The sequence below is a fragment of the Pieris rapae genome, chromosome 18 (assembly GCF_905147795.1).
Source record: "Pieris rapae chromosome 18, ilPieRapa1.1, whole genome shotgun sequence".
NCBI classification, from domain to species: Eukaryota; Metazoa; Arthropoda; class Insecta; order Lepidoptera; family Pieridae; genus Pieris; species Pieris rapae.
In genome coordinates this window covers 6,447,343-6,735,700 of record NC_059526.1, presented here as the reverse complement: position 1 = coordinate 6,735,700, position 288,358 = coordinate 6,447,343, and the positions used below count along the sequence as shown (strand labels likewise).

General features: G+C 32.6%; 11 protein-coding genes across 21 annotated transcripts; 5 read left to right on the top strand and 6 right to left on the bottom strand.

Annotated features, from left to right (window-relative positions):
* The first annotated feature begins 83,735 nt into the window (after positions 1 to 83,735).
* On the top strand, positions 83,736 to 88,006 carry LOC110995539 (chitin deacetylase 8). Its single transcript, XM_022262743.2, has 6 exons — positions 83,736 to 83,918; positions 84,956 to 85,265; positions 85,761 to 86,028; positions 86,513 to 86,699; positions 87,430 to 87,570; positions 87,892 to 88,006. Exons 1-6 carry the CDS (start codon positions 83,763 to 83,765, stop codon positions 87,964 to 87,966), a joined length of 1,137 nt encoding a protein of 378 aa, XP_022118435.2. The 5' UTR covers positions 83,736 to 83,762; the 3' UTR covers positions 87,967 to 88,006.
* Positions 88,007 to 91,634: 3,628 nt separating this feature from the next.
* On the bottom strand, positions 91,635 to 154,498 carry LOC110995545 (protein Wnt-1-like). The gene is made up of 8 exons (XM_022262752.2): positions 154,075 to 154,498; positions 104,430 to 104,574; positions 101,108 to 101,228; positions 94,837 to 94,994; positions 94,297 to 94,404; positions 93,348 to 93,494; positions 92,602 to 92,729; positions 91,635 to 92,163 (listed from the first exon to the last, which is right to left on the bottom strand). The coding sequence occupies exons 1-8, from the start codon at positions 154,137 to 154,139 to the stop codon at positions 91,962 to 91,964; spliced, it is 1,074 nt and encodes a 357-aa protein (XP_022118444.1). The 5' UTR covers positions 154,140 to 154,498; the 3' UTR covers positions 91,635 to 91,961.
* LOC123689960 lies at positions 132,717 to 135,232 on the top strand. Of its 2 annotated transcripts, none has more exons than XM_045632139.1 (3): positions 132,717 to 133,207; positions 134,497 to 134,795; positions 135,208 to 135,232. In XM_045632139.1, the coding sequence occupies exons 1-2, from the start codon at positions 132,971 to 132,973 to the stop codon at positions 134,629 to 134,631; spliced, it is 372 nt and encodes a 123-aa protein (XP_045488095.1). In that variant the 5' UTR covers positions 132,717 to 132,970; the 3' UTR covers positions 134,632 to 134,795; positions 135,208 to 135,232. The 2 variants fall into 2 exon arrangements, with proteins under 2 accessions (XP_045488095.1, XP_045488094.1); XM_045632138.1 differs by having other exon boundaries at positions 132,718 to 133,231.
* Positions 154,499 to 167,532: 13,034 nt separating the features above from the next.
* LOC110995554 (CDK-activating kinase assembly factor MAT1) lies at positions 167,533 to 170,761 on the bottom strand. 2 transcript variants are annotated; one of them, XM_022262765.2, is made up of 6 exons: positions 170,693 to 170,761; positions 170,378 to 170,563; positions 169,906 to 170,202; positions 169,405 to 169,640; positions 168,511 to 168,686; positions 167,533 to 168,025 (listed from the first exon to the last, which is right to left on the bottom strand). In XM_022262765.2, exons 2-6 carry the CDS (start codon positions 170,499 to 170,501, stop codon positions 167,926 to 167,928), a joined length of 933 nt encoding a protein of 310 aa, XP_022118457.1. In that variant the 5' UTR covers positions 170,502 to 170,563; positions 170,693 to 170,761; the 3' UTR covers positions 167,533 to 167,925. The 2 variants fall into 2 exon arrangements, with proteins under 2 accessions (XP_022118457.1, XP_022118458.1); XM_022262766.2 differs by lacking the exon at positions 170,693 to 170,761 and having other exon boundaries at positions 170,378 to 170,671.
* A 692-nt stretch (positions 170,762 to 171,453) lies between these two features.
* Positions 171,454 to 173,543, top strand: LOC110995550. The gene is made up of 4 exons (XM_022262757.2): positions 171,454 to 171,914; positions 171,985 to 172,149; positions 172,584 to 172,702; positions 172,968 to 173,543. The coding sequence occupies exons 1-4, from the start codon at positions 171,615 to 171,617 to the stop codon at positions 173,101 to 173,103; spliced, it is 720 nt and encodes a 239-aa protein (XP_022118449.1). The 5' UTR covers positions 171,454 to 171,614; the 3' UTR covers positions 173,104 to 173,543.
* A 145-nt stretch (positions 173,544 to 173,688) lies between these two features.
* Positions 173,689 to 177,136, bottom strand: LOC110995552. Of its 2 annotated transcripts, none has more exons than XM_022262762.2 (6): positions 176,973 to 177,136; positions 176,527 to 176,867; positions 176,175 to 176,364; positions 175,649 to 175,926; positions 174,184 to 174,267; positions 173,689 to 173,819 (listed from the first exon to the last, which is right to left on the bottom strand). In XM_022262762.2, the coding sequence occupies exons 1-6, from the start codon at positions 177,068 to 177,070 to the stop codon at positions 173,746 to 173,748; spliced, it is 1,065 nt and encodes a 354-aa protein (XP_022118454.2). In that variant the 5' UTR covers positions 177,071 to 177,136; the 3' UTR covers positions 173,689 to 173,745. The 2 variants fall into 2 exon arrangements, with proteins under 2 accessions (XP_022118454.2, XP_022118455.2); XM_022262763.2 differs by having other exon boundaries at positions 176,175 to 176,346.
* Positions 177,137 to 178,450: 1,314 nt separating this feature from the next.
* On the bottom strand, positions 178,451 to 181,236 carry LOC123689982. Its single transcript, XM_045632262.1, has one exon. It carries the CDS (start codon positions 181,112 to 181,114, stop codon positions 178,943 to 178,945), a length of 2,172 nt encoding a protein of 723 aa, XP_045488218.1. The 5' UTR covers positions 181,115 to 181,236; the 3' UTR covers positions 178,451 to 178,942.
* LOC123689983 lies at positions 181,236 to 184,743 on the bottom strand. 2 transcript variants are annotated; one of them, XM_045632265.1, is made up of 2 exons: positions 184,618 to 184,743; positions 181,236 to 182,577 (listed from the first exon to the last, which is right to left on the bottom strand). In XM_045632265.1, exon 2 carries the CDS (start codon positions 182,568 to 182,570, stop codon positions 181,236 to 181,238), a length of 1,335 nt encoding a protein of 444 aa, XP_045488221.1. In that variant the 5' UTR covers positions 182,571 to 182,577; positions 184,618 to 184,743. The 2 variants fall into 2 exon arrangements, with proteins under 2 accessions (XP_045488221.1, XP_045488219.1); XM_045632263.1 differs by having other exon boundaries at positions 184,627 to 184,743.
* Positions 184,744 to 185,648: 905 nt separating this feature from the next.
* On the top strand, positions 185,649 to 199,948 carry LOC110995547 (regulation of nuclear pre-mRNA domain-containing protein 2). Of its 2 annotated transcripts, XM_022262754.2 has the most exons (15): positions 185,652 to 186,369; positions 187,037 to 187,181; positions 187,504 to 187,633; positions 187,947 to 188,122; positions 188,740 to 188,905; positions 190,496 to 190,630; positions 190,778 to 190,891; positions 192,297 to 192,407; positions 192,865 to 192,947; positions 194,435 to 194,548; positions 195,505 to 195,583; positions 196,393 to 196,482; positions 197,193 to 197,263; positions 197,778 to 197,862; positions 198,877 to 199,948. In XM_022262754.2, exons 1-15 carry the CDS (start codon positions 186,083 to 186,085, stop codon positions 199,440 to 199,442), a joined length of 2,352 nt encoding a protein of 783 aa, XP_022118446.2. In that variant the 5' UTR covers positions 185,652 to 186,082; the 3' UTR covers positions 199,443 to 199,948. The 2 variants fall into 2 exon arrangements, with proteins under 2 accessions (XP_022118447.2, XP_022118446.2); XM_022262755.2 differs by lacking the exon at positions 190,778 to 190,891 and having other exon boundaries at positions 185,649 to 186,369.
* An 8,933-nt stretch (positions 199,949 to 208,881) lies between these two features.
* On the bottom strand, positions 208,882 to 247,957 carry LOC110995540 (dihydropyrimidinase). Of its 5 annotated transcripts, none has more exons than XM_045632095.1 (15): positions 247,746 to 247,957; positions 232,220 to 232,314; positions 218,206 to 218,390; positions 217,846 to 217,922; positions 216,939 to 217,136; positions 216,340 to 216,486; positions 215,647 to 215,773; positions 214,604 to 214,712; positions 213,771 to 213,919; positions 213,219 to 213,406; positions 212,713 to 212,797; positions 212,220 to 212,363; positions 211,256 to 211,384; positions 210,561 to 210,636; positions 208,882 to 210,198 (listed from the first exon to the last, which is right to left on the bottom strand). In XM_045632095.1, exons 1-15 carry the CDS (start codon positions 247,785 to 247,787, stop codon positions 210,171 to 210,173), a joined length of 1,779 nt encoding a protein of 592 aa, XP_045488051.1. In that variant the 5' UTR covers positions 247,788 to 247,957; the 3' UTR covers positions 208,882 to 210,170. The 5 variants fall into 5 exon arrangements, with proteins under 5 accessions (XP_045488051.1, XP_045488049.1, XP_045488050.1 ...); XM_045632093.1 differs by having other exon boundaries at positions 211,256 to 211,387; positions 247,746 to 247,956; XM_045632094.1 differs by lacking the exon at positions 247,746 to 247,957 and adding an exon at positions 232,981 to 233,119 and having other exon boundaries at positions 211,256 to 211,387.
* A 421-nt stretch (positions 247,958 to 248,378) lies between these two features.
* On the top strand, positions 248,379 to 286,428 carry LOC110995551 (endothelin-converting enzyme homolog). Of its 2 annotated transcripts, XM_022262759.2 has the most exons (15): positions 248,379 to 248,552; positions 254,207 to 254,317; positions 273,825 to 273,975; positions 277,074 to 277,283; positions 279,457 to 279,667; positions 279,956 to 280,028; positions 280,480 to 280,800; positions 280,958 to 281,055; positions 281,692 to 281,855; positions 282,400 to 282,582; positions 283,160 to 283,321; positions 284,568 to 284,757; positions 285,251 to 285,381; positions 285,721 to 285,863; positions 286,071 to 286,428. In XM_022262759.2, exons 1-15 carry the CDS (start codon positions 248,520 to 248,522, stop codon positions 286,245 to 286,247), a joined length of 2,358 nt encoding a protein of 785 aa, XP_022118451.2. In that variant the 5' UTR covers positions 248,379 to 248,519; the 3' UTR covers positions 286,248 to 286,428. The 2 variants fall into 2 exon arrangements, with proteins under 2 accessions (XP_022118451.2, XP_022118450.2); XM_022262758.2 differs by lacking the exons at positions 248,379 to 248,552; positions 254,207 to 254,317 and adding an exon at positions 261,605 to 262,003.
* Positions 286,429 to 288,358: the final 1,930 nt, after the last annotated feature.

Here is a 288,358-nt window from a genome sequence, read left to right as displayed (position 1 = left end):
CATAACATATTAAATTAAACTTATATATATTTAAAGTACTAAACAATAACAATAATAAAGATTATTTGCTTCTTTACAATTTAGCATTCTTACAAGTTTATCTAACACAGGAATTGGTCTTTGTGAGAGGCTAGTGACTATAATAGGATTGTAACAGGTCAACAGACTTCTATCTAGGATAGGTAATGTTCAGCATTACAGCGTGTATATACATATATCTATACTATATACTAAACTAAATAAACAAACAATTATTTACTTATATAAGTTATGGCTGTGTATAATAAAAGTGTGTGAATTTAATTTAAAGTCCTCCTCAAATTTCCTGTTTCATCCTACTCACAGATTTCAGAAATGTAGAAACAACAATCTTAAAAGATTCTTCTTTTAATTTAAGGAATACTTAACTTTGTTGTATAAAATGGCTTGGTAAAGGTTTTGTGTAGCCTGTTTTGTTAAGCAAACTTTAATAAATTTAATCATAAATCTGACTCTTAAAGTCGAAAAAAAATTAATATTTATATGTGACTGATAAATATATACTGTGGCACATGCGAGACAAAAAGTGACGATTCGATCAATAACCCACGCACATTGGACGTGACATCGTCGCAGACAATGCGAAACGCGTGAAAGAAAAATATTTTGGCTATTCCTACACTCATGCTTACAACCGTTTAGGTTCTTACCAAAGTCCAATCTAACAATGCATACGTATATTATGATACAAAACTAGTTGGTTTTGTTGCAACTACTGGTTAAAAATTCTAATTCTAATTAAAAATTCTCTTTGTTTTGGAAAGTTCATTGATCAAGGAAGATGTTGATTACCTGTGATCGATTTAAATTTAAATATATAACAAACAAACAGATAAGAAGGCTGCTCTCGTGATACTGTCTCTCATGGACGTTCAAATTTCGAGAAGGCTCGCAAGTGCACTGTCGGCCTGAAATTTCAGGCGTGATCTAAAGCTTTTCGGGTATAGCTAGTTTCTGATAAAACCTAATTTTGTTAAATAATTTAAGTCTTGTCATGAGAGGTTACCTGTTACCACGGGACTTCTAAAGCCCTATTATAGGACCCAACCTCTCACAAAGATGGTCATTATTATTTATTTATTTATTTATTCCACTACATTTTTCTATCTTATTATTATTATCTTACTCTGAAATAATATTATCTGTATGATAAGACACAATATTTTTTTCCTATACACTGTAACTATTTTCTATATAAGGTCAAAAATTAAATTCAAAATGGATTTATTCATTTTGGTAAAATTTGTACATGTAAAATTTACGCCATCCGTACATTCTTCTATCAGGAAGTCTTGTTCTGAGAAAAACCGGCAAAAAACTCAGCAAGTTCGTTCCTCCCATTACATTATTCATTTTTATTTCGGGAAAGGTCACATTTACAAGTTCAATAAGTCTAAAATAATAATAATAAGAGAAAACAAAAAAAATATATATAAAGAAACCATAGTGAGTTTTGGCGTATTCCCTTACAATATAGGCTATATATTAACATAAGTGAATAGTATTTCACTATCTTATAGCGATCGGTATTAGTGCCCATACATTATTATCATCTATATATTCCTGAACTTTGTAGTAAGCTTTTTTCATTAGGGTTTCCTTGATGTAAGGTTTAAAGTTATGTAATGGAAGCTCGTATATATTGTTTGTATATAAATATCTGTATATAATTCCCCATGAGTGAGCAGTTTTATGAAGTCTGAAAGCTGGAAATGCAAGTCTATCCCTACTTCTTGTGAAGTTTCGTTTTTAAGGGCTCCTTTCGATCATCTATTAAAATTTTCCGTGTCGCCCTTCTGAGCAATGACTCAGTGTTTTGTCCTTTACTACTCCTACTAAGTCGTGCGTCTGCAGCCAGGTCTCCTACTTTTTCTTGGACGAAATGTTTAAGGGTCTTGTATTGTTTTGTTTAAATACTTTAATAGTCTAGAAATAAAATATGCTTTGCTATTCCTTTTACGAGAAAGATCATGATTCTTGTAAAATGTCTAGATAAACAAATTACATCAAATCATTTTTAAGCTGTGCTAAGCTGTTTGATGAAGATGTTTATTTCGTTTAGAGATTCCTTTGAAGTATATTATTTATAATACACAAATTAAAACAGAAGACCAAGGCTTTTTAATCGCTGGATTATTATGTAAGGCTTTTAGCACACTCGGCAGCTGATACTACTATGATATGGGTCTTTAGTTTTTTTATGTTTTGATAACGGGGCGAAAGGGCAGGAGGATCACCTGATGTTCAGTCCTACCACAGCAAATAGACACTTACATTGTCAGAGGACTCGCAAGTGTTGCCAGCAATTTAAGAATTTGTTCGGTGTTTTCTTGAAGGGCCTGAATTTCAATATTTTTTTTATATCTAAGATTGTTCACACATTCCTCACAGTGTCCACGTTTACATATAACAATCTCGAGTTAAAACATAGACTATATATAATCGAAAAAATGCTTCCATTAAATACCTAATGACGTATTCCTAAAAATAAACAACACAGTGTCAACGTTACATTTCCATGACTGATTACGCGAAGTTTTTCCAACTTTTACAAAGTTTCCACGGAAAATAAAAAGACTGGTAGGAAATTTACGGTATTAGAATTTTAAATGGATTCGCAAATTTAAACGGACTGCTGTGTTGAGAATATTTAACGATTTAATAGGGATGATATTATCAATGGGTATTTATTTATTTATTTACACTTTTACTTTTCACTCTACGATACACATTTTATTATTATTATTAAGCTTTTATTGCTGTTTTGGTAATCAGCGTGACTTTTTCTGCATAAATGATTAACAAAAGAACATTACATTACATGTAACACTAGAATTATACATTACTAAACAAATATCTAAAAAAATTATAGTAAAAATTTAAAGCTAATCTTAGGGTTTAATGAGAAGCTGAAAAAGAAGATATAATTAAATAACTTTAAAGACAGCTCGTCTGACATCAAGAGGTAAGGAGTTCCAAAGCAGGGTACTTTGCAGTAAAGGAGGATTACATTAATTCAGTTTTGATGAGTAGGTTTTTGAGGTAGTTTCAAGAATCATGTAAAGGGAACGTTATTATTTTAATACACGCGTATTTAAACCCAATCTCTTCCGTCCTTGATTTTTTCATACATATTTTCTCATAAAAAGTCACACAAATTTTTCCGCCATCATATTTAATAGGATAATTCAGGAAAGAAATACTTGATGATCTTTTAAAATTACCGATATATTAGATTGTTGAAGTCAACGGAAATCTGACCGCGCTAATACCGCGAGACAGCGCGTGCTCGCATATAACACGCGTTACGTCATCGCAGTAGCCCCAAATTTAATAATAGGGGATAATATTATTAACTTTGGAAGTCGTGAACCAATTTCGATGAAGAAAAAGTTCATATTTATTAGACGAAATCTCACAAGCAATATTTTGTATTAATTTTTTGCTACACATTGGACATTTAAAAATGGGAATGCCCCAGTGAAATGAATAAGTGCGAACACCAGAAACCTGGAAAGATGATATAAAGGAGATAGCGAGGAAGGATTGGAAAATGGTGGCGAGGATGAGAGACAAGTGGAGGAGGCCTTCACTCCTTCGGAGGTCGTGAACTAATGTTGAACGTAGCAACATGGATTTAATATAATCCTGATTATTCAGTACCCGAATACAGACTATTTTTATTTAATTCCGAACAGCGAAAAATAAATCTAAGTGTCGCATGACCAATTAAAAAAAATATAACAATTTATAATTGGATTAACCAAAAAATTACTTTATATAATATTTAATTTCTGCCTTCAATTGCTTTCATTATAAAGAATTCAAAGAAAATTGGAAAATTTAATGAAAATACAAAGTTCGCTAGAATCAATAATTTGAACACAATTTTTTTATCTAAACCCTTAATGAAAAAGAACAAACAAATCAAATTATCCTGAAAATTCCAATTCACAACCAATTATACAAGGCAGTAAAAAAATGACTAGCTTTTCAAAGCCTTAATTTAACATAAGACAAGACGAAATAAAAATTTAAACGCGCTAAAATCAGTCAGCTATAAGGGTTACATGTTTGTTTAAATTTAGTCGCTATTAACGGGTTCTAAGGTTGTTTTTCATTCTGCCATTTAATGTTCAGTCCGCTAAAAACCACCTCTATTTGTCACAGGCACATGCAGTCGAATCAGTGAGGCCATTACACAGGCGATAAAAAGTTTTTACCGAATTAGCATCCATGAATTTTATATAATCTGGGCCACATATTTACACATAATGGGTTTATTCTGTTAAAGATTAAAATAAAACATATTTTAATAACCCGCGCAAATAAATGCATCTCTTTCCAAGATGGCGTCGTACCGTGCTGGTACAATGACTAGTTTCTAATGTGTGAATTGTCCATACATACCATATTCCATACATAACTCTGAAAAACAATTTTTCTTTTCTTAGTTTAAATTACCCCATTATAATATACATACAAACTAACTTATTGACATATCTTGAATGTGTGAAAATTCTAGCGAACACATAATTGTATGAAGTAAAGGTGTAATTAGTAGGATGAGTAAATACATAAATAAAAAGTAACTAAAATATACAACAAACAATGCAACGTCAAGACATCTAGGAAATTTGCACAGTTTTTCATAAGAAAAAATGTCCATCTTTCTTTATACAGCGAAAAAACACACCCTTTTCATGGCCCCGCCAAAATCACCAGGTGATTGAGGGTACTCCTTTGACGCGGTGCCAGCGAAAAATGATAGGGTTTTTGTGAAGAATTAAGCCACCGTGATATAGTCTGTTACAAATGCCACCTCACATCATCCCGGACAGGTTATGACAGCGAGCCTGTCGTTTGCACCTTCGGGAAAATTCCCATACAAAAATGTTCCAGAATAAATACGCTACAAGCAGTTTGACAACTGACACATTAATCTATTCTTATCTATGGTTAGCGATATTTGTGTGTTAAGTGACTTCAATGATATGATGATGCAAATTTAAGTAGTTTTCAATGTCTGGTAAATCGTACAGATAACAGACATATTTACATGAAAAAAACCGTAACCATGGTAACAATGTGAGCAGTGTTGGCCTAATCGCTACAGCGTACAACTCTCATCGTTGAGGTCGTAGGATCGATTCCGGTTGTGCACCATTGAACTTCCTTTCTGTAGCGCCACTGATTCATTTTAACCGCGGTTATCTTTGATTGATTGATTGATTGATAGATGGATATCTTTGTAATTTGTTATCAATTTTTTTAAGTAGGGTATACATATTGTGACACATATTTGTTCAAACAAATTCTAAAGCATCTAATTAGACAATGAAATAATAAATTCCCTAATTGGAAGAATTCTCAAGCAAAAATGCTTTCTAAAATTGACTTTTCCATATAAATCGTGAAGAAATTTACATTTTATTAATCTCCAAATCGGAGGCAAAAACAATATGCCGGAGTGCCTTATTGGCGAAGAAAATTTACTTGATTAAATTTGTCATTTGTCAGGCGAGATCATGGCTCTTCCGAGTTAATTTACTTGAGAAATGTTTCTTGCAAATAATTACAAAATGTGATGTGATGGCAATAAATAAGATAAAAAGGAATTCCCTTCAATTTGATTACCTGTGCCTTTCATGAGATAATTTAATATTTTATCAACATAATCAACTCATATCCTAGTAATCCTAGGCCTCAGATAAGAACACTTACCTTAATTATTATTAATTTTTATATTTATGTCAATCGTAATCATAGCTATTGTAGTTTTAATATGTTTAGTTATTTTAGTGTTGTCAGTGATTATGCCTAACTGTAACTTTTTTTAGAGAGAATTGTATCTAATTATGTTAAACAACTACCGCTATTAGCTGTTAGTGTAGCTGTATAATTTGTTTAACATTTTAATTTTTTAGTTAAAATAAAACTACAGAAAAGTTGTTACTTTTTAATAATTAAAATAAAATGAGTTATAAATTCTCAAAGCATTCCAAATTCAAACTACAGAACACACGGTTATGAAACCGTTTGAACTGTCCAGAAACTTTCGACCAAGAACAATTAGACGGCCAAAATTGTACAAACAATAGGCTTAGTATGAGTTGATAAATTCACGAACATATTACGTTAATCGAATACAAATTTTAAGTACAAAACAGGCGTATAATTAATGAAGTAAATATAACTAAATCATTTAGTAGACTCCTCTAAATGTGTATATTATTGTGTTAAAAAATATTAATAATAAACTTTAATACTGTTAAATATTAATATCAACTGGGTGTTAGTATTGTTATATTTTATCGTAACGTAGTCTACAGTAGTTTATACAATTACTAACCTAGACTACGTTCTTGTTAATTTCGTTTCTTTGTGTTGATTTAAAGACCTCCTCCTGAACTTTTGGTTTAGATCTGTTCTTAGATTCCTTTATTCATGTCTCCCGATAAACTCTAACTATGTCGTCAGCCCATCACTTTTGTGGTCTTCCCACGTTTCTTTATCCTGGACGTCTACTCCAGCGGGTGAATGGAAAATTATTAATATTATTTTCACCTTAACGTCTACGCTATCTTTGTAATGAGTAACTGAAGGTTATTTTTTACAATTTTTTAAATGATTCTTCAAGAACAGCTAGACGTCGTGTATACGAAAAAATATAAGATATTGATATTGGAAAATAAAAGTCTATGCCCCGGCGAACATTAAAATCGCTCGATTTCTTATTCGATATCACTCGTACTATACCTTCAAACTACGTATACATTTACCTTTGCGCTAACAAAGTCCAAATATTTTAATGAACTCTGCTCCAGTTATTTACATATAATTTTAGTTTCGTAATTACATACCCGTAACCCTTCTGTTGAAATCCAAACCTTAATTTCACGCCTATTAAGGGACGTGATTTAGAAAATCTGCTTACAGTAAAGTCTCTTCATTAACGGAAATTCTGAGTTTGGAAAACCTTGAATGTGGAATTATAATATGTGTTAGGTTTTCCGACATTTATATAGACATTTCCGAGTAAGCCTATATATAAATCTAGGGTAAAAGGGTACAATTAAGACTAATCAAGAGGTAATTAGGTAAATATAAGAGAGAAAATTGTGACATTCCGAATTTACCTCTTGTATTTTTATAATAATTGTCATTCCTGTTCACTTATCATTTTGGGTTTCTAAATATACATCTATCTCTCTAAGCTGTAAACCATTTTTAATGTTATAACTTTTCTAGTTGAATTAATAAGCAATGAGCAGTGTTGGCTTCAGCGTGCGACTCTGAAGTCGTAGGTTCGATCCCCGGCTGTACACCAATGGACTTTCTTTCTATGTGCGCATTTAACATTCACTTGAACGGTGTAGAAATACATCGCGAGGAAACTGACTTGCCTTAGACCCAAAATAGTCGACGGCGTTTTTCAGGCTCAGAAGGCTGATCACCTACTTGCCTATTAGATTGATAAATTCTCATGAAACAGATACAGAAATCTGAGTCTGAATCTGATAAGACTATAAAAGATTATAGCACCTCTGTTTTTTTTTTAGTTGAATAAATGCGATTGACGGTTTTCGCGGTACAAGTTCTAAAACGTGTTGACACTTCATGTGTTCGATTCGCTTGCGTTTAGGAACATATTATATCCTTCTTACATAATTATATGCATGAGGTACTTTCTTTCGCTGGGATATCAGTCACATCTTTTGACGACAATTAAGAAGTAACTCTTAATGATTTATTTTGCTCACATGATACTAAAGTAAAATCAAAAAAATCATAGTTCGTAAACAAACCGCTAAGCTTCACTTATCTTGAAGTTTCGATGAAAAATTATGCGCGAAGGAGCACAATGCCTTTGTTCACAGCATATTTAACATATATTACGTATGTATAAATATATAGCATCCGAATTTCGGACAAATTTAAACTAATAAACATCCATTATCAACGCCGCATTACAAGGAAATACAAAATAGCACAATGTTGCCATTAGAATGTCGTTAGACGCAATCGGAGCTCGGGTCACGTGCGTAGCTGCTGTTAGATTACATTTTTTTACTTGCAACCCTAATGGAGGTTGGGAAATCGCATTGCAGCTATTTTTACCGATTGCCAAGAAGTAGGTTAGTTGCCTGATACGGGGGTTAGGCGTCGAATAACATAAGTAAAGGCACGTTTAAGTTTGTAAGTTTTGGCTTGGTTTAAGGTTTTACAAAAAAGGATATACGTACTAAAATAAACTTTTTTATTCGTTGAAATCATGTCAGTACTTCATTTTAGTCAACTTGAGCTTAATTATAGTTGGTGACCTGTTATCACAGGATTAACATAGTCCTATTATACACGAGCCTTTCACAAAGATGATCAATGCCTGCAGCAGGTAAGCCCGTAAAATACAATAGTGTGAAGAGGCAGATTACCTTTATTATTATTATTATTCAACGCTGTAGATAATAAAATATTCTTATATGTTTAAATAAAAAATAATAATAACTGAAGCACTCTTAATAGTTTCAACCTCTGCAACGTCCGAATATCAGCTATGTATGTCTGTATTTGTATTTCTTTTTACAAACTAGTTTGCATTTCGAAGCAAATCATTACTGAAAAATTATATAGATAATATAGACCCACAATACCTATAACGAACATGGTATCTATCTATCAACTATAACAATCAACAATATTGATAGTTATAATAATCTGTTATCGCTACACGCATTTACGAGTTACCCTCACGCGATTATACAAGTATTTAAATTTCGAAACGTGTTTAAAGGGCAGTGTTTGCCTGGAGGTTTTAAAGATAGTCTCTCATCTTTGAAATTTAGGTTCGATCCCCGGCTGTGCACTAATGGTCTTTGAACACCGTGAGGAAACTGGCTTGCCTTAGACCCAGAAACGGATTACCTTGCCTATTAGATTAATAAATGATGTTCATGAAATAGATGCAGATATCAGACCTTAAAAATGTTGTAGCCACTGGTGTCTTTTTTAATTTCACAATTACGTTACAAAATTGCAGTAATAAATGAGTCGTTGCATTTGAACAAACAATTTTCTAATATACGAAACGGTGTAGCAGAGCAGTCAATCAAGCAAAGTCTGCTAAAATGCTGTCTAGACGCTTTAACTAAAGACTTACAAAGGATTGGCATTAGGAATTTTTAAACACCGACGAATAGGGATATTACGACTTCGACTTTCAGACGTTTGGGTCTAAACTATTGCCTAAGAAGCTGTGGCTGCATTATAAAAACCATGTAGCTTAGTTAGATATAATTAACTCAATTAATTTGTTTCTCCATTTGCCATTGTTATTAAGATTTAGATAATGGAATCCATAATGGTTTTTCTCCTTAGCCAATTCAATATTTTATAGACAGTAGGTTTTATGGCTTATATCTTAGGTATATATGGCAGTTATTGAAATATGTCTAGACTTTAGGGAGAGTTGGTATTGCTTATGAGTGTTTTGCGTTATGCACTACGTTAGGAATAACGGCTTATTTCATGAAAAATCTATAATCCTTTTAAAAATAATAAACACAATAGTAATCAGAATTCTTAGACACATATTATACAGACTATAAAAAATGAATTTCCTTTTTTTTATAGAACAGGGGGCAAACGGGCAGGCAAATTCCTTAGCTACACTATTACATGTTTGAGACACAACCAAAATTTTCTTTATATATATATATAAATATTCTGTGCATGTGCTCGTAATCAAATCGGTTTAATTTTCTGATGTGTTTTATATCTTTTATTTATTTAATATGTGTGTACGGGACATACGTCCCATCATAAGACCGTTAGTAGTATATTTAATATTATACATTTTTAATTTTCTTTCTAATTTTAGTGTAAAATTTTTCAAATTCTTAACGTTGTATTGCGACTTAATAAAGAGATATAGCTACATTTTAATCCCGAAGTCTTAAGTCTCTGACCCTTTCGCTGCAAGCGCTGTATAAACATCGTCTGGAAGTAGCTAAGAAAAGCTTGGCCAAGCCAAAGTAATGTTCACCAGATTGAATTCGTTTTTGCGAATGACTTGCGCCTCGTACCCAAGGAAAACAGCTGTTCTCAGATCAATTCCGATTTAACACGATTCATTGGGTAACTTGTAGAAACAATGCTTTTTGTATTTACAGTTGAACAAATAGTTTGAAAGCTCTTTATATGTATGACTAGCTGACCTGGCAAACGACGTTTTGCCATTTATATAATTTATAATAAAAAATAGGGGTTGATCGTAGAGGGTTGAAAATTTAGGGTTGTATGTATTTTTTAATGCTGTTGATACAGTTGATAAAAAAATTAAAAATTAATCTAAGAATTAAAAAAAATATTTAGGGATGGACTACCCTTAACATTTAGGGGGATGAAAAATAGATGTTGTCCGATTCTCAGACATACTCAATATGCACACAAAATTTCATGAGAATCGGTCCAGCCGTTTCGGAGGAGTTTTACCACAAACACCACGACACGAGAATTTTATATATAAGATAGTAAATAGTGGGAGTGGTAAAGATTTTAAAAAAATGTTTAGTTTATGTGTTATGTAGAATTAATTAAGCAATACTGTTTAGATGTGAAAAGGAAGAGACTGGCTGCCCACAACACAGGGAATCCTAGTGTGGGGGCCAGTGCCCTCTACTTTATCGAAACATTCCTGTATATTGTGTGTCTAATAAATAAATAAATTGTGTTATTTCTGGTTAAATTTATCGGGTCAGAAACCCAGACAGTACATATTTTAAATAAGCAGACAAAGGATTGATTAAGTTTTTATTAGGATTAGTCAACGCGTATTTGAAATCAAAATGAAGGCGCGCTCTTCATTTATTATAATTTTTATATTTTAAGGGGCACGCAAGAGCGTTGTGTTTTAGGAATAACTGCGCCTTAGTCCAGTGAGTACGTTACCTTTTTTTTATAGAACAGGGATCAAACGGGCAGGAGGCTCATCTGAGGTTGAGTGATACCGCCGCCCATGGATACTTTCGATGCCAGAGGGCTCGTGAGTGCGTTGCCGGCCTTTTAATTATTGTTACGCTCTTTTCTTGAAGGACCCTAAGTCGAATTGGTTTAATTGTATTGACCTCGGGGTCTGATAGGTTTCCCGCGGTCAATGGAATCTTAAGCATCCGCAATTTTCCTTTTGAGTAATTTTATAGCATTGTTAAATGTCACTTAGATCTTATGACACACGAAAAATCAACCTTACGCCTTAGCCCGCTAACAACGCTTTTCTGCAATCGTATTGCAAAATACAGCAATTTACTGCGAAAATCTCTGTAGCCCATGATTATTTCCGAAATAAGTTCAAAATATAGTGGCATTAGTCGGTAATGTCAAGTAAAAGTACAAAATATTCTTCCACTGCGACAGCCGCATTTGGAGATTTTAAAATTGAAATTTATATTCGTAGTTAAATGTAGTCTCAGTAATACCCCGCTAGGGTTGCCACGCGAATGTGACAAGTTATTTCTATGGAAATAGCGTCTTCCTGTTGAAATGCTTTATCAGGTATTCGTCATACATGTATAATGAAGGAGTGTGTTTTCATAATAACTTTTGATATTTTGGTATATTTTTGATATTTGTATTAGTCACATCAATGCAATCCGAAAGATCTTATTATATAACTAATATTAACTTAATTTATTTTCTATAGAATAGACTCGGGGTTTCAAGGGACAGCTGCTAATTGAAGATGGCGCCTGGTTGACATCGGTGACACTAGAGATGATGCTTTCGCAAGGTCACCGCAAGGACAAGAAGAATCGCAATACAGTTTGCCACAGGGGCCAAACTTTCTAAATTTGTTATAATATATATTTATTAATTTATTATTAAAATAACTATGTAGATGAAGAAAATATGGAAATAAACTATACAGACAATTATTATTTTAATTACAAAAATATATAGGTAGGTACTATTTTGCATTGTGTGTGTGATTTTGTGTCGTGATAGCCCTATAGTCGGCAATGCTTTTCAGTTACATAAAAATTGTGTTTTCCATTTAATTTGGCTGCAAGTTTATTGCGATGTTCTTTGTTATTTCATTTACGTATAGCGGTATACAGTCATTGCTGATGATCGCGGGTGAAAGATTCGCTGAACGTTGAACCGGCACTTTATGGCCTATTAGCATCTCTTTTCATTGGTTATATTTTTCACTTTAGTTGTTTCATTGTTTAAATTTTTAAATAGTGTAAGATAAGTGAGGCATTCCAAGACAGTTGGTGTCCAAATTTGACATTCTATATGAATGCTAAAATCTTTTTTTTTTAAATATAATGTAGACGTGGTCAAAGAATTAAAAAAAGATTTAGAAGTGGGGCACCTAGAAACAATTTATAATTAGACACATTAATTTTCTTCGGCAAATAAAGCTAGATGTAAATTATTCATTCTTCTTACTTATGTAGTAATTTTTAATTAATTGAATAACGGGGATTGCCTAAAGAAAAAAAATCATTTTTAAGTAACTTTATGCCTAGGATGGTTAGCACAATATTGTTTAATATTTTACTAGTTTAATTGTTATAATTGTCATTAACCTTTATAAGTCATTATGGTCACAATTACATTACGGATGTTAAAATGTCTAATATAACCCATACAATAATTAACAAAACATGTATAAAACTAAAATAAATTAAATATTGTTGGCTCCTGTGTTCTGTTAAGGCTGGAACCATTTCCTTACAGGAAATAATAATGTTAAATACATATTATTAATACTATGTATTTTATTAACACCAACACTATTGTTTTCCTAATTTATTTCTTATCTTTGTTTTTGAAGTGAAATTTCTTTACGCATGGGTAAACATTTTTACGGAACGTCACGAAGATGTGCAGCGTTTTTGTAGAAGAAAAAGGAGAGAGCTATCGAGACCGACTGAGAGAGAGAGTAAGAAAGGGAGATCGAGAAAACTACACGCTACTGGTTGATGATTCATTTACTAGTTAAATACATTTTTAGAACTTTAGAAGGCAATTCTGTCGCATAACGTCTTTTGCAGTAAACGCACATTTTTTATGCACGTATATAGTGTGTAAACAGTGTGAATATAGATAAAAAATAGATAAAGTGATCATATACTGGTACATGATCATCTATAGGTGCTTTTACCTTAGTAATTAGTTTACAAAGAAGTTTCACTTCTGACATGTGTACTTTGTACGCACGCACTTTTTTGTTTTGTTCTTATCGATACCACCAGTTCGGACATAATTGTGTTTTACATAATTAAATAAAATAAATCATTATGCACTTTATACCAGTTAACCGAAATACCGGTAAAGTTGTAAAAATGTGAGCTGTCACGGGACGCCTGGCAGATGTGAAACATCGACATTATTTTGTAAAAGTAATATGCAGAAAAGAACAGATTGTAATAGAAACTAAATATGTCATAATGATAAAATAAAATATTACGATTTTTTTCCAGATAACGATGACTATTTGTTGGATAAACATTATTTTCATTAAATATTTTTAATGTGAAATTCACTACTGCATTTAGACTGTATATCATATAGCGTGGCGATGCGTCGCCACGCCAGAAATCGGTTTTACGTGCGGCTATAGATGTTTCACATCAAAAACCGTTTATTTTAATGATCATAGTTATTTTTATAAAACTAAGTGCTAAGTGTTAAATACTACAATTGCAATAAATCCAGTGTTCGAAAACAGTTTCTGGCATCGTGTCAAATCTTTCAATATCAGATAGCGGGTCACGGGTCAAGCACCTTCCACTTGATTGTCAGGTAAGATTGAAAAGTGTTCTAAATTTAAAGTACGAGGAGATGTTTTCCATTAAGAGCGTACCAATTCTTGAAAGGCTGAAACATTAGGCAATGTAAGTGTCCATGGGCGGCGGTATCACTTAACATCAGAGCTACCTGCCCGTCTATAAGATAAAAAAGAGTCATGCGGTAAAGTTCAAGCAGGCGCTTGATATAGGGGATAAGGGTTTGATGCTTGTTACAAAAAAAGAGCGTGCCTACAAAATACACATGTCAGAAGTGAAACTTTAATTATTACTTAGCCCTAATAGATGATCATGTATTAGTATATGATCACTTCATGTATTTGTATATCTATATTAACACTGTTTACGTGCTAATGATAGTATAAATATATAACGCAATACGCACAAGGAGTTATGCGATAGAATTGACATTAAGGGCCTGTTTCACATTGTCCGGATAAGTTCCAAATAAGCTATTTAATACGTTAGATATAGGTATTTTGTCAGATAGCGCTATACGTCATAAAATGCCAAGTATCTTATTCGGAACTTTTATCTTTCGAACAATTTATGTGTTGCATAGCTATTTGGCACTTTATCCATACATTGTGAAATAGGCCCTTAGAGTTCACTAACCGAAAGTTAAAACTAAACGAATACATCAACCCATAGCGTGTATTTTTTCATATTTACTCTCTCATTCTTTTTTACTAACAATAACGAAAATCGTGATACTAATATTATTATTGTTGCGTTTCATCCGTTAAAATTTCAATTGCTTTGTGTATTATCCGATCCTCCCTTAAAGGCCGGCAACACACCCACTAAAAATGGGTGTCTATGGGCTGCGACGACTGCCCATTTGGGCGTCAGGCTCGTTTGCCCCTATTATGTAAAAAAATATCCCTTTGTGTACGTCATGTTTGCCTATAAGTGCTCGTCAGATTAAAAATTGTTAATAGCGATTCTTTTATCGATGTATCAGTGTACTGAGCGTACACAAGATCTTATCAATAACATAAAAAAAAACTTCAACCAAAATTTGTATTTACAAATTTATATATTAATAATGAATTCCGTTCAGTATTCATTAACATAAATGGATTTTCCTTTTATAAGGTCGAAATAGGTGCTCACCTATTTTCCGACACAGTGTTTTCCACGCTTTCCCACGCAGTCTGCAATGCTATAAAGGCAAAATTCCTTGTATCCTCTTTTAGAGTTGGGAAACAATTTTCCGTCACGCCGGCAAAGCGCCAAAATTTTTTGCGTTTTTTGAAAACCTTACGAGGTCATACACTGTGCTTTTGAACGAATAAATATTATTACTATTGTTAGTGTCGTTTTTTCTACAAACGTAGAATTAGACAACATATAAACATTTTGAAAAGATTATCTTGTTACAAATGGCAGTGTTGGTTTAGTGCCTTCAGCGTGCGACTCTCAAACAAGAGGTCGTAGGTTCGATCCCAGGCTGTGCACCAATGGAGTTTCTTTATATGTGCGCATTTAACATTTGCTCAAACGGTGAAGGAAAACATCGTGAGGAAACCGACATGTCTTAGACCCAAAAAGTCGACGGCGTGTGTCAGGCACTGTAGGCCCTTACCTACTTGCATAACAGATTTTAAAATGATCATAAAACATTCCGAAATCTGAGGCCAAGACCTAAAGAGGTTGTAGTGCCACTGATAATAATAATAATCTTGTTACGACAGTACTTCCAATGTGTAAATAACAAGTGTTTTTTGTAGTATTTATTTACCTAGTCACGTATATATAGCATATTCTATATTCCTACGATGACATCTTGTATTATGTGTATCGGGGTCACGTGAGGTTTTCATTACGATATCGCGTCATGCTTGCATTGCATTTAGGCTAGACATCAGTTTTCCTTTCGTCTACTGATTTATCGGGCTCAGATAACATCCTACTATTACCATCGACATTTTTCTGGTACAGCCTCAAAATTCCCACTCAGAATGCCTTGTATTTAACAATGTGACTGGTGTCAAGTAGATAACAAGGCAAATGCAAGTTTGGACTTTGATGAATTGTAAATCTTATTCAATGAATTGGGCCTTATTTTACTTTATATTGTAAATGAAAAGTCTTGAATATGATTTAATAACAATTCAATTATTCATAGAATATATTTAATAAAGGAGTAATTGTAGGGAAGGTAGGCTGCATATGCAATAATCACTTGGATAAAATTAAGTCACCCGGTTACAGCTGTCTGTATAAAAGCGATATTCTGAAAAACTTAATGTTTTTCGCCTATGAAACTAATATTTCTGAAAGCTACGGATGGAAGTTAATGTTTCAGTGGCTTTTTCTCTCGGCCTACACCCTCTGTCTTCTTTGCCGATGAGTAGGGATGCCTACAGGGTCAAATTTAATGACGTGGAATAAGTGATACCTTGATGATCTTATGTTCCAAAATAAACGTGTTTTATTTATTTTATTTTTTTATTTGATAATTGTGTATGTGTGAGTCATTGATTCACACTATAGTCTTCACAATCACTGTCGAAATTACTGTCACCTAATTTGTATGTTTTGTAACCGTACGTTTATGCAAGCCCTAAATGTATATGCAAGGATTTTCAAATAGACATTTTTGATGGCATTTTTCTGTAATAAAGTCAGTTTTCTATTGGTTCCACAACTACTAGAAAACGTTCTGCGTAAAAATAACTTAAAAAACACTTATATACACACTTATATTATATGCATTCATCTGAATAGCGTTTAAAAGAAATTAGACCATGGCATTAATCTATCCCTGTGTTCACTGCACGGCGATATTTTCATTTTTAAGAACAAATGAAGATCACCCCTAAGTAACTTTTAAAAATGGATGCAGAAATGTAAATGGAAACAAGAGGATTTAAAAAAATATAAATATTAAATTTCGCTGTACATTGCAGACCAATAAATATTAATGATGCGCAACGTCACAGCACATTGCTTTGAAACGCATTTAATACATACATAATTATACAGCCGTGTCTCAAATCAAAATCAAAAATCATTTATTCATGTAGGTAGCATAATGTACACTTATGAGCGTCAAAAATACATTAAATGCTTCTATTTTACATTTACTGCCAGTTCTCAAATCAAGGGCGTAGAACGGAGAGAAGAACTGGCAATAAACTCTCCGCCACGCTTTTTAATCGCCAAGTTTTTTCTTTTACACAACGTTCGTAAGGAGCTGCAACCATTACACCAGGATCCCCATGACATCGTAAGTAATCAATAATAATATACATAAAAAAACAAATATTTGTCCTCTATCAGCAGGAGACATTAAAATAGGAGCAGGGACATAAGTCAGTAAGTATATAAATACTCGTGGGAACAACACGCAAATACGTAGTAGAAACATCTACTAAACTCTATCGTGGTAAGTTGGAGGATTTCTTATTATAAAGCGTAAAAGTCACAAACTATGCATTAATATTTTATATTTATTTATTTATTTATCCTTTATTGCCTTATACAAAACACACATAACAAAAAAAAATAAAAAATAAAAAAAACAGTAACAAAAGATATAAGGCAAAGGGCGGCCTTATCGCTTACAAGCGATTTCTTCCAGGCAACCCTAATGAGAAACACAACGTTAAAGAAAAACCATCAGAGGGTAGAGTACAAAAAAAATCAATTAACAAAAGCAACAAAAAAACAAAAAAACTAAAAACTTAAACTTAAAACATGCGTTACTATAACTAATTGAATATAATAAAACAAAATCAAAGAAAAAATAGCAATAATAATAAATAAAAATAATTATAGACAAAAATTTAAAAGCAAATAAAAAGGTTAACCTATAAAAATAAATATATATAAGCAGAACTAATTACGAGGTAGAAAGAAAATGATCAAAAAGAAGCTTTTTAAATACATTTAAAGATTGCGCTCGTCTAATATCGATTGGTAGGGAATTCCATAGCAGGATACTCTGCACAGTAAAGGAGGAGTGATAGAATTCAGTTTTATGCGTAGGAGTTTCAAGAATTAGGTTGTCTAAGGAACGTAAGTCAAAACTGCCGCCGGAGAGGAAAATAAAATTTTCCTTTAAGTAACTAGGGGTTTTAGGATTAAAAAGAATATTAAAGAGAAGTTGTAAAATGCGCATCTTACGCCGCAATCGAATGGGTAGCCAATTGAGCTTTCTTCGGAACTCCGAAATATGGTCAAATTTACGGAGTCCGAAAATGAATCTGATGCAAACATTTTGTAAGCGCTCTAACTTATCAAGCTGCAACTCAGTTAAATCAGGATAACATACATCAGCATAATCAAGAATAGAAAGTAAAAGAGAGTGAGCAAGAGAAATTTTAGTTGAGATAGGCAAAAAATTGCGTAACCTATTAAGTGCGTGGGAAGAAGAAAAAATCCTCCTGCTCAGTTCATTTATTTGGGGCTGCCAAGACAGGGTTCTAACCAAAGTAATGCCCAAATTCCTAACAGTGGAGCAAAACGGAACAGCCGTACTATCTATAGTAATCTGGGGTAAAGTTGACCAATTTATTCTCATTATATACGATGCACTTCCGATGATAATAGACTGGCTCTTATAAGGGTTTATCTGAAGACCATACGATTTACTCCATTTCACAACTTTGTCTAAATCAAAGTTAGCCGTCAGAATAGCAGCCGGCAATTCATTAAAAGTAGACTGGTTGTAAATTTGAAGATCATCAGCATAAAGATGAGAGTTGGAAGAAAGTTGATTAGTAATAGAATTTATAAAGAGCGAAAAGAGAAGAGGAGAGAGGATACCACCCTGCGGTACGCCAGCAGAAACATGAGACCAAGAGGAAAAGCTTTCAGTTAATTTAATTCGTTGCTGACGTTCCGATAGATAGCTTTTAAACCAATTAATCACAGAAGGGGACATATTAATAGAACGCAGCAAAGCAAGAAGAACATCAATGTCTACCGAATTAAAGGCATTACTAAAGTCAAGCAAGGTAAGTATTGTGAGTTTTTTATTATCCATGCCACGTCTTATGTCATCTGTAATCTTAGTGAGAGCAGTAGCTGTACTGTGCCCAGGACGAAAACCGGATTGAACTGAATTAAGAAGGGAGTGTTCGTTGAGAAAGATAGCTAATTGCTGATGAAGAATACGTTCAAGAACCTTAGAAAGGAAAGGAAGGATGGAAATAGGTCGAAAATCAGAATAGGTAACTGGGTTAGCGATTTTAGGAATAGGAATAACATGGGCAAATTTCCAGATATTAGGAAAGACACCAGAGAAAACGGAAGTGTTGAAAATGTGAGCTAGAACCGGGGTTAAAATGTCAACAATAGGAAGGATCATATCCCGGCCAATGCAATCATAACCAATGGCTTTCGACGAGACAGACTTAATGCTCCTCCCTATTACGTCATCAGCAATCGTCTGAAACGTAAAAGAGGGTATATTCCGAGTAGGACAAAAGTTAAGGGATGCAATGGTTTCAGATTTAATACTTTGATCAAAAGTGGGATGACAGGAGAAATGTTGATTAAGCAGTTCAAGATTCAAATCAGCAGAAAGTGGCAGTTGCTGTTGTTTCCCGATTCCAAGCGATTTAAGGAATTTCCATACTTTGGAAGGGTCGCCTCCTTCAACTGATTTGTGAATATGACGCCGCTGAGCATCACGGCACAGGGTATTGCATCGATTCCGGACTTTTTTGTATTTCTCACGCGCCAAAGGAGAATCACACAATCTCAGCTTAGCTTTAGCACGATTCTTAGTTTCTATAATTAATTTGATGTCATCAGTTAACCATGGAGAAGGTAAATGTTTCACTTTTACTGGCCTCGTTGGGGCATGAACATCATACAGTTGCGTTAGCATTGAATTAAAGAGCCCAACTTTCTTGTGAACATCACTCTCATTATACACAGAGTTCCAATCCAACTCGGCAGCATCAGCAGATAAACTCTCTATATCTATGCCTCTAAAATTGCGTAACATACGAATTTGAGGTTTAACTTTAGGTGGACGCAATTTATAGGAAAGGAAGATAAGATCGTGATAAGAAAAGGCATCAGCAGGAATTTGGCCATGCTTATGCACCAGGTCAGGGTTAGAAACGAAAATGAGATCAAGCAGCGAAGGGGAGGAATCTGGAAAGTGATGAGTGGCATTCAAAGGTAAGATATTTAAATTATGAGATTCGATAGTAGAAATCAATTTGCGCGAACGATGATCGCTTTTCAACAAACAAGTATTTAGATCACCCATTAAAATGGTATGATTATAATTATTAACAAAATTATCTAAAAGCAGACCAAGGGCGGAAAAGTAGTCCACATTCGAAGAGGGACTATAAAACACACCAAGTAGTAATTTAGAATGCGAAAAAGAGATTTCCAATAACAAATGCTCAACAGCATCATTTGGTGGGGGTTGCGGTGAGCTGCTAAGAATAGAATAAGGAATATGGGCACGTAAATAAATAGCAACCCCACCCCCAACTCTGCCCAGACGGTCATTCCGTAGGAGATGAAACCCAGGAATGGGAAAGGAAGTAGAAGGAAGACTGGGTTTAAACCAACTCTCAGAAATAAGAATGGCGTGAATATTACAGCATTGAAAAGAAGAGAATAGATCGGAATAATGCGCTGGAATACTTTGAGCATTGATGTGGACGACATTGAAGTTTTTTGATAGGCCTACGAAGGAATTAGAAAGGAGAACATTCAGATGGGAGAAGGAGATATCAAGTAAACTAGCCTCGTAACTAGTACCACCTAATATAGCTGACGATGAAGACGACTGAAAGCTATCTTCACTGACAGCCATTATGAATGTAAACACTTGAAAACAATATCTATAAAGCTAATACAGAAGTAACAAAATAAAAAATAGAATATAACAATAAATAAAAAAATAAAAAATAACGAGTAAAGTATATAAAATTAAAAAAATGAATATAATACCACAGATAAAGATAAATTACTACGTTAAAACTGCGAATAAAAATTTCTTCACCAATTAAATACAATGTACCAACTGGCATCTTCTTTAAGAAAGAATATATATAAAAAATATAAAATTACAGCAAAGGAGAAAACAATGCAACAATACAACGGTAAACTATTATAAAAAGAAATAATGATGTTAATAACTTAAGTAAAAAAAAGTTATCAATGTCCATGAATATGCTACACCAAACACGAACAACTGTCAAGCGTCAAAAGTTAAAAGTCAATTTAGGAATTCTGACAACCGACAATCACACGCGCTCGACAACAAAATATAAACATTATAAAAAATTGAGTACACCAACAATAACAATTAAAAATCGCAAAATACCAAGCATAAATAAGCAGCCACTTAGCTATTAGCCAAAGTAAACTTCATATGAGCCAACTTAAGTTTAAATATTTTGCTATTTACACAAAATATGAAAAGTATGAAAGATATAAAACTGTATCCAGTTTTGATGTAAAGACAAAATATGGCCAATTGATGGTGCAAACAACTAGATGTTTCATACATTGGACACCCAGCATAATCAATACAAAAGAAACTTCTTAAAAATTATAATAAAATAAAATACAGCAATTTATAAAATTAAGACAGAACAATGATAAGAAAAGTTAATATAAAGTTAAAAATTAAGTTCAAACAAGCATCAGATAAAACATAAATTACATAAAAGGGATTAGAAATGAGAACTTAAACTATTGGCCGTTTGATCAACCTTTTGGGACGTTTGTTGTCCCTAGGGACAGTCATATTGCTGGTTTGTACAGTAGTTGCAGAAGAGGGAAGAGGGATAATTTTTAGTTCAGCCAAAGAATTCACACGGTGCCGGGTGCCATCAGGAGTTAAAATATGAATGGTGCCGTTTCTAGTCCAGCACTTAGAGACACCAAATAGCCTTCTTGCCTCCATAAAGGTATCATGCCTGACTTTATTTAGGAATTCAGATATAGTTATACCCGAACCCTTCAGTTTAGTTTTACTGTACCATATACTATCTCTCAAATGAACATCACGGAACTTCACCAATATAGGCCTAGGGGTACCTTTCTTAACCTGACCCAAACGATGGCAGCGACTAATTTTAACATCCTCAACAGTGACACCAAGGTGTTCGGTGATAACTTTGGAGAATGTAGCAGTAGTATCCTCCTTGTTATCCTCAGCAACCCCATGAACCAACAGCATCTTCCTGCGGCTTCGCATCTCTTCTTGGTCATGACACTTAGACAAAAGTTCGACCTGAGACTGGAGATTCTGTAGAGAAGACAACATAAAGCTACGAAAACTGTCAAACTCCACAACTAGTCGTGAAGTAGGGTTGGCCGAAGAGGAAAGAGCAGTAGCATCCTGCAGATCCTTACGGAATTCCGCCATACCGGATTTGAGGACGACCGCAAGATCTTCAATGGTCTTCTGAACTGCTTCCATGGTGTCAAATAAAAGTGAAAACTAGCACTTAAGGAAAAAAAAAAAAAAGAGCCAGAGGATATCAGGCACTCAAATGCACATCAGAAACTTCAAATAAACACTTAAATTAAAAAATAAATACAGAGCAATATAAATACGTGCTACTGGAATGACAACTTTTACCTTCTTCTTATAAAAAATATACGTCTATATTACATTGACGAAATATTATGAAACAGATATAGAAATCTGAGGCCCAGACCTCAAAAATGTTGTAGCACTTGACTATTACATTGACGAAATATTATGAAACAGATAAATAAATCTGAGGCCCAGACTTCAAAAACGTTGTAGCACTTGCCTATTACATTGCCAAAATATGAAACAAATAAATAAATTTGCTGTCCATACTTAAAAAGGTTGTTGCACCACTCATTTATTTATTTATTTTAACTTTTATCGCATGTATGCACGTGCACTACTTGTTTGAATCTTAGTTCGAAATTCAAACGCCTGTATCCGAAACTCAACGTTAGGTTTACGCTATAGTTCCTTTAGAGGCAATTAACTAAGCCTTACCCCCGTCACTTGCAAGCCACTACCGTACTTTAGCGGAAAATTTAATTTCACAATCAATACTGGTACTTGGCGTAGTAGGAAATCTATATACTTCATAGATTTTTAAATTGTCCGCGTTTTAATTGAAATTATCATTCTGATAAAGCAGTGTTGGCCTAGTGGCTTGAGCGTACGACTCTCATGCCTGAGGTTGTAGGTTTGATCCCCGGCTGTGCACCAATGGACTTTTCTGTATGCAGAAAGAAACACCGGCTTGCGTTAGATCCAAAAAGTTGACGGTATGTGTCAGACACAGAAGGCTGATCACATAATTAGTTATAAAACAGGTAAGGTTTTATGTTTTGTTTATATTATGCTTTTAGTTAAGTTTTTATATTAATAAGTTTTCTATTGTATTAAGTTATTGCAAAAAAGGAAAATCGTGATGTAAAATGACTCGTGGACATTTTCAGCAACTCAATGGGACCGTTCTCTGAGTCGTTTCAGAGACTTTGCCATGTTAATTTTATATTTTGATACCGCCGCCCATGGCCACTCTCGATGTTACCTCTAACGCAAGTGCGTTGCCGGCCTGTTAAGAATTTGTACGCTCTTTTCTTTTAGGACCCTAAGTCGAATTGGTTCGGAAATACTTGAAGTGAATACATTATTTTCTATTATTATTATTATTCCTAATAGATAATTTTTACTTTATTCATATTTTAATATGAGGATGATCACAAAAATATTTTTCTCGGCCGATCAGCGCATTTTTCTTGAGTCGTTATTGACATTTAGTTGGGTAACGTTAGATACATTTTAATGTATATTGTTTGTCAATAGTTACTCCATTTATGGCCTGTTTCACAATGTCCGGATAAGTTCCAAATAAGCTATTTATTACTTATTGGTAGGATAAATTATATTTTAAAATAATATTTTTCCGTTTCACGACTGTCAGATAGCGCTATACGTCATGAAATTCGAAGTATCTTATTTGGAACTTTTATCTATCGAATAATTTATGTGTTGCTTAGCTATTTGGCACTTTATCCATACATTGTGAAACAGGCACTTAGACTTTTATAGTGAGTGTTTTACGCGTGTTTTTGAACTATTGTTGTAAGGCAAGGTACAGCATCAGTCTAACCTCTCTTTGTTCCCAAACTAACAATTTCTCCATATCCTTACGGCTGACGTCATTGTGCCTTCTCCTACTAAGGAGCAGTGCAACGAGGTATGTTCTCAGGACTTATTTTAGTATAAGATTATGTATCGACGGCCGCCGAACCGTTCTTTGTGATACAATTATTTACTTTATTCCTACATAATTATGTATATAATGGCCTCCGCGAATATGAGACAACTTAATACAAAGAGTCCCCTCATACCTTGTGTATTGCGAGCTACTCGATCGTAACACGCCGTCAAAAATATCGCACAAGTGAAAATTTGTTCAAACATGTTATGGTGAAATAAAAATGAACTCAAGAATATTACATTAATTTTTAATGTTGCTTCCGTTTAAATTGCCGCAGGTTTTTCTTATATATTTGATGGATAGAATACGTTTCTACGATGTCCTTTATTTTTACAACCAGTGTTAATTTATTAGGTCCCTAGGTCCTAGGACTAAATAATATCACAGTATGGTTTAGTCCAAAATATTGGTTATTAGACCCTGGGATAGTGATCAGCTTTCTTCGTAGAGTTATATAAATATGGATTATATATATGATTATAAATATTAATCGTAATATTTACATATTATACAAATTCAATTATATTTATTAAGTTAATTTTATTAAGTAGTTTTATTAAGTATATTATACAAATTATACAAATTCTATAAAAAAGCATTTTTTTATATGCCTTCGAGAACAATACAATGCAGCGATCATAAAATTTTCAGGCAAGAAGAGAACAAGAAGTCGCTGGAATAAATTCAGATTTATTACGATTCAACAGCTTCAAGCAGTGCTTAAAATAATCAAAAGGTTATTTTGGTCGATTGTGAGCTCGCGTGACACCCACTTTGCACAGATTTTTCGCATGTCTAAATATTCATTTAAGATATGTGCAACACGTTCCTTTGATATCTCAGCTATGCTTATCGTTTACCTCAAAGGGATGCTTTATTAACACACAGAATTTCTTTTTATCCATTTTTATAAGCAAAACTTTATAAAGTACCTAAATATATAATATCTCTGTGTCTGCTGACGGTTAAATAAAAATCATACTAATTTAATACTAGTAGCGCCATCTATGTGTCAGCCTACGAACATTTCACACCTCAAAATATTGTTCTAACACAGGTATAACTAGATAAATTTAATCGAGATATATCGACTTTTTCAATATTTATTGTCCATTAAAGATTTTGCATTTTGCATTTAACATTCATGATTTTCCTTTTACTCACAGTAGAAGACCTCATTAAAGCAAAAGTGCATTTTAAAGTTACAAAGAGACGTTACCACTTTGACAAATGACAACATAAAGCTGAGGAGTTATGAATTCACATTTTACAAGTTTCAACTTGTTTACAGATTATTTTTCAGCGGTCACTCACCTTGTAAGGGAGATTGTACATTGTATTGACAGTCACTACTTTGACATACTACCGTGTTGTAATTTATTTTTGTTTCGACACTTTAATTAACCTTTTTACTAAGATGTTATTAGTAGAAGGTATTATGTCATTTCAATTAATGTCTATAAATCACTGAACTTTACATATATATATACAAGCTGCCCCGGCGAACTTTGTTCCGCCTTAATGGCAATAAATAAGCAGTTTGTTTTTTTTATTGGAAAAAATACAAAAAAATTAAATACCTACATTAATCATTCATTATTATTTCTGTATTTGTACATAGGTTGTTCTTCACTTAAGTACCTTGTGATACACGACATTTTTTGTTTTATTATCAGGCGCAAAAACAAACAACGCTGATGGTCTTCCGACCCGTGAACATGCCACGTATAATAATTGACCATGAGAAAAACATGAATGTTCTAGATTTAAATCACAAACTTTTAAGGATTGGCCTTGTGATTTGTTGATGGTCATGGCAAATGCATGACGTATCGGAAATTGAAGTCTTTTAAATTCAAACGGCATATCGGTTGGGATCATCGGGATCCTCGGAATAAGAACTTCCTCACCTGTGAATTTTCCTATCATTATCGTAGCGTAAATTACATTGTTCTTCAATTTTCTAACCACCAAACGCATACCGTTGCACAGTTTTGGTTGGTTTATGTTTCGAAGCATGATTACTACGGAGCCAACCTTTAGGCGTAAATTGTGCGGTGGTAGGTAAGCCAGGCACGTCCAAAGAGTTTAAAAATTCAATTGGATAGTTGGTGGCTTCATCTTCATTTGTGACGCAGTCAATAGATTTGAATGAAGCATTGTTCCAATGATCTTATTTTGAATTATGTAGTTCAGGTCATCTACATCTTTATTCTTAGCCGCTAAAATTGCTCGCTCACTCAACCATTCATTATTTTTGTAGTTAGAAATAATGTTTGGAAACACATTGTTAATAAGATCGTCTTTTGATTCCATTCATCGACAGGTACTTGACCATTACCGATAGTCAGCAATTGCTCCGAGAAATCTTCAGCAGATGTATCATTAAGCAATGTAACTCTCATGTTTGTTGTCAGCTGCAGTTTCTTCACATAGCGCCATAGGTTTGACGATTTGAGGCAAGTGTTTATTTCGTCGACAGCCGTAGATCTTGGAATTACTGGCAGTATTTGGCGGAAATCGCCAGACAGTAAAATCATTGCTCCTCCAAAACATCTTGAGTCATTGCGTAAATCTTTTAATGTTCGGTTAAGTGCTTCTAATGCACGTTTATGCGCCATTGTGCATTCGTCCCAGATGATGATTTTCGATGCCGCTAAAACTTTTGCCATTGCTGAGTGTTTTGCAATATTACACGTTGGTTCTTCAATAGTTTGAAGATTTAACGGTAATTTTAATTCTGAATGAGCCGTACGGCATCCTTCTAACAATGTGACTGCTATTTCAGAAGAAGCAACTGCAACCGCTATGTTGGATCTCGCCCGAACAGTTGCTAAAACTAATGACATGAGGAATGTCTTGCCATTTTCATCATCGTTTGCCTTCATTAAAGTATCATAAACTTGCTGGTAATTCAACAGGGTTACATTCGTTTGAACTACTAAGTCTAATTCCTGGTGATCATATTCACGTTCCCGCTCCAATACTCGATTAAATGCGTCTTTCGACAACAACAACAAATAGAAACATTAATCATTCTTTGGATGAACTGAATACATACGACCATGTCGAGTTTTATAGTTCTCTTCACTGTTTATACGAATGGGCAATGGCACTATCATTACATTTAATTATTTATTTAATAGAAATATTTTGAATATTGATTTCTTACAAATATCAAATTATCATATATACGTCATTACATAGCTGTCATTATACGTCAATTACATAGCTATCATTTGCGTTTTATTATTCTTTTTTGTTATACCACGTTTTATAGTGACTGACGTTTCATGTCAAGTCCCACGGGAACGCTGCCGAACGGGATAAAAAGTATCCTATGTCCGTCTCCTGGCTCTAAGCTACCTCCATTCCAATTTTCACCCAAATCTGTTCTTCCGTTCTTGAGTTATAAGTGGTGTAACTAACACGACTTTCTTTTATATATATAGATTATTGTAATGAATTTCTTATTTTGTATTATATGTTGTATTATATTTCATATACAAAACTTTGAATAAAAAAATATTCCATTCTGGGTTTTTATTTATAGAACAAGGGGCAAAGGGGCAGGAGGCTCACATGATACACATAAATCTATTAATTGTTTAACATTGCTATTTAACTATAACTGGACTATTTCTGTAAATTACTATTTTGTCAAATACTATTTCTTGTCAGTGTCAAATTCAGTGTACACTCTCCTTAAAAGCTAAACACGACTGTTTTGCTACCACGAGCAAGTCTAGACGCTATGTAAGATATCTGTAATTATTATCTATGCATCTAGCTTCTAGGGAAAGTGAAAAATTCACCTTTCAGCTATTTAATTATTCACTGGCACTATCGTTAAAAGAGACACTTTTATTATTTGTTAACTGCTATTTGAACAAAATAAAGTAAATAATCAAGATTTTATTTGAAGTTTTATAACCTATTAACGAAAGCGATGTTTTTTAATTCGACGTTTAATACCAAATCGGTGTTCGGTGCTTACTGACACGAAATCAAAACATTTTAGATAATATTGAACTATCAAAAAAAAAAGATTTGTTATTATAATATGTTTTTCATTTCGGTTCAATATATTTAATACTAGCTGACCCGGCGAACTTTGTTCCGCCTTAATGGCAATAAATAAGCAGTTTGGGTTTTTTTATTGGAAAAAATACAAAAAAATTAAATACCTACATTAATCATTCATTATTATTTCTGTATTTTAGTACATAGGTTGCTCTTCACTTAAGTACCTTGTGATACACATTTTTTCATTTTTTGTTTTATTATCAGGCGCAAAAACAAACAACGCTGATGGTCTTCCGACCCGTGAACATGCCACGTATAATTGACCATGGGAAAAACATGAATGTTCTAGATTTAAACCACAAACTTTTAAGGATTGGCCTTGTGATTTGTTGATGGTCATGGCAAATGCAAGACGTATCGGAAATTGAAGTCTTTTAAATTCAAACGGCATATCGGTTGGGATCATCGGGATCCTCGGAATAAGAACTTCCTCACCTTTGAATTTTCCTATCATTATCGTAGCGTAAATTACATTGTTCTTCAATTTTCTAACCACCAAACGCATACCATTATGTAGTTCAGGTCATCTACATCTTTATTCTTTTTCTTCTTTTTTATCAGTAAGCAATGTAACTCTCATGTTTGTTGTCAGCTGCAGTTTCGTCACATAGCGCCATAGATTTGACGATTTGAGGCAAGCGTTTATTTCGTCGACAGCCGTAGATCTTGGAATTACTGGCAGTATTTGGCGGAAATCGCCAGACAGTAAAATCATTGCTCCTCCAAAACATCTCGATTCATTGCGTAAATCTTTTAATGTTCGGTTAAGTGCTTCCAATGCACGTTTATGCGCCATTGTGCATTCGTCCCAGATGATGATTTTCGATGCCGCTAAAACTTTGGCCATTGCTGAGTGTTTTGCAATATTACACGTTGGTTCTCCAATAGTTTGAAGATTTAACGGTAATTTTAATTCTGAATGAGCCGTACGGCATCCTTCTTACAATGTGGCTGCTATTTCAGAAGAAGCAACTGCAACCGCTATGTTGGATCTCGCCCGAACAGTTGCTAAAACTAATGACATGAGGAATGTCTTGCCAGTTCCACCAAGGGCATCTAGGAAATATAAACCACCATTTTCATCATCGTTTGCCTTCATTAAAGTATCATAAACTTCCTTTTGTTGGTATTTCAACAGGGGTACATTCGTTTGAACTACTAAATCTAATTCCTGGTGATCATATTCACGTTCCCGTTCCAATACTCGATTAAATGCGTCATTCGAAAACAACAACAAATAGAAACATTCATCATTCTTTGGATGAACTGTATACATACGACAATACCGAGTTTTATAGTTCTCTTCACTGTTTATACGAATGGGCAATAGCACTATCATTATAATTAAATTGTAAATTGTAAAAATAATTAAACGTATTTATTTAATAGAAAAATTTTGAATATTGATTTCTTACAAATATCAAATTGTCATATATACGTCATTACATAGCTGTCATTATACGTCAATTACATAGCTATCATTTGCGTTTTATTATTCCAAGTCTGATTCTTATTTGTTATACCACTTTTTATAGTGACTGACGTTTCATGTCAAGTCCCACGGGAACGCTGTCGAACGGGATAAAAAGTATCCTATGTCCGTCTCCTGGCTCTAAGCTACCTCCATACCAATTTTCACTCAAATCTGTTCTTTCGTTCTTGAGTTATAAGTGGTGTAACTAACACGACTTTCTTTTATATATATAGATATTATAAATATTAATAAATAAATAGAGCAGTGTTGGCCTAGTGGCTTCAGCGCGCGACTCTCATACCCGAGGTCGTAGGTTCGTTCCCCGGCTGTGCACCAATGGAATTTCTTTCTATGTGCATAATATTTAACATTTGCTCGAACGGTGAAGGAAAACATCGTCAGGAAACCGACATGTTTTAGACCCTAAAAGTCGACGACGTGTATCAGGCACTGGAGGCTGATCACCTACTCGCCTATTAGATTTAAAACTGATCTTCAAACAGATTCATAAATCTGAGGCCAAGACCTACAGAGGTTGTAGAGTCAATGATTTTTTTAAATATATTTAATATAAATTACATGTTATTATGAAAAACAGGTTTGACAACCACTAATCCATATTAAAATTAAATATAGGTATTTTATTTTTATTATTATATAATGCATATCAACTCATTACCGACTTTATTAGCACCGTTTAGGTGTTTTTCTACATAATGCACACATAAATTTTAAAATGTTTGTTTATAGAACAGGGTGCAAATGGATTGAGGTTCATGTGATGTTTAGTATCACACCGCTACTTGGATAGGGACTGTCAATGCCAGAGAGCTCCAGAATGCGTTTCCGGACTTTAAAGAATTGGAACGCTCTTTGCTTGAAAGACCCAAAGTCGAAGAGATGAACTGTCAATAAACTCTCCGCCACTCTTCTATATACCTATGCTTACATCCAGTGGCATCAATATAACAGACCAACATATATCCAAAATTCAATTTATTTGTTAGTGTAACACACGAAGATATGAGCTGACAAGTTTGTTTATTTTTCCTTTTTACTATTTTAACTGTATCATTAGCTACATTTGGTAAAAGTTTAATTTCTATCAAAACATTTAATAAACAAATCCAGCCGCATCACATTTAAAAATTAAATATTCAAAATGTAACCCAATAAATGAAGTTTATGGCAGCTGCCGGGGTATAATGCAAATTTGAAGGAATATTTTACGGCTTAGTTTAATCCACTACTAACAGCTAATTTTGTTAGTTAATTAACTAGTTGATAAGCAATTTGTGGACCGTAATTATTAAATTGTGATAGTGTATATTGTAAATTGTTTAAGTTGGGAGATGAATTTCTCGAAACATGTGATTATAGATAAACAAATAAATAATGTGGAGAAATAATAACAAATATTATTTTCCTCAGCACAATATTGCATTTTACGAGTTTACATCTTTCAGATATTGACCATCTTTGGAAGAGGGTGGGGCCTACGAGTTAATAGGACTATTGAGGTAACACGTGACCATTATCCATTGCGGACAGAAAATATGCAAAAATATGAATACATACTATGAGTAACAAAAAAGCATGAGTGAGTGTACATGTGTGAGTTTGTATAAGGGTGTATGTATTAGACGTGTGATGGCTGTGTATCAAATTTTATGTTGCAAATAATTATATTACTTTCACATTGTTGGCAAATTTTCATTTTATTTAAATGTAATATTAAGAGTTGAGAGTTTACTAGCCTGTGGACAGAATTACGAGTTTTGTCTTGTCAAAAAAAAAAAAAAAAATTTATACAACATGAATTCAAAAGTTTGTGATAACAAGTTAAATCGAAAATCAAATTTAATTATTAACTTTTAATATTTATTATTAAATTGAATGAAAATATAATACTTAATTATTATTATTTTTCATACGCCAAAGAAGTATAATTTCTAACGCGTGTACATAAGTACACAGACTCTTTTTTTAAATAATTTATATGAAGAACTTTTATGAAATAAAAGTTCTTCTTTATGACAAATATTATTCATTCACGTATTATTTTGTAATTGGTTAATTATATTATTATTTAAAAACTTAGGTTAGAATAAAACTATAATTATTTCAGAAACACATTGGAGATTCACTAAAATTTAACAATCCTCCAGCACAGTTTCATCATCGGACTCGATGCAGAATTTTATAACATCTGCATATCACCACAATATAGATTGTTTCATATGGTTACCTTACATTGCTAGAGGACTCGCAAGTGCGTTGCCGGCCTATTAAGAATCTTAACTCTCTATTCTTGAAGGCTCCTAAATTCCGAACCATTTGGACTAAGGGTTCTATTTGGAAATGAAAATATAACTTAACAATATGTGATCTTTTTCCGATTGCCCTGTGTTAGATAAAAAAATTAAATCCCTCATTTTGAAATAATCAAGTTTACCTCATAATAAGATATCAGTCTTTGTGAGGGATTTAGTCGGATTAAGTACAACCCCTACAGTTATTTTGGTAGAAATACAAATGTTTGCCGACACTAATGGGTCGATGTTGCACTTTACTGAGCAGTTAAAGGGTTAATCGATCTGTGTTTACCGAGCGACTAAAGCTTTATGTAGTTTGGCTGATTTTTAACACTGTCCACATCGTTTTAAATAATAAAAACTGTGGGTGTTTTTATCCTGTTTTAACCGGAAATATCATGGTATGAAAATATTTTTTATTATTTTTGAAATAACAATGTCTTATAATTCGATGAAGCCGGCTCCACGCACGAAAAAATCATGCGGCGTTACCTCACTCTGAGGCGTTCCAATCAAGGCTTGAAGTGCAAGCGAGAGCGCGGAACGAGCGACAAAGAGGCACCATCGCCTCTGCGTTCGGCAGCGTTCGACATTTGTCTCTTATTAATTATTATTATTATTGTATGTATGCGTACAAATAAGTTATAAATAAATAAATAAGTAACTTGATCAAGTCCATTGCGATTTCCATTTACCTCTTTCTATATATCCATACAAAACATCTATCAAACAAATAAAATTAAAATTTTCATTTGAAAAATGCAACCATTCCATCAGTATTTTCTTATGACGTCACGTACAACTATCATCAGTGACTTATTGTTGACTTTACTAAACTACTTTATAGACAACCGATATTTTTTATAGAACAGGGGTACTAAGGAGCCCGGGACGCCCAATAAGGACAGTCATCGCAGTCCATGGACAGCCATTTTTGTGGGTTCCAGAAGAGTATACTTCCCCCCAAAATGCGCGGGTCAGCCTGCAAGCACACCCAGGGACGGATTCAGCACCAATAATGAAGAAACCTTCTAGTGGTTATGGTATAGGAAATTATATTTTTGCAACCTGCTGATTGTTTAAAAGTATTCTTGGACCACTATTTTAAAAGACTAGCATGTTGGGTTTGTACACAGTGTTAGGCACAGCCAATTCCTAAGACTCATGGAGTCTATTTTTTGTTATTATATTTAATTATATTTTTTTATTATATATAAACTATTAATTGCTTAAGATGTCATGTGGATCATGGTGTAATAGTTGCAGATCCTTACATTTTGTAAAACAAAAAACTTGGCGATTAATAATAGTGGCGGAGTTTATTGCCAGTTCTTCTACATAGAAACGCTGTTTTTAATAAGATAATTCATTTAAATATAAAATACTAGGGTCAAATTCACATATCCATATAATAATATTAAATAACGATATAGTAAAATGGCGTTAAAAGGCAAATACTGAATTTTCCCACGTGCAAAGTAATCAAGATGTATGTATCGAACCTTCGCCGCCATAAATTTTCCTGCCCCGATTTCTTTCCGATAATTATTGCGAGCACTGATTCACTGGCAGAGAAAAACGTGTAGTGTTTCTTGTTGGTTTTATTGATGATACCTGATTAGCTCACGAAATTATTGGTTATCTTGTTTGGAGTTTATTTACGTATTATTGTTCCAACATCTATTCTTGGACTAGTTTGCGAGTTTTCCATCCGTTTTTACAGGGTGGGGATTTTTGAGTCGGAATTTAGCTTGACCAATCGACAATTTTTAAACACATCTGCGGTTTCCTACCAGCCACATCTTTTTTTCATAGAGTGTCAGTGATATTTTTCATTGTTGCGCTGTATTTTGAATAGGACTAAATTAAAGGTAACAGACTACGATTTTTATTTTTATTTATTTATTTTATGTATTAACACTCCGTCATATTACAATATAAAAATTGTAATGTTGTTTGTATTATATTTTAAGGTTAGTTATTAGGTATATTAGAATTAACTACAATTATATTAAGTTTAGGTACATTTTATTTTATATAATACGTTGTTGTTAATTGTTGTTTTAATAATATTATGTGAAGTAATTAAATTTAGATTTTAAAATCTTTCTTTCTTTAAAATCACACATACGTGTACGATCCTACAAACTTTGTGTAACATGATAAAAATGGAACATAATTAAATGACAAGGAGGGCAACTAGAGGCCTTATCGCTTTCGAGCGATTTCTTCCAGGCAACTAGTATTAGTAACTCCTCCAAATGTACTACCAATTGGTTGTTTACATTATTTTGACTATAGCGGTGCAAATGCCTATATGTTATAGAACAGGTTATGATTATTAATGCGTTCCGATCTAAGACCATTATTATATCGTCGAGCATTCAATTCAGATGGATTCACAGAAATTCGGAATAAGATATACGCTGATAAGGCGAGCAATTCAGAACGTAGCTGAAGTCGCAACCAGGTTAAGAAAATCCTACTAGAAAAAAAGCCTTGATTTGCTGCAGGTTTAACTACGGACCACACCACGCTATCTGGTTTAACCGCTATACATTTTATATATTACCAATAAAAAGACAATAACAATTTATTAAGCAACAAAATCCAAGATTCACAAGGCAATCTCAGCCGGACAGATCGCTAGTGGCGTTCACAATTTATTCACATCAATTATTCGTGTTCGGGTCTAACACAATCCCGATGGCCAAATAAAAGAACCGACAGTGGACACAGCTTTATTGTATTGGTTTATTCGGTCACATGTAAATAAATAATTTATGATAATGCGCATAATGTTCTGTGTAAACACAGGCTTCTTAAACTAGTAGACATGTATTTTACGTAATTTTAAATAGCCAAGATATCTGTCCTAAACTATTGTTAAGTCATGGCAATTCTTATTCACAAGATTAAGGGTCTGTTTCACAATGGATAAGTTCCAAATAAGCTATTTATTACTTATTGCTTGCTTACTATAAGCTTGGGTGATCGTAAGACCTAGTAAGGGCCTTTACTTGATCGATCCAGGAAGTAAGTAAGGGTCACTCAGCCATTAATGATGAACTTTTCTAGATCTCTGTGTTACGTGCCCAAAATAACTCTGGATGGTAACAAAGTGTCGATGATGTAACCGTCTTAGTATAGATACTTTCCTTATATCCATAACGTCCAAAATAACTTTATTGTCAAACAAAACACGACGTGCTAAGAACAGTTGCAGATAAATTTTGGCAGCTTGCTCAACCTGAGAACTTCGTTCGCCTGCTCTGATTTTCAACCAGTCCTGGTTTTACTTCTATTGTATTTTACTATCTAAAAGATTTCAAAACATTCGCGAAACTAAACAATGTTTTGTTTTATTTATTAGTTAATAATAATAATCTTTATTTATTTTCTCACAAAAACTTCACAAAACTTCATACATGATAAGTTACAACTGTTTATTAATGTATGTAAATAATTATCATTCTTCTTTTGAGGGATAGTTATTGTTTATGTGAAACAGATGCCTGCTAAAGGTTAAGAACCTGTGTTAGGTACAGGTCACCAGGCCCCCACCACTTCGGATCGACAAAAGATAATAAATAGAAGAGAATAGACAATCGCGGTTATAGTAGGTGGTAACGTTAACAAAATAAGATAATATATACGTTTTCTACAATAGTATATACATAAGGAATGTATATGTTATAAGGAAACCACTTACACTATTAGTTGTTAAAAAAGCATAAAGTACTAAACGCTTTATTGTTGATTACAAAATAAAACTTTGTAAAAATCTAAGGTAGGTAAATATTTTAAAATATTCCAACGTAACTCAAAGCTGTAACGAATTCTAAAGTTTAAATTTCGAATTTGTAACATCCGAAGTCCGGAATATCTGTACAGTACTTATCACATTTCCGCTTTCCACCAACTTTAGTATCCGCTTAGATATTCTATTCTGAGTCTGGAGGGAATATTATTGCCAATCTATTGCACTACAAGCGTTGGCTGTCATGGAATATTCAGACAAATACATATAACAATTTACACATCAACATTAATATATGCAATATACCGAAGCACTTAGAAATAATAACACGCACTTCAGTCCTTAGTTCAAAATTTAATAACTAATACGAAAATGTAGATAGTACTAAATCGTAGGTTATGAGCTTAATATTTGGATTAATGTCGATATTAGACGTATCGAAAGCTGTTATTTATACATAAACTTTACGATTACTAGACAACTCTGCTACACCAATGTAAAATTATTTCCTAGTAATGAACATTTAATTAAAATAGAATAAAATCAAGTATGAGTGTTATTTTTTTGATTCACAAAAAACCGACACTCTGAAGTTAGCTATAGCCAACATTTTAGTTTTTTCTATTGTTAGTATAGTTTTTTTGTATAAACGTAGAATAAGGCGAATGATAAAAATTGTATCCTCTTACGCTAAAGAAGTATTCTTAAATATATTATATATATATATATATATTGTAAGTACACACAGGTTTTTTTATAGTATTTTCTTGAGGTCTGAAGTTGAAGCCCAATTCATAGTATTTTGAATTTGTTATTCTAATGACTCCTCAAGTTTTACATACCGTACCGTTCTATTTATTGAAGTAAATTTATCTATTTCCCTTTTTATCTGTGTCTACGATTATCGCTTGACTATTGTTGTCTTCTTCTACATCGTTTCCTTGTCTTGCGTAAGCGGATAGGATCCAAGTTGGTGACTGCGACCTAGACTCAGGTTTAAATGCAGGTTCTGTTGATGCAGTACCTTATCTAAATTAATTGGGTCTTAAGTAATTAAATCACTAAAGATGAAAAGTTGATCAGAAGTTTGCCTAGATTGTATTGATGTGTCAAATTTCATTTGTTAATTCAAGACAGCAATTGTACTATTAGCATTTTCATTTTATGGTCGAATCCATATAAGCGAGGAAAATCGAAGTAATGTAAAAATATTAACTGAGGCAAATGGAGTCTATTAATGCTTTATCTCTGTACATTTATGATAAAGTCTGTCACAAATTTCTGAATATATTGACATTGATCGATGGCTATTTTTGTTTCAAAGCTAATGATATGAATGAGCGAAGAAAAATGTATTATTTTTATCTTTTAAATTTTTCAACCGTGGCTTATGAAGACATAATGTCGAACAATTTTAGCTCAAAAATAAGATGCTTAGTTATGAAATCTAAAAGAAATCGTTAAAGATTTTTTTTTATTCGTACTAGCTTGCTAACGTTTGGCACACTGATACATTGGTAAAATAGCCGCAATGTACAATGTTTAATGTTTAACTTGCAGGCAAATATGGTCGGTCTACACGTAGAGATAATACAAATATGAAACAAAACAATAAAAAATACAAAAACGAAACTATAATCAATTTTAAAGTATGGGGGGATTAACTACGGATATACAGACCAAGCTCGTTTATCAGAATGCTCAATCGAGACATCGGTGAGCTATCACCAAAATGTGATCTTCAGATAAGATGGACAAATAGAATTCTATAGGATACACAAAATAAATAATATCTAAATAAGATTACTTATAAATTCTAAATATAAGTAAATCCCAATACGGCTTTGAAACTTAGCACTTAACCTCGAATCTAACACTAACCCTCTAGCTACGACCAGTGAGCCAAAATCCAATACATTTTTGTCGTTCCATTTTTATATTCAAAGACGTTTGCAATAGAAGTTAGGCTTAGGGTCTGTTTCACAATGTATGGATAAAGTACCAAATAGCTATGCAACACATAAATTATTTGGTAGATAAAAGTTCAGAATAAGAAACTTAGCGTTTCATGACGAATAGCGTTATGTGACAGTCGAGAAAGGCCACAAACACTAGTTTATCCTACCAATAAGTAAGAAATAGCTTATTTGGAACTTATCCGGACATTGTGAAACAAGCTCTTAGTCTAGTGACGGCAAGATTGACAATCATATGCCAAAAATACAGGTAAATATGAATACGACAAATTTAAAATTGAATTAATAAAAAGATCTACATATGTACTTATGTACTTAAAATAATTTTCTCCTAACATTTAAAAGATTTTAGTATGTCTTTGAAATAAATTATTGTGTAATTATCTTTCTTGTTTATGTTTTTAATTGTATTTTTTTTAGCATAACTTATGTTTAAATATATTGTCATACATATTAGATATAAGATTTTATAAAATTATCAGTAGATTTAGGTATATGTATGATGTTGTAAACTTAATAAATAAAATGTGGTCCTGTCCTTGACTTGACTGAGCGTCTATGTCAGCAAAGACTTGGAGCGGATTGCTTCCATCTTTTTCTATCCAGTAGTTACCTCGCTTATAACAGTTTAGTTTTATTATATATTACGACAATGACCTATTGCACGTGTTCCGGTCCGGTGATGGAGAGGCTGGGTATCTGTCACTCAGGTCTCCTCTTACAGAGACCAGTCTCTCACATACACTTCCAAATGTAATCATCTTAATTTAATCATTGTAACCTTTATTTCTTAACATATTATGTATACGTGAGAGAAGAAATAAAGGTTATTATTATTATAGTAAGTACACAGTTTTGAGGTCGATGAGAGATCACTTTATTTCTTTCTTTCTTTCACTTTCACTGTTTGATGAACAGCCACATGCTCTTTTGATTTCTGTGTTATATTATATTATCAGTCTTCGCAAATTATTAAAAAAACAATAGAAAGTAGACAGTACAATAGTAGCGAACTTTGACAAGAACAATGTTTCTGAATAAGATTATGTAAACTTGCTGGCTGCAGCTCGGATTAGCTCAATTTCAGTAAGAAATTTTTCGCTATCTGTATATTGACTTACCAATTCATGAACCCCAAATCAGTCCCTAGTCATTTGTCTCTATCTCTGTTTCGAAAAGAGTACGTGAAAAGGTGCATTTTTACTAGTTTTGTTTCAAGATTTGAAGATTCTTCTTTATGCACTGCCTCTCCAATTACTGAAAGTTAACACTTAATTGCAACAATATTTCCTGATTAATTACGAACAGTTATTCTACTGGCTTGTTGTTCACCCACATTTTTTCCATCATTATGTTCTGCAATAGTTCTAGGTTACCAAGGATGTGGTGTCCCTTGCTGGATGATGCGGACATTGTAGCATTTTCTGTCCACGAGCACAGCTGTGTGAATCGGCTCACAGAAAAAAGCTTTAGAGATTTCCCTTTATATGTAAACAAGCGGAAATAATATGTTAAATATATTCAGAAATAAAAACATAATTAGCTCTAAAAGTTCGTTTGTTGACGCAAAAAGTTTTGATTGAATACACCAGGGTCATAAGTTTGTTTTGCCTTTGAAAAGTTAAATATTATTTTATAAACACCCGTGTATTCAGAGCCGAAATTACTCTTCTGTATGTATGAAGTTTGCTCATGAGCTGTCTGTTAATGCTTACTGACCGTATTCGTTTGGAAACTTGAAAATAGGTGGTAATTTAAATCCAACCTAAACTAGTTTCCAATCCAAAGATACTAAGATCTTATCAATAATAATTATACATTTATATTATTGGATTAAATTAATGTAACCATGACATTAGCTGTTCCCCGCAGCCTTACCCGTGTTAATTAATTTATTTTCCTTATTTCCAATTTATACAGTAACTTAATACTAATTCAGTAGAAAACTAAACTAAAAACATTATCTAAACATAACAAGTAAAAATTTAAAACATAAACCTTAATACTAATAAATAATATGTTTTTTGTGAATTCAGTCAGTGTACAACTAAATCCATCCGTCTATAGCATAATAATTAGGATGCGCACGCGTTAACGATGCTACTCTGAATAAGATCGTACGCGACCGAGACATTGGCAGCGATCGCTAACCTCGCCGAGTGTGGTTATATGGCACATGCAGCCCCAGTCTCTCCACCATTTGAGCATTATACATTGTAGCTCTATGGACCTTGAAAATATAATGTGATAGTAAGGTCCCTCCTTGCCTCTTACTTGTTGTATCCTACCATTCCAATACACAAACAAATTTGGATACATTACTGGGTAAAATGGGTACACTCCATACAACATGTAAATGTATCTCGTAAATTTATACTGAATACTGGAGAGAATATTGTTTTCTTGTCGTATTGTTATGTCTTGGTATACCATGAAAACATGAAGTCAATTTAATAGAAAAATATATTCTTGATTATTCGGACATTTAAATAACAAGCCAATCCTATTTTTACCTTATATTTAAAAATTCCTATAAAGATCATTGACGAGTCACGGATTGACATGACCTGTGATGAAATTTCAATTTAAAAAAAATTGTTTAAATAACTAACAAAAATCATGCCAGACAGGTTTTATAGGAAACTGACCAGCTGGAAAAACTAATTTCAATCATGAAAGCTTTTAGCAATAATCACTTGTTCACTTGACAGTCAAGTCGTCAAAAACATTGTTTACACGAGTGTCCCGTAATGTTCTACTGAAATAGGATCCTTATAGGGTTGTCCATAATATTTACACAGATTAATTTAAGTTTGATGTCTGCAAATTGTGGCTCAATAATTAAAAATTACATCATATAATTACAAAGTTGCTAAATATATTATTAATAATTAACAAACAAGGCATCGTAGATTTGTTGCTATAATGGCTTTAACGAATTTTAACTAATTCATTAAGTTTTCGTACTTCATACAATGTATTAAATCTGTCAATATTATATAATATTAATTAGTACGTAGTAGTAAGTTGTGTCGCAAACAAACGATAAAATCGATTGACAGCCCTAGGTCGCTGTTCAAAGGATCAAAAGTCTGCGAGCGACAGGGCGCAGAATATTAAGTCGTACAACCCCGACAGATATCAAAATTCCCTATCCAAGTGGTTCGTGGAAAAATATATTGCATTTAATTCCGTAATTTGACCGGTCTAATTTCCATCATTGTTTATTAGCCTTTCACTTTGTCAGAATTTTCAAACATATTTGTTATACCAATTAGAAGCCGCTGTATGTGTGTCTTTTCAAATTAAACTATTTTCCCGACGCCATTTACTAAATCGCTCCTTTATCTGTTACGAGACTGAAACAAAATTACACTTTACAACTTAATAAGGTCTGAATGCATGAATGCATGTTCGTTATTATTTATAATGCATCTCATTATAAATAAGTAGCTAACGTGCATTTTAATATACACTCATACATAGAACATGTTTTAAATGTAATATGATTCTGTATAAGAATTATATTTTATTTAAATATGTTTTTTAAAATATAATTATGTTAAAGTATGTTGGAATTCGAGGGTAGGGAATACGAAACTATACTCTGAATTCAAAAATTCCTAAAATTAAGTTTTATTCAGTTTTGCGTAGTGTGTTATATTTCGTGAAATGTGCGAAAAAAAGATTTACGCAGTAGTGTAAAAAGAGTTGTGAATAATTAAGAGGTCGTAGTGAAACATGAAAAAAAAAACAGACACAAAAATAATTTTCAAATTTATTTGAAAAAAAACCTATTATTTTATATATATTCCTAAAGAACTGTCTTCACTGTCTTCTTATTCGGTACGCTCTTGACAGAGCGGTGGTGATCGCTATGTAGTAGAAGGCGCAGATGTGATGCGCATCACGACGTTCTGCCAACGCTGCCTAGTGGAGGTCATCCTGCTGCCTACTTAAATGTAACTGTCTCCACTGTCTACTTAAATGATAATCCCTTTGTCCTTAGCGCCAAAGAGCTGTTTTAGAGCACAGGAATCAGTCACCCACGTAGTCCTGGAATGTGTAGCTATAAAACAAATAGAAATCCTCGGACCACTAAGGTCACTTTGCGAAGCAAATAATAGTATTTTAATTTACAAATTAATAATAGTAATTCGTAAAGGAATTAATTTGTTACTTTATCCTGAAGAGATCCTTGACCAGATAAACCGAATCAGCTGGTCTTAAGGGTGGATATTGCGGTGCTGAATATGTGAATAGCTCTCGGAAACACCAATACGGAAGTATTGTTTCTAGTCGCACACTGTAGATGTTCCAAATCGATCTATGTTTAAAATTCTTGTGTAGCGGTGTTTGTGGTTAAACTCCTCCAAAACGTCTTCACCGATTCTCATGAAATTTTGTGTGCGTATTGGGTATGTCTGAGAATCGGACAACATTTATTTTTCATCCCCCTAAATGTTAAGGGTTTTATTAATATTTTTTTTTTAATTTTTAGATAAATTTTTATTTTTTTATCAACAGCATTAAAAAATTCATACAACCCTAAATTTTCAACCCTCAACGATCAACCCATATTTTTTATTATAAATGATATACATGGCAAAACAACGTTTGCCAGGTCAGCTAGTTTTAAAATATAAACTATCAAACTCTCTACTCAAACTTTGTTTTGGAGATTAAGATATGCCTGATGATGCATGATTAATTGAATTAAGTTATATTACTATTATTGAAGTAAACATATTACATTTATTGAATAATCATTAATGCATTTACGTATATTTTCAATAGGTGTCTGTTTAAATTTGCTGTTAGAGATATTTTCAGGAGAACCCTGAATTATTAATTAACGTGCATAGAACAGTGAACCATATTTATAAAAGGCCTTTTACAAACTATAATTAGCTTTGTTTCAATATTACACGTTAATTAAAGTATCTCTATATGAAAAGGACTGCTGCTACATGCAGAGATGAGTCTAAAGGTTGAATTCGTTTTCCTAATAAATAGAATTTATACTAGTATTTTAATTCATAATTGCTCAAACTTTGAAAACATAGCAATAGCCGTGTTTGAGCTGTCAAGTGTGTCAACTGTAATATAATTAGGATTTAACTTAAATAAGCTCGAGTGACGTTCAAGAATATCAGCCTAATTGTCAAATTTGACACTTGTCGTAATCTATGAATGACTTCTGTATTAAACTTTCATTCAGTAATTCTTAGCGTAAAGAGATCAAAGCCAATATTTAGCGCGTTAGAACACCTGTATGTGAAATCTCCTATGAGTTTTGTTGTTCATTCGCTGAAGTCACTTGGACAAGCCAGGCGATAAGTTACGCTTTTCGTTTTGTGTAGTCTATCTGATAAGACAGATTAGAGTTTATTGTCAGTTCTTCTCTACCGTTCTACGCCCTTGATTAAGGAACTGGCAGTAAATATAAAAGTGATTAAAGAAGCATTTAATGAATATTTCTTTTTTTTGACATTCATAAGTGTACATTATGTTACCTCTATGTGTAAATGATTTTTAATTTGATTTATTAAAATATTTTTTATAACTAGCTTGTACAATAATTGAGCCCTAGTAGCATAAGTTTGCGCCTCATATATGTGGTCGGAGGTTCAAATCTCTGCTGTGCACAAACGGATTTTCAGCCTTTGTGCGCATTGACACTGGCTAGTACGGTAAAAGGAAACATCGTGTGGAAACTGGCGTGACGTATACCGATAAAACGTGTGTTGGGTACAGAAGGCTTATGATCCCATACGTGTCTATTAGAATAAACAAATGATCAAGAAACAGATGCAGAAGACTACACAACACATAGATACAGATGAGGGCATTTGGCTACACAATAATATGTAACTTTTCAATACTTAATTTTCTAAAATATAACTGTCCAGCTTAAAGTAAGATAATATTAATTAAGCGAATGATTAACAACGCTTATACTTTTGAATAGAAGCTCGGAGATATATAATGAATTAAAAAGGCTGTGAGATAATCTTCAGTTAAAAAAATTAAGCTCTAAGCGAAGATGAACAAAGGACAGCCGCAAAGCTGTCAAAAGATCAAACGAGTTTTAAAATCGATCTTCGAGAAGGCTTAGCATTAAGGCGAAGATTATCTGAACTAGTCCGTGACTCGCCGCAAAAGGTTTCACTAAATGATGCCAATAAGTCAATATTATTGGTTGTAATTAAAAATCAATAGATCATATTATATAAGGAATAAAATTGCGGGAAGGTTATGACTGTTTGCTTGAAAAAATAAATTAAAAATAGTTAAAATAACGCAAACATTTGTTATAATTCGAAATTCGAACAGTATTACAGAGGATAAACGTAATAGCATGATATCGATTCATTTTTTGTCTAGTATTTTTAATACTTAAATTCCATTACGAACGTATATAATATTTCTTTTTACTCAGAATAAATTAAAATGTAAAAGCAGCAGCCTGTCGAGAATCCTTTTTTGAGGTCGGAGAGCAGCATCGAACCTTTTTCCACACAATTTTGCTTCTTCCAAACTATTATCATATTTCATCATATACACTTTTTAAACTAAATTACTCACTAAATTTTTAAACTATACTTTTTTAATGACAAAAATACCTAATTATTTAAATTAAGTGTATACAACTAAAATAAAGTTTATAAAAATAACAAGAGAACTTCTTCGGGTTTGGTTTAGTTTCATTTATAAATCAACAACATTAACCATTATCGTTAATGTCGTTACATTTTAATTTTATTTATACATTTCAGTTTTATTGTATAAAAATAAAAAATGGTGTGGGATCTTTGTTTTTTTTTTAAATTTAACGACGTTGCAAGAAGTACTTTTATTTCTAATTATTGCTTTGTTTTATTATATATGATCTGTTACGATCGGAAGTATCATCAACAACAACAAAATTCGCTATGCAGACGACGGTTCAATAGACGATCTGCAAATGCTTCTTAAAAGAGTTCAGAAAACTAGCGAAAGACATGGTTCGACTATTAATGCAGTAGAGAAGTTCATTTCTTGAAATGACACTTAGGACTACTATATTTGTAGCTGGAAAGACGTTGGAACGAATGTGGCAATACAAGCATTTGGGAATTTGGGTTACCAGTGAGTGAAATCCCAATTAGTTCTCGCTTTAAAATTGCCTTAGGATTTTCCAACAAAATGAAGCAATTTTTGTGCTGTTTTGACCATTAAACTCCGAGTCAGAATTCTCCTTTGTTACATTATGGCCAATTATTTGCGGTTGCGAAGCTTAGTCAATAAAAGAAGTTACCCACCGGCAGTCATGTCTTCGCAACGTTAAGGAGTGGAAGAGTTGCTGCATTTATGAAAAGACAAGATACTCATAATGAGACTGGCAGCCAAAATGCAGTAAAGAAATAAGAAGAAAATGAAATCAGTCTAACTTTAAAGTTCGTTATGACTTGAACGTCGTGGCCTAGAGTTATGAAAAAAGAAATACATGTGTATGCTATTTATTTACCGCAGTTAGAAGTTTTGCGTATGTTAGCTCAATACCATATTAATTATCGTCATATTATGCAACAAATTTATTTAGGTTATTTAGGTCTTAGCCTTAAACAACAAGAACTGATTCTTTTTATCACACTAAAGACATGTATAGTCTCTTAACATCGAGTGCTTATAGGCTTCGTAAACGTAGATAGATCTTTGATGTTCTTTTGATGGTTCCTTCATTAAGACTAGATCTCAAACCTTGAATGTTATATTACATATTTATTATAAATATATTAAACTCAACTGCGTTATGCACTAATAGATTCTATTCGGCGAATTCGGTTTTTATTTTTATTTCTAAATATGGAATTCATGATAAATTATTTTTATATATTTGCAACAAAATTTCAAACTACATTTTTTATTATTTTACATCGATTATTTTGCTAGAAAAACCGTTTTGTTGACATGCGAAGTTAAGCTTTGAGGCAACTTAAAGCTTCACTAACAGAGTCTATTGCTTATATGACCATAATGAATTAACAACACACACACACAAACACGCTTATTTTTATAGATTTATTTGTAATTTTATATATTGTTTCTCAGTAAGTGAATTATGTTTGCAATTCTTATGAGAAATCAAGTTATATTTATAGAATAATATAATAAAATCATAATATATTACATTAGAAAACCGCTGTGGTTTGTATAAATGTAACCATACCAGTCTTGTTTATGAGCGCGATATATAAAATTAATTTTTCAGATTACCTTTGTGTTATGGACACCCATTGTAAAAAAACATATTATTTTACCCATTATAAAAAGTGCTATAAAAATGTAACCTAAAATATAAAAGGGCTTTATAAAGCTATGTATAACTGTAAATATATTAACACGAAATAAAAACCAAATCTAAATGAATGTATAAATCTAAAACAACCTTCCAAGCAATGAAGCCTCAAATAACTTTGACCGCGAAACAAATTGTTTTCACTGCGACAAAAGCAAAGTTGGGCAAAGTGATATTAACCCTTTCATTCTCACTTCGGTATGGGTAAGTTTGACCTTTTGTGTGGTAAAATCGGTAATTTAACCCTAAACTATTGATCAAAATACCTGTAGGAAAGTTGTCATCATTTCCCAATAGAAAAGATAAGTAGTGTTTTTCGGTACATTTTGTTAACCCAAAGGTTGTATATCTACAATGTGTAGTGTAATTGGTAGCCCCAGTTGTCTTTTTAGCGCTCAATAAAATATTAGCTCCTGTTTAATTTACTATACACTCCTTAATTAGGTGTATCACACAATCTCTTTAGTTGATTTCAAGTTGTTAACTAACAACGCCTTTTACAACCACCTGCAATCACAGGTGTCGGACTACTTTACTTCTGTTTCTAAGTATCTGCAGCCCAACTTCTCAATAATATCCTACCCCATATTTTTTTACAATTTCTAATAGGAGATTTGCAGTTATTTTTTCATATGCTAACTGGATGTTTTATCTATGGTTACTTATCGACTCGAATACATTAGCAACACGTTTAATATTATTTTTGGGTGAAACTATAAATACGGCATGAATAAGTCAATAAATTGCCTTCAATAATTTCCCAGTAAAGCCTATTGTTAAAGTTGGCTGATATATCGCCGACCTTTATCACGATATATCTAATCTATAGTCTATATTTAACGCCCACAGTATATAAACTTTAGGTAAAAAATAAACGACTAAATAGTATTATAAATTAAATGCACCTTTCCTATACGCTGAAAAACTGTTAGTGTTGTTCTCATATTTCTGTGGGTTTCGTGATAATTTGCTTTTTCAAATAAAGTAAATGATCAGATTTCCGTGTCCAACTCACACCGACTTTTTGGCATAAGGCTAGTCTTCCTCAGCGTACGAGAGTTAAATGCACCTTTAGACTTTGGTGGACAGCTAAGATCGTACGTATTTTTTATTTTTTTATTTATTTATAGCCATAAATCAGAAGCAATGTATACATTATAGCAATAGCTATAATTAACAGTTATTGTACTTCAACAAAAACTATTGTTTTTTAACTGATTCTGTGTGCCCACGGGCAAAGGCCTCCCCCATTTTTTTGTGTTAAAATACAATTTAAAAGTATCGTACGTATGGGGGAAGACAAATATAATGGATGAAAAAAGCGACGAAATGTCTTTCTTGGTATGACAAAAGAAAACGCGGAAGATTGGAAGATGGTATGCGAAGAGTAACTGGCCCAATGTGGTAATCTAAAGATAGAAACAGAGAAGAGTGGAAGCTTTAAGAGGAGGCCTTTGTCCAAGGACAAAGGTCTTAATAGAGCAAAAAGAGAGAAGAACATAATTTATTCAATTAAGTAAATACTACTCAAATCAAGTTTACAAAAATAACAAACGAACTTCTTAAGCTTCGGGTTTGATTTCGTTACATTTATAAATCGGCAAAATTAACCTTCGCTAAACCAATCCATACAATTTGAAGGCCAAAGACGGAAAATAAATTCACTTCATTTCGTTACATCCTGGGAATAGCTGAAATGTTTGTTTACTTACACTTTCACAGATATTACGTAGAATAGATAGTACCTACATATCTTAAGGTAAAAAATACTATGTCGATTTTTTTTTCGTAGATTTATCTTGAGTTTCTATGTCTATACATAGACATATAAATATATTATATACATATAAATAATGGTGTACCATTGATTTTTGGCTTGCCGATTTTCTCACGTTATGTTCCTTAGCCGTACAAGCGAGTGTTACGATATACACGCTTATACTACTATACCAATACTGCTTGACAAGTTAAAGATAAGGAATAATATTTTTATTTATATATTACAAAATTCCCCGAGTTTGACCAACAGGAACCCATAAGATGATTGGTGAAAGAAGCAAGTACTAAGTAAAGTCTGGGAATGAATAAAATAACCACTAAGCTACTCCCAATAATCAAGATACACATCTAAGAGAATTTCTCGATTTTAAAAATAGAATTATAAACTCCTTTGAAAAACAACAGTCAACAAAGAAAATTTACGTTCTTCAGTTAATTTAATACGGGGTTTTCTACTTATAACTTGATTTCATTAATGAAAGTCTAGTCTTCATTTTCTTATTGTCTACATGAATTTTAAAAATTTATTTAATTTAATTTTAAAATGCCATTCACTTCACGCTTATTAAACGTACTTGTAAGCAGACTGCTCGATTTGTAGAGCTCGTTGTTTGTATAGTTTATTATATATATTCTCTGGTAAATCAATTATATAATCAAAGCATTTGATTTACTTTATATCTATTTTTGTTAGTAAGTACAGCAAATTTTAATACCACATCAAATATTTTAATAGACGACAAACTGAGGAATAATATTGACATCTAACCTTTGGGTAATTACTCTACCTACGATGGTCTAATTCCCTACACAAACGAAAAACAAATAAACAAATGAGAAACATTATCGAAACTCTGGAAAACCAATTCCCTTAAGAAATGTCGACCAAGTGGACTCAAGTTCAACCCTTGCCCGAAGTGAGTGCCAAAAAATTTCCATAACCGTACTGTATAAAGTTTATAATCCGGATCGGAGCGGCCGCGGTATGTAACCCTCCTTTTTATGATACTTGAAGATCGCATAAAATGCTATTTTATGGCAACACTACTTCGTTACTGTCGAGTGACCATTTTTTTATATACTGCAAAGACAGAAATACAATAAAAAACATAACCACTGTGAGAAAAAAATTGATAAGGTGACCATGAAGTCCAAAACTTATTGAGACATAAAGTTACTAAGACAAAACTAATGGAACAATTAAAACATGCAGTGAGGCACAGTAGTAAAAAAATGTGTGTCTGCTTATTTACACGCGTTAAAAGTTATAACTTCTTTAAGTTAACAAGATAGAAATCATTTCAAAAGTGGTTTCTAAAATTGAAAACCAAAAATTCAAAAATTCGTGCATTGATAAAAATTTACTTTCATTATTTTTCCCTAATGCGCCAAAAAAGTATAACTTCAAAAATGAAAGTTTTTGTAAACATTGAATTCCTTTCAACCATTTTGAACTTCCGGCCTCTTATTTAATCATGGTCGACCATTTTTCTTACTTACATTTAGCTATGTTGTGATATCATATATTCCCGTTTGTAAATGTTACTTTACAGTACTTGATCACTGTACTGAGGTCTAATTTTGAGGTCCCAAAAAGCAACCGCTTAATATTGAAATAAACTTTAATACCTAAACGTGGACTCTAAAGACAACTACATATATGACATTGGATCAAAATTTAGAAAGAGAAGAGGGTGCCCTAAAAATATGTGGATAGGAGAAAATAGAAGCGATAACGCTTCCCTTGAAGAATTCCATGGAAATTTGGAAAAGTTAGAAAAGGCCTTTTTCCGATTTAAGGAAAAAAGAAAAACCTAAAAAAAAAAAAAAAACTGGTTATTTTACATTTGTAAAGATCGAAAATAAACAGGCTTAATTATCATTATTAACAATTAAAATTCCAGCAGCCCGAGTTGCACGTACTGTCTAGTGATGCCAGCCAGTTTTTCTATGCTCAATGTCTTTAGTGTGTCGTTTAAGATTAACTTGTATAATTAAAAACCATACTCACCCTACACAAGCCGTGGTTAAATTCCACGTTGTACGTAAAATTTCATAGACATGTCGAGATAAGAAAGTACGGAATATTCTTAGGATTACGTTTTCATTTCTATTGTGCGTCATGGCATACACTAGTACCCGGATTACAATGGCCTCAAAGTTTATTTGTAATAGCCATTTTCATCTCAAATGTCTCACACGACCTGCGTCTGTATCATAAACAAATTTTCTTTAAAAAAAAACAGGTTTTATCTTTGGTGTCCCGCTTTCCCCCCCACATGTCAAAAGTCCACTAAAAATATTTAAAACTGGCCAATTAGAAACATTGCTAATGAAACTTTTTTTGAATGTCAATTTTAAACTCTTTGGTAATCTAATGTAGTATATTGCGTACATTTGTCATTTGATTTTGTGAATTGGCGGCAAATCTAAAACTCTTATTATAGATTGCTCGGCCATCAGCTGCATTAAAATATTTTTGTGATGGCGGGACAATTACTTGCCAATAGTGCAGCCATCAATTGCAGCAAAACATGGCTCGTTTAGAAGCCCCATTACACAAACAAATAAAGATTTAAAACATTTTCAGTGTTACTTACCTAAGTATAAAATATAAAAAAATCAGTGTTGCTGATTTGCTGCTGATTTGAAAAAAACCCAATAACCTCTTGTTATTGGGTTTTTTTTTTGTTTTTTTGTCGTAGGTTCGCGCACTGAAGCCTAGGGCGTTGAATAAAAAATTAAATCTGAAAATACATAAGGTAATTTAAAATAAAGGTAAAGTTAACATACATCATTAGGTACTTAGATCAGTTAAAATTACTTAATGTAACAAAAACCCCGGAAGCTACACCTCTAAAATACACGAGAATTGAGATGTAGATCAGACATATCCCAAGGGTATATTCCCTTTACCGACAAGCTAATGGGGCTAATAACCATAATACCTCTAAAATTGGTCCTCTCAACTTGTTATGTGTGCACCTCGCGCACTTTAACTATTAATTTTTTACACAATTATCACGGAAATAGCAGTTTATAAAGATAGTTAGTTTCGTTAGTCTACCTACTTGTTGTTTAAACTATCCACGACTCTGGCTGGAAACTTCTAGATTTTTCTTACCGGACGCTGAGGCAGTGGCAGTTTTACACATTTGCAAGGTAAGGTAAGGTTTTTTTTATTGCAACAATTTCGATGAAATTGCACATAAAATAATGTTATTGGGTTTTTTATCGGGAAACCGTCATGCAGAAATCTTGTTGATTTCTAGGAGATAGCACAAAAATTCCCAAATTTGCCGCCCTAGCTTCCAGCCTACTCATCTAGCTAGTTAATCTACCACTGCGGTGAGGTTATTGTGAGGACACCGGTTTGTCAGACAAGACGTGTCAAAGACGCAGAGATCGTTGTCAAACAGCTACAATCAATGCGATGACGTCCCTAAAAAGAGCATGCCAAGTTCGAATCGACTGCTCGAGAAAAAGCAGCGAAAGGAAGGTTTTTTCCTCCATAAACCACAATCAGGAGTATCTCTATTGAGAAGTTGAGAATACTAAACATTAAGTAAATATTAAATAAATAGTGTCATCAAGACAAATTGTTATGGAGTGACTTAGTAATTCCATGCAACTCTAACTTCACAAAGAAATTAGTAGTGAGGTGAACCGTGGAACTTTTAATTTATTCAGTAAGTAATTTGAATATCAAACTAGAGGTGAACGAGCTAAGGCACTCCACATACGACGTTTTTAATATTTATAAGCATCATATATAAATTAGTAAATAATTAATAAAACTTGTTGCACACTAATGTTTAGATTATAATTTTATGTTTTTTTTTACAGATTAAATTTAATGGGCAGGCACGACCGAGGTAGTACCGACTAGTGCTAGAAAGGTTCACCTGATTGTACTCGCGTTTCTTGCGGTAAAAAGATTCCCGGAGTCCATCCCCCACTCCCCAAAAAGGGCCGAACAAAAAAAAATGCCCCAGAAGGGTACAACACGCGCTCGCGGTAGAGAATCCCCCGAAATGTCCTCCACAGGAACTCTCAGCACCCGGTGAAGGACACAGGCTGCCCTGCTGCACATAAAATACTTTTTATAGATGGTTGAATGAACCTGGCAAAACTTTACAATAATTTAATCCTCACTATTGACATCAACCGGCTTCAGAAGTCCAAAAGATATATTATACACTTTATTTTTTTTACTCCTTAACATCACAACACAATGCAAAGTACACTGTGAACAAATTTAACTCTTTCAGGCCTAAAAATTTAAAAAGAATAACGCAGATTGAATCCATAGATAAAGGAGATAGGCAAGGATTGAAAAAAAATATGATCAACCTAGTCTTCTTGCAATAGGTATAACATCGACTCCAGGTTTGCTAACAGCGAGCGTTTAGTATGAAATCCTCGTAATATAGAAGCGGTTAGAACTGGCAGTAAAGCGGGGTACATCTCTTTTTCGATACTCGTTTATTTTAGTATTTTTGAGGCAAGCAAATGTTTATGTAATACTTAATAAAATTAAGTCCGATATTTTCCATCACCGTTCAAGAGTTATCTACGCCCATTCTATGAGCAATTTTGAAATGTTTCTATTTCCCCCAATACAGTTTCATAGTATGATGAAAACGACCAATTAAATACCGTTCTGGTATAATAAACCTTACATTAAATTTTAAAAACAGTTTGTATAAAACTATAACCAACAATTTAAAATAGATTACATTGTAGTCATGTAAGTTATTTAATAGTTACTTATTTTTATTATTTATGTACTTTGAGTTTTAAAAGCTTGTCTTACTAGACGATGTACTTACAAATTTTTATATATATGTATATATACTTATAACTTATGCTTACGATTCTACGCCCCCCAAGTAGGGCAGAGCCAGTTCTTTTCGTTCGCGCCCTTAATGTGAGAACTGGTAGTAAATCTAAATTAAGAAGCATTTTTTTACTGACTGAATAATACTAAAAATAATCAAAATATATGAGTAGGTTTATCAAACAAAAAAAAGGATGTCTAAATTGGTCCAGTGTGCATCAAATGTTTCCGTTGAAAACACATTAATCTTCTACGATCACTGCGATTTACGCCGATAACTGCCAATGAAAAATGCGCAGTATTTTACTTCATTCAGATACTGTTTTTACATATGTCGCTTTGGATAATAACGCAAAGTTTTCAACTCTGTTAAATACTTTACTAAACTTTCTGATACAAATTTTAATTGGGCGTCAATATTTTTTTTTATCGGGACACGGGTGGCAAGTGTTTTGTCAACCTTTCAGTACCTACGCCCTTTTATTGAAGGTCCCTCATTCGTTTCGGTTTTTTTGATCAATTCTTAAAGGATTTAAATATGTATGTTTATAAAAAAGCTGTCGAGTTTGAGTTCCTTTCAATTTTCTTATAAACTAAAAAGTTGGCCTTTACAGTAGCGAAGAGTTCTTAGAGTTCTTCTCGCTCGATTTACAGCCGTGATATGAGAACTGGTAAAGGTTAATTGAGATCTTCCTATTTAATATTGACTTAAATTAGATTAGTTAAATGCGCGAAAATTCGAGTGTTAGTAATTCAAAGGATTTCCTTTAATATCAGTTAAATAGGTTTTATATATTAAGATGTTTAACTTGCGTAAACCAATTAATAATGTCTTATTACTGATACAGGCTTATGTAAAGTTATAGTAAAGTTTTGACCTTAAATACGTTTGTAGTAATAATCCATACCAGTGATGTGACATCAGCGAGCGCTGCTTTATTTTTTCTAATATTTTAATCGGAAGTAAGTTTAACATGTAATAAATTACATATTAAAACACAGATTCAATTTAGTTAAATACCCATTTTTTTAAGGTAGTAGCCACAGATGTCACCTACTAAAAAAATATTATTTAACAGAAATGTGTCTAACTCATCCACCGTTCGACCTTTGAAATGACAACTTCATTTCTTACTTTTTTTTTAGTTTTCCGAATAGTGAGAATATAAAATCAATAGACAATCATCGACAACAGCGACTGGATTTTCGGGGCAGCCGGTCACCCTGACTGGTCGAAGAATTGTTTAGGTTGGAGGAACAGCACACCTGCCTCTTCTCTTCTTCCTTCCACAAACCTGTTAAAATGTTTGTACAAATGCTAGTACATATTTAGAAACATATAACGGAACGTTTGTACCAGAAATAGACCTTAAACGTAATTACATTCGGCGTGTCACGAAAACTCAAATAAAATGCTGCCGACGTGCCATTTCCAGAATTTATTAGCGTTCATTTAATCTAAAATTGCTTCGTTGCAAAAAGACATTGCTTTAAGTTCTCATAAAGGTTCAGTTTTATCAGACTTCGTATTTTTGACACAACTTAATTTTTTTTTTGGATACTATCTGCTGCAAAACTCTTACCTTGACTTGGGTTGATGCGGGATGACTAACCGCCTGACGGGCAGGGCCAAAGCTCACTGAAGTCAGGGCAGTATGAAGTAAACGTTCCCCGGTGAAGGTGAATTTTACCCTAATCCAAATTCTAGTCTATACAAATATAAGGTAAAGTTTGTGGGGTTAAGGTATCTTAATCACCTGTTCCATTTTAAAAGTTGAATAATGAACTAATTCGTCTAAGGGTTCAAGAAAAGAGCGTACCAGTTCTTAAAAGGCTGGCAAAGCACTCGCGAGCCCTCTGGCATTGAGAGTGTCCATGGGCGGCGGTATCACTTAACATCAGGTGAGCCTCCTGCCCGTTTGCCCCCTGTTCTATAAAAAAAAGACTTTTTGTGGTAGTTGGATTTGCAAAGTATGTCAAAGTAAACACGTTTCTTACGAACGCTGCTTTAACGATAAGCGATATATGATTGAGTTCTACAGAAAACTCTTAGAGCTTGGTAAAGCTTACTTACGAGTACATTTCAGCGAAAGCATATGTATAACTTTTATGTTATACTAGCTGACCTGGCGAACTTTGTTCCGCCTTAATGGCAATAAATAAGCAGTTTGGGTTTTTTTATTGGAAAAAATACAAAAAAATTAAATACCTACATTAATCATTCATTATTATTTCTGTATTTTAGTACATAGGTTGCTCTTCACTTAAGTACCTTGTGATACACATTTTTTCATTTTTTGTTTTATTATCAGGCGCAAAAACAAACAACGCTGATGGTCTTCCGACCCGTGAACATGCCACGTATAATTGACCATGGGAAAAACATGAATGTTCTAGATTTAAACCACAAACTTTTAAGGATTGGCCTTGTGATTTGTTGATGGTCATGGCAAATGCAAGACGTATCGGAAATTGAAGTCTTTTAAATTCAAACGGCATATCGGTTGGGATCCTCGGAATAAGAACTTCCTCACCTTTGAATTTTCCTATCATTATCGTAGCGTAAATTACATTGTTCTTCAATTTTCTAACCACCAAACGCATACCATTATGTAGTTCAGGTCATCTACATCTTTATTCTTTTTCTTCTTTTTTATCAGTAAGCAATGTAACTCTCATGTTTGTTGTCAGCTGCAGTTTCGTCACATAGCGCCATAGATTTGACGATTTGAGGCAAGCGTTTTTCGTCGACAGCCGTAGATCTTGGAATTACTGGCAGTATTTGGCGGAAATCGCCAGACAGTAAAATCATTGCTCCTCCAAAACATCTCGATTCATTGCGTAAATCTTTTAATGTTCGGTTAAGTGCTTCCAATGCACGTTTATGCGCCATTGTGCATTCGTCCCAGATGATGATTTTCGATGCCGCTAAAACTTTGGCCATTGCTGAGTGTTTTGCAATATTACACGTTGGTTCTCCAATAGTTAGAAGATTTAACGGTAATTTTAATTCTGAATGAGCCGTACGGCATCCTTCTAACAATGTGGCTGCTATTTCAGAAGAAGCAACTGCAACCGCTATGTTGGATCTCGCCCGAACAGTTGCTAAAACTAATGACATGAGGAATGTCTTGCCAGTTCCACCAAGGGCATCTAGGAAATATAAACCACCATTTTCATCATCGTTTGCCTTCATTAAAGTATCATAAACTTCCTTTTGTTGGTATTTCAACAGGGGTACATTCGTTTGAACTACTAAATCTAATTCCTGGTGATCATATTCACGTTCCCGTTCCAATACTCGATTAAATGCGTCATTCGACAACAACAACAAATAGAAACATTCATCATTCTTTGGATGAACTGTATACATACGACAATACCGAGTTTTATAGTTCTCTTCACTGTTTATACGAATGGGCAATAGCACTATCATTATAATTAAATTGTAAATTGTAAAAATAATTAAACGTATTTATTTAATAGAAATATTTTGAATATTGATTTCTTACAAATATCAAATTGTCATATATACGTCATTACACAGCTGTCATTATACGTCAATTACATAGCTATCATTTGCGTTTTATTATTCCAAGTCTGATTCTTATTTGTTATACCACTTTTTATAGTGACTGACGTTTCATGTCAAGTCCCACGGGAACGCTGTCGAACGGGATAAAAAGTATCCTATGTCCGTCTCCTGGCTCTAAGCTACCTCCATACCAATTTTCACTCAAATCTGTTCTTTCGTTCTTGAGTTATAAGTGGTGTAACTAACACGACTTTCTTTTATATATATAGATAAAAATAAGACCTCCGCCGTGTTTGCTTATTAGTTCTTTTTTTATGTCTCTCTTTCTATATGTACACTATGTTATCCTTGCTCAACATATATGTATGTAAATACAGCGAGGAAACCTTGCCAGTTTTAAATACGTTTTAATTTTCTTTAAATTATTATTATAACTATGTAGGATGAGAATATTTGTAAATACTGTATAGTACAACTATACAGTTACTATTGGAAATATAAATAAAATACATTTTATTTAACATAATATATATGTGTCTCTACTATGACATAGAAAATTACGACCTATCCTAAATTAAGACTAATTAGTAATTTAAGTTTATACTAACTAAAAAAATATTAAACGTAAGAAAGTGTCCAATAACACACAGCCTCTAATAAATGGAAGACACTAAAGTCTTGCGTCCACTGATTAAAACACTATTTACAAAATCGTAATTTTTAGTTATATTTACAATATGTGTACATAAATCCCTTACGGATTGATACATACATATAAATTTCATATTTCATATTGGTTAAATAAATAATTCACTTTTATAACATATTCAGTTTGCCCCGTACTGCTTATAGATGTTCTTTGACCGACTTAAACAAACAAATATTTGCAGTGAGACATCGCGGCGTCTTCCTTGTGCTAAATCAATGAAAGAGATGAAACATCGCTTACTAGGCTGAATCATATAAATTAATGGAGTGATTATGGGGGAAAGTAAATAATAAAGCTATGTTTGACTTGTTTGTTCCAAACTAAGATCGAATTTATTGTCTTATAATGAAGTTTTTGGGTTCGGTATCAACCTGCCTTCGTCTTGAGAATTAATAATTATATTTCAGTTCTACAGTGTTTGGGAATATAATTCCATTTTTATTATTATTTTGTTATATATATATCACAGTACAGTAGTTAAATCAGAGAGTTAATGGAATCTCTAGACAGTTAATAAATCGGATTTAAATATTCTAAATTTTAACACATTTAAATAATAGATAGATAGACATAGAGAAGCAACCAAATGATTTCGTATATTTTGAATGTCCTATTCAGCAGTACTAGCATATTTCCAAGCATTTTGATCTTGAATATAATCCTCAAATTTTAATATGTATGTCTACAAAGAGTATTATTAATAAAGTATTTTAATTTTCTTTCGTTTATTTTAAAATATCACAATACCCTTTAAAGTTGGCTAATTTAAAAAGACGGAATTGACTTGGAATAGTTTGGTTTGGTAACATGGTCCGAGTTTTAATTTTTCTTTCTAAGGGTTTTTTACAAGCCGATAGCAGAATGATGAAACCAATATTGAACCAAAATTCAATATCGCATTTACTGTAATTGACAATTGATTTAGGCATTTACATAGGCAATTATCAATTTTATATATAAGAGTAAGAACCCAAAATAGAGACCTTCGCCATAAAATAATTTATATCCAATTTTATAAATTAATTTCTGGAAAACCCGACTAAAAAAGAAACATTTTACGTGGAAAATAATTTGGAGACTTCAGTTCCGATTTAATGTAACCTATTTTAATTAACTAATAATTAAAATAATATTTATTTTAGAGAATAAAGAGCGAATAATAAACGTACTAATAGTGCCAGATCATTCGAAGATTGTCATTTCAAATTTTAAATTTAACACTAATAAAAATGGCGGAGGCCTTTACCCGTGGGCACACAGAACAGTAATCGTAGATTAACAAAAACAATAGCTATAATGTATATATTTTGTACTCTGATATAAGGCTATAAAAATAAAAAAATAATATACATTCAAAATGATAACGAATAACTTTCATTTGTAAATTCCACAATTTCAGTTTTGGTGTAACCTCATTCGTTTTTCAAAAGATAATCCCGTTCTCAGGAATGTAAACATGTCAACGTCACTTATGTTACTTACCAGCTGCCCACGTAACCTTCGTTACGCCTCAACGTTTCTTTACTTAGCCCAGTGATTCTCAAAGTGGTCTATATCGAACCCTAGGGGTCTATGACAACCTGCAAGTGGTCTATGTCAAAAAAATTGCGGGTCCATGAAATGAAAATGGGGGTCCACGATAGTGGATCTCAACACATACACTGATAGTACCCTAAGTTAATGTACATCATACTATCTTATAATATAAAAACATATACAGTATTTATAAAAGTACCTATGAAGTAAAAAACATATTTTGTGTAATTTTAATTTAAATTCAATTATTAAATGTTTAAATTAACATGTGTTTTTACTTTAAGTTTTTAACAGTAAACTTCACTACAGTTAGAAATTTACAGGAAATCAATATCAGGTAAGTAGGGGGTTTACCCAACACGGAAAAACATGGCAAGGGGTCTACGACACAAAAAAGTTTGGGAAACTCTGACATAGCCCATATTTTTAATACTTACATACCTAAAATATGGAACTGTTCGCTTTTCAGAAATAATAACTTGATTTAGGTTTTTCCGTTAAATTGACTGACTTCAAGGAATATATAAATAAAATGAAATTGGTCCAATTCGAGTTATGCGCTTACCAACATATTTTGCGATTATTATGTCATTACGTATAAGGACTTAAATATCACAAGAAATAGTTTTTGTTACTTCAACGTAACCCCAGTCTAATTGTATGTTAGTCATAAGCTCATTTTATTTAACTATCAAAGACAGTTGAACGAACTTATACCAGGCAATGCGCGCGTTCTCTAAATTCAAACAAATCTACGTAATAACTGACCTCAAAAAAAATATCTTTATTCATATAGGCAAACATGTACACTTATGAACGTCAAAAAAAAACAAATTAAATTAATTGTAAATTTACATTTACAACCAGTTCGCAAGTCAAGGGCGTAGAGCGGGTAAGAAGAACTGGCAAGAAACTTTCCGCCACTCTTTTCAATCGCCAAGTTTTTAATACAAATTGTTTGAACTGGAGCAAATCAATCCCAAGGATTAGGATCATTTAAGTATTCGTCACATTTATAAAAGGCTTAATTAATTAATTTACTTTTAACAAGGGCTTTGAATTTATTTACTGATAGACAAAAACAATATAAATAAAAACTAAATCAGTCTTATTAACCGTTTCCACTAGTGTCTTCTATTTCTATTATGCTGTAATTCAAGAACAAGAGAATTACTTTTTGTGATCACAAACAAATTAATTAAATCGCACCCTTTATTTTTAACCTGTTTAATTGAAAGTGGTGTCCACAGTTATCCTAGAAGAAAGGCCAACCAGCATAACAAGATTATTATGTTTAGCAATTAGTTGCTGGCCTCGTCTTAAACTTAGATAATTAAACTCTGTACCAACTCGGTCCCACACGACAGACATGAATATCTTATCTTCAGCTTAACATGCTGTATTTACGATAGCTACGATTAGGTAAGTTACACAATTTAGTTTATGAAACTATCGCAAAACAATATATGGCTTATAAAAAACAAGAGCATTTTTTAGCCAATCACGTCTGTCTAGGTCGATATTTAGCCGAAGATTAAACTATATCAAGAAGAACTCTCGCTTGGATTGTGATATTATTTATATATATATGGAAGGAGGCTTATAACGAACCAGAGCGTTTCTAGACGGTCACGCCTATGATAATCGTTCTATTAAGCCAAAGATTTAACTATAAGTAGAACTCTGGCTTTGATTGTAATATAATACGTATTTAGAAATATATGGAAAGAGGATTATAGCAAATCAGAGTGTTTTTTAGACGGTCATACCTTGACAGGCATGACCGTCTTTAGGCTTTAGCAGGAAATTAGTTAGCCTTAAATGTTTTAAAATGGTCACATTGACCTTAATCCTTTTTAGTACTTATAAAGTAGCTAACCATACAAACACTAATCTCCACACTTGGAACATTCCTATATTGTGGGTACAAACACTTTTTTGATCAGTCCATAGAACGCCTTGTCATCCACGGAAATGTCTAAGGCACTAGACGCTATATCAAGTCTGCCGTAAAAGGTTCACTCAATCATTGCAGCAGGATGTCCTCTAATAGGCAACGATGGCAGAACGTGGAGCGCATCACATCTGCCCCTTCTATTACCACTACTACATAGCGATCACGACCGCTCTATCAAAAGTGTACCATATAAGAAGAATACACTTCTTTATAACAATAATTTGTAGTTAACTAATTATAAATCGCTGCTAAAATATCTGCTGGGCCTGTTATTTTCTTTAAAGACAGGACATTATTTAAATATTTTAAAAAAGGCACAATTTATAATTAATATCGGCTATTCAACTCAAAGTGTACCTGATATTTAAACCGTCTGACGAAAGCCTATTTGACTATAGTTATTTCGACATCATTAACGCTAATGTCGCTTTGAATTCACGTGGACCCTGAATAGTAGAATTAAGATGGCTATCAAAATTAGTTTTAGTGATTATTAGTATACCTGACAAGGATTTATGTGGATGATGGCGCATTTTATTTTATTTAGCAATATTTATGTATTTTCCTATTTTAAAAGCATATGTTTAAATGAAACAAAAATTATAAATAATTATAAACAATGCAATTCTTGTGAATGCAGCCAGTGTGCACATAAATATATCCATCTCACCTTCAGGGGGCGTAAGACACGCGTAACTTTTTATGCGCTCTAGGAACTTGAAGCAAAAACTTTGTTTTTAAATGTATGTAATACTCATCCAAACACAGCTCGCCATGAAGCATGATCATAGATGTGAGGGAAGCTTAAATGACGTGGAGTGAAAGTAACAGGGCTTTCCAAGACCGATCAGGCTAGTTTTCTTCCCCACGAGGGGACATAGGGCTTTAAGTCAAGTCTTCTTATTTATTTATAAACGAAGTTGAACCTCAAAGACTGTCAAGGCTTTTTTAATTATGTTAGTATCTTTTAATTATATTATAACATTTCACCGCACACACACACTGATAATAAATTAAATAAATAATTTAGCTACATTTAAAAATGAGTCAATATGTTCATAGGTAACACAAAGCTTAGCTTAAACGCAAAATAAGCTTTTTCATCAAAACGTCTTACTCGTGAAAGCTCAAGGAATTCGACCAATGTCATTAAGCCCCCTCTCTAATGAGGCACGTATACACTAGATAGGGCACGGCTGCCTACATGAGAAAATGACAGGGAAATGCCCTAAGGAATAGCGGGAAAAACATGCTTTGCACACTTTGTGATCTAAACTACTGATTGTATACGAGAAAACGGCTCTAGTAGAAACTAAATTTCACAAACAATCCGTTAATCAGATACGCAATGGTAACTGTATTCAGTTGGCTGTATTGCAGTGTCGTAGTGTTGAATTTTCTATTGCTAATAATATATTCGAATATATAGTCTTGGTATATATAATAGGTTTTTAATGCTCGTTTAACTCTGTCTACTAAAGCAAACTACAGATTAAATAATTTTGTAAAAAAATCTGCATTATCTAATATTAATAAGATATTTTTTATGAAGAAGTTAAAATCGAATTGTTCATTTTCGGATAAATTAAATCTAAATATATGTTACATTATAAAAAAGCTATATTACTAATTATTTATTAATAAAGCTATATTACTAAGCTAAACTAAAAATTTATATATCTTTGCAACAGTATAAAACGTTAGATATATGTGAAATACTGAAAAATACCACAAAATGACCAATGCCTTAATTAAAAAGAAGCTTTAAACGGCTTAAAGATTTTGTAAAGCATGCATTTATGGAACAGGGGCCAAACGGGCAGGAGGCTCACCTGATGTTAAGTGCATCCACAAAAACCAATGAAAGTTCTCGATATTTCATTATTTTTAATTAAAAAATTTATTAACTAAAAACACGGACTAAAACTTTTTCGTCGTGATGTCGTTGGATATAGGCTTTCCATCTCGTTTACAATTAACTTAGACATTTGTTAACTGGCTTTAGCTGGTTTTATACACGCGCGAACGGTGAATCCTCTTACTGCACTGTGCATTACATACTGTATATCAGTTGGAAATAAATAATAATAAGTATGACAAATTATACAAAATAAATAAGCTAATAAAAAGAATTGTCTGGTTTTATGAAACCATGGTAAAAGTGATTAAGGGTATAAAAATCGCTTTATCAATCTTAATTTTATACTTGGAAAATTGGAATTTTAATGGAAAATATTAAAAATAGACTAAGTCTCCACCTAATATTTTTATTGAACTCTGTGTCTTAGAGAGTACGAAATATATAATACTTAACAATTATTTAAATTATATACATATATTAAATACCCTGCAAGGTCAGCTTATACATATAAGCCATATTGGCTTTGGCTACTATGACGAGTGCCTTTCACTTTATCCCTACTCCGCGGCCGACCGTCACGCGACATGCAACACACAGACAAAAAAGTTTGAGACGATGTAATAAAAGTTTCACTTTAAAATTTAGTAAAACCGCTCATTATTTAAGAGCTCATACCCAAATAATGTTATTTACTTGTATGAGGAGTTGTTGCCTTCCAATCCACACAAATATTTATTTAATTAAATACCATATATCATTTCAATAATATTTAATGAAATACGTACGTGAAATAAGTTATAATTTGTAAACAGCCAGGCTCACATTGAACCATAAAATATGTCGTAAATCTAATACGACCAACATCAATAATCACGTATACAATATATAATAATCATAATCCACGTATAAAAATATTCCGTGTCACGTATTTACGTCGAATAATCATAACAATAAAATGTTTCCTTTTAGTAAAATACAGACGTCATCATATAAAAGCATTAGTGAAAATCCCGGGTCCTTATTGTCAGACTTCGAAAACCATCCGTCATTTCGGGATCTTGGGAAATGAATACGTTTTTCACTTTCGGACGGTAATCTTCATTCAAAAATCTCTTTGTATACAAGCGTAAGAATTTGTTGTAATATAAGCTGTGGCTAAGTAGGTCGCACTCTTGTTGATTGATTTTTGATGTTTTAAAAACCCAATTTACTCACATATTTATGAACGTTTAATCTCGAGGATTCAAGAGTTTACAGTGATCAGCGTGAGACCTGATATATAGTTTTGTTCTAAGATATCATATACTATGTCTTACAAATAAAATATCACTATGCCCACTTTCCCTCCTATTCTTTTAATTCTAACATATGTGCAGTCAACAACCAAACGCCTGTAAATCCACTTTTTGATCTGAAAGATACTTCTTCCTGTTCACGGATTGTTGCAGGCCTTGGATAGACGCGATGGAGACTCACTGTGGACACTCTCTGCCCATTCTAGGGATTTTGGGACTTTAAGCAAAGTTAAGACTATTTTAAAGGCATCCTCTTCTTCTTTCTCCTCGTGGTCCTTTTTATATAGTTGTCTTGCACAATGATGCGAGTAATAGCGCAATGTTTTAGTAATTAATTTACACTGTTTGATTCGTATACAAAACTCAAATGTATTACTTATGTATATAAAACATAATCTTATATTTATATAGACTGAAGATTTGACTCAATAAGGATATTAAACATTGTGTGTAAGCGATATACGATGTCTTTTTAAATAGAATTTCCAAGTTATTATGGTAGCTTTTTCATTGGAATGAAAATTGATTCCGCATAATCATTCAAGTTATTAAACCTTAATGTAACTCCGATGTCCCGAAAACTCTCTCTCATTAACCTAATTTCTTCTCTTCGCAGATGTCCGTGCCTCTAATTACCAATTTGGGATAATTGTCATAAAATATTGATAAAGTGGACTATTTTTTCCAATTTAAAATTGTGTTTGGCCTCGCTGCCTAAAACAAAGGTAGCTATAGTTGCCTATAGCACAAAATTTTTATTTAATCTCGTATAATTCACCAAAGAGGTTTCATTATTGTTTTAGAAAAAGCAGCATTTCTATTGTAGCATATCGTAGATACACACTAAAAATGTGCATACTAGTGTAGCATTTTCTATAAGATTTTGATGTATGTGGCAACATAAATATTTATTTATTTATTTTAAATTAATTAATTAAAATTTTTTTAATTATCGTGTTTCAGCCCAGTTTTTTGCAACAGTGGAGTAAAACTGTTATTTAGATTTAAGATCAAAATTCAGTATTCCCCGTAAAGTGATCAATCACGCTTAATATCTTTTCAATATTCTTTCTGGGAATCGTTTATCTTTTAGACATTTGTGGGTTTACAAGAAAATCTTACACAGTATAGCTTCAAAGAATTTTAACAATTATTATACAAAGTATATTTTCTCAGAAAATTAGTTGGGTAAAAGATTTTAATATCACATATTGAAATTATTTTTAATATTTGTAATTTTATATTTATTTATTTATTTAATTATAAGTAATCTAACAGCTTATACTTATACATATTATAATACAAAATACTAAGACAATACAGAAAGCCAAAACAGATTACTTAGGTCTTAGATAAACAATTTATGTATAAAAAACAGAAGTTTTCTTAGATTTCAATTACTTCCTCTCACATTATTACATACTTATATTCATAATTTTACTTAACTGATATATACATATATCTAATCTTAATATATATATTTCTTGTGTGCGTGTGTATGTGACTGAACTCCTCCTAAACGACTGGACCGATTTAGACGAAATTTTTTGTGTGTGTTCAAGGGGATCTGGGAATGGTTTAGATTCACAATTTTGTCCGCTGGACAATGTTTTTTTAATTAATTTTTAATTTATTAGTAGTTGTTGATTTTGGAATGTTTTACATTGGATCCGACAGACGGCGCTACCATCGCAGTGTCAAATTTTAAATAATATTCGAATTTTAATTTTAGTCTGTCCCGAAATTTAAAAAAAGTTTTGTTATCATTGTGTTATATCGTGTGTGACCATGTGCTGGATCGTTAGATATTGTCATAACATTTGAATAATAATTTTCATCAAAATGGCTTATTAAAAATTGAAATTTTGAAATTAAAGACGTGTAGACAGGACAACGTCTGTCGGATCCGCTAGTACATTTTTAAAGTCGTAACATTAACGTAGAATGTCCGACATTTGTAAATTTCAAAAAATTTCGCGAGCCCTCTGGCATTGAGGGTGTCCATGGGCGGCGGTATCACTTAACATCAGGTGAGCCTCCTGCCCGTTTGCCCCCTGTTCTATAAAAAAAAAAAAAAAAAAAAAAAAAAATACTCTACAGTTCTTGACGTTTTCTTTTAACTAAAAATAAAAACAAAATTCAAAACTTTCTTCTATAATTTTAGAGAAAAGATTTATTTGTAGAAGAGTAGTCTTTGAACTTACTTATTCAGCAAAATAATTTCATGTTTGTAATAAAACTAAATCATGTAATGGGAGGCTCAAAATTGCTGAGTTTCTTTGACGTTCTTTTGAGACCAACGCCTCCTAGTAGATTTTAAAACCGTTCAATTGCATGAATTTGCATATGTGTATAAAGTGTACCTATATGTAAATGATTAAATAACTTTTGAATTTTGAATATAATATTTAGTACAATATTTTAACTACCTCCATAATAATTATATGATTGTTTGTATGCTGAAATAAACAAATTATTATTATTATTCAAAGAAGTTTTTTAGTTTTTGGTATTACTACTACTCTACTCTAGAGCCGTAGTAATACCTAAAACTAAAAAACTTCTTTGAATAATAATGATGTTCGTACAAAGAAAGCAACCATCTTTTGGAAACCGAAAAGTCATGAAACATCAGAATATGTTCACCTCATGCTCCACGTTAAAAATGCAAAAAAAACTAAATATATATTGAAAAAATGCTACCACTTTAATTGTTAAAACAGTTTTAATCTTAGCTTAACAGTGATTAAGATCTTAACTTGTTCAGCTTAACTACTTAGTAAACTTACAGTACGCTTATTCAATAGTTTAATTTTTAATCACTTTAGAAACTATAAGCGTAAAATTTCAAAATGTTGTTAAAATCATCAAATGGTTCGCCTATTCAAGAGTTTCATACATATACATGCTAAGTTTGTTCCCTGACCATAAATAATGGTGAATATAGAATGTTTTTTGTCTATTATTTGACGTGCATTTCCTATTTGTTTCTTCTCCGTAATTTAAAATTGGAAAAAACTTCCTTCAACTTCACGTCAGTCTGTTTCTGTTAACGTCCACTAAGTTAGTTCTATAAAGTACTACACGGAGTGAATAATAAATATAACACAAAAACAGAGTGTCTTCCCTTTAATAGATACTGCAAGTAGTGTGATTGGGCACTTTTTACTTTAAATATCCTTATAAGTAAACTATAAAGTAAAAGGTTAGACTTAAATTACTTAATAGTCTAAAGTTATGCTAGATTGTAATGCTCAATGTCTCAAAGACACATGTATGATACAAAAGAAATCGTTACAGATTAATATTTATCAAGACATATCCTTACTTTCTAACGGACTTCAAATAGCCCGAAGCCTTTACAATTCTATCCGCGTCCCGTGTCAGTGGACCGAGATGGATGATCAATGATAATATGGATTTAGAGCGAATTGGTCGGACTCACAGAATTATCCTAATAGCATCATTATACCTGTATTGCTTATGAATACTTTTTACATTTAATTCTGTTAGACAAATAACACGTTTTAATAAAAAGTTTTTGAGTCGGTAATTTGATCGGGTTAGTTTAATTGTTTCAATCATAGTAGGAGATCCAGCCCTAAATCGTCCTTCACCGGGGTGATTAATGAACGAAACATATTTTAAATGAAATTTAAAATATTAAAAAATAAATAAACAATGGGTTCGCTGAAAAAATCCTGGACAGGCTATATTAAATTATTAATTAAAAAATGATTTTTTATTATCATTTTTTATTGTTTGTTTGTCAATTGTACTGATGAGATTAATAAGAAAATCTTATACCAGCTGAAAGTATGAGACTTGCAGAATGTGCAATTGTTAGGTTCTTTATTTTTTTCCTGGACGGACACAAGGTTTACAGGTATACACAGGTATATTGATAGTAGGTTTTTACACTGAAATGATTAATCAATAAATTTTATATCAACGTGAGCGCTGTTTTATTGCAAACACGTTGATATAAGGTTCACTGCAAAAATGTTGGTCCTAAGTGCGGTTCGCGAATTTTAAAAATTGGAATTTTAGTCCGGCTGAGAACAGGCCGACAAAGAAGTCCGAGCTGAGTATCTCATGGGACAGAAAAAGATGCAACATAGCAAAATACAACATATAAAAAATTAAAAGTTTTGTTTCAAACACTATACCACCATGCTGGATTTCACTACTACAAAAAAAATTTAGAACTATATATATAAATTCTATGTGGCTTAATGCGACCGACTCTACCTGTTCAAAATCCAACCCTGAAAAGTACGGGTTATTAAATAATTGTGTCAACTACTTACCAAATATTTACAATACAAAAACTTAAGTATATTAGTATTTTTATATCATTCTTTATTATTTAGTTTTTTAATGCACACTACCAACTTCTGATATTATATTATTATACTTTCTATTTGATTATACATATTTGAATTACATTTTGTAAAGTATTTAATTAGAATATCAGCATTTTTCAGATGTTGCCACGTCGGAATTTCTCTTAATATTTTTAACATCATTTTGTATCGTGAGACTCTTCACGGTCATTTTTATTAGTTGAAATATAATTAATCGCGCCTTCTTATGTGGATCGACCAGCAATTAATAATATAACATTTTTCTATTTCTGTATTGATTTAAACAAATTAATCATCTAAAGTTTTGTTATGCCCGATGATATAGACATAGAGATAAAGACAAATACATATTGAATAACCTAATAATTAATAACTATCATTAGGGCTTAAGAAATAATCATGTAAATCATTTTACGTGACTAAACTATTATATATCTTATCCAGGAGGGAGCTTAGAATTAATAACCACCTCTATTCGAGTCACGAGTTGACCGCTCCAATTATTATAACCAATATCGAATTTAATAAAAATATTCAGGTGAAATATTATGTATGTTATTGGGACGGTAATTCTATTAAAACGTGGACGGACTTTTAGGATATAGATGGACTTTTGCCGGCTTATAAATATTCAATTTCACCGTTGAACAAAAGTTCTTCGTGAGCGTTATTTTTTTATTATTGTTCACATGTTAAAACTAATTGACAAAAACATGTTTGTGTATTTATACTTCTTTCGTGTAACAAGATAAATATCTTTTTAAAATTGTTATCTCTCGCTTTATTCTAGGTTTGTAGAAAAACTACACTAACAATATAAAGAAGTTATTTTATACATTGAAAGTTTTATTATAACGCTTTTATTATGTAGTTAAATAAAATTTATTAAGTTTAATAAAGTAAATTAAAGAAATGAAGATTTATCTTTTTATAATATTGGCAGGGTGTTGTTTTTTTAATGACGCGCGCTCCTCTTAAAAATTTACTCTCATCATTTTTCCCTAACGCGCCAAAAGAAGTATAATACATAGTACAGCAATGTTGAGATTTGGAGTAGGCCTTTGCTAATACCTAAAAATAATAAGATAGAAATATGTATGTGCTTAAGTGTAAAAGAATCGGATATTTAATATTATTATTATTAATCTTAGTTTGACAACTGGCATAAAATCATCTAGGACCAAAAATAACAATAAGAAATGGTTGTACTTCTTTTAACAGGCAAACACAGCATTTATACGTAAAAACTATGCAAACTTACAAAATTCATACCCGCTGTAAATATGTCATGTCAACGAGAGATTTAAATGATAAATTTAGGAAAAAGAGAAAGGGAATGGTAATAGGTTTAATAAGAAGACGAGGAAAAAGTCGAGGACTCCTTAAGTTTATTTCTTAAAGCAAAACAAATGAAGATCAATAACGTATCGGCCCTATGCTTACTTATTTATTTATTGAAAACAAAACATATACATCTTTACAATAAAAATAAAGTTAAAAATAAAACATAAAATAAACACATTAGATGTATCCACAATAGGTTTCACTTATATAAAACAATATAATATTATATATAGGTATATATAATATTACAATACTGAAATATTTTTTTTAACGTCAAAGTGACGCTAATACTATACAGATAAAGAAAATAATATTCTTTAAAGGACTTTATCGTTGGATAAAATTGATTTCGTTCGCTTATCTCGATGAAAGTTGTAAAATGGGAGTACTTTAGTCTTTCAATGTAGAATTACTATTTTGAAATGGAATTATTTTTATGTTTCATCTTGACATTTCACTTTATAAATGTATTGTAATAATAAATAAAATAATAGAAGCTTTACCTAGAATAAGGTATTTTTTTAGTAGGGTATTTTTTTTTTTCATTATTTTCCATTAATCTATTATTTTATTTATTTTCCACTAATCTGCTTATCTCTCGATAATGGCCTCTTTTGCGACATAATCAGCGCTATGTACTATTCTTCTGGGGCTACGCTTCTGTGACCCTCCTAACGACTGACCTGCCTTCCCTTGAATCTCTTTCTCACCACGTCTAACCTCTGTTATCATTTTTTAAATAAACATATATTAAATTTTGTAACAGAGACCTTGCATCCAATAGCAATTTTATTGACTGGTGATTAGACAATTATGGGCCTTTTTAAATGGAATCTCGCTGTTGGGCTTAAGCGTCTTTAAGGTTTTTGCGTAGCTCGGCTGGAATGAGACTGCGAGACTCGGACCTCGGCATGGGCAGTCGCAGCGTGGTCCATCTCCTGAAGGGCAGCATGGAAGCTCACTGGATTCAGGTAAGTACAAAGTAAATGTCCTCGCCTTTCCCGATGAAGGCGGTTTTTTACCCTAATCTGATTTTAACTTTTTTCCCACGCGGGCAGCATCTAATTTGTTTGTTTAAGTTTGCCGATACCTTTGTACATCTGTTATTTCCTCACCCACTCTTTCCTTCTCTAAAGACTTTAGTTCGTTTGACAAAATGTAGTTCACACGTCCTCGGTTTTACATTATTCTCGCCGGGGGCCATGGCTTATTGAAAGTATTGTTTTGATTGCACAACAATATCTCTGATATTGTTGTGCAATCAAAACCCTCGATGTTACACGAAAAGTTTTCAAATTCCGAAAATTTTTGATCTCAAATATTTCAACAGTACTGCAAGTTTATAAAATGTAACAAATAAAATATTTATCCCCTTATGCGATATATTCTTGCAATTTATATCATGCTTCTTACGACCAACTTCCATCTTATCAACGCAGCCACTGCTACCAGGTTTCCTCTTCCACCAAGTTGTGTTGTTTAGTCCCTACATCAAATTCAAATATAACTGAGCAAAACTGATTGTGATTATTAAATTTACTTTCACTCAGTCGGTAAAGGAAACATAATGAGTAAATCGGCATGTTCCAAATCCAAATCGACGACATTTGTATCACTTGATCTTTTGTATATTCTCTACTTCTCTATGAAATACGAATGATCAAAGAAACGGATACAATCTGAGGCCCAAACCTATGTAGGGTTGAAGTGCTACTAGTTCCTTATTTGAATATTAGCGGCCCGACAGACGTTGTACTGAATAATATTTGAAGAACTACGATGAAAAACTTTAACTTATTTATGGGTTCTTACTCAAACTCTAACTCAAAAATATCTTTATTCATATAGGTAAAGATGTACACTTATGAACGTCAAAAAAAACAAATTAATTAATTGTAAATTTACATTTACAATTCGCAAGTCAAGGGCGTAGAGCGGGTAAGAAAAACTGGCAAGAAACTTTCCGCCACTCTTTTCTATCGCCAAGTTTTTAATATAAATTGTTTGAACTGGAGCAAATCAATCCCAAGGATCAGGATCATTTAAGTAATCATCACACAAAGGCTTTATTAATTAATTTACTTTTAACGAGGGCTTTGAATTTATTTAGTGATAATTCTAAATACGTAACAGCCTAATATGTTAGGTAACATAAATCTCGTTTCGTGCACTTTGAACTAGTGTAATTAGTACATCGAAATAACAAGTCTTACCAAAGTTACGCTACATTAATTAAAGATTTATTTCAATATAACTTTATGAAAACAGAAGTTCCGGTTAATACTTTGAAAATTCTGTGCCCACGTTTAATGTCCCCTCGGGGAAACCAATTTTGTGAGTTCATTTATTTTGTATTAAACTTTGCATTTGACTGTGCGTAATATGCTAAGGCTTTTCATCGTCCCATTCTGGATATTGATTTCACTCAATTCTTCGAAATGTCAGACAATTTGTATCCATTTTTCGTTCACCATACTGTGAGCTTTCTTATTGTATCAATATTATTTAATAGAATAGGGGCAAAACGGACAGGAGAATCACCTGATGCCGCCGACAGAAGGCCCACGAAAGCCCAAGAAACTGGGTAAGATTATCGTTTCGGATGTCAAGACTCTTTGGACCACAGTGCCAGAGGAGTTAGTGACTTATACATTAGGCCTGTGTTTACATTGTATAAATAAAAGAGGCAAGGCAAGGCAAATAATGAACGACCTTTTATAGACGTCAAGATATTTTATTGACATTGATTACAATTATATACTACTAATACTAGCAGACTCGGCCAAGCATTGCTGTGGCTAATGTTTTTGTTATATTACATAGAAGTAAACTATTCAAACGGTAGGATAACTTATGTGAATGGTTGGTTTAACACAGCGCCATCAGTGTGAATTGTATCAAATAATAAACAAATATTTGCAATAAAATAAAATTGCGGGTATAAATTTGAGATGTAAGCTATCCTATCTTTTAAGTTAGATCAAACTGCACATGGTGTGCAAATTTGATTGATATCGGTTCGGTAGTTTAGGAGTCCATCGCGGACAAACATCGTGACAGAAGATTTATATATATTAAAATGTTATGTACCTATTTCATCTAATGTAACATGTATAAAATTGAAATAACAATTTGTAGTAACACAAAGATCGTAGAATCAAAGGATCCACACGAAATCCATCTAAACGTTTTCAATTCACTATTTCTAGACTAACTTAAATAAACTTGTCCCGAATAAAGGAATAAGTTTTTATTTATTTAGCTGGAAGGTTCGTGAATCGTTTGTTTCATGTTTTATTTGTTTTGAAGTTGTGGAATGTTACGTCAAACAGCTTCGCGAGATTTTTGGTCACGAAATTGTATAAATTAGAAGAAAAATACATTGTCCTGACTTTGATAAAGTAACTTCAAAGTTCTGTATTAAAGTTCACCAAAATGTGACCTTTTTAACTAACATAATTTTTGGTTTTAAAAGAACATAAAAAAATAATTAAATCAGTGGCACTACAACCTATGATGACTGAAATCTTGGCCTCAGATTTCTGATAAACCTCTAGTGCTAGACACACATCGACAACTTTTTGGGTCTAAGACATGTCGGTTTCCTCACGATGTTTTCCTTCACGGTTCGAGCAAATGCTGAATAGAAATAAAAATATAGATAGAAATAGATAGAAAGAAAGTCCATTGGTGCGCAGCCAGGGATCGAACCTAAGACCTCAGGTATGAGAGTCGCACGCTGAAGCCACTAGGCCAACACTGCTCTTAAAAGAACATACTTCTTTATAAAAAAAAATACGTTACTTATATACAATTATAATATTTTACAAAACAACATTGCTTTTACAAAATATAAAAAGTTTAATATTTAAGTAGTTTATTTGTATTGAGACTTCTTTATAAGATAAGATATATCTTCTCAACTGAAATATAGCTCTCACTTAATTAATTGTAATCTCTAAAACATTCAAAGAAAATTTATTACAATTGTAAAAATAATGTTCGCAATTCATCTTTAGTGCTAGTTACTTTTTACAAAGCACTATGTTAGTACGAACAGATTGTATCAAATATTTATACTACACGATTATGAGCACAGACAATAAAAAATTCAACTAAGTATATAAAAATGAACTAGATTGATACAGATTATCTGTATCAATTACAATCGTGCAATTGAAACGAAATATTTATTAATTAGATAAAAACACAAGTTTATATATATTCAATTTCATATACGAAATCACGTGTTTGACACAATCCCGCCAATAATGGTTCTAAACATGCTAACTGTGGAAATTTATTTGGTAAGCTAGCGTTCATATACATCATCATCGTTCGAGGAGACAAGTAAATTGAAAGTGATTGATTTAAAAAATGTCTTGCAATATTGTTAAGTGTAACACTTGTAAATTAGTTATTAGCGTTCATATACATCATTATACATAATTATGATACAAATATTGCATTGAAAAGATTAGAAGGCAAATTATAGTTTAAAAACTAGATGTTAAACAAAAACCACCTCTTAGTCTACCACAAAAGCCTTTGTATTGGTGAACCCTTTTAAATACATCGTATCGTTATCGTGTCGTGTGAGCAAACCTCCTTTGACGGATTAAACCCTAAGACGGGTCTTGGAAACATAGCTCCCTCTGGTGGCGGGATTTAAAATTGCTGCAACCGAACGCAGCCGGTTTGCGAGTGTTCACATTTATAGAAGTGGAATTCAGCTGTCTTAATCTTTGTCATTTAAAAAAAAAGATTTTTTCTTTTGAATAAAATGTAGATTACCTCTTTAGATCAAGAATTTTATTTTTTTGGTTTGATTAGTGTTCTATCTTGTCTGTGATTTGAGTTTTATTATATTTTCAAAGCTGTTGAACAATTAGGATTGTATGTAAAAACCTGTAAATAGATATAAATGTTTTTTTTTTAATAAAAAATATTATTTGTAACTTTTGGATATTTGAAGTGATTATTTGTTTTGTATAAACATATTTATAATAATAACTATGTCGTAATATCTGTATTAAGATTTTCAATTACCGTTCGGCTAAAATCTCATGCCTGGCTTAAGATGGTAGATGTAATGTATCATTTTTATTAACTTTCTATATCAATATATAGGCAAATTTATTCTCATCATTTTAATGAACAACACTACGTCAATTTGTGATGTTGTTAATTTAAAATTATAAAAATTAAATTACATTATAAACATTAAACTTAAAAGCATTCCTTTTATTAAATGTCTAGTGTGAAAACATCATTTCCGGTACGTAATTCAAACGAAACAGTTTAAATGCTTGCTAAAAAATCGGTTAGTTTAACTCAAGAACTAATTTAATTTCAACTTTAGTGAAAAATTTATTCGTAATTACGTGAAAGTTTGCCAACTGTCCCAGAGATTTAATATAAAAATATTTCTTGACTTTTTTATGATTTATTCTATTTTCTTCTGCATTCTAAGTGTTTATGAAGCTTAATAAACTGACCCTATTTATATAAACGATTTTGTACTTTCTATATTAACATATAACGAAACTATTTACTACTAGCAGACTCGGCCAAGCGTTGCTGTGGCTAAGGTTTTTGTTATATTACATAGTAGTAAATTAATCAAGGGAAACCGTAGGAGAACTTATGTGAAACGTTGGTACCACGACACGGACCTAAACTAAACTACCTTTAACTCAGCGCCATCTGTTATAATTGTATCAAATAATAAACAAATGTTAATGTTATCGTAATTTTAGTAAGGATGCCTATTTTTTTTGAAAATGAAATATAGCCTATGTCACTCAGGAATGATGTAGCTTTCCAACAGTGAAAGAATTTTTCAAATCTGCCAAGTAGTTTCGGAGCCTATTCAATTCATACAAACAAACAAAAAATCAAACCTTTCCTCTTTATAATATTAGTATAGATATACGATATAAGTTATTGATAGAGTTATATTCAAGTCCATTCTTGACTCCTGTCAAAAATGTGTTTGACTTTGACATTTGCGGTAGGCTTACAGAGTAGGATTAAATTGTTCGTTCCCGCGTGATACCGTGTGGTTGTTGTCAGCTGCGTTCGAGGAGACAAGTAAATTGAAAGTGATTGATTTAAAAAATGTCTTGCAATATTGTGAAGTGTAACACTTGTAAATTAGTTTTTAATTAACTATTTTTAACGGGGCGTAACAAATATGACGTAATGGGTGTGGAAGTATTTTCCGAGTTTGTGTCTCGGTCTTAAAGAAATCGGAAGTATATATGGAACTGCTTTTTGGTTGAATTAAGCCTAACAAAAATATGTATGTATAAAATGAAGTAAGGTGGAACGCAATTTTCATGGTTCTATTTTAAAAGAAATGGAGATTCCGTTACCCCTAGTTTGTGGCAAGAGACTTACAGAAATTGCTTCCGTTCAACCACATTGATGTGACAAGGGTTATGAAGGATCTGATAATTAAAGCTAGGACTTTCCATTAACTGTGGCCTGTGGGACTGTGGCTGACTGTGGAATACATAATTAGCACTATCTCTGAATCTGAGTAAGTTTAGTAGTAGTGCTGTTATTGAACACTGAGATATTGTGACCAATTTGTGTTCCACCATCACATGAATTTCTGTATTTTTTTAAATAACTAAATTTAGAGCAAGATGGCGTTAAGTATTTCGTTTCATTACGTTCTTTTTCCTAATATTTGGATTTTGGAATTGGGTATTCTACGAAGTTGGTAAAAATGTTAATGACACATCCGCTGTACCTCATCACGAATACTTCTCATGAGTTAACGGTATTTCGTGAATTCCCTGCGTATATCTGTCAAGGAGATCGCTTGCAAATATACTGTGTAAACTACAGTACATTTAAAATAGGATAGAATAATTAGTTTGGATTACGTGTAAATTTTAATATGTTTTGGTACAAATAATTTAATAATGTTGATCGTCGTTAATTATTTTTATCTTTTTATTAATTATTATGTTTTTGTTTAAAAAAGACAGGACGCCCTGGGAAGGTCAAATAAAGGGGAAACAAGTGAATGAATTTGGAGTAGGCGTTCTCTCCGTCGGAGATCCTGTAGTACTGTTAAACTATATCATGAACTTAATGTAATCCTGATTATGTATTTTAATATTACTACACAGGCAATGTTTATTACTGTATGTTCTGTGTATTAAACATAATATTTTCTCTCTAAGTCCAAGTAGGTTTAATAATTAAATTCCTTTTTAATAAAACTATCTCTAAAAGACTGAGTGATGAAATGTTTCATTTATACAGCGTTATTGATAAGACGAGTTCCCGTTAGGAAGTGATACAGAAGACTATTTGCGATATAACTCAAATATTTTTTTTTAAATTAACATGTCCTGTTGTGTACACCGCTTGCGAATAAATAATGCGTAGTCATTTGGTTAACGCGAACAATTCTAACATTGATAAAGTTCCAGTTTGTGTTTGTTACGAAATTCTATTGTTATTACACCATTGAGGAGAGTGTTTCAATAACTTTAGGGTAGGGGATTAAGATACAGAACTTGTTTATATATTTATTTACAGTACATATTGCAAAATCCATAAAAATAAATCAGTCCGCTACAAGCTTATAAGGCCTTGGATTTCTGTATAGTCTATTAATTATCATTTGTCAAAAGCTGATCAACCTCCTATGTCTTACACGCCATTGACTTTTGAGGCAAGCTGGTTTTCTCACGATTTCTATCACCTTTATTAAATGCGCGCATAGTCCATTGGTGCACAGCCGGGGAACAGACAACCTCAGAGGTGAGAGTCACATGCTGAAGCAACTAGGCCAACACTGCTCGTGTTATCATTATGGCGACTCTGCCCCAGAAAAATCAAGAGGAGTGGTTTGGGATGCAGTGTACGCCCCAAAGAGGCGGTTACCGACGAAAGTATCAAAAAATCTACATACTAATTATGGATAACCGAAAAGTGAAGTTTAATAAGATAGCTGAGACCCAAAAGATTTCAAAGAACGTGGTGGACTTATCCTTGGTGAATATTTGAATATGCGAAAGATCTGTTTAAAGTGGGTGCGGCGCGAGCTCACAGTCGACCAAAACAACAACGAATTAATGATTTGGAGCAGTGCTTGAAACTGTTGAAGATATCCGAATTTATTCCAGCATATTCTCCAGATTTCATTCCAACCGCTCTTTCTGTTTTCAGACCAGAAGACAATGCTCGCTGAGGTAAGAGGTAATAGCCGAAACTGAGCCTACTTAAAGGCTAAAGACAAATCGTACTATAAAAGTAGTATCAAAATTGTATGACCGCTATAATCGTTGTATCGCTCAGCTAGTTTGCTTTTTTTTTAGAACACGGAGCAAATGGGCAGGAGGCTCAGCTTATATTTAGTGATACTGCCGCCCATGGACACTCTCAATGCCAGAGGGCTCGCGAGTTCGTTGCCGGCCTTTTAAGAATTGGTACGCTCCTTTCTTGACCCTAAGTTGATTTGGTTTTGAAATACTTCAGTGGGCAGCTGGTCAAGTAATGTTTTTTTTATGAATAATCAAATTCTATAAAAAAAAAACATTATTTCTATTATTATGCCTACGAACTTATCAGTCCATCTGTAACGATACGGTTTAATTTTTTTTTTTATTAAAAATATTTATTAAGTAGATAAGTTAGGTAGATTAAATATAAGCGCGTATTTACGATCCGTTGCAGTCAGTTGGAAATAAACCACCACTCAGTGAACACGAATTTTATTTGCCCTTCTGCCTCACTATATCCAATACACAAAATATTCAACGGAAAAATGCCTGATAAAACTACAGAAAATGTTTTTAAACAGAATCTCCAAACATACACAATTTCAAGCTATTTTGTAACAATATCATTTGAAAATTTGTGATTCAAGATGACCCCCATAAAAGCCTCTGCATCCTTCCATTATTATATTAGGGTGCGTCCACATCTTACGAATGTGCCGCGAACAAAAATGCACGCGCACAGCTCGCAAACGGTTCGTAAACCGTTAATTCGTGAATACGTTCACGACATACACAATACAAAAAATTAAGACAGCTTAAGTAACAACGGTTAACAAAACTGATTGCAGCTACACCTAATAGTTGTCTATTAAATAAGCTGTAAGAAATCGGTACCAAAATTGTGCTTTAATAAACAAACAGCTCGATTAACCATTTATATCTTCAAGATATTATAAAAATCGAGTCCAAAGAGAATACAGAATTGAGTCCATTCGAACAATCGACGCTGTGGCTTGCAGGATAACATACGTACTTTTCCACTGAAGAACGCTTTTAATGTTTTAATGCACGGTGATAAAGTTTATATTGCCCTGCTTAAATTTCTAAAACGCTAAGGCAGTGCATTGCTAGAACACAAATGGGATGTCGTTATTTTCAGTATTCCCATTTTCTAGCGAGGGGTCATGTTAAGTTGGTTTATTTTCTATTCTATGTAGTTTACAATAATATTTTTAAGTTATTTATAATTATTTAGGACTTTGGTGACATTGCCATTACTCGTCGGTCCTGGTCGTGCGTTTGAATCCCAGCTGTATAACAATTTTCGACGGCTAAATGCCAGTAATTTGACTAGTCGAAGAAGCTCTTTTTAGGTTGGAGAAAGAGTAAGACCACAACTCGCTTGATCAGTGAAGAATATAATCGTAGCATGTCTGAGAACTAAATTTTACAACGGCTTGGTAATTTTACTGCTAAGCACAAAATTATCTCTTGTTTAAAGTCTCAAAAAGAGATCAAGAAATAGGTATACATAAATTTGAGTCCAGAGCAAGGGATGTAACGCCACTGGCTTTTATTCTGGTTTATTAATTAAATTAAAATTGTATATTTTCTTGCATCATCTACATTCTGACAATCAAGAGGCTTCAGCGTGCGTCTCTCATACCTGAGGTTGTAGGTTCGATCCCCGGCTGTGCACCAATGGAATTTCTTTCTATGTGCGTATTTAACAACTTTACTTACTTTTTGTTTAGAAAACATCGTATGGAAACCGACCCAAAAACTCGACGGCGTGTGTCAGGCACTGGAGGCTGATCACCTACTTGCCTATTAGGTTAAAAAAATTGATCATGAAACAGATTCAGAAATCTGAGGCCAAGACCTAAAGAGGTTGTAGCGCCACTGATTTTTTTTATCTACATTCTGTAATGTTACAAAGTTGAATCTTACTTTATTTATAAAAACTAGTACCGTTTTACTTAAGCACTCATCTGTTTATCTCAGGTTAAACACAATTTGATATAAGTTAATGGAATTATAATATTAAAAGTCCCAATTCCTTCGAAGTTCTTTAGTACTAATTATTAATATGTGCTTGTATACACAAAAGAAAAAGAGAAAGACGCCTTTGCCAGAAAAGGGGCAGATAAAAGAAGATTGAAATAGAAACGTGTTTAAATGTAAAAGTATCTGAATTAAAAGACTATTATTATGTGCATAACTGCATAGCAATGTTGATATTATTTACTTCGAAAAATCTTGAATGATAAAGTAATTTTTGCCAAGGAAATGATACACAATTCTCAGAAATACTTGTAATAATTATAAAATTATCTGATAAATATAATCACTAGGTCCTGTATATAATAGCATACTGATAAGTTTTCGTTATTTAGCAATTAATAACAAAATAACGATGTCCGTATCTTTAATAAAGATAAATTAATCATTTTGTTCATCAGTATGGTTGATTAGGCGCTGTGATTGTAGAATTTGTCTCGCTATATTTAAGATTTATATAAATGTAGTAATTTATTTTAATAATGAAAATGAAAAATAGGACAAAATTTGCACGCCATTGTGTGAATGTGCGAAGTGAATCAGACTGTACCATCATATTATTATACTACACTTATCTTGTAAATAAAGAGTTATTATTAATAGTGTACACATTTGAGCAAGTACATAATAAATAATTGTTATTTGGGCTAGATATAGGTCATCACTTATCTATGCCTGTACACGGTTGTTTTGAACTGATTAGCTTTTCCGTCACGTCAGTATGCGTTGCAACGCCTAAATTATTATGTACCTGATTAATTATTATGTACTTATGTACCTCAGAATCTTGTCCTCACACGTAATCTATTGTAGCGTATCGTAGATACGCACTAAAAATGTACATACTGTTTGATGTAGTAGTTTCTATACGATTTTGATGTATGTGGCAACATAAATACTGGACACTAAGAAAAGAATAAAACAGACGTCACTCAGAACAGACTTTTAAGATGAGTGAGCATGTATTTTTTTCCTATGAACTTTTCTCTAAGAATATAAATTAATTACCGTTGTTTGTGAAGAAATATATCAAATTAACAAAGATAAAAATGGGTTGTGATTTATAAAAATATAGAACATCCCATAAATGGTGACCCCGACGTGATCATAAATGGTGACCCCGACGTGATGCATAAATGGTGACCCCGACGTGATGCACTATCATATAATATACCTACACGCCTACATGGTCCTTTTGACTGTCGTACTCCTAGCTTACGGAAGACTGCCCATGTTCCCCCATTTTCAAAAAGCCTCCCCTCGGGCCAGCCACTGACTAATCGCAATCGCTCATTAGTGGGCTGAAGCTAAAGTAAGGGAGAATTATTTGCCGCTACCTTGGCCGAAGCTTTTGATAGAATTGGCTTGGAATTTCAAAATTTTCAATTGGCCCCTTTTATTACAGTTGTATTGACAATGCAAAACCGGGTAGATATCTAGTATTAATGTTGATTGTCATCAACACAGACAACATCCGTTTGGGTTTTTCGTTTCTTTAAGATGCGATAATGGTTTATTTTATAATATATACCTATATATATTAGAGACCTTTTAAATTAATTCATGAAGTATATTTAACGGCATTTTCGATCATAAAGTAAAATGTACATTTAATTCTTCATTACGGTCCATTAGAGTTGTGAAAAGTTTTCAACTTTAATACTAAACACCCGTGGGCACACTCTACCTAGTTGAAAACTGTTGATGAACTTGTTAAAATAGCTTTTATTAAAAGTTTATAAATAATCATATACTGAAAAAACTAATCTAAAAAATTTGGTAACGTTTACTCGCATTTATTCGAAAAATTTATTTAAATTACGTTTTATTAGCGCTTTTGAGTGACTTTTCTTTTTTTTTAAGATAGATAATCTAATTATAACTACCAATCGATTTTAAATTGATTTTATGTTTGGTAACACAATCTATGACAATAATAATTATTTAATTAATATAAATATTATTATACCTCGATGAGTACGACTTCTATTGCAATCGAATCGTTTAGTTATCGATCTTTTTTTAAAAATATCGGGTCAAAAACCATTAGGAGTTTTAAAAAAACTATCCTATTATATTGTGCCATAATATAATTGGATATTTATAACACGAAATGTTTCCTGCTAAATCAAAACAAATAATTAAAATTTTAATATATGTTTATCCAGAAAAATGTGATAATTACTTTACGAGTGTATTTGTTATAATAAGAGTACCGAGAGTTTTTTACGCCGGCTTTTTCTCTTAGCTTACACCCTCTGTCTTCTTTGCCGACCAGTAGGGATGCCTACAGGTTCAAATTAAATGACGTGGAATAAGCGATACCTTGATGATCTGATGTTCCAAAATCAACGTATTTTATTTTTTTATTTATTTTATATCTTAAGCACCATCTGGTATTTCAATAAAATATCACGTCATACTCACAGTGTTACGCAGTTTCTATTTGTCACCTAGATGTCGCTACTTATTGCGTCAGTTCTATAACTGTCTATAAGTTCTATAAGTTCTATTACTTAAATACAACAAAACACAAAACATAAGCAAGTAAATCATTCACGACTCCACGCAAACAATTTTATCAAAATCTGTCCAGCTGTTTAAGAGTTTACTTACAAACATATGCACAGAAAATTAAATATAGTAGCTTTTTATTTGCTGTATAGATAAATAACCTAGTTACCGACTGCTGCGCCATCTGCCGGGCTGATTTGTGAATCTAAACCATCCAGGGCGCCACATAAACGCATACAAAAAAACTTCAAAACGGTCCAACTCTTTAGCATTTCAATGACATAAACACGTACAGTAGAATTATAAATATATTTTTTGCGTAGTCTGAATCAAGTTACAAAATACTATGCATACAGACAGAAGGTCTGCCTATGTTAAAATTATTGAGATATTAGATATATATTATTATATGAGTGAATGATTGTAATGCTTCTAATTTTACATTTATTGCCAGTTCTCAAATCAAAGGCGTAGAACGGAAGAGAAGGACTTGCAATAAACTCTCTGCCACTCTTTTAATAAAGTTTTTTGTAAGGAGCTGCAACCATTACACCGTATTCTACACTACTTAAGTAATAATATATAAAAGTAGTATATAAAAATAAAATAAATTTAAAACATAGATTTCCTCTATCAGCCAGAGGCATGCTAAATAGGAACACGCACTTACATTCTCGTGGGAACAACATGCAAATCATAGTCGAAAGTGGTAATCAATGTCATAGTTCAATTTTATACCCAGCTACATATTATATTTAACTAGCACGGATGCAACGTATAATACGAATTAAATACGTATGCGATTAAAAGATTATAAACCACTCAATTATATAAAATATAATCAGACTTTTATTTATAATTATATTGATACTTCTTCCGAATTCTTATCTTGCGATACCGTTACAAAATTCAACATGATAGTCTTAATTAATTTCAAAATTAGGTACCTAATTTCAAAATATAATTACATGGATCATCGTGGATTGTTTTCACTTCATTACCTAACCCGATGCTAGAACAAAATTAAGAAATTGCATTGTTGTTTTTGGAATTGTTGAAATTTAGAAGTACCCACGCTTAAACTAATAAAAACCTGTTTAAATTCCGTTCAGTCAATACAAAAGAAAAAGAATATTATACTATATTTTGTAAATGTCTTTTTTTTTCTTGTTATCCTATATGCTAGCTACCTCCAGTACCGCCGATCGGAACCCCTTCATGGGTAAAGACCTCCGCCAGCATTCAAGAATTACTCTGTCCATGGCTTTCTTTCCTTTCTTTTCTGCTCCTGCTTACATTACTTATATCTATTTCCGTTGCAATCTGGCATACTACTAGTTTGGTTTTAATTTAAGGTAAATTAAATTCATTTTCTGTAGGTGTATCCACGTAGGTATACGACGTCATAATTGTCAGCTATTTAAAAAGTTTAGTAGTTAAAGTAAGGTGAGTAAGTTATAGGTAGGTGTTTTATTTAAAAAGCTGAAGGGAATGCGAGTGTGTATACCATGTATGATTGGTATATAGAATATCTGGCTTATATACCAATATTGGTTACCGACTAAAAAAAAAGATAATAACAAATATCTTGTAAACTTAATTGATAATAAATCTTGATCAAGGAAAAGGTAGATAGGTGGGACACAGATAAGGCTCAATAAATATGAAAATTCACGTTTAATCAAAAGTTTTGTACAAAATGAGGTTGTTGGTGATATTTGCGTGCGTGATCGCAGCTCTTGCACAAGAGTTACCTTTGGCGGAAGATTGTGACGCCGAGAAATGTAAGCTACCAGACTGTAGGTGCTCTGGCACCGATATTCCTGGAGGTTTCGAGGCACATAGGATCCCTCAGGTACAATTATCATGATATTTTACTTTACGAGGTATTTCTTTCTTAATATCATAAAAATAAAGGTTTAAAAAACTCTTTGGGCTTAGTATACTCGACTGTGGATCATCAGGTCTCAGAGTAGAGGAAACATAAATAGGCAGGCCTGCGCCGATCAATGCCAGGTATCCTATCGCTGCTATGAGATTTATAGAACAGTAACATGAAAACTTAAATTTGTAAAAGATTTTTTCTTCTTAAATGACCCGCTTTCTTAAAAGACTTATGAAAATTTATAATTTTAAATACCAAGTTTTTAACCAATTTAATAATTATGTTTTCAAGACCGATATAAAAAGATCTTTACTTAATGTTCTATAACTGGGGCAGAGAATCCAATTTCCCCTTCGGGTTCCAGCCAAGCGCCTGCTTGAGGATTGGAATCCCTTCAGAGTGTTTGGCCTATCCATTTCCACTTTCATATGCTAGCTAATCAGGGTTGTTAAAGTCATGTCGGGCCAATAGATGTCCAGAATATGACAGATAGCGATTGGCGCTGAAGTCAGAGAGTGCAAGGTATCTTTGACCTTGACACACAGTTTGGGTTGCTTGCTGAGCCCAATTGCTTGCTTTCGAGTGCCCAATAACCGCTATGTTGTCGAACAATCTGGATCTATGGATTGGTCCAAGAGTTTTTCTCGAACTTTGATTCTATTCCCATTGGAGTACTCTTGGGCTGTAGTGTTCAAGTCACAACCCTTTAATTAAGGATTTCCGCTCTACGCCCTTGACTTGCGAACTGGTTGTAAATGTAAATTTACAAGTAATTTAATTTGTTTTTTTTGAAGTTCATAAGTGTACATGTTTACCTATATGAATAAAGATATTTTTGAGTTTGAGCTTGATTTAAGTTGGCGACTGGAAGATAGTACATGACTCCTGGGTTTGGCGCTATTATTACATTATAGACGTATATAGACGAATACAGCGAGTAGTTGCCACCTTAAAATTTATTTAAGTATTTTATTTATCCATGTTTAATAATTCCTTTGGTTTTCCAGTTCGTACTGCTGACATTCGACGATGCGGTGACCGTTGGTAATATAGAGACCTACCGTTCTCTTCTTGTGGGACGTAGAAATTTCAACAAGTGCCAAATTGGTGCCACATTCTTCGTTAGCCACGAGTATACTGACTACCGTTTATTAAATGAGCTGTACTCAAATGGATATGAAATTGCAATGCACTCGATATCTCATCAGAGTCAGGATTACTTCAGAAATGCTGATAAAGAAACACTCAGAAAAGAAATTGCAGACCAGAAGACTATTATTACTAACTTCGGTGCTATTCCCGCAGCTTCGATTCAAGGTATTGTAAAATATTCATTATTTTAATATAATATTATATATTAGTATATATTATAAGTCGACAATTTCTTAACCTGCATTTTATAATGAATATCGATAATAAAAGTTTATATTTATGTTTATTTACTGACACTTCGGGCCCAGTGAGAGCATTGAAAATGAAAAAAAAACCATTCGTATTGGAATTAGTTTAATTGGTCTTAAGTGCTAAAAAGTGGTAAGTGACAAAAGAGAACAGAAAAGTGTAAGTTAACACTTGATCGAAGAATTTATTACTCTATCAATTGTCAGCATTTGTTTAAGCCATGCATGTCATTGTCTCAAACCCGTATTAGTTAAGAAATACATATTAAAAGGGTGTAAAAAAATAAGCATATAGATAGTAACTTGCACTAAATTCATATCTTTAAAAAAAATGGCAAAAAAGTAAATACATTCTTAAAGCGTGGATGGTTCAATTCAATTGTGAATCATTCAACTTAAATTTGAATTTCAGGTGTTCGTATGCCATTCTTACAAATGTCGGGCAATGCATCCTTTGAAATTATGGAAGAAGCCGGTCTTAGATACGACATTTCCATGCCTACCACCCAGTTTGACTACCCTGGTATGTGGCCGTACACGTTAGACTATGCATCGACCCAGGATTGCATCAGTGGTCCGTGCCCAACTGCCTCCTTCCCTGGACTCTGGGCAATTCCCATGATTGCATGGACAGATCTAGAGAATTACAAATGTGCCATGGTTGACGCCTGTTTCTCTACGTAAGTATTATTCTAAACTATGCACCACGTGATTTCAGTTCTACTTTTATACATAATAAACACTTATCAATATTTAAAATAAATTAAGATCTAAATTTTACATTTACTACAAGTTGCTAAATAAAGGGTGGGTGTGGAAAAATTACAAGAAACTGCGTCACTCTTTTTAATAGCCAAGTTTTGAGAAGCAAGAAAGAAACTGCAAATATTACGTCCTGCTTCACTTGATATGTTGAGAATATCTAACTAACATACGATACGATATTAAAGTAACTAACGCTTAGTATAAGCGGGCAAAATATAGCACTTTCCTACATTACAGGGACCCCAATTTGTATAACCCCTCCCCTCATTTCCCCTCCTCCTGTATAATCAAACAAACTCTTTAACTTCATATTATAATGATAGCAATTTCATTAATTCTGATTTTCCTTACAGTTTCATAGAATTAAGACAGAACTGTGTACCAAAATATTTATTTCAGACCAGCAGACGATGATACAGAAGGTTGGTTCCGCTTCATCGTGCAGAACTTCGAAAGGCACTACCTTGGAAACCGCGCCCCATTCGGCTTTTACGTCCACGAGGGTCCAGTAAGGACCAGGCCTGGTCTTCGAGCAGCATTAGTCAGATTCCTGGACATGCTTAGCACAATAAACGATGTCGCATTGGTAAAGGAATAGTAACTTTCGGGAAATTTTCAGTCTGGATGTTATGTTTTATAGCATAAGGGGCATACCTGAAGTTATGTGATACCGCCGCCCATAGACCCTCATAAAGTCACAGGGTACCCAAGAGCGTTGGCGGCCTTTTAAGAATTGGTACGCTTTTTCCTTGAAGGACATAAGTGGAATTGTTCAGCAAATACTTCATTAGTCAGCTGGTTCCATATGGTGGCAATAATTACCTCAAAAACGTTCAGTTGTTGACGTCGAGATACGGGTGGGATCTTTGTATTCTGATGACAAAACTCAGCTGCGGTAATTAATCCGTACAACTCTGAACACTCTGGGTTAAAAATGCGGTAGAACATGCAGAAACCCCACATCTCTACGCAACACCAATGGATCAACCCAGTCAGAAAGGGATTGGTCGTCTACGATGTTTTACAAAGTTTTAGCTTTAATATCTGCTTTAATATAATAATAAAGCTTTAATATAACCCGACTTCATTATATTAATTGACGTTTGATTGCTTTACAGCATTCCGTTAATCTCTAATTATATCTCGTCTGATTTATATATGTTAGATACGTTTAAGGAAAATTCCTAGACGAAACCGACATGTCTTAGATCCAGAATTGCATTTCAGACACTATCTGACCACCAACTTCACTGAAAACACTAACGAAAAAGATGCAGATACTAACTGCCAAATAGTATAAGTAAATTTTCTTACAGGTAACCGCATCCGAACTGCTTGACTGGGTGCAGAACCCAGTATCACTTACGGATTACCTTCAGAAACCCTGCAAAGAGGTGACACTTGGACGCAGATGCAGACCTGTTACCTGCGTTGGTCTTTCATCAAACCACACATCGGTAAGTTCATTTGAGTCTCTTACTGTGGGTTGTGGAAGTTTAAAAGTTTAAATTAAAACAACTGTTAATGTCCTCTTACATGTATATGTGTCGTTGTCATGTTTTGTTTTGTTTGTATCATATAGTTATATTAGTGAAACCTTTTGTGGAATGTGGATACATCCAATGTATTTATTTTATGTTTTATTTTTAACTTTATTTTTATTGTAAAGATGTATCTGTTTTGTTTCCAAATAAATAAATACAATCACAATTAAATGCAACGTTCTGGCGTTTTTTGTTTACCATCTCACCCTCCAGATTCTATTCTGCTTTTTCCAGGAACTCCTCAACATGAACAACTGTCTACGCTGCCCGCGTGTCTACCCTTGGCTTGGTAATCCACTCGGTGAATAAATATGTATGAAATTATAATACAATAAATGTGTTAAGTATTTTTAATTGTTTTATTCATCTATTCTACTTATTTGTAATTAATTCAATTCTAAGCCAATAATGGTCTTATCAAATAAATCCTGTCGTGATAAGACATTTGCTTGGTAATTTCGTGATTAAAAATATCAAAGTAGAATTTATACATAACACAGGAAACAAAAATAAATTAAAATACATGTCAATTTATAGCAAGTGATTCCGAATTAATATTTTGTATCACGTGATGACAAGTTCCCAATATCAGCGGATAGGCATAGAAATAAAATAGTAAAGTCTGCGAGGGCTATCACTACAAGTATTAGAAGATTCAGTGTAGTTGCGGTATAGAAAAAGTCGAGACTAAGAAAATGGTCATGTTTTCTCTATAAATGGTATCTCAATAATTACTTGAAAAAATATCATTATCAGAAAATACATTAATTACTCAGTGTATGTATAATCTTATCTATGCCACCGGAAATAACTGAAATAGTAATTGGAAAACGCAATATATTGTACGAATTCAATGTCACAGTTAATATAACGTTCTTTATTCAAATGCATTCATATTGATGAAATTTATTAAAGAATTTGGTATTGTATTTTTGTATGTTGTTCTAAGTTAGAACGTTGATATAATCCAACCGTATACGTAACCAAAGCTAATAAATATAATATGAATAAAAATAGAATTTGAATTTAGATCTAAATAGTCGTTACAGATACCGGCTAACATCTTGAACTAATGTCCTTGCCTACGCAGAAGCGATTTTTAGGTATCACTGAGAGTGATAGAGTGACGTGTCGATCGTAATTGGTAATCATCAGTAGACCTTTGCATCCCACTCTGCGATACGATGCGCAAACTTGTACCGAGAGTACCGAGAGTTTTTTATGCCGGCTTTTCTCTCGGCCTACACCCTCTATCTTCTTCGCCGTAGATTAGGGATGCCTACAGGTTCGAATTTAATGACGTGGAATTATATAAAGTTTTCAATATTGCCTTGCTTTGGAGTTTAATTGACCAAATAATAACTACTGCACCACCTGTTATGTTGTCTTTATTATTAACAAATTAAAAATGAAATAAGCGCCATCTCTAAGAAATATAAGGAACTATTGTAATATGTTCTGTTATGATCTGGTGGCAGGTACAGAATAAGTGCGTTATCTATCATCGGCGCTATCTCACAAATTGCGCGAATAAAAATAGTTTTACTCTATAATATTAAAAAAGTTTTGAAATTTTATGTACTTATTATTGCTAAATTAGGCTAGATTATAACTTTAAAAAATGGCTTAGCTAAGAGGCAATTTAAAAAAAGTATTGAAATATCTAGAACATACAATATTTTGTGTGGAAGATAATAAAAAAACATTAGGGTTGAAATACATTTATTTTACATTGAGTAACTAAGAATTTTATGCTTAATTTAACCTATAATCTAGGACAGTAATAAATAATTTCAATTCCTTATAAACGGTAGAAGACTTATAAAAAATATTTTACAGTACCTATTGTAAAATCCTGTGAAATAGTGGCTGAAACTATTGCAAAGGAAAGATAATTATTTTCATTGTATTTGGTTGTCAAAGTAAATTTAGTTTAATTCATAGAAAATAATAAAAATAATTAATAAAAATGTTAATTTATGTTAATGTAAATTATATTTTATTGTTTTGTGTTGTTTTTTTTATTTCCAGCACTTTTAACACATAAACAAATTCTTGAACTATCTTGTATGCAATAAATTTTAAATAAAATTAAAGTTAAATACATAAAAAGTAAGTTATACAAATATTTAACTGTATGTATAATTAAAAAATGTCTGACTGAAACAGACAGATTCAATTTCTGTGAATAGAGAGAGAGTTTTGTCACTTATAAACTTCAGATTTGTTCTTTGTTATAATAATATCAAAAGGGAAGTTATAAATCCTTAAGTATATGGTATTTACAAATACGAAAAACTACTGAATAGTCGGAACTATTACAATCTAAAAATAATTAATAGTATTTTTAGTAATTTACAAGTCGATTATAATTTTATATCTACTTGAAAATTAATGAAATTAATATGAGGTAGAACGTAAAATATAACTTAAGTACATATTGCAATTATTTACATTCTTACATTATAAATTAAAATTTTCACAATCGATCCTCTGTCGAAATTCCAATGTTTTGGTTTACAAATTGGTTAAATAAAATCTACTAACTTTTACATAGTAAAGTAGATAGTGATACACCTTTAGACAAGTACAATATTATAAAGTAGATAGTGATACACCTTTACACAAGTACAATATTGTAAAGTAGATAGTGATACACCTTTAGACGTGTACAATATTGTAAAGTATAATCTGGTTAAGTTAATGCAAAACACACTCCTTGATTGCCCAAAAAAGAAAACAAATCTCAAAATTAAATCATTAACCTGAAGCTAACTTAACAACAATATTTATAAACATACTTATTATTATATAAGCACTAAATATTGATACTTAGATTCCTTTATATTATAGAAATAATTTAAAATCAACACTTTCAAATATTAACAAAGATCTATTTACATTTTGTACAAAGTAAAATAAGTTAATACTGTAAATTATATTAAAGCTTAGGAGATAACATTAAATAATATCAAATTAATCAGTCGATTCTACGCATATCTATAGTAAACAAACACTTATGTTTTTATAGCATAGGAGGGACAAACAAGCAGGAGGCTCATCTCATGCCGCCCATGGACACTCAATGCCAGAGATTTAGTACGCTGCCAATTTTAAGAATTTGTAGATACCGACAAACATTTTGAACAAATGTCGCCGGCGCTGTAGTGATTTTAGGTGGAGAGGGGGGGGCAGAGTGACGTGTCGAACGCGTGATTGATAAATCAGTTGACGTTTGTGTCTATACGATGCGCAAACATTTAAACCCTAATGCTCAAGAAGTTTGCCGGTATCTGTAATCTTTTTCTTGAATACCCTAATTAGAATTGGTTCGGAAAAGTGGACTTCCACAAAAAATGCCTTAAAACACTCTGTGGTGGAACGACGGATGTCGGTATGATTCGGATGGAATTTCTTTACGTACTCTGAACGTGGTAAATGAAACATTATTGAAAGTCTTCGTTCATTACTTTTAGGTCGCTAATAATTTTAAAATAATCCTTAAACCACGCCTGTATGACTGTACGCTTTCCATATTTGAATATCTGCAAAGTGGTTCAGAGAAGAAAAGTATTCACGGACTGTCACAACTGTTAGTAAGTATAAGTAAGACCTAATAATTGGAGGGCTAAGCTTTATAGTGTGCAAAAATTTAATACTTTTTAAATAGATTTTGTGTTTTGATTTCAAGTTATACAGTTACCGTCAATATTACTTTTGTTCGAAAAATGACGTTATGGTAAAACACCACGGAAATATGAGGCCCAAGACCGAACGCGATGGAGACTCGCTGTGGACGCCCTCTGCCCCACCTAGGGGTTATAGGACATGAGAGAGAGAAAACACCACGGAATAAATTATATAATTTTGTTATTACACGATCATAGACGACGTGAAAGAAAACGGAACCTTCTAAGACCATCAACAAAAAAAATATGCGGCACTGATTTCAAATTCAAATAAGTATTTTTTTTGACAAGTTTTTGACGCTTTTTATTTTTTTTAATATAACAGGAAACAAACAGGCAGGAGAATCATTTCAGGGTGATACCGCCGTCCATGGATATTCAATGGGCTACTCGCATGTGCGTTGCCGGTTTTTTAAAAATTGATACACTCTCGAAGGACGTACTGAAACGCGGTGACAGGTTGATTTCTAATTATTTAAAACATTGATTCCGGTAATTAGGGATTTCTCGTCTGAGGACACCCAATATATATTGAGTACCGTTTTCATAGAGAATTAAGCAATATTCTAAAGCTAGACTATTGGATCAATATCATCAATCAACTCCTTAAGAAGCCTAATTACAAACGTGATGGTCTCTTTTCGACCGGCAAATCTCGCAGTGCACCCTGCAGCACCAAACAAACCGGCATCGGCACTTTTCCTCGTGATCCCTGACACGGGTCTGATACCCTCGACCACAGCAGAGCAGCCGACAGCCATCAAGCCCGGCTGAAGTCCTGTTGCAGGTCCGGCCGCGGGTGCCGAGAATGCCGAGTCTGAAGATTAAATTGGGGCATGACTATGTGATTTAATTTTTTGGTTAAAAATTTATAAAGAGCAGTGGCTAGTGGCTTCAGCGTGCTACTCTCATACCGAGGGCGTAGGTTCGATCCCCGGCTGTGCACCAATGGACTTTCTTTCTATGTGCGAATTTTTAACATTTGCTCGAACGGTGAAGGAAAACATCGTGAGGAAACGATTGCCTTAGACCCAAGAAGTTGACGGTGTGTGTCAGGCAAGGCTGATCCTATTTGCCTATTAGTTTTAAAATGATCATGAAACAGATTCAGAAATATGAGGCCCGAGGCTAAAAAATAAATCAGTGGCGCTTCAACCTCAAGCTGAAGCCAATACTGCTGCATCTATATAAATACAACATTTTATTTCTTATATACTTGTGTCGTATGTGTTATATTTTTATGGTTTGTACTTACTCATCATTTGGTTCGCAGTAGTCCGGCGAGTCTTCTAAATACACAAGATCGGTTTTATTTGGTTTCTTCATGTCTGCGTGGAGCGGTCTTAGTTTTCTTATGTTCTTTCCTTTTTTTCTCTCCACTACCTGAAATTATAATGAACTTATAATCAAGGTCGTCTAACATCAATTTTATAATTAGTATCAGAAAACTAGTCAGGATCAGGACCTGATGTTAAGTGACACTGGCACTGCCAAAAGGCTCGCAAACGCGCTGCCGGCCTTTTAAGAATTGGTTCCCTCTTTTCTTGGTCTTACCTAAGACACTAAGTTGAATTGGTTCGGAAATACCTCAGTGGACAGCTGGTTCCAATCTTCAGTCTTTTAAAATACCAATGTTTAAAAGATCGGCAACGCACTTGCGAACCCTCTGGCGATATGGGCGGCATCACTTAAAATCAATTGAGCCCCGTGTCCGTTTGCGTTCTTTTGTAATGTTTAAAGAACTTTATTTCTCATTACAAAACAGAAATATTTTATTTACATGAGAAACTTAATATTAATATGTATATATTATATACGAGCGAGATACACGTCGCCATTAGCCGTAACAATTTTAGTCAGCTATGTTCATTCTAACATGCATCTTTAATGCCTTTTTGAATTTGTCAAACACTCCAATATTGCGAATTTGAGATGGTAATTGATTAAATAATTGCACACCCTCATACCTAATAGTAAGGGCATAAAAAAAACAATTATTACCTTAACGTGCGATGCGCCTTCATACCGCGTTGACAGAGCGTCTCCCACAAGTCTCAGTTGGGGCAGTCTTCGCCAACAAACCCGCACAGAGCAAGACCCAGACATCCCATGGCATTTACACACGCGTTGCATACGACCACGGACCGCCTGAAAAACATTAGAATAATAATTAATTAATAACTGGTCCTTTTAGTATGTGTTTGTTTTTATATAATTTTTTCGCTGCTTTTCTTATCGGCAGGTGGCACAGTGCAGAGAGGAATGGCGGGATTTGGAGGCCTTTGCCAAAAAAAGAGGCACACAGATGCACCAGAATTGGATTATAATGGAAATTTGTTTAAATGTATATAAAATATATGTATATACTAGCGGATCCGACAGACGTTGTCCTGTCTACACGTCTTTAATTTCAAAATTTCAATTTTTAATAAGCCATTTTGATGAAAATTATTATTCAAATGTTATGACATCGTTATAATTCTGCGGGACGGCTTCTTTAAATAATATTTTTTTGTTTAAATAGACTGACAGTCAATATTCATGTCTTATAGCGCCATCTTCTTTCGAAGATTGGCATCATGGTTATGTCTGGATGCTTGCTTCTGAACAAGGATTTGGTGCTTTGACCAAACTATTAACATACAAGACGTGCGTTTGACAGATGTCTTTCAACCTTCCACTTTGCCTTGTATGAGTTCAAAGATATTCAAGTTTCCATTTCTAACCGTCATGAGGACTTATTTGTTCTTCTATCTACTGGACGGTTGCATTTTGTCGATAAATCTTAAAAGCTTTTTTAAAGTCCTGTCAGCATCCAGGATTCTACGCCGAAGAAAGGAGAAGACAGAAGAGGTAACATGTCGCAATGCGCGTACTATGTTCAGATTTATTTTTTTCTTAATAAATTCTAGTGGATAGGTTAAGTAAGTTGAGATTAATCTACACTTACCCGTCGCCCAGCTTCATTGTTGTGTAAATTCATCAATCCTTCATCGGTTTCCTTATTTTCCTTCGCGTCAATGAAATCTCGACTAAAAATCTCTCCGTATCTGATATCCTAAAATATATTATTTATTTATTTACACTAGCTTAAACATAAAAAGAGGTTACATAAGTTAATAGGCAACGGGCGGCCTTATCGCTGATAAGCGATTTCATCGAGACGAACCAAAGCAAATACTAATAATAATAGTTAATATTCTTAAAGTTAATATGCGTAGTTGGCGAAAATTCACATTCATTAATTAAATTTTAATAAATGGAGGAAAATTTAATTACGCAACGGAATATGTTTATTTTAATTGAACATCATGAAACCAATTGTATCACAAAACAATAAAAACTTAAAAGTTCAAGTAACGATAAATAGATGGCACTGTTTTAAAGTTCACTAGATAATTGAATTACTCCGATAATCTTTATCTATATTAGCAGGCCGACTTGAAAACAAATTAAATGAAATAATATTGGGATCATACAGATACAGTACCTCAGAACAGCCTCCCCACTGCCAATGTCTCGGAGTCCGTTTCCTCACCCTAGAATCACAGGAGCACTCATTCAGCTCGCCGCGGCTACAGGCTCTAGCAACAGCATGGGCCAGGGCAGCTGATGATAATGAATGGACAAATGCTGCTTCACGGGACTCTGAAAAAATACAAAATATTCTCAGCCATGACCTGTGTATTTAAAATTGAATTATGGCCGTCATCAAAATTTTAAGTATGGCCATGTTTCTGTTTTCCCGTCTTCCCCCCCTTTTTGTCAGCAAAAGTAAGCAAACCTCTCAAAAGTAATAGACATAACACTATTAACTTTTTCCTAAATCCTCGTAAATTAGCTTTTCAGGTATAGACAATGTGTGGGTAATATTTGTAAAAAAGTAAGTAATTACTGTTAAGACTCTAACATACGCCGATGACTTTGAGGATTTGACCTCTACTACAAACAATAATTTACTAACGCCATCTAGTCTAACAAAATAGTGAATAGTCTAACAAAACTACGTGAATACGAAACCAATTATTAGCTAAATATAAAAATTTACAAATAAATATTGGTCTAGAAAAAATGGTGGCTGCCAATTATTTAACTAGTACATACATGATTTTTTTACATGTTTAATTCGTTCTGAGGTTAAAACTTTTTAATGTCAGTATTGCTAAAATACCGAAACCGAGTCATCATCATCAGCTGACGATGGACTCTGATGGTTGGTACTGGATCTCGAGGATGGTAAGCAGTAGACATACCGTCATTGAGCTCGTTGTAATCAGCTCAGCGAAACGATACTAGAAATGTGACTATATGAACCTGATGATGGACTCCGAAGGTGAGTAGTGGATCTCGAGGATGGTAAGCAGCAGACATACCGTCATTGAGCTCGTTGTAATCAGCTCAGCGAAACGATACTAGAAATGTGACTATATGAACCTGATGATGGACTCCGAAGGTGAGTAGTGGATCTCGAGGATAGTAAGCAGCAGACATACCGTCATTGAGCTCGTTGTAATCAGCTCAGCGAGACGATACCAGAAATGTAACTAAATGAACCTGATGATGGACTCCGAAGGTGGGTACTGGGTCTCGAGGATGGCAAGCAGTAAACATACCGTCATTGAGCTCGTTGTAATCAGCTCAGCGAGACGATAATAAAAATGTGACTATATGAACCTGATGATGGACTCCGAAGGTGGGTACAGAGTCTCGAGGATGATAAGCATTTGACATACCATCATTGAGCTCGTTGTAATCAGCTTAGCGAAACGATACTAGAAATGTGACTATATGAACCTGATGATGGACTCCGAAGGTGGATACTGAGTCTCGAGGATGGTAAACAGTAGACATACCGTCATTGAGCTCGTTGTAATCAGCTCAGCGAAACGATACTAGAAATGTGACTATATGAACCTGATGATGGACTCCGAAGGTGAGTAGTGGATCTCGAGGATGGTAAGCAGCAGACATACCGTCATTGAGCTCGTTGTAATCAGCTCAGCGAGACGATACTAGAAATGTGACTAAATGAACCTGATGATGGACTCCGAAGGTCGGTACTGGGTCTCGAGGATGGCAAGCAGTAAACATACCGTCATTGAGCTCGTTGTAATCAGCTCAGCGAGACGATAATAAAAATGTGACTATATGAACCTGATGATGGACTCCGAAGGTGGGTACAGAGTCTCGAGGATGATAAGCATTTGACATACCATCATTGAGCTCGTTGTAATCAGCTTAGCGAAACGATACTAGAAATGTGACTATATGAACCTGATGATGGACTCCGAAGGTGGATACTGAGTCTCGAGGATGGTAAACAGTAGACATACCGTCATTGAGCTCGTTGTAATCAGCTCAGCGAAACGATACTAGAAATGTGACTATATGAACCTGATGATGGACTCCGAAGGTGAGTAGTGGATCTCGAGGATGGTAAGCAGCAGACATACCGTCATTGAGCTCGTTGTAATCAGCTCAGCGAGACGATACTAGAAATGTGACTAAATGAACCTGATGATGGACTCCGAAGGTCGGTACTGGGTCTCGAGGATGGCAAGCAGTAAACATACCGTCATTGAGCTCGTTGTAATCAGTTCAGCGAGACGATAATAAAAATGTGACTATATGAACCTGATGATGGACTCCGAAGGTGGATACTGAGTCTCGAGGATGGTAAACAGTAGACATACCGTCATTGAGCTCGTTGTAATCAGCTCAGCGAGACGATACAAGAAATTTGACTATATGAACCTGATAATGGTCTCCGAAGGTGGGGACCGGATCTCGAGGATGGTAAGCAGTAGACATGCCGTCATTGAGCTCGTTGTAATCAGCTCAGCAAGACGATACTAGAAATGTGACTATATGAACCTGATAATGAACTCCGAAGGTGGGTACTGGGTCTCGAGGATGGTAAGCAGTAGACATAGCGTCATTGAGCTCGTTGTAATCAGCTCAGCGAGACGATACGAGAAATGTGACTATATGAACCTGATAATGGACTCCGAAGGTGGGTACTGGATCTCAAGGATGGTAAGCAGTAGACATACCATCATTGAGCTCGTTGTAATCAGCTCAGCGAGACGATACTAGAAATGTGACTATATGAACTTATTAATATTTAATATTAAATAAATATTAGGTAATATTTACTATAATACCACTATATTTCTTTGAGTTTATTGAAAAAATAATCAATTTCAACGATTCGTCTTCCAGTTGAAATTTTAAATATTTTTCTTGGTTCTGAAACCTACGAGTGCAGCATGTTATATCTAAGCCAGAAAATGAAATCAGAGTCAATCAGACCCAGTACCCACCTTCGGAGTCCACCATCAGGTTCATATAACACATTTCTAGTATCCTCTCGCTGAGCTGATTACAACGAGCTCAATGACGGCATGTCTACTGCTTACCATCCTCGGGATCCGGTCCCCACCTTCGGAGACCATTATCAGGTTCATATAGTCAAATTTCTTGTATCGTCTCGCTCAGCTGATTACAACGAGCTCAATGACGGTATGTCTACTGTTTACCATCCTCGAGATCCGGTCCCCACCTTCGGAGCCCATTATCAGGTTCATATAGTAAAATTTCTTGTATCGTCTCGCTGAGCTGATTACAACGAGCTCAATGACGGTATGTCTACTGTTTACCATCCTCGAGACTCAGTATCCACCTTCGGAGTCCATCATCAGGTTCATATAGTCACATTTCTAGTATCGTTTCGCTAAGCTGATTACAATGAGCTCAATGACGGTATGTCTACTGCTTACCATCCTTGAGATCCAGTACCCACCTTCGGAGTTCATCATCAGGTTCATATAGTCATATTTCTAGTATCGTCTTGCTGAGCTGATTACAACGAGCTCAATGACGGCATGTCTACTGCTTACCATCCTCGAGATCCGGTCCCCACCTTCGGAGACCATTATCAGGTTCATATAGTCAAATTTCTTGTATCGTCTCGCTGAGCTGATTACAACGAGCTCAATGACGGTATGTCTACTGTTTACCATCCTCGAGACTCAGTATCCACCTTCGGAGTCCATCATCAGGTTCATATAGTCACATTTCTAGTATCGTTTCGCTAAGCTGATTACAACGAGCTCAATGATGGTATGTCAAATGCTTATCATCCTCGAGACTCTGTACCCACCTTCGGAGTCCATCATCAGGTTCATATAGTCACATTTTTAGTATCGTCTCGCTGAGCTGATTACAACGAGCTCAATGACGGTATGTTTACTGCTTGCCATCCTCGAGACCCAGTACCCACCTTCGGAGTCCATCATCAGGTTCATTTAGTCACATTTCTAGTATCGTCTCGCTGAGCTGATTACAACGAGCTCAATGACGGTATGTCTACTGCTTACCATCCTCGAGATCCAGTACCCACTTTCAGATTCCATCAGGTATCAGGTTCAGCAACTTATTTTACTTGGTTGTACAAGTTGCACTTGAAACTTGACAACTCTAAATTTGAGTTTTGTTTGGGTAGGTACTTATATACATATACTTATAACATACAATAATTTCCGAAGTTCATGTCCTCGCCTCACTTGATATTTCTTTTTATATTTTGGCATTTCTAAAAAAATCCGCGGGTAAAAACTAAAATACGCAAATATTTAATTATTATTGGCTTCGACACACAAGCGTAGTCCTCCCGTCGCAAAGCGTTGAGGTGGACTGAAGACAAGCCGCATGCAGGGCTCGCGGGTGTGAAATTGCGGAGGGAAGCCCATTGCGCTTGAGTTTATTTACCTTTTATTACTTTCCATGCCCAGGAAACGAATTAATACAAATTTTTTTTTATCAAAATAATAATATATGCTATATCTAATAATACGTGTAAGATTAAAATAAATCGCATAAACCGTTTTGGAGCGAATTTGTAATTTATGTCTAATCTACGGTTCGATGGTAAATTTTTTTTTGGGAAATTGGTATTGCTTTTATCTTTTTTGATTTTATCAATCGATACAGTAGGCTTCAACCCACAATATATATTTTTTTCAAATGCATATGAGCGACAGTTCTTCCAACAATTTAATTTAAACTAGGGCTAGTTGACCGATTTGAGCACTGTTCAAGCCTTAACATAAACACCAAATAAGAACCCCCCCCTTATAGTGCTTACGTAATACTGAAACGGTTCCTAACACGAAAACAGTCCAGCTCTTTTTTTTTTACAAGATTATAATGGATAAACACAACCATGCCCATGTAATATCTAGTACACTTATTTTGAAAAAACAGTTCACTGACCGACAGCCAAATTAGATGACCCCTGCATCACCGCTTTTGGTTTGACACATCATCAATCGATAACTCAATGAAGGGTCAAGACGTTCTGGCCATGAGTAAATCCATCAGTACACATGGATAAGACAAGTAAAAATAAACAAAACAAATGATTCCTTGAATGTCTTGAAGTGTGGGCTTTAAACTAGAAAACGTAGTCATGAAGTTATTTTTGGTTTGAAATCTGTAGAGTATTTATAAGACGAAGAACGTCAGTATTGACGATGAATTTACTCTGAACTGTGTAGGAACATTGAAGTTCCTTCATTGGTCTGAAATTGCTAAATATAGGAACCAGAATACTGAAGCTATCTTTCAAATTTTAATGAAAATTATTTGCAGGAGGATTGCAACTGAAAACTTTCATATGTATACCAACGGCGATGCAACGGCTGTCCCGTGATCATTTCTAATAGGCAAGTAATAGACATTTGGCGTAAGAGAGGAATGTTTTCCTCACGGCGTTTCCTTCACCGTAAGAGCGAGTGTTAAAAGCGCACATACAAAAGTCTATTGGTGCACAACCGGGGATGCAACCTATTGGGTCGCAAGTTAAAAACACTAGACTAACACTCCTCAAAAGCAATGCCAAATAGTTATGTAAATATCATAATAAATTCGTGTTTAAATTGGAATTATATTATCTTTCTTCTGATTGTAAAATTACCTCCATGGAGAGTTCCATTACTGATTACTGGAGGTGATTCTCTTTAGACTTAATACAGAAGGCAAAGAGAAATAAGTTTGCCGAACAATACGTTGGTGGAACTAAAGACTGACTATTTCTGTTTGTTACAAAGTTTAATTTCTCCAAATATCTTAAGACAGTCGGACACCTGTTAACAATAATTGACATCACAAAGGATGCGAGTTCAAACGCGCACGCAGCTTTGATCCTTCATTGTTTATGTATGGTACTGTGAAATTATCTAATTTTGTACGCTTCGTATTGAAAAAAGATCGGAGCTAAGCGGGGAACATAATGGTTTTTGAACTGATTTCATGTTATCAAAAATGGCGTTTGCTATTAATGGCACAGAAGGAAATGAACAGGCTGATTATCTAGAGTTAGGTGATAATCACCGCCCATGGACTCTTGTAAATCTCTGGGCCCTATTGTGCCCATATTGTGTCATTAAACTTTAAAAAAATCTATCAACAAACGGGCAGAGAAGAATAATTATTTTTAGCGAAACTGGTCTTAGCTGAACTTCATGTCTTACGATATTCTACGAAAATCAATCTATAAAAATGTGTTTCACTATTGAAACAGCCTGAATCGATACTAAGTTACCTCCAAATGTCATCTTTGATATTGTTATTTCAAACTCCGTACTGTCCCATCTTTGACAGCGCGCGGTACGCAAACTCAACATTTCAGTCGAGTTTGTAAACACGACTGGGAGTATTTAGGATATAATTACTAATAAAAGTATAAAAACATCACTTACTAAATTTAAGTACCCCTCCAAATATGTCAGTAGAGTTCTGAACGGTACTGCAGTTCCACCTGCTGTGTCTGAACTGATGTTGACATTCTTCGACTGTTTGCATTGCACCTGTTTGAAGCACCTGAAATCAGTAACAATGTGTAAGACAGCATTTTAAGTAAAAATATCTGTCTTAATTATTTGGTAAAAAACAATTATTTTCAACGGTTATAAACAGCTTGTAAAAAGCATATATAACGGTTATAAAAAGCATATATTATGTATCCAACAATGGTTTAAAAAATCTCAATGTCTAAATTACACTACGTCACTCATAATAAATTATAAAAAAAAACATAATTTGTTCATATATTGTTTATATATTGTTCACAGTACCCTTATATAATTCTTACCGCTGTCATTAGAATTTAGTCTTATTAGGTAAAATCTAGCCCAAATAGATGTTCGTGAATATTATTCGGCTGTGAGTAGTGTAAAGATTTATTTTTTTATTTTATTTTTTTATTGAGTACTAGTTGATTGCATTTAGATAGGGATTAGGGATTAGGGATAGGAATACGGAAGACTTGTTTGCTTGGCAAACCGTCTCTTTCAGGCTGTACTTATTTAATAGTAGTAAGGAAAAACTATTGTTAAAGTGCATTGCGATACTATGTAAACTAGTTATTTAATACCTAAACACGACATTCTATTACTGGCTATTGTAGTTAAAAAGCTACTCAAAAGCACTCGAAACATCTTAAGAAATAAATTAAAAAAAGAAACACAAATAGATTTTATTTTAATGTATATCATTTAGTTAGAGGTAATTAACAATAAAGAATAAGTTGTTTCATATGTAGTAAAATGGCGGGACAAATATAAGCATATTCTAAGTACTTCAATTCATTACTAAACGCATACAAAATTATGCGGGTTGAGACATCAAAGGAAACGAACGGATGTGTGCATAAACTCAGTACGAACCATTGCACATTAACATAAGTCATAACCATAATAAGAATGTAAATAAAAAAGTATATTCCGAACATTAATTTAGCTTACAAGTGAAATGAAATAATAACGTTATGTTTTTGCATTAGTTCGGTGGCGTTGTTAAAAGGATGATCAAATGCTAAATGAACCTCCTTGTTTGAAGATTGGTGTAAACTGGCTTTAATCTTTTTTTTGGAATGGAATCTCGCTATTGGCCTTAAGGGCCTTTACAGCTCAGCTCGAGCTGTTTTGGCGAGCGTAGCTCAGCCTGAATGGGCGTTTTTCTCGGACTTGTGAGACTTGAACCTCGGCTAGCCGTCATGGGGTGGTCAATGGCCTGAAGGGCAGGAGATAAGCTCACTGGAGTGACCGAAGACGAATTTACTTAATTCCTATACTATTAAGACGAATGTTAATTAGTAATGGTTGTATAATATAGATTTAAAATAGATTAATGTCACTTAATATAGCCATTGTTTTATTGTATGGTCACATTTAAATTAACAATACAGTGGCTGGATACCGACAGAATTATCGTTTGAATCTACAATTACTCAACACGTTAAGGTTGGCACAAAATAAAATCTCAACTTTAAATGTCTATATTAATATAATCTGTGTTGCCAGTGAACTTAAGTCATTATATATAAATAAAAGCCTATTTTAAGTCCTTCGTAATTGTAGATGTCGAATCTTCATTCGTTACATATTTTTTTTAGATAATATAATAAACAATATATATATAATAATAAACACTTATGTTATATTTTTTTTACATTTAGGTAGAAAAACAGAAAACAGATTGACTACATACATACAGTTATTACATACAATATATATACATTAATTAATTCAAGTAATTAGGGTTGCAAGTATTCACCATGAACTATCTTTTTAAATTTACAAATACTATTGTGAAAAATATCAACTTCAGTACACACAGCATTATAATATTGGCACATTCTAACGAGCGGAGATAAGTGATAGTATATAAAAGCGGCCAGTTAATTTTGATATAAAAAGAAACATAATATATGGGAGAAAAAAAGCTTTATTGTGCTTTCATACAATGAAAAAATGCCAAAGGTATATATTCAGATATTTTTTAATACTACATCGTGTAGCATCCCTATTGAAGAGCATTAATGAGAAATCGAACCTAAATGGTTGCTCAATTCAAGTATTTTCTATCCAATTTGCAATTCGCAAGCGTCGGCGTAAAACCAGACATTTAACGACATTATCAAACTTAATGGCTAATTAATGAGCCGTTAATTGAAACTTTATATTTAACCGACTACATAAAGGCGGACTTTTGATGCACATTATTTTTAAATTCCATAATTACACGTTAAGATTGTCTTTGAAATGTTTGGAGGAGCTTTAGTCTTTTTGTTAATGACGCAAGTGCGTATTCGGCTTTTTAAGTATTTTATATTTAGGGTGTGGGGTTATTTGTCAGATATCACAGTGAAATCTAGAAATTTATTTTTCACAGTTTAGTGGAGTCGATCTAATGTCATGTCAAAGACATATGTACATGCTGTACATATGTCTGTTTATCTTGTAATTTCTGAAAGATTTTTATGTTATTTTATGCTTGATTGACAATAAATTATAGATTAATGGTAGTTTAATAGTATTTATTATTAATTGTTGTCTTGTATTCCTTTATATTGTTTTGTTTCTTTTGTGTGTAACTAAACATTTGTGTAAATTTGCTTACTTTCTCCATATTTGAAAAAAATCAATTAAAATTCAGAAATTTAATGAGGGATTATTATGGCACTGAATAATAGTTATTTAAGAATTGTTTTCCTATAAGTTATCTATACATTAATAATCTATTATGATTACGGAATTGCTGGATTTACCTACACATATTTATTTCCCTCCTATTCAAGACTTTTTCTGATTAATATTGTTTTCCTTATCTAACATATAAATGCAGTAATCTAACACATCTAAATTAATTATAATAATAAGCCCTTTTATTTTCTGCTTTACAATAGTTGGTAGTTGCTATATAACAGTGAATAAAATAATCGATTTTTCATAGTAGGTTAGCTTAAATTATGTAAGTACATAAATATATATTATCTATTTATGAATAAGGTGATTCTTTACATAATGAAACAGAATCTTACAAATTTATTAAAAAAATAATGAGGTATTAATTATCTAATTATGAATTTATAAACAGCGTGTATTAATTATGCGCACGAGTTGTTAATTGTTAGCAGCTGTTTTTAAAAATAATTTGATACGGCACTATCTTCTATATATTCTCATAGAATATAGTCTATAATAGAATATATTATAATATTATATACTATATAAACCATACCTGCACCATTTTATCAGACAGCATACAAAGCTGCCTTTGTCGGTCAACCAAGTACTCCAGACTCTGACAGTTCTCTTTATGTAAAGTTGGAAATGTCTCCACTGATGTATTGCTGGCTGGTGAGAGGACTGGTGCTGCCAGATTCCTGAAAAAAAAAGGGATTTTTAATACGAATTACGGCATAGAACCTTGTATGCATACAGCATAGGAGGATGAATATTTCGTAGATTATTTTATTTGAGGTATATTTAGCTTGTGAACTAAAATAAATAAGTCTTAATACTAGTTATGAAAATCTGAAATTATATGAGTCATTCCAATTTAGAGAAATGAGACAAAAAAAACTATAGGTAACAAATTTAAAAGGCAATATTTATTTTGTATAAGATTTACTATATTTATCATTAAACCCATTAAGGTTTTTTAATAAGGAATCAACATATTTAATTATTTTAATCAACAATCCAATAAGTTAAAAGTTATTTTGTTTCCTATAAGACGGTTTGTTGTGTTACTCACACTGTATGGTATGTGATTCAGTACTCTATTGTGGCTAGACTAACTTACGATATGGTTCATCTTACTACGCCTAGAAGCTCATGGAAACATACAGCTTGCTAATAGTTCCCAACCTGCTACGTTGTAATAGATTAGATAAAAAAATAATAACCAAAATACACATAAAAATTATTACGTTACATTTTGTATTAGAAGTTTACATAGACATTCCTCATTACCAATATTAGTTTTGTATGCTAAGGTACTCGACCCCCAAGCCCATTCAAAAACCAGATTCAACGCAAACACAAATGTAAACCAATAAATTAAAAGCAAATTAACAAATATTTGAAGTGTAACTTGCATTAGCAAAATCACGGGATGCCAAGTCGCATGAGCGAACGCCAACATTAAAGCCCGGCTCGCAAACATCCAAGATCGCTAGAACAAACATAGCTAATTTGCTTGTTTTACATTTCCTAGCTCAAGAACCGACAACGACTTCCGAACAATAAATAACAATGTTAAACATCGCCCTGACAATTGAAGGGAGCTTAGCGCAAGGGCCCTCGTAAACAATGCATGTAACTTAGGTAATTAGTCTAGAGACGTCCGTTCCTCAGGAGTTCCAACACTCGAATGAACTTATGAAGCCACTCGAAGAAACAAAACTCGCTATTACCTACCCTCAGCTTTTGTTCTTTGGCATTCTCTATTCAAACCGGCCAATGAGAACGGGCGCGGCACACTACGTTGATTGGCCGACGACCTCCCTTGAGTGCAAGTTGAAATAAAAAGTGCTCGGGTAAATGAGAAGTGGCGTCCCTTTTCCTCTTGCTTACCGCGTATATCCTCGTCCCAGTCGGGTTTTCGTTTTAATTGCAAACATGAGAGGATGTACTACAGGGTAGCGAGACCTTGAGTGGCACACGTGTACTAGGGATTGAAGAGTATTAAATGGGGGGAAGAGTTCCTTGTGTTATGTCATCCATGATGTCATGGGACTAGCGTTCAGCCGGGCTATATAGGTCAATTAAAAGTTTACAATATTGTACATGTCTCTTGTAAAAAATTACTTTTTCTAGCGAAGTGGCTTGTGAGGGCTTCTGAGAAGCTAATCTAGGCGCACTCGGGGAATAAAAATATTTTTTTAACAATGTCGCAGTGCACTTTAGACGGCTTGAGGATTTCGCGTTGTATTTTGTGTATGATTTTTTACAAAATTGAGCCTCTTGTGCGTGTTGTTCTACTTTTGAAATTAAAGTTAAGGTATGTGATAAGAAAGGTTCTTTATTTAAAAGCCTAATTAAGATTTTTGTAGCGTTGTTAGAAAAATTTACATACATTTTTAATACTTTAGAAAATCAGTCATACTTTCTAAAGGCATTTAAAGCAGAAATTGTTGTAAAATGCAAACACTAACGAGCATTACTTATAGTTCCGAGTCCCGCAAAACCTTCGTTAGTCTTGGCAAGGATTAATCTGTTGCATGTTTTGTAGCTATTGGATTATATACAATTAATAATAATTTTATAAGTAATTATCATTCTTTAATAATTTAGTTATTTTAATATTATTTAATTATAACAATGTAATAATTAATATTACTACGAAACACTACGTTTACGCGACTTTCTTGATAAAATATTATTAAAAAAAGGTTTCATATTTTTAAGAATCCGATAGTAAAAACACTCATATTTGCTTAAGATATCTGACTTGTCCCGTTATGTAATATAATAAGCAAGATCTTGCTGAACAAGAATGGTGTAGCCATAAGTCATATCTTGTAAAGGTGTGTACACGCTGGTGTTAAATCTTTTACGAGATTTATTTGCAGCTTTTGAGCTATAAATTTTACTTTAAATAAGTATAAAATCAAATAAGCAATAATTAAATAATGAACAAATGACTGATTTTTCAAATTTAGATTTATCGTGGCAACTTTGAATGCAGGTAGACTTATTTTTTCGACTAGTACGGGAAATCTAAATTATATCTTATATTATATCTTATAAATTTAAAATGATCAACTACGATTGAAATAAAGTGAAATATTCGAATTGGTAAATCGAATAAATAAGTCATTTTTTAATTATCAATAAGTTTCACAAGTACAGAACATAATTTATATAAAAGGTACAATAAAATCTTACATCAAAAAACAAACAAAATTTAAAACTTATTGCACATTTTTAAGAAACTTTGTTTATTTTCAACGAAATACTAAAAAATCTCAAAATATCCCATTGCAACACAGTGGGTGAGGAAAATATAAATGAAAATGCTTATTTCAAAATTTTGAAGGTAGCTGCGAAAATGTAGGATGTCAACACGGGTGAATTTATTTTCTAACATTTGTATTCATTTTAGTATTAACGCCAAGAATTTCAAATGGCTATAACAAGACTTCTCAAGGCTGCGTTGGTGGGATGGAGTTGTCAAAGTCCTCGAAACAGTAGGGTGCGAAGTTGAACACAACATGATGGTTACTAAACAATTTTTTTTCTGACTTGTAAATCCATTAAAAGCCCGGGTACTTTATTTATTTTCCTAATACAATCATAAGTTAAATCACTCAGAAACTAATAATGTATTACGATTTTATAAAAATTTATAAAAATTTATTTTATTTATAATATTTATTTGAGTATTTATTAAAATTGCATAAAACTCATTTTACTTACTTCAGCTTAACTGCAACAACACAGCTTGTCCTCAAACTGACATTTAAAAAACTTTAATTTAAACCTAGAAAGCGAAGCCTGTAAAAAATATACCTGATTAAGTGACCATAGAACCATCACAAATTGTTATTATTATTTTTTTTTAATTCATATTATGTATTTGCTTAAGAAAATTACAGTAATTTCAAGAGCCCGCCAAAATGCTCTAGGCAAGATGGCGTCGTACCAATCCCCATGACGTAAAATGGCAGTAGTAGACGTAAACAAACGTCAAATCTCACGTGCTAATTATCATTCATAAATTACCTTACACTATCTTTCACGTGACCTAGGTATAAAATCAATATTTATTAACCATCGATTTTTTTATAAGTCAATCATTATAATACATATTTTACCATGGTTTATACAGATAACTTTCAAACACACTTCAATTTTCAACCTGTGAAATAGCCAATTGGCAATATTAATATGATTTAATGTATACACACCTTACTATTGACATAGACGTGTGAAATGTCAGCTTTGACGGCCTACAAGTGTGTTTTATGAGAGGAAATTGATTTTAAACACGGCTTCACTACAAATGTACCTTACATTCTAAATTATACAAGAATTATGGTAACTGGAACGCCAATAACAATTAATCTCTGTGAACTCTATATCAGAGAAATAAAACTTATCTTATTAATTTACTTCTTATATTGTAGTTAAAACAGTTATGGTAAAAACGATAAACAAAAAATACCAATAAATAAAAGGTTATGAAAAAAGAATAAATAAGATATACAACTTATTTTGTAGTAAAAACTATTCATTTTGATGTTAAGTGATACCGCCACCTATGAACAGTCACATCGCCAGAATACCGGTAAGTGCGTTGCTTTATGTTCTATATTTTAGTGGATAGATGGTTCATCAAGTGATGGAGAGTATAAAACCGCTTAAAAACGCTCAGTTGGAACAACGGACATCGATTTAAATATTTTCACGTTTATTTATTCACTAAAAATTAATTATGATCTTGATTGAAGAAGCTGACTTCAATTAATTAATAACTCTTATTGGTACTTATAAGACTTTCAAATTATTCTCATTATACCTTCACGGTAATTTCTCCTTCATTATTCCATTACCAAAGTTTGTTCAACAATTTGTGGTCACACTATTAGCACGCCACCGTTTATAGCTCACTTCACATGGGCCTGTGAAAATTTATTTCATAAAAATACGGACGTTATAACAATGGAGTAGAGCTCAAAATTCTCCAAATTATAATCGAGTTATGATAAGATAGGTGTTATAAAAAGTGACCTAAAATCAAAGCGAACAGTTATATAAACTTGTTTACTTTTGAAAGTTTTTTTTATATAGAAAAAAACTTTCAATCATAAACTATAGACTGGCTATTCCAATAGCACAGAGTAGGGTAAGATATATTTCAAAGTCACGACTTGACTGTTGTCTGTGGCTGGGGTTTCAAATTGATGATGATTTTTGCAAATCGATAAAGTACTAATATAGTCTGTGCGTACTGGCATTAACCGATAAAATGTCCTGCAGAACTAAACAATGTTTTTTGTTATGTTGACAGCATGGTCAACGTCATTTAAGTTGGCTAGTACATTTTCATATTTAATTTTGTGAAATTAAAAGTATGTCAAGGTGCTTTAATAGTTGTGCATGTAGAAAGATGAAAACTAAATATGAAATATTTGTCGACACGAGCTGTCATTTTTATTCTCCGCACAGACTAGTAAATGAAATAATATTGCGTTGATCTTGTAATAATAGCAAAAATAAAAAATATTTTATACAATCGAGTCATATGGTCGTAATACATAAAGGCCATGCCAAGATCTCGATCTCCGAAGAACAATCAAAGAAATTTGCTAAGCTTTTTACCAAAGAAAATTATTACCTTCATTTCTTTCTTTGGTTCACGGAAACCGCAATTTCACGTTGAATGCACAACTAACATTTTGTATCAAAATGCCTTCCTTACTTAATTCTTGGAATTCCTCTACAATGGTAACTCGAATGCATATGAAGACGAATCGAATTTGTATAACGAATATTTGCTACTGAAGTATATCTTTTAATGAAAAGGTAGAATTGCATGAAATTAGGACCTTATGTTAAGATTTTCTGAACCTAAATCTGATTAATAGCCATTGAAACTTAAGTGACACAAGCCAGCCAGCCAACTTTATTTATTATTTTCACACTGTCCTTGAAGGAGTTTCACAGCACCCTTTCAAAGGGAAACAAAAGCTTTTTTTTTGATGTGAAACATCTATAGCCGCACGTAAAACGAATTTCTGGCGTGGCGACGCATGCCGTGGCGACGCGTCGCCACGCTATATGATATACAGTCTAAATGCAGTAGTAAATTTCACATTAAAAATATTTAATGAAAATAATGTTTATTCAACAAATAGTCATCGTTATCTGGAAAAAAATCGTAATATTTTATTTTATCATTATAACATATTTAGTTCCTATCACAGTTTGTTCTTTTCTGCTTATTACTTTTACAAAATAATGTCGATGTTTCACATCTGCCAGGAGTCCCGTGACGGCTCACATTTTTTTTTACAGAAACGGACAGAAGTTTGAGCGCAATATGTAAAGTGATATTTCACCATCCAGATGGACTAATCAAGTGAAAGACTGTCCTTAAAACTGTACACTGTATTAAGAGGCGCTGGATAGAAACCGGTGGAAACAGATAAACCGATCCAGGTGCTACCTTGCTTACTATGACGCTGAGGCATGAGCTGCCGATTAAAGAGAAACAGAGAAACTGACATAGCAGCCTCCACCAGGAGACGCCTAGCCACCACTTGAATGAACATATGGAATGAACTGTATATTTCAACTAATGATATTCACGTAAATTAAATTCATAATATAATTCCTGAAATTGCAAAGCAAAGTGAATTTCACTAATGAAAAATTTGTACACGGTCGAAGTATTTCCGTTCGAGTTAGAGTCGAGAACCAATGGTAGGCAGGTGTTATTAGTGTGACTAAATATTCAATACAAGTAGACTTCAATGGAGGAAGACAGGGTCTTTATGATGTCTCGACGCGTGAAATCGTCTTACCTGTTATTTTGGAATATAATAAGGAAACTTGGGGTTGAAGCTTGTGTAGTTTTTATTATTAAAAACGGCCTTTTAGCCAATATTAACAAAATGCATTTTTAATAAATTTTAAGGCAAATTGTACAATAATGTGTTGAATTATTTGTTAGTAGTTGTATAGCTTTAAGATAATTTTGTAAATATATTAAATACTAGCAGACTCGGCCAAGCGTTGATGTAGCTAATTTTGTTATATATGTGGTATCACTTAGTAGTAAACTATTCAAGGAAAACGGTAGGAGAACTTATGTGAAAGGTAGATAGCTTATGTGAAACGGTGGTAGAATTATATATGTATTTAAATACAATTGACAGAATGGTTATGTAATGTATTTATTACTATACTATATAATTTAACATGTAGTTTTTATGTTTTATACAGCAACGGGCAAACAGACAGGAGCCTCACCTGATGAAGTTATACTGCCCATGTGCATTGGCAGCATTCTAAGAATTGGTACACATTTTTCGGCCCTAATTCGTTAAAATGTTAATTATGTTCTCTTAGCAAACGTAAATATTTTTTTATACTAACACTAATATTTACTAAAACTGAAGTATTAACAAAATAAACTTATCATTTCATATTAAGCTTTATCTTACAGTAAATAAGGTTTAAAATGCGTCAACTGCATAAGTTGGCAAGTGGCAACTTTCGTCACCGGATGTTGTCAACAATTGCCTTCCTGTTTTGATAAAGACTTTTTAGGCTAATTAGCTTTGCACAACACACTTTAATTTTTTATTAAAGTTCACCACATAATGCTAAATCTACAGTATATGTTACAAACTATCTATTCTCCAAACGTATATGAAATAAGGTGATTAATTTTTTAAAGGCGTTGAGCGTGGGCGAGTATCCAGATTATAAGTTTGACACCAATTCTAATTAACTTAACTTCCCTATTATTATGACATTATGTTAATGTTTGCATTATATGACAATGATTATTATAATAAGGGATTTAAAATGTCCGGATAAGTTCCAAATAAGCTATTTATTACTTATTTGAAGGATATACACTATTGTTACGTTTAACGACTGTCAGGTAGCGCGAAATTTTTATCTTCCGAATAATTTGTGTTGCATAGCTATTTGGTACTTTATCCGTAGATTGTGAAACAGACCCTTAATGTATCTAATTGTACCACTATCTTAGCAAATAAACGATTTCGTTCATAAAATATTACACTTCCAATTGAACCTTTTTATTAATTTTGATTCAATTCATTTAACAATGCTTTATTTAAAATTAATCAGCCCACTGCCGAATACATCAAGATAAGTAGTGATTTTTTTGATAACATAAACTTAGATCTAATTAATCTTTCCGTAGTTTAAGTCGTTCATTTATATTTAATGTCTATTTAATAAATTCATAATCCAATCGCCTTTTTCTTTTTATTGGTTTTCTTAAATCTATCGTTAGTTCATTTAAGCTCACCAATTTATATTAGGGTCCTTCAAGAAAGCTTCAATTCTTAAAATGCTGGCAACGCATACGAGCTCTCTGGCAATTAAGCTCCATTGGGCATGGGTATAATGCTTTTTCAAACTTTTAGACATAACATAACATTTATCAATTCATAGGCAAGCCTCCTGTGCCTGACACATGTCGTCGACTTTTTGAAGAAGAGAAGATCTCCTCACGATGATTTCCTTCACCGTAAGAGGGAGTGTTGAATGCGCACATAGACAGTAAGATCACTGGTGCACAGCAGGGACTCCACTCTACCATATTAGTGTTAACAATCGCACCTGAAGCCACTAGGCCAACCTATATCTATTCTACGGTTTCATGCAGTTTAATCAGCGATTATGAGTACGTTTCTTACTTACTTTACTTATACATTATAATTTTAGTGAATAAATAACAAATAGGAATGGTATTTAGTCTAACTACTACGCCGTTTTTCTAGTCTATATATTATATGAACTTTGTAGCTATGAATGAGGTATTAATGTATCTGTTTCAACTTTAAAAGCCTACCGGAAATCATAAAAAAACATTGTATGAAAAGTCAACGTCATCGAAGTCGCGGGTAAAAGCTAGTGTATACGATAATCAGACATCTTTATGTGAAATTTTATGTCTAATGCTCATAAAGCCGCTTCAGCGTCTATAAAAGCTGCTATCGTGGTTATAAACTTTGTAATAAACACTTTATTGATGAATTTTGAGCGCTAATAAAAGTGCTCTTATTATCTTGTAGGAAGTTGCTTTAAAGGAGATCTAATAAAAATCCTTTTTGTTAATAAACAGTGTAAAGATTTTAATAAGATTTAACAACTGATTTACAATGCTTCTTTTCCCTTGACAGACCACAGCTGCTGTATTCGGATAGTCTAAACGCGCAAAGGGAGCGCCCACAGATAAGCAAAACATTAGCCTACAGAATTGGCGCGCCTCCTAGCAGAAAAATATGTCATAGATATTACAAACTTTGTGGAATTTATAATTAAAATATTTTTGCGATATATTCTTTTGATAAAGTTTTGAATCCAAAACAGCAGCTTCTGCTGTTAAAAAGGACATTTAAGAATTGTTTTGACTTTCCTAATTCAAATATTACTATGTAATAGGTATGTATGCCGCACGAATATATTTTTAATTTAGAATCAAATAATTATTTTACATCATACTAAAAATATAAATTCTATAATTTATTTATTCCAAAAGTTCTATTCATCATAATTTATAAACAAAAGGAATTTCGTAATCTATCAATTTATTGTCTTTGGTTTCACAAATCACGAACGGATTGACCTTTTTAAGTACAACGTCAAATAGGGAAAGGTTATTTGAAAATTACAGTTTTAGTTAGATTTTTAGGTTGATAATTTATATTTATTTTTACCACATGAATGGCTTAATCAACGGTAGTCTAAGGTTTGATTCCCGACAATTAATTATTCATCGGTATCGTTGCCCCAGCCCCATAGTACAAATACAGACAGAAAGATATTAACGAAATACGGTAAAGCAATTAATTGCAAAAATCCATTAGTGTTAAGCCAGGAATTGCACACGACCTTCAAGTCAACCGTGTGTTTTACGAAAGTTATCATATAAAAATAAAATTAATGGGATAGGAAAATCTTTTATTGTAATGTGTTATTCATATTAGCGATAATTAAAATGGCGTCATTCACCGAAATTGCTACACGACTAAATCAAACTGATTTATTGGTATGGCAATTCCAACCTATCATTTCGGCCAATATCTTATATTAATGTTTATGAGGGTCGAAAATTACTAGTTTCAGTTTCGTAATTTATATCTATTAAATGATAAGTATTTAGCAATTGTTTATTTTGTTTTACTCTATCTGTAATATAATCTAATTCAGCTAATAATAAAACTAGCACTGGCGCTACCTTTAAGGTGCGAGCCACAGATTATATATATTTATATATATAAGTTCTCTGCCCAGGGCATTCCTATATATCAAACCCAACCCAGAAGCTGATTCCAATATTAAAATAAAACTTTTCTTTCAGTAATTTATCACTCGCTGGAAAAGAAAACGTCGTGGTGATATCTTAGCCCCAATTATCGGCGTGTGTGGCACAGAAGAGTCACACTTAAACACAACGATACAGTTCCTTAGGAAATTACTTCTACCTTTTTTAAAGTACAGAGGGAAAACGGGCAGCAGATTGACTTGATGTTAAGTGACATCGCTCATGGACACTCTCAATTCCAGAGGGCTCGCGAGAGCGTTGGTTTAAACTCAATTGGAGCAATACTGAACAAAATGCAGTACTGGTCCAAACCCCATTGGGTACAAACAATACTTCGATTTATACGTCTTAAAATATGTGGTTTATAAAAAGTGCATTTTCTAATATTCCTGACAAACTCGTATTTGAACGTTATGAAAGACTTTTTGTCTCGCTGTCAAAATTTGATGAATCGTTTGAGGATCCGATTTCAATATTTGACGTCCATTCATTGTGATTGTATTTCTGATTAAATAGTTCTAGCAATGCATCTTTATAAAATCGACGTTTAACTATGTAATAAGTAGACTATTTGAAAATGTCAGTGTTATTGGGTTATAATAACACTGACATTTTCAAATAGTCAACCCAGTGTTATTGGGTTATATATATAAATATATAATCTGTATACAACTTATAAATAATCATATATTTATCAAACATTCGATAAATTTAAATTTCGATAATATGTCAGTCAAGTGACACAAAACTGTCAAAGATTGGTCGAATTGAGGATGACGCAGCATCTTTTTCTTAATAATGAATAAACTAGAACGGTTTAAAAAAACCCATTCGCTTGCTTCATTAAATTTCTGATATTCTGTACCTTTACCATACATGTTATTGTAAGGTTGTATATGAATACATAAAATAAAGAATAAATAAGAAGAAAAACTTAATTTGAAGATGTCACACGGAGCATATGGCAAAACGAACAGGAAAGTGGAGCAAGGAAGTATTAAACTACTGCCTAGCAATAAACGCAAAGGTAGAAGACAATTTAGAAGGCGAGACCAGATTTAGTTTTGTGATTCTTTTGTTTTTTTAAGGAAGCAGCAGGCGGTTAATTGTGGAGAGTGGGACAGTTCAGATTTGGTGAAGTCATTTGACAAAAAAGGACACAAAGACCCCTAGAAAGAAGAAGATGATAGAAATATTGAATAATTATTATTCAATGTAATAATATATAAAAATAAAAGGAAGTATAAACAAAATAAATAAATAAGAAAGTTTTTGGCTTTAAGCAATTTTAAGCAATCGGGAAACAGTTTTGAAAATCATAATTTATATTGAAATTCAACAACACTGCTGCAAGATCCTTTATTAATCTATTCTGTGGTTCTTCAAATAATTTCCGGTTGAAACCGCATTCTTAACACGGTGGTTTCACGTAATTATATCTGAGATGGGACAATACTCCTGTTAAAATAATATATAACGTCAGCTAACAAAAAGTGCTGGTATTACTTTGATAATTTCCAAATAATAAAATTAACATTTCTGTACTGACTTACAAATCTATAGTTTATTTATTTGTAAAGATATTAATGTCTTGGTCAGGCGTCTTGGCAGCTCAGCTTAGGCAGAGAATTACTCTGTAAGTATCCGGCTCGTAGGACCAATATTTACAGTTCCTGGGTCAACGGAATGCAAGGCTCACACATTTATTAATATTTTAGTAATCGATATGCCGGGTAAAATATTTTTGAAGTTTCCTTTCCTATTACGAAAAATACGTTCAGTATTCTGAGAATAAAACAGTTCACATCACATGGGTTTTATAATCTCGTAAATTTTATTGCCTTATTAGCTTTCCTACAATGTAGATAACATCCTGTAGATTGTTATCTCGGTAATCAGACCTATTAAAACATTACATGTAGCAATAATTACAGGATTAATCTTTGACTCTTATTCAGTATTTGAGAATTGCGTGCACGACTTTTTTAGGATTTTAACTTTTTGATTTCTAGATATAGTAATCACTAAAACACTGATCGAAATCTTAGTCTTTTTTAATATGACTTTTATGTCAAATTATATAATTTGAATACAAAATGTCGTTAAATTTTAATATGACATTCATTTGATTGTAATTAAGGGGCCATACTGGGAATCTTTAGTGGATCTCATAAAAAACTCAATACACACTTAACCTATTCACTGAATAGAAGGAATTTAATTAGTTTGACAAGTATTCCTATTTGAAATATTTAAAACACTCATGGGGCCATCTTTTATTTTCAAGTTCAGGAACTATCTAATTTTTTTTAGTAAATAAAATATGTTAAAATTGTTGACTAAAATAATTATTTTTCTAGAAAATTTAAAATTTCTAGAAAAATAATTAATAACCTACCTATACATTTATGTATACTTTTTGACATGGTATGGAAAAGGACTCCTGTTGAATTGGTTCGAAAATACTTCAGTGGGCAGCTCATACAACGCTCAGTTGTGGAAAATCTAGTCTGTGTTACCAAAACATGCTATTTCTCCACAGATATTGTCTACAGTTCCCTACGTCATTGGACTGCCAGTTTTCTAAGACCGCACGAGAACTGGCAATCGTTTGTTTTAAAAAATCAATGGCGCTACGACCTTTCTAGGTCTGGGAACTCATGATCATTTGTCAATCTATTGGGCAAGTGATTAGCCTCCTGTAGATGACACACGCCGTCGACTTTTTGGGTCTAAGACGAGCCGGTTTCCTTAAGATGTATTCCTAAATCGAGGAGCCTACGACCTCAGGGATTATAATCGCTCGCTAAAGCCACTAGGCCAACACTGTCCTACCGCAATCTTTTAATAACACAGTAAAATATGTTTACGAATAAAAAATTACACTTTCAAAACCTTCACTGAACCGTAATTAAATAAAAAAGTAATAATCTGTTTATAATTACAAGTTGTTAACGTAATAAATGACGATATATTAACGACCTCGGTGATTTATCCCATTTTCCTTTCAACGGCAAAAAACAGCTTACAAGTCGCACTATGTTTCGCGTCTTGGTAATCTCAGATATGGTAAACAAATGCAGGGTCTGATGTATGATGATTTTTACAACAATAGTTTTCTAAATGATTACTTCCAAAGGTTGTTTCGACCTATTTAACAAATAAAATCAACGGGATTCATCACACATCGATGACAGGTTACGGTAGATTCTTATCGTATCTTCGCGAGTTAGCAGTAGAGTTGTCTAGAGTCGGTATTACATGTACTGACTGAAAGTCCAATGTATGGCTACGACAAGTAGAACACTGACAAATTAGGGGAATAAAAATAAGAGAGACTTCAAAGAAATAATGTTGAACAAAAGCTCGAAGAGAACGAGAAAGTCCTAAAATTTTCTGTTAATATTATACAAAAAGTTGTTAAATGAATTTACTTCAGTTTATTAATATGTATGTAGATACAATAGTCATAACAGCAATAAAGCAGTATAAAGAATATATATATTACAATATAATGACTTTATTTCAGACTTTCAGACAACGCTTTCCTGTTGGTATTAAAATATGTACGACTTTTTTTATATAAAATGTAGAAAGAAATATAAATCACACCCTATATTAATCTACCATACCCGCATCTTGCTTTAATCTTAATAAAAGCTGTAATCGCATACTCCGAGATAATTATGGATAGTGCACCTACACGACACTCACGATCGTAAAACACGGTATCAAGAGGGAAGGCTCCAATTTATTTTTTTTACCCCACGGTGCAGGGCTGTGCAGTAAACTTAAAATCGTAAAGTTACGGTGTCTGGCCCATGACGATAACCATTGGAATTGTGATCGAGAATAGAGTGAGAAATGTGTAATTGAAAATATTCGTAATAATTTATTACACTATTATGAAAGAAATAAAGAAACACTTAATAGTGCAACACATACAAAACATATTGGTTATTACGAATAATAACTTTTATGTTACTTAAAAGTATGGATAAAAACAGGTAACATATTATAGTGCTAGGGATGGAACCTCTGTGCCGCTAACAATCAATATTTTTCAGGCAATCCTAGTAAGGAAAAAATAATATATCTCTAAATATCCGTTTACGTTTGTTTGGATTTTGATTTATGCAACTTTGTTACACTGAGCAGCTCCAACAGCAGGCTTTGAAAATATCATAGACATGATAGAAAACTTTTTACGTCAGTATTTTCCGTTTCCTCGTATAAACGTTTTTTTTTAATTATTTTTATTTAATAATTACGTTTTAGCTTTTTAGTGTAGGACAACTAGGGATATATCCATATCTTTATTAGAGATTAGAAATCCAAGATTTTATTTATAAATGTATCAAAAACAAATGATTCCACATTATATTTTTATAGAAGAAGAGGCAAACGGACAGGAGGCGGACCTGATGATAAGAGACATGGCCAACCATGGATACTCTCAATGCCAGAGGGCTTGCGAGTGCGTTGCCGGCCTTTAAGAATTGGTACGCTGTTTTTTTGAAGGAGCCTAAGTCGAATTGTTTCGAAAAATTATTTGAAAGACAGATAAAAATGTCTCCTTACTAACTTACTAATACTACTTACAGCTACCATTTCCGCCTTAAAGCTGTATATGTTTTTACTATCGACATAACAGAACAATTATTAAACAAATAGTAGGGGCGTTCTAACAGTAATTTCCAGGATAATAAAGGTTCATTTTTCACTAGTACAAATTGGACACGGTGTGTTTTTTGCTGCGTTTCTATGAGGGTTCAAATTATACTTATATATAATATAAATTAACTTTGGGACTAAAATTACACAGGAAACACATTGTAAAACATCACACGACTACTCAGTTTTAGAGGTGAGATATGTAGATTAACTCAAGTCTTGGGATTGTGACTCCTGGAATGGGTCCTTGGCCATAGAGGTCGAAAACTTGCTTACTTGTAGTTTGAAGTTCCTAAACGATATTAAGACGTTTTGACAAAATAACTATCAAATGATAAAATTTCTCAAAACAAATATATATATAGGGGATAGCGTTATTATAGTGTAAAGGGTATAAAAGATTGCGGCGATTGAGAAAATATATTTTAATTTTTCAAAAATTTAAAAAAAAAACCGTAATCACTTTTTGCAAGTCGAAATGAAGGAACTTCTTTCTTATTTTGACTACATTGGTACTAGACAGAAGGAAGATTGGTATGTGTTCAACGATTTAACTTAAAAACTATTGGACCGATCTTAATATTTCATTAAAAACCCTACATTATCCCTGAGTAAATGGGTAAATTTATTTCCATAATATATAAAAAAAGTGTACAAGTACACTTTAGAAAACTATTTTTTAAGTCTTGTTCATATTTTTACAAATATAAACCTTTATATTTTAGAGACTCAGATACAGGAGAGGAGGAAGAGAAGGGAGAGGGAAATTGACTAAAATTAATAGAAAATATAAATTTTTTTTTTTTAATTTATTCCTTCCATATTACTGGAGGCGATTACTATCTTATAATACCAAAAGCTTTGTTGTGACTAAAGCATTATGATAAGTTAAATATGCAATATCAGTTCGTGTTTTAATATTATCTTAATATCTTGTAAAAATAGTATCTATTGTCGTTCTACTCTCGCTCCATGACTATTTGCTTCATGCTACGTTCGCTCTTTCTCACTCTCTCTCAATCGGTCTCAATCGCTCTATCCTTTTTATTCGACAAAAACGCTGCACATCTTCGTGACGCTTAAATTATTGTTGTTGCGTTTCATCCGTATAAAAATTGCCCTCATAAGCCTAATAAGTAATAAAATAATTTCACTTCAAAAATAATCTCCAATCATTCATTCAATCAAGTCGTTATATAAGATATTTTTGTGAAAATAGGTTTCAGAGGTCAGGCGTATCATTTCCGTTATTTGCATCAACAGAGGTGAAAGGAGTTATTTTCTCACAGACCTCGTGATTAATATACACATACATTATCCTAGACGTATCGTGGTTATGTATTAATTTTGCTTATAACTCAATTTGTATTGCGGATGTAAATTTCTAGACATTACATTTTGTAATATATCGGAAGACATTTAATTATAAAGTCATCAAAAAGCGTAGCATATTTTTAGCTTATAGATTTAATTTTTTCATTTTGAAATTTTATTTTTTTCATGCACTCTTTATTCTTGCCTGGAAGTGATCGCTTGTTAGCGATATGTCTATTTCCTAATAATTTATGTTGCCTGTTTTTACTGTACTTTTATTGTAACGAAGAAAAACAATAACATTTGTGCTTGATTTAGAAATAAAATAGCTCGTATCTACAATAATACAAACATTGTCCCTACAGTGCTAAGTCAATGCGATAATGTCGAAAAAATAATTAAATATAATAAAATATTTAATAGATACATATGATACTCAATTACACTGCGGACATATAAAGATGTCATTAGTGTCAGAGATTTAAATATAAACGATATAAAAGTGTGACGAAGAGTTCGTTCTACCGTCAAATCTCCTTCACCATAGATATCAGTATATAAAAATTAGAAGCATGTTAAATGTTGTGTCCTCATGATTCGAGCCAAGTTGAACAAAGTCTTGCCAATATTGCTATCTAACGCAACATGCCCATGGCGTATCATAAAATACAAAACCAATCTTATACAGTCATTTGAAGATGGTGATTCATTCCCCAAGAAACCCATAAAACAACCCCAAAGCATGCGGCCATCAATGCTTTATTATAGGGGTCGAATTTTATTTGTGATGTGACCAAATCAATACTTATTATAAAGATTACTTTCAATCCATGTGCACGAACTTTCGGAGGCTGTTCATGTATTTTATATATAACTGACAGCAAATGCGCTGTAGGCTCATCTGATGTTAACACCTATAGACACTCGCAAGTACGTTGTCGGTGATTTAAGAATTGGTACGACCTTTTCTTGACGGACCCTAGGTCGACTGTCGCTAGTTCCACATAGTGGTACTGAACAAAAACTACGTTAATAACGTAATTCGAGGTGATATGGGTGGAATTTTTTGTTCTGCCTCGACGTCCAAGCTGAGGATCATAGCTGGTGATATTAAAACGAACTCATATACACTCGCAATACACAATTATATTATCAAATAGTAAAAAACATTTACTATTTGATAATATAATTGTGTATTTTAATTTAAATGTGTGCGTATCCCCATACGCACACATTTAAATATACAATTGAGGACGGAATACAGATATTATATATTGACAAAAATTCAAAGGGTTTTAAATAAACTAGCGTTATATCATAACCTAGAAAAGTAATGTAATAAACAGTGTCGACAGTTCCCTCATCAAATATAAAAATAAATAACAATTACGAACACATAATCCCAAGTATATATAGATATACTAGCGAGCTATACTTTGCCATATGTTGGGAATAAATATTGTCTTATCATACGTAAAAGAATATATAGATAGTCTTTAAACATCACTCAAGAAAGCTGTGACACAGAACACGTTTAAATAATACCAGGATACAACAATAATGACTGAGTCATATATGTCTTCATTATAAGTTATAAAGGGTTGTAACGCCACTGAATCTGAAAGTTGTAAATAACATATACTCGGCTTAATATTGCAAAACCATAACCGCCGACTATTATTTTATAACATCAACTTTTGATTAAGCTTTTAAAAATAATAAGCAGTATGTACAGTTAGCAAATTCATTGTAAACTTTTTACAAGATAAAATGTTGCCACTGTGAGCTCGCTTCGTAAACGCCACTGATTTTTTGTAACTTATGAGTATGTACTTAATATTTATGATAAAGAAATAGTATAAAATTACATGTAAAACTAAACTATCAAAAAATGTTTACAAAATACAAGATACGAAGTATCCGTATCACCTCGACCTCTGTCGTTCCACTACTGAGTAGTGTGTGCAGTGTTACTTAAGCCAGTATCACTTAACATCAGAGTCGTTGGTCCGTTTGCCTCATATTCCATAAAATCAGGAAAACGTTAAACTTGAATTAATCCAATAATACGTGTGAAAGTAAATTACATATATAAAAAATCTATTTAAATTTCCTATTACTTGATTTACTACAATAACGTCCTTTTTCTCCACAAAAACAGTTTGCTAAATCTCTTCGAGTCTTTTTTTTCACTCGTTTTAAAACTCATAAGCCGTTGAATTTGCTGATCGTATGTATTAAAAGCAATTACATATAATCAAACACAAATTATCGTTTAATGAGCCATTGGAGTGCTCAATAATGATGTAAAACAAAATTGTATCATAAAAGTATGTGGATGTTGAATTACTATTAAACCGACTACTAAGGTAAGTCTTTATAGTTAATAATATTATAAATAAACACCGCATTATACATATATAATACAATTTCTACAATATAAGTTAAATATTTTTAAATACATTACAAAGAATAAAATTCACTTCCTAGCGTGGACAAATTTAACTACTACTAAAGCATGCAAATATAGAATATGATTTTGGCTCATTAGGTGTCGGGACTCTTGGTCCATGGGGACCTAGCGCTATAAGGCTTTTTTGGAAACAGCAAAATGGTTAGTCGGACAAAGAATGAGTCTAGCTATTCAAAGCGGGAACGCTACTTCTATCTTCAGAACCTTGCCTAAACGGACTCCTTTTAATAATATAATTTAGTTATTATATTTTAAGGTTAGTTTTTATTCTTCTAAATTATAAAAACAAATTTTGATTATCTTAAATGTATAATATATATTTACTGTATATTTATATTCCAACTACATCACCTAATACATAAAAATATATCTAATAACTAACCTTAAAATTTAATTATTAAAAAATATTATTAAAAGGAGTCCCTTTAGGCAAGGTTCCGAAGATACTAGCAGCGTTCCCCCTTTGAATAGCTAGACTAATTCTTTGTGCGAGGTAGCTGCCAGCTCTTCGTTCTCCTGTGATGTCGACTAACCTTTTTGATAATTCCCTAAAAAGCTTTAATGCTTTAAAGCTTTTCAGACTTTAGCTTTTTCAGCCGCATCACAAGCCGCACCAGCTCTCTTGTTAGTTCCATGAAGATTGGAAGGGGCCAGTGTGTCTGAACAGGTGGCATCCCATACCAAAACCCGACCCATCTTCCATGGAATCAAACCCATACCGTCCGGTCTCCTGCCATCGTCTCTAGCAATTCCAGTCGGCTCAAGTAGATTTGGCACGTTGATTAAATAAAAAAAATTAAATAAATTAAATACTGTATATTTGTATGTTGGATAATTATAACTTTTTATAGTACTAGTTTCTACTTAGTAATTTAAACGTTCATCCGCCTAATGTACCCAATAGACGCTAAACAATATTTTTTTTTAATTATCTTTTAGTAATATTACAAAAATAAAATGAATGGATAGCAATTTCTAGAGGGACTTTGCACGAAGTATCTGCAACTTTTTTTAATGGCCTAGAAAACGATTCTATGGAACTTAGTGTCGGCATTTGAGAGATGAGAATACTCTTTCTCTTTCTTTATTATTATAAATAATTAGCTGTTGTATCTCCTAGTTCGCAAAAGAGTCTTGCGAAGCCTACCGTAGAAGACATCAAGGTGATGCTGACGAAATTTTGAATTAATACCGCTCGTACGGTAATGAAACAGGCAGGGCTCAACCCACAGAATTCTTCACTACACGTAAAAGTATAGTTTGTAAAATACGCATTCTTTTACATCAATAATAATAATTATACCCAAATATAATCTTAGAAAATACGATGAGCTTTTTAAAGTTTATACTGCACAAAACACAACAACAAGTGTCAATTAAATGTGTATTACTCGCTAAAACATATAAAATATGTATATAATTTGTCTATAAATAAAATGTATTGAAAAAGCTTTGAGGAAGCATAAACATTTTGAAAATATTTTATATTCTCGTGGGTATTTAAGCGTTGGACCGGAGAAAATCACGAAGACAGTGCTTTTAGTATAATCCGAATAAATGTCTTGTTTCAATCAAATTTCATAGGCTCATAAGTCTTTATATGAATTTTCAATTTAAGACCTTGCGGAGAAGATATACACACTTATAAAAAGGTTTTTTTGTATATTCCAATATTTTAAATTTAAATTTCACTTCTAAATTTGTATTTTAACTATCATTTTAATAAATGTTATGTCTTTTTAATAGCCAAGTAACGGTCAAGCCCTTTAAGAAAAAACCTTTTAAAACGCCGGCTACGCAACGTTCACCGAGATATCAGTCAGCTTTTCTGTGTTCTGTGCCCTGTTTTATATAAATTATTAATATTATATAAGTAGAAAACACAGGCATATTTAAATCGCTTATAAAAACGTATAATTTACAACTATTTAAAAATAATTCGTTCCGCCTAATAAATTCCATATTGACGCATCGATCAATATTTTATCACAAAATGAGTTCACGAAACCGGCTTCCAATCCAATTAGAGGATTTTAAATGTTGTTTGAGATTGTATATTTCTATGTTACTTCATTAATTTATCGTAAAATTTAGAAAATTTTTCAACTGGTACAACTAACTTTAAAAAATTACTCTAGCTATTCAAAGGGAGAAGGCTGCCAGTATCTTCGGAACCTAAAGGGAAACCTAAACCTTTTAATAATATTTTTCAATTATTAAATTTTAAGGCTAGTTATTAGGTATATTATTATGTATTACAAATATATTTTGCATAGTGCAAAAAAAAATTAAACTAAACATTATAGATGGGTTTTGCAATTATGTTACAACCTATGGCTGTATATTTCTGTATTTCTTATTAATTTATCTTTAGGTGATCTGTTTATTACCAGTTGCAGTTCTACGCCCTCGATTTAAGAACTGGCAATAAATATAGTTGATCCATAATTTATACCGACGTTCATATGTGTACATACCTATAGAATAAATAATATTTTATATGATCCGGCTTCAGTGTCGCGTTTTGGTTAGTCCAAAGGCATGATGGTTTTGATATTTCATACACAAAAGGATAAATCCAAATACATAGTGGTGAACCGCCCTATTGTAAATAAAAATAATTTCGTATTACTTTGAAGATATTTAATCCCTAAATTAAAGATTTAACTTTAACATAGAGATGTCACTATCTCAAACTTACTAAGGGCTTTTCACGAACGTTATATATTCGAAGCTTTATATGTATACTCAATAAATCACATGTGTTTTTCACTTAATTCTATTTTATATGAAATAATTGAAAATATGACCCTGGCTCGTGTATATTTTAATGGTACCAGTATCAAAAAGCATGTATTGTCAAAAAAGATTATTTTTACCCTTTAACGAATGTACGACCTTTTGTGATGATTGTGTAAAACTAATTTTGAGATATTCTATAGAGTATATAGGGTCAAAAGTCAAAACTATTTACCATTCGAATACAAACATTAACATTTAGGACACGTGTTCGTATCATAAACACTGTGTTTGACCTTTGCGATGTTTTGAACTGACATTAAACCGGTATCGAACAGAGACCCTTGTAGGAAATGTTCTGTTTGAGATTTATTATTGATTCATAGTTGAGCAATGTTGGCCTAGTGGCTTCAGCGTGCGACTCTCATACCTGAGGTAGTAGTTTCGATCCCGGGCTGCGCACCAATGGACTTTCTTTCTATGCGCATTTAACTTTAGCTCGAACGGTGAAGGAAAACATCGTGAGGAAACCGACATGACTTAGACCCAAAAAGTCGACGACGTGTGTCAGGCACTGGAGGCTGATCACCTACTACTACTACTACTACAAAAATAATTTTTACTCACATTGCTTTAAACTCAGATATTACAGGTATACTTTTTAATAAGCACAGAAATCTATGTTAACAGTTTTTACTAATCTATAATAATAGTGGTTTAAAGATCGCCGAATGGATTCCCATAGTCGGTCCCTTTTGTGAAAACGCCGACATACCTGCCTCAAAGATGGAATTCCTAGCCCTGCTGTAGAGATAGTTTTAACATTGTATCATTGATTGATAATATTTAATAATTACCTAGATTTTTGTTTAATGTTTGACACTAATTAAAACTAAGTGTAAAAAAATGTTTATTATACATAACATAAGATAGGTATCACTTATTCCACGTCATTAAATTTGAACCTGTAGGCATCCCTACTTATCGGCTAAGAAGATAAGTAGGCCGAGAGAAAAATCCAGTGTAAAAAAACTTTGGTACTCTATTAAAAAAGCAAATCATCAAACAACACTAATTTTAAAACAAAGATCGCAAAAATAATTATAAGTAGCCTGTCATGCACTAGACCAAGGCCATTTTATCAACAAGATAATCGTTAGTCTAAACTATGGTTATATTACATTTATAAATAATGATACATTACGAAAATAACATTACTAATTTCAATATTATATATAAATAATATCCAAACATAAATCTTCGGACCGCATTCTAAAAGCTAAAATCACAAACGCACCAGGTAACAAAAAAGGTGTAAATGGAAGCACGCCACTTAGCACTTATCACAATAAAATTTTATTATACACGTTTTTTACTTACTGGTTTGTATGAAGATTTCAAAGAAAAATTCACCAATGATTTGTTAATTTAATTAACAAGAATTTATATATTTATTACAAAATATGACTACGTCTCTTTCTATATTAAACGCATGGGAACGTATTGTGCTATAAATTTTGGTGTAATTAAGAAAACCTAAACATCGCCGCGTATTTGGAAATAGTACGAACATCGTCCGTTTATTCGTCTATTATTTTCATTGTTTTTTGTATCGCATTTTGAAATATGATTCATGAAGATTTTATATTTTCGTTGTAATTGATTAATTTGTTAAGTACTAGTAAGTAATTTTATGTTTATTAATTTCGTTATTTATTGCCCTAAGTATTTTTTTCTTTTCTAGAGTTGTTAGAAACCATCAGTTGTTAGCAAGAAGGTCGCGCATTGCATCCCTAATAAAGATGTTACTTGCTTTAAAAAAAACTCTTGTTAATGCTACCATTTCATACTCTTCACGAATCTTCTGAAACTTACGAAATCACGTTTGATTGATATTGAATTTTATCGTGATTTCAAGACTGAAGCACTCTAGAGGAAATCTTCTGCAAATGGTAATCCAAGTTAAATCTAGAATATTAGGTACATACAATACATAATATTAATAAGTGAAGAGAAAGTAATAAGCACTTGTGCAGAGGGCTTTGCCCCCTTAATAGGGAAAGGGAGGTCGGAGGACGATGATGGCAATGCACAATTTCAGGGGCCAACTCCGATTGGAGCAAGATGTAAGATCGAGCGGTTATTGGCGTATATACTTATATAAATATTATCAATCCTGTCGCTAGCAAAGCTTATTATGTATATGATAACTTATGTATATACATAAAATAACGTGTCTGCGTTCTTAAATACGTCTTAAAAATGTTTAAGGTTGGTCGTTTCCGCCGTTAGATTCTCACTAGAGTCGTTGTGCGTATTGTAATTTTTAAAACATTGTGTATCGCCTTTGAACTTTGCAAACGAAGATACGTATATAGAAAATTTTAAATTTAATATGACCGTTATTATTAGCCCGTAATATTACGTCTATATTACTTATCTAATTCAGAGTTATGAGTTGTTTATACTTTTTAGTGAAGTAAATCCTAAACCTCGCTCAGTTTGTGTAATGATTGACAAAATACCAGTATGGCGCAGCATGACTTGGCTACGGAACATTTGAGAACGCGGATTAAATCAGTGGAATAATTATTTAGATGGTCAATGAAGAAGGATACTGAATACAGTAGAAGATGCAATGCAAAGGAGAGAAGTTAATTCTGGACTTGTTGGACTAAAGGTTGCCTTTGTTCTTACTAGTGTTGCCCAAATGCAAGACCAAGACGAGACTTAGACCAGTCTTGGTATTGGTCTTGCGTCAATACACCTGGTCTTGGTCTTGGTATTGGTATTGCGCTCTCAGTCTTGGTCTTGGTCTTGATCTTGCAGCAAGAGTCTCGCAAGTCTCGCAAGACTTGTAAATACCTATTAGCCTATTGCTATTTGTTCGTCACTCATGTCAAATTGTAAACATTCACTCCGAAAGCAATAAGAATTTAGAGTACCTAGCTAGGTAAATGGGCGAGAATAATAAATAAGATAGACTCGAAGCGAAACTCAATTAGAAATGACTGAAATTGAAAGTAAAACTCATATTTATAAGCACACAAGCCGAAGACCGACAAAGAAAAATGCGGCATTCTTTGATAGATAGAATAAATCTTTGAAAGATTAAAAAACAGAAGTATCAGAATCAAAATCAAATAGGTTTTGTGCCTACGCAAAAATAAAGTGTAGATAATTATGCAAATAATATTGTTTATTATGTTCCTTTTTTATTGGAACTATACGTTGCCTGCTGTATGGAGGTTACTAGCTACGAAAGGAGATACGATAGAAGTTGATAAACCGACACTGCAAATCTCGATTTTTGGAAATGTGTGATTTTAAAACCAAATGCGTAAAGCAATATGACGTCGCTCATATTTGGAGTTTTTCCACGTTTCAAATTTGTTTAAATCACCCACTATCGAGACAGCGTGTCAAATGCTGTGATACACTTGTTGCAAACCGCGGCGTCTTTGTCGGTAAATTATCAAATATGTAGGTATATAATACACCGACCGACCAACAGTTTATTCGCAGAACGTCACATTTTCCCAATCAACCTTGAACCTTATTTCTCTAGTGATAAAGTTGAAAATTTGATAACGCCCAAATCTCAGTTTGTCCTAACTGCAAGACGCAAGAGTATTGCAGGCTTAAGTATTGTCTTGCTCAAGTCTTGCAGGCTTCAGTCTTGGTATTGGTCTTGCTACGATAAGGTGGTCTTGGTATTGGTATTGGTCTTGCAAAAATGCAAGAACAAGACCAAGACTGCAAGACCAAGACCGATTTTGGGCAACACTAGTTCTTACAGTTACTCTAACTGCACTAATTAGTACATTTGTAATGAAACGTGTTTGTAATGAAAACACTGTTAAAAATTATGCGAAAAAACTATAAAATGGCAGATAATTGGGCACATTTTCATTATGAACTGTATATAGGCTGTCACTTTATCTTTTTCAAAACTCTTCAGCTCAAGCCTTACACCATACTTACATATGCATGGTCACGACCCGACCGCTACCTCTTACAATGTGTTTAAAACGGCCCTAAAGAAACTATGTTCATTACACCTCTACACCGGGAAAATCATTTTAATAATGAAAATGTTTAGAACGAAAATAATTGTAACATGTAGATGTATAAAATGGCGTCTTATCTAAGTGATCTTCTAAAATTATTTGAATTCTTTTTTAGTATCTAAAGGGATTTTCAAAAATTGATAAAATAAAAAAAAAACATTAGATAGTTTAAAAAACATGACCTTCTTAGGAGATTTCTACCAGATTCTTCCACTTCTCTCATCTCCGCTTTAACAGTCTTTCCCCTATATCTTTTATCTTTCCAGGTTTCTGGGAAGTGTCCTCTTTTTGTTTTACCCAATGGGCCTCATTTAGGGCCTACCTCACTTTAACAAATAGTTCTCTGGTTATATTTTGATTGGAATAAATATCAAATCTTTTATATCACCTTCCTGATTGCCCCATCGTTATTGTGTACCACACCCATAATTTCGACGGCAAAACGATAACTGAAGAATAATTAATACCCAGGGAAGGCAATTATCTAAATGTTTTCACTTAAAACAGTTCATATAATAAATGAGTAGCTTTTGTCAGCTTTGTGGATGCATTTTATGTTTAACGAATCAATATATTGAATAACAGACCTTATTTACAATAAATAAAGCTTAAATTCACAAATATTAGTCCAAAGTTTGTCCACATCAAACAATTCGACGCGTTTGTGGACGGTAGAACAACCAGAATAACATGAGCCCTTGTTTCTTAATAGGTATTCCTACAACCGGTTCTCCTTATCTATTGTCGTAGCGTAAATAGGGTTGTTAGAGGTAAATAAATCAAAAGTGAGGCTTTTAGTTCAAAAATTCTTCTAATGTATACATATCGAATAATTTAATTTTTTTAAACAAAAGGAATTGTTATGGATGAAAATTCAATATTAACAGCACCACAACAGATGAGAAAATGAAGGAATAAGCCTTTGACAAAATATTGCTTTCTCGTTAAACTATGACGTTTTATCAATGTTTTTTTTTATCAATGTAAAAAAGCATAGTCCAATATAAAATTTGCGCTTATATACAACTAAACAGAGCTAAGAGAATCAGAATACGTACCAGCATTCATGAGAAGGCATGAATAAAATGCCGTCTACTATAAACCCAATAAGAGGTAAATTAGCAAAAACAGACCAGTAAATCTCTCGCATTCCGGGCTTCAGTCAAAACAGTCGTAACTTAACTTCATGTCAATTGCAACTAAACGCGACATAACCACCGCTTGAATGAAATTCTTGCTTCTCGGAGACACGCCAGTTGTTAATAACGTCTGTGGTTGAAACAGAACAACACAGAAACAGAAACAAAAAAATTTTAATCTATTTTTTTTTTATCATAGACATATTTTTAAGATGGCCAATTTTAACAATCAAATAGATAAGTGAAACTGCAAACTTTCTTATTAATAAATAAAGTTTTAATACGTATATTATTTACTATATTAAAACTATTTGCAACCAACTCAATTAATATTTACTTTTTCTAATTACACCTTTGAGATGTGGTGCTAGAGGTGAATGCTAAGAATACCGCGAAATGCACCAAGACTCACTCACTAAGATGAACTCACCTTTCTACCGTGTGCAAACAGCGAATTGTATCATATTTCGGCCATACAATGCTCAGAGGCACTGAGAACTTGTAGAAAATAGTCGTGGTTGGTAGCACAGAAGGCAAAAATCAGATGGCCGTTCAAATGAAAGACCTACCATCCTCACAACGGTACACTGTAATAAGATAGTCGCTGGACAAGGACCGGTGATAACAAATTGTCCGTTCCAGATGTTACCTTGCTGACGACGTTCACAGATGAGCTACCTTCTAAGAGAGAAAGAGAAATTACACCATATTGTCTATACTTTTTGCTTTAGTAGTGGTAGAAGACAATTGACAAATAATTTTAATAATATAAATTATATGCTGCGTTTATTCTTTACTAAGTAATTAGTCGGCGAATTTAAATATAAGAACAGTTTCTTATTCAAATGAAATGTAAATCTAAAACGTAACTGACGCGAGCTAACTGGCCGGTAATTTAGTAGCAAATAAAATTTAGATTAATCCGCGCGTATGTCAACGTCAAAACTTAACAGCTACAGACTATATTACAACAAATTCACTTTGCTCTTTAGGCGATGTTTACATTTAATTTTATTTCGTTTTCTGATTTGTTTTTAGAAAGATTATTTATTAAACATTTATATTTCCGTTCTCATGAGGGTTTAGTGCATCAATTGATATTAATTTTAGCTAAATATATCATGAATAAAAAGTTGTATTAATAGTTTTTGCAGAAGATTCTCCCTGTATTACAGTAAACATTTGTGTTTTAAAGTACATATTTAATAGTCATATCATTCCTTGCGTCTCTTTTCAATCATTTTTTTAAGCAACGCGTCTGTATTCACTATCTCAAAAAAAGTCTTATTTTAGCGGTTACCTATTAAACCACGCAGTAGGTAAAACCATAAAATAAATACTGATTTTGCTATAAAAATCACGTGAACAATTATTAATGCCGCTTTTGCCATGAACTTATATTTCACTTAATTTCAGTAAATATTGGAAGTGTAGACCAGTCTTACGCTGTGTACATTAGGGAGTGAGCGATAATTCAAGTCACCGCGCGACCTCTCTTCCTCGTAAATCAAGCTCTGAGTTGCGCACGGGCAGGATTCGTGTGCACAGAGCTTTACTTTCACGATTTATTTCTTAATTTGATGCTTATCATTTTACATTTCGTAAAATTCAATATCAATATTGAGATAGGAAAACTCATGTCAAAGTCTGGCCAGTTTTTTCGCCTGTTTTATTAAAATATCCCATTAGCGACATCTATCATTCTTATATCAGGGATAAAAACTCATTTTCGTGGGCAGACAATTTTGCTTTCATCATGTACGAATAATATTATATAAACCGAATAATCGTTGCAAGTCTAATTTTTATGTTTTCGGATTAAAATGAATAATGTTTAATTAATTCAGTTTTGTGTATGTTATCCTCTATTTAATATCCTTTTAGCGAGTGTCTGCAATATATAGAATAAGCTGTAAAAAGTCAAGTGACGTGTAGCAGTGGGGTATACTGGACTAAACTGGTTTTCAGGCTATATAAGCACGGCGCGATGTATGGTCGGGCGCACTTCTTCGACGCTCGCACTAGATATAGGACGTTACTATTGTTGTTGAAATTGTGGTTAATTTCGTGTAATTTAATTTGGTTATTTTTAGTAATTTTATTTGTTAATTTCTTACTTCAGTAGTGGGATTCGTTCTCATTTCTGATTAGTTTAAATTAACGCCCACGTGGTTTTATTTTAGTCAGTTTGAAACGCGAGTGATATACGTTTAATGAAAATAATGGAGGGTAGGCGGTGAACACGTAAAAAAAAAACGGTGTGCCCGTCTCTGGGCTTGAAGAAACGTTACAGTCGATATTAAACCGTCAACCGACGCAAGCGACTGAGCTATGTCCACCAGTGGTGTCACCACAACTGTGCTCAGCAACACCACCGCGAGGGGGTCGGCCCTTTGCACCGACATGCGCAACACCATCGGATTTGCTGCTTTCTTCCTTAAGCGACACTCGTTACCACCTGGTACTGACGGTTCGCACAATGGTACTGAAAACGCTCCGGTGCCAAGTTCAAGCAGCGCATGCGAGTCAAGCACTGATCTGGTACTTAATCAGGTGACCGACAAACTAGTAAGTGCGTTGAGCACAATTCTGGTAAGATCTAACTCCATTTATATTTCTAATTTTGATCCGTCTTTCAAATATTTCGATATATGGTGTGAGGAGGAAGACTCTGCGCGGTTGTCTAATTATTGGGATGACCGTGAGTGCTTATCTCTGATTGGATATTGTTTGAAAGGGGATGCTAAAGTGTGGCTAAATGAGTGGCTTAGTAATGATCATAGTTGAGAGACAACAGACTCTGATAGTTATCTCATGTATTGCGTGTTGTACGAGGAATGAGTGAAAAGTTAATTGTCGCAGTAGTTATTCGAGGTATTAAGGACCCACAAGTTCGCGCCGCCGCGACTTGTGCTAATTTATCATCGGAAGGCTTAGTTAAATTCCTCTCATTATATACCAAGCCCCTAGAACCGCGCTCTATAATACAAAATCACGTTAAAAGGCCAAATTTGCGAGATAATTTCTGAAAACGAGATAATTTTCAGTCTAATATTAACTGTTCATGTTTCATGTAGGGAAATTGGTCATATACAAATTTTGTGTCCTAAAAAAACTAAGTATGAAACCGCACCAGAGACTCAATCTACAAACAATTCAAGTTCAGAAAAAAGGCAGTTTTCTAATATCAAAATTATTTGCACATTTTGTAAGAAGGTAGGACATAAAACGGAGGACTGTTTTGTTCGACAGCGTTCCGAGTCGAGCGGTAGGCTAAATTAGTTATAGTTTACCGCCCTTATAAAATGTCGTATGATGAAAAATTACGCGTTAGAGATATCATAAAAGATGTGTTAAATCAATAAATAATTAGAGATAGAGATTTGTAAAGAAAAAAAGCGATTCAGATAGGCTTTGTGTCGACTTTAAACTTAAAACTCAAAGACAGTTAAATACCCGCTTCCGTTAATTGAGGACCATATTGTTTGGCTAGGTAAAGCTACCTATTATATTTACCTTGATATGGCTACTGGCTTTCACCAGATAAAATTAAATAAAAAACTTCGACACCACTCCCGAGATTCGTAACACCTGAGGGTCACTATGAGTACATAAAGATGCCATAAGAATTAGGCAATGCACAGGTTGTATATCAACGAATTATATCAAATACGTTACGATTTTACATAGATTCAGGCAGAGCCCTTGTGTGTTGTAATTGTGTATATGACGTATTATTACCTAGTAAAACAATAGAAGAGGGTTTAGGTACATTACATGATGTGTCAGAGATGGGGGTAAGGGTAAGGGACCCAGGCAGGCTTTTTCATTAATTTAAAAAAAAATGTAACTTTCAGACTACGGAGATCGAGTATCTATGCCGAGTCATTAGCAATGGTCAAGATATGAAGACATCGTGCTTTGCGAGGTTGACTCGCAAGGGTGTGCATTTCAATGGCGGCGATTTTGCATTTGTGCCAAGCTGTTGGTAAGCTAGACTCCTGTATGCGCGGACCATATGTGGTTTTAGCGACGTTGTCGCAGGACAGATATGAACTAAAATTAGTCGCTGGTTCTTATGGTAAAGCTGCCGCGGAATACATGTTGCCCTGGCGCGGGGAATGGACCCCTGATGTGTGTGCCGCATTCTTTGAGAGTTTGTTATTTTTACTTGCCTTTTCAAAACTTATGTATGTTGATAAATGTTTGTGAGAACTGTAATTTTATTAGGACTGCTTATCATATAGGTAGTACCTATTTTGGTAAAGACCTGCGGGAGTCTTGTGTGATAGTAATGGAGTCGCTCTTACTATCAATAGCAATGGAGTCGCTCTTGCTTAGTGTGATGTACAGTAATGGAGTCGCTCTTACTGTTAAAGCAATGGAGTCGCTCTTGCTTAGTGTGATGTACAGTAATGGAGTCGCTCTTACTGTTGATAGCAATGGAGACGCTCTTGCTATGAAAAAAAATTGAACTAATGTTGTGTCGAGAGTAATGGATGCGCTCTTACTTTCGATGAAGTTATGTTAATTTAACGTTATAATAACAAAAATCATGTAATTTCTAGGTGGCGCTGATGATGACGATAGTCCTTCACCACAACCACCGCACGTGATACAAGAGTCATCAGCAGGTCAAGTTTCAACATGCCAACCTGCCTATCATCACACGGGCGAGGACGCACCGTCGTCAGGAGAGGCCGAATAAGCTGTAAAAAGTCAAGTGACGTGTAGCAGTGGGGTATACTGGACTAAACTGGTTTTCAGGCTATATAAGCACGGCGCGATGTATGGTCGGGCGCACTTCTTCGACGCTCGCACTAGATATAGGACGTTACTATTGTTGTTGAAATTGTGGTTAATTTCGTGTAATTTAATTTGGTTATTTTTAGTAATTTTATTTGTTAATTTCTTACTATAGTATATAAAATAAGTATTTCTAAAAGTGCATTGCAGAATTTAGTATCCATAGTCGACAAACGTGAATGGTTGGAACAATGAGCACGGCAGCGCATTTTATTTCTATGAAATGCAAAATGCTTACTTCAATGTGCAAGAATGTTTACGTGTTAAAGTATTTCTGCAAAATAATTTTATTAATAAGTTTTTGAGTTCAAAATATAGAAACATGCCATAGGCGTTTTATATCCAACACACAAATACATTATTTACAATATTCTAAACCTACATAGGTCCTAATAATTAAAAACGCAAATATAGAAAATTAAAACAAATTTAATTTTTTGTCGCTATATGCCTCATTTAATGTTGGAAGAATTTCCTTCATTGTTGTATTGCGATACTAATTCATTGAATTGCCGTTGAGTGTGCCGTGCGTTGGCAAGCTTTTATTAGTAAAAAAAACACCAGCTCTGAGGTAATCCGTACTATCAACTAGACAAATAAACAGACATGCCTCATTGTTGAACGCCAACTATGTCACAAATTTTTGTGTAATATTCTTACAGAATAGGTGTTTTAGGTCAATTACGGAATCTGTAATAAGAAAAAGCTTATTAGCTACAGATGCGTTGCTAAAAAATTTGACTCTTAAACCCCCGAACGGAAATCTGAAATCTTGGCATAATTTCTTAAATCGAAATGCGGTAAACCTATACTGTAAATAGTTTACCTATTTTAATGAGTAATGTAAAGAAATAATGGGTTGATAAAAGCAGCATGATAAAGCACTCACATGGCTGACTTTTGATTTTATCTCCATTAATTTTATCTTAGACATTTATTAAGCTATTATCTGTGTACCAATTTGTAAGCTCATAGTAATTACAAACACCTATTAAGATCGAAAGATAATACATTTTCAATCAAGTACGTCCATCATGAAGCCAATATTAAAATGATAAACGCTTCGAAGCCACGCCCCTTGCGAGAGAGATAGAAGATTTCCCATAATAAGTTCCCGTACATAGACTAATACAAAAGATGTGACGTCATTAGCGTTTTGACATTTCCAGGGTTGACGAGAGGTTTCACGCCCGATAATGTGCAAAAAATATTATAGTTATTTAATTATCTACAATTATTCTTCTGGTCTCTGTATTGTGGTCTCTAACGGTGCTGTAGTTAATGGACTGATTTCAGAATAATTAGTGATGGATGACCTACCAAGGAACATATACAACAAACAAAATGGTTTTCATTTTACCCGTGACTCGATAACAATAAATTATATATATACCTTAGGAATCACTCAATCTATTGGTGAAACCGCTTAAAATAGTTTGAACGAATTTTTAGCTTGTTCCAAGGCTTAAAACACACACATAAAACATATGTCCAAACGAAAGTTCCTTACTAACCGTATTAAGCAAATACTTCTCATAAATATCTTTTAACAACTTAAATCAATTATGGCCCCGAGTTAATTCAGGTTTAAGTGAACTAAAATTGAAGCTTTTATTAAGATTATCAGTTAAACTCAGCCGGTATTCGCGGAGTAAAGTTCCCTCGAGCTTTTGTTATTTTGAACATGGCGTTAATTAATGTTCATAAAAAGGCACAACTTTGTGTAAAGTTGAAATTGAAAAGGCTCTTGTAAAGACGAAACTTTAGTTATATTAATACTATGTAGTTGGTGTATGACTATTTTGGTGTCAAAATTTGTTTGACGCTTTTTTATCAACCAAACAGCAAATAAATATTACTATGTACTACAAAATTAATTTAACTTAAACTATACATATTTTATTTTGTACACAAAATCGTGTTATTTGAAGCCAAAAATAAACGGTATCGTTTAAAATTAAAATCAATTTAAAAATGTAATGGCTGCAATTTTTCAAACTTTATCAATTTGGATTATGATTTATTAAAGCATAGCAAGCATACTTAAGAAATATAATATACATACGTATATAAATACTTTATGGAATATCCTATTAAAATTAATACTCGCAACATTAGAGGCTATATCAAAAACTTTGTTTTGAACATAGTATTTAATAAAACATATTTAATAATGTATTCCGACATGTAACAATTTAATGAATGTTTATTACGATGTTTATAACATAAGTAGATACCAAGTAATACAATTGAATCGTCAAAATAATTTGTAAAGAAATTATTCATATATTACGGGAATAATAACTATTGAGACATACCTTTAAATAAATTACCTTTAGTATGATTTTCATCGGTAACGGTCTAACACCTTCCTCTTGAAGGCGCTTTCATGTTTAGAGGAGAACGATGCGGAGACAAAAGGTAATAACTATCAACTACTGTGGAAACTACTGTGCACTACAATAGTCTGGAATAATCTCAGGTGGAACACCTCTGTCTAATTATATATAAAAAGTTCTTCTTAATAAATAAATGGACATGAAACTGTGCTTGCCTCCCAATTGCATGAGAATTTACACACTATTGTAGCAAGTGGCAAGTAAAACACAATTTTTATTAGCCACTCTAAACGTAGGGGAATATTTCTGTCATATATTTTACATAGAATTAGTTGGTTCATTCTCCTGTTCATTTGTCTTAAACTTAATACTGCATTTTGTATGTACTAAGCTATTTTTATTACGTATTTCTTTTTCCATTCCCCGCGATTCTTTCTCGAAACTTCGTTTCGCTCCAATAGATATTTTTTTACGGAGCTGACCTTTTTAAGTAGCTGTCGTATGCATATGTAAGATTATACAATGCTACCTAAGATGACAGAACAGGTACAGGTTTACCGGAAAAGCGATCAGTCTATTTTAAAACTTGTACTTAAGTACTAAACAAAACTATTCTTTCTAAATCTTCTCTCCATAACAACATTCCTTATAGTTCAAGGAATAAATAAAAAAAATACTCGTATCGGTTCAAGTCTCTTTGACTTTTGCGCTTAGCAATATATTTTGCGATTATTTTTTTTATACTATATGGGTGCGTTGTCAGCCCTTAATAGAAAAATACGCCCTTTTTTAAAGTTGTAAGCTCCATCTCCCTTGGACTACTCGAATTGGTTCAACTGTCTTTGAGTTCTGCGCTTTATGATTATTGATTTATTACAATGCTGTCGGTATCGTTTTATTTATGGTAATTGATATCAAAGAACAATAAATCTTTTAAATTATAACGTTTTAGGCTTCTACTGACATGACAGTGAAATTCCTGACTTCTACAACCACTCTCCGATGACAAATTTAAATAAAACATTTTCTTTAGTCAAAAATATTAAATACCATGTAACAGTCGTTAAGAAGTTTTGATAACTCCGTACAGACATACAAAAATTTGTTACTCGCCTCCATTATTTTTATGTATACACAGCTGGCAATTAGCAAGGTAGATTTCCAAAGATCAATTTCATAAGTCAAACAATTTTACGTCGCTGCAGTAGGAATGCACATAATTAAATTCTTAATTAACATAGCATGCATACTAATACTCAATATTATTATAATTTATGAATGGGAATTTGTTATTTTTAGTTTGGCATTTACAGTATAATTTTCTCTTACTCTGGTGGTCCTGACAAACATTGAACGTCGTGGTATGAAATTTGTTTTTAAAAATTGGGACTAAATAAAATTAACCCTTGACATCTAACTGAACTCTTTTGAAAATAACAAGTACTTAAGAAAGTTTTCTCTCTAAGGTCTTAGTAAATGTTTCTGGCTGCCAATATCAGGAGTTACCAGCTTGGAGCCCTAAATCACTCCGTGACCACAGTGTTGCCTGTTACTATGCTCCATAGACTCTGGAAGGATTTGAATAAAGTCTTTATTGCCGACCCCTTCTTGTACAGCCGTAATCATCGGTATAAAAAAAAAACAGAATTCACCTCACGCGTTCTAACTTTCACGATTATAAGTAAACAGACTACATCAGACTATTAAATTTCCTTAGGGGGCATTTCTTTTAGAGCTTATTCTGATGTGTTAAGTATAAAAGGTTTAAGAAAATTACTTTATATCCGACAATATTAATAAATGGATCATCATGATCATTTTACTCAACTCCCAAGTATTGTAAGTAAGAAAAAAAATTACATATTACTTAGTATAGATAATATTAGGAAAAGCATATTATAGCATAGCATTATATCAACGCAATATTCCAAAGCCAAACTTATAACCTCTTTTGTAGCCGGTTTAAAATGGTCTACGCTTTTGATGTCATAACCATAATAATATGTATCAAAAGCTCGATTGGCTCATAGTCCACCTCACACTAATAGATTTTTAATTTATTTAGAAAATTCTGTTTTATTGCTAGGGTATCCTTCTACGTTAGTACCATCGATATCAAGAGATTTTTAGGCGTAATCAACTTCGTAATATTTACGTACATTTGTTGTTACAACATGCAAAATCGTGGAAGTCTTTTGTGAAGAAATCTTTATACAACGATGTCATACCGTAGATATTATAAGCTAATTAGAAATGCTTGCATTATTTACTCATACCGCAGTCAAGCAAATGACATTAAGACCTCAGTATTAACGTTTTTATACCGATGTTAATAAAAACAGATCTTTATCGACAACTTGAATTACGGCTTATTTGGTACCGCCCTCTTGATTGATAATTTATCGAGTTATGCAATCAATGATTGCGAAATGGATAATTTATATGTTTTAAAGACAATTTAATCGTCTCTGATTATTAAATATTTATTATGTATTTAAGACAATTTAATTGTCTCTGGTTAAGCTTTCTTATAAAACTTTTACAAAAACCCTTGCTACAAATCACTAGAAACGTCGAGTGAAATTCACGTTTTTTTTTCTTTTGAACCCCAAAATATTGTAGATAGAATAAAGATGCAAGTTGTACACTATAGTTAGCATATACTTATAGCATCCCTATGGTATTAGTTCAGATAAGTCAAGAGCTTTAGTGATTTTATTAAAAGGGTAAGTTTTAAGATAGGATATTCATTTAAAATTGATTTTTAAAAATCCAGTGCCATAAGAATTGTGTATCTGTAAGTGTTTAATCCAATTATTATATGAGGACGCTTTAACGCTGTCTAACTTCTAGGCTGAACTTCTAACTTAATTACCTAAATTATAATTAATTTGTTAAATTACTTCACTAAATTTATTATAATTATTAAAAAAATAAAACATACACAACATAGAATATACCTTTTTATATATAATATGCAACATTATTGGATGGAAATTGAATGATTATTGCTATTAATAACGTTCTTAATAAATCTGTAAAAATATAAATCTTCTTGAAAGGGTTAAATAAATTATACAAGATAATATCTCTTTATTAAATCCTTTGGTAGCTGAATTACATTATCCAAAACTTTATACCTTCATAAAATATGTTTCTTATTACAAGAATAAGACGAGAATGTTCTAATATTTAAATCCGTTTTGTTTCACTGTTTTAATTGAAACCGATTTAGTGAAACCACAGACTTATTTAGTTTATGACAGCGTGCAAATAAATCATTATCCAATAATTGACTGGAAGTAGTATTAACAAATTACCGATAACAATCAGGAAATACAAAAACTCAACATAAAAGCCACAATCAATATAGTATATGTATAAGGCGGTGAAATCACATGACTCATACGTTGTAAATAAAAATTATCACCAAAAAATACAACTGTTGACAAGCTCTGTGATCGCTTGAAATTAATGGCGGTCGTTCATTATTTGGCTACCAAAGTCAGAGGTGGTCCACCCTAAAAAAAGTATCCTTTAAATATTTTACCGTGTGAAATATGTCTGTAATTAAATTTGGAATGCCCTAACGTGGGATACATTATCTCGTAATGGGAATTTTGAGTCAAATGCATTATTAGCGATTAACATTCCTTCACACTTTAGTGATACAATTTTAGAATTTTAATTGGACAAACGTATATTGTAAACCTTTCTTTTATGTTTTGGAAATAAATAGAGCCAATTGCGAATTGGTACTTACATCGGACTTTCGCTTGCAAATGTATAAAGCGAATAATTCGGCCCCACTGTTGTCACCGTATTGAACGGAGAGCCAGCCATGTCTGAAGCGTCGGCAACCAGTCACTTTTCGAGCGGCTTGATGTTGGTGTTACGGTAAGTGTTGGGTCGTTCTGCATCTTTAATCGCGATTACCATGTTCAGACGAGTTGTTCAGATTAATCCCTTCGAGTTTCATAATCGAGGCGGAATATGAAATTCTACCCATATCACCCGGACGTCCATCGTACCACATGTCAATGCATTTTTGCTACAAACCCCGCAATGTATCCACTAACTGCCGGTGCAGAAGTTTCCGATCTTATTCGATCTATGGTCCATTAAAAAACAGCGTACCAACCGGATCATTGAGTTCTATAAAACATAGTAGATGCTTAATTTTCTATTATATTACAGAAGACCGGCAACGCACTCCTGCCTGTTTGACCCCTGTTCTATAAAAAATAAGACCTCTACAGAATTAAACACCCCATGGCCTCCATAGAGTGGCTTTGAGATGCTGCACGAAGACTTGTGTCCATAAATTGACCACAATATAAATTTTTAAAAAGATAATTTTTCATATTTCATATATGTTTTTACGTTAAAGTCACTAAATTCTTTCATATATGATTATTAAGATTTCTATGTAAATTTTTGCTTTACTTACCAAACATTTGTTAAAGAAAATATCAGACAACAAACAAATATATTGAATTAACTTTTCTTGGTAATGCAGTCTTTCCATACATTTCCGAGAATGCCGTGGGAATGAGAAACAAACCAGAATTGTATCGAGTCAGTTGATTTAACAACGTAAACCGAAAGCATTACTTAATTACCCTTGAAACACATAAAAAACACACACAAAATACAGTATTTACAATTTTCTCAACCTACATAATCATAATCCCAGAGAACGCAGAGCACCGTCACTATCTATCAGGTGCCAACTTAAATCTTTAATTAGCGTCTGTGCATTTGAACCCCACTTATTTAAACTACTTTATTGACAATTGAAATTGTAAATAAAAATATTCATGTTCACAGATGTTAGATGTTTAGGTAAGTTTTAATAAAATTAAAAACATCAAAATGGCGCTAAAACAGCAAGCATGCGCCGAAGCGGGCGCTGTCACAGATAAGTTAAGATTTGAAATATGCCATAGATACCTAATATGCGTTCTATTAAAAAAAGATACTATTGCTAATCTGTAATGTTCCTTTTTTAAATTCTGTATTGCGCTCATGATATTTATGTTTGAATTATCATTTGACTTCTTCTACTTAAAATTATAATATATTTAAAAAAAAACTACAGGAATGGTTCATAAATTTAAATATGTATAAAATGTTATCACTAAACTAAATACGTTGACAACTTGATAAATACACACATACTTTCAATAAGTAAAGAAAACTCTACAATTTTTTTTAAAGTTTATTTATCTGCCTAATTTCTCATGCAGAGCTGATAGTGGCCGTCTATTATATTCTATACATATTGGGTAAATAGTTTGCCCTGTCTCGTTCCTATCTAATACAGTACATTCAATATTAGTGTATTATGCATTCATTGCAGTCACCCCACAATAACGTATGCAAAACAGCCCGGGGATATACGGCCAATAAATAAACACGCCGAAAGGGGTGAAATTAAATATTCATATTTATAGTGATGTTATCGTGTTATCGAGAATTATTGATACAATTGGGCAAAAGTTGACCGGTGTCATTATGCGAATAATAGATTAACTTGAGCGCATGTGCCAAAATCGGACGGTGACGGATGCTTACCAGAACCGGAGACCAGTATGTCGGCCTAGGTACAACTATATCGACAGAGTGAAGGTGGATCTGACGCAACCGAAGCCAGCAATTGGGTGGTAGATGACAGGGATCGCTGATTCTCGTTAGAGAAAGGGGAGTGAGAGTTTTAATTATGCGAAGTTGTTATTAGATTTCTACTACTAAAAATATATGCCCGATCTTGTACCGACGTGGAATATCTAGGAAGTTACCTGTTGACGCTTGTTTTAAGATTGGTCTGGAAGACACTAGTTTTAGCGATAAGACCGCTCATTTATTCCTTAGTCTTCTTTGTTTTCTTTGAGATTTAAATAACGTTCTATTATTATTAATCTTAAAGTTCCTTTTATATGATAGGAAAACAATTTTCGGCGGCTGTACTTAGGTACACTTCTATCTACGATATAATTCGTATACTATTAAAAATTTAAACAAGCAAAGAATCTAATTAGGTCCTTTACACTAAATTTTATTGATTAGGTTATTATTGTCATCTTCCAAATCGTTATGTATCGTACATATCTGAATATTCTTTATGTTTTGTTTAAAACAATTTTCGATATAACAATACAACACTATAAAATTCTAATATCGTAATAGGCAGGGTAAAGACCGTAGCAACTTGTACAACATCACCAAATTAGCCAAACGATGTGCACCAGCCCTTAAGCCTTTATAGGGTTGCCACTAGCATATCGAACTATCAGAAAGAATACATTAAAATACCCGTGACCACGCTTTTAAAAAATCTGTATCTTCGAGAAGTTGTTTTTATAGAAAACCTATTCTGGGAAACAGGCTAATAATATACTCTCATTCACTTTTTATGATCAAGGATAGACAAGGGTCGACACACAATTTGACCAAATTTAGTAAATTTCGTCAGTAAACGAAAAAAAATATTTTAGAATTTTCCATTATTACTAAAAGTTCCACAAATTTCATTAAATTATTTTTTGTAGATTCGTGTTATCGTTTAACTAATTAATATGTTTATTGTAAATATAATGTTTTATATTAAATTATTTGAAACTATGTTTATTATTAAAAATTATTCAATATTTACCAGTAGATAACATTTGTCTTAAGAATTGCATTGTTCTGTGGAGACAGCCCTATAGATTGATGTATATGCAAATGTGTTGTATGCGACGCCTTATAAATGATTTTATCCGGCATGTTTGTGTGAAATATTACTTTGTAAAATTGAATCAGACACAATCTGGAAAAGGATGTTTAGAACACATGTGCTATTTAAATCCCCAATCTAATATCAGTTTTATAGGGTCTAGTACAGTCACAAAAGAAACTAATTGTATAATTATTTTAATAAATAGTTAACATATATATTTTCTATTCAATTGAGAACATATATTAGCATTCAGTAAGGGAACCTATTCCTAAAAGGCCGGCAATGCACTCGCGATTCCTCTGGCACGAACAGTGTGCGTGGGCGGTATATACTTTACAACAGATGAGCCTCCCGCTCGTTTTCCCAGTTCTTTATGGAAAAAAGCCACAGGTGCTACAACCTTTTAGGTCTGGACCTCTGACTTCTGCATCTGTTTCGTGATCATTTGTTTTTTCTAATAAGCAAGTAGTTGATCAACCTTCTGTGGCCGATGCATGCCGTCAACTGTTTAGGTCTAAGGTATTCCCTCATAATGTATTCCTTTATCATACAAGCTAGTGTTAAAAGTGACCGTAGAAGTATCTTGGTGCCAGGCGTGTATTGAACCTACGACCTCAGTTATGAACACGCTAATGTCATTAGGGGAACACTACTCTTGAGTATATAATCGTATATTTCTCGGAAAGTTATATATATTGGGATTTAACTTTTTTGAATCTATATTTAAGTAATAATTATATAAACAGACATAAATTCCTAGTTAATCTGTTAGTTAACCTAATAAATAAATATAAATTAAAATAAATAATAACTTTTCCATTCGACAGTACTAATATTAGCCAAGTAACATGAATGTAGCTCATTGTAATGACACATGACACTGTTTTTTCACATTGGCACTGATTGTTCACACGTGTTTAATGTCAAAATTTTAAAACAACAAATTCGTTTTAGGTTCTTTGTTTTGAAATATTATGATACATTGGGTTAATTACGCGTTAATTCTAGACCGTTTAGAATACGTTGATGTTACGCCAAAACGTTTATAAATAATTTAAAAATCAATATTTTTAAATGTTTGTCTTTGTCAATACAAAGATTTGAATATTAATTAAATGAGTAGCACCGTTTTTAAAATTTAAAAAATATTAAATACGCACATCTTGCATAACTTAAAACGTTGATAAATAATTTTAAAATCTTCTAACCTTACAAATAAAGATACTTCATAAATATATACAAGGCAAATGGATTATTATTTTGTGATGTAAGTTTTTACTGTAATGCCCGTTGGCGGGCCTTGTTTTAAGTTGTACTTCTTTTTGCGCGTTAGGGAAAAAGGTTGAGAGTATTTTATTTCTATTGTTATTGTCGTTTTTTCTACAAAATAAGGTGGAAGGTTTTTTTAAGAAGACTTTTATCTTGTTACGCCAAAGAGGTATAACATCTCATGCATGTTCATAACACACAAACAATTTTTTTTATATAAATAAGTAAGTATAAAATAATACCTACTTAGTTCGTTAATACATAGAACTGGTTTATCTTAGAACTAAAAACTCTAGGAATAAACTATTAGTAAACATTTCATAGATTGGAAGTGATAGACATTTGGTTTTTTTAATTTGTTAAGAAAAATACAGTCGTTTTTATTAGACCAAAAGTGGTATTTAATTTGTTAATATGGTTACATGTAATTTATAATAATTAAACATGTAATTAATAAGGTTTCATTTAAATATTTTTCCAGTTAACTAATTTATATTACATAGCGCGTATATTACACATTCTAAGCTAGTATTTCTCTGGAATCCTAGAATTAACAGTGTTAAGCGTATTATAGGATTTAAATAAACTCGTGTCTCTTTAATAAGGACATCGACAAACCGGTTGACACGTTTACTGAGGCCATAGACTATAGGCTAGACAAATAAAATTATATTGTCTGTGAGTGGGTAATGGGTGAGTAGAATTCAATGAAAATGTCTCGATCTCTATTCTGTAAACAAAAATCTGTCAATGTTAAATTTAATTTTATACACAGTGGAATAAAATTCTAAGTTAATCTCTAATTTATATTAAATAAGAGATTATTCTAATTTATATTAAATAAATATGAACCAATTTAATTATACATACATTAATTAACTATTGAAAAAAAACGAACTTAATAAAAATTTTTTTTTTTATAAAAGGTTAATCAAAATGGCCGATATGAAAAGTGCGGCATCCCGCCATTTTTTCCAAAACAATCTGTTAAGTTCAAGTGCCATTAAATTAATCTGTCATTTGTCAATTGTCGGTGCTTCTCATCCCAGCTGTGTTAACATGTTCATTCAGTCGTCATGCCGTAATCATAACATTTATTGCTAAAATGATTACACAATTATTGCAACAGCATTCAATGGACAATCACATACCTGTCGCAGTTATAATAAATTAAATAAACCTTTGCTGTGTTATAACGACAGGTAGGCGTTTGATATTAACGTTTTCTAGTAGGAATGATATTTAATTGTCAGTTTTGAAGTTTTAACTAACTTTAAGTTTAATTATTTTTTTATAACTGTTTTAAAAGGGAAGGCTAGGCGTGGTACTCGACACAATGTTTTTTTTAATTATACTTATTCAATATTCACAATGGTTATCTGTAACTAATATTATTTATTCATACATACTACGGCAATATCTCATGAAAAAGTTAGGAACCATGAAAACAAAAGTGGGATAATCATTAAAAAAATAGCATCAAAATCTAAAATTAGAAGTTAGTATAGATATTATGTTATTACACAGCCTGTAGATAAATCATTATATTATATGGTAAACTTTAATAAAGAAAAAATAAACGATAACGTGAAACAACTCATGCTAGACTTAGACTTGCTCAGTATTGACGCATCTTCGGAAATAAAAAGAAATCGAACTAATGACGTTCCTACAAAGGGTTATTTAAAAATAACTGCAATAGGGGCAGTTAATGACTATTTATTAGTTAGTTATAATTAACCCCTATTTTAATGTTGACTTACTGTTACCGTGTACACTTAGCAAAATTACTTTTTAACCATCATAAAAAAACCCTTACATAACGATTATCATAATTTAGCACTTACAATTTCGTTATTCAGCTTTATGTACGCACTAAAGATTACAACGCAAATATTAAACATTTTATCGTAAAATCGTTTAAATGCGCCGCATAATTTATCCTTTTTGTTTATGTTAAGTAAGCAGCTTTTTTGCTTTCTTTTTCTTATACAGCAATTATGTTTTTATTTTGTAGTGTTTAATTTGAAACGTTCCTTGCTCCATTTATTAAATCGGCCAAGTGCAAGAGTATTCTTGTTGCGTAAATCGGAACGCTAATACAGCCATGTTTAAATAGAAAAAATAATTTCTATGTCACAACAACTAAATGTGAAGAAACAGTTATATTATTCGTTTGTTTTATACATAACTGTTAATTTTTCTTAATCGCCTGTGACCCAATCAGGTCAATACTTTTTCCGTCTTTCGTCTTCCCAAATGTTTTATTCCAAAAAAAGGCCGTCGAAAATGTCTTAATTTCAAGATACGATACCGATAAAAGTTGTCAAAAATGTTTTACTGAAATTATTCTTACATCCAATTAACCTAAATTGAACACTTTTAAATAAGATAATAATTTAGCACAGTTTAACAGCAACATCACAACTGAATTTTCCCGGTTTTACCTTACTTAAGCTTCGTTAATACATTATATACTTAAAATAAATCTCATTATAATGTATTTTAAATTAATATATTAATATAATTTGGTTGGGTTTAACACAGATTAGTAAATGCATGACTCCATATTTTTCACACACCAATTCACATCGGTTTTTATTTAAGTTTTGAGTCAGGGTATTGTTTCATCGTGATGGTGTGGAGGCAGCTAATCGACGTATAACTCAAGAAAAGCACCAACTTCGGAATAAAGTTTGCGAACAAGAAAAGCGTTTAATCGCTTATAAATAACGTCTGTTACGTAAGTGGAGTAGGTACTTTAAATTGGTGGCAATTTGTTAAAACTAGCCATGTAGTTGACGACTAGTATTTACTTAATATTGTAACGCCCCTAACGTTTTCGAAACGAAAGCGAATCCTGATCGCTAACCCGCACTAGACACTTTGGTAAATATGATGCGCTCTCAAATCATTTGAATCTTCAAGATTACTTCGCTCTTTAAATAAAGTAATCTGTGACCAAAGGAATGTTGGCATGACATTAAACGATTTGAAATAAGAACGACAGAATTTTCGTTCATAAAAATAATGGGATTTCGCTTCAATATTATTAGAGCTAATTTATGTACAAAAACGTGTATTTAGCGGGAACGGTCACATTTGTCAACTGAGCTTTGATGTAGAATGTAACCATTTCCGCACACTAAAATTATTTATACTCGCCTCCATGGAGTTCAGGGATTGGAAACATTTGGTTCAACAATTTCGATACGATAATCATATCTTAATAGTAATCTTTGTCACAAAAACTTAAATGATTTGTCATTGTAAGCTTGCAAACAGGAAAATATTCTTCTAAATAATAAACGTCTTAAATGAAAGTCTTTCCTCTAACTTCGTTCCCTTTAGGGTTTGGCCTCTTGGGCTGTGGGTAATTGAAGATTTAAGTTGGCGGCTGGTGGTAACTGTGACCCCAGATCTGGTGCTTTCCTCGCTCAACGAATAAGAATCGCAATACAATGAGGAAATGCCGCCAGCAAGTACACTGCCACAGGAACCAAACTTTTAAATCTGTTTTAATTTTCTATTTATTAATTTTAACTTATATTACCTAGACACTTATAGTTATCACATAAAACAATCGTATTTTCTGATTGACCTTGCATTTTTTGTTGACACTGTATCAATTCGGCTTTTAATAAAACACATATTATTCTAATTAAGCAGTTCAATCTAATTATTATAAATATAAAAAAAATCAGTGGCGCTACAACTTTTTAGCCCTAGGCCTCAAATTTATTCAGGTAAGTAGATCGTACTCCTGCGCTTGCCATATTTCAAGACAAAGTTCGTATAAAAGAAAATTAAAAAAATAACAGAATTTTAAAGTCCCATGAAGCCTTTTTTATTATTATTTAATTACAAAGAAGTATTGTAAATATCTTATCACGATAATTAATATGACTTTTATTTATATATTTGATTGTGTTTTAATAATTAATCAATCTGAATGTACGCTTTCTTTACTAGGAATAACTTTTTTTTTTTTTATAGAACGGGGCAAACGGGCAGGAGGCTCACCTGATGTTAAGTGATACCGCCGCCCATGGACACCCTCAATGCCAGAGGGCTCGCGAGTGCGTTGCCGGCCTTTTAAGAATTGGTACGCTCTTTTCTTGAAGGACCCTAAGTCGAACTTTAATAAAAGACAAGATCTTGGGTTCATTTCGCATTTTGACAAGTATGTCACTTGTCAATCCCACATATTAAACTAATATAAACGAACGGGATCTGTAAAAAGTTGTCGATCGCTGAAAAGAGTACCGTACAAAATAACTTTCGCCGCCTTTTGTTAGACTATTTGTAAACAGAGAACTTACGGTTTTAAGTATTAAATTATTTTATAGTGCAATACAAATATTAAATACTATTTGAGATTGTTGGCCACTGGGCTTTAGCATTTGACGTTCATCACTGATATCGTAGTTTCGAACCAATGGATTTTCTAAGTGCGCATTTAACATTCGATCTGTGAAGGAAAATATCGTGGGGAAACCAGCTTCCTTTCAAAAGGTGGACGGCATGTTACATGAGGCTGATCACTTATTAGAATAACAATCATGAAACAGATACAGAAATCTGAGGCTCAGACTTAAAGTTTTTTTTTTAATTTTAACAACTAACCGCAATATTAGAATTACCATAAAATTAGACTTCAATATTTAGTTTAGAAACGTCGTGTTTCTATTGTTTAATTTAAAAAATTCAATAACTCTCTCAGTTATAATAATACGAAAATATATAATAAATAATTAGTCTAGAGAAGCAAATTATCCAACTCATCATATATGCATAAATTACTTTTGTTAAATTAAAAAGTGATTGAGGAATAAAGCCTCTTTACCATTTATTAAAACCTTTATTAACTCAGACCATAAACTAAAGAGTTCAGTTGAGCAAGTCTCGTAAATCGTGTTTTGTTTTTAAAAACATCTGTCAAACATTGTTGCTAAATGTAAACACGAAAATTATTTATGTTTCAACTATTTTTAATCGCAAAGCAACGGCTAAAAATAATTCGTAATGGATAAGTGAAGTATTTCCTTGACACATTGCAATAATCAAATTATTATTAATAAGTAACTCGCGGGCTTTTTAGCTTTCGAGCGATTTTCTTACGAAAAACAAACATAGGAAATCCATAGGATAATGAGTTATAAAGAGCTTGGCGAAACAGTATTTCTACATCAAACCACTACATCTCAGGACGCGACTAATAGATACTAAAATGATATACATATTGTATATGTATATGATTCGTGATTCCTTTTTGGCGCGGTCTCAAGGCACGGCACTAATAATAATAATGTCAATAAGAGAGCACATTTAACAAATATCGTCATACTCAACAAGAACAATTTCTATTTGATTAACCGTGATATGCCCAAAACCTGAAATAAATATCATTTAAAAACAGCAACATAACGGAAAGAATAACCCGCAAATTTATACCCATTAAAGACTGTTCACTTTATGTGAACCACACAGTAGGTATACCAGGATCATGAAACTATCCTGAGCTGAAGTAAACACTTACCAACAATGATAATAATATTCTTCTTATAGTACCATCTCCTTGCGAAGGTTGGCGATCATCATGGCTAGTTTAATTTTGCATAATGTGCTTCTAAACAATGACTTGGTGCTGTGACCATTGTCTAAGGTTTTTCAACCAAGACGTGCGTCTGCGGCGGTGTCTTCTTCTACCTGCCTCTTTTCCTTGTATGATTAGTTGAAGGAGCTATTACTAATTTACTTTTATTATACGAAAACGTGTCCTATAATAATAATGATATATTAATCGTTATTTATTTGTTTAATAGTTTTACATTGGACCCCATTTTCTCTATTTCTCTCAACGTTTCTTAGTCTTGAACCACCAATTCCAGCTTCGTTTAAGAAAGCAATGACTGTCTTATTAAACCATATAAATGTATATGCGATGTAGATAAAAAACTATAAATAAGGTCAAATTAAAAAAATCTATCATCTCATACTCACAAATAACTCTTACTAGTAAATTTCAAATTATAAACACAAAATAGAGGTTTGAGTCTACTAGACCTAAACCTTGCATTGACATATGCGGCCTAGTGATTGTGGAATCATCTCTTAGTGGAGATCTTCTAAAGGAAATACGACCTCTACTTAAAAAAGGAGCCTAAACCTCCCGCAACGCACAGACTAATACAGGCTTCTTTATGTCGTTAACCTTTAAATTTTTTTGTCGTTAACCGGTAAATATGTATTCACATATTGTCCGACTAATTGAGCTCAGTAGCCTATGTTTGATGGCGTTTCTTTTTGGGAACTAGTGATTTGTGGAATCGGCTCTATGGCCTCTCAGTAAAGGATTTCCCAAGGAGATACGACCTCTATTTATTAAAACAGGAGCCCACTCCTCTCATAAAGGCCCGCAACACACGCATTTGCATGTGTTAGGGGGTGCGTTGGACAAATAATAATGGCTGTTAGCTCTTATATTAATTAATTTATTAATTACGGTTACCACCCTATTTTATAAAAAAACAATATTGACATATTATGTCCATCCGATTTTATTCATTTTAAACCGAGTTAAGTATATTGTTTTTCATAGGGATGTACTATCGGATATTATTTTGATAGGAATCAAACAGTTACGACATAAATTCATGTTAAGAAACAACTGAGCCCTGGCGTTCTCTACATTTCATAGTTTATATTTGGTAGTTTGTTTTTAATAAAATCTTCCTTTTGCTTACAATTAGTTATTAGATATATTTTTATGCATTATGATTAACTGTTGTAAGAAAACTTAAAATTGATTTACAATTTACTATCATATAAAATGTGTGAATGAATAATAAATGTATAGCATTTATTATTCATTAAATTCTTAAAAGTTATATCATACAACAAAAATATTTGCTATGACTGATCCATTGTTGAATAGGTGGCAAAATTCTTGCTAATACATATATGCCAAGATGATACAGTGGACAGAACAATGTATTTGCTGAAAATTCAAAGTACATCTAAAGACATCCTTAAATTATTTTTAAATTTTACTTATAATAACGCAGAGAATTACTAACCGCTTCGAGTTTCATAGATTAAACACTCACTGATTGAACAAATTGATTGGCGTGTAGAAATTCAATTAATACCTAAAACATTGCTTAACATCATAAGATTTAGACCTTATAATTAAAACTCTTGATACCATAAAAGGCTTTTAATTAGGTAAAGCATTCGTAATTTTTTCACAGATCGCTCTGTGGTATTTCGCTGTTATTTATTGGTTTATCTCAAACGTCGGTTAGAATTTTGAAACATACTATATTTTTTTAAATAGTGTCTTGTTTACACCCCAATCCAATCACACGATAAACGACCAAAATTATTATTACAGATGATAAATCAACTTATACAAAATTTAATATAGATTAAACATTTCCTTAAATAAATACTTACTATAAGTATTTTTATATAATAATCTATGTAGCGTATATATCATAAGTAAATTTAAAATAAAAACGCTTTTCCCTTTGATCAATAGTTCATTTATTTCAGATCAATAAGGTGCTAACAATATGATATCAAAATATACAATATATTAACTCGTCCGGCGTTAAAGCATTAAACAGCCACTTTTAAACTTGAATTAGCTGACATTAATATACATAACTATAAAACTATGCGTAACGGGGAGATTAGAATCATTCGAGATTACAATTTGATAGACAAAAATTTTATAAAATCATGATATAGGAAAATACAGCTTATCATTACTTTGATTTATTTATCGTTCATTACCAAAGAAATGTGGAAAGACCACAAAAGCGATGAGCTTCTGGCGATCAGATCAGAAGCCGAGCTTCTACTTAAAAGGTTCATACTACAGAACACAAAAAAGGAAATAATAATAACCATCGCCAATTCCATATGTATTATTTATAGCATGGAATTAAAACAGCTTTATTATTATTAATTAATACCAATAATGTGGAATTTATAGTTGAAAAGCATTACCAATCATTTGAAACGCTTTTGAACTGCTTTTTTATTATTATTTATGGCTATTTTTTCCTGGATTAAAATATACAATAACGCCATAAGGAAGATACGGAAGTTTACAACCTATATAATCATTTAATGAAATCGAAGTAATTTTTAAGGAATTATGGAACCAAGATCCTCGATGGCTAAATCTTCGATGGCGAACGCGCGAGCGCCGGCTTATACAGTAATTTAAACCTATATTGTAATATAGATAAAAAATCTTTATTAACATAAATTTATCTGTTATGACTTACCACCAGTTGGCTGTCACCGCCTGCACTAATACAATAAAAGTGCATAAGATTTTCCAAAACATCATTGTGTTTTGTTGATAGAGCCAAAAGAAAATTCCTTAACACTTTTCGAAAGTTCACGACACTATGCCACCGCAAAACTCCAAAAAACAAAAACTTTCATTACATCCCAAAAAATAACAAATCACTGCCCAAACACAAACCAATAGTACAAAACAATTTTCAAAAAACACAAAAATAAACTAAAAACTTTTAAAACAAACTTTGTGAAAGTTCCCGGCCGATGCGAAACTCGGTCTACGAAAAGAAACAAAACCGCAAAATCGAATAGCGGATTATTAAAAAAAAAGAATCAATTTTTTTTATGAAATTCGAAAGACTTGGTAGTCGATCTAGTTGCCGACGCGCTCGCAACCCGCGCGCTTGGAAATACAAAACCAGACTGGCTTGCTTTTAAGTCGTTTGTAAGTATTCCATAGGATTCGCTGTAAGGGGAAGGGTCGCTCTGGAGGGCGTGTAAATGCAATACGCTGCACGAGTTCATCCTTAAAAGCCCTCACCACTATACTGGCAACACAAAAGAAATTTGCAAACAAAAAACAAAGCATTCGATTTTCAAATCTAAACGCGCCATCGAAAAAGCTGCCCAGCGTCTACAGATAATAAATTGCGGGCTTATGTCACTATGCGATGCGAAAATACTGTCACTTATTTGCAAATTCCATCTAAAGACGATTAAATGCGTTCATAAACCTTCAGTTAGTAGGAATTTATTGCGGAAATCAGTAAAATATCTCAGCGAATGGCTAAGCGTCCGCATATATTATAATTAAAATCGAATACAACATGAACGAGTATCATGGATAAGATAATTCGAGTTTTGCATTGAACTGTTAAGTGGATGTTGACATGCTTCTAGGTATTTTGCATTTTATCGAAGACTCTATGTTCGCAGCGACATTAAAGTAATGAAACCTTTTAAGTATGATCGACAGAAAATTCTAGAGTGATAAGTTTGAAAGGTAGACAGCGTACAAAGGTTTTAATTGTACAAGTAGTTCTATAGGTTATGGTTGGAGACGAAGTGCTTTCATATGCAAAAAGTATAGAAGTGCTTTATAAGTATAGTCATACAATTTCAAGTAAACGCAGATTTTTTTTTACAAAACACTATGAATTCAAGTAGTAAAAATACAATTTTTAATAATGAAAATAATAAATAATGATTTACAGTCCTAGGGCTTCCAATTGGGGTCATATAAGCCCTCAGGCTTAATCATAAGCTGATGTCTTTTGTAATAGTCCGTTTGCATTATGCACAACTAACTGTAGTCATGAATTTTTGATATTTGAGATATATAATCTGCGAACATACATACTGTGTGATTGTGGACTGAGTGGTGCACTCATTATGAGAGGCCCTTCTTTGTGGACCTGCGCCTCCACGTAAGCTTTCAAAGGAGCCGGGCAACCTGAGTAAATCACCTTTTGATTTTGAAGCATACCATTTCATCATTATCAAAATTATGTCAGCATTTTGCTTTTTTATTATTCTGTTCTCGGCAATGGACTTGCGTCGTCTTATTCACACTCGAACGAAAGCAATAAAGTTATCTATGCCTTTGACCCAACAAAATCGTCGGCAGTTTACCTTCGCCCTATTAGAAATCACAAAGACATTAACGATCTTGTTGGCGATATTTCTTTCTGTATTGTGTGTACTCTGCAACTGCATTTTACTATAAAAAAATAATAAAACAAAACTCCACTCACAAACGATCTTTAATATCGTTACGAGGTCATACTGTCTTATTTGGAGTGTTCTTCTCAAGTCAAGATCATCGCGGGTTTGGACTTCTCAATTTTATTAGTACCAGACCTAAAAGGAGATAGAGTCACTGGTTTTTAAGTCCAAGTGGTGAGTTTATTTAACATACATATTGTGTGAGTTCAACAGAGTTTAAATTTTCATTAAACAAACCAACACTTGCAAAACTAAATCATACAATTTCAACATCCTTTTCACCTATAATTATAAAAACACCGCTACATACATTTCACAAATTTCATCAATTCAATACTAATAATTAGCTATGCGAAAATGGCTCTTAGTTTGTATGGGGATTGGGTCATTATTGCGAATTGCATACGGGGTGAGGGTAAAAAATAGACAATGGGGCTTACCTGCTCGCCGTGTTTACGATGGGCTGTAAAACTGTAATTGAACGAGATCAAACGTGGCCGACGGGGCAAAGCAGATTGTACACTTGCAATGTATTTGAGAGAGTGGTTTTTGAAGATTATAATTCCACAATATATCCTAACAGTTTTGCATCTCAGTGTACTTATGTATGTATGTCTATGTATGGTCATAGCATAGTGGATTCAGCGAGCGACTGTACACCAATTAACTTCTTAGTGTCATCGTCTTTATTCTATCAACTTTTATTGCCAACAAACTGTTATACAGTTTAGCGATTTTTTGTTGTTGTTGTAAGTTTTTGTCCATGTTTTGATTTAAAAAAACCGAAGACTAAAATGACGTGAGCTCCTTGTTTCTTTTGTTGTTGCTATTCTTTTATGTAAGTCGGCACAAAATATTATCATATAATCATTACGTATATATTTTTTGTATTTTTTGTTTTATTGCATATAAAAATTACATTGGTCGGCGACATATCTTTTTTTACTGTGTGTACTATCCAACTGTAGTTTATTAAAATTTAATAAAACATAAAAGTCTTATCACAAACGATTTTCACCTTTGTTTAAACCCGCTATTTTCTTGACCTCTGTCAACAATATTCTTTATCATCTGGACTTGTCGTTAACAAACATAAAATGTAGAGACGTATATACGGTATAGACGTGGTTATAAGTTGTTAATTGTCTTATTTGGAGTGTTATACTTCTCAAGGCAAGATCATCGTGGGGTTGGGCTACTCAATATTATTAAAATTCCGTAACCGAGCAACTTTTAAAGGCGCGCACCACTACCGTAGAAGCAGCTGCCCAACGAAATATTTCCGAACTAATTCAACTAAGGATCCTTCAGAAAAGAGAGTACCAATTATCAAAAGGCTGGCGAGCCCTTTGGCATTCAAAGCTTTACTAAGGTAACCCTGCTGCCCGTTTGCCCGTTTGCCGTTTTTCTATATAACAAATTAAAAAAAGAATTGTAGTATAAAAGTAATAGCACCCCATATGGTATCTGGTATATTAATAAGATGTTAAAGTGGAATTGGTTATATTACCAGCGTTTGTATCACATGTATCAAAAATACCCTTACTGGGATAGCCCAGTGGAAAGAAAGAGGGAGCCCACCAGAAACCTGAGAAGATGGAACGAAGAACATAGCGAGGCAGGATTGGAAAATTGTGGCGAAGAAGGTCGAGCACAATGTAAAGATGACATTGACTTAGAATGTAATCTAATTTATATAAACCAGCTATTTATTTGCAATATAGATAGATAACCTATTTACCGCGTGCAGCGCCATCTGCCTGGCTTACTTATTAATCTAGACCACCAGGGCGCCACTTAAACGCATAAAAAAAATTCAAATCGTTCCAGCCGTTTAAGAGGTGTTCAGTGACATACACATGTACGTACAAATAATATATATATATATAAAACATGGGTATCACCAGTGTACAAGGCGGCTTAACCGTTCGGTACCTTATGCATTTTTGCGTGTCAAAAAGTATCAATGAGCAATTTTGTGTTTTATCTGAACACAATTAGGATTATTTTCATTTGTCAATAAATAAACAAATCGTTTTTATTTAAACGGACGCATCTGTTGCTTGTAATGTTGCAATCTTTATATTATTAGGGGTTGTAATGTTGACTATAGAGAATTCATTATTAATATATATATATATAACATAATTATATTGTCTAGTCTTCACAATATTATACAATTTATTTATTAAAGATCACTCAATGCTTTATACATTATACAGTAAATGTTACCATCTATCTTTCTTATGTTACATGGCAACCTTTTTAGGACTGGGCCTCAGATTTTTGATTTTTTTTTAAATTGTATTCGAGCATTAAATAATTTTTCAAAGAACGTAAGCCAAAAACCTTAAACCTTTTTTAAAGGCCGCCAACGTATTCGCCGTGTGCCATTAAGATCTCTCTCGTTGACATTTATTCTGTACTAGCGGTCTGTTTCAATGCGATCCAATTTTTAAATCTTTTGTGACATAATATAGTAGGTACCTATGACACTTAGGTATTCTGTATAATTTAAGGTGTAATCATTACTAAAATACGTCAAGTAATTTTAAAGCTTATTCAATGCAAAAAAATTGTTTTCTCTAAGTGTTGGAAAATAACACAATAATAATATAAACACATAACCACAAAAAAAAATTAAGTATTTCCGAAACACTTCGCCCTAAGCGTGTACAAATTCTCTAAAACCCGGCAACGCACACGCCCCGACATTGTGAATGTTGATCACTTAACATCAGGTGAGCCTTCTGTCACAACCTCAAAGACTAAACTTATGTTTTAATTTTCTATGTAACGTTTCTCAGTATTATAATTACTATTTAGGTTCAGAATATTGGAAATGCTGTATATTTGTGTGTTGGAAATGAACAATAATATTTTTCTACTTAACATAGTTAACGCAGAAATGCAATGAATCTAATACCAAATACATTGTAGGTACGTATCGCCAATGTTATCATGATTTTGTTTTTGGTTAATAAAATGAGAAATGATAATTTATGGTTTTGTAATGGCACTTTATTGACATCGAGGCAATATCGAAAAATATTGTTCTTATTTATTAAGCCCGTTTATATTATTTATTATCTTATTGTCCTGACTATACTTTATTGATACAACTTGCTTCGAGTTGCCGTTTTTCGTTATGGGATACATCCTAAGCGTATGTTATTAAGTTCCTTCCTTTAATTTAGTTTCTTCTTCAGATTAGAGCTAACAATACGATGTTATAAGTTTGGACTGTTTTTTTTTAGAACACCGAAATATTATGGTAACTCTCCAGAGGCGCTCGCGAGTGAGCTGCCAGTAAGAATAGGTATGCTCTTTTCTTAAAGGATTCTAAATCATATAGTTCGGAAATCCTTCAGTGGGCAGCTGGTGCCACATACTAGATAGTGGTGGTGCAAAAACTGCATTTAAAAACGCTCAGTTGTGGAACAAGGAAAGACGGACGTTATTTCGGATTCTGCGTCGATGTCCGATGATGAAGCAGGTATTAATCTGAAATCCTCTGAACACTCGGTTAATGCGGTAGAAGATGCAGAGCTGCACCACGTCGCAACGCAATGCCAAGGGCTGAAGATGCTCGATGAGGGAGGGTGTCTGTCTTTGTGAGAGGCTGGATCCTGTATTACACAAATTCTTAAATGGGATGCTGACTTATATTTAAAAGACTTTTTCTGAACCTGAGTGTGTGCTTGTACTACTAACAAGACAAAAATATTTTCAAAAATTGTATTCTACGTTGGTAGAAAAAAATAGAGAAAAAGTATTAAATATATTGAAAGTTTTATAATAACGTATTATATAGTTAAATAAAGTTAATTTAAATATCACAAAAAATAGTTCTAATTAGTTAACGAAATTATCATTTTTTATTTTAAAATGTTGATTTTGCTAACTTCAGGGTGTCCATTTGTTTGACGGTGTGCGCACGCATCTTTTTTCCTAACGCGCCAATATAAGAAGAAGAAGTATAACTTTAATTAATTATGTCAAGTACATGGATGGAAATAGCACTGACATAAACCTACGTGTATTGGTGGACAGTCGAAGGATACTTGCCTATTAGCAAACACATATTATCACGAATCAGTGTTGGTAAGAAATAAATAAGCATTCTTATATATTTCTTTTACTGAAATAAGCCAATACTATTGTTTAATTATTTAGTTAACATAGAGTTTGATGGAAAAGTAGTAATTTATTATGTAAAAGCTTTCATAATCGTAATTATAAAGAACTTTTAAATGTCCCATCTTATTCTGATTACAGTAATATAGAAAATATTATGTTATTCCTTTTAGATTACAATCGATACAAATAAATTCTTTAAAATAAACATACAAAACTTACCTGAATTAATTGCACATATAAAATTTAGAGTGCCAAATAAAGTCTATAAGTTATTATATATGCTACTTATATTACAAATTAAATCTAATACTGAATTAATTAAAATACTAATTTTCGATAGTGCAAAAGTCATTCACTTAAAATACGAGCAAGCCCTGGTAAATTACTAGTTTTATTGCTTATCGTATGGATTTCGAATTACGCTGTCTGCACAGTAGATAAAGGTCACTGACATTCTATTTCAAATTACGAATATTAATTAATTCCGTTGAGGGTAAACAAGAGAATAAAGATCGCGTATGAATAAAATAAAAATATAATATTGGAATGGTAGCTGAGCTGAATATGCCTTATTATTCCTTTAATAAGAGAACATGTTTACTTCGACCATAGATGTATGACGGTATAGAGCGGACACAAATTAATGTCGGCTTATTTTACTAATATAATTGGTGTCCGGATCGTCCTTAAGACTAACCAACTGATCAGAATGTACCGTAAACAATAAAGGCAAAAATAAAATACTATAAAATAGTGTGTGTATGGAAAAAGAAATAACTAAAATACAGTAGTGACTAACGATAAATATTAAAATTAATCAAAAAGATTTTATTCAAATAAATAACCTAGACCTAACATTACGATGTCGAATTTAGGTGTTGGTGTGCGCGCATCGTAAAAATTCACTGTCATCATTTTTTCCATCGCGCCAAAGGAGTATAACTTCAAAAAGAACTTTGATATTGTTCCCTTTGGAGGACAGACTGTTAGGCCGTGGAGTTCAAGAGCACATGCGCTAATTACAGATTTAAGTTGTCGCCTGGTAGATAATGGTGCGTGGTGCTGGTGTCGGCCGAACTGGTGATTTCCTCGCTCAAAGAAATATCGCAATACAGCAAGGAAATGGTATTAGCATTAAAGGTACACTGTCACAAGGACGAAACTTGTATATTTTGTAATACCTATTTATATTTTTTATTTAAGTTAAGAATATTGTAAACACGGTATATTTGTGTGTTGGATAATATATGCAACACAAAACAATAATGTTAGATTTTAATAGTCTAACAAAATTCGGCCAATACGCGTTGACAATTGACATGACGTCATACGAACCAATAATGCGATGATTTAATAATGTTTTATTTTTAATAAATTTATTATTAAATCAAAAGCGTACGATGGCAATTGTCAATATGCCAGTTCTTAGTAACAAAGCATAACATCGATAATATCAATTTAAATCATTTCTATGAGGTTACTAACTCTATGAAACAAAGTATTAAGGCATTTATAGATTGTTCTTGTTTCTATCGATTCTTTTATGTTACTGTTTGGATGCCGTTTTGTCTGGACCAATATGGAAGGTAATTGGTTACAACTATTCAGTATAAACGATTGTCTTTTATTTAGGGGTAATCTAGATTAGAAACGTCAGTTGTATATGAATATATTTAATGTTATTAAATATATACTCTCATGCATATATATGATTAAATCATTTTTTTTCTATACTTTCATGGAGGTAGACCAAACCTGTAACAATGAATGGTTGTTTGTTTATTTATACCAAAATGCCTTAAGCAAGCGTCCGGACAATCATGTAATAATTGCAATAATTAAAAATTGGGAAGTGCAACAGTTCCAAAATTTAACAACCGAACTTGTAATAAAATAATAATTAGGGAAATTTAGATCCGAACATCGACCACGTCATCACAGAAACAAATGTCTGCTTTATGACTTGAATGTTTCTCTCAATACAAGGAACTGTAATTTGTCAAATGTAGCAGCAAATCCGAGTTATACTACTAAATGGTAATCTAAACTACTCATCATCATTAAAGGTAGTGGATCCTATTCATATTGTTCAGAGTTCAAACCTGCCAGGCATTAGTAAAGTAAAAGTATTTAACTTCTACTTATTATGGAAATTTCAGAGGGACAAAAATACTTAACAAAATGCTAACAAGACTTGGTAATGGCTAAAGGTAAACCACAGATTATACGTCATTACATACGAGCGAAAAATTTCAAAAGTCGGTTTTATTATAGCCGTAAATTGTTGGCAGCTGATATACACAGATTAATAAGCATTAAAACGTAACATTTGACTAGACAAGTTTACACTGAGTTTTATAAAGATGTATGGTTCTGGTTTTTAACGCTGAGTGACTTGAAAACACCGCGATGATTGAAAGCTTGATACAAACCAGTATTTTGATAAATAAATAGATGATAGAGATGGGAATTTGCTATCGATATTATTATTTTTTGTTTTAAAATATATAACATAATTTATATTTCTAAAACGGTCTCCACTTTTATCGACCTATTTAAAAAGTAGCGTAAATTGTATTAATATATAATCTTAACTTCGTTCAAACGAACTAAGATTAATTTTGTATTTTAGTATTACTTAAATATAGTGAATAAAATTAAATTGTCATAATTTAATTAAAATTAAAAATAGGTACTTATCCTAATACGGCAATTTACAAATATTCCTCTTATAACTTTAAAATGACTAAACCAACTGTTTAAACTGACCATATTTACGAAGACTTTAAAACTAAAATTCGGTACCAAATTGCGCTATTACCCGTAGTGATTTTAAATGTCGAATTTATTTGACAAGCTTACAACTTAAATTAAGTACTAACTTTTACTTAATGCTGCCTGTCGATAAGATACCCATGTTATCGATATCGATAATCGTAAATATCGATAAGTACTTGTAGAAATCAGTTCAATGTAAACGGTACACGTTTACCTAAAGTCTAACCCGATGCTTTTTTAACACGTGAACGCAGCCCGCGCCAAGCGATCAATTTAAAAAATATAAAAGTCGACTTATGGCGCTTTTATGTCCTCCCGCGCTCTTTTTGACATTTATAGCTACTTAGTTCGATATTTAAAAAGATCTGTGCTATTTTGACGTTGAAAGATTTCTACAGACATAATATTTTTTTTAGGTTTTACGTAAATAAATAGTTGTGTTCTCGGTACGAATATATCGAATAAAGTTCATCACACTTTTTTAGACCACTGTCCATAGATCAGTAATAAAATATGTCTCAATAATTACAAACCATTTATATTTTATGTGCATAGCAATAATATAAAAAAATAATAAAATTAATTAATACCTTGTAAATAATAAAGTGTTAATTAACACTTTTAAGAATTATTTTTACGTTTTTTTTTATTGCTACATCTAAATTTTTAAATTAGAACATCAAATATTCTCATTGTATATGTGTACGACAAACATTCTACCTATTATCTATGTATGATAACTTAGACAATATCAAACTAAACATTTGATACGTATCTCAGATTATATCATAGAGAATCACCGGTTAAACCCGGCTATATTCATGATAACATTTTCAAACAATAACCATAAGACGCCATATTGGTTTATATGACGTTGCAGACGCCATTTTGCATCGAGTTTAACCGTTCTCAATGGCGTAGAACAAAGAACCGTTTCAAATTCATACAATAGATGTAATGGAGAGCATGCACAAAGCTAATTTGATGGTTAATATGAGACGAAATTATGGCATCAGGGCAAACTGTCAGTAGTACATAATTGTTGGTTTATAAATAACAATTTCTAAGTGATTTAAAATACGAAATACATCACAATATATTAAAGACACCGAAATGTTACGTGTTTTTGATTTATTAACTTAGTTTTCTTAAAAGTGGTGATTTTTTACAGTTATCACAATTATTAATCCAAGACCCTGATAAGTTATATGATATATCTTGTATTTTTTTCATGAGATGTAGCCTATTTTACTGAAAATAAACGAAACTTTTACAAGTTTCCTGCAGTGATGACAACTTGTGGGGGAGTCTACTTGTCAACAAGCAAATATAAACTTCAACCAAGGCTATGAAATAACAATAAGTATCGCAATAATTTGTACTACTTATATGTATTTGATGTTGGTCCTAGGGGCAACATTCTGTAAGAGTGGTCATCACAGAGTTTTTCCTTCTGTCAGCTGTTATTTACGCTTTGAGACCACCTGCTAGATCATATTGATGCTTTTTTACATAATCCTGATGATCCTCCAGATCCTCAACTAGTTTTCACATTCATACAATTCTTATTGACAATTATATATTTGCAAACGAATCAAAAGTTTATTGACTATAAGACTGATCGGTTGCACGCTAATAAGAAGTCAATATTAGCTTGGGCGGGCGGTTTTGTTCAGTTTCTATGGAAATGGAACGTTTAATATTAAAAATCGATTTAGAACTGAATCTAGGAAGAAATTTGGAGTGCCAAACATCGGAGGAAGAAACACAAATTGTAGAAAAAGGGGTCAATTAGAGAAACATTTTGTTAAATTTTGACGATCAAATTTAATATCAAATTTACCCAAATTCATTTTATTCTTTATACATAAAAAAATGGATAATGAAATTTACTAACCCAGCTCCCAGATAAAGGGCATAGAGAGGACACGAAACTCCATCACTCTTTTTAACCAAGTTTTTGCTTTACAAGGAAACTGTACTACTAGCTATAACACAATATATTGGCCGTGTTGGCGACATAACTGAATAACCATTATTATGAAAATATTAACATTACGATGGTCAAATTTAAAGGATAAAGTTATATCAAGACGCCAATTAAAGAGAAAAGTCTACCATGTATACATGTCACATATGTAATATACATACGTTTCACAAATAAATTTCATTCCCAAATGTTTATGTTTTGTCTTAACAAAAACGAGACATATAACGAGGGAAGTACACATGAAGTGCTACCGAATTATTATTAAATTAATGCTTAATAAAGTAGGTTATGTTGTGTGGAAAAAAATGGTGCTGTTTCCACACAAGTTAGCCCGGGGCCCGCTGATAACAGCAGTGTACACTGGGCCAATTAGGCGCCGCCCGCGGCTTGCCAGCGACAACGGTTTCGCGGTAATTGTATCCCGGATAGTTTGCCTTTCCCTTACAGCGTATTCAGAAATTTCTGGTTTACTTATCATGTTGTGAGATCATAATAGGTTTTAGGTATTTTTACAACAATTTTTTTTCTATTAAAAAGTGGAGAAACTGCCAGGGGGTAGGTACTCATTTTTGTATGTAACACAGAGCACATTGCCAAGAGGCTCGCTAGTTCGTTACTGGTTTAAGAACGTACCATTTCCAATCCAATCCCATACATTTTTAATTAAGCATCGTCAGACTTCTGAATCTAACTCTAAGAACATCGCGGAAGCAGCACTATTTGAAAGGCAACCCGTGGCAGCGCTAGACTCGTGACTTATCTTTAATGATACTCATCTATGTCAAACAAGCATGGATTTAGAGGCGACGAACTGGAAGTCAAAGCTTAAAATAAGTCTGAGGTCTATATTAGACCAAGTCGCAATAGACTGGTGCGTCCTGATTAAATTAGTTTTACTGTTACTGTTAACCATATACCTTTGCATACTTGCATAACCACAGAGTAACAACCCTTTCACCCGTCAATTTCTGGGAACCACAAAAGCGCTGATCCGATTCGAGCCGACAAACGGCCGAGTGTACAAATATTGTTATAGCGATAAGGCAACGGGTTGAAGTATGTCAAATAATGCATCGACGTGCAGTGTTTGTCTGTATCGTTAGACCATGCGCACACGACGAGAGAATCAAATCTCTGCACGCGACTAATTTGGGTGTTAATAAAATATTTTCGAGATTATTACGAAGCTCCGCACACAAATTAACAGTATTCATATTATGTTTGTATGCTTTCCAATGCATAGATAATTGTGGAAACCATGAAGACTATCTCTCACTCACTCTCACACTCACCAAGTCGATGTTAAAATAATGAGGGTATATGTGAGTTGGTTACATCAATCAATGCAAATATGATTGTTATGATTGTACGCAAATGTTACGCATTATTAAATATACAAGTGACTACTAAAAACGATTGAAAATATCGCTTCAAACCATTTCTTGGGTACAGATTTATTTCTTTCTTAATTTTATTTTTGAAGCCTTATTGGGGAGACACAGTTATGCATCCTTTTACACGTTATGCCTTAAGCACTACGCAACTTTTACGATTTACACTTGTATCTAACAAATGTATCAATTGTATATGTCATCTATTTCATTTTTAGTTCGGTAAAATCGATAATTGGGACTCACTTGCATTCATGTATCTCGGTTCTGCGTAAATACTGTTTACATATGAACCAGCTTACAATTATCTTTTGTGTATAGAATGTACGGGGTTCCGAGAAAGCAGGATATGTTTTCCTTTTATTTACTTAAGAGTATGAACTTATTGTTTATTCTGTAGTAAAACATCTAATATTATTAAGTTTTTTTTTCTAATAGTGTACTTCGGCTAATTAGTGTGAAATGGCGTTGCACGGAATATTTCATTGGTGGTAATAAAAATCACAATTATTCAATTTGTCAGATAAAAACGTACCTAAACTATGGTTAGTAGTTTTAAACGATATATTTTTGTATTTTGACCCTATATAATATTGTCCAAAGCTTTATACTTCATGCATTAAGCTTGTGTCCCCTTAAGCCGAAATTTTGAAGGCGCTTTTTAGCTGTATTAATATTGATTGAGACGCAGCACCATTCGCAATAAAGTCTTAACCTAAACTAATGTATAATTCATTCGACATTGGTTAATAAAATTTATCTCCATGTAGTGTGTTAAAACTATAACTAATTTTAAAAATAAATCCGATTTATTTGGTATTTCCGGCATCTTTGAGACATTCAATGCTCTAGTTAAGTTGTTATAATCTATTAAGTCACTGTTTAATTATATTTAAATGAGCCTTAGGTTAAAACAGCTCTTTGACAACTTCTGAATTTTCAATTTCAAATTTTTCAGTTTGATCAACTGACTTGATTATTTAGTTATTACAATAAAGTTACTAACGATTTTTTCAAAACTATCGCACATTCAAAACTAAATGTACTAAAACTAAATAATTAAATTAAATTAATGAATGACGATAGAATTTCAATGATTTTCAAACATGACAATCGCTCTAACCAAGACTGCTGTATTTGTGTTAGAATTAATTTACTATATCTTTAAGTAAATAAATAATTGACCCTCAAATAATTCATTTTATTCGACAATGTCACTTTGCAGTATGGTACTCGGAATATCAAGTTATAAATTCTCGTTTATAATTTTATATACCCAAGTTCGTTTATTTCAAGTGTATGTACTTGTATAAAGTCCGTTAATTATTGTTTGATTTAGTAACTCCTTTGAAACCGGGCAGCAAGTTTAAAATACACTACTTGGTTACTATAGGAACAATATAAATTAAACAATGTATCACTCAACATTTATTAAATAAACATAACAGTTCACAGAATGCTTTGTAGATGCTCTGTAGTACCAAATAAGAAATAAATAATTTTAACACTGGTATCTTTTTTTAAGAAATTAACGTTTAATTTTGAATCTGTTATAGGTTCGACACGAAAAAAAATGTAATGTAAGTAAATTTTAATAATTGGTTATTTTATATTGGTTATTTATTAACAACATTCAAACTATTGTGTTTAGAAATATTTGGTATAGAAAGTTTATGAGGAGATGGTTTAATTAGTTAGTGTTGCTGTAAACATGGTATAACAGAAGCAATTTACATTGATGAGTAGTCTTTGGGTTAGACTTAGAAATTATAAACAATAGTTAGTTAGGCGGTGGTGGCCGATTGTCGTCAACTTGTGTGGTACAACCCCGCGAGTGCATCTTGAAGAGCGCGTAAACAGGGCAATGTTGATTTATAGCCACCCGCTTTCTCTGTTTCGGTTTCTGATCTGTAATCAAAATAATTATAAGTAGTTTCAGCCAATTTATGTAACAGATTGAAATTAACTAAATGATTAACAGATTTTGCTACAGGAACGAAAAGTTAACATGTAAATGTTCTCTTCAGGACAATGTATGGTTGCAACCAAGGAACCTTATAGTGTACATAAGTGTATAGGATAGGATAAATTTTTATCTATATTGATTTCTATGATATTTCTTAACGAATAACTGACCGTAGGAACCTTTACTAAATGGCTTGAGGTGACCATTACCTCTATACAGCACCTAAATAAAGCTGTCAAGACGGAATCAACTATTTTCTTAAGTCAATTTTAACATATTGAAGATCTAGATGTTTTTATATGTAATCCATTTGTTTATATAACAGCTTAAATACCTAGAAATAGTATGTACCTATTGGCTAAGTGCAATGTTCCCGTATTATTCATATTAATATATTTTGTGTCACAATAATAATTATTTTATTTACCTGACATGCTGCAAATACCCATTACTAATAATTTCCTGAATTGATGGTGTGTCGGGTCCACATCTGTCTGGTATTACCAATGGTTCATATTTGTAAAGTGGACCTTCTTCTATTATAGGCAATGGCTGTTGACCAGACCCTCTTGTGAATTTTACTCCACTAGAGAAATGTGTAACCTGAAAATATGTATTAATTGCTGTTACGGCTGAGAATGTTTATATGTACACATATGTTGTACATACATACAGGAATAGATTTGTAAATGAAATATACATACAATACTTAATAACAGTTTAAGGGCCTGTTTCATAATGTATGGATAAAGTACCAAATAGCTATGCAACACATAAATTATTCGAAAGATAAAAGTTCCGAATAAGATACTTCGCATTTCATGACGAATAGCACTATCTGACAGTAGTAAAATGCAAAAATACAGTTTATCCTACCAATAAGTAATTAATAGCTTATTTGGAACTTATCCGGACATAGTGAAACAGGCCCTAAATCAGATATGTCAATCAAATGTCTATTGTCGATAAATAATTTATTTTAGGAATCTTTCTCTCTAACAATGAATTGTTTTTGGTTCAGTGGAAAGAAGGCTAACTAGCCTATTAATAAATAAATCAACAACATAACAAATGCGAAATGTCTGCAATGGAATGCATGTTAATCTCTGTTTAACAAAACCTATGCTAAATTTGAATATCAAAACAAAAATACATGGTCCAACAAAATGTTATTGCTGTTATTTTAAATCAGCAAGGTTCAATGATGATACTGACTGCTACAGTGAATAGCTCAACACATAGTAATGTAAGAATCTTCTACTTAGGCAATTCAATTTATAGTAACTATTTTACTATGGCAATGTTTGCAATCAAAACTCACTTTAGGTACAGGAACGGGTACAATCTCTTCTTGTTTATTTGCTAAACTTTGTGAGAATGTGTTTAATATATCCTTAGCATCACCATCAGCAAACATTAATTCATCAATCAATGCTTCCTTTTCTCTTATTTTCTGTTTTTTAGCTTCTTGATCTATCCTTAATACTTCTGTTCTCCTTAAATCTTCCATTTGTTTCTCTATTTCTAATATTTCTTCTAATTCTAATTCTTCCCTACCTACAATATTTAGGGTTTATTAATGTAACATTTTCCAGACACCAACATGTGCATATTAAAACATATACAATATACATAAACATTGATAATTTACTAATATACTATGATAATACATTGGTAAAATGTACTATGTTGCACTGCTAGGGTCTATGAAATCAAACTTGAGATTTGATTAGTGTTGACATATTGGAGTCACACATGCTAAGTCTAGTAAACTCTGAATTTTGGCTTTTAGGCCATTTATTAAATATACAAATATTCTTACCAATTTTTGCTTTATTTTTCATAATTAGCTCTTTATTATCTTTTTTATACTGGTCTATTTTTTTATTGGTGTTAATTATATCAATATTATTCACTAAGTTAAAAATTATTGATTCTATATCCTCTAAATAATCATTATAGTCTCTTAAGCTTGCAAAGTCTTCCTCTTTCTTATTAAAATCTTTTAAAATGCGCTTCCTTATATCAATCTCTTTTTCTACCATTGAATCTTCAAATAACTGAACGCGAAAATTACTTCGGCGAAGAGGCACATTACAATCAGGGCAAGATCCAGATCCTGTAACATATAAGAGTCACTTCATAATGTATCTGGAATAAATTCAGTTTTGTGGTTAGTTAAATTTGAATATATTTTTTGTAATCAATTATTTCAAAAATAGCTCAAGTTCATTATTATAAATAATTAAATTCATGAAATCAATAAAGACGGGAATACACCTGAGTTAACTTACCCTTAAGAAACAATAATTCAACACAACTTTCACACAAAGCATGTCCACAAACATTGACCATTAATTTCAATGAAGGGTTTCTGTATTTTGTTGTTTTACATCGAGGGCATGCTTGGTCATCCATTTTGTAGTTTGTATAATAAACTTTTAAACCTTTAAGACTTGATTGTAACCCAATATCAATTACTGAAATCAGTAAAACATGAAAAGTTATTAGAAAGCGCCGATTTACAAAATTATATTTTATCCTTAATGCATGCTACATGCCAAGATAAAACATAATATAAAAAGGTTAATATTTAAATTAAAATTTATATTTTAAGTACTAAATAATAAATATCATCAATGAAAACATGAGCAGTATTTATTTTGTGCTGACTGCTGAGTGCTAAGGCTAACCTTAAACACAGATAATTATTAGTAATTTTCCATTTAAATAGCACAGACGATATCAGCTTCAAATCCGGTAAACTTGTAAGTTGATAAAGTTCATTACGCACCAGTCACCATTAATATTTTTAACCTTATTATGTCCATAGTATGTTCATATGATTGTTTAATGTTTGTTTGTTTATTATGTATGCTACTTTTACACGCATGTAAAGTATAGCAACATACACCGTGTACGGTCGACAAATTGTAAATCTTTGCGTGATAAGAAACGAATCATTGAAACGTTTGATTCATTCAAGGCCCGGTATCCTATGCAATTTACAAAAAGTTGCGCAAATGGAATTCAAGTATTTTCCAACATTTAAATATGTTGCTCACATATAAATATATAAAAGATTGGATGGGTAATTTATAGAAAACCAATATGCATTCAAATCTAAAAAAATGATGTAAGGATTTGTTGTGATCTAAAATTGTTGTACGCGCAAAGCGGAAACGAAATGCATTTTTTCCATAAGAATTAAGACCTAGACCTTTGTATTAAAAGCAACAAAATATGTATAGTTCCACATTGTACTTTAATCGATCATTGAAAATAACATAGTAATTAGTAACTACGAGTATTACGATTTTAAGAGTTAAGGCGTTCTAACAAGACTAGTGGAGTGGACTATGATAGCTGACACTGACAGATAAGTTGTCAATTAAATCAGCTGAAAGTTGAAACATAATAATAATAAATTGGAAAGGGACTCCAAATAAGTCTATGCAAAAGCAAATGTTCACGTTAAAAAATAATTAATAACTGAATGTGAAAATTTTGTTAATAATATATAATTAAACAATGAACGCAGTGGTCAGACAAATGATTAAGCAGCAGACGTATAGGTTATGTTATAGAACTTCATACAAATATTTACAAGCTCCCATAATCTCAACAAGTTCTGTTATTAATCGAAATTATTGTGATAACAAATTAGAAACAAGAAGACTTCCTCAATTAATGGAATTTCCCCCTGTTGTATGGCCATCATTTATAAATTTTATCAAAAACTGGATGTTTTCAACATTCATTATTCGACCTTATTTCGAGCCAGAATTTAGTCTCCAAGAGTTTATAGAAGCTTCTAAACATGCTGTTCAGGTAGGTTTCATCAATATTCAATACATTTTCGCTTCCATATTCTTATGTTATACCGGGTCTACTGTTACAGGTAGTGTCAGAAGGCCTGCAGAACAGTGATTTTAATAATTTAGATGGTTTGGTTGAAAAGGATGCAATATCCACTCTTAAAACAGCAGTGTCACAGTTGTCCATTTCACAGAGGCAGTTATTAAGCATAGATAAAGATGATATTTTCTATGCATTTCCATATCAGGTAAGTAGCTTTCTTATCATAGAATTATGTTTTACTGAATATCATAACAAATTGAAGCTACCGTTTATTATGCCTACACCAAATCTCTAGGATTTCACCTACTAAGAAAGCTCACTAAAAGTTAAGGAAATATACCACCTTAATGTACGTGGGTAACACTGAAAGTCTTTAGAACTAGCCACTCAAAAACATTGATCATGAAAACTTTTTATGAATTTAAATTTTAGAACTCTTTGGTAAGCTAATGCAGTATATTGCATTCATTTGTTATTTGTTTTTGTGAACTGGCAGCAAATCTAACACTCACGTTACACATGAAAATGAACCTAACACAAATATTAATATTTATAAGTTGTATAAATGTAATGTAGTGTGTGTATAAAAATAATAAATCACTAAAGAATGCGTTTTAGAATTCAATGACTTGGTTCCAGGTAGGTGTTATGTTTGATGATGCTGACAAGAGATGGGTGGAGATTACAATGTGCTATCATGTTCTAAGAGGCCTGAAGAGCATGAAAGAAAGTGGAGATTTACCTCCCATTACATTAGGGTAATTATTGCTTTGATAAATAAAAACATTTTTAACTAAAAGTAAATGCATAGTCAAAAGTAAGAATAATATCAACTTGATGTGTGTGTCAATAATATATGCATTGAAGACTCCATATTTAATTTATTTATTTGTTTAAACTGATATAATTTTGGTAATAGACCTACAGTAATTTCTAAACCAATACTCCATTTTTTGAATTGAATATTGGCTAAATTTTTTTTACAATAACTGGAATAAGTTGAATAAAAAAATTTTGTTTTAGGGGTCAACCAGAATTTGAAGACAAAATTTTTATTCTGAACTACAGATTTATTAGAGAATTCACAAAAGGTGTAGAAGACAGTTGGTGGATTAATATTGTTAATCATTTCCAACCGCAAAATCTAAGGAGAAACTAATTTCTTCCTTGAATAATCTAAGCAGAATTTCAAACTAAATAATTTAACATTGTGCTTTATAATATAAGCATTGCATTATTGTTTGTGCACTTGAAGTAGCACTTCTCAAGTTAATTCTTCTTGGGGTCATATTCTGGATACAATTAAATTTTCTTGGTTTATTTCACTTATTTTAGAATAGCCCCAATTTTTTTCTGTTACTTCTTTTATGTCATAATGTGTGTGTCATTAGACACAATTCACAATAAGGTTTATGTTCATGAGATACATTTTCAAATTTTTCACACCCATACAAAAACTTAATATTGCTCAGTTACAAAAATGACTATTTTTGTACACAAGTTAGTAAGTGTTAATAAAAACGAAATATTTTAGTTAAAACAGACTGTTAATAGTTAGGATCAAGTGTATATATAAAAAATAAAACAAGTTTGTTTGTACAAATGTATTTTATTTAATCACTTTAATTTATTTATATAAAATATACTGTTGTCTGATAAAGGACAGGTTACAGACTAATAAGGTAGAATTGTAAAAATGCATATTTAATTAAATGAAAAAATATCTATTTATTTATGTACCATATAACTAATGCTTAGCTTAGTAAAATTATTGATGAATAGGCACATATTACATACAGTCTTAAAAAATATCACACTGGTCATGAAATTCTTCACATGCTTTTCTAAGCTTGTCCAATAATTCAGCATTTGATTCTGAAAGTTTAAAATTTTATGACGTAAAGATTTTTTACTATTAGCAAAGTTTATATTAGTTGCATATAACATATCAGTCACTATGCAATTCTCAAATTTCTTTGATACTTAGTTTAATTCAGTTTAAAACTAATTAGTTATTAACTTTAAAAATAAAAACAAATCCGCTTTTCTTGCACTTTCGTCTATATAAGCACCACCATAAAAAATTATCCTTGTGAAGACAGTCTTGATAAAAATATGTAGTAGTAAATAAAAGAAAAATCTATTACTCTGTCAAGTATTCCTTAATATATAACATTCATGTCAGTTTTATTATACTATTGCTTTTCATTACTTGAAATTTTTACCTATAATATATTACCTTTGACTGGGTCATAAAGAGATCTCTTTGAAACTCCACATTGAACTTTAATTGGTCTTTGTTTTTTTGTACAACTTTCTACATCTGAAAGAAATATTTGAAATTTCTTGTAAAATATTAATTTGTTTAGATTATTGATGTCATTAAATAGAAAGGAGAAAAATCTTAACAAATTAGAAAAATAAAAGTTTTATTTCAGACTAGTGTTATTAATTACACAAAACACAATTATTAGTTATTTACGCCTCATGTCTTTTGATGCACCAGAAATTATGTTGTATTTTTTTATTCATATCTTACGATATTGGGGCAACTTTGTGACAAATCACGCTGAAGCAACCGCAATTTGTTAGTAAAAGAATGGATTTCTTAGAAAATTCGGTAGGTACGTATCACGCCGATAATCAAGTTTAAAACGGGCTAAGACAATAAAGCGACAAAATAACGGACACAGCACCGCAGTTCTAATCTCGGCAACTTAAAAACTAAAAAGTACTTTTTATTATTTCATTGACATTATTGAGTGTGGATGTATGGCTATCTAGAGTGTATCATTGTAAGGCCCGGCTAATTATACATAAGGCTGATTATCGGCATCGGCGCGGCTGAAGAATTAAGGTGGTAAAAAGCATTATAAATTAACTTCATGGTAATGAAGTAGAAATTTTGGGTAAAGTTTACAATTCAATACCTCGATTGTGAGGTCAGAGGGGGAGGTATACTTATCACCCCCAACCAATTTCAAGCACCAGAAACAGTTATTTCAATTAAAAAAATAAAAAACCAAAACATATTACCTAACATTAACCGGACCGTTTACCAAGCATAGTTCACCAAGTTTCAAAAAAAAGAAAATAAAATAACGCACATTCACGAAAAAACAAAAGAAATGTAAAAAGTAGCGGCTTTTTAACGGCTAATCAAATTCAAGGTATTGAATATAAGATCCAACCCGAAATTTCCATGATATATGGATCGTAGTAACAACATACCGCTTCGGTAAGTTTAAGGCTACTGCATTGGCAGCTGTGTGGCTGCTTTGGGATAATTCGTGATCCTTTGATACACCGTAGCCAGCCGCGCCCCGGGCACCGAGGCAACACTCGGGGGTAGTTAGGACGGTGCGGCATGCTTAAAGTCGCCTCGCCATCCCTAAGAACATTGCAGCATGCCAAGACACTGTTTCTATCAGCATGCGCTTACATGTAGGAATGCCGAAGGATCCCTTACCTTGCCGATGCCGATAATATTAATAAGAGTGATTTCGATACCATGAGGTGATTGTTGTTAAAGCCACCCGTTACATGGATTTTACACTGTATAAAAATTAATATACATGTTATGTAGGTCGTATCACCCAAATATTTTCTTTAAATAAGTATTCAATATGAACATAAAATACAGAGAGAGGAGAAATACATGAGCGCTATTTTTAATATTATGATTTTGAATTACAATCACCAACCTGAATGAACATTGTCTAGTAATGTACAGACATCAACATTTTCAGTCAATCTTGAACACAAAGAATTAACATATTGACTGGCTGCAGGCACAATTTTATCCGTATCTCCCGTTTTTAGTTCATAAGTTACATCATTATCAATTGTTGTTGAGCATTCTATTTGCAATACTTCGTATGCTGCTTTTGATGATTGAGTTGAATAACTAACTAATAAATTGCTATGTATTGAATATTCTTCTATACAACATAGTGAACTAAATATGTTTGAATTTGTTTCTCTGAAAAATTAATTATATAGTTAAGTTGCATAACCTAACCACATTTATAGGATATGTCTATGTCCAAAGATGGGAGATATCATGGAAAAAGTGTCAGAAACATATTTTTGTGAATTTAGGAATATGGTTCAAATCATATTTGTTACTTTATAATATTTTGCTTTAGTCTTAATTTTAAATAATGATACCTACTAGCTTAATGATATACCTTTGATAAACATGGTTTTTAAATAATTAGCATTCCTAACCTATCCAAACACATTCGGCACATATCCATAATTAAGATGCATAGTTCGGGTTTACATTTATACACTTCTCGTAACAACCAGTTTTCAGTAACACAATGACCTAAGGATATGTTCTCTGTTGGAGTATCTATGCCTAGTAAGCATTTAGTATTGCACAACTCACAGCCATGACCTGCATAAAAGATGAAACCTAAAACATATGGAAAGACACAACATATTCATTATTTCATTAAAACAAATTTTATTCATTTCTCACTATATAAAGATTAGAATTTTTGGTTTCAATTATTGTTATACAGAAAACTGTCATGTTCTTTATCCTTATCAGTATGAAATACCATTTTGCACTTACAGTATGAGTCTTCAGGAATTAAATCAATAACTTTTGTGATAATACTTTTTAGTGTGCTACTAGTAGAATTCCTTATAATTGCTGTGATAAATCCCAAATTTCTCAGATTTGAAGCCAATGATTCACAATCTATTGATGGCGTTGCCAATTTTGATAAATGTTCGTATTTATCATTGGCTATTAAAATTGCAACTTTCGATTGTGGTTTATAGTATGTTGTAATAGTTTTTGTGTTTTGAGCTTTTATAAGAAGATCTTTGTATTCTTGCACTGAATACCCTTTACGATCTAAATACTTTAACAGCAATTCACCAGCATTTTTATTTCCATCAAAGTTTATTCTAAAAAAACGGTTAATGTTAGTATTTCGTTCAATCATTTTGTATCAATACCAAATAATAACAAATAAAGATTTCATACAGCTAGTAGTACTTATACAAAATTACTTTAAATCCGCTAGTCTTGCAATAACCTCACATTGATATGTGCTTAGATTTCTTATAGCCTTGTAATCTTGATAGGAAAGAGTTTGCAATAAAGACATTGTGATATTTTCTCAAAGTATATTTTTTTTGTCAAACCCCTCAACAAAACCCTAACACGAAATCAAAACAAACATGTCAACTGTCAGTAGTTACTAGAGTTTTGACGTAGAAGTAGTAGTATTTGTGATCGCTGTTACATAAAATAAAATAAAATGCATTAATCGCCTCGAGAGCAATCTCGTATTACTAATTTGACAAAATATATATACTATGCATTTCTTTTATATAAATTGAGACGATATAGAAATATATGTGGCTTTGTCATGATATTATTTTGATCGATATCTTAATAACATTCTCTTTACCCTCCAGTATCAGATCTCGGATACAATTAAACATTTAGTCGATATGTTTAAATTTTGAAGTAAGGTACTCTAATATCGTCATGGCTTAGCTTTAATACTGCTTGGTTATCAGTAAGTATTCGGCCTCCCTTGTTGAACAAGAGAGTGCAATAAGCTCAGACTAGATGTAGTATGGCAGAAACTTGTTCCCACGATATTTAAAAAAAAAATTGTAAGAAAGATCTGTTTAGGTTTTTCGTGACGTTTTAGCCTCAGCAATGGAAATGTTTTTGTTTGATTTAATTTCGTCACTTCTTTTATATATTGTGCTGAAATATTGCATACCTAAATAGCATAATATTTAGCAATTACAATAAATAGCAACGTTTTCCAAATCTTATCGCATTTTTTTAAAGTAATGTTTTAAATTTCGTAGCTCTTTTAGAAGCAACTTAAACTAGGTACATATATGGTTGTTAACTGTATTTACTTCTAAAGAGAAGTAGATTATACAAGCCACAGCCACACAGTAGATAAAAGTATCTAGGTTTTATTTTAGTCTAGTCTATGCAAATGTTTATAATTCCCACGACTGTACCTATTTTATTATTTTTTGGTTTTTAATACATTTATCTTAGACATTGCAATGTATGTTTAACATAAAACCGTTTAACTTAAAAAGTTTTTTTACCTATTTTTTTACAGTTTATTTTATCGTATATTTCTATCTATAGCGCATGGGCTTATACTTTTACAAGATTTGCATATTTTTTTATTATTAAAAAAAATCATTATGTCAGTAAATCTCTGCTTCGATGTATTCATTCAGTTTATGGAAGAGATTATGGGATGTTCTGTCTTATTATAAATCACAACCCATTTTTATCTTTATTAAATTGGTATATTTCTTCACAAACAACAGTAATTAATTTATATTCTTATACAAACGCTCAAGGGAATAAAATACATGCTCACTCGTCTTAAAAGTCTGTTCTGAGTGACGTCTGTTTTCTTCTTTTCTTAGTGTCCTGTATTTATGTTGCCACATACATCAAAATCGTATACAAAATACTACACCATATAGTATGTACATTTTTAGTGCGTATCTATGATACGCTACAAGATATTTTCACATTTTTACCTGCGCAGTAATAAATAATACGTAGGTACTACAATATCTAGAAACAAAAGTTTCAAAAGTTTTCAGTATCGCTGACCTTCAGTGACGCTGTTTGCGATGACGGTCTTTGGCGTATTCGCTTTATTAAAGAACTTTATAACACCGTCCAATGCTTAAAATAGAACAGGCTTTGGTAACACATCTGATCTCTCAACCTAAAAAACCTCTCAAGAGAAAACCCGATAGATCGAGACTGCGATAACTAACCCGATAGATTTTTGCGATAGAGTTCTCAAGGACCTTGAAACAATAGGCGAAATTTACATGAGCCCCTTTCCCCTTGGCGAAGGGCCGTAAGGGGCTTTACAATTGAAGGTGATGATAACCTATATAGCTATGATGAAAACGCTTTGAATTGAAAAATAATTTATTGATTAAAAGGGGCAAAAATGTAGATGAACAAATTCTCATGCAAATATTTTTTCAAAATCATTAAAAACAAATTTGTCGTAATAAAAACTTTGAATTTCTAAAAGATGTATATCTTTCACCTTCTTTGTGAAATCTAAGCAAAGTTTCTTGAACTCTGCCCGTTCATTATCAATAGTAGTATATATTTTCACAGGCATTAAAGAGAGAGCTAAGAGCGTGTTATCGGTTCCTCCCATCATGAGTAACTCATTAGAAACATAAGCTAATAATAAATATCCATTGATTCTTAGCAAAGAAGACATTTTATCAAAAATTTGCGTAACAACTCCCACAATGCTATTGTAAAAAATAGCAAAACAATTGTTATTGTTTTTCAGGTCATTCATCAAGAGAACTAGCTCCTTCGTTACATATTTAGATACACGATTCAAGTCTGGGTCTTCACTTTCCTGAGTTAGCACTTTTTTACTTATAATCAAAATCCTTAACTCCATAATTGTCATATAAATTTCCCTTTCAGAAGTGAGGTCAAGAACACAACTCAAAATCGTTTCGAATATTGTTACATTGTATTTACTAAATTTATATTCACTAAGCTCTGATCTATCTCTCACTTTGCCTATGATATTAAATGAGTTTTTAATAATATCATAAGGATTATTAGAAACTAAACTCCACTGTTTATAGGATTCTCGTAAAATAATTTCTAGCAAATGTAGTGATTTTAAACTGTCAACATCATTTTTACTGGCAACAATGTATCTTGCAGCTACATTCCAAAGACACTTGTTACACGAATTTTCGAGATCTGTATATTTTTTTTCGATTCCCTTTTCCAATAGCATTATTTTTATGTGATCTTCAATTTCTTTTAAAACAAACTCCCGATTCATGCAATCCATATGTTGCTCAATGCCACTTAATAGTTTATTTTTGATCTTCATATTCTTTTTTTTGTTTGGTAGTTGTTTAACAGATATCCACGCGGATTCTAAATAATCACCTTTGAACCTTTCAGGCATTTTATACGACACTAAGAGATCAAAAACTTGTGGTTGATCTTCGTCATAAAGAGATAAATTTAACTCTCGTATTACATCGTATAGTTTATTTTGTGTATCTTCATTAGATTCAATAATTTTATTAAAAAGACATTTGTAAATGATCATACGTAGAGATACGTTCTTCGTGTTCTTCCAAACGTTAAGAAGACGGTTCTTTAGGTTATCCGCACTAAAAGCTGTGAATGCTAAGTGAATACCATGTTTTTGCACGGATAATGGAGCATCTAAAATGCTTTCGATGAATTCGTGACATAGAGGCATTGGTAAATTAGCCAAATACCTGTTAAACATTGGTAAACAAAAATGGACATAATCTCCTTTGATATAAGGAAGAATAGTCGATATGGGAACGGGCAATCTTGCGTAGCAAGCGTAACGACATATTGCTTCTTGAATAGCTAACAGTTTTTTATCAATCGTGCTGTGATCAATCATAGGTTCTTTTGGAATATTTTCCAATAATAATCTGAGCATGTTTTCTTCGTTTCCAATGTTAAATATAGCATATACTGAGTTTTGTATAAGTTTACGATCGTCAAGATCATAATCGTCGTTGCGTGCTAGCTGCTGCATGTTAGCTAGACAACTTTCGAAAAATTCTAGAAATATATTGCGCAGATCTTTGGAATAATAAATCTTTAACTTCTTTAGGAACTTCCTTATATTGAAAGTCCTTTTTTCAATACAAGAATATATTTCGGGTCGCAAATCAACAATTGTTGTGATTCCTTCATCTTTTTTCAATAATCGCAATAGACAATTGTCTGATAATGTCTCTAAACGATATGGAGACTCTGTATCTTTTTCAGATTTCTTTTCTTCATCTTTTTTATCTTTCAAAAAATCGTCGCACAAAAAATGACAGTATGTAGAGTTCATAAACGTAAGAGCTTCCTTTGGTAGATTTTCTTTTGTTTTCTCGAAACATTGAAGAAGATTCTTCAAGAGAAGCGCATATTCATTTCTGGTTTCTGATGTTTCATCACCATCCCATTTAATAGAACATTTGAATTTTTTAAAGTAATAATCAAATAAATATTCATAGACACATCTCTGTTCTTCGGTATTTAGACTGACTAAATTAATTTTTAAACGGTGCATATCCATACTTTTATCAATATAGTCCATTAAAGTGGAATCCATTTCAATACCCCGAATTATATGATATATAGCAAGATAAAATTTGTACGAATGACATTGCGAACAACCAGGGGTGATTGTTTCAATACTACATAGTATTTTATTAAATACAGTCCAAGTAGTTTCATCGCATTGAAGTATAAATCTGTATTGTACTATACCGCTCAAAAAATCTTCTTTTGTAATTATCATTTTCATTATTATGTCTCTTATAATAATAGTTCATTAAAATCTCTAAATCTCCTTTGGTCCTTATTGACTGTATTAAAACCTTAATCATTTTATTCCTAATGTCAGTATCGGGTGTAATATCAATATATTTCTTAATGTTTGGGAAAGCTTGTGTAAAGTTCACAAATTGATACAAAATATAATCATTATTTGTTCCCAATATCTCTTTGGCTTCATCTATATGCTTCAGAGCCCACTGCTCCTTTTCTTCTTGTGTTAGGATAATGTCGTATTCGTTAAAGAAAAAATTACGATCCATTTCGAATGGTACATCACCATATGTCAAATGAAATATTGACTTTAGGAATTTGTATGTCTCATCAAATGGAATAAACTTAAAAAGGTATTTATAACGTTTGTAGAAGTTGAACTCCCAAAACATTTTTAAAGTTGGCAAGAGGGCAGGGATATATATTTTTACGTCTGCGGTTGTAGAATAACGAAGTAATATATTTCTTTTAACTTTATTCACATACAATAAGGGTAATCTTAGCACGCGATGTTTATGTTTTGTCATAATATGTTTTGAGAGTCGGCATCCCATCGCGACAAATCCATGTTCTGGCATAACATATTTTTCTAATAAATCCAAATATTTATTCTCGTCGACGTGGTACAGATAAGCAAGCTTATCTAGAATACGTTCATGCTGGTAAATGTAATATTCATTAGTAAGATATCCTTCAGCAAGAGCAAAGGAATTTCCAATAAACAATGGTGTATAGGCGTGATTGCGTAAGTAAATGCAATTTTCTTTAATTAATTTAAGTTTAAAGGCTTCTGATGTAAATAAGAAGAATTTAAATGCTAACCATTCCATCTTCATGTTATTGCAATAATTTGAAAATGCTTCAGTTCTAGTTTCATTCCTCAGGTGATACGCAAGTTTTTTAAGCAATTTAGTTTTCATTTTAATAGACATCAGGGGAAAGACTTCATTGTGAAGATAGTCTGGATTCATAAAGAGTGAATATTCGTCATTGAAAATCCAATCACAATTAAGAGCTCGCGAAATCAATAAACTATCGCCGCATTTAAGTATTTCTATAAAATAATCAATATTTCTATATTCAGATGCAACATCAATTTTAAAAAGCTTGTCCACGTCTGACTTCTCTTCTGTTGACTTAATATCATCGAAACTTATTTTTTCCCTCACAGTCTCAGCCACTTTGAAGTTAAGCTCCCTTTGCCGCTGCCCCAAAGAAGTCGCAGTTAATTCAATCATATTTTACCTGAAAACAATTTTTAATTGTTAATTTTCATTAGACAATCCCGATCCTAAAAAGATTGGAATAAATATTATTTTACCATTTCTTGTTTATAGGTTTTTATTAAGTATTTTCGGAAAATTAAATAAAGTTGAAATGCATGTTCAGAATATATGGCTGTTAAGACAAAATATCCAATTGTTATCACATATTATATTATAGTTAGGAATAAGAAACAGTTCATATTTCCTTTTATCCTTATAGTCCAGTGTTCTGAGGCAGTGACAAAAACTTGTTTTTAAAACTAACAAAAACTTTATTTAAAATAAGGTTTACAAAAACTAGCGTTCAAGTGGGAATATGGAATAGAAGTGTGTTTCAAAGGATCGGGACTTGATACTTAAAGGTTTGGGTTCTGTGGGTACAGAACCCAAGGAGAACCCAAGAGTAGGGATACATGAAGTGGAACAAACTAATTAATAATAACTTATTACTACGTAAACGTATGGTTAACTTATACAAGGTAAAGAAATAGTAATTAGGTAAATAGAAATATAATTAATACAGTGGGGACCACATAATACCAGTCAGTCAAGTCAAATAATTCATTATAATTCCAAAAAGTTATCAAATTTTGATGTAAGGTCGGGAATGGTATTACAACTATAAAATTTGCAACCTGTTCTGCGGTCCGGAACATTGTTAAAATTGCAATAAAATTAATTTTTGCTGTATGGTCGTGAAAAAAATTCCAAAAGTTCTGCAAACTTGGGGAAGTTTTCGATATAATATTTCATACCACGTATTAAATTTGCAACCAATCTAGGTGTACGGAACATTTTTTGTTATTGAAAATTAATGTTATTTTATTAAACTGAAGGAAAACGTTTCGAAAGTTCTGCAAATTTGACACATATATCGGAAAAATATACCGAACGATTGTATAAATTTGCAACCTTTTACGTTGACCGGAACATGTTTATTTATAATTTAGACATTTTCCTCCTCCCGATTACGATGATATCATCGTTCATGCCTGGATAGGAATTTGCAAACCAAAATTACGATTTTATACATGAACCAGCTTTTATTTCGAAAGTGCGGTTTTTGACCAGTTACCCTAGCATACCAAGTTCGTATGCAAAACTTGTATTAAACTTTTAATTGTGTTAAAAGTACCAAATTAGAATACTTTTTCTTTATTTTAACACATACGCGTAACGTATTACATTAACTATTAAAAGTTTTTTTTTTGTATTATTGAAACTCATTGCAACCTTTTACGTTGACCGGAACATGTTTATTTATAATTCTTTTTAATTTGTTGTCAGTTTTTCGAGTAAGGTGGTCTCGGAATAATAACAAAAGTTTTGAGTTGGTTGCAAACTTCGAAAACATCTATTGTGATGCATTTACAAATTTGCAACCTCATACGCGATCCGGAACTTTGAAATTTTGTTGAAGGTAAAAAAATTACATTTTTGCAAATCGAAAAAATGACCACGAATTAAAAAGAATAATAAATAAACATGTTCCGGTCAACGTAAAAGGTTGCAATGAGTTTCAATAATACAAATAAATAACTTTTAATAGTTAATGTAATACGTTACGCGTATGTGTTAAAATAAAGAAAAAATATTCTAATTTGGTACTTTTAACATAATCAAAAGTTTAATACAATTTTGCATACCAACTTGGTATGCTAGGGTAACTGGTCAAAAACCGCACTTCCGAAATAAAAGCAGGTTCATGTATAAAATCGTAATTTTGGCTTGCAAATTCCTATCCAGGCATGAACGATGATATCATCGTAATCGGGAGGAGGAAAAAGTCTAAATTAGGTAAACCTATAATATTTGTATCTATTACGCAATATTTCATATTAATTCACTTTAGGTTTTCAAACCTCTATTTTTTTATTGGTTTCATAAAATATTTAACTAATAATGTAAAAAAAAAAAATATTACCTACGTTTTTAAAAAAATACTTTGTGATCATTTCAACCCTTAATGTTTGTACGAACCGACTATATAATAAAATTCTAAAAAAAAAAAAATATTAACCTTACTTACACTTAGATTTTCACAAGACTCCTGCAATAAATTTGAAGTAAGTAATAACTTTTAAGGTTTGGTCAAACAGCGGACGGAGCGAGACGGCGGCGGGGCGCCGACGGGACTGCGACGGGGCCTGGACGTCACACTACGAACGTGATGATCCTGCAAGCGTCGTGTCGGCCGACCCGCCGCTCTCGGCGTCATTTCAGTGTTGCCAGATTTCACCCTATATTTAGAGGTTTCTCAACTGAGCAGAATGGACTGGGTAGAATAGGGGGAAAGAATATTTGAGGGTTTTTTTGTGGAAATTTGAAAAACACCCCAAAAACAGTTTTTTTTTGCTATTGTATATCACGTTCCTGATTTTGGAATTAAATTGAAGTACGAACACATCGTAAGAACGCGCGAGTGCGGAAAAGGTAAAGAAAAGATGAAAGATGTCAGCCGATGTCAGGAAGATACATTTTTCAGTTTAAATTTGGACTACTCAAACACCACCTTTTTGTTATTTTCTATCATTTATTCCTAGCTAGATCGATTTATCGCCCCCGAAACCCCCCGTATACTAAATTTCATGAAAATCGTTGGAGCCGATCCCGACATTCCAATTATATAATATATCACGTTCACAATCACAAGGGGGGGTTTCCCGCGACTCGCGCAAGGGCGTCTCCTGTGAGACTCGAACCTCGGCTTGGGCCGTCGCGGGGGCGTCAATCGCCTGAAGGGCAGGACGGAAGCTCACTGGAGTGAGCGAAGTGCGAAGTAAAGGTCCTCGCCTTCCCCGGTGAAGGCCGTTTTTAACCCTAATCTGTCTATTGCTACTGCTATTATTATTGGCCGCGCGGGCGGCTTTTAATTTATCGTTTGCTACTGTGATTGGATCATCCGGATCCGTTAGTACGTGTCGGGGCCTCCTGCGAGCCTTTTTAGTCGGGTCAGTCACATACACACGCACACAAGAAATATATATATAGACAGGCGATAAACATTAATGTTGTCGGATATATTTTAATGAAACTGAAATGTTCTACAATGGGAATTCCTTATCTGTATGATATTAACAATTAATCTATGGTACAACAATTTGAAATATCAAATAGAGAAAATGGCGGTGTTGAATTTCCGTAATCAAAAATAATTGGTTCTTCTGAATTGTTTATTATAGCAAGTAAAAAATATTACATGAAAAATACTATTTAATGAAAGAGTCTATATATAGCATGACATATTACCAATGAGTATTAAGTCAATAATAGTGCATTTAAACTCGGCAAACCCGTGAGCATCAGACACATTGTAAACAGATTTTGGGTTATTTAGTGTGATTTATTATAAAAGTTTATTTTCAAAATGATTCGCTATGGTATTATAAGTTCTATATTATTATAATATACAAGTTTCAAGCATTTACTCGTAGATTACGAGCATTCATGGGAAATGTTTTGATAACAAGACATATAGGTATAAAATGGGTGAAAAAGAGGGATTTAATACCCTAGACTTTGAGAAAAAGTTGGCTCAGTTGAAGGATACACAGGAAAGTATCCAGGGACTTTCGTCTTGGTGTTTAAAACAACGAGCGCATCATAAGAAAATTGTATCGAGTTGGTTAAATGTTTTGAAGCGTGTGAAGGTGGAACAGAGATTAGTACTATTTTACTTAGCTAACGACGTTATTCAATATAGTAAAAGAAAGAATTATGATTTCGTTGAAAGTTGGGGCCTTAATTTGCAAAAAGCTACTCCACTTGTCAGGTTGGTACTGTGTTTACTCTATGTAAAGTGAACTATATATTTAGCTTTATAATCTTATGATTATATTTGCCAATTCTGTTGCTACAACAAACAAAACAAAACATTATGAAAGACACTTATTTTATAATTCTGAGTTACTGTGCGCATTTTTTTTTCTACTTATACTTGCATATTTCCGTATAGACTAGGCTTTTATGAAATCTAAAAACATAATAGAAATGTATAAAATATTATTAAATTAATTGATTTGGTTTATTATATCTTATCTTATATGTAATTCAAGCTTTATTTAATCAAAATAACCTTAACAGACTTTAAGCCAACTTTACATTATTTATTTATCTTTAAAGATATAAATTTATTCAACGCCAAGAACTAAGTTGACGATTCTCTTTTACTGACTTCATATTATTCACTATATATATTATACATTATACTATCCACTTATCAACCCATGGTAAATAACAAAAAAAATTGTATTTGATTAAAATAAAATAATAGCATCATAATAGGCTTTTAAATAAGTAAGACTACTATTTGTTAATTTAAATTAGAAAAAAGCAGATGATGGAATGTTTTACTACTAATTTTATGGAAATAACATTCCATCATCCATTTGACATCCGCACTCAACCAGGAATGACCAGAGCAAATGTTTTAATTTCAGAGATGAAAAAGTTCGTCCAAAAATACTGCGCATTTTCAAAATATGGGAGCAAAGATCAGTATATGATGATGAGTTTCTCTCAGACCTCACTGGATTGCTAGTCGCTGGTGCAGTTAAAAAGACAGATGATGATTTTGATTTTCAGGTAAAACTAAAATTGTGCAATGCTAATCTCATCTAAATCTGTGTTTTTTGAAAATCCTTGAACCACCATAATGAGTCTAATGAGACATGGAATAAGGCTATATTGTAGCTAATATTTGATACGTCTAGTAGTCTAAAGTTTCTTCTGAACAAAGATTTTATGAGGTGCATATTAATAAACCATAGAAGTTATTCTCTAAACATTCTTCTATTTTGCCACTCAAATGGAAAACAAACAGGAATAATGCCTCTTAATGAATTGTATTGTATTTAACTGAAATAATAGCAATCAGATATGTTTATCTCCTTATAACTGATTTCAGCCACAACAATTAGTCAATAAAATAAAACAATGTTCAGTCCTTGAGGCAGACACAGATTTGAGACTGAAACATATACATGAGAATACTTTGGATTTCTCAGATACAGATGCACTTTGTGAAAGCCTTAAAGGTTTGGTTAAAATTTATATTATAAAAACAACATCTGACTTGGTTTATGTTAACCATTTTATGATTTATTGATGGCTACATATTTGAATGGTGACAAATATATTAACCAACTACAGTCCGTTCCATACAACCTATATTTTTTGCCTTATAACTTTTGTAAACTGTTTTTTTTTATTTTTGTTTTGTATAACATTATAAAGGATAAATAAATAAATAGTACCAAACATATATTTCTGCAAAGTACATTTAATTGAAATTTACAGAAAGAGGCCAAGAACAAGGGTTGTTTTAATTAATATATTTTATTCTTACAGAGAGATGTTTAAAAGATGATGTAGAAAAGGAACTAAATGAGGGCATCGGTTGTATAGAGAGGTATACACAAGCGTTACAAAGGGAAATAGTTGCTAGAGAGGCCTTATTAGCATTACTCTCTTCAGCGAACCAATATTATTCTACGCAAAGAGGCGAAGTCAAAGTTGTTGCTTATGTAAGTTAAAACTATGTGAACAGTGCCCTTAATAGAGGTAGTAAAAGTAGTATATGTAATTTAACACATTCATATGTTAAATACCTTCAGTAGGATATTAGGCTAGTCCAACCATAAGACTTAGGACCGTATTCTGGAACGTCACTCAAAGTTGATTCAATTTTTTTTTTTCAACCATACCGCCTAGTCTGTCATAGAATTTTTCCATTAATTATATATAAGGTTCATTTATGTCTTTCATAAATAAGTTAAATCAACTTTCAATGGCTGTCAAATATTTTTTTCTACTTGAACTGACATATTAGACAGGGCTTAAGAGGGGTTTCTGACTTGAAATACCTTTTGGAATACGTTAAATTACTTGTCTAAAATTAGGCTAGATTGTAATTCCCAAAAATGAATGCCAATTTTTTACTCAATGAGATGTCTTTTTTATTTTTATCAATCGCTCAAACAGAATCTAGAATCTAAAAATTATTGTATTGATGTCCAAGGTCCATTATCAGTGAAAAGTCTTTAATTTTTATGAATGTGGGTTAATTTTACAAATTTTGTAAATATCCAAAGAAATCTGTATAAATTTATAGTTCGATCTATATATAGTATACATATTTCAGGCATACAAAAGCTTTGGATCGCGAGTTCGTGTGTTAAAAAGGAAGTTGGATGACTTGACGCCTACCCTGCCTTCTTCAATACCATCTCCACCCCTCAGGGATGAGGATGTTCCGTCTCCAGGCCCCGATGAAGACCTGCCTCTGCCTAACATGGGAGATAATGATGGTAATATACATTGAATAAGATCAATGCCGAATGCCAAATCTCATATGCTTAAAAATAGACGAACTTTTGTATTTCTACAGCTAACTTAATACAAATAAAAAAATGTAGCCATAAAATTGTTATGAAAAGGTTTTAAATATACTGTTAAAAAAAAAAAAAAAAACACTATTGAACTTTTCAGAAAAATATTTCATATGAGGAAGGTTTAAAATTCTATTATTATTCTTCTTAAATTGTATGTTCATTAGTAAATATATACAAGGCACCTTTAAATTTTTATTATTTAAGTCACTAGTTTTGAATAGTTAATTGTTTGCCTCATTAGGATATTTTTTCAATTTAATATAAATACAGTGTAAACTCTATATAACGACGCTGAAGGGACTGTGCATTTTATGGCGTTAAAGAGAAGTGACGTTATATGGAGAGAAGAAAAATCAGAATTAGAAAAAGAAAAGTATATTTCAGACTAGTCTTAGTAGTTATGTACACATAAAGATTTTCTCTGACGTCTTTTGCTGCATCAGTAATTTTGTTGTTTTTTTTTTTCTTATTTTATTCATATCTTGTAATATTGAGGCATATTGGTGATAAAGGAAATACTTTTCCAATAATTTAGCTGCTTCCAGGGCTAGGATAATAAAACCACAAAAAATTTTCGAAAAACAAACGAAAAAATGTACACAGCTACGCAGTTTTTATTAATTTTGGCAACTTAAAAGGTACTTTTTATTACTGAATTGTGGTCGTTATTGAGAGTGTGTGTGATGCACACATGACAGACAAGCTAAACCAACCAAAATCAATTAATTTCGACGCTTTGTCGTTAATTCGACTGATGTTACATGGAGTTTACACTGTATAAGAAAATAAGACTCAAATGTGTTGGAAAATATTTATTTTAAAAACAACAGTTAAAGTTTGCTATTTCAGTTATATACACTTTTTATTCTATTTACTCAACAGACACCTTATATTCAACTTAAAAATGACAGACAAACAAAACTAGTTTCTTTATCACAGACTAACAAACAAAACTAAATGAACATTTCTAAAAACAATCACAAATAATCTCATTTAAGAAATATAATTACATGGGTCAACATGAAATTATACTTTGATTGCAAAGCATTAAATTTCGGTAGTTTAGGTCGTAATAAGACGGAAAAAAATATATGGCATGAAAAACTTTGCTTTTGTGCTTAGAAGACTGATTGAACGAAATTTTTAAAAATCTCGGATTGAAATAAAAATGTTTATTATTTTTATTAAGTTTTACTATCAAATTAGCTTACAGAAAAGTGGAATATAACTTAAAAGTGCACACTTTTACTTTTTCTTTTATGTTCATAGCTACTTTCTCTCAATAAACCCCAAATGATGGGCGACTACATCATGTTTTCATTGTATTGGCCTTGATAGCGTTGTTCAAAATTCATGATCACAAAAGCAAACTTTATACCGAAAAAAGGTATTTTCTTCTCGTTTTTGTGCATAACTAACTGGAAAATAATAGTTTAAACTTTAGGACAAAGAACGAAAAATTTTTTTGTAGAGTTGTGTTATTTATTTACATAAATATAATTCCAGTGGCCTACAACATAGACCAAACATTCAATACGACCATGTCTGCCGATGGGTCTCTTTACAACTTGGGACTGTCATCATTTCTCACTTCGGATAATCCTCTCTCAATGTTTGGGGATGAGATTGATCTCACTAATGGTAAATATTAATACATTTGATATATATTGAGTCAATATAGTGTGTTGTATATGTTATTTTATGGTATTAGTAGCCTACTTTTGAGACTATATCAAAATTCATCAAAATCAGTTTGGAGGTCATCAACAATCGCATTTTTTTTTCCAGCCAATAAAATAGAAGTTATAAATACGAGGCCAAGCGATAAACAAGATTTCAGTATAAATGACTTCTTGAAAACCCTGACGCCAGCTGAAAACTCCGCATCGCCAAATGATTCAGGTAAAAAGCTACATTTATATACATACTAGCTGACCTGGCAAACATCGTTTTGCCATGTACTTATATTATTTATGGTTATTGTGCCTAACTCGACATAGATAGGTATAGTGTGTAGGACTTTTTTGTAGATATTTATAAGATCTACAATTACTTAGAACATTTTATGGTTCTATCTTTAATAATAGGCAGGGTACGCAAAATAAGTATCTTTTTTTGTTGATTTTTTTACACCTTGTGTCCAAAATACCCTAATATCTTACGAAACCCTATTTTTGTTCAAAATTAAATATAGCCTATATTACTCGACATAATGTAGCTTTCGAATGGTGAAAGAATTTTTAAAATCGGTCCAGTAGTTTATGAGCCTATTCATTACAATCAAACAAACAAACAAAGTTTTCCTCTTTATAATATTAGTGTAGATAAATATATAGTAAATACTGGCAGACTCGGCCAAGCGTTGCTGTGGCTAAGGTTTTTGTTATATAACCACGTAGTAAACTATTCAAGGGAAACGGTAGGATAACTTATGTAAATGGTTGGTTTAACACAGCGCCATCTGTTAGAATTGTATCAAATAATAAACAAATATTTGCAATAAAAATAATATTGCGGGTAGAAATTGAGATGTAAGCTATCCTATTTTTTAAGTTAGATCAAACTGCACATGGTGTGCTAATTAAATTTAAAATCGGTTAAGTAGTTTAGGAGTCCATTGCGGACAAACAACGTGACATGTAATTTATAATAATTTATAATTTTTAAAACTGGTATTTCAAGTATACCACTCTCATAACGGAGGTCTTGAGTTCGATTCCCGGTTGTGAACCAATGATTGTCTATGTGCTCATTTAAAACTTGTATGGTGAAGGAAATCATCGTCAGGGAACTGGCACAGACCGTTCACCTACTTCCCTATTGATAAAAACGCAAATGATCATGAAATAAAAATCTGAGGCCTGGATCTCACTTCTGTCTTTCCGAGACGCTCAATTTTTTTTTCATGCCTCGTTTCTTTACTAGCCTTTCTTGATAAATATCTGCTATATTTATTATTATTTATTTATTCAGAAGATTCACGTTAAATACAGAAAATATATAACATTGTGAGCCAATTACAAATCTTCACAAATAGTTTTTTTTTTATAAAACAAGAAGGAAAACATTCCAAACATTTTTAGTGTAAAAGAAAAAAAAAAAAAAAAAAGAATTTAATTAGTTGTCAATGAAAGGTTATTAATGCATTTCATTCATCATGGTTGAAATAATTTTTTGTCAAAGCTTTCCTTGCTATCACCACACTCTCAGCGAACATATAAATGTCAATATATATACAAACATATTACCACGTAGCAACATAAGTTTTTATATAAAAATGTATGTAATGTGCAAATGTATATTCCAGTGTCCAAAAGTGAGTCGTTGCCCGGTTTGGACCTTCTGACACCGGATAGCACCGGAATACCGCCTCCACCCACTTCCTTCTACAGCGCTATGGATCCAATCACCATATCCGGTTCGTATAACATATATATCTATCTATCTCTATATGCACTATGTTAATTAAGTATCTGGTTGTTCTCATCTTAAATTATGCTGCTGAATGTTAAATCTATGCCAAATTTCTGAAAAGTAGAGCCTTACTATTATAGCTTTATTTATTATAATTTTGTAAGTCACAGGTCAATTCCGAAAGGAAAAAAAATCTCAATAAGTCAAGTCTTTGAATTTGTTTTTGTTTTTCAATTTATGACGCAACATTAAATATGTGTAATAATCTGTTTTTAAATCACATTATTCCATGAAATATAGAAATGCGGCTTACGTGATTATACGTATTGCCAACTTCAAAAACTTTTTAAATTTCACGGTCATTTTAGTTATATTTAAAAATCTCTATTGACGTTCAGTAATTACTTGTTAGCATTTAAAAATTGAAATGTTTATTATGAAAATTATAATTTGCTTTACAGAGGACGCGGAACACCAATATCTCCCCGAGGCAATAGTGAGTAGACAGTGGACTAATGTATGGGCTGCGCCTGCGCCGATTACGGTTCGTTTTTGGTTTATTTTTATTTATTTATTTATTTTCACTTCGTTGCTAAAGAAATACAAATAACACAAAATATATAAATTACAAGGGATGCAACGGGCGGCCTTATCGCTAACAAGCGATCTCTTCCAGGCAACCCTAGTTAGAATAGAAATAAATAAAAAAATAAAAAATGATGGGTGCAAGAAGTGCAGAAGTTATATAAAAAACAACATTTATTTAGAATATACAAAAAATATGATTATTTATTGTATATTGTTTGAATCGAATTTTAATATTTAATTTAATATAATCACATAAACAAATGTAAAAATAAACTAACTGTTAATTAAATTATCAAGAAAGTGTATTTGCAATATTATACCCAACAGTTTTATCTTTGATTAAGCAATCAAGGATGAAACTTCATGTTCCGTGTCCATTGTAATTCATATTAAAAAACACTGTCAAATTCTAAAAAAAAAAAAAATTGACAACTCTCGAAACAAGATTTAAGACGTTCTAAGACGAATCTAGAATTCGCGTCATTTCAGATTACTTTTGTTTTCATACTTACTTAGTTTTATACGCACATTATAAATTAAATCTCTCACAATTTGTAGAAATAAGTAATCAGTACACAATTAGGAAATTGCGCGTTTATAATTATAATCTCAGAACTCATACAGATTAAAATATGTCGCAGTAAAGTAGTTAAATTAGAGAGTTAGTTGAATCATTAGAAAGTTATTACTTATATTTAATCAAGTTGCTAGCATTGTAATTTATATAGTCATCGAAATCTTTTAACTATCTGTCTGACCGAAAGCCAGAGTGTTGATTAATAATGTAAAACAAGACGACAATTGAATATCGATATTTAATTAGTCTAGAGATTCAATTAACTGTCTAATGATTCAATTAACTCTCTAATTTAACTACTTTACTGCGACATATATACGGAACAACGCTATTTCCCAACTACAGTCAAAATCGATTATCGTCAGTCAGTCTTGTACGATGTGTTGATTTATTGACTTTCATCAATGAAAAGAACTGTTAGCATTCAGTACTGTAAACGCACAAATCAATCTTGCGAATTTTCCAAGCTGCGGAAAATTGTCATTTTCTTGGTATTTTTTGTAGAAATCGTCGTATTCCAGTCTAATAAGTAACTAATGTAATATTTTTTTAATTGGGTTTTTAAAAAATATCTGCCGGATCATTTTTACAGCGGGCTGGTGGTTATCCATATATGGTCTAAAATCTAAACGATGTCGTAACGGTTTTGACTGTAGTTCCAAATACGCCCACGCTATCTGCTCTACTTTTTATTGCTAATTTATTGGTTTTACTAATGTTTGTGCTAAGCGCCTGACGATATTTCTGTTTTATTAATCACAAACAGAAACGTCCAATCTTTTTATATTGTGCCAGTATTTTTAGGAACTGTTAATAAATAAATAATATAATAAATGACTGGAATAATTGATGTATGAATATTCCAGCCCCGCGTTCCAGTGCCGAATGAACGGGCCGTGTTCGAGGAGCCTCCCGCGTCGCCTCCGCCTTCGTTGGTGGCCCCTTTGCCCCTGCCTACGATTGTGGAAACACACCCTACAGTAAGTGAATATAGCACGCACATTTCTTATATATTTAGGGCCTGTTTCACAATGTCCGGATATGTTCCAAATAACCTATTTATTACTTACTATGTAGTATGTACTGTCGTTTTGCCATGTACTTATATAATTTATGGTTATTGTGCCTCACTCGACATAGATAGGTATAGTGTGTCGCGGACTTTTTATCTTTAATAGTTTAGGCAGGGTACGCAATATAAGTAACTTTTTTTGGTTGATTTTTTACACCTTGTGTCCGAAAAACCCTAATATCTTACGGAACCCTATTTTTGTTCAAAATTAAATATTGCCTATATTACTCGTGGATAATGTAGCTTTCGAATGGTGAAAGAATTTTTCAAATCGGTCCAGTAGTTTATGAGCCTATTCATTACAATCAAACAAACAAAGTTTTCCATTTTATAATATTAGTGTAGATTGGTAGGATAAACTGTATTGTTGCGTTTCTACTGTCAGATAGCGCTATTCGTCATAAAACTGGAAGTTCCTTATTCGGTACTTTTATCTTCCGAATAATTTATGTGTTGCATAGCTATTTGGTACTTTATCCATACATTGTGAAACAGACCCTTAAATTATCAAACACCTGGTTTGCCTTAATAGTTGTGTTATTTAATACTTCCCAATTTATGCTTGCTGCTAATTTGGTACTTGTTGTATTTTTTCTACTTCCTGTACACTATAATTGCTGAACAATTTATTCTTCTATGTAGTGTCTCTTTAATCCTTTATTATATTACCTTTATTATTATATCCACTAATACTTTCACATTATACAGCTCTATATGTTGCAAAATACTAGTATAGTTAAATTCGCAATAAATCTGTCATTGTAAATATCTATCTATCATATAGAAGATATATACATAGAAGATGAACCATCTTCATACTTTAATTGTCAAAATTGTTGAGTAGAAATTTATAATCGATTTCAGGAAAGTTCAGCGCGTGACGTGGATCACAGAGGCATACTACCACCGCCCCCACCGCCGCCATCTCTGCCTATGCTTGGGGGTAAGTATACGTCATTAGAATAATTGATCTTTCTATACAAATTTCTTATTTCGTATCACCATCTATTGAGATTAAGAAGACCATATATAAAAACAAATTCTCCATATTTAAGTAAAAAATATGAATGTCATATGTGAAACATAGAAAATTTTAATGAAAATATAAGTTAGGAAAGATTAATGAAAATATAAGTAAGGAAAGACTAATGTAAATATAAGTTGAGAAAGAATTATGTGAAAATAAGTTAAGAAAGATTAGCTAATATAAATATAAGCTATGAAAATTTAATGAAAATATAAGTTAGGAAAGATTAATGTAAATATACGTTGAGAAAGATTAATATAAGTTTGAAAATATTAATGTATGTAAATATAAGTTAGGTAAGTATGAATGTATATATAACTGAAAAGATTAAGGTATACATAACTCAGATTAGATGAATGAAAAGCTATCGGTTTTTTGGTAATTGAATAAAAATATCTTTAAATGCTGTAATGTATAACTTAAGTTAAAAAAATTCCTATGCATGCTGTATATAACCGATAAGTAGCACCGTAATTGATATATATAATTAAATAACAGAATTTTATTCGTGATTTGCTACTTATAAAAATATTGGGCCACTTGTTTATGATTTCTCTTATTTTAGCTGGCACAATTATGTTTTGTGATTATAAAATCTATGTATCAAAGTATCTTAGTTATGCACACGGCGTACCCAGGTTCGATTCCCAGCGGATTGTTTTGTTGGCATCGGTGATTTCGGATTTGAACATTTAAACGCAAATATTTAATGAGTTTTTCAACAGGTATAGAAGACGTGGACCACAGAATGATGATGCCGAGCTTGCCTTTGACTCCAATCACTCCCCCCGCAATAAGGCAACCCCTCTCACAAGGTACTTAAAATTTTTTTATTACGAATTAGGACTGATTTCTGATATTACACAAGGTAATCGAGCATGAGGCTCACCTGAATTATCACATTGCCAGAAGATTCGCAAATGCGTTAGCGGCCTTTAAATAAATAGAATAAAGCATAATTTCCTGCGTATGGTCAGATTCAATATAAATAGGGAAACGGTATTTATAAAAGGGTCTGAACCTTTTTTTTTATAGAACAGGGGGCAAACGGGCAGGAGGCTCACCTGATGTTAAGTGATACCGCGCCCATGGACACTCTCAATGTCAGAGGGCTCGCGAGTGCGTTGCTGGCCTTTTAAGAATTGGTACGCTCTTTTCTTGAAGGACCCTAAGTCGAATTGGTTTTCAATACAGTAATCCCCTCCCCCATAACGTGTTTTCCTTTCTTATAAGGCGATCCGTGTCTCATATAACGCGGTCTTTCTCCCCTATAACGCGTAGACCTTTGCACCTGTAAATTAAATTCATGTTCCTATTTGTTATAATATTCTGGAAAACTATTTGAAGAGAATACTCCTGCAACGCGATTGCCTATAACGCGATCCGGGTCTACAGCGTTATAGGGGGGGGGGGGGGGGGCATTACTGTATTACGATTATAAGGTTTGATATTGTTACATCACGGAAAATATTTTAATAATCTACCGGAACTTTTGACATTAGCTGTTAATGTATGTATATTTCAGATGTGGACCACAGAAATTTAATATCTCTGACACATCAACCGCCCAGACCACACAATGCGGTAGCTGATCAGGTATGATTAATTATTTATTTTAACTTTGCTTCTGTATGTCTGAAATATAGTCGTGTAATTGAAATAGTAAAAAGGAATTGAAATAAAAAAAAATTGGCGGCCTTATGGCTTTCGAGCGATCTTTCCAGGCAATATCCGATTATTATAATTTATTTTAATCAGTTCAGTACCATCGGAACCCCTGACAACTAATACACAATTTGTTAGACATTACTTATATACGGTTAAAATATGCACGAAAAATAAAGGGGCCGTTTAAGTATTACCTAAACCCTCCCCCTATATTCTTGTCAGTAAATGAGAAGCTCACTTTCAAGCATAGACAATGTGTTAGAAAATGTGTACAAAAGTAAATAATTACTGTTGACGTAATCACCAAATAAGAACCCCCCCCCCTTATAGTGCTTACGTAATACTTGAACGGCCCCAAATATAAAAAGGCACATACAATTATGATTATTATCACATACGATTATAAATTTGTCTTTACAGTTAATATAAATGTAAATTGCAGGATTACCGGGTACCACCACCGATGGTACCTCCTCCGGACATCGTCGAAAGTGTTGATATGGACCTCTCGGAAGATGAAGAACAACGTAAGTTTATATCTTGAAATAGGGATATACATACGGGGGAAGCTATAACTCAAATGTCAACAAATGTCAAATGACAATGCCAATGTCTAATGGCAATGCCAATGGCAATGTCAATGTCAAATGGCAATGTCAAATGTCAAAGTCATATGTCGAATGTCAATTGCATTAAAAAAAACTTGGCAATTAAAAAGAGCGTTCTCTTGCGTTCTACGCCCTTGATTTGAGAACTTTCAGTAAATGTAAAATTAGAAGCATTCAATGTATTTGTTTTTAGACGTTCATAAATGTACATTGTGTTACATGAATAAATGATTTTTGATTTGATTAATCGTGTTACATAGTTTTTTTCTAACAAAGGCGAGATTTCTAAATCTAATTACATATTAATGAAGTACACTGTACTACTGATTCTATATATATGTATTATCAATACTTGGTAGCAAAATATTGTTCGAGCTAAAAAGTACATAAGATACCGCGTATTTATTTCAGCGGTAGGAAATAGAAATTACTTAGAAGACTTTCTACGGATTTAGACTTTCCTCCAGTTATAGAGATTCTACTATACTTATATTATCTTCTACTTTTCTACTTACTTACTTACTTACTTAGACTAGAAGATAGACTAAACTTTTTCTAGTTTTCGGGTTTAAATTTGTTGTTAAACAAATATGCAAGTACATTATAAAAACATTGTAATTAAAAGGTTTCAACAAAAATATGGAAAATAAATTTTTTTTTTGCTATTTTTAGATTCAAGTTCATTGTTTTAATTATAAAAAAACCTCATCAAGGGATGATGGTATCCAACTATGAATATGCATTAAAACTAAAAATTAATACAAGATATATAATATCGCATTGTTAGTTACTCAATATATAATATTTCTAATATACTAGAGACAAGATAGTAATTTATTTAGAAATTATATGTAGATTTCTTTTTATATAATATCTAATTTATCGCTAATTCTAATGTTCTTATACTAATGTAGAATTAACTTACATTTTTAGAAGGTGGGTACCAGAATCAAAACCAAATCGAGCATAGAAGAAATAGCTTCAACAACAACAAAGTCCTCGTTGGCGGTGAAGATAAACGCGCAGACAAACACACAAACCATCAAGACAGCCATTCCGCACCCATCTTACCACCCCTACCCAATCCCTTCGAAAACATGCCCCCAAATCTCAAATTCACAATTCCCCCAGAATTCCCTGATCCAAACATGCAAAAATTTCCCAATTACCCGGACAAAGGCAATCCGTTCGAATTCGATAATCCGAAATTCCAACCTAAAAATTTCCCCGACTCCCCTCTGCCCCATATGCAGAACTCCCCCAATTTCGAAAGACCCCAACCGCCCTACGAACCCAATTTCGCGGAAGACGAAGTGGAGATGTTCGAAGATCACGATCAGGATTTCGGTAAAAGTGATTGGAACCGGCAAAGGTACCCCCGAAACTGGGCCCCGCGGACTAACTTTAGGCCGCCGGGGCAATTCGGGCCCCAGTTTTGGCCCCGTAACGGACCCAGGCCCAACGGGCCCAGATGGATGGGACCCAGGCGTTTTTGGTGATGTGTAAATAGTTTGTGTATCACGGTGTTTTAATAAAGCTAATTAATAGACTATAGATTTATGTTGCGATGTTCCCATTTTAAAATATGATTGAACATAATCTGTGTCAAATTGTCAATCATGATATTATAGTCTGTGAGCATTCGCTAGATGACGTCACACATTGTATTCGTTTAAGATAAAAAATAAAAAAATATTCAAAATATACAATTATGTTGGTTATTTTTATGTATTTTACAATTTTGTAGCCTAGTTTGGTGTTTATTCCTAATATTTTTGCTATTTTAATCAAGTCCATTCAAGTATTACATAAGCTCTATAGGGGAAGGAGGGTCTTTACGTCTTACGTCAACAATAATCTTTTTACATATTACCCATACATTGTCTATGCTTGAAAACTTCAACGCATATCATTTTCGAGGATTCCTACTAATAATAATAATAGTATGTTCTATTATTTTTTAGAGCTTGACTTTTGCTGACGTGTGTGTGGTGGTGGGGGGGGGGGGGGGGGAAAAAATGTAGTAAATTTGCTTACGTAATACTTTAATGGCCTCTAAACAAAAATAGTCGAATTTCAAATTCGTTTCAGTTTAATTTTAACAATTAAATTTAATTTGTAAAAGTTGTCATTTTTAAGATATATAAATTTTTTTTAATTACTTGCCTGAAATGAGCTATTTATTCACAATACAAAATAAAAACATGATTTATTCTGTTTAAAAATTTGTTCTAGTTTCATTAAACTTGTAAGTAAACAATCAAAATACCGCGATACACATACTAATATTAACACTAGTTTGTTTCATAGCATACAGTAGCGAAAATAAATGTTTGTGTCAAGAATGTACAAATTTTTAGCCCCTGTATTTGTAAGATATTCCGTCCATTTTGAAATTTTCATTAGAATAATACGAATTTCAAAAAATATTTAAGAAAATAAAAAAGGATTCTATAATTTTCACTTCCTTGATTAGGGAACTGAACATTCGAAATAAATTTAGGAAAACTGTCTTGGGTCTTAATTTAAATAGCCTGCTTTAGCTAACAGTCCCATACAATAATTACCGGCTGCTGGAATAGCGTCTATGTTTGTCTATATCCAAAACGCATTGGATTTTGACATGCGGCCTTAGCAAATTCTAACAACCCTTATATACATTAATCAAAACCGTGACAAATATTTTTTTTGGATTTATTCTCGGCAAATTTAGGGATTACTTTCAATATTAAATAAAGCTTCAGATAAAATAAGTCTTTATTGAAAGTGTTAGATTTTTAAGTGGAAGTGAGGCAAAATATGACGCTGCTATATAAATTAATATTTTTTTATTACGGTTACTGGTATTATTATAATCGGGTACAAGAGCGCAGGGCCCGTATTTGCTACTCTTGCCACGTATGAATACATTAATAAACAACCTTTTCAATAGTATTCAGATACAATTCATGAATTCAAATCAAAAGTTGTTTGTTGCGATTGCGTTCCGAAGTTCACGGAAATTATATTAAAACTAATAATTAATATCGCTATTTTTTCTTTAATTGCTTCTGACCCTAAAGATACAGTCATAGTCATTCGTTGAATGACTGAATATCAGTCACACAGTTAAATACTCTGTCTAATCCAATACGTTTCTGACAGTGAAACAACATAACTGGTTACAGTTATTAATTTTACAAAAATATATACAAAATACAGTACGCATTTTCCTTTGAAACATTCCGAGGCAGTGGTACCATTAAAACTAATATATCGCTTCGTCTCTTTCTACCAAATTGTGTTCCCTGCGATAGTAAGAGACAGATATACTTTTGTTAAAACGCTATTGAGTTTAATTGACTGATGTTCGTACGTGGCGGTAAGCGTTGGGTTGGGGTTTAGAAGTTACACGTTTATTATTGTTTTAAATACTAATATTTTGATATTCGGCCGAACTTTATGAAAATCACGAGATCATTTGAGCTTGATATATATGTCGCCGTAAGATTGTAAACATCGTTATATTACAATCTATCCAGTAAGATTGTAAACTATCGATAGATTGTGAACCGTATCATTATGATTGCAATTTAACGCATTATTTTTCGCATCTATCGATGGGCAGCGGTCAAATTGTGAACCGGCGTAGGACGGAATGCAACTCGCGCTCTGATTGGTTGAACGGTATGTGCCCCCGCCACCCCGGCCACACGTCATATTTGTTTGTTATTTCTATTTTTATAATTTGTGCTTAAAGACACAATAATTGATGATTTTTTTGAAATTTTTAATTAGAATCTGTGTTTGTAGAATAAATATTTCGTTACAATTTGTTTCTAACATATGTCAGGATTTCTAATTTCCTATTAAATAATATATTTATTTTATTTAAGTGACACGTCTATTTCATTTCTTAATGAAATGAGACCGACCAATCAGGAAGAACTTGCAGACTGTTGACAATTTGACGCGGGACATATTGTAATTTAACGGTATCACTTCGGTAGATTACAATATAGCGAAAAATGATGCGTTAAATTGCAATCATAATGATACGGTTCACAATCTATCGATAGTTTACAACCTCACTAGATAGATTGTAATATAACGATGTTTACAATCTTACGGTGACATATACATTAGCCTCAGATAGAGACAAATATTTTTACTATATTCGAAAATATATTTGTTCGTCTAACATTTTCGTAGTCTTATTAGAATTAAAGTATATACAGTGTTCTAACACTTGAATACATTTAATAATAAATATTTGATTGATTTTATCATTGGCCAAATTATTTACCTAGTCTACTAATAAGACACTTTAAAATAACAGTATTGAAGGTCTATTATTGGTACTTCCAAGTATGGAGTGTTACATTTATCCCTCCCACCATATGTATTATGAGACATTTAACCATTGTAGAGTTATCATTTTTTTAGGTCTTTTTCTAATTAAAACTAAATGTATAAAAGAGATTAGGTACAACATTGGTTATTTATCATTATTAAAACAACAATTATTGTTTCGTTATTATTATTCATTAAAATGCCTCAAAAACAAAAAAAAGAACCTTAAGAAACTTGATTTGTGATTATTTTAAATACATCATAACTCTAGAACAAAGCATACCAACTAAGAACTTATTTCAAAAAATCTATAAAGCATGCAGGCGGAAATTAGTATAAATACTAATTTCCACCGGCATGCTTTAATAATTATAATAATAATAAAAATTTATTTGCAAGAAAGTGGTTCATTTATAACGATCAATTTTAAAAATCCACACGATCAGCCACACAAATATAGACAATAGACATGCAAATAATACATTTGTTTTCATCAAGTCATATAATAAGAAAATCAGTCATAATAATAAGTCAATTTGTAAATAACTGTAAATCAATTACAAAAAAATAATAAATTAAATTATCTTTAAAACTTCCATAAAATGAATGAATAATGTAAATAAACCAGAACAAAAATAAAATTTAAAACTAGTAACAGTTTAGTAGCAACTACAAGTAACAATTAATAATAATTCTTATAAACTAAACATCTTTGAAATTTCATTAAATGAAATGATAATTTAATAAATCATAGAAATTTATAATCAAATTTAGAACCAGTAACAGTTTAGTAGAAATAACAAGTAACAATCAGTAATAAGTAATATTAAAGACGTTTGATTATTTAGTCTTATTAAAGTTCTTGCTCAAAGTGACTTCATATTGCTTACGTAAAGTATAAAAAAAGCATTTTTTTTTCTCAGTTGTGACTTACCAAAGTAGTAATTTTTTTGTCCTACATTTTTTGTTATGGACGGGTGTATATTGTTTTAATATTAATAATTAACCACTGTTTAATCGTTTATTAATCACAAGAATCAGTTATTATTATGACTTTTGCATTATGAAAAATCTTAAAAACATGGTAACTGAAAAATGGTTCACATTTGCATTATTCATATGGGGGTAAAATCCTTACGACAATACGTCGAATTACCAATAACCCTGTATTATATAGTCATTTAAATATTAAGTATTTTTTATGTAATATCTTATAAACCTTCTAAATTCTGAAAAGGCAGCTTCTTCAATGAATTACTTATCAAATACCAAATTTCAGCGAGTAGGTATAATTTATTAAATACAATTTTAATATTTTAGTACCGAAACAAGATTTTAAAATAATATATTTAAACTGAGAATTATTATTAAAACGTAGATTCTAGAAAGTTACAATGTGTGACATTATTTAAAAAAAAATAACGTCAAAATTAAGATTAATTGGTTGTCAAAGAGAGACTGAATAACACTCGAAACGTCGAGTTATGTAAATAAAGTAGATAATAAATCGCGTTTTTACTCGTTAAATAATCTAACATGTCACAGTAAAGTATTAAACCAAAGATAATTAGGTAATTATTGGATATAACAGTTTATTTGAGATTGCTATGGACGAGACAATAGACTTTACGAACTATGCTAAGAATTTACCATCAAATTAAATATTGTATATCTTTACTTAGAAAATGCGCTTTCTACTCGTATAATACTTTCATAAATATAATATTTATTATTTAGCCATGGCTATATGTTAGTATGTTTTTGAAGTTATAGTTCTTTCGGTGTAATAAGTAAAAATTATTAGAGTAAATGTTTACGAGGCGCGCGCACTCCACAAAAAAATCCCGACACCCAGAATATAGTTAACATTTTATTTTTTTCTATCGTTAGTGTCGTTTTTTTCTTAGAATAAGGCGAAAAATAAAACTATTGAAAAGATTTATATCTTGTTACGCCAAAGAAGTATCACTTTTAACGTGTTCGTAATACGAACGTTTTGTTTCTTAATTTATATAGCCACTTTGTTGCTATACTTTTTCAATCGTGTTTTTTATACCATGGAGTGGGACAAACATTATTTTTATAATTTAACAATATATCAGTGCTTCCCAAATGTTTGTAAATTCTCACTATAGGAAGCTTGACGTGACGTATGCATTTAATTTGTTTTAATTATGTATTCATTAATTGCCTCAGTTAGTCGAGGAACTTGACGTATAAACAAAATTGTCAGACTCATAATAAATGATCTCGGAAATTATATTTTACCCAAAATGTCAAATTGGTTGATAAAACATGAATTTGCAAGCTTCAGTGCTTCCATTTTAAAGTGTTAACAATGTGCAGGGTTGTGAGTACAAAAAGTTTAGGCAATTTGAATCTGATTTTTAAGGATATTAAATTCCACATAAATTATTTACTTACTCGAAATTTAGTAATTGTACATAAGGTCTTTCTATGTCATGAAAACGAAGTGTTTTTGTTTATTGAAACCAATAACGTTTTATAACATTCAGATTTTTTTAATCTCTTTTCCAAATAGAAGCTTAGGAAATGTACGTTCTAAAATAAATAATGTAATCGCACGTTCTCTGTATTCTTAGTATAATCGTGTAAATTAATAGGCGTGATGTGAATTTTGCAAGGAGTGTGACGGTTTCACGATTTAGCAAAAAAGTAAAAAATCTTAATGTCTTTATTGCCGATTACTTATTGTTCGGCCGTGTATATCGGTTTTAAAATATTTATCAAAAATTGATTAAAAAAATCGTCAGAATTCACTTCACGCGTATTCATTTACGTGATACATACTATGCCAGACAATTGAATTTCATTTAATTATATCGTAAATTGTAACTTTATATATATTGACCTTAATGTCGTCAGTCAGAAGTTCATTCTTCGTAGTAGACATGTTTCGTAATAATGGACGAAAAAAGTAAGTCTGTATTGCCAACTTGCCTTAATGCTATATTGGGGTAAGTTCATTAAAATAATAAATTTGCGTAATCTGTTATATAATTTCCTTTTTTTTATGAACATGAACACAAAATTACTCTGAGTGCTCAAATCAACACACACAGTCAATATATATTATGGATCACAATAATATAGATTTTATGTCAATATGCTTAATATTTATTTCGTAAATTCATCTGAAACTGTTAATATCTATTGATGACATCTTAATCGCCTCCATTGTTTCTTTCACAGCGCTCTTTATCTGTAAGATCTGTAAATAGTATGTACATAATGTAAATAGTGTAAATATTTAGTTTTTAATAAAACCAGCAATAATTAATTTCTAAATAAATTTGAATTTTGTGAAAATGTGTTTTATTTAGACTTGTAAACACCATCTGTGTAAGTCTCGTACCGCTTCCCGCCTCCTTCCCGACTTAAAATATCGACGAAGTCGTAACATTTTGTAGGAAGTAAAAAGGTTGGCTGCGTTATTTCTAAAGAGAACAAAATTCAAAAGGAACTTGTTGTTCATGAACAGCCGTTTGTATTTTTTAGAGAGAAATAATGCTGAAATATACGTACTGTATTTTATACTGTATTAAAACTACATACCAGGATATAAATGAAATCGTTTATTTGCTATGATAGTGGTGCAATTAGACACATTAATAATAAAAATCCTCACAATCCGCCATACATAAATAGGCATGCAAATGTCATTAATTGTGTATTGTCATATAATACAAACATTAACATAATGTCATAATAATATATATAAATCAAAATCGAGTACATATAAAGTGGAATGTATTCACAAGAAAATAGATGGTATCCAAACTCGATGCAAACCCTTTACTTTCCAATTCCAAACCCTTAAAGAACGGCAAGAACAACTGGCTACACCCCGAAATAAAATATTATGTAGAAATACGAAACAAATATAAAAATAATATGTCCTCAAAAAGCTAACTTTTCCAACGTATTTATGCCAAAGTCCAAAGGTTTCGATGGACACATACAGCATTAGGGAAATTGTCAAGACAACAAATCTCACAATACTACTCTAACACACGCATTTATGAATAAATAAAGAATAAGACATATAATAGTATAATTATACATAATAAGTATAATAACTTAATAACGTAATGGCAATATCATGCCGAATTTTTTGGTAAACACACACCGATCACACCACATCATACACAAAGCTAACATATAAGCCGACATATAAGTAACCCAAAAAACCCAATTTTCAATAATTCCTTTTCATTTTCTGAAGTCATTCATCTTTAATCACTTTTTTGGTAAAAAAAAATCACAATCCATTCAATTCTTAATACATTCACTAATAATCTTAAGCAACATCTCCCAAACCTCACTATTGCTGAAACCGAATGAATTCTTGTGCAACAGTAGTTTAATTATATAATTTTAAGTAGAATTTATTACGTCAAGTACTTAAAAACATAATTTTTGTCGTCAAGAGACTAGCTGGCCCAAGCCCTGGGTAGTGCACTTACTCTTTTAAATATATGTACATTATGTTTTATTATGAGTGATAAAGTTTCTCAAGTTATACTAATTCTTTGGGCGCGTTAGGGAAAATTTTAGTTTTATTTATTGTTAGTGTCGTTTTTCTACAAAAATTCTTAAAAATAATATTTAACTTCTTACTCGTGTACATAAGTACTCACACGTTTTTTTATTTCTTTTTCTTTTTGTTGTCCATATCACACTGTTGTTTTTATCAAAACCAATGGTTTTTACTTAACAGACTATATATTATATACTCGTAAAATACTCTCACACTTACACAGTACTGACACACAACATCAACACAACCACTTACCTTGCTTTATTATCATAGAACTTATTTAGATTTATCATAGAACTGTCGATCCACACCAGAAGAGACTTACATACCATTATAGGCTATCACGGATTCACAAGTTTTCCCACCCATGAAGGAGCAACACGCCGTCTTAATAAATTCCACTCATTCATACATTGTAGTCTGCTTTATTTAGAATTTAGATTCAGTAGTTGCGGATCGCCTGTGGTATTTTTGTCATAACCCGGTCTCAAATAATCTCTCTAAAACCCAATCCTGGATCAAATTCCAGGTTATTGCCACAGAATTAGAGAGTAGAGAGAGAGTACCAACTGGCAGGGCCTCTATGGTATCCCAGTTATAATTAATAGTGCAGTAGATTTATGATAAGCTGATAAAGGCATTTTCTTAACACATTAGCATACAAACAGTTCGCTACCTCAGACAGAACATTTCTATAAATAAAACAACTTTCTTACAAATTCTGCCTTTAGAAACAATAGGTCCTTTTCTTGAAGGACTCTTTTTGATAAGTCTTGTTTAGTTACATCTATAATACTTTAATCAGTGTCGAAACCATGATGATGAATCGTACGAATTTTTTTTTTAAATTTAAGATAAATAAGAACTTTACCAAAGACATACATAATCTACTCGTGCAAGTGTGTGTCTGAAAACTAAGTTTTGCCAGTGAAAACCGACCCAACTAATGAAACAAGTAAAATGAGGAGTCTTTTCAAAATTCTACACACTGGCTACACTTACCAGCGTCTGTTGCCAACCAACTATGGTTTAAGATATTGATGTCGCAGCCAACTTGCTTAGTTTGCCGTTTAATTAACTGCTTAGCCGTTTAACTAATGGCATGAAAGGTGTTCAACCAGTTGATTTAACGGCTAGGCAAACGACTTGAATCGATGACGTTTAATTACTTGCCTAGCCTGTTAACTAAAATTCAGCTAGCGTCAAAACTCTTCGATCTGCCAATATGACGTCAAAAGAAAACTTTCACGTTGTTTTCCATGAAAAACATATTGAGGTTTAAAATTCTACCTGCGGACGTGGGTTCGATGGTCATCGTGACTCTATTGTGGTACATAGTTTCTAGAGGATTACGTTGAACAATTAAGTCGTCCTTGTGTTGATTACAAACATAATTTGTTTGTTTCTTAAAAACTTAAACTGCAGACAGCCAAAAGTTATTCCTTTAAATACTTAATTATTTAGCATATCGATCGTACCTATTCCGTTATTTACCTCTCCCTGTACCTGTAAGTACGAGCTAGACAGACAGATAAATATGATTTTTAACCCGAAGCCTCATTTTATAATGCGTCGATTATGGCAACTTTATTTTTTTCTACTCTCTAGTAGTAGAAGTGTTTCGGCGCTTCGTGAATACGAAAATAAGTATTAAAGGCAAATCTTAAATTATAGAAATGGAAAATCTATGCGTTGTTAGCGGAGCTAATTATTACGATACAGAATTGTTTACAGCCCCCTGTAACACGCAGTAATTTCTTTATGTACCCCCTAGACCCCCTCCTCTTTTCTCTCCCTACTCTAAAAGTCGCTATTATATGGAATAATTACTGGAAAGTCGCTAAAATACCTTTGTCATTGTGTTAGCTGCGTTCATATGATTTAAAAGAATGCTGCGTATCGAGTTCCAAATCCCCCCCCACCCCTCACGTTCGTTACGTTACGTAACGCTCCATAATATAACTATGTATTAGTATGGACGTACCAGACAAAATTATCGAAGTTTAACGTAAGTGAAGGATTATTAAAGGAAACACAGGTATTACGATTACATTGTTTATTTTACAATGCATAATAAAGAACAGACAATTATAATTAGAAAAGTTGTATATGCTATAAAATTGTGAGGACAAAGACTAGGTTAAGGGTGGTATAAGATGAATTAATTTGTACTAATTTGTTTATTATTGCTCTAAATTTGCAAGCGCCATTCATATTATTAGTTACACGAAATAGATAAATAAAGACGGTTGGGCAATGTTGGCACCGTCTGCTGCGAGTATGAAGAGCGTATGATTAGACATGACAGATATTTTATAAGCGTAAAATGCATTGCCGTTTCCTATTATATAATTGTACCAAAAGGCCTACCCACTTTATTTATCTTTTCTTTGATAATAGATGGCGCTGGTTCTAATTTGCGGAAGTTTTAACATTTAAAATATAGATGGCGCTGCAAAGCAATAAATTTAGCTATTTGAGGATTTATTATAACAAAAAATTATATCTATCTTACTATATTGGTAGCAAGTCCTACTTTGGTCATTTCAGTGAATATTTGTGTTATATGGAGCACTAAATAGCGAAAGTACAATAACAATTGAAAAAAATATATATATACATATATGTATATTTTGCATCAGTTTTATTCATGTTATAAGTAAACGATACAATATTGTACCTAAACAACAGAATATTATATAAATAATTGAATAAAAAAGCAGCCAAATTGGTGATAATTGGTACCAACAAACTATTTTGACATAAATTGGTTTCTTCATAGTTAAATGCATACATTAAACAAATACAATATGCACGTTTATGATTCGTCCATAATATATTTTCGCAACTTTTGCCCCCAATGGGGTATGAGGGCACACATTTCTTATCTGTTTTAATCTGACACGTCAATTTATGACATCTGTCATTAAGATGTCATATATCTAGTCAGAGTGCGTCATGAGATACAAAGATTTTTGCGAAATTTCTTGAAAACAATTTGACTGGTAACACTAAAAGCAAGCCATATTTGGCCATAGACAAATTGCTAATAACATACTTTCCTAACTCAGTCCATATGGGAATAGGGACCCAAAACATAAAAATATCATCTAAACAGATTGGGCATATAAAAATAATGAAAACGTTCATAACCATACAAACACATATCACGATTACATACACTTCGCTTGTGAAAAAATATTTTTTTTAATACGTCGTAGCTGCCATATATTTAAACCAGTTTACATATCAAAGCTATTCATGAATACACTTAAGCCGCGAACCTTATAAATTAAATTACATAAAGTTTAATATGAGGCAATGAATACAGGTATTACATCCCATCTAAACCACCAGGAAGGCTGAAAATTTAGTAATACTTACTTTTATTAGTTCTTTAACTTATAAAGCAGCATAAATAATAATACCATATTTTTTATCATATATAAAAGTAAGCTAATTTAGCCAGCTCCGATAAAGATGATGCTTTGAAATGAATTTTTAAATAAACTATAACTAGCAATAAGCTTTGAAACACAAATTTGTCAAAAAACAATTTCGTCATTTATAAATAGATCAAAAAGTGTTAAGCTAAAGCACCCCCGTGAGTGCGTAGGCGCAGTGCGTCCCAAAATATATTTTCACAAGCAAAAGCGTCCCGCGAAGCACTGAGCCGGTTTGAACCGGTTATGCGCGGTGATTTCCAGTTAAAACCGGTTTTTACCAGAGTCCCGAGGATTTCCCGCCGGGCGGGTTTCGCACGCGGACAGATGTCTTCGTATTGAGGCCTTCCATTTCCTCTGAAAATTTTAATTAATTTGTGCATTTAAGATATTTAATCAGGTTAATTGTCTCAACTAAATTCAGATTTCTTGTACCCTCTAGATACCCACAGGCACCCCATCATCCCATTTCTACCTTTCAGAAGACCGCGTTCTGGTCAAAACTCACCGATATCCAGATTGAGCATTCTGATCTACAAACTACGTCTGGATATACTCGCTTCTCTTTAGTTTTTTTTATATCTTCGTGTATGATATGTTGTGTTAACTGTTTGTAACATTAAAATTGTGTGTTATTTGTTTTGTACGCATGTGTGCCAAGCGTTGAAAACTTTTATAAATAAAGTATCTGTTCCATAGATCATGTTCGAGTGGAGTTCAGAGATTGTATTGAAAAAAACACTTATTTATGTGTCAAGCTGGGCTAGTCTAGGCTTTAGATGGGGACCACCCTGAAGAAGAGCACCTGAGCTTGTAGGTTCATAATCCGACTGGCACCAATGGTCTTTTTGAGAACAACTCTTGTATTGTGAAGGAAATCATTTTAGACCGTGTCAGGCACAGGCTGATCAACTCGCCTATTTGAACTGTTTAATTTTTTGGTATATTGTGGCTTAGAAGAAAACTAGTTACTAACGGCTGATAGAGAAGGTGGAGTTCTGCAGGTTCCTCTGCGTCGGCTCCCGCATCTTGCGTCCCGTGGGAGTGCTGCAGCCCGATGACGTCACCGACATGCCCTCCAGCTGCTTCTGGACTACGCTCAGCTCTGCTGATTATATTTATAAATATATTACTCTTAGTATGAAGGAATGCGTAAAGGCAAGGTCGAGTTACGTCAGCTTAGGAAGAGACTATTTTAAATAAATATCAGGCTTAGTTAAATTTAATTTAGGATTTCAATAAAGTATACAAATATTGTAAATTCTATTTTAAAAGATCAAGTGTGGAGTTTCTTGCCCATTCTTCTCCACACAAACCTTTTGGAAGGGACAACTAGAATAATCTTTATATTTTATTTAACGTTCAAAAGAGAAAGAGATTTTATTTCAAGTAGTAATTTGAAATATTAATTATTATTTGTTTCAAGTGTTACATTTCAGTTTACTTTAGTTTTTTTTAATGTATCTTTATCTATTAATATCTTTGTTTTCTGTTTCATATATATATATATAATTTATCTATGTAATCTGCTTTAACTTTCTGTATTGTCTTAGTGATTTTATAATATGTATATACCATATCTGCAAAATTACTAATCTTTATATATATATATATAATTCTTCTGTGAGTGTGTATGTCACTGAACTTCTCTCAAACGACTGGACCTATTTTGAAGAAATTTTTTGTGTGTGAATTTTAATTTTAGTCTGTCCCGACAGTTAGCGCTGCGATCAAATTAAAAAAAAGTTTTGTTATCATTGTGTTATTGTAGACCATGTGCTGGATCGTTAGATATTGTCATAACATTTGAATAATAATTTTCATCAAAATGGTCCAGAATGTTTTAGCTTATTAAAAAAAGTTTGAAATTTTCAAATTAAAGACGTGTAGACAGGACAACGTCTGTCGGGTCCGCTAGTAATTAAATAAATAAGTGTTACCATGTGAGTCATGCGTAGGTGTCCCGTTGGTGATGTTCGAGGGTGTGACTGGAATGTCGAGGTTCTTCCTCTGTGGTGAGCGGGATCTCTCTTCTCCATAGATGTATGGGCAGTTGGGTGGAGTCTTCAGGTATTTACCCAGACCTGGTCGATAATCGCCAATTTAAGTACTTAATTATTAAACTATTTGTACACAGAAATGCGTGATATATAAACTACTGAGCCGATTTTGATGAAATTTGACCACAACTAGGCTTAAATTGTTTATATCAAATTTTAACAATACCAATATAATATAATTGACCGTTGCTGAAGTCTGTTAAAATAGTTTAAAAAGTATTTGTCTACTTGAAATCAAAGTAAGTTCAAAAACCTTTTTTTATAATTAAAAAAATCAACACAACGATTGTATCGGTCGGCTTCCGCATCGCAACCAGGATCATAAATAAATGAAAATGCCCCATACCCCAATTTGAATAGTTTTCTTTCTCACCTTCAACGACTCTGAGGTTCCCGTCGTCCAAGCACACTCGTCCGTTCACTATTACGTACTGAGGACTGCCCACTACGTGTTGACCCTAAAAATAATTTAATGTTGGCAACATTAGCACAGTTTAAAAAGCCGGCAACGCATTTGGGAGATTCTGACAATGTGAGTGTCCATGGGCGGTATCACTTAACAATCGCCCCTTGCTTTTATAAGTCATTATTTTAGTATTAACTATATTTTATTTTACCTTTAATTATTTTGAAACATGAAATTGGGAAAAGCGACATCTATATGTAAAGTTAAATACAGTATAAAACTAACACTTTAAAAGGGCGACCGCTCAATAACAGTACATTTTGAAAACAAAATCGTATATACAAAATACCAATGAATCTAACATCTAAAACATCTAATTGTAAATCTAAAATAAATTAAATCAAAAACGGTCCAGCCGTTTAAGATTAATAACAAACACACATCTTTTGCCTATACAATTTAAATTACCGTACCTCAAATATATTAAAATCAACGGCATGATGGTGCGTAGCAGCAGAAATGGTTCTCTCCAATCTCGGGTCCCAAACGACCACATCAGCATCACTGTTGACCGCAATTCGCCCCTTTTGGGGCCACAAGTTGAAGATACGGGCCGCGGTCGTGCTCGTCACCGACACGAAGCGGCATGGGTCCATTATACCTATAACATATATGTTAGAAATAAAAATAGCGCCTTCTACTTTCTATGTATTGTAGTCTATGGTTTTTTTGCGATCTACCCTACTATGGGTTATATACTGTATAATCTGTCACTTATTTTTGGATAACTTCGATAAATTGCACCAATTATAATCCTGCTATTTTAGCAGTACAACTAATTAAACCCGTAAATAATTATTCAATTACCACCAAACTCTGCCAATAATATATATAAATACAAATCAGACCAAATCGAGACATTATTAATAGAGGTATAAATGTAGTTTGTACCTCTATTAATAAAGTCTCGACGTTATATAAACGTCAACAGAAAAGATGTTAAAATTTAGTCGGCGTCACTTTACCTGTATTAACAGCCTTCTGCCACAAAATGGCCATTCGATCTTCCACACCATTCACACCATTTGGGATTTTGGTGAAATTGGTTTTGCCCAACTCTTTCTCTTTCTCATTGAAAGTGCAGTTATCACTGCCGATTAGTTGGAGGTCGTCACTAAAATACACAAGTTTTTAACTTTATTAAATTATTTTAGTTTATTTTTAAGATTAATGCGCGTCAATAATTACTAGTAATATCGGCTGTGCGTTTGGAAAAAAGTTGACTGTGTGAATGCCAATTGGCATAGAAGGTTGGTCATCTACCAGGCAGATGATGATCAGCCTTCTGCATACAAAATCTGTGAGCAAGACTTGGGGATATAGAGCCACTGGCATAATAAATAAAAAAAAATATAAGTTTTACGTATTCCATTATCTAAATTTATAACACATTTAACATGTTTTTTTTATAGAACGGGCAAACGGGCAAGAGGCTCACCTAACGTTAAGTGTTACCGCCGCCCATGGACTTTCAATGCCAGAGGGCGCGCGAGCGGGTTGCCGGCCTTTTAAGAATTGGTACGCTCTTTTCTTGAAGGACCCTAAGTCGAATTGTTTCGGAAATACTTCAGTGGGCAGCTGGTTCCACATAGCGATGTTAAGTGTGTTACAAATTAGAATTATTATTAAGAAAGAAAAAAAATATTATTCAGAAAATTTGTCCGCTCCGAAGACGTCAGAACATGAATAATTCAACAGAAAAGTTATTTTTTTTATCTGTGAAAAATATTGACAGAAAACCTGTGAAGTTAAAAAAAAAAAAAATATATATATATACGTATATTGGTGTTATACTTACTCAGCGAGCGCCTGTACGATGGCATCAGGAGTGGAAGGATCAGGTCTCAGAGGTGGAGATAAGACGTGAGCGGCCGCATGACGGAAGCAAGCGTTCTTGTAATGGGTACCTGCAATATTATGTACTACTACTGTATACTAGTATACAAGCTGTACCCGCATTGTGATTGAATAGTTGAGAAATGAGAAACAAAACAATTTCATATTAATTTAAATTTGAAATACTTGTGGATATATAATATTTTTTGTGTTTCAAGTGTCTGAGTAGATAAAGACTATCTGGTTTGCCGACACGGGAACATGAAACATACAGTTGTTTCTCATGTGTCGGCAGATGGCGCTGTCAGTGGTATACAGCTGAACGGTAAAAAAAAATTGTTTTTTTGCGGTGGTGGATATGTGACTGATGCAAAAAATAGATAAAAACAATCCTTGAATTTTTTTTTAAATCAACATTTATATACATAGTTAATATAGATAATAAATTTCGGCTCTATACGATATATGAAAATTTACAAAAAAATATGATTGGAAATAAATAATTTTTCGATTAACACAGAAATTTATGTATGTATTAATTATTTATTATTATTCATTTTAAGTCTAACAAGTTCCCAAGTCTATTACGTAATAATAAGAGAGAAATGCTTTTAAACAACTTGTTGAAGATATAATTATTTACATATTTCATGGCTTAAAAGGATCATATCGATATGACAGTTTGTCCCAAACTTGATAGTGTTTTTGACACCAATTTGTCAGTGGGTGCGTTGATTTATTTATTAGTGGGTGCTCCAATCTATTGTAAAACAATTGGAGGTCGTATTTTCCAGGGATCATCTGGAAATGGGTTCCACATGTATAAAATGTTTAGTGAAGCATGGAAGACTTCCAGACGTAATATTCAATTCCAGCAATATACAATACATAGAAATTGATCTCTTTTTGAGACTTTTAATCTTTTTATATGAACTATCTTCCTTTGGTATACCTGCTTGACTGTAAATTTGAGTTAAAAAATAGTCCAATATAAAATGAACTCACCGTCAGTACCAACTGCAGCGGCCAAGGTTTCACCGTATACGGGGGGTCGTTGGCGTGTACGCGCGTTTCGTAGAGCCTTTACGGCGCTCTTGGACATCATGTGAACGATGTAAAGAGGAGAATTTGCCTGAAGAAATATTTTTATTGAATTTTTGAATGTTGACAAAATATATATTTTTAAAATTTTTATTTATGAATCGACTTATATTAACATTGTTAACGAAATAAGAATGGTGCACGATTAACTTTGATGTGAACGAAGTGAAAGGAAATTTTGTCCTAACTTTTTCATTATAAAGTTCTATTTCGTTACAGAAACATCAAGATCAAAAAGCAGATAAATCATCAGAAGAAATTGTTCCAAAGAACTCGTCATAAATAATTTACCAAAATGTTTAAAAACTCAAACTAAAACATCAAAATGTTTAAAAACTCAAACTAAAACAGAAAAAAATATATATTAATGGCAGATACAAAAAGGCATAATATAAAGGCCTATTCGCACGCCTATCAACCCTTGGGTCGTGTTTGATTCCCGGAAACAGCAAATTAACACTTGCACATTCATATATTTAAAACACAGTAAAGAACAATATTAGAAGAATATATTTCTATAAAAAAGTATTGTTATTATTAATTTCGCCTAATTCATTTCTGATCAATTTATTTATATATAAGTTAATTATAAAATACCTGGTTGGCGATCACACAGGCCCTGTTCACGGCTTCGGCTTCCACTTCCTCATCACGTGAGAGCTGGTGACCTTCTGGTCCTGTAACTCCAGCCTCAAGGAGCTTCTCGGTGTTTCGAGCTATAATGTTGCCATTTTCTGCGTGCACCTGTAAATACATATTGAAAATGATAGTATGTCATCTAAATATATAAAAAATAGTCGTTTCAGTTACATTACTTATAACTCATCGGCTGTACCGAAGTTAGTTTTATCTTTTCGGTGGATTCTTCTCTTTTTATGATAATAATATAATATATTATATAATATAATATAATAATATAATATAATATAAGATAATTTTTTATGATACAATATACAGAAATACAAACAACTCTTAATTTTCACCACTATGCGATCAACCTCTATTGTAGTAGAAAGTTATTTGAATTGAACGAAAAAATATTTCCTAGAAATAATATCCATGGCAAAACGACGTTTCAGATAGTTTACATATAAAATTTTACCTTTTATATGTAAATGATTCACTCAAAATTAAATTACATAAATATATTCAGTATCAAGTAAAACTTGCATAAGATTGAATACTATTATATATACCTGAGCCAACGCCCTCAGCTCAGCACAGGTTTCCATGGCAACCATGAGATCGTAGTCCTCCAGCATCCAAGCGTCCTTATATGCCATGAACATCTTGAAGGAGTTCACTCCATGTTCGGCCACCAGCTGTTCCATCTCTTTCTTGACTGATGGAGACCACCAAGTCACACCTACGTGGAGGGCGTAGTCACAACATACCTGTGTTACAACAAATATTGCTGTTGTAAGATTTTATCGGGAAGAGTATATTTTAAAGACATTTAGGGCCAGTTTCACAATGTCCGGATAAGTTCCAAATAAGCTATTTGTTATTTATTTGTAGGATAAACAGTATTTTTGCGTTTCACGACTGTCAGATAGCGCTATTTGTCATGAAATGCCAAGTATCTTATTCGGAACTTTTATCTTTCGAATAATTTATGTGTTGCACAGCTATTTGGCACTTTATCCAAACATTGTGAAACAGGCCTTTAATATAATTTTAATTATTCCAACTTTGACTTTCTTCCCTTTGGAGTCTTGGGCTTGGTTCAAGTGAGCTAATTAACGATTTATGTTGGCGCATGCTAGATATTAAGGATAAAGCTAGTGATTTCCACGCTCAACGAATTAGAATCAATACAGAGAGAAAATGGTACTTTACGATGCTTTTTTAACGCTTTTGTGAAGTGGAGAGGACTGAAGGGAGTCGACTTCACAGATCGCTAGGATCTGTGAAGTCGACCGATGGGAGTCTTCCCCGAGAGATACCTCCAACTATTCAAAATTCGAGCGTACTCCTCCCTTGAAGGCCGGCAACGCACCCACTAAAAATCGGTATCTATGGGTTGCGATGACTGCCTTTTTGGGCGACCCGTAGGCTCGTTTGCCCCCCTATTATATTAAATAAAAAGACAATACTACTTACTTTATTGTCAGCCTTTTGTCTCCAATTGGCATAAGCTTCCAGTAAGGACTGACCCTTATTTGGAAGCACGAAATCAACTGAAAATAAAAGTGTTAAATTACATAATTTTATAATAAAAATACATAGTAAAAATATGGCTGGAGTACACTGTAATACAATAAATATATATTTGATACGTAAACTAACTGTTGTTAGAACTATTTAACGTTACGTTAGTTTTTAGTAGCCGCATAGCATTGGAACATTTGCTGACTTCAGACTTCCCCAGAATTAAGTTAGCCGTCTTCAAAATCTTCCAATAGATATAAATAGATACAATAAACATAAAAATAATTTCCAAGTTCTATAGAAAATACTTACTGACGGTAGTAGTGCCACCAGCTACCGCAGCCTTAGTACCCTTGTAGAAGTCATCAGCAGTTTTAGCTCCCATCATCTCCAGTTCCAAATGAGTGTGGGGGTCGATACCCCCTGGCATCACCAGCTTTCCAGTCGCATCGATAATACGGGTGCCCCCAGGAATTATTAGATTACGGCCGACTTGTCTGAAAAATACAATTAAGTATTTTCATTACAAAAAAAGTTTGCGCCTCTAAGTGCTGTGTGTATAAACAAACATACTTTATGTTGCATAAAATAAAATAAAAATAAAATACGTTTATTTTGGAACCGTATCATCAAGGTATCACTTAACCCACGTCATTAAATTCGAACCTGTAGGCATCCCTACTCATCGGCAAAGAAGACAAATCAAATCAAAATCATTTATTCATATAGATAACATAGTGTACACTTATGAACGTCAAAAAAAGAAATATACATTAAATGCTGCTAATTTTACATTTTCTGCCAGTTCTCAAGGACGTAGAACGGAAGAGAAGAACTGGCAATAAACTCTCCGCCACTATTTTAATCGCCAAGTTTTCTTTTCCACAACGTTTTTATAACATTTATAAATAATTATTTTTTTCTAAATCTATTTGTATACAAAATAATATAATAAAATTATGATCTGTTACATTAGAAAACCGCTGTAGTTTGTATAAATGTAACCTTAGCAGTCTTGTTTAGGCGAGCGACAAATTAAGATAAATATAGTTTTTTAATTTACTTTTTATGTTGGTTAACATTAGGGTACCATTTATTATCTGCGGTAGATAATAACTGAAAGTTCTCTCGTCATATACCTACGTTATGAGCTCCCGATGTAAAATTCTGAACTTGCGTTTTTATCACCAATCTATAATAATTTATGTCAATTGGCAACTGGAATCATCAACATCGGTACGATACGCGCGGTATACATATTTAATATATATACTCCAAAGCCTTAAGGTAGAGGGCGTTGCAAGTAGAATTACAAAGATTGCTGGAGCTCACGACCTATCCACTATCTTGACACCATGGCCTAACAGATTGAATAGGAAAAAACTTTATAATATAGTAAAAAACGCCCCTAATTATAACGATTAATTTGCAAACTATTAAGTAATTTATTTCACTTAATTATCAAATTCTTTTCATAACTCACTGGAACGAATTCACTTTATTTAACATTGCTGAGTCACGAATCGTTTGGGCGTGATTTATTACCAAACAATATAATTAAGGGAATTTAAAAAATATTAATAGGGTCAATAGAATGTTTGGCCCCATGAAATTATGCGGGAATCGCCCTAATGATATTATTGTTATACTATAATGTGTGGGACTTTTGTGGGATTTAGGTACATGCCAAATATTTATAATTAGTTCTTTATATCGGCATAGAGATACAATAGTATATTTCATTACAAGTGCGGAAAGCCTGTCATTGCAAAGAGTTCCGACAAATGTCTACCCGAGCCGAGGCGCAGCCCAAGGTGAGGGTTGACATTTGTTCGTCTTCGTGGTTGGTTTTTTCTTTTTAACACACATTGTTTTGACAGTTGGAAAAGAAAACGCACGAGTGCAGGAAAGGAAGGGAAAAAGCACGAGTGTGTAGCCCACATCCCGAACGCTATACCTCCCTTCAATATGCCACTTTTTAAGCAACTGTATTAAAAACTTTTTTCAATCGTTTCTGATGCATACACTCATATTCTTTTATGACACAGGTATTTTATTAGTCTATGAATAAAAAAAATTCACAGCAGTTTAACAATAAAAATGTCAAAACAAGAACAATCCAGTTAATGATATAAATAGCTTGTACTATGATTAATGACTACTGTCACTTGTTTCTCATTGCCCATAAATACGACTATTTTATAATAGCCATAAAAAAGCAATTAAAATTAATGATCTTTAAACACTGATTTATAAATATATCCTTTATGTTTAGTATAGAGTTATTTGAAAGTAATTACTTTATAATATTAGCAGAAGAGTTTGGTCGTTTATATTATTTGCCCTAGTATATAAATACTCAATGGTAACATTAAGTTGATGATGATTGCTACTTTGGCCTAGTGGCGTGAACCGAGCCTATCAAACCTGAGCTCGTGCGTTCGTATCCAGCGACATAGAAAATGTGCGCATTTAATACGCGCATGTAGGCTGAATGAAAACATCGTCGTGAGGAAATATCTTAAAACCAAATATCGTTGGCATGTCAGGCTGATCACCAACAGGCCTATTTATAAAAGATGATCACGCAACAAACATAGAAAATGTCTGTGTTTTACAAACACAGTAATAGTTAAGTATCATAGAATATAATAACCTTGTATTTAGTGCTCCTGACGTGGGGAAGAATGAAAAATAAATAAATAAAAATTGTTGCATATGGCATTAAAAATTAATTCCTGAGATAGCCACTATTTTAGTGTTAACACTGGAATAATTATGGGAACAATTAGAAAAATGATAAGAGTAAATTTTTACGACGCGCACACCGTGACAATAAAACGACACCCTGATGTTAGCTATAATTAGTATTTTAGTTTTTTCTATTGTTAGTGTCGTTTTTTCTATAAACGTAGAAAAGCAAAAGATAAAATTTTTGAAAACATTTTACCTTGTTACGCCAAAGAAGTATAACTTCTAATGTATGTACCAGTAACACACAAGTTTTTTATTTATTAAAATATATAGCATTTTTAGTGGAGGCATGCAGACCACATCACCTGATGTAACTTTGATGGATCGGGATATTGCGTGCTTACCTCACCTGCTTTTTCCCTTCGGGTGCTTGGATGCGAAGGACTAGATAGATCGTCTATCGATTTGTTTTCTACATTAAATACCCTCCTGATAGAAAGAATATGTTATCTTATTTATAAGATGAGATGAAAGCTATAAATTATGGCAGATGATGGATGTATGGGGAAAGTGTGTTATATTTAATAGCTACTGCGTCAATCAATTTAAAAATAACAGTATGAAGAAAGAACGTTTGATGCGAGAAATGTATTATTTTTAGTAAACTGAGACTTTTTTAATTTAATTCACGCATGCTGGGATAGGAATTTTGACAACTATTCTTTAACAGACTACAATAACAAATATTGAGTGACAACATTCATACCTGATAAAAACAACTTAATTGAACAAATATCTAATATAATTAATTATTTGTTCAAAACATATAATATCTACGTTTACCTATTTGGTAAACAGATAAAATTATATTTTTCAAAGAGAAATTCCCTGTTAAATATTTACTTGCTTTAAACGTCTGTCCCCAATTTGTTATTATATTCAAATACAATGTCATTGTGACACTTGAATGTCAAAATTGACAGCCCATATATGGGGTTGGTGCGGATGTCAGCTTGTTACCGCATTAGCGACTTCCGGCGATGCGCGTGCGGTATGAGCAACGAATCGCGTCTGTGTTCTTAATTTAAAATAGTTGTTTGCGACGCTTCCTTATTAATAAAGTACACAAATACTGTACGTTTTCCTCAGTATATACCTTGTAGATAATGTTTAGCTTAAGAGCCGTTTACTTGGGTGGAAACCTGCCTGCAATACATAGATTACAGATGATCATTGCCTTAGGCTTATCGCAAAATATCAAAATTAACGAATTATATTATGAATAAAATTATAGTCTATAACAGAAGTTTGAGCAGTGTTGGCCTGAGCAGCGTGCGACTCTCATACCCGAGGTCGTAGTTTCGATTCCCGGCTGTGCACCAATGGACTTTCTTTCTCCTGCTGATAGAGGACAAATCTTTGTTTTTAATTAATTTTATTATACTTTGTTACTTAAGATGTCATATGGAACATGATATTATTGTTAAGTATTTGTACACGCAATACGAAAAGTGAGTTACTAATTCCCGCTGATGATTTGAATAGACCAATATTTATATAATAATGTTACCAGTAAATGAAATTCGATTTGAATGTTCCATACAATTTAATACTATAAAATATTTAATATCGATCTTCATTTGTTCTAAACACGCCCTCAAATCTCTGCTAAAGTTGTTCATACAAAAATTACATCACATATGGTTAGTGTTAGTGAAAGCTAAAAGCTGGATTACTATTAACAACTAGGTACTTCGTAGACGAAAAATTGTCAGCACATTGAGGGGTCAAGTGGGTTCACCGCATTATCACGAGTACTTGCGTAAAATCAGACCGTGAGACGCAGCATCAGCTGAGCTATTGATTTTCCGGGTTTACTACGCGCATGCGTATAAAAGCTAGACAATATACAGATCTTTTGAAATCTGGTAATTTAATCAATGAATAAAATTATTTGAATTATGTATCTTCAAGAGACTGAGAAAAGTACTGGTTCATAGTGAAGTGTCTAAAATGACCCTGAACGGACATCAAACAATAGCAAGCTTTTGTTTTTAATGTATGTCTTAACTTACCTGAAAGAAATCATTTAGCAATAAGTGATTTCATTCAACAAACATTTCATTTAACAAACAAGCAAACTCACTTTTATTAAAGATTTAACCTGCAACGTCGGGGGACTTGCAGATGTGTCGTCGACCTTTTTATATCTAATTCAGTTATTCTTCAAATGTTAGTATTGAAAAAATAGGGGTAGAAAAATTCGAAACGAAAACTTTTCAAAAAAGGAATTTAAATGATTTAAAATAAATGAGTTCGAATTAAAAAAAAATAATAATATTAAAAGCAGAACTAAACAAGATCGCGTGTTCGTTGTTGAGGTAATCTTGTAAATTGTAACTTTATGACACACACGCGATTTTATATTCTCGTTATATATTTATAAAACTATAAGTTCAATACAAGATCTTGTGTTAGGGACTAATGGTAAGATTAAGGAACAAGACAGCGCTAAGTCCGACTCCCATACGTCAAAAATAAATTAGATTTTGACATACAGAAGTTATAGTTTCCCGAATAAGTATGACTCTTCTTAGGGAGTGTCCTAATCATTTAGTGAAGTGGAATCGCTATTAAAACATACAGCACTGGTACTCCTAACATGAGTGATAGTGATTCGTCGTTTAATTCACCTTTATAGTTAGTTATATTCCGATTATAATAAAGAGATTATAATAGAGATGTCTATAAAAAAGCAGGTCCATATTACATTTAGTTCAACATATTTAGTATAATTACCTGGTAGAAAACTTAAATATCTTTTTATCACAACACTCACATTATTATTTAATATTATTCATATCATAGAAAATGGCTATAAGGGGTAACATTAATCGTGAAGGCTGTCGCACGACTTTATATGTATGTCCATTAGATTTCTTATGCACAATTAAAAAATGTTTGCAGATGTTTACAAATATTTAAAAAAAAATTTTTTTTCCAAGCAACAAATTTCTCGTCCGTTCTTGATTTGAGAACCGACAGTAAATGTTAATTTAGAAGCATATTTTTTCCTACTCTACGAATAAACGATAATTTGAACATGTATTTTATTAAAAAAAAATCGATCTTAAAAAATAATAATCTGACAATTCCTCTAAACACTCTCCGTGGTAAAAGCAAGAGATGAAGACGTTCGGAAAGATTGGTTGATTGTCGATGTACATATGTTTATGCTTTTTATAATTACTTTGTTAGAGAAAGGAAAAGCCATTACAATATTTTGTATTTACATGCGTTGTCGTGAGAACACGCAATTTTCAAGCCTTCGCATAAATAGGCAATGAAAGGGAAATCGATTTTTGAACACGGAACAGAGAAACGTAAAAGTTCCATAGATTCCATAAAACAAATGAAAACTATGAAAATCCCTGTTGTGCAATTTATTGTTGTTTGCTACTCAACTGTTAAAAAACACTTCGGCCTTTAGTTAGATACCTACATGGATCAAAATAAATAGTACACAGTAAAAGAAAAATGAATTTTAATGAAATGAATCTATAAAAAAAAACTATGAATAAAAATTAGCATAATTAATGTTATTAAAATTTTTATCTCCTTTCATTCGTATTCCGTTGGTCAAATAGAGCTTTTAATCATATTTAAAAAAGGTAAATACTTTCTCGTTTACTCATTTATATCAAATTTAATAACATTTAGTGCCGAAACAAAAAATATTAGTAAAAATAAATACATTAAACAGTGGGGCCTTAACTTCTGTACCTGTTTCATGATCATCTAATAGGCAAGTAGGTGATCATCCTCCTGTGGCTGGCGCACGAAGTCAGGCCAGCCAGTTTCCTCACCATGATTTTCTTTACCGTTCGAGCGAATGTTAATTACGTACATATAACGAAAGTCCATTGGTGCACAGCCGGGGATCGAACTAACTAATCTAAAATATTTACCTTTTCAAATAGTTAAACCATTTCTATTTTGGAAACCTCCCAATACCTTCTCAACTGTAATATTAATTCTTAATGTAATGTTTATATGGGATAAATAAATAAATTATTATTCGAAAAATAAAATTTAAAAATAATTTCTTATGTTGACAATTATTTTTATATTACGTTAACTAATAAAATTGACTGCGTAATTGAGTTATAACCGTAAGTTAAAACCAAAAATAAATCAATCGAATTGAAAACATTTCAGTTATGTTATGAACAATAATAAGAATCTTAACAATTTCACATATAAAATTCGTTCCCAAACAAACTTAATGTTTGGACGTTTGTTTCAGCTGTCTCATAAGAAAGAATCAAGATATTGAATTACCAAAACAATACAATGTACATAAAGAAACTACGTACATGCAGTCAATCTTAATTAATTTCATGATATATCATCAGATCAAGAGAAAATAGCAAAAACGTCTACAATACACTTTCACGTTTAGCGCAACCCTAGAAGTACATAGTTAATTGGAGCGGGTGCTTGACCCGCTATTGTTCGGAAAATGGAGAAAATCAACAGTTTCTACACATTGTCGTACGCAGTGTGGGACGTTGACAAACTTGCGTCTTGCGAGCGACTGTCGACTCTATAAATAAAACGTATTACAACATAATGTCGATGAAAGAGCGTTTATGGGTCAGGGGTCAATCAAAAAACGAGCTTCATAGAATTATTTATAACCTATGAAGATATATACTGTCACATAGAGCTGTGTTAGGCTTCGGTGTGCGACTCTCATACCTGGGGTCGCAGGTTCGACCCCCGGCTGTGCACCGATGGAGTTTCTTTATTCTTATATCTTTACAATTATTTGTATAAAATAATGTTACTTAAGCATTATCATCAGAGAAGTGTTGTCCTAGTGGCTTCAGCGTGCGACTCTCATCCCTAAATTCGTTGATTCGATCCCTGGCTGTGCATCAATGAACTTTCTTTCTAATGCACAATTAACATTCGCTCGAACGGTGAAGGGAAACATCGTGAGGAAACTGGTATACCTTAAATCCAAAAAGTCGACGGCGTACCGTATAGAACAGGGGACATACGAGCAGGAGGCTCATCTGATGATAGGTGATACTGCCATGGACGATCTCTATGCCACGGCTCGCGAGTGTTGCCGGCCTATTAAGAATTGGTACGCTCATTCTTGAAGGCTTCTATGTCATGTTGGTTTTGTTTTTCTTTGTTTGTTTGGGTTATTAGATGATATATATGAGCGGTATAACCGCGGAGCCTTTTTCAAATATTTATTTTACTTATTCCTAGTATTCATATGGTATTTATATTTTTAACCAGTATAGTAATAATAATAATTAAAAAAATTATAAATTGAAAATTAAAAGGGTCCTTGTGGCCTTTAATGCCGGTATTTCAAAGCACCAGCTCTATGGTCTATGGTAAGTTAAATCTTTAGTTTCTTATATTATAATCTTCTTTATGTTACCGGACGCAGCTGTTCGTGTGTATAACGGCCTTAGCAATTTTTGCTGTACATAGCAATTTATGTTTTTCTAGTCCAATTGTTTAGTTCGAGGTAATTTTAACGGCTATGCGTGTACGCGTTCTAACACATCTTTGGGAAATTTTATAGAAGCTTCTAAATTGACTTTTATAAATAAAATAAAATCATTTATTTCAGTTAACTATAATCAACATTTCAAGTCATCTTGTGATATTTAAATAAACTTTATTTAACTAGATAATGCGTTATAATAAACTTTCAATGTATTAAAAACCTTTTTTCTATTATTAGTGTCGCTTTTTCTACAAACGTAGAATAACATTTTTGAAAAGATTTCTATCTTCCAAATAAGTATAACTTCTAACGCGTGTACATAAGTACAAACACGTTTTTTATCAACTGGCAGCCTTTTATGGGCAGTCTATATAATTTTAACCACGAGCACTTTGACTGAACCGCTGCCTATGACACTTCCAACACCACGGGTGTGTTGCAGACCTTTCTGAGAATAGTCCTCCCTTTTTTTTAAAGTTCTCTTAGTCGGGATAGGAATAACTATACAGGCAGCTTACTCCACAGAGATGTGGTGCGCGGCAGAAAGTGCCTTAAAAAATATATATGTCTAAGCCATGGAAAATCTTGTAACTCCAAGCTATCAGGCATTTCCACAAGTAGGTTCTTTATGACAGTATCTATTTCTGCCACTAATTCGACTATTCATAGAAATTACGACTTTGAATTAACCACATTATTAGTTCAATCTTAGCTCATATTTTTATGTTCTACAATGTTGCTAGCTTAGAAAATACGCCGTCAATGCTAAAAGTAAAACCTCCACGAAGCCGGCTTTATCTCAATTATAAAATGGACAAATTGAAGCACTAGAAATGACTAATCAACTGCATACTAGGAAAGTGTAACCGGAATACCGCATTTTTTAATAAATAAAATAAAAAAACTATGTATTTATTTTTTCATTTGCGTTTTTTTTCATGTTAAAGGTAGACATCTATAAGGCGTTTTAACAGCCATATGCTACCGGGGTTTGACTACTAGTCCACAGATATTAATAGATGCACTAACAAGTAACCCACGTGAGCTGACGCAGACAGTTAGTCATCTGGAAACTAGATTTAAATAAGGCTGCCATTCATTGCTGCCAAGGTCAGGCTTTCCCGACTTTTCTTTCAGATCCACGCAAATAGAAATCCTTGACAGAGTTAATATAGATACATTTTTGGGTTTTTTAAATCTTTATTGCTTTCTGCACCGGAATCTATAAGAACTACTTTCTTCTTCTGCCTTTTTATTTCTACCAAAAGAATAATTATGTGTCTATTTCATAATTATCTGCAAGGATCTCGAGGTATCTCGGTCGTGGGTGAGTTGCATCCAGGTCGAGCCAGCCGTTTTAGTTGACACTAATCAATCATAGTTTGGAATACAGCACAACGAAATACAATATGTTTTCTCCATACATGAAACTCCTGCCTGTTTGTCCCCTGTTCTATAAAAAAAAACTGTACGTGAAGTGAAGTGACTCAAACGCATGACAGGGCATAATTATACAAAAATATATGTAGTAGAAGTCTTTGAAAATAATTTAAATGATGTTTGTCATGAGTTTACGAACAAACGTTTTCTTCAACTCCATTTCAACTGCAAAATACATACGTCTTTTATATAATTAAAAAAAATAACAACAAGCAATTGAATATAGAATGATTTAATCCATTAGGGAATAGTACAAAGGCGTGGTGACCCTATTCTTGTCGAGGTCAGCGAATAAATCGTGTTAAATTAGCATGTAAATTTCGTCCGCTGAAAATAATCTTTTAGGCAAAACAACTATTTATTTTTTCAGTTTTTTTCCGTAGCACATACCTTTGTTCTGAGTAAAAAAACAGGTTTTTCACCTGCTTTTATGATTTGGTTTCTACCAGAACACATTACTGTATAATTTAAGTGTTATAATTAATTGTCATAATCTTCTCTTCTTCTTCGAGGCTAGTGAAGAAGATCTCCACCGCACGAGCCATGAAGAGAGTGCTATGCTCGGTGATTCTCTACACGATCGAATGAGAAGATCCGTAGAGATAGCTCTACGGATCAACAAAGTAGCACTTTTACCCATTACCATAATTACCATAAGGGTAAAAGAGTCCTGAAAAACCAGGTGGACTCTCTAGTCCACCTGGTTTTTCAGGACTCTTTTACCTCTGTCTAGTGGACTTGAATCACTTGGATCAGAGCAAGGTGCTGGATCCAGGAATTGGTAATTTAAAGAAGAAGCGAATGTCCAGTAGATACGATAGACTGAAACGACATTGAACTTGAACCCACTACTTCTGGGTTGAGATCACGTTAAAATACTTTTCTATAACAAAGAGGAAGATGAAACTATATATAAACTATATAAACATCGTGATTGCGACGCACGCGCATCAGAAAGCAATCTGATTATTCAAAAAGTGTTGCCATAATTAAAAACGATTACAATCGGAAGGAAATTCACAAGACATAAACAATAAAAATTACATAATCGAGCAAAAATAACGGAACGTACAACCGTTGAATAGCGTCTATAGAATGTATAATTAATTGGTTTATTAATGAAAGTGCAAGAAACTTTTACTATGGAAATGTTTTACAATGCCACGTCAAAAAGATATGTATACTAACAGTGAGAAGAGAATTATCACTAAATAAATTCAAAACCCTCGATAAAAGTAAAATAATCAATAAAGCTTTTTATAAATGTGACGAATACTTAAAAAAATACTAATCCTTGGGATTAATTAGCTCCAGTTTAAAAAATTTGTATTAAAAACTTGGCGATTTAAAAGAGTGGCAGAAAGTTTCTTGCCCGCTCGACGTCCTTGACTTGCGAACTTGCGACTTGCGAGTAGTAAATGTACAATTAATTTAAATTGTTTGATGTTCCTAAGTGTACTTCTCACTCGGTCTAACCGGCTGCCCATTCTCGATACGAAATTGATTGACAGATACCAGCTACTGGCAACATTATTATCAGTACAAAACTACATCGGAATACTAAGTCGTCATGGCGTCCGGGTGATAAACCTACCGCGTTTAAGTAAAGATAATATTTATATTCCTTCTGTCACCATTATTCGATAGTTAAGAAATTCGACAGAGCTAATTCAAGCCGATAACTGTAAAAGTGTATAATTTATAAAAGAACTAAGCGATTAAATAAAACTTATTAATTATCACGATCTTCATCTTGTTTGAGTGATTAATAGTTTTAGGAATGGTTCATTTACTTGAGACAGTTGGACCACCCACATACGGAATACGGAAGTCGTTAAAGATATTTCTTTTTAATTCCATTTGAAGATGTGTATGACATTGTTAAGGTAATTAGGTTATAAAACTAGCCTATTTTCTAATTATGCCAGCGTATGGATCATTATACCCTAGAAACTGATTAAAAATAAAACGAACTAAATATTTTCATTCTTTTTTACCCTTTTCCAAATTTTCTCTACATCAATACTTTCCTCAGAGTTCAAAGAGATAGATATATTTTATATATAGATAGATGATATTTTACGATGATTATTTTTTATTTAGTGTTTTTAAAACGTGTCTAACGTAAATTGTTTTTAATCGAACCTAAGCATACAAGTTAAAAATATTGAATTATACTTAACTGAAGCATGAAACGCTCATATATTAATATAATAGGTACATATTAATAAGAAGCCCTTCTTTAGTATTTAAAATGATATGTGTTCAGTTCCAAATATGGTTTTAATAAGCCTAAAATATAATATCAGATTTTTCACAACGATGGATACTATTGTGGCATAGACTTGAGATTCTATTTAATGTGACATAAATAGTTACAATATTACTTCTTGAAAAGACACATAGGATTGTTCATATTTCAGCAACATCAATTGCTGTATTTTCATTATTTTACAAATGTAACTTTGTATAAATAACGAGCAGTGTCGGCCTAGTGACGTCAGCGTCCCACTCTCGTCCCTAAGGTCATGGGTTTGATAGGGTGTGCTCTAATGTATTTGATTTTTATGTTCGCATTTAACATTCGCTCTGTGCAGGAAGACTTTGTGACGAAACCGGATTGACTTAGTCCCAAAAAGTCGACGAGATGTGTCAGCCACAGGAGGCTGATCACCTACTCACCTATTGGCTAATGATCATGAAACAGATTCAGAAATCTGAGGCTCAGACCGAAAAAGGTAGTAGCGCAACTGTTTTTTTTTTAATTTATATTCGCTTAATCTGTAATGATGACACTGTCAAACCTTGACACAAAAATCCCTATAGCGGAAAAGCGTGAAAATGTACAAGTTTAAAAGGATTGGCCCTAATCAGTCAGTTGCACATTTTCAATGCCAGTGCATTATATACCCGTTATGTATTGAAGAATATCCGCTCGAACCTATTATCCCACAGACTGTAACTCACAGATGTCAATGCCATAGCTGTATCCTTTTGTTCATAGACAAGTAATAAATCATAGTTTTGTTTACATTTCGTTCTGCCAAAACCAAATGTCAGATAAATGTTCAGCTATAGTAGGAACGGTAATCATTAAAGATAAACAGATAAGATTTAAACCTAGATAGTATTATCTAGATAAAATTTGACTTTAACGCTAAATACTAGCGGCCTGGCCCTGAACATTTATCAAAATATTTTGACAGAAAAAATATAATGTTACTCGGAATTTAATCTCATTCCTCCAACTTCGATTTTGTATCCGATGGAGTAGTGGCTTTTGAGCCTTGGGGTTCCAGTGCACAGGCGATCATTTAAGATTTAGAGTGCGGCAACACGATGCGATAACGGTGCGGTGCGACGCCGCATGGTATAGTAATTTATTTGTATGTAAGATTACGTTGCGGCACCGCACAGTAACCGCATCGTGTGGCCGCACTCTTAAGTTGGCGCCTGATAGATAGTACTGGTAACTCCAAAATTGGTGTTTCCCTCGCTCAACGAATAAGTATAAAATACAGCAAGGAAATGGTCACGTTAAACTTTCAATATTTATTTTATTCATTTTTAATTGTTTTAATTATTTTTATTATTACAATATAGGTTAAGAAGATTGTTAGTTTCGGTACGTTTTAAATTTTATCGTTATTTTTGGATTATAATGTTTTTCACAAAACAGATTAGTAAAAATGTATGCTGGTGGTAATATTGATTTTCTCTGATATAGAGGAAGTACCACCGTACCACCTCGCCGCGGAGCGCGGTGCATGACTACTTTAGTTATTAGGTAACGGTCTTGCTTAGTTAAGTCATAACGTTTTTGACCTTCAGGAGTTATACCACCAACCACGCCACACCCATAAGCCACTAGGCCCTCACTGCTACAATGTCCTCATAAACATTTAATTATATCAATTTAGCGTATAATTGACCACTTTGGGGTACCCATCAATTTACTGGACGCGGAACTATTGCTTGACGGTTTTATCGATCGATCTAAGCTATGTATAGTTTCAGATTAAATCACGCTCGTTTCTTATCTGCCGTCAAATGGAATCTGATGAGCTATACCAGTGTTTTCCAAGGGCCCACTCCCCCCTTGGGGGCAATTGAATTATTTGGAATTTAAAATTCGGTTTTTCTTTATATGTTTCTAAAATTTGCTTACCAATGCCCAATTATTTTCTCTATGATTTAATATTATAGTTTCTTAATAGTGAACAGTTAATTATTATGTACATAAAAATTATGTATTTGGAGCAACGGAATCTTAGGACGGCTAAGGTGGTAAGGCCTAACTTGACCAGACATCCCGTTTGAACTAAATTGTTTTGGAATTACGTGTCCCGGTGTTCCCGAAATGAACTGTGGGTCGCTCTCCCGAAAATTGTCCCGTTCTCAGAAACTGCGCGAAAGTTGCAGTTGAATCAAAAAGTGTCAAAAGTTGCAATCTGATATATTCCCCCTTATTCGTTCTTCTGAATGTATTGTGTCAAACTAAAAGTCAGTTGGCATAAAAGTTCTAAATAAAAAACCTTAAATTAGTTATGGCACAAATAGGTTTGTAAACAATAGACAGAAATACAAAAGAAGCTAGTATTCATACACGGACAAAATGAGTTTTATTTATTACAGTTTATTAAACTAATTACTTACTTGATGATTCCATCTTCGATGTACACATCAGCGTCTTCCATTCCATCATCATTGATGACCCGGCCATTCTTGATCAATAGTCGGTTTTGGGAGCTCTGTAAGAAAATGATTTCATTTAGCAAATAACTTAATATGGAAGGCGTTTAAAACAGAAAAAGATTTCACTTAAATACATTAATAATAATAATTTATTTGCAAGAATATGGTACATAAATATTTTGGTGGTACAATCTTAACTTCGCACATACTGCCACACATAATGGCATGAATTACGTAATGGCTTACATTATAGTCAATTCTTATATTATTTTATTACTACATAGTCACATTAAAAAAATAAGTTATCAAATTATTATTAATCCTAATGTTACACTCAAAAAATTAATAATATTTTTTCTAATAGCAGTAGTAAATTCCTTGTATAATAAATAGGTATGTAAAAATAATAAATAAATTGTTATACTTAGAATTAATTTATTTTATTAAAGTTCAAAATTTTATTAAAATAACTGTTAAATTATGTATCCATAAAGCGTAACAAAGAAACAGGATTTCGTTTTAACAATAAAATTACAAATAATAAACAGGCCTTTTGGGGCATATAAAACAATTCATGTAATAAAACAAAACGATAAAAGATCTATTTAAAGTCTTGAAACAATTTTTTTTAGGGAATGTATAAAATCCTTATTTTATTAGAGACAAAGTGACATTCCACCGCTTTACCGAAAAAAAGGCTATAATTTTAATATCACTCTTACTTTTATATTAATTCCAGAGACGGTATTGACAGGATCCGGCATCGTAGACAAAAGAGCGGGAATTTAAAAAGTATAAAATGTCAATAATCACTCTTTCAAAATGGCGGACAATATGGCGCGCGCCGTCCGCGGGAAGCAGACTGAAACTGAAATGCGCCACCCGAAATAGAAATACTCCCCTTGTGAAGCTTTGCACGTAACTATGCGTTTTCACGCATGTCCTTTGAATAATGTTTAAATTGCAGGGAATTCCCTAATAATCACTATTTGAAACTGTTCGTAGAAAGAGAAACAAACTAAGCAAATAAATGCGTTTTTAATCTGTACAACTGTCTGGTCTGTGTGGCTTGTATTTAATCAACTGGGCATCAAATTGAGATTCATAATATTTATACCTTATATTCTATGTATAATATTTGAGATTATTAATAAATATTTATATATTGTCTATAAATTATTAGATATTACAATACTCTTTACCATTAGGTAAACCGTAAAACACATTTCCAATGGCTTTGCTGATAGCATGATGATCTTGATGTATTGCGATGCTTATGCTATAGGATCATCGGTAGTATCTACCAGGCGCCTTTATTAATATAAATTAAGTGTTTAATTAGCGTCTGTGCCCCACGAATGACTCTTATATCTGAGCCGTTATCATTATTATGCAACTCACACCTATATCATTTAATGCTGAAACATGTAAACATCGGAAGTGGAATCGCATACGTGAGTGATGTATAGTACAATACCGACAAAATGTTAAAGGCATTTTCTTTGACATATTGTAATTTGTTTTATTCATCTGTTGTGCTAGTACATCAACAATTTTTTTTTTATATAAAAGCAGACGGAAGGGTCATCTTTTTTTAAATTTATTAATTAGCCGGATACAAAGTCCATTGGCAAGAAGGGTCTGACGTTAAGTGACTCACATTACAAGAACCTTGCAAGTGATGGCGACCTTTTAAAAATTATACGTTTTTAAAGAACCCTAGGTCGAATCGGTTCGCAAATACTTCAGTGGACAGCTGATTACCGATAGTAGTGGTGCGCGGCTAAAACTGCCGTAGTTAACGCTTAGTTGTAGAACGACGGACGTCTAGGTGATGCAGGTGGAATTTCCGTATGCGGAATACTCGTCCGAACAACTCCATTGATCTCTCTATGGTAAAAGTCGTAAAAGATGCAGAGAGACGCCACATCTCTACGCATTTACATTAGTCCTATTTTACTTTTAGTACATTCCAATTTTAACATTAAACTCTCGAACCACGTAATTCCGAACGTCATATACTTTCCATTCAAATGTTGATACATAAAACTACATCTGAATAGTAAATCGTTAAGAATGTAAACGGCCGAGCACCAATTAAAGCTTAAATAAATCGTTAATACAATGTTACCAGTTAGAAAACTTTTCCTTATTCGTGATAAGAACTGGAATGAGTGAAAATACTTTCCCGTTCGATACGGTCAATTCGAGTACGAGTTTTACTTCTAGACATTGGTTTCGCTGATTTGAGAGTTAACTGACATAAGGTACAGTCGGCAAATGTAACAGTGCAAAACGTAAAAAGAATACATTTGTCACATCAATAGTACAGCGTATATAGAAACGATTCTTTTTAAATCATAGACTAAAAACTATAGACAACGTATCCTTTTGGTAGACATAGATAAAAATATAATTTGTCACATTAATGTTACAGTAAAGATAGAAACGCTTTTTTTTAAATCACAGATTAAAAATTTTACTGATGACGTATATCTTTTAGCAGACATAGACACGTCAAATAAGTCCTTTAAAATACGAAATGGCATGAGTAATACGAATGACCTAGCCCTTCAAGCAATAATATCAGACATGAAATTATGTATTCAGCACGGAACTGTTTAAGACCTGCTTAATTCCACACACGCAGCGTAAATCAGGTTTAGGCTGTTTATACACGTACATTTTTTAGGCTACCATTTATATTTTAGTTAAAACTACTATTGAAGATGCAAGCATTAAATAAAGACAGTCTCTTATATTGACACCTTCGCTTATGTAATCTTTATTTTCATAACATATGGGCCGATAGTGCAAAAAAACTTTCTAATCATTTTGGTGAATAAATAAAATTAATTTTGCGTAATATTTATATTTAATAAAAATTATATTCAAAATTTATAAAGACCATTTTATATTATATCATAAAGACCAGTTATTTGGGATCGTCAAAGTGGAGGAAGATCACTATACTGTTGGATAGGGAGCGCTAGAAGTTGTTCGATCTTAGTCGTGATTTTAACGTCGATATGTTAACGGCCTTATTTACATTAAATGCTATTACGCAGTGCGGTTTTCCACACATTAGTTTTGAAAGTTTTCAAGCAAATACGAGGGGCTTTATTTTGTTGCACGCTCGTTTGTAAGACCGTTTTGAAAAATAGTTTTTATTTTATTGAGTTGTTGATATTTTAGGAGTAGATTTAATGACTAAAGAAATATAAGGATAAAAATAGTGAGACCTTTTTTGGAAGAACTGGAAGATTTTAAGCAGAAAATCTGTGGCGTGGCGGCTAGGTCTTACGTTGTATTTTAAAGACAAAGACGAGATCTTCAATTTAAAAAAAATCCTATAAGAGCGACATTAATATTCAGAAAACAAATGACGTAATTTAAAATCGAAAGTGTTGTTTTAGCTAATAGCAAGTATCGTGTTTCTTGTGTGTTTAACCGAGTTTAAGAAAGTGTTTTCCGGTCGCTGACAATTATTCAAACGTTAAAAATTAATATAACTTTAAGTTAATTCCGCAAATGGACGAAAATACCTTGCCAAACAACAAATTTGTATGTAATATACTAATATAACATTTAAAATCTACAGATTTGACCACAATCTTTTACTGTTCTCACACTTCAAAAGAATTCTCACACGAGACATTTTGAGCTGTTGAAGAGATAATCGCCGAAACTAAAGCCTAGCCTAGCCTTTTAAGGCTATAAATTGTACTATAAATATATATATCCAAAAGTTGTATAAACGAGATAATATTTAATAATAAAATCTATTAAGAAAATATTTTTTCTATGTTTGCTTACGAACTTCAACCCGAGTACATTAATGCCATGTGCTCATTGATTGAAAAGCCAATAAATATATTCTATACCAATCGTTGCAATTTTTAATATCATAACTTGCTTTATGTAATTTATTAATGTAATATTTTTAATACATAAATAAATTACATAAATTTAAAACGGGCAGGAGGCTCACCTGATGTTAAAGATGAAGTGTACCGCCCCGCCCATGGATAATAGTAGTTAATTAAAGTTTATTTAAATATCACAAAAAACTAAAATGTTAACGATAGCTAACATCATGTTTCCCTAATGCGCCAAAAAAGGTCAAAAAAAGAAAAAAAATGTAATTTAGAAATTTTACACTTTACGGCGTGATTTAAGGTAGATTTGAGAGTTACTTATAAATAAATCATCGAAAATGTGTTGTCACTGTCATTTATTTGTGACCAAACAATCTATCTGACAATCACCTGAGCAATTATACCCTAGGAAGCAACATTTCCTAGTTTTTATGTCAGGTAACAATTGCATTGAAATAACATAGGCAGATGTTTAAGTTCACATGGCTAAGCTAGTAAGTGAAACAAAGGAACAAGTCTTCATCCGCACTCCGAGTAGACATTATCTATAGCAGACTTTATTAGTTTTTAGTTGTCTGTGGTGAACGTAAACCATGACTGTTTATGTCTGAAGAACTTCTCTTCTTTAGTACGTAATGACTCGCTCAAACGACTTGTGTGTAAGTGTTAAGATGTGTTTCCTTAGTGTGCATTTTTTTAAATAAATTTTATTTTTGAAGTGTGTTTTTTTATGTGATATTTAAAATCCATTCGTTTTGCTTATGCCCTTCGAAAATATGCTTCAAAGTCAAAGTCAAAAATCATTTATTCATATAGGTAACACTTTGTATACTTATTAGAACGTCAAAAAATTAGATTAAAATTAGAAGCATTTAAGAACTGGAAATAAACCCTCCGCCACTCTTTAATCGCCAAGTTTTTTTTGTTTTACACGTTTGTAAAGAGCTGCAACCATTACACTGTGTTCCACATGACACCTTAACTAATAAATAATAATAATATAAAAACAGTCTGTAAAACAAACAAGAAATTTTTTCTTTAACATTTGTTTCTATTATTCGAATCAATACGATTATCCAAAGAACCTTGGTATTCCAAACAAGTCAAGCCACGCAAAGCCATTGTATTAACTTACGTCACCTGAATCGCGATGCCATATACGCCAAGTACTGTGTTTAGAATTACATAGTTCTAAATCATATAGCATATACACTATATGTTTTTTTGCTTCCCTCGGTCAAGCCAAAAAGCTGGAGTGACCGCAGAGCTGTCGGAAAATAATACGGCTAAGATAAGAGCCTTTCCCCCAACTTCGATATCATAGAAGAAAATCTTGGGCCGTGGGGTACAACCACACAGGTTAATTAAAGATTAAGTTGGGCCTGGTATAGTATCGGGTGACACCAGAGCTCATGCTGTCCTTGCTCCATTAAGAGCAGAATATAGCCAGGAAATGCTGCCAGCGTTAAAGGTACACTGAAACAGGCATCAAACTAAACAAGTTTGTTAAAATTTTCTATTTATTAGTTGTTACTACTATGTAAGTTAAGAATATTGTAAATACTGTATATTTGTGTTAGAAATAAATAAATTACGTATATGTATGGGTAATATTATCATTATAAACATAATTACTTTAAAGTTCAAATTAATCTAATATTTTTGATATTTTGTACACACAAATGTTATATTATTTTAAAGTAGTCTGTCATCGTACGCAAAACATTAACAACAGAAATAACAATTAAGTAGGAACAAGGCGTACATCCGCACTCAGAGTAGATGATTACATTTACCATGCTATATTTGTAAAAAAAAAACTATAGGACTAGATTTGTTAACGACGTCTATAATGCTGCAACGAAATCACTGCTGTTAATGTCTGAAGATCATCTCTTCTCTTCTTTAGTGATGTGTATGATGTTTGAAAGTCTTACAAGAAGAAAGAATATTACAATTCTATATATAAAACATATTACTATTATTTTTGATAAAGCTTAAAACATAACTCCAAATGCAGTAAATAATATGTTTTTTATTGGTATTAATTGGTTTTGTTCAAGAGAAATGTATTAAACGAAATGTAAAAACAGGAGTATAGGCCTAGTGGTTTCGTATGGTTCATCCCTGAAGTCGAAGGTTCGAGCCTTGGCTGTGCATCAATGACTTTCTCATTTAACACACAAGAAAATATCGTGAGGAAACATTTCATGGCGCCTTGGACCCGACAAAGGCTGATCTTGTTAAGAAGAATGATCACGAAAGAGATACTTAAATCTGAGTCCCAGACCTAAACGTTGTAGCGCCAATGTTTTTCTTAATTTAATGTATTGATGTACTATGCTTAAATATGTTAATTTAATATTAGGGTAATAAACGTGTTTTATAAAATATAATATAGTAGTTTTCCTCAGACTAATAAACAATATTTAAACCATATCTTAGCAGTGGCCAGTCATAGTTATTATTCACCCTTACTCCGGCCCCTCATTGCGGTCCCCCGCATTTAAAACTAATGGTTTTTGCAGCGAAGTAGCCATTTTAAAACAGAATTGACGACCTTTTAAGTCCCGAATTGAATGTTTGAAAAGTGGTTTGTAAGTGTTAAACTTGGATGTATCTGGTAGGAGTAATATCTATACTAAGTATATAAGAAAGCAGGTACTTTCGACGCCAAACGAATAAGTATCGCAATACAGTGAGAAAATACTGCCAGAGTTAAAGGTACACTGCCACAGGAACTAATAAAATTAATATTATAATTTAAAGAAAACACTTATAACGGATTGAAGCTATGTATTATATAAACTTATACTTATTTAATATAATTTTAAATTTATCCGACGTTTCGCGTGCTTTACAGCGTGCATGGTCACGGTGACTGAAGACAAATGTTCATGTCAAAAAGTATCACAGCTGTACCTATATTTTCGCGGATTTTTTAACTCGAGATTTTAATTTGGATATTATTGGATCCCTGGGATGTTTGATAATTTTAGGCCGTCTTTCTATTGAAATTGGGGTGTCTTTTGATTTCAATTTCTTCGCATACCAATCTTGGGAATAATCTTTTTCCTTTCGCAAGTACCTACTTTCGGTTCTCCGATCCGTTAAAAAAGTGTTTTCTTTAAATGTATAAAAGTTATGTTAAAATAGGCCATACTAAATTTATAATTTTTTATAATATTATTTTTATTATACTATGTAGGTTAAGAAAATTGTTAATACTATAAAGTTTGTTATGATTACTAATAAACGTTAATTTGTCATCATTTTAGAAAAGTTTTTGTATTGAATGTATGTGCAAAAGTTGCAGAAGCAGTACAAAATTGATCAACACTTACGAAAATGTGTGTGAGAATGAGGCTTTGATGAAATAAAAGCCTTCATATGAATATGTACTCACGGTGGGGTATTTGAATTTCGTAATTATCACGTACGTGACGATTAGCGCATGCGTTAAAGATGGTGTAAGATGTTCACGTCTCGGCCTATGTTTTCTAATTTCTTAATATTTTGATCTCTGATCCACAAAATGGGGCATGGAGCATAATCAAAACGTTTGTTTAATTGATATTGACAGATACTGTCGGTGTGGGTCTAGGGGTTACAGCGTCCGTCTCTGAGGTCGTAGGTTTGTATTCCGGCTCTGTACCTGGACTTGTGTGCGCATTTATTACTCACGTGTAGGAAAATATTGTAAGGAATGGCTTGCCTTAGACACAAAACAAAAGTCGACAGCGTGTGTCAAGCACACAAGAATACACAAATGACCACGAAACAGATACAGAAATCTGAGACAGAGAAGATTCTAGAAATTAAAAGGTTGTACCACTTTTACTTTTTTACATTTTATTGATAATTGTATACCTATGTGTCGTACCAATCCCGATTCCCAATGTTTTTTGATCAAATATTGAAATTAAAAAATTAATGTGCGCATTTAACAACAGCATCAAGGAAAACATCGTGAACCCAAAAAGTCGACAGAGGGTGTCAGGCAAGGAGAATCACCTATTGGAGAATTGCCTATTAGTAAAAACAAATAATCACTAACCAGAAATCTGAGGCAGATCTACTCCTTTAATAATAATAAATAATAAAAACAACTAATCATAAGTCAGTTAAGTAAAACAGAGTGTGTTTACTTATGTACACGCGTTAGATTTTATACTTCGTTGGCATAGGGAAAAAATAACTAAAATGCAGTAGTGATAAAACAACAAATATTAAAATGAATCAAAAAGATTTTATTTAAATAATTATTAGTAAATACTATAACCGTCGTATATGGAATTGATTTAAAAACACCAAAATAAAATGTATTTATTCACACTGTTTAATTGTACTCTTACGAAACACGTGTTCTAAATATTAAAATACTAGAATATACAAATATTCTAGTATTTTAATATTTAGAACATAGTTATCGATTTTTATGCCACCTAGACCAAACTGATATTAAATATTAAACAAACTACAAGTTTTTAAAAGCAAAAATAAATTGTTACCATTGTTTAATGTCAAATTCCTCCCGCTTCCTAAATTATTTCGTCACACACTCTTTGGTAAGGTGGAAAATGTCAACATCACCATAAATTGTAGGTAAAACGTGAAACATTGGCGAATTACGCAGCTAATACGTGTTCGTACTCTTAGTAGTTGATCATTAGACGTACCAATACCGATTCGATGTTTTTTTATGTTAAAGGAGGCAAACGGACGCTCAACGCGGCGCATGGACACTCGGAGTGACTTTACGGAATAAGTACATTTTTTTCTTGAAAGACTCTTAGTCGAATAGTTCTAATGTCTTCCGAATATTGTGTCGCTGTGTAAAGTATAAAGTACACACGGTAGTAAAGACTGGGAATTTGAGTGTTGAAACCTTAATCGGAGTGCAGGCAGATAAATTTCCATAGAAATTCCTTTGCTACGTGCAAAAGGAGCGTACTACAGGGACAAAAACCCACAAAATTATAATTCAGGTTTCACACTCTCATCTTTTTTTTTAATGAAATCTCGCTGTTGGTCCTAATTGCCTCGTCTTGAAACTAGATTTAAGTTTGATTGGCGTTTCAGAAACTTGTCTCAGTATAAACTAAACTATATATATATATATATATATATAATACAGATTGTATTAGAATTTATTTATTATTATTATATTATTCACACTTCGTTAAATTCATAAAACAAATAACATAATACATAAAAATTATAAGGTAAGCGATCTTTTCTAGACAATTACTTACGTAAGATAAGACAAACTAAAAAACTAATCTCACGAATTCATGAATGACGATGCAATACAAAAGAAAAGAAAATACAAGAATGACAAACGTTACCAAATTTTGGTGCAGAAGAGTTATGAAAATTTTAGGGAGATATTTAGCACCTAACCTATTCTACAACTGAATGAGGGAGACCTAAACGAATTGCCTAAGAAGGATGTGAGGTACAATTTCCAGAAGCATCTATTGGAGGAGCGTAATATATTAGACCTGAGATTTAGAAATGATTTACCGAATGTTACATGCGTAAATAAATGTTAAGATTGTTCGCTTATGTTACGGTTCGTAAGCGTTACGGTTACCCGCGCGTGAAATTGGGTTACGTCTTGGAAGGTACTATTATAGGCACGTAAGTCTAGCGCTGGCCGATACGTAGAGTGGATTGCTGCGCATGTGTACGGTGGTGCGGTGGCCGGAATGCGACTGGAGAGCCAATCGACGCTCTTCATTCCGCTAGCCCCCCTCAGGAACCTTATTTTTTGCTTCTGCGCAATAACGATCAGCGCTAGAGTTTCGTGCCGCTACTTGTACTTGACCGTTTGTCTAGTAAACAGTCATAATGAGTGTAACACACGGAGATTTTGCGCTAACTCGCTTCGCTATGAGAATAAATTTTCGGCGACTATTAAAATATATCCTAACAGAACATACTTAATTTGACGTTTGGAGGTGGTTATACAGATTCATTTTTTGTCTATGAAAAGTTTATCTAAACGTTCCATTTTCAAAAAATTTAAGCAATAAACTTGGATTACGTAAAAATTGATAAATATAATCTTTGCAATATGCACTAGAAATATTGTTTGATCCAATCCGATAATGTTTATTTATATATGATAACGTTTATGTATACAAAGTTCAATATAATATTTATGTCATTGAATGAAAGGCGAACAAAAAGTATTTCGTAATGAGCATAATGAATAAACTACATACAACTCAAATTCAAAATCATTTATTCATATAGATAACATAATGTACACTTAAGAACGTCAAAAAAATAAATATACATTAAATGCTTCTAATTTTACATTTACTGCCAGTTCTCAATCAAGGGCGTAAAACGGAAGAGAAGAACTCTATGTGTTTCGTGTTATTTCTTTTCCAATACTTGATATTGAGATGAGACTTGTGTCGAAGGCTTGCCGGTGTCATCACGATGTTTTCCAACCCAGAGCAAGCAATGGTGCCATGCCTGAAGAAATCAGGGTTCGTGTACGCTCAAGCTAAAGAGGTAATACTGCGGAATTGATTACGAAGATAAATGTGAATTTGAAGCAGTGAAGCAGTCCGTGAGGCTTCATTCCCCGTTGACCAAGTGTCGGACTATGTGATAACATCCGCTTGTACGGAGAAGGAAAACATGAAGACCGGCATGTCTTTTTTTTATAGAACAGGGGGCAAACGGACAGGAGGCTCACATGATGTAAGTGATACCGCCGCCCATGGACACTCTCAATGCCAAAGGGCTCGCGAGTGCCTTGCCGGCTTTTTAAGAATTGGTACGCTCTTTTCTTGTAGGACCTTAAGTCGAATTGGTTCGGAAATACTGAACTATTATTAAATGTGAATCGCGCTCAACGCGTCATCAACGCATTATCATTTTTAGTTCTAATCATGAGAAATGAAAAGCTAGCTACCGGAGTACAGTTATATATTTCAGCTTACTTAGATTAGGATATGTTAAAAAATACTCGTATAATATTACTTCCGCATCAATATTGGAAAGTCGGTTAACAAGTCTCACAGAGGCTCAAACTTTACTAACTAATGTTAAAAATATTTGCATGGAAAATCTTACATGGGGCTTGATACTTTAAGATTTAATACGTCCGTCTCCAAAGAACAAAAGATACTTAATACAAAGCAGAAATGTATATGCCACATTACTGTATAGGATTTTACTAATAAAGTGTTATGGTTGTGTTAAAACATAACACGAACCATTGGAATTTCTCCTATTGTAGTTCCATTTCCCACAACCGCAACTATCACTAAACCAAAGAAAGTTATACCACAAAACATTATATATATATTACGTAGTCCATCTTTGGCTATATATTTTTATTGTTTTATGTTATATATATTATTAGATATAATATATATCTTGGAAGAGATCGCTCGAATGCGATAAGACCGCCAGTTGCTCTCCCTTTCATTTAATTATGTTCAATTTTTATATTGTAATGTAACGAAATGTTAATAAATAAAATAAATGTAGTAAAAAGTATATAATAAGAAGGCCTTTTAAATGTATAGTAAGTTAATAAAAAGCGAGAAAATGCTCTCAGCAGGTACACTCGCATTGAAAGCGTGGCCGTTAAATCTAATTATAAATTAAATACAATTGCCGTGACAGACAATTTTGTAGTTTAAAGCCTATATTATTATTATTAAGTCAAAGTCAAATCATTTAATCTAAATGAACCACCTAAAATGGTACTGGCACTTTGGAACGTTAAATAAAATATAAAGATGATTCTAGTTGCCCCTTCCAAAAGGTAGTTTTGTATCGAGAAGAATGGGCAAGAAACTCCACACTTACTGGTTTTATAATAGAATTTACAATATTTGTATATATTAGTTAAATAATTATATGTTCTGCTTCGAAATTCAGTCTGCAAATTCTCCTTTAACATATAATATATTGTAATTGCCCAGATGGGCAATTAACTCGTATGAATTAATTAGACCTTTAAATGTGTGTGTGCGGAACATGCGTTCAAAGATAAAATAAAACCAAAAATTCTGCGGTCCGGTTCCAAGGGTTAATAATAAATAACTAGGTTAGATGAGAGAGAGAACTATGATACAATAGACCATGTACCAATGGTGCTACGGCAGATTTGTGTATCTGTGTTATGATATCACTTCTAATCGACAAGTTGGTGATGAACCATCCTTGATACACACTGTCGAGTTTAAAAAAAAAGTTGGGTCTAAGGCACGCCGTTTTCTTTCACCGTACGAGTAATTAATGCGCCCAGAACAGTTGGTGACACAGACACCATTGGTGCTTAGCCAGGGATCGAACCTACGATCTCAGGGATTCCTACGTTTAAACCGCTATGTCAACACTGCTCCTTATTTGGTAAATATGCATGGAAATAAAAAAAAAATTGTGTTATAGTTAGAAGTTACTTTGGCGTGACAAGATAATCTTTTCAAACATTTTATTCTTATATAGTTAAACAAAGTTTATTTCAATATAGCAAAAAACTAAAATGTATAACTTCAGGGTGTCGAGACTTTGTGACGGTAAGAATTTACTCTCATCATATTAACGCGCCAAAAGAAGTATGACATTAAATATTTTTTTTTGTTTCTCAGCTGACGAAGACTCGGCTATCGTCGAGATAATAAGGACAGTCAATATTAACAGTGCACACAGTTCGTGTGCTCTTTCACAATCAGATATATACTATTTAAGTGGCCTAAACAGAGAACAGACTAAACAAGTATTTCTCATTACCATCGAGCACCTAGATTTTATGCGTATTCGAACGCCTACAAATAGGAAAAACGTGTTATTTTAATACAACAAGGGGAAACCGGGCAAAAGGCTCACCTGTTAACTGATACATGCCCATGGACATGGACAATGCCCGAAGGTTCGCAAGCGGCCTTTTAAGAGTTGGTACGCTCTTTTCTTGAGGTACCTAAGACAAATGACCCAAGCGTTAAAGGAACAAATATTGAGTTTTTTTCCTTTTGAATAATCCTTCATAATCCGTTGCTTAGTTTGAAAGATCTAACCGTACTTAATCGGGTTTGTAAAGATCATTGGCAGACCTATATGCGTTTATTTGTCACGCAAAATCGTCAGAGTACATGTTTAAAAACACGCCATAAACTAATACTCTATAAAATTTCAGGTTTATGTGACTGCTTTAAGTAAAAAAATTGTAGCTTTTGATTGTTAATGTTTAAATTTAATAATGTTTTTTTTTCGTTCTTTTTAAATCGTATTCTAGAAATATGTTCTATTATCTAGTTTCATATGTTAGTATTTCATTTACATTCAAACTTTCACTTAACCGTATAGTACCAGCAATACATATAATAGAATAGGTGGCAATAGAAAAGTTACAATACAGATTTGTATGGAAAACAAACGATCCCAGCTGTATACCTATGTGCTCATTAAACATTCATTCGAACGGTGAAAAATATCAAAAACCGGCTTTTTTTAGACACAAAAAGTGTCGACGTAGAAGGCTGATCACAAACTTATTTGAACATGAAACAGACAGAAATCTAAGGATAACCATTCCAACTGCCAAAGGAATATCATATTGAAACAGCCATAAAATTGTTTACAGGAATGTTTTAACAGGGTTTTAATATGGGATTCAGGGAAACCTGCGCGTGCGCCTCCGTCCATAAATCATTATTAATCACCCTTTGTACCCTCAGAATAGATGTAGCGAGAAATGCAGTAAATGCACTTCGTGACTTCACGCGTTTTAATATGGGCTAGTTAATTACTTTTTAGCGAGATGACAGCGGGTATAATTTAAAAGCTATTTTGTTTTTTTTTTCACTATCGCAATATCATTTTTTTAGTGTCTTTTGTAGCTTCATTATCGGAAAATAGACTTTTTTTGTAATTTTTTTGTTGTGTTGCTATCGCAAAATTGAATTGTTTTTTTTCGTATTTCCTACAACTTTAAACATGCGAAAATATATAGTTATAAGAATGATATTGGTTCCTAGCGTTTGTTGGTTTTTGGATATTAATTAACAAAATTTTTTTATCAAAACTTCTTCTAAAATTTGTAACTCCCGTTTTAATTTAGGATTGGCGATTTAATGCCAGAAAAATACGATATCCAAAAAAAGATACCATCATTAATCACTTGGAAAACCCTGAAAACTGCTGATGCTGCTACTGATACTGTTCTGCGCATGTCACAAATTGTTGCCAAGTACCACCCTTTATATCGGAACCGCTATAGAAGGGACAGCAAAAGCAACTCTAATGTTTATCAGATTCAAACGCGTATTTTAAGCTTTATAAAAATAAAGTCCGGTATAGTGTAAATAATAATTTTTCATATGTAATTATTATTATTAGCTAAATAATTCAGATTATTTGAGAATAAAATCTAATTCGATTCACCTAAAGCTGCCATTTATCAAAACAATGTAATTCTCTCCTGTTTTATATGCACAGAATAGCTATATACATCATCATAATTGCTTGCTAGTGGTGTATATATATAATTAAGAAATACGCTAGCCAAACAAAAAATTATGTTGCCGACTGTATATATTTTTCTTGAAGTCATTCACCGGAACTAAGGCAAAGGACGTATTCCCCTTTTGTTTATGACATGTATGGTTCGGTGGTGACTGATGTGTGAAGACCTAAGAGGTGCTAAAAAGATAAATTTTCACTGCACTACAACTGTTGGCAAATGTGATCTAAATTTAGAAAAAAAATACTAGATATTTGGTCATTCGCCTAAAATTCCTATTGTTCAGGAGAATTTATATAAAACTAATATATGATTAGTTACAAAAAAATATCTATGTTATATTTATGTATTGTGACTTATTCTTCACGTTAGTAATGTTAGCCCGTCCTTAAGTGTCCTTTAGAAATTATTATTATCTAAGATAAATAAGTATAATTATTACCCATACATTATGTTTAATAATAACCTTACATAATAATGATAAAGGGTCACACGAGGTGAGTGTATTGCATAAATTATTTAACATGTTTTTGGCAATATGCAAATTACGTCAAACGGAAATCGCAAGTAGAACTTTTATTTGAATATCAAGCAGTTTTTACAGTCGAGTTTTGCAAATGTAGGTAGAACTATCGTTAGAATAACAACTGCCGATAAAAACGTAGGTTTTTACCAAATGATAAGCAAATCTGAGCCATTTTTCATTTAGTAATGTAATTCACAGAAATAAAACACGGTAAATAAAACTTCGTTTTTTAAATATCGAAGTCAGATACGAAAATTCGATCTCCATACGAGGAAAAATTCCTTACAAGATTAGATGAAAACATCAAATTGAACACAAGCTAATAGACACTAAGAAATATTGTATTATGTATAAAAATAAACCAAGAAAATGTCAACATAATCCTAATAATGAGATAATTCAGATCAAAAGCGGCCTCTGCCAACACCCAGGCCGCTCCAATTCTATTACAAATTTGGGTCAATTTTCGTTGATGTGTTCTCTAAATGAGTGCTATAATTTTATAGTAACACCTACTGCATAATAATAATAATGGTAATAATTACTAATTACAAATGTGTATTAAGCTCAAAATTAATTCCGACTAACCTGTAAATGTATGGGCACTTTTTTTACTGGTGCGTTGGTCATTTTTAATTTATTTCACTGTCACAAAACACGATTGTTTATTTATAAAATGTGTGTAGGCGGAATATTGTAGCTAACCGAAATAATTTTTACGCCCGCTAACATACAAAATCCGTTATGAACTGAAGTTCGCTCGCTGCTCTATTACTCAATACTCAATGCTCACGCAGTTGTATACTCTGTGGTTGGTTTTTCTTATCACTATATGAATGAAGTTCTTAACGCGCATGCGTGTAGAACTTTAGTTGATTGGTTGGCAGAGTTAGGTGACATGGGCACGTACTATAACTTTTTACTATAGACTAAAGGCGGCTGTATTTTATGATAGTTTCAACAACTCTCGCTAGATGGCAGTAAACTCAATAATGTTATGGACATTCTTTTCATTATTTATAAAACAATTACTGTTTAATTTTGTAAAACTGCAATAATTTAACTTATAATTATAGGGATATTTAATATCTATCTATTTAATTATAGGAGTAACTAACGCAATGCCTCTAAAGATTCACAGATGGCGCTTTTATAAAAAATAGAAAACGTCGATTATTGCGACAGGGGAACGTACTATTTCGTCCCCGGTCCCGGCGAAGACCCGACCAAAACATTCAATCGAACGCGCCTACATGACGTGGTGATATATTTCGCGCTTTTCCAATGTAAAATTTTCTAATAGACTATATTTTTGATCGGAACCTTTAAGTGAAGTGCCTGTGATTGTACGATTGCGACCCCATGCCTACGTTTCATCTGAAGCCAGGATTAACGGTGAACATAATGCTTTATTTATGTGTATTTTGTTTTTCGTCGTAAAAATAGAGATCGCACAACTGCTACGTCGGCGTAGGGAAAGCCCTTTGTGTACATGAGAAAAGTAAAACGTTAATAATTTGAATTTATTTTACGCATCCTTCCTAACATAACAGCTATTATTAATTTATATTATGAAGAGCTTACTTTCGATACAGTTTTTAATTTATAACCCGGCTGTGAACAGCCAAACATTAATAATATTGAATTCTTACGGTAAAATATTGTTTTTAATTTTGTATGATAGTTTTTGCATTATATATTTTATACGTGTATATACAAATCTTAACTTGTTATTGTATTATTACATATAGATTACAATTTTAATTCATAACTATGGATTTTGTAATTTCAATTCAAATATATACAAATATGTCCTATATAAAAAATATAGCTTCATTATAGTAAAGATTAGATAAATATCCAAGTTAAAAGCTTTCTATCAGTTGATAACAATATTTAACTTAGTTAATATAAACTAGGTATATCAAAACGTATCACGCACGACTTTAATAAACGAATGTTACAAATTAATCAAAGTTTTACATTGCAAAAGGTTCGCATGTATTTTTACTTATTATATACAAGAGATCTTTTGGCCTAGGAATATTTAAAAGATTATACTTCACCTGATGATAAGTAATACCGCCGCCCATGGACATTTGCCAGAACGCTCGCCAGAACGCTCGCAAGTGCGTTGCTGGCCATTCAAGAATTGGTATGCTCTTTTCTTAAAGAACCCTAAGTCGAATTGGTTAGGAAATACTTCTGTGGGCATCTGGTTCCACAGAGTCGTGGTGCGCAGCAAAAAATGCCCTAAACTATGATGCGGGATACACGGGAAACCAGCTGCGCCACTTATCTACTATATTCTTTAGTAATTTACAGAAGTGGCACGGATTCCAGCAGGTCTCACTCCAAAAAAGATCTTAGATGATTGGAAAATTAAACAAAAAGAAATTTTTGACAAATTACAGTTGCAGTACAGTTCATATAAAGTAGTTAACCTGCAGGAATATAAATTATAAATATGTAGGTTAAGTTGAACAAAACCAGAGATAATTAATTTATTAGTATCACTTAAACCAGCACAGCGAAACAACACTCAGTTGTGCATCAGTATTATCTCAGATTCGTTAGACTATGGTCCTTGAAGGAAAGAGCGTACCAATTCTTAAAAAGCCGCCAACACTTCATCTTTGTAAGTGTCCATGGGCGGTGGTATCACTTAACATGACAGCATCCTGTCCGTTTGCCGAATGTTCTATACAAATGTTAAATAAGCTTGTGTCTTGAAATTAAAATATGCGTGGCCCGCAAAGTTTAAATTTATTTGGACTAAGGAAAAATTAAATTACAGAATATTTAAATGCTTAGCAATTTCAGCAAAAAAATGCAATCGTGGACTGGCTTAGCATTTAACTATTACGCTAAAAATAAATAGTTGACGCTGCAACCTCTTTAGGGCTGGGCCTCAGATTTCTGTATCTGTTTCAATAGCCAATCTAATAGGGAAATAGGTGTTGAATTTTTGAATCTATGGCCGATTTCAACACGTAATCCTTCATCATTCAAGAGAAAAGTAAATGCGCATAGAAAGTCCATTGGTGCACAGCCGGTGATGGAACCTACTACCTCAGGGAAGATAGTCGCTGTAGCCACTAGGCCAACACTGCACTGCTTACGCTAAGAAAATCTACTAAATTATGTGGGATAACATAAAATATTGTTATTTATATTAATTAATTCGTTTCAGTTTTATTTATTTGTAATAAATAATTTTACAATTCTCACTACGTTAGAAGCTTGGGACACATTATTGTTTTCTTATATTGAAGAAAAATAACGGGCAAATAGGCTCCCCAGTTAAGTGTCACTGCCATCCATGGACAGCCACAATACCAGAGGGCTCGCGAGTGCTTTGCCGGCCTTTTAAGAATTGGTTTTCTGGAAGGACAGTAAGTCGAAATGATTGTTATGAAACCTTTTTATGGCTATAATTTAATTACATATTATAAGGGACTGAGCGGTAAGCGGTCGTTAGCGCTAAACGATCTTATATTATTGTTAATTTCATTTTTACTTAATGCATCCTAAAATATGATAAATTTCTTAAGAACCAGAGGTACTACAATCATAAGTCTTGTGCAATTCCTTTAATGTTACCAGCAACACTTAAAACTTAATATAAAATCGATGATATACATTAATGTTTACTTACGTAAAATAACATAAATGCATATAACTGAATTGGGATGTAAGCGGCCAAGTTCAGGCACTAATAAAATATTACAATGCTAATATAGTTATCCAAAAAAGATTATATATAAAACAATGTATAAAGATTTATTGAGTTTGTTGTGTACAAAGTTAATATTTTCAGCACGCAGCGCGTAATCAGCAGTTTTGTAATCTATTTATCTGCCCTTGAAAGTCGAAGGTTAATACGTACCTCCAATGTTCTAACCCCAAATAATATTAAATCACCCTAAATAAATTCATTACCGTTTCAATGACTAAATATTTTAATTGGCACAGTCATGTATAAACAAAATTTTGTATAGTTCTCTCAAAAGACGGTAAATTTGGAACTACTTATTTAAAAGCTCAATATTAAATCTGCGATTGGAAGTTACGAGGCATCATCACTAACTTGATTAGTGTTGTTAGGGTGTTAAGAAGTGGTTGGTTCTCATTTCAATAATAAGTTGGCCCTTTTAAAATTTAATAAAATCACTAACAATTGGTCCCCTTGGTAATTTGAATTTCGTATGAGCTAGCCGACATGTGATTTGAAGTTCGGGCTTCCCTACTCTTTATTATTTGGTTTTTATCATGCAGACCTGTCCAGTCTTCTTTAATGTGCTGGGCCGTGATAACAATTAGTTATGTAAAACATTAAATTAATGTCATTTTATATTTTTGTTTCTGAAATGGATAACTTAACTTTCGATAAAATAATAATAATCTTTATTTATTTTCTCACAAAAACTTCACAAAACTTCATTCATGATAAGTTACAACTATTTATTAATGTATGTAAACTTCGGTCACGTATCTCGGCGTGGCGATCAGTCCTTAGAACGCCTTGTCGTCCAGGGGAAGGTGGAAGGCGCTAGACCGCGCGGCAGGTCACCTACACACTGGACTGATCAGAGTAAGTCCGCCGTAGGAGAAACACTGAATCAGTGCAGCAGGATGACCTCCAATAGGCAGCGGTGGCGGAGCGTCGTGAAGCGCATCACATCTGCGCCTTCTACTTCTACTACATAGCGATCACGACCGCTCTGCCAAGAGCGTACCGAATGAGAAGAAGAAGTTTCAAAATCATGTTCTATATAAATTTTCGTTATAAAATGAATTCAGTGTCAAGTATTGGCTATCTAAATTGAAAATCTTCGGATTTTTCTATCAAGCGAAGTTATTAAAATCGTGTATCTATCTATCAAAATGGATACAGAAACTTCTCAATGATGATGACGAAAAATGGAAAGAAAGAATGTACTTTTAAAGTTTGATGACATCATGGCAATGATAGACTGAAGTTCACTCAAAAAAGATTACGGAATTCTTTTCAAAAATAAAATACATAAAATAAACATTTGTGAGTGTATTTTTGAATTTAAATTTTTAGTACAAAATAATTAAGTAAGTAAGTAATAAAGAAATAATAAACGAATACGGATCAAACTGTTATTTACTTCAGTCCCCTCTCCCCCTCGTAGAAACACTCGTGATTTTGGTAATTGGAAATTTAGCTGCGGTCGGAATGGTCTTCACTGAGAGAAATTTAAATCCATCTTTGACAGCTCGTTCTGAAAAATACTAAATAGTCTCTTTTTTAATTTTTCGTATTTGATGCGTACTTTTATATTGAAACTGTACTTTTACATAAAATCAACGATTCGTACGAAGACAGATTGGATATAGAACTCGGACGGAAGTTATTTCCGAAATAACGATGAGCCCATAATAAAATTATTTTGCGAGTCCCGCCTACGCACGCATTCATATAGAGTTTATTGTTTTAAACTGTTTAGTATTAGCCTTTAATGCGCTTATAAATACTGTATGTACTTCTGTGCATAAAAAATAGAGTGTGTACTTATATACACGCGTTAGAAGTTATACTTCTTTGGCGTATGGAAAAAAAATAACTAAAATGCAGTAGTGGTTAACGATAAATATTAAAATTAGTCAAAAAGATTTTATTTAAATAAATAAATTATTAGTAAATACTATCACCGTCGTATATGCAATTGATTTAAAAACACCAAAATAATATTTATTTATTCACACTGTTTAATAGTACTGTTACGAAACACGTGTTCTGAATATAAAAATACTAGAATATACAACTTGAACATAGTTATCGATTTCTATGCCATCGAGACCTAACTTTACGATGTCGAATTTAATTGTTGGTGTGCGCGCACATCGTAAAAATTCACTCTCATTATTTTTCTCTATCGCGCCAAAAGAAGTATAACTTAAGATTTATTTATTTATCAACACTTTGCTGCATATAATACAATTGACATAATTAAAAGAATCGAACTCGATCGGTAGAATGAGCTACATTTTAAGATCATTCTATTTCAATTTGAGTATCATCTATACAGTTTTTATGACACATAAAACATATTATATTTTATTCTGCTCATCATGCTTAATAAAATATTATATACATATTTTTTTAAGCTTCAAGGTTAAATATTAACCGTAATGAATAACAATGACGCTCGGATTAAGTGTTTAATGCAGTGTAAACTCACTGTTTTAATGAACTAAGTTTTTTATTCTTTTTAACACAGCAGAACTTGGATACACATGAAAAAAATAGTACATAAAACATTGTAAGACAGTTTTTTGAACTCTAAATTGAAGCAGTCTATTTCCAGTGTTTTAAATTAAACACTTATTCGTTCCAGAGACGTCTGTCGTTCCACAAAAGCGTTTAAGACAATTTTGTCGCGTACCACCACTTTATAGAACGAGCTGCCCTCTGAAGTATTTCCGAACCAATTTGACTTAGCGTACTCGCGGGCCCTCTGACATTGAGTGTCCATGGGCGTATCACTTAACATCAGCTAAGCAACCTATCCGTTTGGAATATATGATCTATAAAAAAGTGCGTACAAAGTACACAATATGTCACAAGTCTAATTTCTTTGTAAATTAATTATTACTAAGGTAATAGCCCTAATAGTTGGTCATGTACCAGTATATGATCACTCCATGTATTTGTATACGTGCTATTGACAATATAAATAAATAAAAAACTGCGTTTATTGCACAAGACGTTATGCGACGAAATTGCCAGGTTAATTAATACGACGAATAGCCAAGTTCTAATATGTAACTACTAAATAAATACATCAACCGTGTATTTTTAACTTTATTTAAAATACGCTATTTTTTGTTTCTCTCTCTTTTCATTCGGCTCAATCGCTCTCTCCCTTTTCTTCGACAAAAACGTTGCACATCTTCGTGACGTAAAAAATTTACCGTCATGCGCCTAAAGAAGTTTCACTTTTTAAAAATACAACGACAAGACGGAGAACGCGACATTAGTTAAAGAATTCATTGGGATAATGTTTTTAATATTTCAGATGGCGCGGTATAAGAAGACTGGTTTTATGGATGAAGACTCTGGCAGCGTCAGCTCCATTCAACTCAATGAAGGTGTCCGATCAGATGGCACACACATACGGTATCACACAGTAAGTAGCTTTATATTTAACTTTAAGGCCTAGTTAAGGTATAATTAATTTTGAACGGGACTGTCCCAACTACAAGTCCCGGTGTCCCCGAAATGAACTGCGGGACGCAAAATTGTCCCGGTTTCAAAAACAAAATTTGAGCAGCAGAAATGTGCCAAAAGTTTCATTCTTATTTGGAATCGTCACCAGCTACGAATATATTTAAACAAATTTTCTCTTCTGATAAATATAACTGAACAATTTGGGTTCCTATATTTTGTGATTCGTATCTTTTAAGGCTTGTTCAAACTAAATAACTTCAACAAACCTTTTTTTCATTGACTATGTATTATTTGATCTTAAGAAACCAATGTCTCGTTTTGAGTTCAGAATAAATGGTCCCTTTGGGTTTAACCCGTCGAAGAACTAAAGTCACTGCACACATTGCAAAAAGAATTATTCATAGCCACATCACGCTTTAAAATAGATTTTTGTTTAGTTTTTTTATAATTTTATTTTTTAATTAGTATTTTTTTGTTTTGTTTAATGTTTGTTTTGTTTAATATTTGTATGATCTCTTCGTGTATGTCATGTTTGCCTTGTGCTCGTTCCATTTCGTGACAATTGTATTTTGTGTATTTTTTTGCCGATGTAAAAAATTGAATGGTACATTTTCTTGTCTACAATCTACATTGTTCTTTTTACAAGTGATATTTTCGACGGCATTTAAGTTATAATCCCAATTAGGGCGATTATAGTGCAGTCCGCAGTAAGTTAAGGATCCCGCCAGATCCACAAGAATGTTTGATTAGGAATTTCCTTAAAGATTGGCTGTAGTTGCTAATTACTACGTAAATACTACTTAACACTCTCCCACAAACACACACACACCCTCTCACCTTACTAACAGGGAGAACACCTGAACACTTCACACCATAATAGAATCACTTGTTAAATTGTTTGTAAATTACAACATAAGTTTTATAGTTTTTTATTTATAAGTTTCGCTACTGAGTCATGTACTTGATGCTAGAGTTTTTGTCTAATATATTTAAGGGGTTAGGCGCTGTATGCTGAAATACAGGTTCACACCTAGTTCAGCGTCAGATAAACCTGACTAATTTTGCTTATATAACTAGCGCAATTAGATATAAGTTTTTTCTGTGAAATAAATTATTATTATTATCATTACTTACATCCCAATTAAAGTGATTAATGAAGAGTCACAAAAACGAATCGCCCATAACCTTTAAATCAACGAACAAAATAGGGAGGAGTGCTCATATTGTGATGTTTATTGCCTGAACGAAATCGATAACGCCTCGGCGAAGCAATTCAATTTCTTTTCCATCAGGCGTTATAACTCTTAACAACCCATAAAATTCTCTTTTATTTATTAAAACTGTAAAATGTTTACTATATTAGTAGCGGTTTTTATTGTATTTTTAAAGAAGTATTAGTGGCTTAGTTTGTGGCTCTATAAGGTTCGATCCCTGGCACATCATCAGGAAACCGGCTTTTTATAATAGTTTTTTTAATATTGTATTTATGCCTGTATTGCGAACGGAATAAAATTGAATATTAAGTTAAACTTATTTTGGGTGTGTTATTAGTTTATTAATATTTTTTACATATCAAGTGTAGTGTGTGTGTTGTGGTCACCAACAGTTGTCCCATCTCATATTTGTGGTATGTATGAAATATTATCTTCTATTGCTATATATTGGAAAAACCAACTCGGCGTATAAAATAATAATTAGAAAAATCATATTATAGTCGAGTGAGCGGCCACATATTATTTCTGCTGCATTGGTTTGCAAATTTCTAGCTTTTTTCGTTTAATAGAGATGTTACCTACTGCTTTCGATACGTGTTCCTTGTTTAAGCGTGTGATTTAAAGCCTTGAATTCGTTCGTTCAAATCTATTTTTTGATGATTTTTTTATTGAGATTTTTTGTAATTTGATAATGCTTTTAAAAGAAAATGATAAAAAACGCAGTGTTGTAGTGCCTCTTTTTGAATCGGTTTCAACTAACCTCAGGTTTGATTGATGGAGACTTGAATTAATATCCTATAACCCACATGGGGCACAGGGCGTTTCCAGTAAGTCTCCGTCGCGATCTATCTTGTTCTCTTTGCCTCATCTGCAACTGTACGACGCCAGGTTTGCTTGGAACGGCCACGTTAAACACTTCCCTTGCAATCAAGCACCCGTTTGGGGATATAATTGGTATATCTTCGGAGTGTATCCATATCCATTTACGTCTCTTGATCTGTTGGCTAATCGACGTTTCTCGGCAGACCAAAGTTGGTCGTTAGAGATCTTCTCAGGCCAGTAGATTCCCAGACTTAGACCCAGAATACGACAGAGATTTGGAGATAGGGATTTGACGTCGGTCACGCATATTTTAACCTTGAGTCGACGCGTCATCATCCGTCACTCCAAACAGATCGCACTAGATTGAACCCGGATTGTTTTTTAATATTGTCTTAGTCTTCAAGTGTCGTATACGTATTCTTCTATCCTTTACTTCTTTACCAACTTTTACTCTAGTAAACAAAAGACACAAGACACATAAGTATATAAGTGAAAAGGCTTTTTGCATAAATATAAGATGTCACATGGAAATATACTAAGAACAAAGCAGTGGACTAAGTTCTTAAACAAATATTAGTTGCTAACAAGTGCAAGACACGACAGTAGACTTGGATATTTTTATGCAAATATTCTGTATATGTCGCAGCCAACTCGCTAAATCAGCCGTTCAATTAACAGCCTAGACGTTTAGGTAGTTCAGCATTTCAGCCACTTGATCAAACAGCTAGGCAAATGACTTGGATCGATTACGTTTCATTACTTGCCTATCCTGTTGACTGTTAATTTTTTCATAATTAGAAACTATTCAAATGAACGTCGCCAAACCACAACTTTGATGGTGATTTCCAAAATTTTATGAAAAACAACTAGTACAATGGATGAGTGTAGTGACAATAGCATTGGTAATTTGTCTTAAGTAATTTAATTGTAAAAGAAATATTTCTTATGTCATATGTTTATTTTTTTTATTCCTGCCAAATAATGTATCTATCTTTGTATTGTACGAATGGCCTAAGCATTAACCAGCCAGTTTTTTAAACGATGTAACAAATGCTACGGCTGAATATTTCAGGCCGTTACTTAAACGGCTAGGCTGTTAATTGAACGGCAGATTAAGCTAGTTGGCTGCGACATTTACATTGTGTCGTCAATTAGTATAGGTTAATAACATTTTAAATTTGCGTTGAATATTTACAGTTTCACAAATTTATCTAAATCACAATTGGATTTAATATTATTTATTATATTTGTACTTAATTGTTAGCATAAATATATGTTGCTTAGAGCAGAAAGAAAGAAAGATTAAACTTTATTATGGTTTTAGCCCAATACTAGGATTCCCTGTGTCGTGAGTTTCTAGTTTTTTCCATTTGATATATTAACGGTACTTGACGTTATATACAATAGTATATAATATATATATATTACGTCAAGTACATGTATTGATGTTTTACACGGAGTTTCTTATGATGTCATAGCTAATACTTCTTGTTCAATACGAGGTCCTTTAGTATGTTTTTATTTATAAATTATTAGAATAAATATAGTATTGGTATTGTTGGCTAAAATATGCAAGCGATATACATAATATGTTTAATTAATACAGAAGAATTAAACAGAAAACCCTCTGAAGTTGGTTCGCCAAGATCAGCCGGCGCTGGCTGATGAACCTTTTCAACAAAGTTCTAAAACTAGAAGTGGCGCTACAAACCATAGTCTTGTCCACAGATTCTACCTGTTTTGTGACTATTTCTTTGTCTTTTCATTGGCAATTAGACAATCCTTTTCTACAACACGTCGACTATTTGGTTCTAAGATTTTCTTTACTGTACGGTGGAGTATTAAATGCGAACAAATAAGTCCATTTGTGCACAGATTCTGACCTACGAATTCTCTCATGAGAGTTATAGCTACAAGCTACAAAGCTACAAAGCCAATACTGATCTTTGCGTAGAATTAATGCCTTCAAAAGCTTTCAGTACAAAAGCTGTTAAAATTATTTAAAATGAAATATACTATCCTACGTTAGTTATTTGTTAAAATGTTGTGCCTAGTGATTAAATAGGTCAAAGAAGATGCAATTAGCTGTGTATTCAGGTGTTCAAAATTGGCAGTATATGCTGTATTACCTAGCTAGTTGGCTTTGTTAAAATTATTCCTTATATGAGACATGTTATTCAACGCTAAAATAATATAGGTATTTGTCATTATTTCTAAGAAGAAAAATTACTGTGTATAGTAAAGACTTGGAAATTGAGAAGAAGATTATGGAAATTATACGGAATTTATAAGAATGGCTAATAAAAGTAAATTAGTTTTTTAAAACGTATCTGTAATGTGCAATCTAAATTTGAATTCAATTCGCAAGTACGTTAAAAGGATCGCGGCCAAAGGAAACGAGACGTTTCTTCGTAAAAGTACACGGCCGTTCAATATACAGGCAACCTAGAATGACTGCTGATCGTGTTTTTACTAAGCCCTTTGTGTACCAGGACAGGAGGATGTGTGGACGAGCTATAGAATATGGAGAATAATATGAATAAAAAAATTTGCTTTTTACATCAATATAATGTTATTATTTGAGTATACATACACATAAATTATTTCATGTACGTACTGTAAAAGGGTAGGTGAAGAAACCTTAGCCAAACTGTTTAAATTTATTTTAATTTTCTTTTTATCAATTTTTAATTATTATTGTTATTAATAAGTTAAAAAATACTGAAAAGTTTATAATTTTTTTATAATTGAATAGAAAAAACATATTAAACATCATCAAGACAGGACATGTTCTTTTATACACCTAAATACACGTGTAAAACTAATTTTGAATAACACAAATTCCTACTTAATTATAATAATGTTTCCATCTTGCGTTTAAGTTTTTGCAAGACATTTCTATTTGACCGGTATTCAAATAATATTACCAAGCGAAAACACTCAATAAATGTTTACAAAGATTATGTCATTACAGTTTTATTAGTCAACTTATATAATACATAGTAATCTGTGATACATAGATCACATCTGTTACGTGATGTCACGAATTAATTGTATACCACTATTGTCTTAGGATAATTATTGTTGTAATTGTTAAGAGCTACGTGTTTATGTCAGATTTGGATATTTTTATGGAACAGGGGGGCTGCGGACACCAACCTCGCATGATGTTAGTGCGAGCGTTTTTTTTTTAAAGAAATACTTCAATGAGTAGCTGGGTATCTTTAAATAGTGCTATTTGTAAGACGTGGGTATAATATCCGTACAGCTGTTAAAGGTCGCTTAGTACTTGGTCCATCTAAATCTTTTCTGCCAGGAATTATTTAGTACATATGCATATATTTTTAATCTGAAGCTTAAACCTTAATGCTGAGGCATTTGTCTAGTAGAATGAGCTATCTACTGTCATGTTTTTTTTTGTGTTAGTGCATTTATCGTGGACGGCTTTGACCGAATTAACGGGTATTTCATGGCATGTACCTACCAACTATGCAAGGCGGGAATATTTTGGTTATAAACACATAACTAAATCAGCCTATACCCACTCTTTGAAAAGACTATATGTCTCTTTCTGTCAAATTGTATATACGATAGGATAAAAAGAGACATCGTTTACGAGTTTTAATGGTAAAAGAATCATAGAAAGTAAGAGTTGATTTAAAGCACAAAAATACAAATATTCTAAATATTAAAAAAAAAAATTTTAACAATTTTAGCTTCATCTTTTTATCATTGTATAATGTCATATATAAGTGACAGTGACATATTTCGAAATTAGGCTGGGCTGTACTTTACGATCAAATATTTCAACGGCCGTTAAAAGATTGTTAACAAAGGACCTTCTGTCTTATCTCGTGGTTAAGCTGGGTTTAAAAAGGTCAACGTATTGTGTTAACGGCCTTTTAACTTTGAGCGCTTATACTCAAAGACTTATCTTTAGATATATATAAAAACGTAATCGTTTTTCAAATTTCTAACTTTCACAACTGATCTAATCTGATTGAATAAATAATATAGATAATATAAATAATAGATATATCGCAAAAAGTATGTATTTACAATAGAACATTATATAGAACGTTCATAAGTGTACATTATGTGACCTATATGAATAAATGATTTTTGAATTTTATATGACAAATTAATAATTGATGTATTTTTTTTACCCTTTAAGTTGATTAAATTTTTTTCATTTTCGAGTAGAGACTCTTGGGCCATGGGGTTCGCAGGCGCCTATTAAAGATTTAAGTTGGCGCCTAACCCAGAGTTGGTGTTTTCCTCACTCAACAACTAAGTATACAACGAGAAAATGCTGTCAGTAAAATTAAGTTTATAATAAAAAAGTAAATTATGTTATTCAGTTTCTATGTATACAATTTTAATTATTATTATTACAATGTAGGTTAAAATATTTTAAAAAATTTATGTTTGTGTAAATGGATATAAATATATTTTTAATTTATGAAGAGGGTAGACAAAAAAAACCTACCCCCGCGGCAAATCTGAAAAGAAAATAGCACTTTAGTTTAATAACTGTAGCACAGATTTTATTCTACAATTTATAATCAGCTATTTACAAAAATAAAATGAAACAATAGTTTCCTTTTGAGTTTAAAGTGCGGAAGTGTGACGTCATAGTGACGCACATTATCCAAATATCTTCGAATGTAGACCTCTCTTAGTTGACGTCATTGAACTACTAAATAACAAGTATTATATGAAAGGGCAATTCAAAGTATGTTTAAGTGTCTATTCAGAGTCGTTCAGATTTATCACTAAGTTGCATCTATGACTACATTATTCTCTCGTTAAATTAGGACTGTGCAGACATATGCGGAATGCTGACCATTAATAAATTACTTAAATTTAAAACTAAATATTTTTAATCTGTTATAAATAGTAAGTAGAATTGTCATGTAAATTCAAAGTTCAGGTAATTTGAAGATTTAGAATTGTAACGACGTTTCACCAAAATATAGAATATTTTCAACAATTTAAATTAATATTTATGGCCTATCATTACTTGTCACATATTATAGACATAAACACAAATGACTAAACGATTCAGTATGTGTATGTAAAAATAGACACAGAAAAAATCTCTAGTAAGTAGTTACTCTGACAAAAAGTAAAAATATGGTTGTTTAATTTCAGCAAACGAATCACCTTGTTTGTGTTCTGTATCTCATTTTAACTTCATATTATGCGCGGCCGCTATTATATTGCTAGTCCCGTGTCGCAATCACAATCGTGCGGACCTACGCATCAAACAAATTACTAAAATAAATATAACAAACGCGATGTATCAAAAATAAATATTGTGAAGTGTTATCAAATAAATATTAATAAAGTGTAATAAAATGTCGAATTTACCAACGCCTGAGGTGACGCCGGACACACCGCCAGTGGAAATAAATAAATTTAATTGGCTGAAACACGCGAAAAATGCCCGGAGAAATCCCTTTGTTCAAGCAAGGCCGACTCTTACGAGGGAAAGTTCGACTTCAGAGCTGTTTTCAAGGGAAAACTCGAGCGCAGATCTATTTCAAAATTCACGACTGAATCTATTCGAAAGTGCGCCGAAACCGGAAATTACCAGTTATGGCAAGGTAGAGCCCTTTTATCGAGTTTTCTTTCCTCAAAATTTTTGGTCAACAGTTTTTTAATAGCTATTGTGAACGACTAATTATCGTTAAATTATATGTAATCTTATATATAACATTCTCTTGTCACAATGTTCGTTACCTATCTCCGAAACGGCTCGACCGATTCATATGTTTTTTTTTAATTCATATTAAGTAAATCTTAGAATCGGTTATTATCTATGTTTCAAATTCCCAGAGTTATAATGAGTGTCCACCCTTAAATTTTTATTTTTTAGACATACATTTTTGTTTTTATTTTCTTATATACTTACATACAATCCTTATCTGATTTTCAATTACCCTCTGCGATTTTTTCGTTAAGAACTTATAACTTGAACTCTGAGGTTTTTATAGAAAATCACAGAAAACCCTTAAAAGTTTTCATTCCGGAAAACCGAACAGTCTCTGGGGTAGCAAAGCAAAATGTTCCCTTTATGTACTAAAAACGTAGGCTAGGCATTAAGGAGAAACAAAGTTCGCGGGGGCAACTAATATATTATCCTACAAAAATAAGATAATAAATGTTGGTAGAACATTTGTTTTATAAATTTATACCAATGTGAATTTGTTGATGAAGAATTGATAATTTGGTTTATTAATAGAATTTATTATGTATGTAACAATTGTTTTGTCTTAATTACATGTATACATGGGAGAACTAAAAAAATTTGACAAAAACATTTGTACAATAGATAAACATTTTATGAATTCTTTAATGCGTTCAAACACCAACTGTGCCCCAATAGACAATGTAAACACTATCGCTAAACCAGAGAGTAGAACGGTGAGCAGATAAGAATGTAAATAAAAAAACACGTAGAAGTAAAAAAAACAGAAATTATTCAAAATAGTAAATTAGATGAAAATTCCACGTCGCTTATCACATATGCTTCACGTATGCTTTCTTATCGCTGTTTTTCTTGTGTAAACTTAATAGCGAGGAGAATATTATTTATTGATTTTTTTCGTATTCTCAAGGTACACTTACAATTAGTTATAACACTCATTGTGTGATACCTAATTGTTAGGTTATTAATTAACGACTGCACTCAGAGACATTATCACTAATTCTTAACTATTTATTAATAAAGGAGTCTTCTTTGCGTGGGATTGTTTTTTTTAAAGTCCAATTGTACTTATTTCTTTTAAATGAATTAAACAATCTCAATGTTTTATGTTTTATCACGTACATTATGAAAGATTTGATCTGAAGTATACGATTTACGAAACAGTAAATATTTAACGCGTAATAAGCCTATCGACGGTTCATTGATCTATTTATGTTTAACATTGCATTGAGTTTTCTACAGATGTATAGTGTTATACTATTAAATGTCAACAATATTTAAACCTACTCTGATATAAAGAAAATATACGACTCTCAGCCCTAAGTCGTAGGTTCTATCCGCGGCTGTGCACTAATACACTTTCTATGTGCGCGTTAACATTCGTTCGAACGGTGAAGGAAAACATCGTGAGGAACCCGGCTTGGCTTACACCCAAAAAATCGACGGCGTGTGTCAGGCACAGGAGGCTCGCGTACTTGCCTATTAGATTGAGAAATGTTCATGAAACCTAAAAGGTTATGAAACCTATATCTAAGGCCAAGACCTATAAAGATTGTAGGGCCACTATTTTTTATTTTACTTAAAATAAATTGCTTTGAACTTAGTGATAACTGCTATCATATTTCAATCAATTAAAGTCTCTGATTTTATTAATTATTTACGCAATCGTATACTGTAATAAAGAATATAGCACATATTCCCTGAAGATTTCAAAACTCGACTAGAATCCTTCAAGAAAAGAGTGTACCAATTCTTCTGGCAGTGCGATTGTCCATGGGCGACAGTATCACTGAACATCACGTGAGCCTCCAGCCCGTTTTCCCCTGTAATATAAATATATATATGTTGTAGTAAATTTATATATTTATATGGAAAACTTGTGCAGCGCCGTGGCTGTATTGGGGTATCTACACGGTTCTACGACCGATAACCTTCAAGAATTAACAAAACGAAAAATATTCTACAGCCTAAAATAATATATAGTACATAGACTACATTTTTTTAATAGAATAGGTAGCAAACGGGCAGGAGGCTCACCTGATGGTAAGTGATACCGCCGCCCATGGACACTCAATGCCAGAGGGCTCGCGAGTGCGTTGCCTTAATTAAACACGTAAGACTCGCCTTGTCAACTCAAATTTAATTATCTGAGACATACACGATATCCAAATCAAAACACAACAAACATTGACATTCTAATTAATCAATTAATAATTTATTTATTTGCTCAACAGTATTCCTACGACGACTTAATAAGTAATATCCAAACAATTACATTATATACAAAAGGAATACCCATTCAAAAATAAACATAAAGCACAGTTTTACACAGTTACACAATATTATCATTTAATTAAATACTAAAACAATTATTAGTTTAGGAAATATGAGCTTAAAGTTTAAACTAACGTGAAATTAGGGATTATGGTTCCGATGTTGAATAAACAACAATCTACCTTGGCTTATTTAATGGTGCATAAATCTAAATTACTTTACAGAACAAGTACAGTCGACCTGTACATTATCGGAAATAAACATATTACAATTTTTAAATTTTGCTTATTTTGGCTGAAATTGTGATACGATTGCCAATATTTGGTATACGCTTCTAATTATATACTAAACTATAAATATGTATTATTTCACTACAAATTTTAAACTCAAGTTGTATACATATTGCTCTCAATAACATTATTGTTTCATACTGTCAAATTGCCTATTAGTTCTTAACAAAAGCGTCATTGATGACGAAATATTCCTAAATCCCCTTCAAGGTTACACAACTATGTTAATAAATCCAACATCAATCGTACGGATGAAGCTTGCAGGATCGTGATACGTTCAGTATGACGTTGGAACGTTGGCGATAAATACATTAGAAATGGCAGAATGATTTCACATTGTTTGATTTATTCTCAATAAGGTATTGCTACATAATTCTTATATGTAAGTATTTTAATAAGTATTTCTAAAGTGCCTTTGTGCAATTTGATACAGGAACGTTTTTAATATTTATTTTTTAAATAAAAGATTAAGATCCTTTTTTAGTAAAAATTATGAGCAGTGTTGGCCTAGTGGCTTAAGCGTGGGGCTCGTCGAATCGATCGTAGGTTCGATCCCCAACCGTACACTTATGGAATTTATTTCCATGTGCGCATTTAACATTCGACTGTGAAGGAAAACATCGTGAGAAAACCGGCTTGCCCTATACGACGGCATGTGTCAGGCACAAGAGACTGATCACCTACTTGACTATTAACAAATGATCATGATATAGGTACAGAAATCTGAGGAGGAGAAATCCGAGCTCTTCTATAACAAACTCAATTCTTAATTCCATAAGAAAGTAAATATGTAAAAATAATCTTTTAAAATTACAATTTTGAAATTTTTAAAAGTTTTTACAACAGCTTTATTTAAACAATGTATACCTATATGTTTTGATATTATAAGATAGTATAATGTAAGTAAATAGTGTGACCCCCATTTTCATTTCATGGAACCCGTAATTTTTTTTTCGCCGACGTAGACCGCTTGCAGGTTGTCATAGATCCCTATGGGTCGATATAGACAACTTTGGGAATCACTGGTGTAAGTGAATTTAATGTGTATAAATGAGTTAAGTCTCAGTAGCATCTCTCTACTACACCCTATGATCACACCTTACGGTAAGGATCTTGTCAGTCCCTTTACATATATTTTTAAAAATTATATACTAACTAGCGGCCCGTACCGGCTTCGCCAGGGTAGACATTTATTTTTTGAACATATTTTTGATCTATCATCAAAAGTTTTCGCAGCGCAAAATTCTATATGTAAAATATAGAATTTTTTTACACCTTGGGTAACATTATTGTAGTTTAAATTAGAGTACATTTTATTCGTGCAATTCAAATAAATTAATCGGTGATAATATAGGATTCAAATGGTGTAAGAATTTTTAAAATCAGTTGATTCGCTACAAATCTTCCTCTTTACAATATTAGTATTAAGATTTTTTTTCAAACTACTGGGGTAATAACTGGTTCTACGATAATATTTTTGTTTCATTTGTTAAGATTATAACGCTACAGTCACATTGACGAGGCCGCAACGGCGTAGCACAATTACAAAGTGTTAACCTAAATCTTGGCCTGAGATTTCTATGTCTATTTCGTGTAATAGGCAAGTAGGTGAACAGTATATTGTCCTTGATACACGCCGTCAACTCTTTGTGTCTTGCCGATTTAACAATATGTTTCTTAACACAAAAAAAAATAGAAAGAAATGTCTATTTGTTTTTTCGAACGATCTCAGTCGACCAAGCCACTAAGTCAATAAACACGACTATTATAATATAAAGGACGTTTAATTTCCAATCATGACTAAAAGATTATATACCTACAGTTTATATTTTTTACATTTTAAACATTATTTTATTTATCCTGTTGTATTTTAACTAAATTCAGTACCGTCGATCGGAACCCTTTCGCGGGTAAAGGCCACCACCAGCCTTTTCCAACTGACTCTGTCCATGGCTTTCTTTCTCCATTCACTTCCTGTTACCGCTTCTATTTCTTCTATCCACCTTGGGGCACCCTCTTCTTCTCCTTGGTCCTTTGCAAACAGTTGTCTTTAAAGTCGACCTTTTATCTGTGTATCTATATACCCCGCCCATTGCCACTTCTGGTTAAGACGTTTGTAAAGCATGTATCGCTTTTGTTTTTCGTCTAATTTTTCCACACGACTAATATAAACATAAAATTAAACGCTTTTTATTTCTGACAACATGTATTTCCTCTTGAATATATATAGAGAACGAGCACGATTGGATGAGAGAACGTAAAAAAGGAAATTGATTGAGGCAATAACGGATGCGATGGAATAGGTCTCATCACAGTAAAAATGCTGGTATTATTATTGGACAAGTATTATTTCCTCATTTATTATATCTGAATGTAGTTTGTCGCTACTAAAATTATATTCTAGTTATTTGTTGCTTTTATGACTAAAAACAACATAAGACCAATCCAGGAACTGGACTCCAATTTTCACTTAAAATTCGGATACTTCTTACAAGGCATTAGAGAGGCTCAGAAGTCAAACCAGGGCTTCAACGCTATAACTGCTAAGCTCAAAACCTCTGATGCAGTATACCGAAGAGATGGGTCTTTCTCCTATTTACTCCTCGTCTTCTTTCGCTAGGATGCATCGTTAGTACCCAGAAACGTATTCCAAATGCATATTAACATGTGAATGAATGTTATACATATTATACTATCACGTTTATTTTTAGCCTGACACAGTTTTATAGTCCTTGAATAAACTTGGATAACAAAGGACGTGATAGTCGTCACGAGATATATTCGTTTAACGAATTGTGACATATTCCTGTTGTTTTGTAATCGAAACGTTAATATAAAATAAATTAATCAGTTTCGCTACAACCTTTACATGGGCCTCAGATATCTGTGTTTCATGATCATTTGTCTGTCTGTGATCAGCTTCCTGTGCCGGACACACATAGTCGACTTTGGGCTTCCTCACTATGATTTCTTTCACCATTCGAGTGAATGTTAAATGCGCACATACAATATTCCACTGGCGTAAAGCCGGGGATCGAACCTACGACCTCGGGAACGTAACTAACGAATAGGCCAACACCACAACTAAAGTTTGTATACATAACAGTAAACTTGGCTGGTTGCTTATAATATTCTTTTGATTAAAATCTTTGCTGATAACGATTCGATATATATAGGTTATATTTATAAATATTTGACGGCGTAAATATTTTTTTTATCCTATTAAATGTAAAAGATGGATATACCAGATTTAGAATACAGCAGCATGGCACAGACCAGATAGGAATGGCGAGATTTGGAGGAAGCCTTCAGCAAAGAAGGGCACAAAATAGAAAGAATAGGGAGGAAAGGTAGTCATAGAAATAAACATTTGTTTTAGTGTACAGTATCTGAAAGGCTGGAAAATATTATTCATGTGGATATTGAAATACAATTAAAATTAAGATTTTTTAAGCCTTTTTATAAGATACTAGCGGATCCGACAACGTTGTCTTGGTCACAGGTGTTACTTAAATAAAATCTTATAAAGTAAATCATTATCGACTCCACTGAAACACACAAATAAAAATAAATACCAGCCGATTATTTGCTGTATAGATAAATGTAGCTATACTAGCGGATTCGACAGACGTTGTCCTGTCTATACGTCTTTAATTTGAAAATTTCAAACTTTTTTTAATAAGCTAAAACATTCTGGACCATTTTGATGAAAATTATTATTCAAATGTTATGACAATATCTAACGATCCAGCACATGGTCTACAATAACACAATGATAACAAAACTTTTTTTTAATTTGATCGCAGCGCTAACTGTCGGGACAGACTAAAATTAAAATTCGAATATTATTTAAAATTTGACAGTGCGATGGTAGCGCCGTCTGTCGGATCCAATGTAAAACATTCCAAAATCAACAACTACTAATTAATTAAAAAAAACATTGTCCAGCGGACAAAATTGTGAATCTAAACCATTCTTGAATCTCCACGAACACACACAAAAAATTTCATCAAAATTGGTCCAGTCGTTTAGGAGGAGTTCAGTCACATACACACGCACACAAGAAATATATATATTAAGATATTCTGTGTCAACTGCAGCGCCATGTGCCGTTCTGATTTGTGAATCTAAACCTTCCAGGACGCCACCCAAACCCATACTTTCATTCAAATCGGTCCAGTCGTTTAAGAGTATACAATTATACATATATGATAGGGAACATTTATGGAAAGTACTTACAAAATATGACGGATTTACGACTCTGAGCTGTTTATGAAAACGTTTAATTTTAGCTTTGTTTATGAAATTCTATATAAATAGTGGAGTAAAATTATTCAAATATTTGTATTACTTCGATACTATATTAAATTCTTCTCAGCCTCAGATTTTCGTGGCTTTTTTCTTAACAGGGAAGTTTCTGATCAACCATTTCGCACACGCCGTATATTTTATCTAAATCATGCATTTTATATATTTTCCTTCACCGTACCAGCGAGTCAAATGCGGACATAGAAAATAAATAATAATTGGTACACAGCCGTGATTCGAACACGCTTCTTAGGGTTCAGAGGCGCATGCTCCAGCCATCATTTTCAAATAACCTAAAGGACTAGCTAACATAGAAATATCTGCGATACTCCTCAGAGACAATATTATGATGTACAGGTGATTCAAACAATGTGATACTTGTAATGCTTGTACCATCTGGTTTCACGGTCTCTGGCGCCTATCGGAGGCCTAGTGACGTCATAGCATACGTCACGCCATTTATCCAAATGGCCTCTTTATCATTTCTAACGGCTTGTACGTTGTAACCTCTATTTTGTGTGATTCATCTTTACCATTACATTTTAAGTTTGGCGTAAAATTCATCTTGACCATTCAGATCATTGCATCAAGTTATTTTTTGGTTGTTATTATGTTTTATTGATTAGTAGTGTCATAAGCTAATGCGCCCGTTTTTACGGATATGGAGAAATTATCCAATCAAGTTTTTTATGTAATAGGAGGCAAACGGGCAGGAGACTCAGATGAGCAAGATCAGATGATGTTAAATGATACTTACGTTGCCAGAAGACTCGCAAATATGTTAATACAACATCTTTGACTATTCTTTTCATTGGAGATTAGTATGTATCCGAAGCAGTCATTATTTTGTTGGAAATGAGACCGTCTTTTAAGTTTTTCATTCTTCATGAACAAGTTTCAATTACGAAGTTGGCGAATTTTGCGTTGACGAAAAGCAAAATAATATTGTGATGTTCTGCGCCGAAACGTTGTTAATTTAACTAGTCCGTTGTGCGCAAACTACTGTCTAATAAACCTATCTTCTGAGCTTCTGAAAGGAGTTTGGGCACTTCGGCACAGCGACAAATTCCATGACTAAATAACTGATTCCTACGTATCTGCCCAGGGACTCTCTGTCGCGACTAGGACATTGAGATGTTGACGTTATAGTCTCTTTTATTATTTGTTCCAAATAGTTACTAACACATTAGAAATCATGGTTTAGTAGTTAAAAGTATAACCCTTAATTCTCAATTCGCATTGCTGCAGGTTCGGAAGAGTTATAGAAATTCAATAGACTCATTCTTTATTTTAAAAGAATACCAAATATTCTAAATTTTTATGTTGACCAAAAATTATCTCGTTATTTATAAAATGCATAACCACTTTTAAACTGAAGTTTATGAACGAATGTGACATTTTAATTAATAGACGTATAACAATACAATGTCTAACAGTATCGCTGCAGTAGTGCAAAGTGTAATTTTACTCCTCAATTAATAGTATAAAGATTTTTTACGATTGAACATGAACTCATATATGAAGAGTACTCTGTACAAAAGGATCATAGTCATTTTCTGAAAACGGATTTGACCACGCCCCGCGCAAAAAAAAAGTACATAAAGAATTATTCTTGATTAACGACTAGACATCGAAAAATAAATAGTAATAGAATTTGTTCGTATATAAGTCTATATTTCGTTACGTTTGACGTTTTTTTTTGTTTTAAATAAATAAATAATATGGTTACTAAAAATAGACCGACCATTCAAGTAGTAATATTATTATTAAGTGATTTTACTAATTCAGTATATTTTATTAATTTCAGTAACACAATTTATAAACGTCAATAAAGAATAACATATTTAAATGTGTCTAACTTTACATTGACTGTCACTTCTACAATCAAGGGCGTAGAACAGACAGAAGAACTGGCAATTTTTTCTTCTTTTTAAATTAATCTTTGTTTTACAAAATTTTTGTAAGAAGCTGCAACCATGACAATTTTTTAACAAATCATTGTTAAGTTTTAACTTTACAGTGCCTGTAATAACGCGCCGCCTGCGCAGCTGCGGGTTAGACAATAAAATTGCTAGGTATGAGAATATTTTGTTCTAGTCTATAACTCAAAGTGGAGTTTATCAGTGGTATTTTAAATTTTAGTCAAATGTTTCTCTTTAAATGTCTTCGGAAGGTAAGGCTTTGTTCTAGTCATATTCAACATATAAAAAACTCATGTAAACAAATTGCTCCGAAATGGTCGAATAAGAAGAAAACTACATTTTTTTAAATCTCCTGCTACTCAGCCCTCATTTGATAGCGATATTTATTTGATTATTAGGTATTCTAAAATGCTGTCCTAATTTTAAAATTCCAATGTAGTCTACAATTCGAGACCGATAACAGGCAAAGATGATTTATTTTTAAATTTAGAATTATAACTGTTTTTAAACATACAACTGCAATTATATTTAAATTTGTATGTCATTTGTTCTTAAATTATATACTTATTTTAATTAATTAAAAAAGATTTAACTTGAATTAAGAATTACTTATTTACATTGCCATTATTGTCTGAGATAAATTAACTGAATTACCACTATGACCTACAAGTACTATATGATATACAGTGTAAACTCCAAGTTAATATAATTTCTGGGACAGCAAATGACGTCAGGCAGATAAATGAATGAATGAAAAAATGAAATAAATTTTTCATTTATTCATTTCATTGTTTTTCGACTAAAGATTTTTCTTCTTTCCGTTTAACCACAACTCTTTATTACATGGTCCCTTGAGTGTCGTTATATAGAGTATTATGATTGTCTCTTTTCCAAGCACAGGGTTAAATTTCGTACATGTATATGTTTGTCCACCAACACTTAAAGTTATTAAGACGAATTAAGTCAGGTATTCTATATATAGCTGTCCAAAAAGGATCAGTCCAGATTCCGTCAAAATCGGTTGAGTCGTTTTTATATGTCTTTGACAGGTATTTAGTAGTTTAAATTTATTTTGATTTAAATAAATGACAACCAATTGTGTAAGAAATGTTACTTTGTGTATTATCTATCTCAAGGTCAAGCCATTATTCTTTGTATTACAAAATGACTAGTCAGATTTGGGTTTTCCAAAAAAAGACTTGACCCGTGTTTCTACTGTAATTCCCCATATGACGTTATTTCTTCATAGAATTATTATTTGTCAGGATTGTCTACGCTAGTAAATAGTTAGATTAATGGTAGACTTTTATGTAAATATTGTAGTCGTCTATAAAACTGTAGAACGTCACTTTGTTTTATTGTCAATACCTAGGTTGCGTAGTGTACGCGAAATGGAAGCGGATAAGGCTCTGCTGTTACCGCGTCCCGCATAAGGCGATTGTTGGTGGCACCTTACGGTTTTAGTGGGTATGCACAATGGCGAGTCCCACATAACCCTTCTGTACCAAGCATTTTCGCAAATGCGCAATGCATTTCCCCAAGTAAAGGGTACGCAATATAGGATTTTTATTGGTATCAGACCTTGGGTCGGATACATTTCCGATTTTATATGAACTACTAAACTACTCTATAGCATATGTTAATTAGGGATCAATAGGATTTAGATCAAATGAATGTTCATTGGTGCACAGCAGGGGATCGAACCTACGACCCCGGGAATGATAGTCGCACGCTAAAGCCACCAGGCCAATACTGCTCATATTTATTATATTAAATATATGAACGGCATATTAGGGTATTTTTTAAAAGCCGTCTCTACGGATTCACGGACGGGGGAGCTACGCTTGTTATACACAAATAAACAACACACAAAAAATATTTAATTGTGCCCTAAATTTATAATAAATAGCCAACACAATCAAATTCAAGACGCGCCTAGCATAAGACAAGCGAATAAAAATTAAGAATCAATTGTGGCGATCGGCAACCGACTTAAAATATTATGTATAACCCTCATTAAACGTCAAAAAAAAAGAAAAATACATTAAATGCTTCTAATTTTAATTTTTAACTGACAATAAACTATCCGCCACTCGCTATTTATATAATAAATTAAATAGGCTGCTTAACATCTACCCTCTCACCGCCTACAACCTAAAAACCCGAATAAAAGACTGGCTTATGATCACGCCTTATGCAGTATTAGAACTGCTTTTGAGACCCATGATTTAAATAGCTACACGTTACTCATTCACTCACCTTCTCACTCACTCATTCACTCTCTCACACACTTACTCATGCACACAATCAGGTGTGATGATAACGGTTTAACAAGTAAAAAATAAAAAGGAAATGAACTGGTTAAATTATTTTATGTAATTAACTTTGTTATGGAAGAGCTGGGAACCCTAACACAGGTATATTTACTTAAAAGGGTTCCCAAATCTTACACTATAAAAAGAAGAATGTACCAACTTAAATGAATAAAGACTTATTATAAATAAAAAATGAATAAAGACTCTGACTTTTTTCATTTCTTATAAATGTGTATGTAAAGATATTAACTATGTTACTTAAATGATTGTGTAATAAACAATAAGCACTAAACCACAACAAGTGAAAGTAGTGATGAAACATTCTTATTTAGTTGTGTTTATAATTTACGGTGATCTAACATAACATTTAATGTTCAGTTTGTGCACCATCCTGTTATTTAAACCTCAACAGGACTCAGTAGAACCAGTGACTTCATTCTTGATTCAGAATAGAGATTTAGCTGCTAACATTAGATTAGCTTATAACTTTCTAGTTTAGTTCTTTTTAGTTCTAGTCTAGGCCCACATCCTAGTCGCCCTACGCTGCAAGTTGAATATAATATTTACCAAAACTACCGAAGTATTTATTAAAAGAATTTCCTTTTCAGGGTCTTACCTTCGCAGCATGGCACCAACGGACGAAATTGGAGAAAGTATTACTCGTCACATGCTGCGCACTGATGCTGATGGTGGTACTTACCACTTCACTCTTGGTCAGTCTGGAAACCACACCGACAGAACCTGCTGAAAAGACCGAAGGTAGGTACTTTTCTCTCCTATAGCGATCTTTATATCAGTCAAGTCAGTTTTGAAACAGAATTCGTTTTATTTATACTTTTGGTGATCAGTCTTAATGCCAGAAGGCTCGCGAGTGCGTTACCGACCTTTTAAGAAACACAAAGACTTACATACAAGAGGCCCTTGATTTCTTCTGCTTACATCCTGCTTATTCCTACGTTTATATTTTTGTTTTAAAAACGTTTAATCAAATCTATATAATTATTGTATATTAACATAGTAACAATCAAATTAATATTATGACACGTGCCCACACTATACAAATATACGAATTTAATTTCCCGCCCGCCCTAACCGAACACCATCGATCAGATAGTGACATTGACCTTCGACACGCCGCCTTTCGTCTCCATGTTATTGATTTCAATACGTATTCTTTACACATTCATGGCGATACACGCGGCTATGGAGTTAGTCGGCATCTGTTTATCTTTGTAGGGCTTCAGTGCTTGAAATGTCGACAACTTATGGTTTTAAATTTTATGAAATTACGTTGAAAAGAGCAAGTGTCAACGCACATAGAAAGCTTAAAAAAATTTATTTCTTTGTAAATTATGTAGTAATATTTTGTTTTATTTTTCTGTCTTTCTGTCTAGTAGAAGTCACTAATCACATCTGATTTCGTTTATCTCCGCCATTCGGTTGTGGAACAGGCTGCCCGACTCCTTACGATTACGATACGATTTACGGCTACCTCCTTAATCTTATTTAAAACTATGCTACATAAACGTTTCTTACACATATCCTATCATGCTCAATCGTGGCTCTGGTAATTCTTTTATTTCTTAATACAAAATATTGCATCGCAATTCGAGAATTAATGAGATTATTTTTGATTTATTTTATTATATGATTTTAGATTACAAGGTTGATTTATATAAGATTTTGTTGTGCACTTCTTGCACTATACCCATCATACTTCTATAGCGATATGGCCGCCAGTTGCCCTCATTTTTATTTTACTATGTCTATTGTATATTATGTCTGAATATGCAACGAAGCGTTAATAAATAAATAAAATAATTAATATGACATTTACATGGCTGTCCCAGTTTTTTTAATTTTAATCAATCTGAATTTACCTCATTCTTTGCAAATTTATACATTTATTTCACGTATAATAATCTCAAGGTAACCTCAGATTGGGTCAAAAACCATCAGTCTTTCACGTTTAAAACCGTGAAATTATTATTATATGTATATACTTTCAAGATTGACATATATATATATCATTTTATAACAACCGGATGTACAAATTTGTATGATATGATTACAGTTGCACTCTCGGTAAAACGATGTATTTATTTATAATAAGCAAAGATCAAAGGCGCGTAGAATTATGTATATGTTTCATCGTCATTTATTTGAATCTGTATATAATGACTAATAAATATTAGATATAAATTTACAAATTAATTACAGATAAATGTTTACGTAGATATATTCGTGATGTTACTATCAAAATAACATCATTATTAAACGACTTTTAAAGCTGAAGAAGTGGCTTCAGTCAGTGAATCTTATTCCTGCTGAGATTCAAACCCCGAACCAATACAGTACCCATAGACAAAAATAACAAGCAACACTAAACACCGTGAGGTAAATGCATTAGACCTGTAAAGTCAACAGCGTGTGACAGGCGCAGAGTATGATCACCCTTACCAAAATTTTCACGAAACATACAGATACAATCGTGATTACTTACCAGCGTATTCAGTCAAGAAACTTACCCCGATTAAAGTATTCGTAAAATATATCATACTTCTTTTAATAAGGGACAACTGGGTGTTTAGTCAAGATGCCTTAACAGTAGTGTTGTAGAAAGACGAAAACTACACTTGTATGAAAACACGAACTGTCAGTTTAATTCGTTCTGACACATCTTGACAGAACTAATTTTTACAGTAAAAATAATTTATATTCCTAAGACGATTCTTGAGAAATCTTTGATCTTTGTTGGAATGCTATAAATTAAATCTAGAGACGAGGGAATTTTATTTACTCAAGTCTTGTGACGTTTGAGAAGGGTTACCTTAATAACAGTGACATTTAGGTAAACTCTGTCTAACTAAATGTCACTCTTATACAGACTATAAAAAGTTCGGTTTGTAATGTATTATTGGCAAATTTAAAGAATACTATGTTTTTTTATTTGGATGTTCGTTTTATATACTTTTTGTGTAAGACTTTAGAAGGGTACTGAAATACAGTGAACCTATGGCTTTGAGCTTTTTAAGAACTATCTTTTCTTAGTTATTTATTGCCAGTTCACCACTTTATACAGAATGCTATATCTACAGTATATTTAAAATATTCACTAGCAAAATTTATAAGGTGGCAGCGGATTGGCCTCCTTTTTCACCATGCCTCCTGCTGATAGAGGATAAATGTTGGTTTTTAAATTTATTTTTATTAATTACTTAAGATGACCAACGTTGTGTAAAACAAAAAACTTGGCGTCTATAAAGAGTGGCGGGGAGTTGATTGCCAGTTCTTCTCTTACGTTCTACACTCTTGATTTGAAACTGATAGTAAATGTGAAATTAGAAGCATTTCATATATATTACTTTTTAGATGTTCGTAAGTGTACATTGTGTTACCTATATGAATAAATGATTTTGAATTTAAAATTGAATTTGATTAATAATAAAATAATAATCGATTAGCTCAATGCCGAAACCTACTTGTCAAGAATTCGAATGAGAGGTGCCTGAGCTCCCAGGTTGGTTTTGCAGACGGGTTTTGGAAAATTCTGCTGATTTTAATCCATGGGAATGAATTAGGAATAACATTGTTAATGTGCTGTAAGAACTTCTATTCTTGTGACTAATATAAGACGATAATATATTCATAATATAGTCACAGGTAGCCTTAAAAATCTTGGTAAATATTTTATTGACTGATGCTTATCTATTTGTCTTTATAGAACAGCGGCAACCTTATATTAAGTGACGGTGTAGTAAAACATTCACACTGACACAGCGTTCGCAAGTGCGTTGCCGGCCCTTTAAAAATCGTTTGGATTTTTAGTGGTTTCTAAGTAAACTTTTCATTTTCAGATCACACCCTGTGCCTGTCTGGCACCTGTATCTACACTGCCAGCGAGGTCATAAAAGCTTTAGATGAAACCAAGAACCCGTGTGAGGACTTCTATGAGTTCGCATGTGGGGGCTGGATCAAGAACAACCCCATTCCAGAAGGAAAGTCAAATTGGGGGATATTCAGCCAGATTGAACTTCAGAACCAGCTGATTATAAAGACCGCTATGGGTAAGTTAGTTGGTCTATCATAAATTTATTTAATTAGTCTGTATTTAACCAAAAAATATTAAAATTAGGAATAATTTTATAGTCATCACTTCTTCCTATAATTGAATCTTATAGGGTAGCATGATCACTATAATGATCATGCTTCGCTACCCTACGCTTCAGAAACAGGCGAAAGGTCGATAAATCTATGAAGCTACGAAAGCAAGCAAGGAATGTAAGCTTGCTTGAATGTGAAATATCACTAACTTGAATTGTTAGAATAAGATGCGCGAAAAAATATATATAACATGTTATATATTTACGATATCACTGACGCCATCTATCGGCATATATACGCTGATACATATCTTACTAGTAGGTATATAAGTTATTTGAAAGTATGAAAAATAACACTTTATTTAGCATATTGAGTGATTAGTGATTTGTATAAAACGTGCCTTTAAAAAGTGATATGAAGTACAATAACTTATAAAATATAATCATTAATTAATAGTAACTTTATAAATTCATAATTAAGAATGGCGATTTTTAAGTCAGTCACTTGACAGTTGCCACACGACTGTCACAGATTAGTCGAATCGACGATGATGTAGCATGTAAATAATAATATGTCTTCGCTTGTCTAATGCTAATATAGTGTCTGGAGTCTTATATCAGGACTGTTTTTGATTAACGTAAGATGTTTGTGTATTTTTATATATGACAATTAACTCGTAAAAACTTAAGGTTTTCCTTTATTTTTGTGTTTATATGCATCGTGGCGTCATAGGGACAATTGGTGCGACGCCATCTTGCGTAGAGAGCGTTTTGGCGGGTTATTGAAATCATGATAGTTTTAATTGAATTTTGAAGCCTTAATAATTTTTGTAATAAATTATAATAAACACTAATAAATAACGTAAAATAGTTATACTATGTTTTTGTAATTTTCTTTCTAACATAGGATTGGAAAATGATATACAACTGCAAGCAAGTTTCCGATGAATTCGCATGGTCCCCAATCCCCATTCCTTATTGACGTAATTACCGTAATAGCTAAATTTGTATGGAATTGACAGCTTACCCTTGTCACATGAACATTTTCATACAATTTTTTCCTCTGTTTATACCTGTCCTTGTATTCTCGGAAGCGATTTGAACGGAAATTTTCTGAAACTTGTTTTGTTCAGATTTTCGTAATCTGATTAGTATTTTCTCGCAAATTCGAACGTCACACGAATGTTGGTGTTGTTGGGACAATATATTTGTATCTTTTGGGAGTATTAACACGAGTTGAACTTGATAATGAAAAATAAATTGCAAACGTCACTTATTTGATGACGGCGGTAATTTATGTTTAAATATGATTTAGTACAGCACTGCTAATATGATATTATAATAGGAGCACTTGCTTTATTTTGCTTGTGAGTAAAACCTCGAAACTTCTTAAATACCCCTATTATAATAATATAAAATGTAATAAATTTATTACAATAATTATAAATTACAACATTTAAGGATGAAATTTCAAAAGAGCTCGTTAATTGATTTATTTTATTGGTAAATGTATTTTTATTAAATCATTAAATTACAAGGAATTTAAAAATTTCTTTTGTACCTAGCTCAGGCTTGGTTAATGGCTTTTTAGTGTGTTTTGTACTTACTTTATTAACTATCGTGAAGTAATAATAAAATTATGATTGTTGATTTATACTAATTAATAAACCTTTTTATATTTGGAAAGTAAATTTATCATTTATTTATTACAGAAATACATACATTATCCTTACAGACTGCGCCAAACGATAATGTCGAGAAACATTAAATAAAATAAAGAACATATATAATATTAAACACACTCAGCGACATATAAACACATAATTTATATGTCGATAGTGTCAGAGACAGCATTCAGTAAGCTCGACGTCCTGGATAACAGGGATCTGTGCAACAGACTGTTTCTTACCCTTGGTATCGCCAAACAGCCTTCGCCGTCGCACATATCCCATAGGTACCAAGAAACCCACTTCTTGGACATTTTTTTTTACACCCCTCAAGACTTTTAATGCGTAGTAGGCCAACTCATTCCCGTCTGGTTTCCAATTTATTGTACCCTAAGACAAATAAAGTACTTTTTTGTATAATCTTTGAGAGCTGTAACATTCAAACAAATTATTATATAAATTTATTTCAGGGAAAGTGAATACCAGTGATGGTGGTGCCGAAGCCAAAGCTCGGGTTTACTACGACGCCTGTGTTGATACAAATGAGACGATTGAGAAACTTGGTGAAAAACCGCTGATTGGTATTATAAAGAGACTGGGAGGCTGGCATATTCTACCCAACACACTTGTGAAAACACAGAAATGGGACCTGCAGAAAATCCTCCAAGATGTTCAGAATAAGTAAGTTTGCACAATTTATTGGTTTGATGTAAAGTTTCTTGTATTGCGCATCTCGCGAATTACGCCCTGGTTGCAGCGGTAATTTACAGTACTCGTTTTTGTTGTGAATTTCAAGTATATCTGTAATTATAGCTTGTAACTTAAGGAATTTTTAAATATGCCTTTTGAATTTCACACTTTTCTTCGCAGTTAAGTAATGTTCGGAAGGACGGACTTGTTTTTAAATGGATTCATCATTTTCCTGGTAAAAATCAGTTCTCTCATTGTTAGTAATAAATTTAATTTCAGATACAATTTGGGAGGTCTATTCAACTGGGCAGTGACGGAAGATGATAGAAATTCGACCAAACATGTGATTGTGGTAGGAAACTTTGATTAAATTTAAAAGTATTTCCGGATTTTCCGTAGCGATTACCATAGTAGATAAAATCGCTAAATCGCCACGCTGCTTAATAAACAAATAGCCAAAAAATAAAAAAGGGGCTTTAAAAAAGCAGTCCGCGATAGTTTTCTTCATTGAAGAATTTAGGGGGCTTTGGGATAAAACGTTACGATGCGGGGCGGGGATTGAATTACGCGTTATTGTTAATATTATTTTCGGTACTATACACCACATAAATGGCAACTTTAAGGTTTAATAAGTTACTGAGTGGTAACGTAACGTTTTACTATTGTGTACAGAAGAACGTAATGGCGCGTTACATGGGGGAGGGGGGGGTCAAGAATCTCCAAAAATTGCGTCACGTAATACTTGAACGCTACCTAGGAAGTCTTACTAAATAAAAAAGTTATTACTAAATTGTGATTTCCAGCTTGATCAAGGCGGCCTAAATCTTCCAACACGCGACAATTACCTCAACAAAACTGCACATAAAAAGGTTCTAGACGCATACTTAGACTACATGACTCGAATAAGCGTACTCCTCGGCGCCAACAAGACAGATGCGCGTGCGCAGATGAGCAAAGTTATTCAATTTGAGACCGAATTAGCTAATATCACTACTCCATCCGAGGATAGAAGAGATGAAGAAGGGTTATACAATCCTTATACCATCAGACAGTGGCAGAAGGAGGCACCGTTTCTAAATTGGAGCATGTTCTTTAATGACGCATTTAAGTTGGTTAACAGAACGGTAAGTTTAGTTTTAGTTTTTGTATGAGATAACATTTGTTTTTTTTTTTTTTTATAGAACAGGGGGCAAACGGGCAGGAGGCTCACCTGATGTTAAGTGATACCGCCGCCGTTATTCATGGTTTCAAGATATGTTATCGATTATTGTTTTTTTTTAGATCTCTGACGACGAGAGGATTGTGGTGTATGCTCCCGAGTACTTTAGGAATTTAACCAGAGTTCTAAGAAAGTTTAGTAAATCTGAAGAGGACCAAAGGTTTGTTCCAGTTTTATCCGCATCTATATGAATGTATGGCTGTGCAAAAATTTCAGGAATATATAAAGGACATAGAAATTAAGATGTGGTCGTTAGAAGAATCCTTCTTTAGAATTTCGTGTTATTGTCAGGTCTCAACTTTAAATCCTCGTTATGCAAAAAGTGAACATTTATTCGTCGACCCAATACAGGGCATTGGTTTAATTTAGGTCAAATAATAAGTTTTCTTAAAAGTTACGAATTACAAAATATAACCAAAATGTTTAGTTATATATCAGTAGTTTTTTTTCACAAATTTGTTTGATTATCTGGTGACGATTTTAAATAAGAATGATTTCCAAAACTCTTGGCTCGTTTTTGTATTATATTGTTGCTAAAATTTACGCGCGGTTTCTGAAAATAGAAAACAGGACAATTTTGCCTTCCACATTTCATATCACCGGGACTCGTAGAAAAAAGGGACAGTGTCCTGACTGTCCCTTCAAAACGGGACATCTGGTCAGGTTAGTTATGCACGGATGGACGAACCGTGGTAGGCTAAGAAGGGGGAAAAATAAACAATGTAACAGCTACATATATTATGAGTCGTCCCTAGGGCCTAATAATATACGAGACGTAAATACATATTAATTTCAGAACTTTAACGAGTTATATGATGTGGCAAGTGTCGCGGTCCCTATCAACCTACTTGTCGAAGCCTTTCCGTGACGCATCCAAGATATTGAGGAAGGCTTTATTGGGCTCTGAAGGCACTGAGGAATCCTGGCGATACTGTGTTACGGATACTAACAATGCTATAGGTATATCACTGAATTCCGCATAATTTTATGTTTATTTTCACACCTAATCATAATTCAATAACCTTGTAATGGCGGGCATGATATACTTTTTTAGGATTTATAACTGAATAATTTCTTAAGTTTTTTTTCAATTCCGTGTAGGTATATATTTATTATAATAATGACAATAGAAGGTTACAATAATTAAGTACAATTTGATTTCTCTAAGAAACCAATCTGAATGTGATAAACAATTTCTGTTCAAAATATTTTGTGGCATTAGTTTATGTATGCCAGTTTTAAGTAAAATGTAGGGAAGCTACATGCGAGAAAAAATAAACGAACACTTCAGAAGGAGGCATCTGCGTTGCGTCAGTGAAATGTGAATGAAGCTGAAAGTTAAAACTGACAGATGTCAAATGTCATCTATGAAATTGGGCCTACTTATTTAGAATAACAAGTACCACAGATAATCTGTTCATATAACAGATTTTAATGTTATGAAAGCAGCTCGAATGTAGTTACATCTAGTATACTGTTTTAATGCAATTCTTTTAAATTCTAGGGTTCGCTGTAGGTGCAATGTTTGTTCGCGAAGTATTTCACGTGGCAGCCAAGACGGAGGGTGAAATTATGATAGACAACATTCGGGCTGCGTTTAAGAAAAATCTAAAGAAATTGGATTGGATGGACTCGGAAACTAGGGATGCTGCACAGAGTAAGGCCGACGCTATTACGGATATGATAGGTAAGCATGTCTTTTATTAAGTAATTATATTTGCTAATTGAAATGTGTAAAAAATACGTCGAGTTATATCAAATATCTCTTATAAATTTATTTCTTAATGTACTCTTTTTATTTGCTAGTGCAGTAGGTAGTTTTAAAGATAAAATTGCAGAGTAAAATAAAGAAATGAAAGTCTAGAAATCCGTAAGTTAATCATTCATCAGAATATAAATTCAACTATGTAAATATGTATTCGCTATGAGTGTTCCTGATGAACTGTGTTGAACCCAATAAATTCTGCTTTCAATATACAACGATAGGAATGTTTAGACCCACAATATCCATCAAGTTTATATATTCTAGAAGCAGTTATGAACGTCAAGTACCTAAATCTATTTAAAACACTTAACCTATCTACGAAGGGTTCCAACATGGCTGTGACCAGCCTGCGCCGTATTGTAGCTCTTTGCTTATATGAACACTATGTGTATATGTATACTAACACACAATGATACTGGCCTAGAAATGTTCTTGTCCCATACCATAGTTTTTTTATAAAGACAGATGGATGAAATATTGGATCAAAATTTCTTTGCAGGGTTTCCTGACTACATACTTGACAAGGATGAACTAGATAAGCAATATGGAGACTTAGTCGTAAAACCGAACGAATATTTTGAGAATAACATTGCATTTAATACATTCTCACTCAAACATGATCTGAAGAAACTTGATCAGCCAGTAAATAAGACTAAATGGGGTAAGTTATTCACTTCCTCTTCGTTATAAAACTGCGTAGTTCTATACGGAAAGAACACCGGCGTGGTAGGTTTGAACTAAAGAATTATTATATTAACAAAAATTTGGTATCGAGATAATTAATGTACATACGTAACAGTAAAAAAAAATGTACATAAGCTTGGTTTCTTTTTCATATTTTATATTTAAGTCTAGGTACTTTATTATTATTTATTTATTAACGTTACATGTGAACTTTATTTCTTTTATCTAAGACTTACTTATGTAACTCCTGCTAGCTGACCTCTAAATATAATATGTTGTAATTTACATAGTGGTTATTTTACACATACCACAGTTTTTTCCGCACAGACTATTGTATTGTTACAATGCTTAGGACATTTTTTGATGTTGATTGTCAACGGAGCTTAATCAAGACGACTTAACAGTAGCGTATGTAGAAAGTCAATAACTAAATTTGTATGAAAACTAGCGACCCGCCCCGGCTTCGCACGGGTGCAATGCTGATACTAAATAGTAAATACACTACAGAAAATCTGTGAACGTTGGATATAAAAATATGGGTTATCCATAAGAGATAGACATATACCATCACGGAATTTTCTGTAGACCTTTTCAATGTGTACAATACTTAGTACATTATTTTGATAAAACTCGTAGGGTTCAGCCTGCGTTTGCAATGTGAGCGGAAAAAATGTAATTATTCACGACATCACATTAGAAACCTCAAAAATAACAGTACTTCTCCACTATTTAATGGATTGTTATTATACATATAAACCTTCCTCTTGAATCACTCTATCTATTAAAAAAAACCGCATCAAAATCTGTTGCGTAGTTTCAAAGATTTAAGCATACAAAGGGACATAGGGACAGAGAAAGCGACTTTGTTTCATACTATGTAGTGATGATGACAGTTTGTATCGACAAATTTTCATAGAAATGTAATTTTCGACATTCTACATACGTACTACCCGTTCTCAGTTTTTTTGATGTTAGTATAGTAACTATCACGATGACTATGGCTGTTGTATTTGAATATTAAATCACAGAAAGAACGGAGAAACAATTCCTTGTTCCGTTCTAAGTTCCATTCCGATTGGTCAACAGTATCGTATAAATCTGACATTAGACCAATCAAACTAAACGTAGCATGCCAATGTTTTTGTCTTTGGTATTTAATACTCTGCTCAATGGTTTTGGCTAAGTATTAAAAAATATATATTCTGATGTTTTATTTCTTGTAGGCATGACTCCATCCACAGTAAACGCATATTACACTCCTACGAAGAACCAAATAGTATTTCCAGCGGGTATTTTGCAAGCGCCGTTTTATGATGAAAATAATCCTAAGTGCGTGAACTATGGTGCTATGGGCGTGGTAATGGGACATGAACTGACACATGCTTTTGATGACCAGGGACGGGAATATGACAGGTTGATCAAACTTCCATTATTGACTATGAACTAAATTCGACACCGTATAATAAGTTAACTATTACCATAATATGTATTTAGTGTAATTGAAAAAAAAAAACAAACATATTAATTTTTTTATGGAATTAACTACAATTAAATTTCTTATGGAAGAGCTGGGAACCCTGGCAGGTTTTACTTAGGAGGGTTGTTAAATCTTAACATTGTAATGCATTGTTTTAATTAACACTTTTTTATTACTTATAATAGAGAAACGTAAGATAGGCATTAGTATAATTCAACAACTCAATAATAATTTTTACGAAAGACTAGGCAGCATGGTCGAAAGACTATGCCTGCGCCATGGGCGAAAAAAAAAAACAAATGCCAGCAAAATGTGTCAGCGCGGTGAATAAGGGGAAACTCCGTTCATATAAGAATTAGTTAACAATTTAAATTCTGTCATTTTATTTCCAACACAATTTAAACTCAACTTTTAATCTTTCTTTGTTAGGTTTGGAAACCTCAACCAGTGGTGGAACAACAAAACAATCGCGCAGTTTAAGAATCGGGCTTCCTGTATACAGAGGCAGTATTCTACTTATTCTGTTGAAGGACAGCATCTCAACGGGAAACAAACTTTGGGTATGTATTTTTTTTATGAAAGCACACGGCCCTTTATTAATAACGTAATTTTGATCTAAACTACAATTATTAAAAAATTATATATAATATGTATGTTACCTAATTTTCTCCCACGTTAAATCTTATGAATTTATGTGTCTGTTGCTTATTCGTTTCATCGACTATCAAATCAGAACGATGCTAAAGAAGTTTTTAAAAAAATAAGTTACGTCTTTGGTTTGTTCGAATACTACAAATTTCTACAATATTCTTAAGGCTGATAAGCACCCGAATTGTCGAGTTAAATAAAATCACAATAGGTAATAATTCCCTGACAAACTAATCCTATGTTCTTTTTAGGTGAAAATATAGCTGACAATGGCGGTTTAAAGGCGTCCTATCACGCATACTTGGAGTACAGCAAGAGAGATGCGACCCAGAATTATACTCTACCCGGGCTCAAATATACACATAGACAACTTTTCTTCATATCATTTGCACAGGTAAGATAAGTGTCATCCGTCATAATGATATCACGGAGGGGCTGATTTTCTGTCATAGTTCGTCAGTCGTCACAGTATTTATGGCCGTGAAGAGACGTGCCATAATGGCTGATCACGTGTCGGGATTTCTCAATAATGATTTTTATAATATTGTTATTTTCTTAATTTTGTTTGCTTATTGTTCATAATTTTTATATATACATCCAGGTCTGGTGCTCTGCAATGACGAAGGAGTCTACAAAAATGCAAATAGAAAAAGATGATCATACAGTAGCAAAATATCGAGTTATTGGACCAATATCAAATCTTCCAGAGTTTTCCAAAGAGTTCAACTGTCCCTTGGGATCACCTATGAACCCTAAACATAAGTGTGAAGTATGGTAAGACAAAATAAGTGGTTTAATTGAGTTCTAAGAAATAAATGACTAATAGACAGAGCAATTTAAAATATTTACAGTACATGTGTTAATTTTGTTACGTTCCATCAAACTTACGCACATAGTCATAGATAATGACGTCAGTGACGTTTATGTAATTTGATAGCTGACAAAGATAAACTTGATGTTCTTCTTTTAAACATATATATCACAATTGGTTTAGTCTGTGCGGAAAGAGAGCAGTGAAGGTTAATAATAATTAAAACTGTGTTGATAATAAAAAATAGATACTTTAACTACTGCGACCTCAAATTCCACAACAGTTCTCTTTCCACACAGCTAATTATTGATACAAAGTGGTCAGCAGATAAGGTAGGCATTTGACAATAGTATTACGATATTTAAATGGGCGTAAATCGTAATACATAAATAAAACAGCTTCCATGTGATAAGGTTCAATTTTGACCAAATAGGGGCTTTCATATTCATAATATTTATTTAATAGCTTTAAGAATTTTAATATAATAATAGTTTAAAACATAATCATTGTTTGTACAAATAATTGCTTTGTATGTTGTTTAGTGACAGTGTGCTTACAAATTAGGGTAAGATTAAATACAAGCTTAGGGTTAGTTCAGAAACTAGACAGCTTGACCTATCACTCTTGTATATCAATATGTCATTTTTGACGTATATGTCAGTGCTAAGTTTCGTTTAGAATCTTATATTACCCTTAGTGGTAAGAGGATTCGAGTATTTAAAAAACGTGTTACATTTTGGCATACAAACGCTATAGTACACGCTTGTCTCGATTTTGAATCTTACCCTTACAATATGGACTGGTTGATAATACCAAACATAGTTAATATAAAATCAAAGAACAAATATATACAGCGACTGATTTATTAAGCTATATGAACGGTACCTAAAATCGAACAACTTTATCATTTTGTGATTAAAAATATTTTATGTATAAATATTATACAAGTGCCAAAAATATTTATTACCATTATCAATAGTATGAGAATTTGCAATATTTTATATGAAACGTCGCTTTTAATGTATTACTAATGATTCTAATTGTATTATTATTGTTGTAAAGAAAATAAGTACTTATACTTTAATTTATAAGGAAATCCAATTGAGGAAATATAAAAAGAAATCGACAATTATAGGTCATATATATACAAGTTTATCTTGTTTCTACTAAAGGCAACAAATCACCACCCATTGACAAAATATTTCGAATACTAGATCTGATTGTATTGTTTTATTTTCCATTGAGAGTATTAACAAGTGAGTTTCTGCTTAGGCGAGCAAACCTCTATGCAGTATAAGAATCGCAGAAAATATATAATAAACAGCCCAATACAGACGTCTAAAGAGTAATAAGATATTTAAAAATACTCTAAAATCGGGTCATTTACTAGAGAGAACCTATAAAAGTTGTTACTTTGAATGCTGTTATTGGTTTTAAAAACACAAAATAAAGAAAGATGGCGTCGCACCATTCTTGTGACGTAACATGCTTGCAAACAAGAGTCAAGTTTTGTAAGTGTTATTATCATTTTGTAAGATTAGTTAATACACAAGTACACAAAGAAGTAGGTACGTATTTTAATCAAAAACAGTATCCAACAAAATTGAACTTCGAGAAAGTATTAGGAATACGCGAGGATAAATTATATACAAGCATGCTACGTCAACGTCGATTCGACCAATCCTGACCGTTCAAAAGAAATTAATCTCCAAAACTTACAGCCATGTTTTATACAGATAACTCTCAACAACACTTTATCTGTCAAAAAGCCTATTGATAAACGACATACAGGTGTCGCTTGAATGTGATTGGTTAAATATGCTATAGGGAAATTATAATCAAACTACGCCGTCTTATTTTCTAATATGTTACCATTCTAACTTAATTTTAAGAATAGAAGAAATTATAAATATCACGGGATAAAATTACTTTCCGAATAAAATGCTACACGATTCCTATTTGTATGGGAATGACGCGTCGTTACCTATTTTCATATATTATTATCGTTAGTTTTTATTTCAACCCTGCATTTTTAAAGTAGGATATTCACGCAGCTTCCACTAAAACAGTAAATTAGT

What these genes read in the sequence shown, in the direction of transcription:
- LOC110995539 (XM_022262743.2), top strand. Translation starts at nt 83,763, where the DNA reads ATGAGGTTGTTGGTGATATTTGCGTGCGTGATCGCAGCTCTTGCACAA. An exon ending in GTTGACGCCTGTTTCTCTAC is followed by an intron (nt 86,029 to 86,512) that starts GTAAGTATTATT and finishes TATTTATTTCAG; the next exon opens with ACCAGCAGACGATGATACAG. An exon ending in CAATAAACGATGTCGCATTG is followed by an intron (nt 86,700 to 87,429) that starts GTAAAGGAATAG and finishes ATTTTCTTACAG; the next exon opens with GTAACCGCATCCGAACTGCT.
- LOC123689960 (XM_045632138.1), top strand. Translation starts at nt 132,971, where the DNA reads ATGTCCACCAGTGGTGTCACCACAACTGTGCTCAGCAACACCACCGCG. An exon ending in GTGCGTTGAGCACAATTCTG is followed by an intron (nt 133,232 to 134,496) that starts GTAAGATCTAAC and finishes TGTAACTTTCAG; the next exon opens with ACTACGGAGATCGAGTATCT.
- LOC110995545 (XM_022262752.2), bottom strand. Translation starts at nt 154,139, where the DNA reads ATGATGTTTTGGAAAATCTTATGCACTTTTATTGTATTAGTGCAGGCG. An exon ending in GCGGTGACAGCCAACTGGTG is followed by an intron (nt 104,575 to 154,074) that starts GTAAGTCATAAC and finishes TTTTTTTTTCAG; the next exon opens with GAATCTGGCAGCACCAGTCC. An exon ending in ACAATGAAGCTGGGCGACGG is followed by an intron (nt 93,495 to 94,296) that starts GTAAGTGTAGAT and finishes AATGTTTTTCAG; the next exon opens with GCGGTCCGTGGTCGTATGCA.
- LOC110995554 (XM_022262765.2), bottom strand. Translation starts at nt 170,501, where the DNA reads ATGGATGACCAAGCATGCCCTCGATGTAAAACAACAAAATACAGAAAC. An exon ending in TACCCGTTCCTGTACCTAAA is followed by an intron (nt 168,687 to 169,404) that starts GTGAGTTTTGAT and finishes ACATATTTTCAG; the next exon opens with GTTACACATTTCTCTAGTGG. An exon ending in GGGTATTTGCAGCATGTCAG is followed by an intron (nt 168,026 to 168,510) that starts GTAAATAAAATA and finishes TTTTGATTACAG; the next exon opens with ATCAGAAACCGAAACAGAGA.
- LOC110995550 (XM_022262757.2), top strand. Translation starts at nt 171,615, where the DNA reads ATGAACGCAGTGGTCAGACAAATGATTAAGCAGCAGACGTATAGGTTA. An exon ending in TCTATGCATTTCCATATCAG is followed by an intron (nt 172,150 to 172,583) that starts GTAAGTAGCTTT and finishes ACTTGGTTCCAG; the next exon opens with GTAGGTGTTATGTTTGATGA. An exon ending in TTACCTCCCATTACATTAGG is followed by an intron (nt 172,703 to 172,967) that starts GTAATTATTGCT and finishes ATTTTGTTTTAG; the next exon opens with GGGTCAACCAGAATTTGAAG.
- LOC110995552 (XM_022262762.2), bottom strand. Translation starts at nt 177,070, where the DNA reads ATGTCTTTATTGCAAACTCTTTCCTATCAAGATTACAAGGCTATAAGA. An exon ending in GCAAGACTAGCGGATTTAAA is followed by an intron (nt 176,868 to 176,972) that starts GTAATTTTGTAT and finishes CCGTTTTTTTAG; the next exon opens with AATAAACTTTGATGGAAATA. An exon ending in ACTAGACAATGTTCATTCAG is followed by an intron (nt 174,268 to 175,648) that starts GTTGGTGATTGT and finishes TATTTCTTTCAG; the next exon opens with ATGTAGAAAGTTGTACAAAA.
- LOC123689982 (XM_045632262.1), bottom strand. Translation starts at nt 181,114, where the DNA reads ATGGATTCCACTTTAATGGACTATATTGATAAAAGTATGGATATGCAC.
- LOC123689983 (XM_045632265.1), bottom strand. Translation starts at nt 182,570, where the DNA reads ATGATTGAATTAACTGCGACTTCTTTGGGGCAGCGGCAAAGGGAGCTT.
- LOC110995547 (XM_022262754.2), top strand. Translation starts at nt 186,083, where the DNA reads ATGGGTGAAAAAGAGGGATTTAATACCCTAGACTTTGAGAAAAAGTTG. An exon ending in CTGCGCCTGCGCCGATTACG is followed by an intron (nt 192,948 to 194,434) that starts GTTCGTTTTTGG and finishes TGAATATTCCAG; the next exon opens with CCCCGCGTTCCAGTGCCGAA. An exon ending in ACAATGCGGTAGCTGATCAG is followed by an intron (nt 197,264 to 197,777) that starts GTATGATTAATT and finishes TGTAAATTGCAG; the next exon opens with GATTACCGGGTACCACCACC.
- LOC110995540 (XM_045632093.1), bottom strand. Translation starts at nt 247,787, where the DNA reads ATGACCAACGCACCAGTAAAAAAAGTGCCCATACATTTACAG. An exon ending in TGGTGGCACTACTACCGTCA is followed by an intron (nt 217,923 to 218,205) that starts GTAAGTATTTTC and finishes TTTTATTTTCAG; the next exon opens with TTGATTTCGTGCTTCCAAAT. An exon ending in TTGATTTTAATATATTTGAG is followed by an intron (nt 212,798 to 213,218) that starts GTACGGTAATTT and finishes AATTATTTTTAG; the next exon opens with GGTCAACACGTAGTGGGCAG.
- LOC110995551 (XM_022262758.2), top strand. Translation starts at nt 261,755, where the DNA reads ATGTCGAATTTACCAACGCCTGAGGTGACGCCGGACACACCGCCAGTG. An exon ending in AAATTACCAGTTATGGCAAG is followed by an intron (nt 262,004 to 273,824) that starts GTAGAGCCCTTT and finishes TTTCCTTTTCAG; the next exon opens with GGTCTTACCTTCGCAGCATG. An exon ending in CAGGGACGGGAATATGACAG is followed by an intron (nt 284,758 to 285,250) that starts GTTGATCAAACT and finishes TTTCTTTGTTAG; the next exon opens with GTTTGGAAACCTCAACCAGT.